This window comes from Phasianus colchicus, chromosome 1 (assembly GCF_987193195.1).
Source record: "Phasianus colchicus chromosome 1, bPhaCol1.hap1.1, whole genome shotgun sequence".
Classification (NCBI taxonomy): domain Eukaryota; kingdom Metazoa; phylum Chordata; class Aves; order Galliformes; family Phasianidae; genus Phasianus; species Phasianus colchicus.
The window spans coordinates 178,706,257-178,994,614 of record NC_143436.1 but is presented as its reverse complement, the minus strand read 5'-3'; the positions used below and the strand labels follow the sequence as shown (position 1 = coordinate 178,994,614).

Here is a 288,358-nt window from a genome sequence, read left to right as displayed (position 1 = left end):
AACATTTGCAGTACAGGCTAAAGAGCAGCTACTCATTTGAGGGGTGATGCACATATGGTTGTGGGCTAGACAGTAAGATCTGACCTTGCTGTTGAGGTCAGATACATGTGAGCCATGTTTTAGTCTATGTTAAAGACAGGCAACAAAATATTTACATCCGTCTAGGTCTTATCTCTGGACATGCTTCCAATGCCAAACTAACTCTGCTCCTGGAATGGTACCTCACTCATGGTTGCAAAGACATAGGTACAATAAGGTCCACAAATGACAGTTTACTGATGCTTAAACAGAAATTTATTTTTTTACTTCTATTTTTATTTTTGGTCCAGATGTAGTAGAATCAAAGAATTATATAATCATATACCCATACAATCGTAGAATGGCTGAGGTTGTAAGGAACCAAAAATTATCTAGTTCTAACCCCCTGCTGTAGTCTGAGTCACCATCCACCAGATCAGGCTGTCCAGTGACCCATCTAGCCCAGCCTTGGACACTTCCAGTGATGAGGCATTCACAGCTTCTATGCACAATCTGTTACAGTGCCTCATCACCTTCTGAGTAAAAAATTTCCTTCTACTATATAATCTAAATCTCCTGTATTTTAGTTTAAATTAATTCCCCCTTGTCCTATCACTATCAGACCATGTAAAAAGTCTTTCTCCCTTTAAGTGCTAGAAGGCGATTATGAGGTTCTCCTCTACTCCAAGCTGAATGAACACAGCTCTCTCAGCCTTTCTGTATAGAAGAGGTGCTTCAGCACTCTGATCATCTTTGTGGCCTTCCTCTGGAACCATTCCAACTGCTCCACATCTTTCTTGTGCTGGGGGACCCAGTCCTGGATGTAGTAGCCCAGGTAGGCCTTATGAGTGCATCATAGAGGGGGACAATCACCTCCTTCTCCCTACTGGCTACCCTTCTTTGGATGCAGCCCAGAATATCATTGTGCTTCCAGGCTGCAATCCCACACTGCTGGCTCAGATCATGTTTTTATCTGCCAGAACCTCAATCTTTCTCAGCAGGGCTGCTCTCGATGAGTTTTTCTCTCAGTTTGTAGATGTATCTGGGATTGCCCCAGCTCAAGCACAACACCTTGCACTTGACCTTGTTGAATCTCATTAGGTTCTCATGACCCCATTTTTCAAGCCTAAGTCACTCTTGATGGAACCCTTTCCTTTGATAGTATTGACTGCACCACACAGCTTGGTATCATTAGCAAATCTTCTGAGGGTGCGCTAGATGCCACTGTTTCATTGATAAGGATATTAAAGAGCACCAGTCCCAAGACAGAACCCTGGGAGACACCATTCATCATCAGCCTTCATTTGGACATAGAGCCATTGACCACAACTCTCTGGCTGTGATGATCCAACCAATTCATTATCTACCAAATAGTCAAGCCATCAAATCCATATGTCTCCAGAATGTAGTGGGGGACCATGTCAAAGGCCTTGCAGAAGTCCAGGTAGACAGCATTGCCTAGACAGCGTTGCCCTTCCTTTGTCCACTGATGTTTCACTCCATTGTCAAAGGTCACCAGATAGGTCAGGCACAATCTGTACTTGGTGAAGCTATAATGACACAAGAACAACGTTTCACAGTCCTTCAGCATGGTACATCTATAACATGACAAGACTGTATGAGATGTGGCAAGTTGCTGATTTGAGAGTGGTTCTGAGGTTACAAGGCCTTCTATGGCAGTGTTTATTGACTGATAGTCAACACAGTTTATTGACAGTTAGGTTTCACCCATGTTGTGAGAGGCATCATCCTTAGCACATTAAACAATCCCTCAATAAACCATCTCCAGAAAAATAATCTGGGCTTTCTTTTTGGGAGAACTGGCAGATGTATCCAAAACAATCATGGAGACTGCTAACAGCTCTGCATCCACATGCCAGTTCTCTCCTGCTCTCATTCATTGATGTTGGTGCAACCATAGCCTACTTAGTGTTTTTATTATTGTTCCTAGTCCCCTGTGATACTCAATAGAGGAAAAGTACAGTGGTTACTATGAAATTCAATTGAAATTTTAACTGATTTTTTTCAAATAATTTCAACAGAGGTTTTCAGTTTACAGCAAAAGCCCAAGGTCTTTTTCAGATTTGGTATTTAACAACTGAATTTGGTAGAAATCTTACTATCTTGAATCATTCTTAAACTTCTTCAACAACATCTTGTATTTTAAAATTGAATATATTTAAAGCATGGGTCACTTGCTAATGCTCGTACAGGTCTGCATTCTCAAGAATTTCTCACTATGGAAATAAAAAGGAAGTTATAATACTGAGAAGAGAGGGACAATTTGTTTAGTTACTGTAGAGACTGACTCTGCACTAATGAAAAAAAGGAAGCAATTTCTGAGGCAAGAATATAACTTGAAGTTCAATTCACTCTTTGTCAAATGTGGCTGAAAATTCAAGGTCCGGTTTCATGCTGTGCATTATTGAACACATGTGGATTTGCAGTGCTGTCCCATGCAGCCTTCCAGGCACACAATTCATTCTTCCCTCTGGACAAACACCCCAGCAGTAGTCATAATTGATTGGAGCCTGTCACATTTCAGATTGAACTCTGAAGTTCAATCTGTGACCTTCTCAAGCACTTCAGTTTGTTTTTCTGTTTCTTAAATGACTTCACATTTCATGGCAAAATTTAAAAGAAAATGAAGAAGGCAGGGCTCTGCTATTATCATAATACTGGATCAGAAGCCTTTTGGGGCACTGTATTGCATGACTAAAGCTACTGAGGTTTGGTGATGTCATAAAGCACAGAATGCATGGAGCTCTGTTGTGGCATTACAAATCCACAGCTTATTTAGGATCTTAGGATGGTAACTTCACCATTTTTCTGAGATGAAAATGCAACCACAGTTGAAAGTCATTTCTGCAGGTAGAGATGCTCAGAAAATAAAAATAAAAAGCATGAAAACAGAGAGATATTTATCTCCATTTACAGTTATTTCCAGAAAAGACACTGGTTTGCTGTGGACTTTCTGGCCTGTGGGAAGCCGTTTTTACATTTTCAGGCACCTCTTTGTGTTCAACATTTTCAAGCACCTTTTAGTTCGGTGATGCACAGTCACAGAGAATACTAAATACTCATCACTGAACTGAAAATGTAAGGTGATGCTATCAAAATGTGAGCTATTTTCCTCAGTCTCCTTGGCTACGAAATAATAAACTTGTGTTCTTTCTCACTCACTTGCTTCTGAACTCCAGAGGAAGCTATGTTATCTTTACACAAAATGCTTTTGCATTGGACAGCTTCCAGAGCAAACAACAAATGTGATCAGTCTTTGGAAACATGATGGGTACAGGCACCATGCAAGAATTAGGATTATTTAAGACAGAGAGAAGAATTTATAACAGTCTTCTAAGCATGTAAATACCTGCTGAAAAGGTAAATGAAATAAACTCTTTGTCAGCTGATGTTAGAACAAGAGGGAATGGGCTTTACTTTTGACAAGATATATTTAGGTTAGATATTAGGAAAAGCTTCAAACTAGGAAAGGGAAGCAATGGACAAGATTGGCTAGGGAGGAGGAAGAACACATTTTACTAGAGGGTTGTTGAATGGGTTCATCAAGTGTCTCCCAGAGATGGTTGACACGTAACTGATCTCATTGGGCAGCAAGATAGATTAGATGTCTCTTTCATATCCTTTCTGGCAGCACTTCATGTGATTCTATAGAGAAGAAAAGTTTAAATTCTTTCAGTAAGCTTAGTCACCATATGAAGATGTCTGAGATGTGTACTTAACTTGTCTAACACCAGCAAACTGAAACAGCCATGCAGTTGTATGAACCTTTGTTTCTGTTCTTCTTTCCTTTACATTCCTGATTCAGATTTTCTATATACTGTACTCAACCTGTAAAGGATCCAAAGTGCCTGTTCTGCACTCCATAGTACATTTTGATTGGAACTGCATTAAGTTTTTTTCTTAACACTGGTTTTCACTACATAAATGAAATATTCTTACAGTCTTTGATACTTTTGATACTCTGGATCATTAATCTACTTTTTACTCATTCATTTCCTAGCCCAAGTGCAATTTAAAAAGAGAAGATAGATATTTTTTATGTTACTTCATCATTAGTGTTTCCTAGCAACACAGTGTCCTCCCAAGCAAACCCTGGTCATTTCCACAAAATCCCCATCATCTCTCTCTGGAGTTATAATCAGGCTTTCAGAAAAAAAAAAAAAAAAAGAGTCCAAGTTATTTCCTCATTCTACCCACTAGCTCAAGTGTTCTAGAAACATATTATTTGAAATCACACACAAAATAAATATGCAGATTGTCGATCCTTTAATAAAAGAGAAAATTAAAGAAGCACTCCTGACAACAAACTGAGAATTTCAGTTCATTAGGCTACACCTCAACCATCCATAACACTGCATAGGAATGCTTATAAATCATTAACAAACCATAGGGACTTAAAAAAGGGATTTTTTAGAGCAAGCTTGAGGATGAAATCTCTTGGTAAATCATACATCAGGACGTGTGGAGCTCATGTAACACTGTGGATTATCAGGCTGATGTAGGGGTGTACATGTCACCAGCTAAGATCCAGGGGCTGTTTCTCCAGCCACAGGATTCAGAAGCATTCTCTACTACTCAGTGAAGTTTCTTTGCAGTACAAAACTCCTCTTCAAGCTGTACTTTGTGGGATGCACTCTGTTAAGGGATGTATGAAGGTACAACGTGTGTCTGAAGATGCAGACATATGTAAAGAGGACTATTGAATTAAAATACACTGAAAAGTGTGCAGTCTAACTCTGACTGTAACCTCCCTTTATCTCTCCTCAACAGACACTTTTGTTGATGCCCGTCTCTGGGGCCAAGAAAACTGACAGAGAAGCAAAGGAGATGAGTGAAGCACTGGAATAGGAAAAGAAGTAGTGTCTATGAAGAGGTAGTTCACTGCTGAGTGTAACACTGGGCTGGCAGTTCCTGGTGTTCTCCAAAGGTTGTCTCAGGAGAAGGAGGGGAAGAGGAAGTATTAGACATGGAGGTTGGCGGCCCTGCATGCCGCAGGGGGTTGATGATCCTTGAGGTCCCTTCCAACCCAAGCCTTTGATTCTATGATAAGGAATGGGAGCAGGATATCAGAACCACCGTAAGTCCCTGAGGCTTCCTGCTCTGTCCCTGTGAAGAGTCTCCCATGGCAAAGGCAGGCAGCGTGGTCATCAGCAGTAATGGGAAACCACTGAGGAAACCTTGCTTACACAGAGTGGACTCACTGGCCTTCAAAACAGTCTGAAAATTATCTTTTCTGAGATCCTAAAGAAGGATTAAAGGAGGTAAGGAAGTGCTTCATAGGGAAAGGGAGGAAGAAACCTAAGTTTACATCTAATGGGGCACTTGGAAAGTATGTAAGTTTTTCTAGTTTAAGGCTGAATTTGGATGATAGTTTCAGCCAAAAAAATACAAGAGAAACACATATGTGTGGAGAAGCATTGCCTTCTATTGAGCAATGGATACAGCTGGAACAAAAGAAGAGGCAAGGCTCTTCTACCTGGAATTTTGTCTTGTTTTCCAACCCTATTGACTGGCCTACCATATAATCCTCATGGCCACAGTTCCAGAGAATTTCACAACATCTGAATATTTTGTGGATGATTGATGGATGAATATGGATGCCATAGTTACAAACCTGTCTTTCCCATTATGCTTCTGATGAAGAACAGAGGGGTTTGAAGCCATCACACCTATTGCATGGCACTAAAAGATTCAAAACATTTGGATTGAGGAATGTTTTGGACAAAGGAAAGTTTACTAAGGCTGGACAACTATGTTTTAAAGTTTTGGAAGCCTTTGCCTTTATAAATAAAACTGTCATAAACCAATAGATAGGCTCTGGACATTGAAGTAACTCATGTTCTTCATCTGCCCCTGAGGTTTTCTTTTCCTTTTCCATTGAATTTTAGCTTTAAACATTTTTAAGGCATTAAGTACACTTCAGTATATTCCACTGGGTAGTAAAATTCAACCTACCCTGAAGTCTGGAAGGCAAATATATTTGTAACCAGTTCATTTTCTGAAGTACTTCTTTCTGCATGTGTTGTTTTCTTTTTTGTTTGTTTGTTTTCTAGTTTGTTACTAAAATGAATGCGTGGTTCTTAATTACAGGTTTCTTTCCTGATTTAATTGCTGTTGTTTGGACAATATTTTTCTGGATGTACACCTCCTACAAAGATGTTTATTTGTAATGGAATGGATACATTTTACTACAGTAAAATCTGTCTCTTATTTCAGCTTCATGGTAGTAAATCTTCATTTGAGTAAATCTTAGATAAGATGAGGTGGTTTTTTTTGTTTTTTCATCATCATGTTTGCTAATGCTGTTAAAACACAGAGTGTCTGAAGTGGAATTAGGAAGTTTCCTATCGCACTGTTTCTTAAAGAAAACTATTGCTCTGCTTGCCATCCTTGCAGCAAGCTCTGATAAATGTCCCTCCATTTGTACTGTACAGTGGTAAAGCAATTCTTCTCCCTGTAACTGGCTCTGAGCAGGCTGTGCTACAGCAAATGAGATCCTTGGGTTACCCTGGTGGGTCTATCAACCACCAGAGCTGGGAGACTGTTGAATAGGACTGATAGTTCTGTGTGCTCTCCTGCAGCACAGTCAAGTTTATGCTTTACCACTCAGACTGTGGCACATACAGAGCAGCCATCACCACTTTACAGATACTGTTTAAACTCTGGTGAAGTTTATTCCTACGCTGAGAAACCTCCTCAGTGCCTCTTTTCACATTTTGAGAAATCCCTGATTTAGACAGAATTGATTTGAGCTCCCTCATCAGGAAACAATGTGGAAATGAAAAATAACAGATGTGAGGCAGAGACACTGGAATGAAGAACCTTCCACTACTTTATCTGTATGAGAAGAGAATTTAAGGCATTAACAAAAATAATACTGTTGTTCTTTTTTGTTGTTCATCAGGCAATTTTTTTTCTACTCTTTGTTTACTTGCTATGCATTATCTCCTCTTAAGGATTCACTGTGCAGATTTGCATGAGGAGACAAAGAAAAAGAACTGTTTAATCATCTGGCCCACCCTGTTCAGAGTGCAAACCTGGCACAATACCAGCTGGAGACATCGCCTGCGTCTCAGTGAAAGGCAAAGCAGCAACATCTCCTGGTAGCTCTTGCTCCAGGAATTGAGGTCACAGCTATACAGTGTGGGGGGACAGCCTACTCCTCATCACCTCTGCTCCACTTTATGAGGACAGGCTGAGGGAGCTGGGGCTCTTCAACCTGGAGAAGAGAAGGCTCCAGGGGTATCTTCAGAGGCCTTCCAGTACCTTGAAGGGGCCTACGGGAAAGCTGGGAAGGGACTTTTTATAAGGGCATATGGTGACAGGCCAAGAGGAAATGGCTTTAAACTGAAAGAAGGTAGATTTAGCCTAGATATTAGAAAGAAATCCTTAACTGTGAGGGTAGTGAGACACTGGAACAGGTTGACCAATGAGGCTGTGGATACTCCCTCCCTGAAAACATTCAAGGCCAGGCTGGATGGGGCTGTGAGCAACCTGGTCTAGAGGGAGGTGTCCCTGCCTGTAGCAGGGGAGTTGGAACAAAACGATCTTAAAGCTTCATTCCAACTCAAACCGTTCTATGATTCTGTGATTCACGTATAAGTGGGAATCAGGCTCAGTTGTGCATGGAGTCACTGCTGCAGCTTGACATGATTTCAGTCATAGTTATGACAGCATCATGAAGGGGTTGAGATGGAAAGGAACCTCGAGGTGTCCTTTGGCTTAAATCCTGCTCCAGCAGGGACGTCCAGAGCAGGGTGCCTGGGACCACATCCAGGTGCCTTTAGAAGATTTCTTTGGAAGATCTTTGTAAGATCAGGTGACTTCTAATAAACTATTATTCTCTTCTATAAGGAAGAACATTCATTTTCAATTCTTCACTTCTTCCCCAAAGAATTAAGGTGGAATGAAAAACTCTCCTTTAATATGTCCAAGTGAAGGGCCAGGCTCCATGCCAGTTACAAATTCCCCGTTCCAGGGGATTAACAACTGACAGTTGAGCTGTTAATGTTGAAAGTAGCCTGATCCTCACTTATCATCTGTATAATGAAGAAAATGCTGCTTCTGAAGGGTTTCTGAAGAAGCTGTTACAAACTGTTAAATGAAGGTGAAGTTTCCTTGTGCATGCGTGTAGTTAACAGCACTTATTTTTATTTCCATAAACTCTGACACATGGTTTAAGTCATGTCCAACCCAATTTTTTCCCAACACAAACACAAGTGCCATACCAGCAGCTCTTGTTCATTAAGTCTGTCATCCCTGCCAGCCCTTCAAGCAAACCTCCATTTTAATGATCTTCAGTTCCACATCTGTTTCACATCAAAAATTTCTGTTAGATTTCCCTAATGCCTTTTCTTTTTGTTTTTTAACTGGCCTCTGCCTGATCCTACAGAGAAGAGAAAAGAGAATTTGCCTGACTTTCTCTGTAACAGTTCAGGCATGAAGAAAGGAAGAAGAAATAGAATTTATGCAAGGCAATCAGTTATTAAAAATCCAAGTACAAGGTATGATTGATTGCATCTCCTGCTTCTGTTATTTTTGAAGCATTTATGACATGAATAGCTCAATGGGTGACAAGAAAAGTGTCAGGTTGTTAAAAAGTTGCAGACTCATGCCTTTAGATTTAAAAATTATTGAGCTGCAGCTCAAAGGTGAAAAACTTACCCTCAGGTGAGGCGGGTCTACATTTGTCAAGCTTTCAAATGTCTTTCACTGTGCAGCCAGCTCACTTACTATTGACTACTCTTGGTCAGTTTGTTCTAGGTTTCTGTCTTCAACTTTGTTCCTCTGTTCCTATGGTTTTAGTCCTAAGTAGCAAGCAGGACAAGAGCCCCAGTGCGCTCAGTAATATACAAGGCATGACTCATCATCTCAACATAAATTGTATGTACCAGACTGCATGAAATAATCAGATGCTGTGTATGGGAAAAGGGCCACAACATCTGTGACACATCTTTAGTCTTGTCATTTGTGCACTTTGTCCAGGTTTGGCCTCTTACACGTTTTAAATAGTCCCTCACCATGTAGTCATGAATGAAAATGTTACTGGATGGAAACTGATGTGCTACCACTGCAAGGCAAGAAAATCTGAAGACATTACTTTGTTTTAACTTTCTCTCTATATATAGTCATATGTATGCAATAAAGTCCTCAATACAAATGCAAAGGATGTTTGTGTGTGTAGAGCTTTTTTTTAACCAAAGATTAAAATATTCTTCAAAAGGTTATTTTGGGCCAGGTAAAGCTACAGAGTTTTATTTGTTTCTCCCCAGAAAAGTCAATATGCTTTTTGCTCTGCTGTGATCAAGACTATTTATTTGACAGTTTAGAATAAACCTAGAATCAATATCTTTATCGTGTCATGTGGAAATGTATATATGTGTCAGATAAAGCCTCGCAGTTATAGCAGCACGAGAGACATAAATATAGTGCTTTGAACTTTTCAGAATTGGTTTTAGGAATAATGTATTTTATATGGCAGAGTCTCTACCAGTGAGAGGGAGTCTCAATTAATGGAAAATGACAGAGGAGTCAAAATGGTACCTCTTTTAAATTACAAAAGAAGTGATTATCATGTCTCTTCCAGATGCAGTTTTAATGAGATATGAATAGTAGTTGAGTAGGGGGTGTTGTTTTTTAAACATGCAGCAATTATCAGTCTCACTAGCAGTAATCATCTAATATTCCTTAAAGTAAGCTGCAATTGTATGTATCTGATCTTGCATTCACTCAGATTAAGACAAGTCTAACTCATGATTACTGTATACACTTAGCAATCATTTTGAATGACTACTTTCTAATTCTAGCAGAACTCCTAAGAGAACGGTAACATTTTGACAATATCACATATTCTCGAGGATATGAATTACCCAAGGGTAACAAAATGTAAAGGCCAACTTTCTGTTTCACTGTGAGTTAAACTTTGAGCTGTAACCAATTAGCATTTAGCTTTTTTTCTGGCTGATTCCGAGTCTTGTAAACCACTACTACCTAAGGGGGAACTATTTTGCCAAAAAAAAAAAAAAAAAAAAATCACTTTCAAAAGGTGCACAAGGATTTTCCAATTCTAAGGGAGTTTTTTATTTTTTATTTTTTTATTTTTTTGACATCCAATTGTCATATTCAGAATTTGTCAGGGAAGGAAAGAGTAGTGCTAAGTGCTTTGCATGTGTCTCTGCTCCGCAGTTTGATGCTCTCTGCAGCAGAAAGGAGTTAATTCCTGGATCATGGAGTACTTTCTGGTGACTTGCTGGCATCCACTCAAGACAGTCTGGTTCTGTAGACTGATTATAAATCAATCAACAAACCCTATATGGTGGATTTAATCTCAGCTACCTCTATATGTTCTGATGGGTGGAGCAGAAGGGCAAAATCCCTAAAAGCCATGTAGCCTCCAGAAGCTCTAGGGAGCAGAGGAGCCTGAGACAAAGATGTGCCCAGGTACCTTCTGGCATAGCAGAGGAGAAATGAGCGAGTTTGAAACACAGTTGTTTAGTTTATGCTGTATTGCAGCTTTTTAGGACCATCTTGGTCAAACAGGAAAATACTGAAACGTGAATTATTTCTTTGAAAGCACGTTTCCAGCTTTGTACTGAAAAGCCTAGAGAATGAGGAGCAGAAGAATTCGCATACTCAAGATTCAAGTAAAGAGCATAGGAAATGTCTAAGAAGGAAAAAGCAGTGGAAGAAGAGAACAACAGCATCAAAAATAACTCTATGCATTGAACCTAATCCTGTGCACCTACTACTGCATCACTGAAGAGACTGAGTGTAACCTGAAGGTGGAAGAGATGTCAGGAGTGAAGTCTGGGAATGAATTTTAACTTGGGAAGGGTTTGCTTCTATGTTTGTCAATACTCAAAGTAGTAATTCAGTGTTTACTTTAACTGACAATAAAGTAAGTTTAATTCCCCATGTTAAGTCTGTTTTTCCCACAACATTAATTGGTGAGCAATTTCACTTGTCTTTATCTTGGCCAACAAGTTCCCTTGCCTTGGTTCTTTCCATTTTTTTCTCTGTCTCTCTGGAAGGGAGTGAATAGATATTTGGGAGCTTGGCTGCTAACTAGGGCCAACCCATCAGAGAAACCTACCCAGATAGCTTGGACTTGCAGTGTTAACTTCTTGATGGTTGAAGGCTGGGAAACTTGCATCCAAGACATGATTTATGAAAGCTTCACTTGTAAGCCAGCATTAGCTATTGCTGCATTCATCTGCCCAAAGATATGGAAGCCAGTATGCAAGCTTAGTGTATTAGGTAACTATGCCAACCATAAGCAGTTTAGAAGCATAGAAGATGTGACTAAAATTAACTGGAAGTAATTTTCATCACCATTTTCTGTTAGTAATGCAAGGGAAAGAGCTAATCAGACTGTGAGTATCTTCACAATAAAAGTAGATAACCTGAAAATGGAAATTGTAACCTTACAAACCTTGATGGTACAATTAAAGGAAAGACTGGCTCAGCCAGACTATTGATCATTAGTAGCTGAAAGAGGAAGAACACTTTTTGACTGCAGATGGATTTTCACTCTAAGAAAAAAAACGAAATTCAGGATAAGGTCAAACTTTTGAGATGATCATCAGAATGGCAGGGACACACTGACATATTATAACTGCAAAAATACTTCTAACAGACTTTTTCGTAATTTAAAGAGCTGTTGTATAATACTTGCAGTTTTTCATCTTTCTCAAATAGAATTTCTTTTTCCAAGAGGAGAGGGGGGAGAGTTAATGATTGGGTTCTCGTCTGGCTTTATTTCATGTATGACTGTTCATTAGATAACTTGGATTCCCCTTTCTTGTGGTAAAAATAGTGCTGACAAACATTAATGATTCTGCAGTACTCTGAGTATGTCTGTACTGCATAGAATGTGAATTAACAAGTAAAACAAAAAACAAAAACCCCAAACAAACAAAAGCCAAAATCCAATGAAAGAAACACAATCCAAATAAACAGCAACAAAACATACAATGTTAGTATAATTTTAATAGCATTTATAGAGATATACAATAAATACACAAATACCAAATAATGATTTTTAAAACTTCAGAGATGAAGCAGAATTTCCCTAAACTAAAAAATATTTTCTGATCTAAGGACGGTCTTTTGAGGTCATTACTCTGTTCGGACAACACTTCTTTTTTACCTTTAGGGCAGTCTCATTTTGCAAAACTAGGACCATCTAATCTGAGATCCCAGACCAGACTGAATCTTTGGAAGCCAGGATAGCTTCAAGAGGTCCTAAATTGTTATTATATCTACTGATCTCTGGTTAGTCAGTAATTGTTCATGGAGAATTTGAGGCAAAAATGATGAGGAAACAACAGATGGATTTAAGTCAAGCACCAAAAAGTGAACTGCTATAAATTCTCAAAATATTCTTTACAGTCGTGCTGTTCCCAAGAAAGTTTAAGATGGGGAACCTGTGACATCTTGTCTGAATCTTCACCAAGGTTTGAAACTAGAATGTTCTGCATCACAGCTCATGTCTCCAGTACTAAGCTAAAAGTAAACTCACAGGAAAAGCTTTCCTGAATGAAAAAGTTGCTGAACATGGACAAGCCATTATCACTCCATGAAAACATTATAATCCAATTAGACAGAGTTTATAGTTAAAAGCATGCGTGAGCTCCTTCAAAGACTTACATCTTCATGACAGACCATAATCATTAACTGTTGGGATACACAGTTGAAAGCCATCTTGGTACCTTCTGGATTTTGCAAATATTCAAAATGGGAAAATGCTTCCTTATTAAATACGTAAAAACACACATATTTTATAAACATAATGGAAGATGAAATAGGAAGATGAAATTGAGAGCCTCTTTGGGGAGGAGGTGTTTTTGTTTGGTTTAGTTTTGATTAATCTCAATCAAGCATACATGCTTCTTATTTTCCTTCGAATCCCTTCTCATTCCATCCAGTTTCTTCCAGATCCCATTTAAGATTCATAGGATCTCCATGGTACCAAAAAAGATTCAGAGAATACAATTTTCCTAGAGACTATTTTTATTCAAGTGGTTGTAAAATTACTACCTCTCCATGGATTTTCACAAAGACTGTTTTCAATGCAACTAATCTGCAGTATCTGACCTGAACAACCCAAGTGATATCAGGGAAAACTTCGCTCTTTTCTTATCAAGCTTGAAAAGGTTTTAGAGCTGACAGAAAATATGCCACTGCGTTCCCTCTATCCCTCTTATAGATTTCAGGAAACAAATCAGTTCAGTTTGTATTTGTATTGTATAAATACAAATCTGATCCAAACAAACTAGAATATGAATCAGCAGAATGTCCTCTGAGTACAGTTACTAGGAAATGTGCAGAATGACTTCTGGAAAGTGTCTGTTCTTTATTTCTGCTTTCTGAAAACCATCCTTGAAACTTTATCAAAACATTTTCATCTGTCACATTCCTAAATACAGTATGTATGATAGAGAAAGCAAAGTATAGCGACAAAAATAAATAAGAATGCAAGTGTTACTTCCTAGAAAATAATGTATGTAGGTCATGTTTGCTTATAAAAAGAATTAACTGTCCTTCCTTCTTGTTCCCAGGTCAAATTGTTTTCTTGTTCAGACTATGAGAATTGGCTAAGGGAAAAACTGAAGGGCTGAAGGGATAAAATCATCAAACAATATACATATAGAGAAAAGCATATACCCTTCATTAAATTGAACAGAATTGATTTAAAGTTAATTTGCTTAAGAATAGATTGTTTAATGTGTCGAGGGAAAAGGTTTTTATTTATTGGACATCGGGAAATTGTTTCGAACTAAAAGAGAGAAGATTGAGATTGAATATAAGGAAGAAGTCTTTTATGGTGAGAGTAGTGAGGCACTGGAACAGTGGCTGCCCAGAGAGCCAGTGGATCCATGGAGATGTTCAAGATCAGCCTGGACCAGGATCTGAGCACCTGATCTAATTGTGGGTGTTGCTGTTCATTGCAAGGGAGTTGGTCTGGATGACCTTTAAGGGTCCCTTCAAAACCGAAGGATTCTATGATTCTATGATATTCACCATTATTTTCCAAATCAACTCAACATTCTAAGCTTGCTGTAGCATTTAGCATTGCACCCTTTCTCTGTAGCCCAACATATTTTATCACCAGAAAAAAAAAGGTTGTTTTTTTTTTATTTATTGTAACTAACATCAGATAAAAGCCCAGAAGTGAGAGGACAGTAGGTAATTTTTAACGCAGATAATTCAAGAGTTGAATCCTTAAAGTTTAATTTGATAACTGTCATTCCATTGCTGTTAATTAGTATTCAAGTTTTAAATACACCCTAATGCAGAGAGAACAAGCCTTCAGTTTTAAATGACGATTTCCATAACCTGAATAAATCGATTGCTTTTCCTTTCCCCTTCCTGTTTGTTCTCAGGTAGAATGAGGTTGAAATCTCAGACATTACACTGTATCTGTATGTCAGCCTGGTAGCCCATAACACATAATATACCTTTGCAAGTGTATAATGGCTTGTTTAAATCTTACCCCCTGCAAAAATAGGGTGTTTACACTACTTCGAAGAACAAGGAATCACCTGAATAATGACAGCATCTGAAACCTTCTCCTATATATTCTTTGCATGACCTTCCATTTCATTTCCTATCCACAAGAAATCCTATCTGATCCTAAGAAAATAAGAGGAATGGAGTTACTTTATGTAGGCATGGCTCAATAATTGATAACAGCCATAGGTTTTTGGTGTAGAATTTGCGGAGAGGGTCATTGGCAAGATATAAAAGAAAAACTGAAAACACCAAGAAAGATTCCATGCCTGGAACTTGTTACTGTTACTGCAGTAGCAAGACACCAGGATCAAAGTTGTCCTGCCTGTTAGATCCTGCCTGCCTGGATGCTCAAATGGACATGGCCCACCATGAAGGAGCCTGCAGCTCGAGTAGGCAAGGTTGTCCATGCTCCCTGGACAGCCTGTTGCAATGCTCAAACTACACTTTCAGAGAAGAAATAATAATATTCAGTCTGAACCTTGCCTGATGCAACTTCAGGTCATTCCTTGTCATCCTATTGCTATTACCAGGGAGAAGTGGCTGAATTCTATCTTGCCACAATCTCCTTTCAGGTAGTTGTAGAGCGCAATAAGTCTCCACTTTTACTGCAAGTGCATCATGCTAGACCACTGCTGCATATTGAGGGGCAAAAGATAACTCCTCACTAGGCATGGTTTGTCCTGATGGCATGATGTACAACTCTCTGCTGATCCTCTCACATTTTCCATTTTCACTGGAACACCCAAACATTTTCAGTCTGCTTATTCAGAGTAAAATAGAGTAAAGAAGCACCCATGTACAACTGTACATGTACCATGTACAGTATAGAGCACCATATGCTCCAGCACTTGGCCTAACTTGCAGATGCTTCTTGCCCTGTGGGCTGGTACTGAAAAAACCAGAGGTGTCTCCTGAGCACTACAGTCCTTCTCAGTCTGTAGGAGTCTCAGGAACATACAGGAGATCACCATGTCTGAAGTTCCTCTCCTATCAGGGCTCCTGGGATGTAGTCTGATGAGAAATGAATCTAGACCTTGTGCTTTCAAAACACACCTGCTTATTTGTACTTAAGTATGAAAGTATGCCTAGAGGTTAACAACAGGGCAGGACTATGCTTTGTGTCTTCCAGCAATGCAAAGAACCAACATGCTAGATGGGTGTGTAAAGAGGATCTATTGTTGCTAAGCCACAGGATCCACACTAAGGGCCAGGGCCTTAGGAAATGGGAATGGAGCTGAAAGCTATGATACAGAGACATAGGAGTGAGTAGGTGGAACAGGATAGGAGTTGATCCAGTCTGCTCCAAGGATTGCACCAAGAGATTAGCACTGCTGGGGCCTAGGCAGCATCAGTAAGCCTGCAGCCAGGAGACAGAAATGCCTCCCTGTGACAAACAAGCACCTTCAGGACAGTTGGCACAGCTGTTGCTCCAGTGGAGACTGCTTACTTTTTGTTCAATCACTAGTAAATAAGTATCATTAAAAGTGCTTTACAGAGCTAAGGTAACACCCTTACAGTCACTGTTCCTCATAGATAATACTTCTTAAGCCTCTTATTTCTTTCTACCTCTTTTTGTCTCTTCAGTTTGTTACCACGCAGTAAAGTGCCAAAATCAGGCAGGCTACCACCATCTGCATCCTCATCATCAGCACCAGTTAGAGCAGAATAATTACCTTCAATGTCTCATATATGACACTGATACAAATACTGCTCAGAATGTTCTTTTTTTGGCAAATATACCTCGTCATTGACTCCCATTGGCTCTGACACTGACAAGTCATGATTAATTAGCTTATCCAATCAGAATGACTTCAATCAGCATCATCAAAAACAGGAGTAGCTCCTCCTAGAAAACGCCGACTCTAAATGGAAATAATTACTCAGTATTTTCCAAGTACTTTACTACTCTCTATTTTATTATTGACATCTGTCAACTTAGTATAAGTAAGTGGATTTTGAAAATAATTTTCAGTGTGTAAACCACCAACATTTGGGAGCCATGAACTATTTTTAAAAGATTTTCAAATACTAGCCAAAAAAAGAAAGTCTGTTATCTACAAAGTTAACTTCACTATTTAAATGTGCAACTTCTCTGTCGATACGTATTAACTGACCAGTTAAAAAGTTAAAAATGGCTCAAATTCTTGGTTTGAATAACTTGCTGAATATATTTACTAGGTGTATTCTGAATATCTGCTGTAACTCAAATCTTTATCTTGTCATTTAAAGACAGTATATGTATCTGAATAACAAGTGATGCACAAGCAATTGCTTACCACTCCCTGACCAACACCCAGCTCACCTCTGAGTGTCAGAAGTGAGCAAGATTAACTCCAATCCCCTTCAAAACTCCTTCCTGTGATATCATATGGTATGGAATATCCCCTTGGCCAGTTTAAGTCAGCTGTCCTAATTCTGTTCCCTACCATCTCCTTGGGCCCTTCTCTGACCTTCAACAGCCTTGGCTCTGTACAACACTGCTTAGCAGCAGCTATAAACATCAGTGTGTTATCAACTTTGCTTTTCTCCTACAGCCAAAATGTGACATCATAACAGACACTCTGAAGAAAACAATTCAATTCCAGTTGAAACTAAGACAATATACTTGGGCGAGTTTTCAAATGCAGTTATTCAGCTCTGCTGAGCTGTTGTGCATTGTCTCAATGTATGTGTAATACATATAGTTAAAGAAGTGTAACTGCCTATTCACAAACTTGCATGATTACTTACAAAAAATAAATGAAGAAAAGGAAAAGACTGTCTACACAAATAAGTGAATAAATAAATAACAATCACAGAATGGTAGAGTGCAGAAAACTGTCAGGAGAAATAGCATTTAATTAAAACCTTTATTATACATACAGTATTAGAGAAGCTTCTAATACACACTATCCACCAGTGCAACTTTAGCTGTAGAGTTAGCATAAACATTTCACCTAAAGAACTTAAGCTAAATTAAAAGTGAACAGTATGAAAATGAGGATAAGAAGCATATTAAACTCAAAGGAAATCTTTTGCTTTCATCTCTAGAAAGCAAGTCAGATGAATTACTTGAGAGAAATGAGAGTATACACGGAGAAATCTTGCAGACAACATTTGGGTTTTCTTCTACATAAATTATACTTTCAAATTCTATGTTTTCTGCTGAGCAGATTAATTTACAGATTAATACTGAAAGGGCAGAAAGAAATAGATGTTTAATGAAGAAATGCTACTTCATCTGTAAAGATTTTCAAGATGTTGAGAAATCAGGTCTATGTGATTGGCTAATGCTATGTTCTGGAATGGATGGGTTTCCTTTGTCCTTTAACACTAGAAATCAGTAAGTTCACATTCCTTAATTATAAGTATTGCTATAGTTTTATTATTGGAAAAAATATCTAGCTGTATAACCCCTGCTGGGTGATATATATCACCACCTGGAAAACGGAAAGGGAAATGCAGTTGTACATTATCTGCTACCAGAGCAAATTGATATATATATTATGCTATCAAAGTTAATTGAAATTAATGGAAACATTGCTAATTGTTTCATTCGTCTGTGAAGAAATCACACGCAAGATTATCTACCAAAAAAAGAAAATGTAATTGGTTACTCTCTTGCAACCATACATGAGGTCCCTTGCTCGAAAATTTCTTTCTCACTGTGAAAAATTATATATTCATTTGTGATATTCTTTAACTGGGGTTCACCTCTGATTATGATGACAGAGCACTGGAGGCTGCCCGAAGAGGTTGTGGAGTCTCCTTCTATGCAGATATTCAAGACCATCTGGACACCTGTGTGACTTACTGTAAAGTACCCGCTTTAGCAGGGGAACTGAACTTGATCATCTCTTGAGGTCTCTTCCAGCTCCTGCAGTTCTACGATTCTGTGATTCTGTGAAGAGCTCCCTGATGTGAAGCATACTACATGTATTTTCCTGCTCTGCAAGTGTTGCAAACACACTGGCAATACACACTGATAAACAAAGCCAGTTTCTGCATATGAAACTGGCAGGACTGAAAATAAATAAATCAAGTGTTCAATTAGTAGCATCTTGTTATCTCACACTTCTAAAAGAAAAAATGCGCTTTTTAGTAACTTGCATTAAACTGCCCATTTGCAAATTATTAGTATTATTGTCATTACATAAATTGCCTTCACTCAAAAAATTCCCTCTACTTAATAGCAAACCTACAGGAAGATGCCAGTGTTGATTGATCGGAGGTGTTTAAAGTAGAGTCCAGCAGGATCTGTTATTGCAATAGGCAGTGCAATAGGCAGTACAAATCGCAGCAGGCAGTGCACTCAAGCAGTAAATACAGCCCCAAAAGCCTGCTGGGGAGATGAACCCCTACTCAGAAAAGCTCAGATTGTCCACTCTCAGTAACTCCCTATTTTATCTTTAATTGTCCCACTAGCAAAGTCGTAAGCCTGTTGAAAAAATATCAACATTTTTTTGGAATACATATGCTGTACCTTTCATTTTACTCTTATTATGTAATGGAAAAAGTTGGTTCAGATCTATGGAGTTTTGATATCACTGAAGAACTCTATAAACCTATTTAAAGTTTGCTCTTTTAAGCCTTTGGCTGAACTTATGCTCCTTAGTATTACATGATATTTCATTGGATTACTTGCTTAAAGACACTGTTACTAGATCTCTCCAGCCCTAAGACTCAGGTATATCGCACCACAGAACAAATCTGTAATATTAATAGGACAGATTAAATGCACTGGAGATTTCTTGAGTTCCATACAGCCTATATTCAGTGCTGCAGTATTAACATCTACTATCCCAGTGACACCTTGATAAAAATTTCCAGAGCATCACAGATTTAAATATCAGCTGTCTGAACAGATGAAAATATGAAAGAATGTGATGTCCAACTTACTGTAATGTGGCACATATTTAAAAGCTTAAAATAATGCAGTGCCCATAGAGAAAATGCTTCATTTTAAAGCTATTTTTAGGTGTTAGTTGATGTTTTTATTGAAAAATTTTAGTATGTTATCTGAAAGCAAAATCTGGGCAAACACTAAGATAGGAGGAAATTCCTTCTGAACAGTGCTACTACTGACTGGCCTTAGACTTTCCTGGGAATGTAAAGACAAACCTCCTTGGTGTATATTACAAAAAGTCCCTGTTATCCACCCAAGCCCCCGTGCCTTTGCAGGGGGTTGGTGCTGTGTGCCCTGATTTAGAGGACAAAGGCTGGTGCTGCCAATACATATGATCACATGAAGGGTACCTCTTCTCATGGCTTTCTCTTGGAAACAGAGTAAGAACAAAGTGAGTCATATGGACTAGACCAAGGGGCCTGTTTTTAAGCAAGGGCCAATGAAGAAAGGATTGATCTATCAGCCCTCTCAGTGAGGACTGCACTTGCTGCACTAGTTTATTCACTTTTTTTTTTATTATTGCCTACTCACTTTTCCTATACCATAAAAAATGTTATGGTCTTCCTCTAAGATGAAGTGGACTCATTGTTCTATAAAAATTATTTCATTTCTGATTGAATTGGGCCAAATCCAGCACTTTCTGTTATCATTTATGGACCATAGAAGCTATGAAATCTAGAAAAATGCAGCACCTGTAATCCAGGACAAGAATCTATCTCCTATGGGAAACAGATCATTTCATAAATCTTCACTTGCCCGCTGTCTAGCACTGTAGCAGTGTCTGTGCTTAAATTAAGATTCAGAGCTTCTATTTTTCTCCAAAGCTAGTTTCTCTCTCATTCTCCAACTCCCTTTTTGCATCTAGCAGACATACAGTGGCTAGTCAGGAGATGTGTTTCCTCATCATCTTGCATTTCATTAAAACAATTGGTGAGTTAATTTACCCCTTGAAAGATGAGAGCAAAGGTTCTTTTTATTTTTAGATTTTACTTTCCCTGCTTGGGATTGTTTTGGCCTACATTGATTATTTATGATAGCAATAATGCTATTGCCCAGGTCTCACAGAACTACTTGGTTTCTGTAGGCAAGAGGCCCAGAGTTTTTAATTTCTAGTGGAAGGTTAGTATCATGTTCCAGAAAGAATACATACAAGAGCACTTCATAAGTGCACTCTTATACACCTGTAAGAATGAGTGACAATTTTAAGAAGCATCGTGTGGTCTATTGAACTCTTTGAAAATAGAAAAGTTTTCTTTTTTCCAGAATTGGAGACTACAAATGTTTGAATTTTCATATTGAATTGTCATTAGCATTCAGTGTCCTATAAAAGAACGTAATAGCCTTTTAAACACTGTGGAAATTTGAGTCCATTAGTCTAACAGATAGGGATTAAAAGTAGAAATAAAGAGACCATTAACTATGAAACTTAAACACATCTGTTCATATTCAGTCAATAAAACGACAAATATTTTATCACTGAGAATCACAGATCTTAATACAGTAGGATTCAATATAAAATCAGCTCAATATAATGTCCTGCCAAACTTGCATATTGCACAGAAGAGGAATTTTATTGCAACTTCTGACTTAGAGGTCAAGGAAAAGTCTTTAACATTAACATAGTGGATGCAACAAAAGAACCTCACGGGTCTGCAGTGGTCCCATCATTGCTTGTAAGATGAAACCATGTGTTCAAGAGAGTCCATTAGCCTGATGCCTTTTCCTCTTGTGTTTAGAAATTAGGGAGAGACTGAAGTCCTGTGCGTATTTTCCAAAGTCAGCTGCTGTTCCTCCACTGTATAACTTACTGATGTGCATTTGATACAAGGGAATCTATTTCACTGTCCCAGACTCTGTAATAACTAACTCCTAAACTGATCCTTGCAGACTGGTAGAATCAGGAACCCAGATTTTGTGAAGCAGCAAGCCTTTCATAGGCATGAAGCATGATAAAAAGTGCTCTTAGTTTTGCTGTTCTTTGAGGGACAATGTACTAGTGCTTATCCTTTCAATTTGGTACCACGTGTAAATTGATCAGGTTAAAGGAAATAATTAATCAAGGTTGTTGTAAAAAAAAAAATAGTGAATGAATAATGAATGAATTTAGAATACTGTGTCCAGTTCTGAGCTCCCCATCTCATAAAAGAGTCCAGTAGAGGGCAACAAATATGATGAGAAGCCTGGAGCATCTCTCGTATGAGGAAAGGCTTAGTAACCTGGTCTGTTCAGCATGGGAAAAAGAAGACAGAGAGAATCTGATAAATGTTTATAAATACCTAAAGGGAGGTGAGAGGCAAATGGATGAGGCCAACCTCTTCTTGGTCGTGTGTAGAAATAGGACAAGGAGTCATGGCCTAAAACTTGAACATACACTCTACAAACATGTAGAAGAACTTCTTTATGGTAACGGTGATGGAGGACTGGAAGAGATTGCCCAGAGAAGTTATGGAGTCTCCTTCTATGGAGATATTCAAGGTCCGTCAGGACACTACCTGTGTGACCTACCTGAGAAAGTAGGCAACTTTCTTTAGCAGGGAGGTTGGACTCACTGATATCTTGAGGTTCCTTCCAACCCCTGCAATTCTGTGATTCCGTGTGATAATGTTTGCACTTAATCACAAAACTGCAAAAAAAAGTTACAACATGGAAAAAAAGAAATAAAATCAAATGCTCTAAAATCTGTCCCTAGTCTTTCTTTCATCCAAGCTTTTGTTCCAGGTTATGTCAGAGCTACTTCTGCTGAGAATCCAAGCAACATCTGAGGATCACTTCAAAGAATTATCTCTTTTATGGTTTACTGTTTCTTTCTCATTAGCCAGTCAGTCCAGTGTGCTACCTACTCACTTTTCCCTTCAATCTACTCCCTAGCGCTACATATGGGAGTTCGTTTCTGCTTTTCCTCCATCCGAAGTGAGTTATCTTATTCTCTCTTAAATTCATGTTTCCTGGCTATTATCCAGGAGTAATCTGTATTTAGAAAGAGAAAGCCTTTATTAAATAATCACTGAACAAATAACACCTGCAAAAACAGTTATAAAACAGTTATAAAATCCCAAAAATGGACATTTTTGTTTGTTTTTCTCTTAACCTCTGGAGCTGAATTCCATGTATCTCCCATTCTGTAGAATTTTTAATGAATTTTATCTTCTACTTCAGGAAAAAAAGATAACCACGCTGGAAGAGATGCATTAGTTGACGAATATAAGATTGTGAAGGCTCTTAAGATCTCATGAAAGCCACCTAGTTTGAGAAGTCCTTAATGTTGTTACGGAGCAAGACCACATTAACAAGATACCAATTTTGACATGCAGCCATAATAAAAGATTCTGGAGTCTATAACTCTCTTGTACTTAATTTTCTCACATTTGTATGCCAGCAATTGTAAGAGACATTATTAGAGAAGGAGAAAAACATGTTAATGATAATGAATCTGAAAAATAGATTTATTTGTTCTAATTTAATTTCTGAAGTTCTTCTCCTGTTGCATCAAGAGAGTTGAAGATGTTGACACGTGAAATAGAATTAAAAACTCTTTTTTGTGTTTTGATTAAAACGATCACTCCTGGATTCCTAACACCTGGCTAGCCTGGGTTCATGAAGTGTAGCTCGTAATTCAGTTGAGCAGCAAGTTTCAAAGCTGGAGACCTTCTGTCCTTGTACTGAGTAGCCCTGACCATTCATTCCATGGAAGCTCATCTGTCTACAATGGAGAGAAATCTGTGCTTCCAAAATGCAGATATTATTAATATTTATCTTTATGAAGTGAGTACCTAAAAAAGCTCTCTACTGAATGTGGAGCTCGCAGTTTCTTCCTGAGATCCATAGATGCAATCTATGAATTCGATGCCTGAAGCTGTGTTACCAGGTTACTAGTGAGAATAATCTTGACATCTCTTCCTCAGACCTCAGCTCTTTAGAGAAAGGGAATTGGCTGCGGTTGTTTGCCTGTTGAAAGCCATTATATATGATCCATGTATGATCCATGCAAAACAGCCTAGTCGCTCTGCCAGCTGATGGAGTGAGATGTGAGGATCAGGAAGTGCTATGAGAAGAGTAGACAGACCTCTATTTTAAAACACTTATTTTGAGTGCAGCCACCAAAGAAGTTTGTCAGATAAACAAAGAGACGTTCAACCTTTACAAAGTTCAACACAAGTTCAGGAAGAGCAGTCTCCTATTTGTCTTTCTCATCACTCTTCTGTCTACTTTTGGATATCCTTGCTCCCAGATGCACTTTTCTACATGGATTCTCTTGTTCCTGGAAACAAAGAGCATCAGAAATATAATTAGATTATGTTTACATGGATTTTCCAGTCCAGTAATGCATATCTGAGTAACGCAAATAACTCAGATAAGTGTCTGTACTATAATCTAAATTAAAGCAGTCCTAAAATTGTTTTGGAGCACTATCTGTCATTAGACAGATATGTAACAGAATAAGATAACAGAAGAAGTCATAGTAAATGCAAACCTCTACGGTTTATGTATTATACTCCTGCTCTTTTTACCTTCAGGGAACTCTGTAGTAGTGTGCTTTGAGCTGAAAGGACCACATCTAAATTCATTTCACTATCCATAAAGAATGTTGATAACTCAAAGTAAAAAAAAAGAAGAAGAAAAAAAAAAAGGCAATCATCTGAAATCACAGCAGATAAACCCCTTTGGGGAACAGGTTTGCTATTTCATTTTCTTTCCTTTAAAATGCAAATCCCACAGGTCCCCTCCCCGAAATGAGAAGATCACTTTTTATTATTTGTAATTTTAAAAGACCCATCTCTTCATAAAACTTAACACTGATTCGAAGGATGGGGCTGAAACAGACCTTGTAGTGCACAGTTCTCCCTGACACCTCTGAGGAAGTCCTTTCTGCAGCTAATCAAAAGCTAACCTGAAAGCAACTCTTTGGCTGCTCCTTCTCTTTGAAGAGAGTTTGAAGGTAGTTCCAAAATTTCAGTGCACTGATGATTAGAAATCTCCCCCTTGTTTCCAACCTAACCATATTTATGACCGGTTAGTTCTAGCAAGACTAGAAAGCCTTGCTCTTTAAATTAAGCAGCCCTTTTTCTTTTCTACATGTACTTCCCAATGCAATTTCACCTAGTTTTGAAACAGATATAAAATTAAATATGTGTCATTGCTTACAAAATTAATTTTGGACATTACACTCCTATATGTTTTGACTAAGTTTTCCCTCTTCCTTCCAAACACAGATTTCTCCCCAGCACTCTCATATAGGAGAACTGATTTTACAGTGCTAGTAGGAATGAGCTAATTCATGACATCACTTGGTAATGAATGTTTGGAGTTTGAAAGAGAGCCTCAGCGCTAGGGACTGACTTTGTGAAAACTTTTGTTATTTAAATATCTGAAAGACTATCAAATGGTCTAACAAGAAGATATACAAGCCTCAGCTAAGACTCAGATGTACTTTGCATGTGAGCTTTGCCCTTTTATATCAGTTCCCCTATAAATGATTCTTATTCTAATGGGAGCATGCAAGTTTTGGTCGAATATCTCAAATCTGCACTAAAGTCCTCCAATTTCTAATGAATGTGTTCAGCTACTTGAAATTCAGTGGTGATAAAAGAGTGCACCTTTTCCACTCAAGTACCCTTTTCGCTGTAACAAGATGTGAGAAAAACCTCTTGACCTATACAAAGAAAATTGGACCAATAAATGTTGAATAGAAGCGTACTGAAAGTTCATGAGGAGACAGGCATCCTTCAGTTCTCAGCAATGATTACTCTGAAACTTCTATGAAGTTTATAATGTATACATTGGATAAAAATGAGATAAATGATTGGCATATGCATTTATTTATTTTTTTTTCTTTTCTTATTTCAGTGCTCTCCCTAAGCCTGTGCAAATTTAGGAGCATGGCACTGTTTTTGTACAAGTCATAAAAGAACATAGACATTATGTAAATAGTTTCAGTGGAGAAATGAAGTGGAAAAACTCATTTTACAATAGAAAGAATAAATGGAATTACTTACCATTTGATGGGGCTGAAAACCACTGAGCTTTAGAGAAGTCTGATCATTTCTGTAAGCACTTACATGTAATAAGGAATAATGAATTTTAGCTTGTGTCTTCCTAGACACAGCATCCCACCTCAAAGAAAGAGAAAGAGGGGAAAAGGTGGATCAAACTTCTAATCTCTATAGCACATATAAACCAGAGAAAACAGTACACTGCAGCGGAACCTTTCTGCATTTGTACCAGAGTAATTGGGAACAGAGCCCTGATTCCAGTAGTAATATAAGTTTTTTTGTGCTACTCACTGAACTCTTTATAAAGTTCTTGTGTCTTAGGAAAAATCTGCTCTTTTTACATTGAAGCTACAGGGATATTGGATGGCTGTAACTAGGCCAAGGGGCTGTCTTGAGGGGCTGGCCAAGGCACTAACAGTAGCTGTAATGACATTGCCTTGGGGCGACTTCTAACTCAGCTCAAAGCAGTGTCAGTCAGCTTCAGATGAGCATTTCTACTCTGTGATTTTGCAGCCTTGGAATCCATCACCCACACTGGTGACAATGAAATTGTTATGAAAGGCAACCAATTTTCCATTTCCAAAGGCAATCATTATGTTCTAGCCTTGATCCAGTTATATCTGACTTTGAGCACATCAGTTTAACCACAATGTAAATAATACCAAGCCATTATTTAGGAAAACATAATCTCATGGGAAGTTATCCACAAACTAAGGTGCAATTTAATGTATTTATGCATAAGTAAATGTTGGAACAATTTTAAATTTAGAAAAATGAATTATCAGAAAAAAGAAAAGACAAAAGAAGAGATACTGAAGGCAGCAGAACTGAGATTGCAGAACAGTTTGATCTTCAAGGACAGATTCTGTCTCAGTTTCATGGCTCTGGCTATTTTAATATTAGTTATGAAATAATATCACAAAAACTTAATTATGTTGTGTTTATTTAGCGTCCTATGGAATTAAGCTAGTGATAATGAACGCAAGAATACTAATGTGATCAATTGTCCATTTGTTACAAGTTTGTTATGGTAGTACTGATACTTCACTGGATTTGTGTGTAATTTTAGAAAGGAAATATGTGTATTAAAAATGTAATATGAATGACTTCTTTATGCAGATAGTTCCATCAGATTTATCCTCCAGGATTCCAGTTGGTATGTTTCAATAATTTAGCGTCTATTCATTTTAATCATTGTACTGGGATTTTGTTAACCTTTTTTAATTAGTATTAAAGGGGCTCAGTAGGAATATTCATTGCCCACAGGTAAAAATATTCTCATCATTCAGTAGAATAGTTATTTTTATAATGTTCCTACTTTTAAGGTGCAATTATGTTACAAATCCTTTGGAATGCACAAAGATATTTAAAAGCAAGCACCTATAATTATTCCATAAACCAATCTGTTAGCTCACTCAAAAATTAGACATTACCAAAGTGAAAGAAAAATGGAGGAAGGAAGGGAGCAAGAAGAAGGGAAGAAAGAAGGAAGGAAATAAGGTTGAAATATAGCCATTTCTGCCACTTGACTTGCAGTGAAGGATTGCAAATATTATTAAAAGCCATGTCTGAAATCTCTATTATCTTCAATTGCAGAAACAAAATCAATCCTTGAATTAAGAACAATGGAAAATAAATAGTAAAAGAAGAAAAGCCGCTTGGAGAGTGGCAGAATATGTTACAGGACAGATCAGTCTATGTGATATATCTTTTCACTGATAACTTTTCAAAATGCACTTAAATACTTAAATCTTTTTTACCTTCATTCTCTATTGTTCCTCACACACAAAAAAAAAAAAAAAAAAAAAAAATCATTTGGTGTTATGTGGCTGGTTTCTAGCTATAGAACTAGCAATATGGGCAATTGCTGTTAGGAAGAATAAGTACCTACTTTGAATTTTATATTTAAAAAAAGAAACGAACGTGAAAAATAGTTAGCGTATAATTAAAATTAATGTCAGACAGACCTGCTCCGCTGACCTTGTATGGCCTTTTTAATTACTCTGGAAAATTTTAATATGCTCCACTCACTGGAGGGGAAGGGAATTTGGGTATTAGTTTTCCTGACCTACATTTGCACTCATTTTGCTTAGCAGAAGGAAGTCAAGGAGGTGGGACACATAATAAGGAGAGGTTATCAGGGTATGAACTACTGAGCAAAACCCAAGATGGTCAGCTTCTCAAAAGTGATTGAGAAGTTTTATGATTTATCTAAGAAATCAGGAATCAATCAGAGTAATCATACCAAAACTTGTAACACAGCCTTGAGATTTTAGACAGTTTAGTTGTTGAAAACAGAATTTAGCAGCATGAAAGAGATGAAGGGGCAAGTTCATGTTTATGCTGGCTTCCCCTTTGATTAGTTGGCCCACTGACTTCAACAGAGTTATTTTGAGATGCAGGTTCCTTCTGTCCTGTTAAGAAATTCAGGGGAAGCAGAATGTTCTTTTCTTTAACCCTGTTCTTAAAGAGAACAGCCAGTGATTAAGCTCATGTTGTGAATCTTTTCCTCACACTAGGGATAGTGTCCGTGGACAGTCTGACTCATACCAGCTGTGCACAAACCTTCCCACCTCTGAAACGGCTTATCATTACCCAGCAGTCCTATGGAAAATCCTAGAATTTCTGAAAACTAGTTCAGTATGTAAAATAAATACAATTAATTTTTAATTTAGTGAAAGATCACTACTGTGTAGTGGAGGTCAGAAATCTTCTTTTGTTAAGCAAAAATTCTCTCCTTTATCTATTGCCCCTCAAGATCCTTTGCCTCTTAGGAGAAATAAAAATAGAACTGATGAAACACAACATAACTTGAATTATGCATCAGAGTTGCGACCTAGTGAAGAAAGCAAAGGATGTTCTTGATTTTAAGTCTCCTGAGAGTTTTCGTGGTGTCATATCAACCAGTCGCTTTTAGCAACCCATTGCCAATGCATATCTACATGGAAATGATGCACAAATTAGATTTGAATGTGAAGATTTGACATGAAGATTTCCTCATACTCCATTGAAAAGGTAAAGGAGCTTAAGAATGGTTTGGCTGCAAGATATATCCATGCTAAAACCCCTTAGTAATGCCAGTAATAGGAGAAAAGATTCCAGAGCAAATCAGAGCTAGAGCTTTTGCTGGGAAGTGGCACCTTGCATCCAGTTCCCTGAGGTGCTGAGCACTTCCTGAAAGCAGTAGGAATTGGACATACCTACTGTTTTACAGGATCAGATTTTACCTCAAGTAAAAACTACCTGGTTTACACAAATCCTATAGGTGATTCAGCTATGCCCAGAGATAATCAGGTACTGTGAGATTAAAATACTGAGAGCTATCTTCTGTTCCCTGGGGATGGTGTCTAATATATGTTAAATCCAATCAGTGCCTCTTAGCTTTCTTCCCTGTCACAGAGTTTCAGTTTACTAATTAGAAATGTTCAGCTGCAATTCCTTTGCATCACTTTCTCGCCGGGTAGGATTCAGCACCCTCTGAGAATTTAAAAAGGTTACACCACCATTTGTCAAGGTCACAGCAAGAAAGGTTTTTCATTAATTTTAGATTGGCAAAGAATAAGAAATATTGTAATTGCCGCATTTAAGCCATTCACTGCACCATCTCTCTTTCTACTTCACAGACAACCAATTAGGGGCTTTATTTAAAATGTATGAATTGCATGACTGTCATTAAAGCTACAATTCTAAAGAGTTCATTTGCTTTCTTTAATGGAAGTATTACAGAAACTCAGGTATTTTTCAGGACAATGACCCAATCACTCAACTTTTGGTAAATAAAAATGGCTCTGTAGGCCTGACAACAGGTGGAGCTTCCATTAACATGAGTGCTGAGAGGGCCTGGTTCTGTGAGGTGCTGACAGGCCACCGTGCCAGTCCCAGCCATCTGCCTCCTCAGTTTGACAGTAAGGCCAGGAAAAAACAAAATGCAATGAAATGTTCAACATTTGTGAAAACTATACAGAACTGCCTCCAAGGCCTGTTGCTGGTTACTGAAGCACAACTATGACTTGTTTTCAGCAAAGCGAGAGCCATTAGTGGACCCATGGGCTCAGCCAAATGTGCTTTCAACATTCTCCAACATCCTACTAACTTTCTGAATGATTATCTTTCTTGTGCCAACAGCTACACCTTGCATCTTCTTTCCTTTTTTGCCACTTATTGGAACTGAGATATGGATTGGCTCTATTCCCTTCTTTCTGTGTGTGTGTGTGTGAAAGGACAGAGAACTAAGCATCTCCTCTATTTTAAAAGCAACACGTTTATGGCAAAGTGTTAGACTTTGTGGTCGGAGATTATATTTTTTATCATGTTTTTTAATAGGTGGGCATCATCATTAAGTGCATCTTTCAAGCAGGAGGATTCCTGCAGCCTGTAAGGGCATGGGAATTGTGTGGCTTCACATCAGGAATACAAATTCCTGTCTTGATTTGCTAAGAGGGATTTGCTTTTTCATGTGATAATGCACTAATCCAAAAGCTTTCACTGGGATGTAAAAAACTATCATTTTAATTCCTTATCGAAAATATTTTGGCCCATGTTTTTGTTTTCTTTTTGATAAAAACAAGAAAAAATCTTTGTCCCACCTGTACCATTATCTGTATATGTACTGAAACACTTGCTTTTCTTTTGTTTTCATCATATAGAAAAAGTTTGGATTTTTTTTTTTCTGATTAGTGTCCCTTCTCCCAAGCATGTGCATAACAGGGAAGGCTTATTGTGTCTGTCTTCGTCTTCAGTCATTAAGATCAAAAGACATTCAAAACATTGATCAAAAAAGATCAGTCATTTCTTTCTCCTTCTAAAAGTTCCAGATGACTATTTTCCAGCTTAAGCAATATACACAATGTTCAAAAATTTTTCCAGCAAAAGAAGTCACCACAAATATATCAATTTTAATTTCATTTTAATGCACTGTTTCTCCTCTTTGGTTATTCAATATAAAGGAGGATATATCTCCTGGGCATTTTGGCCTTTTCAGGTAAGCATCTGAAACTTCTTACATCTCCTTTCCTCAGAGGTGCAATGTTCAAACTATGGAGTCATATATATGAGTTTCCAGCTCCATGTTCATGAATCCACTTCCAAAATTCACACTGAGTACAATCTGATATACACCAACATGCAGCACTGACTGCACCACTTCTGGCCTCACAATGGAAGCAAACATGGATGCACAGAAAGGAAAGTAATACGTGCAAGCTTCACCTTGGGATGACAGGACAAACAGGTAACAGAGATTGCAAAGGCTCACTGGTAAATCCGTCCAGTCAGCTTCAGCACAATTGATGTGTTACAGAAGCAGCCAGCAACAGACTTACATGAATAGAGGCAGAATTGTACCCAATCAATGTGGTAAGCTTCTACAATGAAATGTCAAGTTTGGCAGATGAAGGGAGCTGTGAATATTATCTATCTTGACTTCAGAAAGGCTTTTTGCATTGTCTCCCACAAGGTCCTCATAGAGAAGCTGATAATTTAGTGGAGGGACAAGTAGACAGTGTGGTGATTTGAAAATTGACTAAACTGCCAAGCCCAGAGAGTGGTGATCACTGGCAAAGGGTCTCAGCAGAGGCTTGTATCTAATGATGCACCCAAAGGGTCAATTCTGGGTCCTATCCTGTTCAACATCGTGAAGACTGCAAGAAAAGATGACCTCCAGAAGTTCTTTCCAACCTCATTCATCAAGTCGAACAGCATGGGGATACCTACCAGTTGGTCTCAGAGTCCAGCAAGAAAGGAAATTCTACTTTTACTACTTGCTTTAAAACATAGCACACATATTCAGATTGAGATTGTGTTACCAGTACCAATTTTTACTGCAAGTAAAAAGCAAGAAACTTTTAATTCACTAATACGTATTGTATCATGAATATAATTCACTCTTCAGATATTTTGTGATAATGGTGTTGAGCGTTTTACAATTAATTTGTAGCTGGAGACATACAAGTTCATGAGGTTTTTATATACATACATACTTTTACAGTCGCTGTTGGTTGAAGAAGTTTGAAATCTCTAAGTATAATGAAACTAAATGGTCAGAATCATGCAATAAAGAAATCCGTGTACTTTTTTTCACCTCGTATCTTTAGGCTGTGATGGAAAAATATACTCAGGGTTTTAAACATTTGAGTTTAACAAAACTGAAATGGTATGTCTTTTTCTGACAAGCTTTATCACTCCTTAGGAAAATCTCTACTCATGGTCCCCTGTCTGAACCTTAATACAATTAAACTGATAATCATAATTGTCAGATACCCTGAAACAAATGGAACCTAAAGTACTTCATTGAATGTGCAGCATGAAAATGAAGACAATTTTAATCATTTCTGTGTCTCAGAGCCTTGCCAACTAGAACAGCTACTTTACTATAGGATGGTAAGGGTACAGGAGAGTTCTCCTAAGTTTGACCTTGGTTGAATACAATCCAAATGCTCTCAACCCAAAACATCCTGACAATGCTGGAAGAGGTGTTAGAAGGATGAATTTGAAAGGAAGCAGCATTGAAGGAAAAAGCTGAGAGATCCCCCAGGAGAGAGTCTTTGGAGAAGGTAACTGGACCCTGGGGTGGTCTTGGATGGACTGGTGGATCCCTGGATCCCAAAGATGGTGGAAAATAGAGCAGGCACTTACAGGAAAGGGATGCTATATTATTCCTTATGCCCAAGATTAAAGCTAAGTATGTGTGCTGCTGACTGCAGCCCTGTCTGACTTTTTTTCAGGAGAATGCCTTTTCTGGAGTAATCAGGAGTGAAGAAATCAGTTCAGAGATGAGGTCCCTCTCAGCAGGGGAACTCTAATTTTTGTCCAGTTCCTTTGGCCATGAAATCTTAACACATGCTATTCAAACTACAATCTACTTAGAGCATTTTTTAGAAACATTCTAAGATTAACTCCACTGAAAAATAAGTCTTGTTTTGATTTTCCTCAGCATAATTAATTACTTGATTAGGCTACACCTGTGAAAGCAATGATGAATACACTTATAACTTTTAGCTAAGACATAACTGGCATACAGAAGGTCAGGGGTCTGATTGACAGTGATTGCAAGTAAAACACCATAAATAAAACCCCTTTCTGGATGGCCATGTAGATTAAACAGACTGAAGTAAATTTTCCCTTTCTCCAATATAAATCAACTTGCTTAACAAATAGTATTTTATGCATGAAAAGTAAGTTAGAAAAATTGGGTAACCTTAATACTTGTTTTTGAAGTAGAGCTATGAGAAATGAACAACTGTGCCCTCTGCCACAGGCAAGGTGAATACCCTGCAATCAGATCCGATGACCAGCTTGGTGCTGCCACATTCAGACACAGAGAGGCTCATTTCTCTGTGCTGTGTTCTTATGAGCCTTTTTTGATACATTCCGCTCTATTAGCTGCTGTGTCTAGCCATTGCATCTGAGTAGACTGTTCCCATGAGTTCAGTGCTTAGCAAGTATGCATAAATCACTGAAGACTTGTCTAAGTCTCGCTTAAAATGACTCTTAAACAGCTTCACCTTCTTTAAGGGAGACAGATGAACCTTGGTTTCAGTTGCAGGCCATGGTTTTTGGACCAAATTGCAAATAGGCAAACACTCATGCAAGATGCATTTAGGCAAAGGTAACTGGTCTGAATTTCTATGTACTGTTGTAATGAAGAAATTTTCTGCACTTCTTTTATGCTTCCTTTAACAGAAACAACTTTCAGATAAAGTAATATATCAAACATGTTTTATGTCTAGCAGAAGTCCCTTTCATTTGTCCCTGATTCTCTTATTTTTTCTGGGCTTTCCAGCCATCCATGAACATCATTTTCACTTTAAGCTCTAGCATGCACACTTAAAGTAAAAATCTGAAACAAAGCAAAACAGCATTCCTATAAGGAATCAGGACCTATAATTTCTGAGTTCCCTGTTTCTTTCAGACTGCTAAATGTGATGTACTTTCAGGGTTCTCTCAGTCGTTTAGCCATAGAGACACTGTGAGAATAGGTCCTCAGCTGGCCAAAAGGACCTATTACATGTAACTCCAAAAGAGCTGAGCAGAAAGGAGTAACTCTTGCTCAAATCTAAGTACTGGTAGAAGTTTTATTTCCTACCTACTACCATTCCAGAAACAATTTGACAAAGAAAGTTCATTGAATTTGTGGGAATAAAAAAAAACAGTAATCCTCACGTCTGGCTAAGATTCATTGCTGTGAATCATGAGTAACTCTACTTGAGTAAATGCTATCAGTCAAAAAAGTAAAGCCAATAAAGGCAAATCCTAATGATATTGACTCATGGCAGTATCAGCCCTCAGTTATTTCAGTACATTATCAGTAATCTAACTTTGAAGCTCAGATAGGTTCAGAGAAATGCATAATATATTATTCTTGTCACTGAGAAGGCAGATACTGCTTTTCCTAAAGGAAACATGTATTTGACTTTAGCAGTTGTTGTTTATAAAAATTTGGACAATGAATTTGTGAGCCTTCCAAACCTAACTGCTTGGTTAAAGGTTTTTGTGAAATACGTATGGCTCTGGGGGTAGCTAACAAATTTCTTACACTACCAACAATTATTAAGATTACTAACTCCTATGTAAAAATTCCTATCTGAGTTTCCAAACTACCTCTATCTATAAAGCACTAAAAGTATTAAGAAGTAAAACACATATTTCATTCAGGAGGACTTTGGTTTTGAGAGCTGCCTTTGCTGATTTGCTCTTCAACATAAGTTACATTTAATTCAAATTATATGCTTAAACAGTATACCTATTACACATAATATGTACATACAACCAAAGACTAATTATGCAGGATACATTTAATTCTTACTCTCAGAACGTGGAAGATATTCCATCCAAATTTCTTGTACATGTTTCTTATTTCAGACTGTTCATTGCTTCGGTAGAGTTACAACAACACGGATGCACCATTCCTTAAATCCAAATACATTACTTTTATCTATCATTAGCTTCTCAGTAGTGCTGTGAAATTTGTAATAACCCATTTTTCCTGATGATCTTGTTATGACATTTCATTCATTCTGCTAAAGTACTGAGACACTCAGTGAAATATTCTTAAATATTTTTTAGTATGCTTCTTTTACATGACATTTCAAGTTCTTACAACCTAAACATTTGGCAAACATTTCCCATAGGCTCATTTTCAAAGATTTTTCATGTGGGAAGCTTAAAATATGTTTTATGTTTGCTGGGATTCTGTGGAACCTTAAAGCCAAGATTTATAAACGTGCTTGGTACTGAAAGATGTTTATGATGTCACTGCGCTGGAATGCATTCTCATAAAAAATATGTTCTTTTTTCATTTTTTTCTATGACGAAGGAAAAAAAAAAAGACGAAAATTTTACTTGTAATACCTCTTTTTCTTCTTTATAAGAGAGAAAGCAGAGAAAGATTGTAATGCTTTGCCCTGAGTGGGTAAAGCCCATACCCTTAACAATATACATCATATTGTTCTCAACAATTCTGTTATCATTTTTTCTAACCTGTATGTGATTTAAGATCATTGTTGTCTATGCCCAGAGGAATATGCTATTTTATGGTTGATTCCATGACAACTGGCAGATGCCTTATAAAGCCTTTCTTTAAGGCTTTGAGTTGAAAACTTAGAGATAAGTTATTGTAGTCAGTGCACAAGAAACCTGAAAATTAATGTCAAATATTTTTATACCTTCCTGCAGAATCCACAAAATCCACTTGTAACAGCTGCAATGGAAAGTCAAAGAAAACATGCTGCCCCAGATGCTGCTGTATAAATATAACCAGTGCAATTTTTTAGCCAAACTACTTCTTTTAGATGTTGCTGACTACAGCAAAATCATAGGTCTGTGTGCTGCCCTTTTCCCTTTGTTGACAAGTCAGGAAAGCTTTTTTGAAAAAATACCAGAAAACTAATTTGCAAGTGCCTCCCTTGGTTTTCCACTTAGCTACTTCATTTGTTCTAAACCACTTATTTAATAAACAGTAAACTGCCACTTCAGTATTATTAGAGATTTGAATTTATATGTTTCTAATTTTCCAGTTAGCAAGAACTTAGAGAGCCTCTTCTGTGACTGCGAGGTTCATCATACAAATTACTTTCCCTGTTGCCTTTATTCTTGTAGGAACAACTACAACAAACAGAGGTAACATCTTAACTCAGCATGCGCTTCAGCATCTGCAGCACAGGATCTCAACAGCTGAAAAGTAACCCTCAACGAGACTGGTGCGTAAAGTCTTACTTCTATGACCGTACATCCTAGATTTAGCTGGGGTAGTGTTAATAGCACACCAGTATTATGGTTGTTGCAGAGTGATAGGCCATAAAGCTGTGGGGAGGTGGCTAGAGGGCAGTCTCTGCTTGGGGATTGGCTGGACAACAGTTGGTTTGTGCTGAGACCTTGAGTTGCCAGAGGGGTGTTGGTTGGCTGGCAGTTGTGTTAGCTGGGGCTGGGCATTTGTTGGTGGGTTGTGAGTAATTGCATTGCAGATATATACATATATATTTTGCTATCATGGCATTTTTGTTTCCATTTTCTCCTGCTGTCTTATAAAACAGTTTTTATCTCGATCCATACGTTCTATTTTGTTTTCTGTTTCTCTTCTCCATCGCATTGATGGGGAGTGAACAAAAGGCTGCATGGTGATGAGCTGCCAGCAGGTTAAACCACAATACTTTAATGAGCATTTATGATCTTTTACAACCTGAAGGACTTAAAGCTTGATCTTGTGCCCATTGAAGTCAATGGAAAGACTCAGATTGTCTTAAGCTTACTTTGAATAAGGCCAGAAGCTCATGATCCAGCTCCACAAATCAAACCATAATGCTTCAGCTCCCTTCTTTTTTCCCTGCTAAGGTTCAAGACTGGACAGTGAGAGAAGAAAGGCAGAGATTGTCAAAATGGTCAAAATTAGATAGAATTTAAGACATAGTTTTTGTTAATCTCTCACTTCAATTTTGCAGCTCAGAAGATTATCACTGAAATGTTGATGTGTTTTCAAAAAGGATTCACCTGTCTGAAGTTGGAGAACAAATTCAGGTGAGTAGTTCAAAAGTTTTTTTGCAAAAATCAGAAGAGCGGAAGAGCTTGATCTATACTGTATGTCAGTACGGGCTCATAAATGGGAGTGGTTTCTCAGCTACTGCTCATATTTGTGAAGAGTTCTTAACTCATGGTAACAATAATCTGGCTTTTCATCAGCTGTATTAACACCTACTCTGCGTCAGTTTACTTTACTGTGGCTCTGCAAGAATGCCTCTGGAAATACAGAGAATTCACATTGGAGATGTATCTATTATTGAGATTTCAAATCTTTCTGTTAGTGACATACATACATCCTACTGAGAAAGCTTCAGCCACCTGGCAAACCTGCGTGAAGTCATTATTAGAGTCTCTGAGTAGAAAACCACACAGGTTTATCATGGTTAGAAAACCCTCTGCTTTGAACAAGAGGTTCATAATGTATCCTCTTACATGAATGGGGAAAGCTATCAGCAGCCACTGCTTAGTTTGTCTCATGAGACATCTGGAAATGTTTTGCCTTCTTGTAACAGCAAGAAGCCTTAGATTTAACTCAGACTGGGAGGGAAGGATCTTGCTTTGGCACCACTTCTTAGCCACTGTACTTTGTTTTCCAAGTAAAATCCTATCTCTGTTTCCCAAACAACTTATCTCCACAACAAACACTGGTGAGTTGTACTCAAACTTGCAAAAGTTGCCTGGATCACCAAACAATCTGCTTCTTACAAATGCCAAGAAAAAAAGCAGTTGAGGCAGTCTGTTTAGGGCCTCCACTGATGAAAAGGCTGCTGTGGAAGTTTAACCTTGATTAGACATCAGAGGATCCACATGGAGCAAGCCATTATTAATATTGTCAAGAAGTGAAAAGCTTCGTTCATAGATCTCGTCTGCTTAGACATCAAAGTCAAAAAACCTCAAAAGAAATCTGTGGGGAACTAGGCATCCTCAGTTCTCATATTGATCATACTACTTGTTCTGAAAGTTTCTCATCCAAGCTCTGTCAAGACCTGACCTTGCAGATGGTACATGATGTACAAGCAAGGCAAAGAGCTCTGCTTGCTTTTTATTCCTGAAGTTAACACCAGGTGAATAATTAACATCAAGTTATATATAGGGTAAATCATCATGTTTTCTGCAAACAACTTCCTCTCACCAAAAAAAACAATAATTTCAGGAGGTCATATTCATCTTTCTAAAGTAGTCTCAACATATCTGAATAATCATTTTCCTATATTCTGTTTGTGAAACAGACACTATTAGCCATTTGTGAATAAGAATTAAATATTTTCAGTTGGGCACAAGGTCTGATTTTACTCTTGACTCAACTGAAAATGAATATATGAGCATGGATCCAGCCAAATTAAATTTAGAAATTCAAATGAATCTTCTAAGTAACTTTTAGGCAAGGATTTCCCCAACATAATCACAGGTTAAACACAGAAAATGTCTAGATGATAGTACCCTTTCTTTTCAAGCTATACTCTGTTATACTCTGTTTAAGATGGTGTCTACTAGAGAACCCATTCATTTTGTTTGTTGAACTTCTGTAATCATCACTAGAAATTCTTGCAAAGAAAGTGAGAACAAAATATGCAATGAACTCATCCAGTGATGTTTTTAAACTATATCTGAAAATTTTAAAATGCCATTATACTTTTATAAGATTTAAGGTAGGGTTTTTTGTCAACTTGTTTTAGAGAAAACAAATCTGTAGATGGACAAGGGATAAAAGACAGTTCAAAGAAGTACCATATGAAATGTGTATCTCTTGAACAAATTACACCCAAAATTTTGATTCTAAATGCAAATCTCAGAGCTATTGATAGCATGGAACAAAAATAAATAAATAAAACATACTGAAGACATGTTTATTTTTGTTACATTTTATGAATGATGTGGAGATTTCTTTACACTGTTTTAAACTACTGATTTCAATAAAAATTTAAATAAAATTATCTGTGGTCTTTATTTCTTCTGAATTATTTTCTGTGTTAAACTGAAGGAAAAGTATTTAATTTCTTTCTCTTCTTGTATTGTGGTCTACCACATTTTGATAGCCAAAACTTGATTTGGCAACACTGGTAGTGAACCAGTATGTGTTTCATTTATAATTCAATTTTCAAAGTAGGCTTCTAAGTAGGTTAAGAAGCATTACTTCCCTATGCATACTTCCCAACTGTTCTTATTTGCATTTTTCGCATTTCTTGTTTTCTGGTACTTCTTTCTCTGTATCATTTTTCTGAATGATTGCTTAATTATTCCCCCTCCTTTGCTGATTCATACACTTCTTTCATCCACTGCCCTTTGAAGAGATGCAGTTTTGATCATTATATTTCTTGCTCTGTGACAGATTTTTTTCTCTTTTGACTGAAATTCTTCCTATTGCTTAGAATTTACTTTCATTTTCTGTTACTTTCTAAGAACCTTCTATTTTCCACAACATCCTCCTCCTCTCTTTACTAGTCCTTCTTATGGTGTCAGCCAGAGGAAAACTCGTGACATGCCTTATGAGAAGAAGACATGAAAGGACAAGAGGTTAGAGGAAGATGTGTACATGTAAGCACATAATAGAATCACAGAATCATTTGAGTTGGAAGGGACACTTAAAGGTCATCTAGTCCAACTGCTTGCAGTGAACAGGGACATCTACAGCTTGATTAGATTTCTCAGAGCTCTGTTCATCCTGACCTTGTGTCTCCAGGAATGGGACATCCATCACCTCTCAGGGCAAATACTTGACTAGGCACCACATGGAGCCCCTCCCCTCAGCAAGAGCATGTGCTAAGCTATTCTTTTGCATGAGCCAGCTATAGCCCTGTAGGCTGTGCTGTCAATGGGACATGAAGAGCCTCTACGAAGGACATTTGTTCTCTCCTGCAAGTCCCTGTTGGGCAGCACGTCTGGTCCTTCTCCCTGTGTCGTATTGGTGCAACAATGAAAGCAACGCCTGCTCCATTATGGAGCTTCTTCATTGTTTCTCCTCTAATTTGGTGAATTAGTTACAGGCTGTTCCTTGCAGGCTGACTGCTGCTCCAGCCAGGACCATTCAGTGTTTAGCTGCTGGATAGTGACTCATCTTGTTTGTAAGACATCCAATGTTTTCACACAGAGGATTATACAAGGATCCCATAAAAAGGAGGTCATCATCCATTTGTACTTTTATGAGGTACCTACACTGGAATTTACAAGATGGTAATTATATTATTTCAATGTTGACGGCACATGTTTACAAGAATGTAACGATTTGATTAAATATAAAATGCCAGATTAATAGCTTGTTCTAACTAAATGCCTGATTAAATAGGAGGAGAGTATTAATTGGATTTATTAAAGTTTGACAAATATATGAGCATTATTTATTAATACTTTAAAACACAATGTTGATGTTTCTACCTCATTAGCTTAACAGTCCCTCTCTTAAAAGCACATTAAAGTACTTACCCTATCAGCAGTCCTGGTCTCTAATTTATATTACCTCTGTTGTGGTTTATTTTGCCATGTTTACAGCTCCCTGGGCATTCTCTCAAAAACCTAACAAAACATTACATTCAGTTCCCAGCTGTCCAACTTCAGTGGAAATAAAATGCACAATCATTCATTTTATGATTTTTTGAAGTTATAGCCCAAGATACAAAAGCACACCTTGAAGACATCAGAACATTTCCTGCGAGAGTATCTATGAAATTCCAGCATTTAATTGAAGTATAATAAAAGGTCTTCTCTGTGATAGACATTTTGCTACAACAAGCACAGTTTACTGGTAGAGGTGCTGTAGCTGGAGGCATTTTTTTGTGAAAGGCATCTTTAAAAGATTTTTCTGTTGTTTCATAATATTACTGGGCAGAGAGGAGAATACTTGTTGCTTTCTTTATCACATAACATCTTGTCAGGTCTTAGGCAGCTACTACAGCATATATATTCAGTAGGTCATGCTAATCTTATTGGGAAAATGAGTTATGGATATATGTACCTACCACAATGCATCATCACTATGTTAGATAATTCTTGAGGTTTCAAAAAAAAAACCAACTCTATTGCCTTTCCTATTACTGTGGCTAAAATATTGTACTAAATCTTCTGCTGTTGTTTTATCAAAGATGCAGTAAAAAGGAGAAATAGTTTTAAATGTTTTTTAAAATAATTTTTAAATGTGAATTATAACACATTTGATTATTTTAACAGTATCTTTGTCTTCACTTTAACTAAAATAATTTTTAATGAGGAAATAATTCTCTTTTGGCTATTCAGCCTGCCCTATGTTGATGTTTCTGCTGTTCTTTCACAACCAATATTAATTGAATAACATCACATTGCAGAATTTCTTCTTTTGGTAGAAGAGAGGACAGTAGAAGAGAGTGGTGGTGGTTTTGTACCAATGTATTTTTACACGATTTTTTAACTTGTTTTGCTTGATCATTTTCTGAAGAACTGTGGTACTAGTTTTCATGTCTTCTCATGTGCATCATGCTCCTTGCATTCACTTTACAATCAGAACATTTACTCCCAAGATTCAGTTACTAGTGATACAGTGATGATAAATATTTATATATGGCATAATGTCCACCTGTGCATATATACTGTACTGTAGTTGTTCTTTGGCCTCTGCTAAAGCTCAGATCTTGAGTATTCTTGAAAACATTGTCACTCTAAGACACTGGTGTCTTCCTTGCACTTGAAAGACTTCAAGCTTTGTAAATTTCCAGAAGGGAAAATTCCACTTTCAACTTGTTTTTCATATTCCTCTTTCTTCTAATATGATGCTGAAGCACTTTATTCCTCTGTTGTCCTCCTCACTTGAGGCTTTAATTTCTTAGTATCAAAATTCCCTTCTGTTTTTTCTTGTCTGTCTCAGCAGTCAAACTGTTTGAAATTTGCTGTCATATCTGCTACTTGCTATTTCTTCTATCAGTCTGGTATTGTCTACAAGGTAGAGATTGCAGACCTTCCCCTAATGCTGTGCTTTCCAGTTACTCAAGTGCTTCCAAAAAACTGTATTTCAGATAACACAGAGTTGTTACCTCAACACCTGGTAATTGGTCTGGCATCTCTTTTATTTCCATCCCTTCATGAAACCAATCATCCAGTTAATTGCATTTTCTGTCTTCTCATGAATTTTCACTTTTCTTTCCCTGGAGGATGTACCTGTTTTATGGAGCAGCCTGAAACTTTAGTCATTTAATCACTAATTTAATTTCTTCATGAGCAAAGAAACCAAACTTTGCTTGATGACTGACTAACTTAATGATATAGTTGGTTTTTTGTTGTTATAATTTTCTTGTCTTAGGCCACAGTAACTTTCTTCATATGCCATTCCCAGGCAATGGCTTACGTTTGGTGAATGTCACCAGTTGTGATCTCCTCAGCAGATTCTCATAATCCTGGGGGCTTGTTGACTATCCCTTGTAATTCACCATCCTTATAATTTTTTAAGAAATTCCTCCTATACTAAAAATAAAACATAATTATGATAATTTATTTACTCAGTACCTGCTCATTTTTTTCATCTAAAAAAAAAAAAAAGAAATCAGCCCCTTAGTAAGTTCCAAGAATACCCAGCTGCTCAAAATTACTTCTTATCAGAGGAGGGCTAGCACATTAAGCAGTACAGCCATATGTTCAGTGAGCATTAGTCCTTATTAGCTTGGTGAGCACCAGAGGGGTCTGCTGCCCTAGGCACACTGCCCAGCCCAACTGGCCTGTCACTGAATGCCCAACCAACCCTGCCAGTTTGAAGTTACCTGCACAAACAGTTTTGTGGTTTTGCCCTGGAATTTGGCTGCCCCAGGCCACCACCTGTTCTTACTTTTATGAGAGTGCTTGCTCTGAGATCAAAGATAATTCAGAAATACTGGAAAAGTCCCTATTCGGGGGCAAAAAAGCATCTTCTCGGGGCTCATTAACTATTTTGCAAATGTGAAATATAAAAATGAGATTAACAGACAATTGCACCATAGTTTATCCAAAGATATGTTCCCAGATAAAATTATATGCCACTTGCATCTTAAAATACCAGTGCAGATGTGCACCAGCACTAATTATGTGACAGAATGTGGAAAGGATTAGTTCTACAAAACACATCATGCTGGGGAACCAAAGAGCAGAAAGAACATTAATTTTCATCTAAACACAAAAATCTATGTGGACTAATTAGCCTTGTTTCAAAAGCACAAAACATCAACAGCCACAACAATGGTGAGAATTAGCTTTTATAATGTTAATCTGTAGAGGGACTTTTTGCACAGTCCACAATATATTTAATTAGTTCTTGTTTTCCTTCAGTTACATTAACTAGTTTCATCATCCTGATGTTGACATTTAAATTGCATTTCTTATTCATTTAAAATTTTTTCAGTGATACAATTGACAGTAGTTAACGCTGCTTGCCAGACTTCTGCATCCAACCTAATTAGGTATGTTGTCCTACAGACTATTTTTAGATATGTTTCAAGCTCTCTGATTATGCTCAATTATGCTCAAGAAAACAATTGTTGCTTCAATTCTTAGAACACTGCTCATAGATAAAAAGTCTAAAGTAAGACTTTCAAGTTGTAGGTACAGAAAGACAACTACACAACAAGTTCCTCTAAGCAATAGAGGCTGAAATGGAGCAAAAGGATCATTAAAAAAAAAAAAAAACGCTTTTACTGGTTACAAAACAGATGCAAACGGATGAGTAACAAGCCTGGAGACAACTACCCAATTATTTAATTTTTAATTTTTGTCTTCTAAATTGACTAGTTAAATAAGCATTGGCATTTTCTTATGTGAAGCTGGTTCAAATTATTTCCAAAAGAATGCCAGATGAAACCACTGCTGAGTTTATAAAGCTAATGGAGTTGTCATTTCTCACTGTTCCTCCTTTTCCTTTGGAAAGAAAAAATATCATTTTAAAATGAGAACTGTGCTGAAAACCAAGGTCATGCTCTGAGATGGATTAAAACAAACCCATCCAGTCCCTCCTGTATTGAAACTCAAAAGACATCTCATATACATTTTGATTTCAGTGATGCTGGCAGAGCAGAGGTTCCTACCACTTTGACATTCCTGCTCCTCTGTGGCATGCCCAGCAGGCTGCTCCAGAGCAGAGCAGACCAGGGTGTCAATGACTTTGTCCTTCTGGATCACTTTCTGACTGAGACTGGCATTTCTCCTTACTGCTGCTAAGAAATTTTTCCACATTCCACCCCACATTGCCTCCTAAATATTACATTCAAACCTCTTTCTTGTTCATCCATTCATGAAAATGCTGCCCATAAGCCAGTTCTTATCTCTGGTCTCATCTCCTCTTATATCTCCCAGACTTCTTTTTCTATCCTACTAGTAAGCACTTGTATTTGCACCTCAGCAAATCCTAAGGAAAAATGAGGATAAAATTTGGAAATCCAATTGACCTTTTTATTTTAAAAGTTGAATTATCTTTCAGCCACTCCAGTACCACATCAGAAAACTTCAAATACCAGTACTTTCTCCTATTGAATTTTGCTTTTGATAGATAACTATTTCCTCATCTCGGAGTCTCACGGAAGTATTCCTAGAGAGTTTTAGGCTAAATAAATTTGGATTAAAAAGCAAACAAACAAAAACCATCTTAACATAAATTAAGATAGGTCAGGCCTCCATTTTGTATTAGCTTTAGCAGTCTATACTCATTTCATACTTGTTTTCAATTACTGTAGTAAAACTGAGTAACTCAGCACAGTTAGTAGCTATCACAGATGTTTCCAAACAAAGGTGTTATGAGCTTGGTTCAAAGCCAAAGCTCGCTGCAAAGATGTTCTGGAGGAAAACCATCTGTCTTTCAAAGGCCAACACCTGTTTGAGGCAGCTTTTTAAACTCAGCAGAATTGCTCCAATAAACATGATTCTCACAGGCATGTAATGGTACAAGGAAACAGTACAGGACAAACGTTTCCTTGTGGTGTCACAGTGGACACCCAAGATCACCACATATACGTATATGTGTCATAGTGTGCATCTGTTAGAATACATAATAAGTAATACATGTTCACGTTGCCACTGCACTGAGCAGTACTGAGATCTATTCTGATTTCATTCTGCATTGTACAGATGACATTCTAGAAATATTAAGCTAATTATTTCCTTTGTCAGCTTGGCAAGAGTTGAATATTTAGTATTTTCAACAGGACTACCCTAACCATCTGCATCTCTTTCAGCTCTCATTCTGGAGAAATATATAGCCCTGAGTTCAAACTACACTAAATCTAATTCACATTAGACTACAAAAGATCAAGCTAAAGCACTAGAAGACCAACCCCTTCTGTTGTCCTAGAACCTACAGCTCTTAAATTAATATTAAAAGGATCTGCTACCAGTAAATTAGGCCATCTGCTTCTCTCTATGTCAGTTTTTTTCACTGAGAGTTTGAATGCAAGGCACATCTTTTCAGTGGTACAAGAAAAAGTCTCGTGGCCAATTTTGATAAATGCCTTTACTGTGTCAATCTGTGCTACAGCTTTTTATTGTTGAATTAATTTCATGATCTCATCAAACATGAGGTTGAGGTTCTGGAAATGTCTTTCTTGCAGTACTGCTATTTCAAACCAAAATTACTTCCTGAATGAAAATTCCTTTGGGCTGAAGTTCCTTGTATGCTTTTTTTGGCCAAAACAATGAGTTTGGAAATATTTGGTTGGATGAGATAGTAAAGTTTTTTTAAAAAGGCTCTTTCATGTTTTCAGAACGTTTTTTACGGAAGCTCTGTTTATAGTTGAGTGTTTGAAAACCAGCAGCTGCATATGCATGTACATAACTCACTTTCGCCATGGATTAATCGTCTTGTTACATTCACACCTTTTATTATTATTATTAGTAGTAGTAGTAGTAGTTTTTTTGTTGTTGTTTGTTTTTTGTTTTTTTTTAAGAGGAATAAAAGTATGAATGCCAAAATCCTATAGCTTCAGTCTTCATATGTAGCAACAGTCAGAAAATAAGACTAGTCAAAGGCATCTCATGAGAGCTGTTTCTTTACTCTTTAGAATTGCCTTATGCTACTAACAGTGCCTAACACTGTTCTGTTTTGCACCAGGAGGTGCTAGCCCGTTCTGATCCCAGTAAGAAAGGCACTCTGCAAAGTATCATTCACAGTGCTATTTTTTAGAGCTTGAACAATATGACAAGAATAGCATAGATAATCCTACATCCCATTTGACACCGGGATCCCCAGGAGGGGTATCATTGAGCAGGATTCTGACCCACACGTGGCACACTGTGCCAAGAAGGTCCAGAGCAGAGATTATTCTTTTTCAGTCATTTGAGCTATTACAGGATTTTAAAGGAATTTAAAGAAATAAGCTCTATTTATCACTACTACAGTCAGGCAGTGTTCACATCAGAACTTCTTGCTACACGTCTAGATGAGTGCAAGACCACACAGATGCATGATCAGCAGCACTGAGTGGGGTTGCCTGCAGGCTGCCCTGTTGCAGTGAGCTGCCTGAGGTTATCTGTGCACTGCTAACCTCAATGTGCAGTGCACATTTGCTTAGGGCCACAGTGGTGGAATGGTACAAAATCTTGCATTTTTACAAATACAGTTTTCTCATGAGCTTCTGTATTTCAAAGGACACAAAAATGGCAGAAAAAAAATCACTCTCTTTTAAGGTAATACATAACACAGCTGGGATGAGTCTTGCTAAGGAGATATATATCTCTGGCAAACAGGACCTAGGCAACCAGCCTATATGAAACACTCAATGTCTAGACAGCTAAAGATAGCCACTGTGAGTGCCACATTATGAGTCAAATTGAAAATTAGGACAAGCTGTGGAGAAACTGTTAGGATTTTTTTTTTTTTTTCTGTTTAATTGTGGTTTCACTGTACTGTGATAACTGCTTTTGCTTTTCCCAAACTGTTATGGATATATTTGGGGGTTGAGTGACTGTCAAGCAGTACCAATTACACAGTAGCTGTGACTTTGTATGTCATTGCAGCTTTCTCAAACATGAGTAAAACAAATCTCTGTATGTTAAAACATAGAAAAGTAAGGCTAAAAAGAAAGAACCAGAGTGCTCTCTGGGATGAGTTCAGAGAAAAGAGAGTGGACAAAGTTCTCAGCATACCCTGGCTGGGCAACTGCAAAACCCAGAGGTGATTCATCCCCAACACATGTACCATCACAGATGGGAAGTAGACTTCCTCTGGTCTGCCAAACAAACAGTTCACCTATCCAGGTGGATTGTCTGGACAGTTATAGGTCAGCAGTGTGTAGCCATTTAGAGCTGATTTCAATCTTCTTTTCATTTCCTTTTCCTTTTTACTTTCTGCTGCAAGAGGGGCAGGGACAAAGCTTACAGCAAAGCAGGCATAGTCTGCATTTACATACAAAACAAAACAAAAATAAAAACAACAAAACAACAAACAACAAAACTCTTTCTAATTAAGGACTCATCCTCTCAAGAAATCCAAAGCACCACTACATTTTCAGGCTTTTTGGTGAGTTAAATGTCAGTATCTCTTAAAGCAGCAGCTTCTAGCTAGAACCACTGACGGAAGAAAAGCCTAGAAAGACTACAGATATTTACTTAAACTATTTGACATTTTTTCAAGGGGTTTGAAAGATGGCTACTTTCCACAGATATTTTGTACTTGAATGAGTAAAAAGAAACAGCTGTTAAATTTATGGTTTTGAAAGCAAGTATCTGTTTAAGAATGTGAAAGAATAATTGGCTTTGCTAATAGGGACAATTTTCAGTTACTTGTAGCAATAAATAAAATGCACACTCAATTACAAATAAACTCACTTTAGGTTCTTGGACTTTTTGCTGTGCCCTGGAAAAGAGAATTAGATTGGAAGGACTTTACTTGTATATCATCTGTTATAAAAACAAAGAATGAAAAGACAATAGATAATTAAATACTTAATCTTTTTCCTTAATTATTTTCAGAGTTCAATCAGTGGTTGCTACTTGAGGAGTAAGACTGTGTCATTTATTCCTATTACAGTTTCAAAATTGTTAACAAAGTGGTAAAGATTCTTCTATTAGCACGACTATATGATGTCCCAGTAGAAGACAGCTCACGTGTTTATGACACTAAATCTTCCCCAGGACTGAGATTCACTGCAAAAATTGCAGGACGCTGCTTTTGAATAAATCAGGGCAGTATACAGAAAGATCTTCTAAAAGATGCTGTAAAATAGTCTTTGACAGTCAGCTGATAAATAGAGCTGAAGAAAAGTTAAAACTAGGACAAAAGATAAAATTCAGAAGTGGTTCAAGAGAATGCAGAAGCAAAGCAGTAGATCGAGGAGTCATTAATACTAAAAGGAAGCAGTGTATGATGACAGAAACTATTAGAAAATCCCTTAGGCATACAAAATGTTTTCTGTAAAAGGAAATTCAAGTTGTAACTTATTGGCAGTAAAGCTTAAAATGACTCAGGAACTGTTATTTTTCATACAAAGCCAATCAATAAGGGTTATTTACAATCTTTAGCATCAAATCTGCTACTTTAGAAGCTTTTTATAAAGTGAAACTCTTTATATCAATCCACTAAGAAATAGGAAGAAAACTTTGGAAGTAGCAAGCTTGTTAAAGCAGTGGGAAACTTATTAAGGAGTAACACAGAAGGAGCTCTTACATGTAAGACTAAATATTCCTCTAGCCCATTTTCTTCTTCCTGGCAATGACTAACAGTGGCTGCTCAGGAAACAGCAAAAAAGAGGTCAAGCAAATAGTGATACCTCCCATATATATTCTTCCCACATCCAAAAATTATGGATCAGAGATTTCCTGGGGCAAAAGGTAGGCATTTTTTTATCCTTGTTCTTATTTAATAATCCAGTACGACTTCTGTGCATCTGTGCTGCATTTTATAGTTAGCGTAAACCTTCACAATTGAGATCCACTCTGTCTTTTACAGAAGCATTTCACAGCTTTACTCTATGAACAACTACTGTTATCTGCTATAAAATATTCACCTTCTGATTTCATTTCACTTTTCTTCCAAAAGACAGCAAATATTTTTTTCCTTTCTTCTTCCCCTCCTCTTTGCTTTTTATGATCTAACAGAACTGTATTGTACTCTCCCTGGCACCCCATTTTTCCAAGCTACAGAGTCACAGTCTATCTAGGAGTCTGTAGAAGTTTCTCCATAACTGAGCGTCCTTGTTTCTTCCCCTGTGCCTTCATTACTAAGAATTAATATCTTACTGCTTGCTATTTTCACTGTATATGAATGCTGGGCTCAACAAGAAAACATAAAATAATAATAATAATAATAATAAAAAACAACAACTCTAGAAATGTATTTATTTTCCAAATGCATTTCAAGGTATTCTGAGCAAAATTTGGTCCTTTCATGGCTTTTTGTGGTGTTGTACTCAGGAAAACAAACAGCAGTTTTGAGAGCACCTAGTGTTTTAGACTCTTGAATATTATGGTAACTACCAGATAAAGCCTGACAGGCATCTTGAAAAGGTTATCCAATTAATCTCTCCATCACACAGTAGGATTTTTGGTGCAGGAGTATGAATAGCCTTAAATACAGACATCTCACTGGACCATGTTACTGTTGAAAAACAATAGAAAGGTTTCATGCAAACCAACTGGCTAGTCTGGAATTTCCCCAGCATGACTTAAATCACATTCTCCAATTAAAGAAACCATGATTAAACTAGATTCATTACGAATAAGTAAATATAAAATCACATTCAATGATGATTAGTAACATTTAAGCTGGAAGACTGAAAATAGATATTTTTACTAATGTTTTAAATCCTTATAAAGAAGAAATAGAATGTGTCTGCTTAAATACTCATTCAATGTAGGTACCATTATTTTTCCCTTTAAATAGGTAGTCTTCATAAAAGCTCAGAATCAGTTTTCTGCCATTTTTGTAAATATAAATATGAAAAAATTATATATGTAGATATTATTACATCTATATTATGAAGAATGCCACAGTTTGGATTTGAAGATCATATGTCTACCTAAATTTATGTTAATCTTAAAATACTAGTTGTTTAATTCATCTGACTTCAAACTGTCACCTCTATCCAAAGAATTCCACAACCCTACCGACTCTCCTTAAACTTATGAAAACATCTGGAAAAGTTTTATGATTTTAAATGTTCATTCACCCCATCAAAAATTTTAGAAGATTTCAGAAGAAGATTTCCTTTAGAGGAAAAAAAGATGACAGTGAAAAAAAAAGCATTTTATAGGGTATTTTTCCCATTTATAGTTCCTCAATAATCACTCCAGATAAAGCAGAGGATGCTGCTAGGTTTCCTGAAATACAAACAGACCAACAGTTAGTGGTTAGACAACAGAATTTAAATACCATTTGGCATTATTGAGCACCTTAAAGCAAGAGTTGAAGGAGCTTTAATTCATCACGTACATTGAGAAGAAAATAGTGGTTATATAAAACTTGTAATATGAAATACTTTTTTTTTTTTTAATGATTCTTTAAATATATCAACATTTATTTTAAAAAAATGCTGCCTTTTCAGTGTTAGAAGGTGGAGACTCAACAATGCTAAAGAACAGGCATTTTGCTTTTATTCGATATCGATGGCTAATCCCTGTCCTCATTCAAGTTTCTGAGATCTGTCTTTCTGGTCAAATTCCACTTGGCATAGCCAAACTGGTCCCTAAGGGAAAGAGAAATATCTTGTCTTGCAGTGCTGACAGAAGGGGTCCAGGACCTGCAGATATATCTCTTCCAGCTCACCCATTAAGAATAGGAATCTACTCACAATTTAATATTTCTGTTAGTGTGTGCAACTCGTGGTTACAAGGAAACTTACTTGTTGGAATCTCAAGAAAGTAAACTGCATATATATAAGGCTTAATTTCACCTTAACTTGCCCTTTACTTTGCTTTAGCTTTAGCTAGTACAGCCACTTGAGGTCTCTAGGCATAACCCAAGAGCACTTGCCAGGGCTGTGGGGAGCTCTGGCCTTTAATTTCATACGCACTCTCGTTAGTGTGATGCTGCCACTGGAGTTGAGGATGAGGGCTCCCCAGTCCGTGCCACGTCTGTACCTAGATGCTGGATGTGTCCCACCTCTTACCAAGGTCATCTTTTCACCTTCCCTACTTGCTCCTTTAGACTGTCTCCTCCTTTCCAGCTCAGAGAGAACAGTCACAAAAATAACACAAGTATTTTTCAGTTCCCTGTTGAAATTTTTGGGGACAAAATAATAAGGCTTATTCATACTGCAAAGTCACTATTATTCTGGGAGCTGGGATCAATGAAATGCTGGTGCAGATAAGCACAGCATCAGTGAAAGCAGATGTACCCGTCTGCGTCAGCAAAGAGTTTTGCTTGCAGTGTTGACAGGGAAAAATGGATTCAGTAAATAACTGATAAGGAATGAAAAGAAAAAGCTTTCTATTACCAAAACAACAAAGAATTTAATATAGAGGAATTACATTATACTGTGCCCTCTATATGGCCTGATCTCCTATTGTGTTGAGAGTTTTTAACTGCCATTCATATTAATAGAAATTAGGATTGTGCTACTCTGACTAGTATGCAAATCAGTAATGTGGGTACACCGAGTATAAATTAAATTGTAAGGGGTTTATCTTTGTTTTGAAAAATGCAATATGTAGGTAAGTTATTGACAATTCTTACCTGATAGATAGATAGATGTATGCAAATACTTTTGAGTGTGTATGTCTGGCCTTGAACAATGCTAAGATGAAAAAGATCCACTGACCATTTAATTTTCCCAAAAGAGAGCTAGAGGAACAATTCTGACTTAAAAACCTTTCATCATCAAATTTCCAAAGTATTTCAATAGGATTATAGGCAGGACAGTGGGTAGTGCTACTCCTGTAACAGAGTGGTGCCAGTGTTCTCCACATGCACTGTGAGGCTGCAATGTCCAGCCTGCTCAGACAAGGTTATTGTAACATTTCCAGACAAAAGGAAAGCCTGATGAATAATACATTGGAATCAAGCTAGATTTCTGTAAGATCTTGTATGATTCATGTGATGCAGAACATAAAGCATTCACATAATTAAAATCTTTTACTTTTGTGAGTTTTACTGTGCCTGACATTTCCAGGTCCACGGATGAAGCAGCAGAACTTCTTGCTAATTTTCAGTTCATTGAGGGCAATGTGGTATAGCCATCTTGGTAGAAACTCACAATGAGTATATGAGAACAAATCCTGAAATTACTGAGATAACACTTGGATTTCACTGAGTTCATACTGAATGTTACGGTGAATTCAGTCCTACTGCAGGACAATATTTCTTATCCTTAAGGTTTGCTTTTTAGCGTGGCTGAAGGTGAAGTTAGCTGGTCTGGTGAGCACCTGGACATGCATCTATTAGAGAAAGTCCTGCAGAAGACTTGCCTCAAGGCCAGGCTGCTTTCCTGCTCTCAGCCACCAGTGGAGTTGCTGTCGCAGCAGTGCTGCACGAAGGCAAAATGATCCACATTGCATAATCATAAAATCATAGAATGGCTTAGGCTGGAGGTGACTTCAAAGATCATCCAGTTCCAAGCCCCTGCCTTGGACAGGGCTGTCACCCACCAAATCAAGCTGCTTAGAGGCCCATCCAATCTAGCTTTGAACATCTCCAGAGGTGGGGCACCCACAGCCTCTCTGAGCAGCCTGTGCCAGTGCCTCACCACCCTCTAAGAATTTACACCTAATATCAAATCTAAATCTCCCCTTATAGTTTAAAACCATTCCTTCTTGTACTGTCACCATCAGATCACATAAAAATTCAGTTACCTACTTAGATACTTAAGAAACTTAGAAACCTAAGCTCCTTTCAAGTACTGGAAGGCCACAGTGAGATCTCCACAATGGGTCTTTAACCATCCTCAGTTTTTCAGCTTTTAGTGTACAACAGCTGACAACGTTGGCTGATCATTTATCTCAGTGCAAATGTGAAATTTACATGATCACAACTGTGAATATAGAAATACACACATCATCTGGAGCCTGATATTTCTAGACCATGAGCCATTAGGTAGTCAGATTGTTAGATTTCCTGGGAAATTATATGGTAATAATACTAGCCTGTTCTGCTGAGAAAGGAAAAAGCTGGAAGCAGTTTTTCACTGATTATACTTAACTTTGTTAATGGTTCACAAGAAATAAATTCAGCATTTGATTTTTACTGTATGTTGTCTCTATATTACAAAGCAAATATTTGAGAATGATGTTTAAATAGCCTGTGTATCTATACACAGAAGGAGGTAATCTTGAGTTAATACTCCTTTGTGATTCTGATAGGCAAAGTGCAATTCCTCCCTCTCTGTAGGATCACAGCATAATCAGCACAATCCAGCTGGAAGGGGCAGGTTTTGTAAATGCCCCAGGGCCCATGCTGAACTATCTCTGTGGACCAACTTCATGGGGAGGTTTCTCTATATGTGCATTCTAAATCTCTCTCTTTTTTTTTTTTTTTTTTTCCAGAAGAAAAATAGGTTGTTAGGCAAAGAGGAATCATCGGATTGTCCATGGATGCACCCCAGCCTGTCCAATTGTCCCTTTAGGGAGACTCCATCACCCAAAAAATGTTTAAAAATACCATTAGATGTACTCTGTACAGTGAAATGACTCCTCCATGATTCTTTTGGTGTATGGCATGAGTTGGTACCTACTCTACAAGCTTGGACATGGCAGTAAAATCTCTCATGAGGCCATGTGTCTGCCAATGAACAGTAAATGCAGTGCTCATAACCCCACCAATTAGAGATATCAGTGGAAACCTGTTACATATTGTAATTTGGAACAGGCAGGACTGACAGAAGACTGAAAGAAAAACAAAAGACAAATAGCAGAGTTCCAGAATCATTTAGAAGGTAACGTCTACCTGTTCTTATCGGGGATGAAACATTTTCTCTGTTCTTTCAAGTCACTCCAATTAACTACTCGTATTTAGTTGTTATGAGAAAAACAATTAAATGGTGAGAATAAGTGGAGCAGCACCTTCACATCTCTGCTCCATATTCCCTGTCCTCTGGATTTTAGCCCCTGGCACCAGAGCTGAGGCTGACATGTGATTTAGCTGTGAACTTCAGTGACCCACCTACCTTCCTGCCACCTCTCATTAGCTGGTCATGTCAGTGCTGAATGTACACAACTGTGCAGAATTGCTCAGCAGTGACACTAGAAAAAAAATCACAGAAGCACCATTCTTACAGATAAAATTATGCATACCTACTGGTCTAGCAGTACTGTGCTGGAATAAGAGCAAAAAGGAAAATGTGGAAAATAAAGGCAAAATGAATGATTCAAAACATTCACTGTTACTTGAAAATCTAATGTTGTACACTAAGCTTTTTCATAAACTTTTTCTGTTCTTCTAGAATAAAGAAGAGTATACTTGAGAGGCAAATTATTGTCCACAATCCCTCCTAAGTCATGAACAATTCCCAGACAGTAGATGGGAGAGTTTTATTGGGCAAGAGGAAAATACAAGACAAAAGCAGGACATCTCCTCCACTGCATAATTTGCCAGCCTAGCTGTAGCACTCATGTCTTCTGAGGTGGCCATAATAAGCAGAGATGATCTCAGAGGAACCAATTCCAGTTAGGATGACTTTTCCAATGAAGAATTGGAGAAATGATAATCAAGAGAAAAAAACATGCAGGTGACTCTACTGTAAATTATTTTTAAAACCCTAGGAAATGGCTTGGCTTTATCTAAAATAAAAGTGGAGGCTGTAAATACACTGACTGGAAAAGTACTCTGAATAAATATACTGTTTCTCCCACGCTTGCTTGCTGAGAGTGACAAATCTCTTGACATAACCCCTACCCAGTTTAATACAGCTTGAAAAAACTAATAATGTCTTTTAAGCAAAGGAGATGTTATGAAATCCTTGCTGAAGTTAGAGGAGAGATGCCCCTGTTATGCTAAGGAATGAGCTGAACAAATTCAATTCCAGTTTATGATTAAGAAAAAGATGTGGCTGGGTTGCTGCATTCAGAGAGTTGCAGACTACTGTGCATTCACGCGGGTGCATTTATGAGCCACAGGATGTAATGCTATCATTCAGTCACAAAGAGAATGGCACAAGTCAATGGCATTCCCAGATCTCAGGGGAATCATACTCTAGCTTCCATTTTGCCAAAATTGATAACAAGTGCAGCAAAATTTAAATGAATGCATAATAAATACATAGTAATAATAGTGATGGCTTTCCTCCACCGATACCCTCAAGTATAGTAGAACTCAGTGAAGCATTCAGAATTGAACTATGATAAATACTTGTTATCATAAATTTCCTTGAAAAGATGAACACCAAGAAGGAGTTAAATCCACAGTACAATTTAAAGCAAAATACGTGGTCCAGGTAGTGGTATTTAATTTAGTTATTTACACAATTGTATTCATGCATCCAGTTTGTCAGTATTTTAGGTAGGGGTACTTTGATATCTAGGCTGCATGGTGTCATTATATGCAGCACTATGTTCCCACAGGATTCACTTGGTCCTACAGGATTTCCTTAAACTCGTCCTTTCCTTAAACACTAGCCTTCCTGGACTGTGCATCCTGTGCTCTCCCTCTCACAAGAAGTAGCAGAGAATCTTACCCAGTGTTTCTTTAATCCTTCATGCTGGTGAAAAGTGATTATAAGATCAGGATTTTCTACACTTTCAAAAAATACCAGTAACTCTATGAGTTACATAGTCAGTGAAGGTCAGAACAGGCAACATTTTCATCCTAAAGCCCATCCACAACATTAGAGACATTCAACTGCTTAATTTCTGTGCTACAGGTGTGTTCCTGTCCTCTGACTTGTCCTTATTTCTAAACTAGAAAGAGATTTGACAGCTGGACTACTTAGTGGGAAAGGAATTGGTTGGGTAGCAATAGCCAGAGGGTGGTGGTGGTCAACCACTCTATGTTCAGGCGGAGGCCACTAACAAGTTGTGTCTCCCAGGGCTCTGTCTTGGAACCAGTGTTCTTTTGCATCAGACAATGGGATCGAGTGTACTCGGAAAGTTTGCTGATGACACCAAGCTGAGTGGTACAGTTCACAAGATGGAAGGAAGAGATGCCATCCAGACAGACCTGGACAGTCTTGAGAAGTGGGCCCCTGTGAACCAGTGAAGTTCAACAAAGCCAAGTGCAAGGTGTTTGCACTTGAGTCCGTGTAATTCCAGTTGACTGATCAACCTAGTGGCTTTCAACAGTGGTGTAACTATGTCAGTGGACACCATTAAATATGGGAAATAGAGCAAAGCAGAACTCTTGAAAGAGCTGTGAACTTCTGAAACACCTTACTTTCTCTTTAGAAAAATATATTACAGAAGGCCATTGATTTTTAAAACTCATTTTATACTTCTGTATCCTTGAAAAACTTTCAAAATGTTTACTTGATTAAAAACTGACCACTCAACCTTGTCAAATGCTTTTCCTCCATGTAAAGACAAAGGATTGCATTAAACTAGCAAATTACATAATCCCCTAATCCTAAAGACATGTTTACAGAATTTTCATATTACTAATTTCCAGGGGAGTTGGCATTTAATTACTTTCCATGATCTCCACAAAATATTTCCCATTTATCTTACCTTTGTACCAAACACTTCTTTTTCACTCAAATAGCTAGAAGAACCTAAATTAAAAGAGAAGTGTGTTTGTCCAGTATGATGAAAGATTCCATTAATCTGTCATCTCTGAAATTAAAGTATTTTTAAAATTTATTTTTAATGTTGGGATTCGGTAATTGTTCTCTGATCATCCTGTTGTTTATTTTGCATTTATTCTGTTTTATTTTGAAGTTGTTCAAGATAATAAATACATCTCTTAGAGCCTTGGCAGCTTTCCATATGATCTTATTAGTTTTCATTGTTATAGTTCATAATAGCAGAAGGTTCAACCTCTCTTTCCTCCTCCTTGGACACTTGCCCAATTTCATATTAAAACCTAACTCATTAAAGCTGAGAAAGAATTACCAGAAAAAAAGATGTTAAAGATTTGATCAAAACTCTGCATGGCATAAATAAACTGTCTGCACTGATACTGTTTCTCTGCTTATGCATATATTTCATAATTAATGCTATGAAATACATTTCCACTGAAACTAAGCAAATGCACAACGTAGTTGAAAAACAGTTCAAATGGTGGCAAAGGAAAACTAATTCACAGCTATATGATGAAAATAGAATCTATACCATTTTGAGACATTTTGACATTAAATTCGGAAAAGCTGGATTTTAGAAGAAAGAAAAGTATTTTTTCTGGTGAAAAAGGATAGGTTTTTTGTTGTTGTTGTTGGGATGTTTTGTGTTTTGTTTTGCTTTGTTTTTTTTTTCAAATTAAAGTATAACCAGTGCTACTACTGGTACAAATAGTATTTTTTAATAATATTCAGGTATGAAAATAACACTTTAAAATACTTAAAAATGTTAAGTCTTTTGTATAACCTTTCAATCTTTTAGATTGAAATCAACCTGACTTTAGATTGTTTTTCAGGTTAGCAGTTTTCTGCAGAAATCAAATTTTAGTTCAGAGAGTTTTACTGAAACTCAATTCATTAATTCAAAATATTTTTTTCCATTTTTTTCTATTTGGTTGGTTGGTGGATTGGTTGGTTGGTAGGTCAGTCTGTCCTAGAGCTCCAAATTCTACTATTTGCACAGCAAGATTGGCCATGTTTTGCCTGAAGTAGTAAAGAAAGCTTCCAATAAACCAAACAGCAGTTTCTCCTGTTCAGAATATCTTTGAATTGATCCATAACGTCTCAGACGTTTAAATACTTGCTCAGCACCAGTTAGTCAAGCCTAGTCACTAGGAAATCTATCTAATTCTTTCCAAAGCGCCTTTGGAAATAAGGAGAAAAATTCAAAATTTTCTTTCTAGCCTTAGTACCTAATATCTAACCCCCAATACATTCAACAATCCTTAGTACATTCATGATTTAGGGGTAAAATGTTGTTTATAGTTCATGTTCTAATTGTGTGGTATATGTATACGTATAAACAACAGTTAATCCAAGATTCATGATAGACTTTCTAAGTATCTCTAATTTACCTTTCAAGTACTTTTGCCAAATGACATTGAACAATTTTTATTTTTATTTTTTCAGTTGGACAAAATCTTTAATTTATTATTCCTTCCTGCTATAGAATTATTTGGGAAAAATATCAGTGCAACTGCTTTATCACTGAATGCTGCAGGGAAAAATTACCATACGCATCTGTGTTCGCATTCCCTTTCTTTTAAATTTTCTTTGCCTTCTTTAGGAACAACCTCCTCAGCATTTTGATTTTCAAGTGGCCTTTTCTTCAGTTCTTTGCACTTTCTACTTTTTCACCTTGAAGCAAAGCAGAATTGTTGGGTGTCATGGTACCTATAGCATGGACATGACTCTGCGGCTCCAGACAGTGGGGATCTGGACAATCTTTATGAGCTAATAATTCTTACAGGTGGTGTTCTGTGTAGAGGGCAGTGCTCAAGGGCTGCTTCTCTTGTGCATCTCTGCAGGGAGAAGCTGCTGCTGGGGCAGCTCCTGTTTCTGCTGCAAGGATGAAACTGTGAGAGATGATGCCATCACCTTCCCATATTTCCTTAGGAGCATGATTTATTGATCAGTAATGATTTTCTGCTTCACAGGAATACAGGCCTGACAGCAGTAACAGCTGTTATTGTTGCAGATCACCAGAGATTTAAAGAGTTTCTTATTTCCAAGGAGTACTGCTGCAGTGTGGAGGTCAGGGTCCTGACAAAGAGCCACAGTACAACGTTATAATGACTTCCATTGCTGTAAAACTTTGAATCTAAACAAATAGATGTGTCCGATGCAATGGACATCTCTTTTATGTCCTGGGCAAACCTGCAGTTTCCATGGTTTCCTAAGAGAGCCTAGCAGAGAAACAGCTCACATTCTCCTTCAATAGGTATTTTTTTGGAATATCCTTTTGTAAAGTTGGTACAGAATCAATCTGTTGTAACACACATCCAATGCTACATTCTGCTGTTAGGTAGCAATTTATACAGAGGCAATAAACCAATTTTTAATAACACGGCAATTTTGGATTAATACTCATTTATTCTTCATTCAAAAACTACATTTCTAGTCATATCTTTACACTTGTTTTGCTTTAGTATGTAATTCTTTCCAGATTTCTTTTTAAAAAGCAAAATCACAGCACTACATTTTATTTCCCTCTCAAAAATATTTTAAACAAATTAAAACTACAGCATTATAATTATTTCTGTTCTCCAGAATCATTTGATATATTTTGTTTATATTTTTCATGACCAGAAAATGTAATTGCTTGCATTATTTATCCTCTCAAGTCCAAGGCAGGAGTTTTCTTCCCAAATCATTAGAACAACTGAGAACTCAAACAAATGTCCATTAATCATAGTGAAACTCCTTCCTCAAAGTATTAACGCACAAGTTCCAATCTTGGTCTTCTCTGAAGACACTTCGTCTTTTAAGCACTTAAGTCACTTTAAGTATTTGACTGTAAGGACTCCCTGATCTTGATCTGAATATTTCAGCTTTGGTCTATTTTTTTGTTTCTGTCTGAAGAAAACTGAGATACATATTGTCTTTATTAAAGTGGGAAGATCTGTCAATAAACCATACTGAATGTAGATGGCACAACCTAGCCATGAGTATTCAGTGAAAACTAATTACATTTGAATCTTTCTTAATTCAGTGCCAGCTTGTCGAAGATATTTTACATATTGGATTTGCTAAGATTTAATCTTATTCAAGAAATTGCCCCAGAACATTGTCCATTACCAAGCCTATACGTGCTTCTCCTTTCTCTTTCTCCCACATCAGGCCAGAAAGAACAATGAGTGCTTAGTGGGGAAAAAAATCATCTGAATACTCTCTAGCAGTGGCTGCTGTTCTCTAAAGTGTGGAGAGCTGCTATGATGAGTCTTCCACATGTCCTGAGAAGATCTGGATGGCATTTGCTATTCTCACTAAGCAAACCAGAAATGACTGTAAAATTTGTAACTTTTAAAGTTTTCCTTCTCTTGTATATAGAAATGAGAGGATGGAGTAGAAATAATAATTTAATTCATCCAATTGGATGCATTCTCTTAGTACAAAGAAGACTAAACAGATTCAGACAGGTCACTTCCTGGTGTGTCTTTCCAACCTAAAACAGATTCAATTATCAGCCAAAATTTTGTAAGCTTAACAGATCACAACTGTGTCCTGTCTTTTATTCCCAAGACTTCCAGATTTGTTTTCTAAGCACTCTTTCTTCTAGCAAATTTCAAGGAATTGTGCAGAATTAGCAGAATTAGGGAATGAAATCTAGTTTTAGGAATCATTAGGATTAGACCTCAGTGACATTGAGGTTGATACTTAGTACTTGGATTGTTACCACTGGACTTCAACGTGTGTTTAACTGTGTTGTTGAATCTTACTGTACCAGTAATAACAATAATAGCAGCAGTGATGACTCAGAGAGATAATTTCACAAAGGCTGGATATTGACATTATGTGTGGACATAACCCATTATCAACAGCATTCTAAAATCATATTACCAGATGTTTCGTGTAGTCCAATTGCATCTTCTCTTTCCAGATGGTTTGGAAATCTCCAACTGTGATTTGTCTTATAACATATTAAGTCTGAGATATGGCTTCTCAACATTCTTGATTTTTTTCCTTATTGTATTTATTTCTTTTCTTGGTCCTCAGACCTTCCTTTTATAAACTTCAAAGTACTTCTCAGTGTTCAGAGAATTGTTGAGGACTCATTAGGTTAGAAAACCTCACATCCTGGCCTCCACTCTGCCTTAGTACTTACAACTCAGTGAAGGAGTCATGCCCCACATCAGATAGGATCCGGCCTCAGTAAGTTAGGCAGGATCTAGAGAGCCCTCCTACACCTCTGGGCAGCACCATTAAATCTCACACAGTCTTTGACTCCGACTCTGGAGCAATCCTTCTTCATAGTTGCTTTTGTTGTTTCGTCGTCGTTTTTTTTTTTTTCTCTGAACTCCTTTTCAGTTTGTTTATTTTGTTCAAATGAAAGAGATCTCCTGCAATAAAGGCAGTATTTCAGGAACTGCTCTCACAGAACAGTGTAAAGAGACCATCACCAACTTACTGGGAGCTTAATGCAACTACACAGGCGGTCTTCATCTATTTTTTTTTTTCTGTATTATGTTGCCAATTCACATATCATTTGATGCCCACTATTTCTGCTGCTTCCTCTGATTTGATTGCTACTGATGATTTCCAAGCAGATCTGTCAGCTAGTCGTTCTCTAAGGGGAGTTCTGAATCCTCCTTTAGTAAAGATATTGATACCTCTGTATTCTCAAGTAATCCTTGCTTTCTTCCCTCTGAGTTTAGTATCATCTTTACACTTAATATGATTTCTACTCCATGAATAATATTTCCTGGTATGTCTGCAGTTGGTGCAAACTACATTCACACTGTGTGGACACTGTAGCTGATACAGTGAATGACAATGTACAATTTCTACTACATATGTAACTGTTCAATGCTTTTTCTGAATCAGACAGTCAGCAGGTACAGAGAAAAATGTACTAAGTATTCTTAAGTCTTTTGTTATGTCCCAAACAGATCTTCTTTGTTTCTGAGATTAGTTTTGGGTATCTTACCATCACTGTGGTTATCACTTCTAGCTAAGCCAAAAGTGTCTTCACTCGTATGCCCCTATGGCTGCTTTTAAAACATCACTCAGATGGAAAAATCAGGCACGGCAGTACAAAGTTTGATTTCTAAGCTATTCAACTGTTCATTGAATATTTTGCTGGGAAGATGTCACTGTTTACCTCAGAGTAACATAGATTTCAAAATTATGGTGAAGAAGGCAGCTAAAAGAAAACTTACTTTTAGTTGTATTATTTCAATTGCCATAATTATAGCTTTTAAATGAGATTTCATTACCTCATTTTGAATAGCCAGCTATGTGAATTTTCTCCAGTTGTTTTCCAGCCACTTTGAAAAATCACCATCTTTTTTCTTCCTTCCAGCAAAGCAGCTGAATAAACTACCAGGTAACCACTCCAGTGAAAAGATATTTCCAGCGTATTTGGCAACGTAACACATGCTACTTCCTATTGTATCAGGATTTTCATATCTTTTTCTTTCTTCTGAGAAAAGAGAAAACACAGTATGCATCCAGCAACAAGATCTGCACAATATTATTTTTTTTCCAATGACTAAACAAGGCTAGTATATCTCATTCTTTTTTGTGCTTTTCAATCAGCAAATCAAGACTAACTTCAAGGGGCAGAGAAATATTTTTTACTGAGAGGTTCTCACACCCCAAATGGTGTCTTCTATTGGCACACAAGGCCCCCCAACATTATAGAAGTGTACAAAGGCATTTTGTCGTCATTTTTGGACACAACTCCTTGCAAAACATTTTGCAGCACAAGACACTTGCCTACCTAACTTCTCAATGAGCTGCATCAAAGAAAAGGGGACCTTGGGGACACAGGATCCTCCAGAGTGGGTCTGGACACTTGCAGCAGTGCTCTGTCTATCAGCTATCTGTGAACAATGATCCGGTTCAGCTCAGGGCTACACCAGAGAAATGGCCACACAGAAACAAAACATCCACATTTTTCAAGCACAAATATTTGGGGACAGAAATACTGGAATTTAGAAATGGTACAACTCCTGATCTGTGATCAAGAGAACAAAAGATAAATTGTACCTTCCAATTATATAGGTCAGTATCTTTTTCTAACACTCACTACTGGAATTTTTTGTGAGAGTGTAACTAAAGGCCAAGATATGGCCCTCCTGAGAACAACAGAGCTCTCCACTCCATTCGTCATTCCAGTACAAGAAATCAGGCAGAAGAGGCAGGAAACCAGCACGGTTGAGCAAAGAATGCTGGTTAAATTGAGGGAAAAGAATGAAATGTACAGGCAGTGGAAGAAGGGATAGGTGATCTGGGAAGACAAGCAGAGAGTGGATCAGGAAAGCCAAGGCATAGGTGGAACTGAACTTGGCAAGGGATGTGAAAAATAACATGAAGAGGTTCTACAGCTACACCGGTCAGAAGAGACAGACAAAGAAGATGCACCTCTGCTGATAAATGAGAAGGGTGAAATGGCTTCAATAGACATGAAGAAGGCTGAGGTACTCCATGTTTTTTTGCTTCAATCTTCACAGCCAGTCAGGCTTCCCATACCTCCCAAGTCCTTGAACTCTTAGACTGGGATTGGAGAAGCAAAATTCTTTTGAATGTAAGAGTGGAGCAAGTCAGAGAGTACCTCGTGAGATTGTGTACAAGTCTATGATCTGGACAACATGCATCTAGGGTCCTGAAGGAACTGGCTGCTGTGGTTGTTGAGCTGCTCTCATCGTAATTGGAAAGTTATGGCTGTCAGGCAAAGTCCTTAGGAACTGGAAAAATGGAAACATCACTCCCATTTTTAAGAAAGGGAGAAAGGAAGATTCAGTGAACTTCAGGCTGATAAGCCTCATGTCTGTGCCTGGGAAGGCACATGGAGCAGATCCTCCTGGAAGCTGGATTAAGGCACATGTGAGCAGAGGTGGTGATCTGAGACAGCCAGCATGGCTTCACCAAGGGCAGATCATGTCTGACAAATGCCTTTTTATGACAGAATAATGGCACTGGTGGACAAAGGAAAGGTAACCAATGTCATCTACCTGGAATTGTGCAAGACTTTGGCGTGGCTCCACATCACCTCTTTATCTCTAAATAGGAGAGAGATGGATTTGAAGGCTAGACTATTCAGTGGGTAAATTGTTGGCTGGATGACCACAGCCAAAGGGTGATCAACAGCTCTATGTCCAGATGGAGGCCAGGCAGGGGTCTGTCTTGGGACAGGTGCTCTTCAAAATCTTTATCAACAACATAGGCAGTGAGACTGAGTATACCCTCTGAAAGTTTGTTGATGATACCAAACTGAGGTCTGCTGCTGGTGCAGTAGAAGAGAGGGACGCCATTCAGAGGCACCCGTACAAGCTTGAGAAGTGGACCCAGGAGAATTGAATGAGGTTCAACAAGGTCAAGGGCAAGGTGTTGCACTTGGGTTGAGATAATCCCAAATATGTCAACAGACTAAGAGAATTTATTGTAAGCAGCCCTGTAGAGAAGGGCTTTGAGGTCCTGATGGATGAAAAACTGGACATGGGCCAGTAGTATGCTCTGGAAGCCTGGAAGGCCAACAGTATCCTGGGCTGCATCGAAAGAGGAGTGGCCAGCAGGGAGAGTGAGATCATTTTCCTCCTTTATTCAGCCTTCATGAGTCCCCATCTGGAATACTGTGTCCAGACCTGGGGCCCCCAGCACAAAAAAGATGTGGAGCTGTTGGAGTGGATCTAGTAGAGGACCATGAAAATCAAGATCAAAGGACTGAAGCACCTCTCCTATAAAGACAGGCTGAGGGGGCTGGGCTTGTTTAGCTTGAAGAGGAAAAGACCTTGGATAGACCTCACTTAAAAGGAGGTAACAAACAGAATAGAGACCAAAATTTTACATAATCTGATAGTGATAGGACAAGGGGGAATAGCTTTAAACTAAAATAGGTGACATTTATGTCAGATATTAAGTGGAAATTCTTTACTCAGAGGGTGGTGAGGCACTGGCATGGACTCAGCCTGGAGAAGCTGTGGATGCCCCACACTAGGGCGTGGTATGGGGGCATGGGCTGCTATGGGCAGCCTCATCTGGTGGGTTGTAGTCCTGCCCACAGTAATGGGTTGAAACTGGATAATCTTTAAGGTCTTTTCCAATCTAAGCCATTCAGTGATTCAGTCTGTAATTCTATGTGTCCCCCATCCCTAGTAAATTGGCTTATAGACACATCTATTTATAGCTTTATATATTTAGATCTGTGTAGGAAAGTCAGGATAAATCTTTATTTGCCAACAGACACAGCACTACAAAGAGACACAATTTAGGATCCGTTCCTCACCAAAGAAAAAGAAATCTTTTGAAGTTAACTATGCGCACAGCTTTCCATTAGCAACATCTTACAATTAAATAGCCAAGAGCAGAAGTATATCCTGAGATTTCTCAAAGCCCCCTATAAAGACCAGGATGGAACAACCTCTGGAAATTTCTTTTGAATTAAAAAGCTGTGGGGGTGGAGAGGAAGTTAAATCAAGAATTTTTCTTGTAACATTTACCCAATTTCCTGCTGAATTATGAGAAAATATTTTATTTCTACTGAGATGAAAAGAAGGCCTGGAGAAGAAAAGACTCAGTGGGGAGTCTTATCAGTGTGTATTAATACCTGATGGGAAGGAATTAAGAGAAGAGAGCCAGAATCTACTCAGTGGTGCCCAGGGACTATATGAGAAGAAACAAATTAAAACATATCAAGCTCCATTTGAACACAAGGAAAACATTTATTTTATCGTGAGAAACATTTTTATGGTGTGAGGTGAACCAGTCACCTGAGGACATTGTAGAGTTGTTGTGTTTTAACACCAATGGGCAGCCAAGCACCACACAGCTGCTTCTAACTCCTCCTCCTCAACAAGATGGGGACAAAATACAGTGCAGAAAATGATCATGTGTTGAGATAAGCACAGTGAGATTGCTCACATATTACCATCACAGGCAAGACAGACTCAGTATAGAGAGATCTGTATAATTTTTTGCCTATTATTAACAGACTAGAACAGTGAGGACTAGAAGCAAGTTACAAACACCTTCCTCCCATTCACTCTCTGCTACCTTTTCCCCTCAAGTGGCATAGGGGAACTGGGAATGTAGAACAGGCATGGCGGCTACAATGAGGCCATAACACATCATCCCTGCTGCTCCTCCATGGTCTCTGCCCCTGCTCCAGATAGGCTCCCTCCCGTGGATGCTGTCCTTCCCTAACTGATCCCACATAGGCTTCCCACAGGCTGCAGCTCTCCAAGCACCGGTCCAACATGGGTTCATATCATGGTGCCCACCCTGCAGGCACTGCTTCAGCACAGCCCCATGGGTGGCAGCTCTCCCAGCCCTCCTGCCCCACCACAGGCTCCTCTACATGAGCTGCAGCTCCAGCCTGAGGCTGCTCCTTCAGGTTTCATCCACTGCTGCTTCTCTCCCATTGCTCACTCCTTTCTCCAAGCTGACATTTGGACTAGATAATCTTAGAGGACCCTTTCAGTCTCAACCATCCTTCCATTCTGTGATCAAAAGCACCTTCTTGCATGCAACTTCCCCTTGTACTGTGCTGGTTTTGAAGTACACTTCAATACCTTAGAAGGAAAGAGTGACTTAAGTCATTTAGAGAGTTGCTTTATCGGCCTTTTAAATCTTAATTTTTGGTAGCTTATGATAACAATTTTAAATCTAAAAGACTTTTTATTCTAGTGAACATTTTAATTAGCCCAGTACTAATTTCAATATTTGTATCAGATTGTCAAATATAACTATGCTTTAATGCTTCTTTAATTCAAAGCTTTTAATGATAAGTTTGCTTGAACTGCAAGATCACATTTCATTATGCTCATGATGAAACTGTGAATTATGAATGTCCAGGCTGATTCCACTGCTTTACATGAAGGTAGATTCCATAAATCTTACTCATTTCATGCTTAAGAAATCCTTATTCAATTAGAATTTTTTGTAACTTCTTGTCATGAACATATTGCGTACGTACCTTTCCTCCAAAATGACAAATCTATCCAGTGTTATAAACAATATTTCTTTATCCCTAAGCCTTAAAAGTAAAGTTATTTATAAGACATAAGCAAGTTCCTTAGTTGTCCTATTTCATTGTCTAGTTCTTCTGACCGATGTATTGCCCCATGCTGGGCTGCTGTCTCTGTTGCAATGACTTCTCTCTGTATTTTCTACTGTCAGGTGTAAAATTTATCTGTACTATTGCTTATTATATTGCTAATGCAATTACCAAATGCAATTTTAGTGCTCCAATATTGAGACTTCACATCTCCACATTCCATTATCTTTGCCACTCTTTGCATGACAAAATAACAGATATTTATAAAGAAACCTATTTATTTACTTGATATTTAAGTATAATTTTTTGCCAGAGTAGCTGGAAGTAATGGGATAAGCATATACCTGTTCTGGCCTTAGCCTGGCTGAAGTGTCATTCATCATGTCCACATAAAATAACTGTTTTGTAAAGACCAGTGATCTGAAGCTGCTTACAGCCTTGACGCAGTCCCTCAAGGTTTGGTTCTTGTATTGTTGCTATCTGAGTTCATATATTAGTGATGCTGAATTGATCTGTTTTAACTCACCAAACGTCACCTATCTGTACTAGAAACCGTTATTTATGGGTTTGGGAATACCTTTAGATGACTGTCATCTTTTCCTCTAGTTATTGCTTTCAGGACTTGCAAGATTAGTTTAAAATGAATCTAGTAGCTATAATGCCACAGAAGTGCAGGTGCTTGGTTTATCTTCCAAAGAGCAATGCTTGGGTGGATTCAGCAGCAGACACTTGCTCTGAGGTGCTCTGCCTGTCAGCTGTTCTGTATTCTGAGCACTTTGAGGCTGGGTCTACATGAAATCAGTCTTTGACACCTGAACTTGCACTCCTCACCTTTTAGATTCCCTTCTGTGTCTGTCTCTTTCTCCTCAGCCCATTATCCATCATGTAGTCCTGCAACCCAGTGAGCATATTTTATTAAACAAAAGAAGAGATGGCACATGGGAGGACAAGACCCCAGCAGTAATGTTGTACCTCCGTGGAGTACTCCATCCTCATTGGCATGGAGGCCTTATGGTATTTCTAAACACTTCTGTGTATGTGAAACAGAGATATTCTGACACTTCAAGTTATTTTCCACATTTGAATGCTACTTGCTGATGCTTCATGCAAAAAAAATTATTTCTTTTAATAAATCAGGTAGGCCAAATTCTCAATGCACTCATATGAGGGCAGAAGTTAAGGGTTCAATGAAAACCCTACAGTTGTAGTCAGTAAAAGGAATACTGATGAACTCTGCACGATTTGGATTAGGCCTTGAAGGGGAGTCTACAAGTAAACCTGCAGTTTACCTGTAGTTTCACTGACTTCTAACAAAAGCATCAACAACAATATCCCAATGTCAGGTGAAGGTTATACTTTATTATTTTAAAATATTTTGTATATATTCATTTTTGTATCTTCCAAAGAGAATCCAGGTGTGGTGGAACAGGGATGAGCAGCTCAACTGTCTGCACTTTGCCTGTAATGAGAATGTTAGCCAATGCCTACATCCATTGGGATCATTTACTAAGCTCTACTCAAATACACCCTGTTAAAATAATGGCTGCTGAGTATACTGTGGACAGTGAAGGGTCAGGAGCTATCTAGCTTGATCTCAGTCCTCCTCATGATGATGATTCAGATGATCTTGGAGAAGGAAAATAATGTGGAAGTGGTTCCTTCATGATAATAATCAAGCAGACATGAGATGCACCACCTCAGAAATCTGCAAGAGGCTTTGCCTCCATGGGGTTAACTGGTTACATCCACTGTAATCTCTGAAGGTTCCTCTGCATAAGGCTAATCCCAAATTTAAGTGAAAGGCTGAGAGAGTTGAGATTGTTCAGAATGGAAAAGGGAAATCTCAGTGTGTCTCTCATTAGTGTATATCAATACCTGAAGGGAAGCCACAAAGAGGACAGAGCCAGATTCTTTTCAGTGGTTCATAGGGACAGGACAAGAGGCAGAGGGTACAAACTGAAACACAGGAAGTTCAACCTGAAGAACGGAAGCACTGCTGTGCTCTGCAGGTGAGGAAGTACTGACACAGGCTGGCCAGAAGCTGTGGGGTCTCCTCCTTAGGGATCTCCCAAAGCTGCCAGGACATGGCCATGGGCATCCTGCTCCGAGGGTCCCTGCTGGAGCTGGGGGAGACGATGGAACCAGAGATCCCTGCCAGCCTCAGCCTGCGGTTCTGTGGTTCTGCAAGCATGTGGCCTGGTATGATTCACCTGTAGGTAAGTCCAGGTAGAGACAAAAACTCATTAAATTTTGATAGTAGTGTCGATTTCTGGAAGCAAATGAGCTCTGTTGATTTCAGCAGACTACCAGAAAGCTAAAGTGCTGTTCAGTGCTTTGAAACCACTGAGTTTCAAATAGCTTTATCTTTCATTGCACAATCATATCATTTTTCATTATATTTCTGTGTATTCCATTCATGAGAATTATTACATTATCAAGCGGAGCAGAAAAAATGAGACATAGGAGTTACAGCTTCCCGCAAAAGAAGTGCCAGATATAATAATTTTCTCTTTATCAGCCTCTCTTTCTTAGGCAGCCTGCCAGCTATTGTCTTTGGATGAACAAAGCTCTGAAAGGATTTCAGAATCTGAAAATGTCTTTTCAAACAAGCAGGTTCGTTTGAAATCTTTTTTGAACATTATCTACTGTGTTAACAATAATGCACTTTCAGCTGAGATTTTGAGCATCCCATTAGGCTGTACCTAATAATCAGGTGTTCGGTAAATGATTTGACTCCAGATTTATAAGGCTACTGGTCTTTTAACCGTGATGCAAGATAGGTGCCAGAGCTCTCTAGTTAAAAAAGTAACTTCGAGTGGACATTCTGCCTGTAGTTAGCAGTTCTGAACTGCTTGTTCTGGGGGATATTACACCCACAACCTAAACACGACAGGTTACTTTTTTTTTTTTTTCCTCTCCTGAAATATTTTTAGGGGATTAGTTGCTCATTAATAGCTGTTAACATGGATTTATTCCTATTTATTGGGCTATGTTAATGAATAAATTATCTGCATTTTCTTGATAGGATTAGTTTTTAGTTTGTCTATTTATATGAGAAGAAAATAAATGCTCCAGTAAACACTATAAAACACTCTTTTGTAGATTAGATCCCCCATTGCAGCAAAGCATACGGTGCACTAGACAGGCTATTTTTCAAATTGTTCAGATTGCAGATAGCTGCAAGACTATTCCCAGACAGCATCTAAAATTCTTGGGCTGCTCTCTTTTGCTTTTCTTTCAGGCATCTGAATCTACTTTTTGTCCACCAAAATGGTTCCGAATGCTGTAACATGGCAAATGAGTTGAAATGACCTCAGACTGTGATCAGCCTAGCTAGCTGATACACATTTACTCCTGGCAGGATCATCCCTCTACAGTTAATTAGTTGTAGCTGAAACTGATAGAGCTGCACACAACTATAGCTGTTTAGGATCACTCCACTGTCACCTCTGAAGGTTCCTCTGCAAAAGGCTAATCCCAAATTTAAGCAGGTGGTTTCTTTTTTTTTTTTTTTTTTTTTTTTTTGCTAGTTTGTTTTCCGCATAGCTTAGATTACTCTATTCTTCTTAATTTTGTTTGATTTACAGCAGAATTTCTGAAGAGATAATGCCACTTACGGAGTGTGCCTTGAATTCTGAAAACTGTTCTGTTTGTAATCCCTCCTGTTTTATGATTTTGGCCCATGACATCAGAGGCAGATGTTGGTGGTATGGCAGTAGGGGTTGAACCTTCTCATCAATATTCTATTATACTTTGCTGCTGTGTGACAGATGGCAGCAGAGGAGCAGTGTGATAGAAGAGCTTCTGGCATGGAAGGGTGTATGAAGCTATTACATTCCATTTCCTCATAGAATGCCTCCATGAGGAAAAATTCGCTCCCATTGGTGTTCATCAATGAACATTTAAGGAGACAAAACATGGATGTAAGCACAGTGAGGTGGTGGGTGTTGTGTTTCAGTAATGGTGGCAGTCATGTTAAAGACAAGCCTCATTCCAGAAGGCCATGCAGAGTTTTAGGAGCTTGACATGAAGGCTCTTGTTCATCACTGGTGAAAATGCATAGCTAATGGTGGTAACTATGTTGATAAATGCTGTTTTGTAGCTGAGAATTTTCTCTATCAAATAGTGTTATTGTGCTCTTTACAGCTGCTGCAATTACCAGATAAAAAAATAAGAGGCATTGCTTTTGGAGCAACCTACTTATATTGATTTAAAATAATCTTCTTGTATCATACAGGTAAAAATAATATGGATATGTAAATACTTATAGTGACTGTTTTCTTTAATCTGTGGTTCAACCAAGCTTCTATCACAAGGAGAAAGTTTTCCACTTTCACAAAGCAGTTCTTAAGGTAAACGCCATTAAATGGACAAGTGCGCCAATTAAAGTGACTACAAAGATACGTTTTATCTTCAAACAATGAGTTTTTTGGTTTTGTTTTGTTTTTTTTTTTGAGAGAGAGAGAGTAACAGGCTGCTTTCATGGAAAGGACCAGACCTTCCATCATCTGCCTTGCAGGCAGCAGGATCCTCACACAGCTCATAGCAGAGGCTCCTCAGCAGTGGCACAGCTGGGAGACAAAGCCACTCATGTCTCTGGTGAGGCTGGGGGGACTCACCCTGCCCTGAGCCAGACTGCTGCCCTTGCTGTGTGAAGTGTGAGCACGCTGCCATGAAAAGGCTCATGGCAAGGCGCACTGGGCTTCCTGCCACTGGTTCTGATCACAGCTTTTGGGATGCACTTCTTTGACATCTTTTCTGTGCAATGTGGGAGGGCATATGCAGGTGTTACTGTGCACTGTACAGACTGAGTCAGTAGAAGAGTTCTCTAAGTCTGTCTCTGCTTTTCATGACTGCAAAATCGTCTGGCAATTTTTTTATTTTTAATATTTTTTATACCTGAATCATTTAGCAATTATAACTTGTGTCAGGATCTTTTTGTTTTCAGGTTGTCCCCTTCCTTGTGGTAGAGATCATTTCATTTTCTCTACATTATACGTCATTTCAGTACCTTAGGCTGTTATGTACCTTCAAAGTATGCTTGCACTGCCACTGAGTGACATAATCAAGCATTTCATATTTTAATTATTTTCTCTTAACAAGTTTATGGGCTTCATTGCCCTTTTCTTATTCATTTAGTTGATGATTCTGAACACATGGAAGAATCAAGCAGCATGAAGTATTTCTAGTAATTCAGACTAAAAAGCATGACACTTCACTTACTCTGGCCTGAATGGTAAAACTATAGTTTTTTTCACATTCACACTTTATATGGAACAAAGCAGTGTAGCTGGGCAACAGGACATGAGGTGTCACTAAGAATACCAGAAATAATTCCATCACTCCTCTACAGACTATAATCTACATGGGGCACTTAAAACATTCATCTTTACCAAAAACGTGTCAGGTTCTGTTTCTAATATTAAACATTTCTTAATTATACATACATATATAAAGCCTTGAGAATGCTCTCTTTCCAAGTTGGGCATAATAAACAGGCCAACAAAATAAAGTGACCACAATCACTGCAGTAGAAAACCCTATTCCATAATCCAACCATCAGAATTACTTGCTGCCTTTGTTGGGTATTAACCTAAGTGCTAGATCCATTAACATGGGGACCATTAAACACTGTTCCATTTTTCTTCAGCAGTTGGTAGTTATATGGCCATTTCCATTAATGTCTTACAAGTAAAGGCGGCCTTTAGTCTGTATAAAGCAGGACTCAGCAGGATGCTGGGTTGAAGTTTTAGGGAAAGCAATGACTCATTGTGTGACCTTGGCAGGTATTTGACTGCCACCTACTCAGTATCAATCAGTCCTGCTGGAAAATTGAATGAATAACAGAATCTTACTGAAAATCATAACCTGTAAGCACTAAATTTCTAGCATTTTTAGAAAGTAGAAAACAGATTCTAAAGTTAGTTTTGTTGTGCTTTACATTCAGTATTAATTAATAAATAAACACACACACAAACAAACATAACTCCTCTTGTGTTCATATCTTATCAGAAGACTGGAATCTAGCTGTGAGATTGAGGGTATGTCTGTGTAAGCAAATTTCTATTGCAGGAGTGAACTGGTAGACCAAAAGAGTTGGTATTGAGATCCCAAATTCCCCACACCATGTGGCTCCAGGATGTTACTGGCCTTGTAGTTCAGTCCTCTGGGTCAAACATTACGACAAAGCACGCAGCTTGAAGGTGTTTGAAGGGCCAATTGCCACCAAACGGAGTATTTGTGGTTGCAGCACCTGACGTGCACCCTGGAGAGGGGTCTCAGGTTGAATTTCCTCCAAAAGAAATCCAGTTGCACCCCCCTGAACTGCATTACAAACATTACAAACCTAGGAAATTAGTACCTTTGGGGATGAGGACAATCAGGGATTCCCCTCAAGCCCGCATCTTTGTTACCATCCAAAACCCTAATGGAGATGGAGACCAGAGCTCTGGATGTGGGGGGGTGGGAAAGAAGGGGACTGAAAATACCTGCACTGGGTTTAAAAAGACCAGAGAGACCTGAAAGTATTGAATTACCACTCAGCATGAAAACATGGAATTTCACTTTGCAAGTCTTGCAATTCTGTGATCTTAAAATTCAGAGAGGCTCCATAGTCAGGACACACTAATAATGGGTAGAAGTCAAATGAGGAAATGAATCTGATCACCAAGAAGACTTTCACTGACTTCAATACTTTTTCTTAAGTATTTACCAGATCCTTTCATAAAGCCAGCTATTGACATGGAATGCCAGGCTTCAAGGGAAAGAGGCTGGTAGAAAAACAGAATCACAGAATTGCCAGGGTTGGAAGGGACCTCAATGAATCTCCAACCCCTCTGCCACATGCAGGGCTACCAACCTTCCCACCTAATGCTAGACCAGGCTCAACAACTCACAGCTAACTCCTGCAGCCACATTTCTTTCACGTGATCCCTGGAAGTAGACACATGGGCCCTACAACGTCCCCTGTGGCCCTTCTTCCTTTTCCCACTTCCCATTAAAGACATAAAAAGAGCCTTGAGCTGCCACTCTGCTGTGACAGACACTGTGACCTCCAATTACCAATGTGTCTATTCCTCGGGACACCTCAAAATGTAAGAGCTGATATAAGACATAAAGGAGGTTTGTTAAAAGGAAGTAATTACCCTCTGCTTCTTGAGATTGTATTGTTTACTAATATTTACCATTATTTAAAGTCCCCACATAGACTGTCAGGGTTGTCATTAAGAAGAAACAATAATATATAATACTAAAGTAAATCAAGTTCTTAAACAAAAAGGAGATTGCAATAGCATTTTAGGGAAAGTTTCTCACTGTAATGAGAGGGCAAGACTGAAGACGCTGAGGGAAAATTATATATGTTTGCATTGCATTACATAAGAGGACAAAAATCTTTACGCACATTGCTTAAAAAATGAGTAAAGTTGGAAGATTTCTGCGTCTTTGACTAGTTTTGAAATAAAAACATTGGAAGCATATTGGAAGACACTTTCTTGATATTGGAAAATAAAATTATTTCAATTGCATGTACTTGTCTAGAATTTTAGATCAGGTATTAAGAATAGGTACAATAGTTATACAGATACAAAGCATTCCAGGTCCTGAGTAGTCTGTAGGAAACAGAGGCAGAGTCCTGAATTTTGTGGTGTTGATGAGGCTACTTGTAGATACCAGAATTTCAACTTTCAGCTAGGAGAAATCACCAGAACTCACTGATGTGGTCTTTCCATTTGAGATCTGCTCAGCACTGTTCAGTAACGACTAATACAATGGTATGCTATCAACATCATTCTCATCCTAAATCCAAAACATAGACTCATACCATAGGAAGAAAATTAATAACTGACTGAGGTGTCGGTGTATGAACACATGAAACATGACTCATGACTCATGACTTGGGGCTGAGGAGGCATCTTCCAAAGGCAGTACAAAGCAGCTCTCTTATATGTTACATTCATATAACACCAAATAAGAAAAGGCCTGCAACATGCAAATTTTTTTCTCTATGTATGTTGAATCCACTACTTTTTAACAAAATAACCATTCCAGTCTTAAGTTCAGATCCCAGCCAACATGGAAGCTCTTGAGCTACTTTCATTCTGTTCAGAATCACTCTTCCATCCGCTGAATTAAGGAAGAAGGACACAAACTGTAGTGATTTCTTCCTGCTATGAGGGCAAAACTTTTATTGGGAGAACAGCCCTTTCTGCCCCCCTTTCCCAATAGTACTTGCAGGTTGTACCTAAAGTATAGAGACAGGCAGTCCTTCTTTCACGTGCAAGTTCTTGTTATTTAATTGTTTTGTCTTTATATAACCTTCAAAGTGTGTCAGATTTTTACTACCTAATTTCTATGAAGTTATTGTCTTTTAGGAAAAAAATCTATCTACTGTTTATTCAGCTGTCAGAATCATCACAGTGTATATACTCAAGGAGAAATACGAAGAGACCTCATTTTAAAAAGCATTTTAAATCTCCAATTTACTGCCAGTGGTTATATATGAATCAGAAGTTAAAAAATACCATCTGTATTAAAAGTGACAGGACATTTGCAGCTGGTTCCTCTGTAATAAACCAGAATGTAAAATCATGAAAAAATACCTCATTCTAAAAAAATGCCTCAAACTGATTTGAAGGAACTGTCTTATAATTCTTACTGCAAACCCCACAAAGATTTAGTGGGTGGCTTTGATCTTTTCAGTACTTGATTCTAAAATATGATGATTTTTGCTAATTTGTAATAAAACAAATGGTGACATTTTTCAGATAAACCAGCAAGTGAAAATGTTACAAGCTTATTTGTTGTGGTTTTGTCTGAACTCAAAACAAAAGAGTGGAATGGCAAATAAGGAGCATGTGCAGTAAAATGATACTCATTGTATGCACGTATTGAAAGCTATTTCTGAAACATGTTACTCTTTTTATACCTGTAATACAGAAGGTATAAATGAGTTGTTAGTTATTCAAAGTGAGCTAACTACAAAATGTTCAGATCACATGGCTGACACTTTTCCAACCCTGGATAAGAAAATTAAAAAAAAAATCTAAATGACTTACATGAAAGTCCCTGGTAATTAACCTTCTTCATTTCTCACATGCTTTTGAAAATACTTAACAATTCAGGCTAGAATCTTTATGAGCATAGAAGTGGAGTTTGATTTTCAAAAGAGATTAACTTTCTCCTCCCACTTAAATGCTACTATAAACAGTCATATTCAGGAGTTCAAGAGGACAGCAAGTCAAGATTTACCAGAGATTTAAAAGGTTATTTGAAATGATAATAAATATTTCTTAACAATTTTAATTAAAGTAAAGCAAGGAGAAAAGAAAATTTGTTGAGATGGTCAAGATTGTAGGTAATTTCAGAAGATCCTCAAAATTAAATGAGTACTTACTTCAGTTGCAAGTACAGATAATGATGTTGAATTTGGGGGCAAAATCAGGATAGGTAATGGAAATGGAAATTATCTCAGCTGAAGTTGAAGAAAAGCCCCAAGATATTAGTGAATTTTATCCAAAATAGCTAAAAAATAGATGTTATCTTCCAAAGCTTTGGAATACCTGCCATATCAACCCGCCTTATCAACCTGCACATTCTGCAGGAACATTTTTCTTACACTTTGTTTGACAAACGTTTATCATGTTCAGCTGGAAGGAAAACCCAAGACATTGGTAGTTTGTTTCCCCTGATCTGTTGTTGTGGTACATAAGGAATTATGACTTCTTATCTCTCCCTGCAGAACTTAACTTTGTTATAAGGAATCATCCTATGGATGATTTGCACAGCAGGTCTGGTGGCACATGGAATGGCTCTTTGTGCAAATCCTTCTGAAATCAACATTTCATAAACTACTGCCCAAATTTATGGGTACTGGACTGAACTATCCAGGTAGCATTATGTTCCCATCATCTGCAGAGTAATGTCAGAGATGTCAGGAGAATACTAACAAGAATGCCTACATTTAAGAACACAATTAAATGCTATCTGATCACTGCAGGACAAAGGTTGAGGGCTGCAGGAGGTAAGTGTTGAAAGGGAATACACAGAGAAATTTCTTGAAGTTTTTGTTGTGGATAAGTTCTTAACCTTTTTAATTTTTCCATGAGTTGAACTGGCACATCTTGTGCTAACAAAGTTGCTGGGGACGTAAAATGAAGAAGTACAGTTGGTACTGAGGAGGATCTTCTCTTACAATTAGGTCTTGAAGAGCCTAAGGATAAGGAGGGAAGAGTTTAGATTGACATGTACTCAGATCAGAGTTGCTCACTACAACTTTGATACCTTAATTTAGCTACTGAAGAGGCCTGTTGTCCTGAAGACAATGAAATGAGACAGAAAGAGACATCTTCAGAGAGGAGCTCTGCTCTAAACCTAGCTGGAAGTACTTAAATCATTTCATGGCATTCACAAGAAGGACACAGCCCTAACGCAGCCATGTTCTCCCATGATGAATCCAAGTTTTGGTAATGGCTAAAATGAACTTGTGCTGCAGTTTGGAAGTTAATGAGTGGATATGATGATGAAGGGAGGCAACAATAGGCTGTCAGCAACAAACACTTTTGTCAGCAACAAACACACTTTTATCAAAAACAATTAGGCTAATTACTACTATTAGGTGGTATTCGCAGTATCAATTTCAGTACTAGTGAGGAAGGTGCTCATGGCACATCATCCTAGGCATGGCACATAATCCTTTGTTGCCAGTGCTCAAGGAATGTGACTGTTGACTTGGAAAACATGCAGAAAAGCTCAGCTGGGATGATAACCTAGGAGTCATTGCAGAAGGCAAAACACAGCCTGAAAAAAATGGCAGCTTATTATAAATATAACTAGGATAAACACTAAGATTAAATTGAACTGTTTGGGATAAGGATCAATGTTTGCAGAAGAAAAAGTGGGAGTGTAACTACAAATGAGCATCATTTAACACTGAAGCTAATGAAACAAACCTATTCTCTGACATGTCTGGAACAGCTTTCCAGTAAGAGTGACAGCAACAAAAGAAATTCATTTTAGAATGGAATTGAGTAAGTTTATGAGGGAGATTTTTGTGCTCTGTTTGCCTACAAGGGCAGAGAACTCACTGCAATGACCAAGATCTCATGTTCAGCGCTGAGCAATTCTGACTGCCTGTCAGTGAATGTGGGAATGAGAGCTGCTGGTTGCTGGCAAATCTGGAAAACACGTTCCAGCTGGGTTGCTGTGCTGATCTTTAAATTAAAGTGGTCTTTAATTTAAAAATAAAAGCCTGTATCTATTTGGATAACAAATAAAGATCAGACAAAATTGACAGTAAGAAGCATAAAACCTCCAATGTATAAGGCTTTTTTCTGTCTGGATTTGCATTTCTGAGGGATGTCTCTCGTTCATACTGGGAACAGAAGCACTTTTTCATACCACTGCAGTAATCTTATTGTCAGATGGCCAGGCTCTGATTTGATTTTGCAGAAGTGCATAGCAGGAAACTTCAGATCCTTCTGTCTTTGGGAAATTAACCATATAACCTCAGGACTAAGAACGATTTCCATCATTATGTACAACTCTTCTCTATTCCTCATATCTTCTTCCCCTAAACAAGTCACTTTCTTGTGTTCTCTGTGACATAAGGATATCATGCAAAGAAAAGAGGATCCTTTGAACTGATAGAAAAAAAAAAAAAAAAACAACAAACCATTTTCCATGTTCAGAGGCAAGTTGTGGATTCTCTGATTGTATTTTTTGTTGGTATTTTCTTTTGTTTAAAACAAAGGATAAAGCAGGGAAGATGGATGTTGAGGGAGTCGGAGAGCTGGGAATAAGTTGTGGAGAGTAAGTCTGTATTAGTAGTAGAAAACAAACAGGTGAATGAGAGATGCAGTCCAGTTAAAAAGAAAAAAAGTGGAAAAAATAATGTCTAGGTAGGAGTCTACAGAAGACACAGCCATTTAAAAAGATGTGAACTATAAACACAGTTTTTTTGTCTTTTTAATAATTTTTGCAGTCTCTGCCTGAAAGTCTCCAGGTGGACTGCATCTTTGTAGTACTGTGGTCAGATTTTTTCAATCAGAGCGATGCCAGGTTTGCAAAACTGGAAAAACAGCAGTAAACTTCATGCTTGCTAGATGAATAGCAAAGACAACAATGTTTAACTGACTTCATGACTGGTGAAATCTTTCTTTATTCTGAAAGCAAACATCTTAATTCTACAGAGCTTCTAATGTATTATTGTTCACTATCAGTTTAATGACATATTTTAATTCAAATATTGATTTTATCTTGTAGCCAATTTATATTACTTTGGAGAACTTTTGTTGCATGTGTGAACACTTAAAAAAATTTCACTTGAATTTCATTTGAAAAACAAGGAAAAAAGTAATCTGTTACTCATAAATTTGAGAAATTTGTAGCTAATGTTTCAGCACTGCAGAATTTGCATGCTGATGCTCATTTGCATTAAAGGTCAAAATAGAAAAACCCATCTGGCCTTGGAAGAAAACGTTATGGTACACATGGCCAAATTTCTTCTGTATGAAATCCTAGCTAGATCCCGTAACTGAAGCACTGCATTAATCTCCCCCCTTTTTTTTTTGCAGAGATAATAATATGCTAATAAAAACATGTGATAAGAGACTTGTATTATTTAGCAATTAGCAGCTGGCACTGTAATAGAATTGAAACATCAACAAGGATGAAGTGTGAAAAATTATCATCTTCTCACTGGAACGACTCTACTGGAGTGTTATGTTTCCAAGAAGCAAAAGCTTTGCAGAGTCAATTTGATGAAGACCTTATGAAACATTTAAATATATTTATTTTATCTTTCTTCATCAGTAACTTCAGGCAATCCAGGAACATCAATCAATTAATCTGAATTCTGTGTTACTCAGGAAGATAGTAGACGAAACCATAAACATTGCAGATTTGGAAGCACTGTTTAGTTGCAAATTGCTGCTGAAGATCTACCCTTTGCCTAAGACTGTCTTTGCTTTGCTGGCCATAGATATTCAGCAGTTTTCTCTCTTTTCAAGGTACACCATACACACCATACACTAAATTAACTTTCACAAACAAAACAAGCCATGAGCTGTAGGATAACATTAACTTTTTTTTTTTTTTTTTTTTTCCATTAAAATTTATATGCAGTTTCTAGTTTCATTTACAATACCTTTAAGTTTTCATCTAGTTAACAATTAGACCGCTTGTGATACAAAATAATTTTCAGGTATTCTTACTCTGTACATAAAGAAGGGTTTTAGTGATGGTTGCTGTTAACAGTTAGCCTACCTAAGAAGCTATATCTAGACACACATTCTGTAATGAATATGCAAAGATTACTTCATCCCTACATCATCAGTTCTTCTTTACACATCATTCCTGCAGCACGTTGTTAAACTGAATCCTGAATTGCAGAACTAGTGCCCAGCCTTTCATTTTGTTTCATAATATGGTCTGCATATTTGACTCTAATTGCTGAAATGAAGTTGAAAGGGAAGATGTACTTCTTAATATATTAAATTTCAAAATATTTTCATTTTTTGCGACGTCAGTAGCACAAAGTGTATTAGAAACCTGAAAATTGCTGAGGTTGGGTCAATTGCTGTGTTTCATTTCCTGTTTTGAAGGGATGGTACACCAGTTTTGATTTTCATTTATTTTTCACTTTAAATTTCAGACAAAAAAAAAAAGAAAAAGATGCTATGAATAATACCTTAAACATGAAAAAAGACTAAACAAGGAACACTGAATATTGAATATTTATACATTCAAAGGAGTTTTCTGAATATGGAGAAGCCAGAGTATCACAGTTTCTGCAAGAGGTAAGATTAACACTCCACTGAAAGCTATCAAAACTCCCAGCTTCCTGCAGTGGTGGTAAAAGCTACAGCAAATGAAAAAGGAACAGATTTTACAGTTTTAGTGCAAGCTTATTAGTCATTATTGGATTTGAAATCAGAAGCTAATTAATTTTTCTTAGCAAAATTGAATTCTCTGCTTTAACATGTATGCATGCTGCAGATACAAAGAACTTTCTTTATGTAAGGAATTTTTAGAACTTAGGTTTTTTCTTTGTTTACTTAAAGCAGTATGTTTGGACCCATTTCTGTTACAAGAGTTAGGACAGAAAATGACAGATTTTGGTAAGCAAAGGAAAAGAAATCTGTGATTAAAGATACAGGAAGAAAAAGGAGATAGGGCTAGCAGTTTGCATTACTGTGTCTTTTACAATTAATTAGTCTTATTTTGTTTACAAATACTTGGATATTTCTGACACTATTTTACTTGTCCAGATGGCAGTATTCTGGTGTGGGTTTTTTTTGCTTTGTTTTGGTTTTTTTTCTGAGTAACTCATCAGCTTTTAATTTCCTCTTATTACATGAAACTTTAAACTCTGAGATGTAACTGTAAATTCCTATTCTATCTGGCTACGTGTTAAGATACTATAAACAGACAGTATTCTTTAAAGACTGTATTTTGAAATTTAGTACACATTTGAACATCTGAAGTCTTACACAAAGTAGAAATTTAAAGAAAAGGAGAAAAACTGTCATCATTACTTATTCTGAGTTTCGTTTTTTTTTTTCATACCTTACCACAGCATCAAGTATTGGGTGTTGACTTTTGTCTCATATATCGATGTTATCAAAGCTGAACAATGGAATTTGGAAAGGCCTACTGAGATGTTCCAGGGATTCTCTGAAACTTGAATTTTGGGAATTAAGTCTGACAGTTATTCTGAAAGAACAAAATTCTCTTGAGAAATCAGTGGTTTGGAGTAGAACTAATAGTACAGCTGCAGAACTGCGTGATCTGGATTGGGCAGTGAGATCAATGATCAAACATTTCATTTGTCATCCACTTCCGAAATGGGGTGACATTACATCAGCAACATCAACAAAGATGTCAGTGTTCAGAGATTTGTAATATGTACTTTGCTTACTAAGGCCGACAACTGAAAGTATTTGAAATTTTTTCATAAAAATACTGTGAGTTATTTTTATACATCCCTTAATGTTGAACAAGGTGCTATGCTTTCAAGTACGTGATGCTATCAGTACTAGAAAGTTTCGTTTGAATGACATGCTTAACCACATTCTGCTTAGATTTCTGATTGTACTGAATTATCTTCACAACTGACTATATGGAACTCAGCACTGATTCAGATTACATATTTCATATGATATCAAGCTCTCTAAGCCACCGCTTTCTGGAGAATGAATGATCACCTTCTCCTTGAGAACAAGGACACACGGTGTTTTATTTAGCCTGCCTCTATCCATGTTCTGCTTTTCTTAAACAATATCAAAAGGTGTGTATCCTTTTATTTCCCATGTAAACAGCAAAATGTCTAACACATGGCTTCAACTCAACAAAACCAGGGACAAAGAAAGGTGACAGATCAGTTCCAGGAATATTCCAACAGAATATGATGTTCTCCGCTTGATTTCTCTTGATCCCTTAGCAGACAGAAATGACTCATAGCTTTGTGTGGACTTGGGGCAATGTAGTTTGTATCAATAGAGATTAGATCGCAAATAGGAGGTATGTGTAAGTGAAAAAATGTGCTCCTGCTGAAGAAATATAACCAGAGACTTTGGAAATCATAGAGTCATAGAATCATAGAATTGTTTGAGTTGGAAGGGACCCTTACAGGTCATCTAGCCCAGCACCCCTGCAATGAAGAGGGACACCTACAGCTCCATCAGGTTGCTCACAGGTCCAACCAGTCTGACCTTGAATGTCTTCAGCAACGGGGCATCCACCTCTCTGGGCAAACTGTTCCAGTGTCTCACCACTCTTACAGTAAAAAATTTCTCTCATATCCATTCTAAATCTCCTGTCTTTTAGTTTGAAATCATTTCCCTTTCTCCTATGACAGAAGACCCTGCTCAAGAGTTTCTCTTTCTTATGCCCTCCTTTGGATACTGAAAGGCTGCTCTCAGGTCTCTCAAAGCCTTCTCTTCTCCAGGTAGGATGGCCCCAGCTCTCTCAGCCTGTACTCATAGGAGAGGTGCTGCATTCTGTGGATCATTTTTGTGGCATTTCTCTGGATTTGCTCCAACAGGTCCATGTCTCTCTTATATTGAGGACTCTACATCTGGACACAGTACTCCAGGTAAGGCTTCACCAGCACAGAGCAAGCACAGAGAGGCAAGATCACCTCCCTTACCCTGCTGGCCACGCTGCTTTGGATGCAGCCCAGGATACAGTTTACTTTCTGGCCTGTGAGGGTGCACTGCTGCCACATGCCCAGCTTGCTATCTACCAGATCCTTTTCAGTAGTGCTGTGCTCTGTGCTTACATCCCCAAGCTCATATTACTTGTGAGGGCTGCCATAACCCAGATACAAGACCTTGCTCTTGAATATGTTGTACCTCAAGAGGTTCTCCTGGTCCCACTGCTTGAGCCTGACTAGATCTCTTTGGATGGCAGCCCATCCATCAGACATGTCAACTGCACCCCACAACTTGGTATCACCCACAAACTTGTCGAGAGTGCATTCAGTCCCACTGTTGATGTCATTGATGAAGATGTTAAAGACCACTGATCCCAGTACTGACCCGTGAGGGACACCACTTGACACTGATCTGCACCTGGACGTTGAGCTACTGACCACCACTTTCTGGGTACAATCTCATATCCAGTTCCTCATCCACTGAACAATTCACTTGTCAAAACTGTATATTTCCAATTAGGAGAGAAGGATGTTGTGGGGACCATGTCAAAGGCCTTACTAAAGTCTAGATGGCTCTATGGCTCTTCCCCTGTTCTCTGTCACAGTTACATCACCATAAAAAGTGACAAGGTGAAGCCATGTTGTTTATCCCATATCACCTCCCTGTCTACCATGTGCCGTAGCATAGCTTCCAGGAGGATCTGCTGCATGATCTTTCCTGGTATACAGGTGGGACTGTCTGGTCTACGCTCATCCTTTCAACCCTTTTTAAAAATGGGTGTGACATTGCCTTTTTTTCTAGTCACCAGGGACTTCATCTGACCACCATGACTTTTCAAATATCAAGAGTGCCTTGGCAACTAAGTCAGCCAATTTCCACAGGACTCAGGACTCAGGTGCATTTCATCAGGACCCATAGACTTCTGGATGTTCAGGTTCCTTAGGTGGTTACAAACCTGATCTTTGCTTACAGCTGGAGCAGCATCACTCCCCAGGTTCCCACCTCCTGAATCATCCACTTAAGGGCTGTGTGTAGAGCAGTAACTAGTGAAGACTGAGGCAAAAAATGTGTTGAGCACCTTAGCCTTCTCTTTGTTAATTGTTACAAGCCTTCCTATGTTGCTTACTATGGCGAGTATGCTCTCCTGATCTTTCCTGGGTGATGTACCAACAGAAGTCTTTCTTATTCTTCTTAGCACCCCTTGCCACGGGGTTCCAGATGGGCGTTGGCCTTCCTGACCCCATCCCTAAACAGTCTAGCAGCACCTCTATACTCCTCACAGATTACCTGTCCCTGTTTCCACTGCCTGTGCATTTTCTTCTTGCTCTTCAGTACTGCATGCCCCAGTAAGTTGTACAGTATTTCAGATGTAAGAATTAGTGTCTCATGCTAAACCTCTAATACCTTCATGGCCTATCTAAGCTTCCTCTGGGTCAGTAGAAAAGCACTATGTGAGGCAATCCCTTAATTCTACCCACAGCAGCTGCCTAAAATAGGTGGAATGAATTCCCAGTACTAGTTCTTCATTCCACAAAAAGAGGCTAAACAACTATTTCAGGGAAGAATCAGATGTTTAAAGAACTACCCCTCACAACTCCATGCTCTTAACCATGGTTACATCTTGAAAATTCAGCCTCCTGCTATGATTAATGTAAATCTCACAGATAAGATGATAAAGAATCAGTAAAAACTGCAGCGGGAATAATTTAGCTATTTGAAAGCTTTGAAACAGTTTCTCTTCATCTTTGATGTCTAAGGAAGCAAAACTGTGTGAAGTCCTACTTTTTCATTTAATTTTCCTTTTCTTAAATGACTCATCTTTTCATAAGCTTTAACTGTCATTCTGTGAGAAAAAAAGTACCAGGCAGCAAAGCATAAGGTCAAAGATGGGCTTTAATGACATTAGAAATGTGATGGAAGTAGCAACCAGTTTTTAGTAATTAGTTTTCAATTAAATTAGTACTTTATTATAGAATAATTTATATTCCAGAAAAAAAAAAAATCACTAGATAATTTACATATAGCCACAATGTATTTCATGGACGTCTCAGTAAAATTTCAAAGCTTATTTGTAACTTACAGGTCTGAATCTTGTAGAAAGTATACTGCTAAATCATATGTACTTACTTCTAATTCATCATGTTTATCCTCATTGAAAGTGAGGAAAACAGAAATGATTTTAGGTGACCCCAGATTTCACACTGATTTCAATGATGTATTCATTGATAGGATATTTTGATAATTTCCTAGTGTTTAATACACAAAATTTTCTAAATAGAAAGGTCTTTTCTATCAAAGTCCATCTAGGATCCATGCACCGTGTTACTGCTATTAGTTTCCTCAAAATCCAATTGCTTTGGTAAAAGTAAGTCTTTTGCACAGAAATCACCCTGATCTGAGTGCCCTTGCTAGAACAGGTGACCTCCAGATGTTTCTTCTGGTTTCAGCTATAAGATCTCATTCTGATTCTGTGACACTGTAGAACTCCAAAGGTCTAGCCAATGTTACATTAAGCAATTGTGTAAAAGTCAAAATAATATGGACATGGCTCATCCCTGCAGTGTAATCATGCGTTTAAAGCCTGCAGACTTCTTGAGTAGTTAATATTTGAGTTAACTATTAACTATTAATAAATATTAACTATTGTGTAGTTAATATAATAATTTGTCAAGAGCTAACTATTACCAGCAAACATATAAAATTACTTAACAGGACAATGTAGAAAGCAGAGTACTGTGCTTAATAGTAGACAAAATAGTCTTTCAAATGACCAGTCATGTTTTAAATAGCATCATTCTCTCCTCCTACTGTTCTATTTTCTTTTGAATACATTCTGAAGAAAGTTAGTAGTGAAAACACCAATCAGAAGGCAAAAGGATTCAAATGATCAGTGTTAATGTGAACAACCTAATCCTGCTCTGGAACTAAATATTGTTTTGAAATGGTTACTTATTCCAGAAAATTCTTCAGCCTGCTGAAAGGGCAAGTCAAGTTCTTGAGCTTGGATTGTCTTCAAATACTGAGCAACAGTTTACAGCCAGAGTACTGATGTTACACCCAGAGAACTGACATCAGAGGTTCGCACTACAATGTGAATACAGAGAAGAAGATAATACTTTATTTCTAAAAGGGAGCATATACTGCAAAAGCAAATCGTTTTTGAAAAAATAAGCATATGTTTTTGGTCACCAATATTTTTTTTCTGGCTTCTATTCATTTAAAATCTTATAAATAGAAAAATCTGTTTTTCATGTGAAACGCTGTCTGTTTAATGGTGGTGACATTATTTTTAAACAAGACTCTCCATCTTCATCTCTTTACATGTTATAGTCATATTTAATCTCTCTTTACAAGCTGTTACAACTGATCATAAACTAAGCAGTTTGTAATTTCCTGTTATATATCCCTAAGACATTTAATAATTTGCTTGTGTTGGGTTTCTTCCAAATTTTAGAAATCATTTTCTCAAAAATGAACATTCAAGATGTCCTTATTTTAACCCCTCACTCTGTTTGCCCCTTCCCAGAACTGTATCTGCTGTTATTCTTCAAAACTGCAATAAACTAACCTGGAGTCTATAGAAAGCCTTGTGATTTTTCCATGTATAGAAAGAAAGTAATTCTTAGCAATAGGGTTAAATCTAAATTATCCAATAAATAAGCTTCTGCACCACGATATGTAGATAGCTAATTTAATCTGTTTAGACAAATGCTAATAAAGTACATTTACTTGAAAATTAAAAATAAAATGTTTCAAAGATTTTGTGTGTGTGCATACATATGTATTTTAAGAGGCCATAAGTATTTGAAGTCTTTTGCTGAGTTTCCTGAGTTTCGAATGAAAATAACTTTCTAAGTATGTGTTTTGGAATGTGAGGCATTCTCTTTATGTCCTACTGAAAAGCATTCAGCTTTGAAATATCAATTCAACAAAACATAGCAACATAGCACGGTTGTGAGCCATCAGTATAGGAAGGCAAGACTTTGGAAGGAACTGCTAAGTTAATTTCCTGTACAACTGAGTTTAGAACCTGAATTCTTGCAATAATAATTATTATTTATTTACTATATTCTTGTAATAATAATAATAACAACAACAACAACAATAATAATAATAATTTTATTATTATTATTATTATTATTATTATTATTATTGTTATTGTTATTATTATTATTTTAATCTAAAAGTTGTCAGCCATATTCAAACTTGATTGAAATTTGGATATCATTTTCTGTCTCTACAGAGTACTACCAGTCCTCTAACATCATACAATTCAGCAGCATAAATAGATCAGAGCCAGCATTCCACTCTCAAAATCACAGGCCAGATATGTGGAGGTAGCTTGAATCTACATGGAATGGTATCATACATGGAATGTATCATGTGTGCATTGATCTCATTTCTTAAAAAGACCTTATCACGTTCCTGTATTTTGTTGTTGTTTATTTTTTGTTGTTGTCTTTCTTTAGCTGGGTAATTAATGAGGAAAAGATGTTGCTTTGATTCTTGCAGACTAAAGCAAAAGCTAGGGAAAGAAGCTTTCCTATTTGTTCTCATTAACTAACTACGTTATATTAGAAGGCATGACCCAAAATAAATGATATTTCTAAACACCAATGTTAATTATCTCACAACACCAGATACAATGTAGCACTAAGTCAAATTAATTGGAAGGCTTTATTCTGAATGTTAGACTTGAAGAAAGTATCTTTCACCTTCTCTGAACAAAGACAAAACACAATGCTATATTTTACATATGGTTAAAGAAAAATAAAAAAAAACAGTTAAATTTTCCTTTCTCTTTCTCGGCCTGTACCACTGATCTCATCCAGAATCGTTTTTCCCTGCCCTCCTAGGAGGTATCTGCAACTTCTCTCTCACTACAGCTTACATTGCATCAGCAGAAAATGTTCACGTAGACAACAGTTGGACCACTCACGCAGCCCTCAAAGAAAGGAGGAAGAATGCAGAAGCCAGGTTCAGCATCCAGGTTGACCACAGTACCTGAAGTGTTTTACTGTGAGCTGAATGGCTCAGCTGCCAAAGACAATGATGGAGGACGTGGATGGAGCAGAGCAGGTACAAGATCTCTCTATTAGGTGCACAGAGAGCACATAAGCATCAGTGTAAGACATGACTGAGGATCAGAGCAAATGGGATAGCGTGAACATAGAAACTCATTTCAAAACTAAGTCCTATTTTATACCAGTGTAATTTTCACCAGTAGAGACTTGCAGCCCTTGCAGATTGGCTCCAATCCCTTTACAAGACTGGGACAATTGGTGCCAAGTGGTTAAAAGAACAGTATCATTTGCTTCAGCTAAGCACAGGCTTTCAGAACACTGAGTTCCTGACAGTATCATCACGATGGTGCAAGGTGGATGGCTGACAAGCTGCAGAATGCATGTCAGCACAGATGTGAGCAAAACTGACTATGGTTGTACCCAAGAGGTATTAAGTACATTAATAAACATCACGAGGGCTGCTTTTTATATTTGCTGCAAATTTCACACTGACAGCAGTCAAACTTTGTCACTGGGTTGTAAACTATTTTACTACAATATTAATAAAACCACTAGCATGTGGCAAATTCGGAGATTTGTTTTCATTGTATAAGAGAATGAAATGAAATCTGCTTCCATTGAATTGAACAAAGCAGATAAGGAAATTCTGAGACCTTGAACAACTCTGTTAGGTGAGTTTTATAAGGCAGGTAGTTAACAGTGTAAAACTTTGGCCTACAGTGAGGATTTAGGGATGGTTATTGTTTCACTGTCCTGAATTGTAAACCTTTAGCATCTTAGTCTAGAACAAGATAATGGAACTGAAAATATTATTGAAAGGCAAAAAACTATTTTTATCAATTACTTGTTCCCCTTTGAGGATGTAATCCTCATTAAGAAAGAAGCTTGTAAGTGGAAAATAAATCCTTCAAAACAATTTTCATAGCTGCTCTCACTGGAATAATTTATACTAAACATCTCATTATATTAATGCAAATTAGTTTTTATTATATTATGGATATTCTTAAATTAAACCTTGTACTTTCAATTAATTCAGGAACTACCATAATGCTTCAGGAATGTATGAGTCACCTATTCCTATGCACAAGAAATGAAAAGTGGGATTCACAGGTCATTTGGGCCAAGCAAAAGGACATAAACAAATTTAGTGTACATACTGAAGGTACATATTGTAGGTATCTATGTGTAGCACAGGAAAATGGATATCTTTATGAAGTTTTCAAGATTTTCTCAAGCACATGCTTTAACATTGATGTTTAATTATCATTATTTTTAGTCTCTATTTTTCCATTAAAATATGCAGTCTTGTATCATATTAAATATGTATACAGTTCTGTTTCAAACAACTAGCAAACGTAGAGGTCTTGCCATTTACTATATATACTTAACTCTATTTACCACAAAGTCAAATGCATTTAAAATGTTGAATATTTTTCTTTGTACCCAGTGATTTTCATTTGTTTTCTATTAAAAACTGACATTCATGAAGAACCAAAATAACCTTTTATGTCTCCTTTAAAGCCTCAGACATTTCCTTCTAGTATTGCACATGGGGATAATATTAATTATTACAAGCTTAAAAGTCTCTGCCAACAATAATGTTTAACACAGCATCTATTCTGCTGGTTTATTACTTCTCTCTTTTTTCTTTTTTTTTCCCTCTATTGATGTTATATGATTTTATCATAAGTTTTCCAAGAATCAGCAATACTAAGCATCTTTTATTTTCTGTATTAAAAAGTAGATAATTGCTGTTATATACTTAATATTTCATCAATACTGTGTTAGAATTAACTGAAGGTGTAACTGAGCTTTAGGACCTATTTAATATGGTTCTTTACAGAAAAGAAAAAGAAAAAAAAAAAAAGATGATTTTTCAGAAACTCCTGAAAGAGTAAGAAAGGCAAAATAAAACCAAGGATCATGCTCCTGGACTTTTGCCTGACCAATCCAGTCATATTCTATGGAGGAGTGCATGCATGATTAGAAAAATTGATACTGGTGTAATTTAGCTGGACTTCTGCAAGACCTTTGATATGGTCCCCCACAACGTCCTTCTCCCCAAATAGGAGAAATATGAATTCAATGCATGGACTGTTTGATGGACAAGGAACTGGTTGCGAGATTGTACCCAGAGAGTGGTGGTCAATGGCTCAGTGTCTGGATGGAGATCAGTGACAAGGGTGTCCCTCAGCAGTCAGTACTGGGACCAGCACTCTTTAAAATATTCATAAATGATATCCACATGACTCCATTCCTGGAATCATTCAAGGTCAGGCTGGATGGGGCTCTGAGTAACCTGATCTAGCTGTTGAGGTCCCAGTTCATTGCAGGGATATTGGACTAGATGTGACTGGGAGTAGTAAACATGGATTTACAAAGGGAATATCATGCCTGAACAATGTGACAGCTTTGACTGATGAAATGAATATCTTAGTAGACAAGGAATTGTATACTATTTTTCTTGACTTGAGCAAGCATTTCAGTACTGTGTCCTTTAACATTCTCATGAAAAACTAATGAAGCACAGGCTAGATAAGTAGACAGTAAGGTGAACTGAAAACTTGATAAACTGACAGTCTCAGTGTCTTGTGATCAGTGACAGGAAATCTAGCTGGCGGCCAGACACTAGTGGAGTAATCCAGAAGTAAGTACCAAGTCAATACTGGTTAGTAACTTCATTAATGAGCAGAACAATAGGGCAGCTTGCACCCTTTGACACAAAATTAAGAGGAAAGGTTGATGCATAGATAGCTGTGCTACCATTCAGACCACAACAGGCTGGGGAAATGGGCCAGTGATGCATCCTCGCAGCAAAGAAGATCAGGAGCATCCTGTTAAGTATTAAAGAAAAAACTGTCAGAAAGTCCAGGTTGATGATCCTTCCCTCCTGTTTGGCAGTATGGAGGCCACATCTGGAGGGCAGTGTCAGTGCTGGGCTACCTGGTACAAAAAATTTGTGGAAATAATAGAGTGAGTTCAATGAAGAGCTGCAAATATGAGTAAGGGACTGAAGCATGTGACATGCAAGGAGCAAATGTTTAGCCTCAAGAAGAGGACGTTCGTGAGGAATCTTGATACAGTGACACGAGGGGGGAAGAGAACAAGAGAGCTATCCAGTCAGTGGTCCGCTGTGACAGGAAATGCAAGCAATTCCATTAAAACATTTGAATGTTACTTTTTATCACAAAGGTGATCAAGTACAGGAACACATTGCCAAGAAAGGTTGTGGAGTCTCTGTCCTTGGAGATATTCAAAACCTGACTGGAAATGGCCCTGAGTGACCTGCTGCAGCTGGCTCTGCTAAGCATCTGTTGGACTAGATGATCTCCAGAGGTATGTTTCAACCTCAGCTGTTCTATGATTCAGTGGTTAGAAACACCAGACCTCCTTTCAAAAGCTTTCACAAGGTTGAAACAAAGCCAAACTATATGTTCAGATTTTCATGGGCTAAAACAAAGAGGCTTTTTCCCCCATTTTTGAACAGAAGTCAAGTTCATCAAAAAAATCTTATTGAAAAAAAGTTTACTCAAACATTTTATTCTTCTCAGATGTATTACATCATTAAAAGGTAACAAAGCTGTCTTTTCACTTCTAAAATGTAATGTTCTTTTTCAAAGCTATTCAAGAGCAACAGCTGGCAAAGGGGTTTAGGGTTCACTGAGTTTTAGACACTATATATCACAGCTGTAAACCCTGAAAGACTATTTATCCAACAGCCCCTTCTAATTTCTAACTGAGGCAAGAGCATCCAAGCTGTCATGACACTTAAACTAATAGTTCCAGGCATCCACAGAAGTCTTACAGCTTTCCACTCCAACAGTAGACTCTAAAGTTTTATTGTGGAAAAGAAAGGGAGAAAATAAAATCTGTTGTAAAAGCACGTACAGAATGAAAGTAGTACCTGGGTTAATCACCAGACATGTGGGACACTTCCTCAGTAACACTTCAGAATGCATTTTATAATCATAAATGATATAATACGAGAATATTTATGGGTTAAAGAAAAATCAGTTATAAACTAGGACCTCATTTTTCTGCATTTTTCTCCAAAGGTCTTTGTGCTAAAGTGGTTACAGGAAAGATTAAAGATCAAGATTTCAAAACTAATTTATGCACTTTGTGATGGTTGATTGATGAAAAATGTTAAAATGTGCTGAAATAATATATTGATTTAGCACTCTAAAGGACCTAGGTTACCTGGAATTTTAAGACACAGTCTTTTGAAAAGTGATTTAAGGCCAGATTTGCAAAGACATTAAGATGTAGATGGATGCAGCCATGAGAAATTTATATGCCAAATAACATTAAATTCTCATTAATCACTCCTGTATATTTTAAGCATTTACACAATTACCAAAATATATTCCTTAGAAATTTTAGAACACTGAGATTTGCACAGAATCTTCAGAGATATGCAAAGGATTCAAGAATCTTAGCTATAATGACACTCACTGTCATTGGATTCTAAATAACTAAGTCACTTTGTGAAAATGAGACAGGCTTCAAAGTTATCTATTTGCTTTTGAAAAAATCACTCTTTTTGAAAAAGAGTTAGTATTTCCCCAATTGATGATTGTAATCTGAATGACATTAGATTTCAAAATCTCAAGGATGTGATCTCACATTAAAAATCTACTCACATGTATAAAATAATGTTTATATGTATGGTTCAGCATAAATACTAATTTACATAACTTAAAAGCAGTGTTAAAAAAATAACAGCAGTAACAAAAACATTAAAGCTGCAAAATCCCGCATATAGAGATTACAATATGCTAGAATTAAGTTGCAATTTTAAATTTGTTTTGAGATGCTTATGCACCTTATATTATGCTTATAAGCTATTTTTACCTGAGGTTCTATTTCTTTCAGAGACTGTGACTGTGCCCACATAATTAATCAAAGTTCCATACTTAATGAGACTGTAATGTGACTGCATGCAAATTTATATGCAAATGGACAGTTGTGCATCTAAGTGGCTACTTGTATATGTCATTATCTGATTTACACACACAATCATTGTAATTATACAGTTTTGAAATGTGAGGGCACAGTTCAAAAATGTGAGTTTTTGAGTGAAAAATGTACTTAATTCATGTATTAGCCATTCTTGTTAATCAATCATTTACTTAGAATGCATTTACATTAATCAGTTGCTCTTTGCACGATTTAGTATTGCCTACTTTACTACAAGATTCATTCTATTCCTTTTTTCTTTTAGTTAATCATTATGTTTGTCATTTGGGACACAGAAACTATATGCACCTCTGCCAAATAGCAAGCTTCCTGTTTTATGGATGCAATCAGTGACCTGCGCACTCTGTTCTCAGACAACCTACATAAATCCAAATCAATTTTATAAACTAGGACAGATCTGTGCATCAAAATTGTTAATATTCCCTTTTCCAAGTCATATGAGGTTCTACTACTCTCACATTTCAAGAAATTTGTCAAGAACACCAAAGAAATTTTTCTCCTATCTGGCTCATTCACACTGTAAACCAATATTCAACCCAGAAGTGTTATAGTCTAGAGGATGAAACGTACAAGAAAAGCATGAAGACATACAACTTCTCTGCAAGTAGATATGTTGTATTCAACTTGCGTGACCTGCAAGTTTCTTCTACATTTTTAATTATTTGCCAAGGACTTGACATAGGCTAATCTATTCTTTTGATTACTTCAAGTACAAATGGGAAGACCAGATAACCCCCATATTCTCCAGGGAATAGGCTACTATTCTTTTGTGATTAGTATGTCAGCCTGTTCTGCTTCACTATGCATCATTACCTCTATAAATTCCAAATGATAAAGGACAAGATATCAGCTGAATGTACCTTGTGTGTGATTTTGATTAAGTCTAGGGAAACAAACAAAGTCTGCTATGAGGAGACCTTTGTCATCAGGTAATTATTAAATGTGCATCACAGAAAATTTGAAATGGGATCAAGATGTCAGCTACAATCAGCATCATTACAACATCTTGAAAGGCACTGTGATGCAGAGAACTGCTCTATGTTCCATCACAAACCCTGTGACAGAAGAGTTACTCATAAAAAGGGACCTCTAAGGCCACGAAGTTCAGTAATTAGTCAGATAATACTTTTTATAATGAATTAAAATTCATCTTAAAATTTATCTGGTCTCATCATAACAGACAGGTGGCAGCATGCTTCTGTGATGACCTTTGATGAGGCATCAATGATATATCCAGATTGAAACTAAGAGAAAGAAAACACCTGGGAAAACAGGATGAGGATGCAACTGTACTGCACTGCGCATCTTCACTCCCCAGCTCTCATAAATTAACTTGGAGCCAACTCCAAAGAGAGACTACAGATGTGAGAGGTACTATGTGACCATTTAACTGTGAGTCTGCTTTTACTGCATGTATTTAATGAGATTTTTATAAATAATGAGACAGAGCATCTGCCAGGATAATCCTCATGATATACCTTCTTCAGCATAACTGAACCAAGCTGAAGCAATCCTCTCTGTCAGTTCTCAACCATTTCTCAGTACGGCTAAACTACGTGAAAAACCATATGTGTAACAACTTTTTCTGCTCTAGAGATATCCTGTTCCATCCTGGGAATATAAAACTGGTAAAGCTGCAGTTTGTCCCTAGAGCTACTAAAGCTGCAATGCATTAGTAATGCTGTTTGTACCACTAACATAATGACAGAAGTGCTAACCCACTCAGGCCTTGTCTTGGTGGGAATGGGCATGAGACAAGAACACAAAATAGTGTTGCTAGGATTACTTTTTTGTAACACTGACAAAGTAGTGCTATGTGCTTTTTAGGAAAGATCAACTGGTGAGGTGGGGTGGTGGAGTTGCTCTTTATGTGAGAGAGCAGTTAGAATATATTGAACTCCTCCTGGGGGAGAGTGATGTAGCAGTGGAGAGCTTGTGGGTGATAATCAAAGGGCAGGCTGGTATGGGTGACACCGTTCTGGGCGTGTACTACAGGTCCCTTGATCAGGAGGAGGAGGTTGATGAGGCCTTCCATAAGCAACTGGAAGTAGTGTCACAATCCCAGGCGCTGGTGCATGTGGGGGACTTCAATTATCCAGATATTTGCTGGATAAGCAACATGGCCAGGCACATGCAGTCCAGACGGTTCCTGCAATGTGTTGAAGACAACTTTCTGATGCAGGTGGTGGAGGAACTGACAAACGGAGGGTGTTGCTGGACCTTATTCTTGCTAATAAGGAAGGGATTGTCAAGATAGTAAATGTCGGGGGTAGCTTGGGTTGTAGTGACCATGAGATGGTGGAGTTCAAGATCTTGAGTGGAAGAAGCAAAGCAAAAAGTAAGATTGCTACCCTGGACTTTAGGAGAGCCAACTTTGATCTCTTCCAGGACCTACTTGGAGCTATCCCGTGGGCTAGGGAGTTAGAAGTTATGGGGGCCTGCAAGAGCTGGTCGGCATTTAAACAGCTCTTCTAAGCTCAGGATCAGTGCATCCCTGTGAGCAAGAAATCAGGAAAGGGTGGCAGGAGACCTGTGTGGATGAGCAAGGAGCTCATGCATAAACTCAAAGGGAAGAAAAAGGTCCATGAAATGTGGAAGAAGGGTCTGACCACTTGGGAAGAATATAGAAATTTTTCAGGGCCTGCAGGGATGCGACAAGGAAGGCTAACGCCCGCCTGGAATTGAATCTGGCAAAGGTGATAAAGGATAATAAAAATGGCTTTTTAAAGTATGTTAACAGTAAAAGACTAGGGAGAATGTGGCTCTCCTACCAAGTGAGGGGGGTATTCTGGTAACAGGGGATGCTGAGAAGGCGGAGATACTGAATGCCTTCCTTGCTTGGGTCTTCAGTGAAAAAGCTCTCCCTTGGGAATCCCGGACCCTGGAGGTTAGTGAGAGGGTCTGGGGAATGGGAGACTTCCCTTTAGCCAGGAAAGAGGTATTCCGAGAGCGCCTAGGCAATACCAATGTTCATAAATCCATGGGACCTGATGGGATGCATCCATGGGTGCTGAGGAAGCTGGCAGAGGTGATTGGTGAACTGCTCTCTATCATCTTTGAGAGGTCTTGGAGAATGAGGGAGGTGCCTGAAGGCTGGAGGATAATCAATGTCACTCCAGTCTTCAAAAAGGGCAAGAAGGAAGATCCAGGTAATTACAGGCAGTCAGCCTCACCACTGTCCCTGGAAAGGTGATGGAACAGATTGTGCTGGATGCCATCTCCAGACAACTGGAAGAAAAGGAGGTTATCAGGAGTAGTCAGCATGGGTTCACCAGGGGGAGGTCGTGCTTGACCAACCTGGTAGCCTTCTACGATGTTGTCATTGGCTGGGTGGATGGGGGGAGAACAGTGAATGTAGTCTACCTTGATTTCAGCAAGGCATTTGATACTGTCTCCCACAACATCCTTATAACAAAGCTGAGGAAATATGGGATAGATGAGTGGACAGTGAGGTGGGTTGAGTACTGGCTGACTGACAGAGCACAGAGGGTCATCGTTGGTGGTGCAGAGTCTGGTTGGAGGCCTGTAACCAGCGGTGTTCCCCAGGGGTCGGTGCTGGGTCCGGTCCTGTTCAACATCTTCATCAGTGACCTTGATGAGGGGATAGTGGCCACCCTCAGCAAGTTTGCTGATGATATGAAGTTGGGAGGATTGGCTGACACACCTGAAGACTGTGCTACCATTCAGCAAGACCTGGACAGGCTGGAGAGCTGGGCAGTAAGAAACCAGATGAGGTTTAACAAAAGCAAGTGTAGAGTCTTGCATCTGGGGAGAAATAATTGCATGCACCGGTACAGGTTGAGGGATGACCTGCTGGAGAGGAGCTCTGCAGAGAGGGACCTGGGTGTCCTGGTGGACAGCAGATTGGCCATGAGCCAGCAGTGTGCCCTTGTGGCCAAAAAGGCCAATGGCATTCTGGGGTGCATTAAAAAGAGCGTGGCCAGCACGTCGAGGGAGGTGATCCTCCCCCTCTACTCTGCCCAGGTGAGGCCTCATCTGGAATACTGTGTCCAGTTCTGGGCTCCCCAGTACAAAGACAGGGATCTCTTGGAAAGAGTCCAGCGGAGAGCCACAAAGATGGTGAAGGGCCTGATGTGAAGAAAGGCCAAGTGAACTGGGTCTGTTTAGCCTTGAGAAGAGAAGACTGAGAGGGGACCTGATCCAGGTCTATAAACATCTAAGGTGTGGGGTGCAGAGTGGCGAGGGCAGAGACTTTTCAGCAGCATGTGGAGACAGGACAAGGGGAAATGGCCACAAACTGCAGCATTTGTGCAGGAAGTTCTGCACAAATGTGCGCAAGAATTTCTGTATGGTGAGGGTGACGGAGCACTGGAACAGGCTGCCCAGGGAGGTTGTGGAGTCTCCTTTTCTGGAGATATTCAAGACCCGCCTGGACGCCTACCTGTGCGACCTGGTGTAGGGAACCTGCTTTGGCAGGGGAGTTGGACTTGATGATCTCTGGAGGTCCCTTCCAACCCCTACGATTCCGTGATTCTGTGATAGTGCTGCTACCCTGTAAGGAGATGGGAGAACACAAGTTGTCATTGGTGTCAATTCTATCTACTCATTCTAGAATCACTTATACTTGGCTAAAGGTTTTATCAAACAAATAAATGAAAGAATAATGAATGAGTAAATAAATTCTACTAATCAGCATACTTTTTTTGCCATCATCTTTCTCCTTTAATACTCCAAATAAAAGGCTTTTTTTTTTTTCTTTTGGTGGCATTTATCTTCTTAAGAATTATCAAACTCCACTATATTCCATGTCTGATTCTCCCATGCTCTGTTCTTTTTTTTATTTAAGGAGTGATCTATGAATATGCAAGCACCAGCCATTTTATTGCTACATGGATATTTTCCGAAACCGGTGGAAGTTGGATTCATAAATCTGCAGTGTGAGGTATGGTAGCTCCCATTCCTTGCTAAAATGAAGAAATAAACCTGTGAGAGTTATCCAGAGGCAATCAAGCTACAGTCAGTCATCTAATGATCACTTTTCCTGTGAGCCTATTAAGTGCATCCCTGCATGAAAGAGTATGAAATAATGTCACTTACTGTATTTGAGGCAGACGACAGTTGAAGCAAAGGGAAAAAGTGAAGGTAATCTCCCAGAAAAGTATTTTCAGCTTCACAGTGTGCACTTTTAGAATAAACCAAGTGTGGTAGACAAACCTTGGAAAATTAAAATGCAAGAATCTCCACTGTTCCGGAAACAACACAACTATGATGAGAATTTTACTTAGAGATTCTATGGTGTGTTATATCAGCTGAATTTTTTATTTTAAATGAAATATCACAAGAGTGTTTGATGAATGTGCATGAAAGTAAAGTTTTTCTTTCCTATTTAACTCTCTGTATCTAAAGTTTATGGTCCAGATCCTCATCAACATCACAACCAGTAAGAGGAAAGGATCCATGCCAGTTTACACCATGTTATGATTTATCTCCTACTCCTCCTGCCAAAATGACATTGGATATTTAGAACCATTTATTTCACTTGGTTCTTCAAATAAAAAATACTATACAACAATTTTTTTGTAACTGTGATTACTTTAATATCTCAACACCCGTTTAAAAAAATTGGGGGGAAACACAGATGAACTATGTTGGATTACTGCCCTTCATATTAATAGCATAAAGTAGTTTATTGCTGTAGTTCCTAAAGATTTAGTTCACTGTCCTTTACGTATTAACATGAACTACATTCTAGAACTCCACATTCAGTTTGTTGAAATTCATTTTTTCTATTGTCATGTTTTGGTGAAATTGTCATCAAGTAATGTTCTGCTTGTATTTGTAGTCCTTGGTATCACTCTCAGAGAGAGGTGTGCACTGACTTCACATCCATCCCTTCTTGGAGACTCGTGAAAGCTCAATTCTCAATTTATAAATTTTTGCTAGTTGGAAACTACAGACTCAGGTTACTTGCTTAATACTTAGAGAAGAAAGGAGTAGTCAAAAAAAAAAAAAAAAAAAAAAAAAGTCTGCTTGTATGACAAGCAAGAGAGCAACTAAGGTAGGTGGCACAAACTACCAGTGGGAAGGGATCCAAGCTCAGTGTTTCAAAAGAATTACTAGTCTAATTTTCAGCTGAAGGGAACTGAATAGAAAAGAGACGTTCAAGTTAGCTTCTATCAGATTTGAATCAGGTATTTTGACCTGACAACTCCAATAAAACATTTTACCCAGAAGTAAATTATAGGGTAGCATCAACTGCCATCAGTATCTTTACTAAAAATATCAGAATTTTTATGGCTTCCTGGCATCAGAATTTCCTTTAGTCACAGCAATAGAAACTAAATGCTATAGGTCTCAAGTTTCCTTGTACATTTAGGTTTTGTGCTTTTTAAATGGAAATACAGGTTCAGAAGTTGCTGCTTTCTGTTGTTTACAATGGCTACTGGATCTTTTGAAATCACTGGATACCAGGCTAGGTGTGGAGTACTTGAAGCAGGCAAGCTTACTGCCACTTTTGCCAACAATTCTGAAAATACTCTGGATTATGGCTATTATACATTAGATATAAATAAGTATTGTTTCAAGTGGGTGGTTATTTTTCATTGCCTGTTGCTATGCTTTTATTTATCATGTAAAAACTGTAACTGTAAAAATGATGGCTTTACGGCTTTGTAATTGCCTTGCTAATTCAAAGCACTGCCTAATTGTCATTTTATAGCTGAAATAATTATATAAAATCTTCAAGAATGCATGAAATTTCATTGCTGTAAAGATCTTACTCATATAAAAGAAAAAAAAAAGACAATTGTTATTCAAAACTGAATGTAAATTTCAGCTATCTGGCACCTACATTGTTTTTACTCCCTGAACATATGGATGAAACTTATTTTAATACACCGTTTCTCATACAAATTTTATAAATTGGAAAGCAGCTATGATTAATAAAAACAATTTTGAGTGAAATTACAATGCCTGCTGAATGCATTCTTGGGCATGTAGGCAATGGCAAATCAATTTCTAGTATGCTTCATGACAGCTGAAAGTAGCTGTGCAATACTTAAGCTGAAGCAGTTTAATTAAACCTTGGCATTTTAACAGAATAAAAGAAAATTAACTAGCCTATTTCATTTCCCTATAGCATAAACAGAGTGCATGACAGGCATCTGTGAGATATATAATTAATCCCACTAGTCAAGAAAGACAGACAAAGATAGTTATGAAGACTTCAGCTCCTATATACAATAAAGCTTACATTTCAACGATGCTCATTATGTTCTCCTCAAATCACTTAATGAGATGATGTATTGTTGTACACACTGCAGAAGAGAAATGTATGGTTATATTCAAGTAGATGTATTACATGTGTGTATTTGTAAAAAGATGGCCAAAGAAAGATAGGAAAGCAAGGAGTGATTAAACCTAACATAAAAGGGAAGAAAAAGTGTACAGTGTGCACTTCACATACTACAAAAACTGGGTGCAAGGAAGGACTTGCACTTTTCATTAGATTTTGATAAAATATTTAACAAAATAGTTTCTCATTGGTTTGAAATAAGCATTGGTGAAGTATGGAAAAAGCATCTTTGCTAGTTACACTGAATGACATCATTGTACATTACTGAACTGCTATTTATGTTTAAATTAATTTTAATAAAGTTTGCAATTCATAATCAAGCACATTTCCAATTAGGTGATAATTGAATCGTGACAGCAGGCTGACATATTACTGCACAGAGAAGGAGAAGTAGCAGAAAGGGGAAAAGGTTTCCATAGTTTCCCCTCAAGTGAAAAAGGAAATAGTCATGTAACGAGTTTTCAGGTAGCCAGGAAATGGTTACCATAATGTGAGATGCTGTGGGGTGTTCTAACTAGTCTCCTGTTGCCATCCTTGTACAGAGATCTTCCACAAGTCCTGTCTCCCATCTGTTAGATCCTCATGGATTTCTCCTACATGCAAGAGTGCAGTGCATTCACTTACATCTGTGAGTAAATGAATCAAGTCTCAGAACCCCACAAATTGTAATGTGAACATAAAAATGTGCTTTTAGATATACATGGGCAGTTGGTGGCTCTGCTTCACCCAGTATTTTATAGAAATAAGTGGACACCTGAGAATAAATCCAACAAGATGATTCTGCAAGCAGAGCTGAATTATCTGCAGATACAGAAAAGACAGAGGTATATACTTGGAGGTATGCAGTCATACGGTGAGAGGCAACAGACACAGACTAGAACATATGAAATTTTGATTAAATATCAGAATTATTTGTTTTACCATGGGAGCTGTTGAAGCCCAGATCAGGGTACCCAGAGAGGCTGTGAAATCCACAGACCTGGAGCTATTCGGTGCTCAGAACAAAATGTAGGAACCTGCATTAGGTATCTAACTCATACAAAATGTACGAGAGATAGGTTTTCTGTAATGAAATCCCCAAAAAAACTTAGGTTAAGCGGAGAAACACTGCCTGCAGCAGGGTAGCTAACCTTTCTTTCCTTCACTGTTCATCAGTTCTGAAGAGTGAAACTAATGTGCTCAGAAACTCAACAGTGGAATTATGGACACCAGAAATAATGAGTTAAACAGGAATTACACTTATGATTGCCCTTCGTAATGCCGAAGGTTGAAATGATAAAGAAGAATCAGGAATAGTTTGCTTTATAGGGGATTTTGAAATATTTCCCACAGTTTATGTCTGCATAAGCAACACTAATCTTTTTTACTATATTCATCCTAAATGAATTTATATTTTGGAAGGAATCCTTATGTTCTGCACTGGCTACACAGAAGCAAAACATATTTGGTTATCCTTTTTAATGACATTGGTTTCTGTTTAAGAAAAAAATATCATATAATCAGCATCACCAGATCATGGAGTATCCCAAGTGGAAGAGGTCCACGAGGACCACTGAGTCCACTTGCTGTCATGGTTTTATGATTTTTGGTTATCAGTATTCCACATCATAACATCATGTGGGGCACTTGGAGTTTAACTATTAATGCTCAAATTCTGGGTACCTGCCCAGAAGAGAAGAACTACATTCCCCAGGGGACTTTGTGGTCACGGAGAGGAGATATAACTCCTGGCAAGGTCACCTGAAGCGCTCTTCTTTGTCGGCTCTTCTCTGTTGGCTCTTCTCCCATCTCCCTGCTGCTCAACTGGACTGCGCATCTCACCTCAGCATTATGGTGAGGCCTATCCACCTTTCAGACATTCTCTCTCTCATTATATTTGATTTATTAGCTTCAATTCTGATTATATTGTATTATAGTGTGTTATCTTGCATATTCCCTGTTCCTTTTTTCCAGAGGTGCAGATTGTTGCGAAATCCCTCCACCCCGCTAGTCATGGAACTGGGCCAAACCAGCCTGTAAACCATTGACACCTGCTGACTCCACACAGGAGCACCCAAAATCAAACCCTGTATCTGAGAGCGCTGTTCAAACACCCCCTGAACTCTGACAGCTCAGGGCTGCAACCGCTGCTCTGGACAGCATGTTCCATGTTCACTGCCTTCTGGTAAAGAATCTTTTCCTAACCTGGAAAGAATGTATGCCTAATACTAAGGATTGAGATACTACTTTTTTTAAAGAAAAAAAAAAAGGGGTGAAAAGTTATGTTAAAAAAGAATCTTGTGATACAATAATGGCTTTCTTCATGACTATTTCATTTCAATTCTTGTATTCATTCTTGTGGAGCTAGGCTTTAATTTTACAAACTCTGTTATTTTATTCTGGCTGTCATTTGCTGTAATTCATTCTTTTTCAGTGGGAACATGAATCTATCTTAATTGTATTTCAGAACTATAGAAACACAAGACTGAGGTCTCTCACAAGCTGTTATTTTTGCTTGCATGTTATAAGTGATGTGTCACTAGAATATACAAGGGCTGCTCCAAAAATGTCTTCTCTTTTATTATGCTATTATTTATTATGATGGTTCATGAAATCAGAGGCGGATGTTGGTAGTATGGTGGTAGAGCTGAAACTTCCCAAGAATTTTTCGTTGTTGCTGCTGACAGATGGCAGCAGAGGGACAGTCTGACAGAATTGCATCTGACATGGAAATGTAGAGGAAGCAAAGGTGTGAAACCAAATTCCTCCATGCAAAAAAAAAAAAAAAAAAAAAAAAAATCACCCACTGATATTCACTGACAGTGAGGTGGTGGGTGGTGCGTTCCAGCAGTGGCAAAAGTGACAATGGTCTACTTCCACTTCTGCCTATTTTTTTTAAGTGTGGCATGCAGACTTTTGCTCCCTGTTGGCAAAAGTGCATAGCTAATGGTGATGACTGTTTTGAAAAATAGCATTTTGTAGCTGAGAATTTGCTTTATCAAACACTGTTATTTTGGTCTTTGTATCTATTGTCATTTCCATGGAAATAAATAGGAGGCATCACTTTCAAAGCAACCTACATACACTCAGATCCTTTCTATCTTTCTGTAAGGAAAGATTAGAAATAATTCTACAGACATGACATTAAAAATTAGAGTGTATTGCAATACTCACCTCTCATGGAGAAACACTCCTCCAAATAGCACTGTAGCTTCTACTTTTCAGGATGAAATCAGATTTAATTAGGTTTAAACTATTCTAAAAGATTTAAAACAGTATGATGATTTCATAGCAGTCCTATTTTTTCTTCATCTTCTCAGGCCAGAAACAAGCACGTCACTGTTCCACTTGCGGCACAGGAGTCCAAGACTTGATGACCCTATATTGTGTCTCATAAATTATTCTAAATGGCTTTATCTTTAGATACTATCAAAGAGCTCCCTCATGTATTACTTTACACAAACTAATTGTCTGTGTAAATGTCTAACAATGTATATAAACAAGCATATTCAGCACAGCAGCAGAAGTAAACTGTATATATTTCTAACAGACAACAAATATGGTATAACTCATGACGTGTTCATGCTAGTACTATTATGCATTAATTTGTATTAATTGTTGTGACAAACACTGTTTTGTTTATTTCATTTATACTGACTTTCCTTGTCGTCCTTATACATGCTGCCTGCATTCTCAAAAGTAAAGAATTGGTGAACAAAGATGCTCATAACAATAAAAATTAAATTTCAAATTTCATCTCAGATATAGCACAAGCCATCAAGAGTAATTAAAAAAAAAAAATAGTGCACAATAAAAGAATGATGTAAAATAACGTTTTAATGTAGTAACATAGCTGAAGCAATAGGTTTTATTACTACCATTATTTTACCCACTACTAAGTACATTAAAAAAAAAAATGATACGCTGGGCACACTTTCAAATGGATGACACAGGAATTAGTGAGTTAACAAAACAGGATGACTCCTCTCCAGGACTACATGACATCCTTCCTAAAGTTTGAATAATAGCATAAAGGAAATTTCAAAAGTATTAAGGGGCTGTTAAAGACCTTGAGAAAATCACATTTCCCTTTACAGTGTCCTGGAAAGTTAAATTCTTGTTATACTAATGGTAAAAAGTTGAAAATAAAACTGTTATGCAACATGCATGTCCAGTGCAATTTGTCAGGATACACAGCACACACACACAAAAATTAAAAAACAATTGAAAAAACTTATTAACACTGTTGTAAATTTAGTTTTTAGAAGAACATAAAGGACTTGCTTACAAGACAGCTTGAATAACTGTAGCAAAGAACTATTTTCTTAGAGCAACCACAGAAACATATATATTGTTTAATTTTTATGTATATTTTAAGTGGACATTATTTAATAAGCATAATACACTACATAACATACAGCACTATGAAACAATTACTTTTTCAAGCAATTGTCATTCTACTACAGTTGCTTTCCATTGATACTTTTGTGCTTCATTTATCCTCCTATATTCCATAACTGACTAATTTTTCTTAAGCAGATAGAATTTAAATGTATAAATTAGCTTACAGTCAATGTGTACCCTACAATATCAAGAATTGTCGTAATAAAAGGTTAATTTTTAATGAATAATCCCTAATTTAGAACTACACTATGGCATTTAAAATCTAATTAGTCTACCCTTTTCACCATGGATAGAGAAAAAAAGATTAAATTAGCAGCTGAGAAGAAAACAATACAGTATTAACTGGTAGAGAACTGGTAGAAATGAGTACTTTGTATGCTCCAATATTATGGTCAGATCAAAAAGGTATTAAAGAACAAAAAAAATACGTAGTCTGAATGAGTTATAGTAAAATTCAAATGAGGCAAGAAGACTTTGAAAATGTATTTCCAAAAATAAAATAAAAAATAAAAAGCAAAAGAAACGAGGACACGAGAGTAAGAAAGGGAGTAATGAATACAAGCAAAATCTGAAGGGATTTTAAACAGAGGGAATATAATTTGGAATAGTCTTCATGCACACTGCCTTCCAGGAACAAACATGAAGGAAACTCTCCCATTTGGGCTTCCTCAAGTGGAATCCAGTAGGCTAACACTGAAAGGAACCTTGGACAGAGCTAGTATGTATGTCCCTCAATCTAGTAGGTACCAGAATAAACTGAAAATTTCAGTTACTTACAAACGCTTCCTGGAACTATTGCTTAAGCTCCTGTCATGTCAGCAAGGGTAGACAGGGATCTCCAAAAACATTCCCCATAGGACTCAAGAAATACGCTTAATTCTTTGTAGACTGTGCAAGATGCTTGAATAACCTGGAGAGACAATGACAGATCCCACACACTGAGCAAGACATGCAACAGGCAACAGAAAAAGTGGAGTCTGTCTGAATTTCTACATGCCTTGGGAGCTTGTGTGTCTGCTTCAGGGCTGAGTCTTAGGTATCTGTATCCACTGGGGAATTAAAATACTGAGATTACTTCTGAGCTAATATGAGGGTTTTTTGCAGCTTTCACAGTTGCTGTTTGAATGTCAAATATGAAACAAATAAGAAAATGCTGCTCCTTCCTGCTTTTCTAAGATGAAAAACTGATTTCTTTAGACAAAAAGGGTGATCAAGGTGGATAAATCTATTATTTTAATGTTACAGCTTAAGATTTCTTGTGAAGGACACTAACAACTTATATATTTGACATTAAGTACAATAAAGAGTGAAAATTGACAGACATTTCAAGTCAGATATTTCTGAGCTGCAAAACCAAACAGATGCCTGGATAATGAATAGATGTTTTCATTATAAACTCAGATGCTCATCCTTTAAATTGTTAGCAGAGGTCACAATACACAAATGTTTGTATGACAAGTAGCAAGTATGAGCAAAAACTACTGATTTTTGTCATGGAACTTCAAAGGACAGGAATTCTGTATCTCCTAGCTTCTCATATAAATTTTTACATAGTAGAACAGATACTGCTACCACTGTCACTATTATCAATATTATCATCATATTTCCATAGTTACTATCAATCCTACACAGAGACTGGAACCACTTTGTAGAAGGTGCTGTAAAAAGAGCAAAAGTTTTCCTTAACAGTTTATGATCTGAGTACAACAGCAGAAATGAGAGACAGAACTAAACACCCTGCAGATTAATATGGTCATATAGGTACAATTTTGTGATCTTCAGTAGTTCAGATGGTGATTACTTCAAAATGTTCAAGTAAACAACCAAGCTGTTGAGACGTTTCAACACAGCATCTTCTACCAGATTCAGAAAATAACTAGTATCTTAAGGCTAAATTGAGCCTGCTTATCTCTGTACCTTCCTAGCATCAAGGGAGAAAGGTAGTTTTCAAACGAATGTATTCACTACTACAGGGCATAAGGCAATAAATAGATTTCTAAAAGTCCTCCATCGGCTTCAGTCCTCTGGAACTCAGGCTGGGTCGTAGGCAAGGGCACTAGTTCTGAACACACAGAAACACCTTACTCTCCTATCCTCTGATGTCAAGAGGAGAGCTATTACTCATACTTAATCACAGTGCTCAGATAAATCTGTGTCTTTCTTGAAAGACACAATATGCTGTCAGGGGCTTGGTAAGAGGCACCTCCTCTAGACTTTGTATAGATCCTCGTGTATGAAGGAGGTGATGACAAGTCCCAGAGCAGTTGTTGAATTCACTAGTCTTGAGGTAGACCAACTTGAATTTTTTGCACCTTAAACTTACGCAGCTTGAAGATTTCCCAGAAAAACCACAGCTCTTTCATAGTCTACCTCTATTGCTGAGCTAGGTACTCAGAACAGGTTAGCACAAGATAGTACAGTGAAAAGTCATGCAATAGCCAAAGACTACATCTTTGGAGGAATAAGCTACTATGAGCTCAGGTTCAGGTGAACCCATGCTGTCTGTATAAGCTATTCCCATATCCCCAACCTTCAGTTTCTTTCTTGGGAAGTTTCTGTTACAGCTAAGTATGAAGCCAAATAAATAAATAAATGACATAAGCAGTTTAACAAGTGAGAAGTGAAGAGGACAGGTGAGGAAGGAGGTGGTGAACTCAGCTGTTTTCATGATGGCACAGATGCCACAAAACCTAACAGATATACTTGTTAGCCTGCTCATTAGCCAAATGACTAAATTTATGCCTCACTCATTGCTTATTCTATGGTACAAACAGTCTGCCCTCAAAAACACACAAATGCATAGTCATTCACTAAAAAATAGATGAGATTTCTTCCAATATTTTATAGTTGCCATCAATAATATGGCATTTCATTTCATTTTCTGTAGAAAAGATTCTTATGCACAGGTTATTACTGCTTTTAAGTCTAGATGATCAACATATCAAATTCACTGTCCCAGTGATTCAAGCATATTGTGAATATTTTGCTTGCACCGTTAACTAAAAATCTTATTGTGGTTGGACAAACCCATGTATTTTATGGTAAGCAAGTAGGCACATATTTCATTTGCTCTAGCTTGTTTCAAAAACTATTCTAGCAAAATATATATGAATAAAACTAAGGAAAACTACAGTTTATAAAGGTATACTTGCCTGAAAATATACAGTAAAGATATATGGAGAAGACTTGTAGTGTTCTAGCAAGTTGAATGTTCTTAAAGTACTTTCACTTTCTAGCGTGTCATCCCTGTTCTGTATAATCTATTCTGTAATAACAATTTAATATGATCAATTTTAACATTTTGATGAATTAAAGCAGGATTTGTATTTTTAAGAGAATGACTTATTTTTCCACTAGTTTTCATCTAACTCAGAAGTTTACTCATGATTTGCAGAACATTATTTCAAGTTCAGATAAATATGGTTCTCGGAAGAAAAAAAAACATTAAAAAAACACATGTTACATGACATACAAACTGGTGTAGTCACTAATTGCTTCTCATTTTGATTGCTTCATAATGATCAAAAATCAGGGACAGATAAACTCAGAATCAACCTGAAAATGCTGATCTCTCCATCTTTTGAATGCTCAGAATATTCAGCAGTTATAACTGACTTGAGAAGCAGCTCCACAGGTAACTCCAAGGATCAGTACGTTCAGCTCCTGCAAACAACACATTGAACAATTACCATTAAGCACAATTAGTTTTACCAGTAATCTAACAGCACCTGGAAGTCCAGAGTGGCACATGATTTTTATCCAAGAAAGGGCTGCTGAAGAATCATGCTTCAGAACTCCAGAAACAGTGTTTAAAAAATAACTATAACTAAGTATCTATACTCATGTTCAGCATTTCCTCCTCTCGTTTCTGCAGTGAATATTTCCAGGACACACTTCAGCATAAAATATTAATCTTTACTCCAATCTCACATATCCCATCTCATATTTCAGACATTTTCCACTTAAGGAATAGTAGCCAGGGTTGGTTTTTGTCTCCCTAATTTGTAAACCATAGTTTTTTCTCATTAACAATTTCCCTCCATATTTCTTAAATCCTGTTTTCTTCAAACAAACTTCCCGATCTCCAACTCCCCCAGCCTCCTATGGATGGACCTGCCCGTGCTCCTTCGCTGTCCCTTACAACCCCTGTCGTGCCCAGACATATAAGGAGAGGCAGAGGCCCCTGGTGCGCTCAGCCCAGAGCAGAGGAGCTGAGGGGAGGCCTGATGGCGGCTGCAGCTCCTCACAGGGAGCGGAGGGCAGCGCTGAGCTCTGCTCTGTGTGACAGCGACAGGGCCTGAGGGAACGGCATGGAGCTGCGGCAGGGGAGGGCAGCTGGGGGTGAGGGAAAGGGTCTGCACCACAGGGCGGTGGGCATGGAACAGCCTGCACAGGGCTGTGGGCACGGCCCTGAGGCTGGGGGTCAGGGAGCGTTTGGACAGCGCTCTCTGACACAGGGATTGAATGTAGGGTGGTGCTGTGTGGAGCCAGGGGTTGAACTCCATGAACTCCATGGGTTCCTTGAGGGTCCCTTCCAACTCGGGACAGCCTATGATCCTATAGTTGAGTCTTCCAGGAAAGCAGCTCCCAAATTCTCACTCTGCCCCGCACTTGCCCTCCCACCGAATTGCACGACCTCACGCTCCCAGCCCCACACCTCAGTTCCCGGCGGGACAGGAGCGCCCTCCAGGGGCGCCGGCTGCTCCGTGCCCTCCCCGCCGGCATTGCCGGGCTGCGCCGAGCCGCTGCCGCCGCGCAGGACCGCACTACAGGCAGACCGAGCGCTGTCGGAGCTCGGAACTGTCGGCGGGAAGAGCGGCAGCTGTGGCGACGCCTCTCCCCGCTGCCGCCCGTCCCCCCGGCGGCGTGGGGAGGCGGGCGGGGACAGCCGGCTCCCGCCCCCCGCTCGGCCTCGTCTCCTCCCGCCTCCGCGCCTCCTTCCCTCCCCGCGGCACCGCCGAGGCTGCGAGCGCGGCGCCCGCCGGGACGAGGAGGCTGGATGAGGACTTGCGTCCCGGGGCGTTCGGCAGCCTCTCGGGCATGCGGCGGGTTGCGGGGATTCTGCCCTGCCCTGAAGCCGAGCGGGGACATCAGGTAACTGCTCGCTTCGCCCCATCCCGGCCCGGCCGGAAAGTTGCCTGCAGCCCCCTGGGTGAGCGGCGGGGCGACCCGCGGGCGCCGTCCGGAGGGATGCGGGGCGGTGCGGCGGCGGCTCGGGCGGCTCGTGCTGCCGTGCGCTGCGGGCGGGGGGAAGGGAAGGGAAGGGGTGCGGGGGGACCGAGCTGGCAGCATTGGCACCGCGTGCCGGGCTCTGCTGGCTTCCCCTGCCAGCCTCGCTGTGCTCAGGACAGCCGACAACAAAGTAGCGCGTAGCGGTGCGCAGGAGAGTTCGGTGCGTTTGTTGGGCTGTGTGGCATAGCCCCAAATACGCTGTTTTTTCTGAATCCCTTTCTGCCGAGGGGTTTCTAACGGGACCTTTGGGTTCAGCGTAAACTTCCAACAAATGTGTGGATTTTAATTAACACAGTGTGAGGATAAATCCCACTCCAGGTGTTCCACAGTGGTGCCTTGCTCGCCTTTGCTCATAGTTTGTATCAGAGGCACTGAGATTTTTTTCTTTATTTCTTCTAAAATCATTTAAATAATAGGAGGTGAGCAGAGCGCCCCGCAGAATCTGGGTGCCTTTGCTCTGAGCTGAAAAACTGACACTGGATCACTTTAAAGCAAGAAATAGAAAGCATCAATATTTACAGAAACCTGCTTTCTTACCAGCCCAAAGTAGTGTGCACTGCAAAATGCTCTGAGGGTGAAAAGATTTCCCATTTCAGAAGTGAGATGTCCCCCTCATCATGAGTGTTCTGCATGTACTCCATGGGTTAAATTGGAGAGAATCAGAGAATCTGCCTCAAGGATTGTATCAGCTGTAGCAGGGAATGTTTTACTTCCAAATCTCCACGTTACACTGTGCCAGTGTAATGCCACAGTATTTGCTGCAAAAGCCAAAGGAAGTAATCAAATGTAACCGAGCTTAATTTCACTAGATTATAATATAATGAGTTTTGGACCAAATTTAGGAGATCAAAAGTAGAACAGCTTGAGCATCGCTCATCTGTTACTGCAGGTGATCCCAATGGTTATGCATAAGGCAATACATTTATGATGATTTTCGGATTGACGGTAGTTTTTAATAAGCAGTTATTTTCCCTAAAAAACTCCATGGCCCAGTGCAGCTTTGGGGCTACTGCATGTATGCTCAGTTCCTTCATTAGTGGACTTTTATATTGTATTAAACTAAGAGAAGTTTGAATAAGTGAAAGAAGTACGAGCGTAGGTAGAACTTGAAATGCTTTCCATCTCTCTGCATTTTGTGATGCCTTTTGGTGTTTTTTCTTTTCACTGTTAGCTTCAAACATAACTTCTCCCAGAGTTCTCATGCAAGTGGGAGAATTTCTTAAATGTGTGAAACAATTTTCTATTGTCAGATATTCTGTAGCTCTTACTTCCTTAAAAAGATAGATACAACTTGGGAGTTATCATTTTTCTTGACAGCATGACAGTTAAAGCTTGGTTTGCATAGCAGCAGGCACGTGTGGTGCATTAAAGGATGTCATTCTGAACTGTCACCAAGTAACTTTTCAATGCACTTTTGTGAAAGTGAATGTATTGCTTGTAAAATGATGGCTCGAGTGTAACTGAGCGTTAGGATGAGGAATTATGTAGAGATATAAGATCTAATTTAAGATTTTGACTGCAGTATTAATATTGCATTCCTGTGGATTTAGTGCTCAATTCTGTAAACAGGTGTTTGATTAATTTTCTTCACATTGGTGTCTCAGTTAAACTCTTAAAACGTAGTGTTGATGCAGTAGTGCTTAAGCTGCCCAGAGGTGGAGTGTGCAATTTTGCCTTTTTATATCATAGTGAAGAAAATGCTTCATTTGCTGATAAGCTTTCTGATAACATGTCCAAATGGCATGTAATTGTTGCTATTTAGAAACTGAGGTCATGTTAGAAGTTGTGAGCTTAAACATTTCTGTGTGCCAGATAAGTGTTGTTTGACAGTATGTGAAGCCTTAAGCATTGAAAATCGGCGGGTGAAGTGAGGAAGGAATATAACATACTGTTAAGGTATGGGATTGTGGGAAGTTTGGGAAAGAGCAGTAAGTCAGGAATTTGGGGTTTTTTTGGATGGTGAATTTTTTCCATAATTAAGTTTCCGGCTTTTGAAAATAATACGTACCTTGAGGATGCGAAGTAAAATGTATACCTGGACATGGAGGAATTTGCATTTACCTGAAGACTGTATTTGCATTTTTAATTTTTTTGTTGTGGGTCTCTTTTCAAACTTCTTACTGCTATACTCTAAAGTCTTCTCCTGAAGGCTTCTCTTAAACCAACTTAGGAAGTGTGTTACTTCACTGGTAGGCCTGTCCGGTGTGGTTGGATTCGGTAAATAGTGATGAAATTAGTTCAGTGAGAACAATGTTTCTGTAGGAGGAAGAGGCTGTTAAGAACTGAAATACCAGTGAGAGAAAGTTCTGTGTTACCTGTGAGTTCAGCAGCTGGGCTTTGAGGAGTGCATACCACAGATCTGTAGAAAGTGAACACCACAGTGAGCTCTTGGGAAAGGATTCCTTCTGACAGCCACAACCAGACAACGTTCCCACAGGTAGCACAGTGAGCTCTTCAGCACTGGAATAGGCTGCCCAGGGAGGTGGTTGGGTCACCATCCCTGGATGTGTTTAAAAACTGTTCGGATGTGGTGCTCAGAGACATGATTTAGTGGAAGGTTGTTAGAGTTAGGGTAATATGGTTAGGTCATGGTTGGACTCGATGATGTTTAAATTCTTTTCCAACTTGAGTGATTCTATGACTATGATTCTAATTGGCATGTCTGTTTTCTGTGTTTTGCCCTCGCTTCAGCTGTTGATCCAGCCAGTTTCCTCTTAGCTGAAGAACTCCTGATGTGCTCAGTTTTACTTTTAGATTACCTTTTCTAGAACTTTGACAATATTTCCTTCTGAACTCTTTGAGTTTAAGTAGAGCACCTCTGTGAAAATGGAGCTGTGGCCGTACCAACAAGTTGGGTGAAAGTATTAGTTTGTACTCAAGGCCGTACTTAGAAACCCAGTGTGTTGCTTTTATGCAAGAGTGTGCTGTTGCTGGTCACTTTTCACTCTCTTGGTAATTCTCACCACCAAAATTCAATTCTGAACAATGGCTGAATACTGTTTCCCTTCCTGTATTTTCTCACTTGATCATTCTTAGCTAAACTTATATTAGTTAGCTGCATCTCAGTTTCTCCTAGATCATGTCTTCAATTTGGTATGATTATTCTGAATTCAAATTTCTTTTCCCATTTATAACTTGTAGCTCTCCTAGGCTGGTGTCATATTCAGATTTACAAATATACCTGTCAACTAAGCTATTAAGAAAGCAATAAATATCTAGCAGGTTGGACCAGGGATCTTTTTAAGAATGTCTTTTTAAAAATCAATGAATTTGTAATAAAGATCCTCCGATTATGCTGTTATAGCCTATTTTTAAAACAACAGTGTTTCATTTTATAGATGCTGTATGGGTGCATAAATACAGTTGTTACCATCTGTTACCAACTACTGTAAAACACAAAGCAGTAGTTTATACTTCAGCTGTCTAGGGTTTTCTTACAAATGCTGTAGTTTTCAAGAAAATAAAGCGTTCTTGATGTTTCTAGTTTAGAAGTTCTTTTTAATGCAATAGTTTTTCACTGAACAACCAAATACCTCCTTGTGGCTGTTAGGTCATTGTGTGGAGATTGTACATTGCAATCACATAATGTCTATTTGTAATTAAAATGCTGTTCACAAATCTGATGAAAATTACCAATGTAATATAAGTACTAGTTTGACTTCTTGTTTTCTGACAGTTATTTATGGTAGGTGGATTTAATCAGCAAACAATGGGAAATAGCATGCCATATTACAGATGTGCTTAACTGAGATGTTTTACATAAATTCTAAAGGTCATGCAAGGGCAATGTTTGTACACATTTATGAAACGGTAGAGGGAAACTACAAACACTAGTAAAAACCAATTGTCTGTTAAGGGTGTATGTCCTTGAAAGTCTTAGCAATCAAAAGTTTCCTAATAAATTTCCATTGTATTAAATTTGGTCTTAAATTTACCTGTTTTCTGTTAATATGTGGTGGCTTAGATTTAACAGAACAATACTGAACATCTAATTATCTTTTTTTCCACTCCAGTGAAGAGGCAAACTATGATGTTCCAAATTAATATATTTGTCAATAGTGCTGTTGATTTAAGTCAAGCAAGTATCAGCTTCTGAAATTGGGGAATTAGTTTTTTGAACTGCAGCATATGTAAATTATACACAACTACCCAAATAAATTATTTATTTGTGGTTGTGCAGTGAGCAGCCAGTACTTCCTTTGGTGAACATTTGTTATTAACAGTTCTAAAAACTTCATAATATTAGTCCTGTAGAAAATAAACACAAGCTGTCTTCTGCAGGTTTGTGAGAGTTGGTCTACAGAATAGTATCAGAAAAATTATTGGTAATAACATATTCCTCTGTGTAGTAGAGAAATGATACTTTTTTAGAATAGGACAATTTCGAGTGCATATACTCCCCCCCCCCCCCCCAAAAAAAAAAAAAAAAAAAACCAACATTACTTATGAGTGCTAAAGTCAGAAATTTATTTGATTTCAGAAACAAATAAATTCTTCGAATAAATAATAAATATCTGGCAATTTTTCCAAAATAAAGTTTATCTGTGAATGAGTGTAAATTACTTTGCTTAATTATTTGTGAATGATGATGTGAAAATTCGTAGAACAGTGCTATTTCTCTTGCTTGATTGTTTTAAATAAAGATTTTCTCTGGGATATGAAATTTTGCATGAAGGTTTTTGCTACAAGATTTGAAGAACCCCTTATTTTTCACAGAGAAACACAGGCATGCAAACAAATTGTACCCAGTATTTTCCTAGCATCATTTTCACAAACCTGCAGGTATTTGAATTAAACAACAAAAGAGAACTGAAATGGAAAAACCTGTCTGATTAAATATGTATTGCTAGAATCTCCCACTCCACTGTTAAAAGCAAACTCCCCAAAATCATTTGAGAAGGAAGGTTTTAGGTAGTTTTGAAAAAATGCATGGGAGCATCTGCTGTGGAAGTATAGAGAGAGCCTTCCACCCTGTCAGTGTTATGTGAGCTGACACTGGGTTTGAAGCCACTTCTTTAGAAAGAAAGGTTCAGTTTTTAGAAAACATTTTACTGTGTCTTGGTACCAGCCAAACCCACTTTTTTATCTAAAGAGAAAGATCATATTAATGATTCTCATGGGGCATTCATCCTTAGAATAATAGAATCAAAAAGTTTGGAAATGGCCTTAAGATCATCATGTCCAGCTGTCCACCTATCACCAATATTTTCCACGAAACCATATCCTTCATACAATGTCTAAATGTTTCTTGAACACCTCCAAGGACAATGACTCCACCACCTCCTGGGCAGCCCATTCCAGTGCCTGACAACTCTCTTGGAGAAGAAGTATTTTCTGACATCCAACCTGAATCTCCCTTGGCACAACTTGAGGCCATTCCCTCTTGTCCTTTCACTGGTTATGTGGGACATCACCTCACCACAACCTCTCTTCAGGCAGCTGTACAGACCAATAATATTTCCTCTGAGCCTTCTCCAGATTGAAAAATCCCAGTTCCCTTAGCCACTCCCCATCAGACTTGTACTCCAGACCCCTCACAGCTTCATTACCCTTCTCTGAACACACTCCAAGGCCTCAGTGTCTGTCTTTGTTGTGAAGGGCCCAGAACTGAGCACAGTACTCGAGCTGCAGCCATCCTTGGATGACCTGTGTTCTTCATGACCTAGAAAGAAATCGAGCCAACTTACCTGCATGATTGGAGGTCCTCACAGGATCTTTTTAGTCATGTGATGAGTTCCTTACGCATTATGGAGGAGGCCTAGATCTGGTAGAGCTGGAATAATGGATATTCACCTTGATCTCTCTTCAGTCTCTTTACATACTGAGGGATGTTGAAAGAGATCATTCAAGCACTTCTGCAGTCACCATCTTTCCTTTTTCCATCTTTAGAGGGGATGATTATTTCTTTTATATGCAAGGCTGAAGAATACAGTTCAGCTGGGTATTTTAGTGCTCTGATTTTGTACTCTTGGGGTAGAGTACTAAAGGACTGAAGGCCATGAGTAAGAGGATGTGCTCTCTCGTTTCAACTACATCATACTTAGTTGAGAAAATGAAACTCGTTTTCTGCTTTCTGTTATGCTCAGTGTTAGCAGGAAGGGTGATGAACATCCTTGTTCCAGTTATTCTATAGTAGTAAAAAATGAATGTATAAAATAAAAAAGCAGGAGGCACTCTGAAGACATCTTCAATACCAGGAAAAGTTGAGTCTTAACAGCTTCTACCTGATGCTTTACTGACTGGAAATCCAGATCTGTTGGCGTTCTGGACTCTGCACCGTTTTTCTCCATTGGCTTTGTTCATTTTAGAGAATTGGGCATTGCTTGTAGGCCCTATGTCATGCTGCCCTCTAATGTTTCCACTTTTTCTGTTTAAAGTTCTGTTCTCCAAAAGATGGTTTTGATTCTTGCTGCTTCTGGCCTCCTCCTCCATCACATACCTGCAATGAATATGTGCTTTTAAAGATCTGCTTTAAAAGAGCACGCTTCCCAAGTTGATTTTGCCAAATCCAACTGAGGTCTCTTGCAAGGAATGAGAGGATGCTTCTGTAGATTCCTGGTTGATTTGTCACAAGCCTCAGCGTGTTAACCTCTTCCTTGACGTTTGATCTGGCAAACAGTTCTGGAATATAGTCCTATGAGATAAATGTTTAGGTTTTGTCTCCTGATATAAACAATCATATACAAAACTATCTTTGAATTTCCTCAATGTTTTAAAAATGTTTCTTACCAAAAATTCTCCAAGCACCTGAGCTGTAGAAGACCAGATTATTTTAGGGTAAAATAGTTACTTAAAACATTTGGAAAAGATACTAGGAAGAAATAGCTATTTTTTTTTCCCAGATGAGACAGGTTACCTGTGAGGTATGCTGGAATAAGAGGTGCTGGTGCTGTAGAATTAGCTCATAAATTATTTGAAGAAGAAAGTGAGTAGGGAGGTGAGGACTTTTGTTGAATAATAGTGAATTAATCAAGATAGTTGCAACTAAAGCTTCAGTGTTACTTCCTAGGCATGTTAACATCTATTCTCAATATACACTTCAGAATTTAAAGGGATCTTTGCTTTGATACTTGCCTTCATTCATTTCTCTTTCAATACTGTTGGTTTCTCAAATAGGAGTATTGGAATTATTGAATTTAACTTAATGTGAAATATTAATTCAGAGCTCAGTGATTATCAGAAAAGTAAATGAAATATTGGGAATTAGGATAATAAGAACCAATAGCAACATAAAAATTATGTCCTGAAAAAAGTATTTCTGCTAGTTGTAAATAACATGTGTAGTTACTTTTCTTCTATCTCAAATACAAGTTTATAAGCAATTCATGGAAAGGCAGAAAACATGTCAAGGAGATGCTATACTCTCTTCAACAGATGATCAAACAGATTACTGTTTTTCAGTTTGTAAAAGGTGTTAAAAACTAGTATGATAGAAGTCAATAACATTGAGTGGTATGGAAAAAAAAGTGAAGATGGGCTTATTATTCACCATTATTTTTCATTCTGTGATGAAAACAAACAGTATAGTTACCAGCAATGAAGTAAAATGAATTGTTAAATAATTAAGCTGTCAAACTTATTATTACAGGATATTATAGAGGGCATGTGTATAAAAGAACTCAAAGCTGATTTTTCATCATAATGGGCCATAAGTTCACTGGTAATGACCGGGTGGGATAGTCCAAACATGGTTGCTGGCATAGGATTTCTCTCAGTCTCAAAGAAGTCGATGGACTTGCCAATGACAATTTCAGTCCTTGGCGTGTTTCTTGCATTTCTTTTCATAAGAATCCTTTTATTCAGAAACAAGATAGTAACTTGATATACCAAGTATTGTCACTGTTCTATCAGCTGTATGCTATATATGCTGTGTTCCCCTTGCATCCTTCTCAAAGGAATGGAATGCATTCAGCTAGCCTACTACTGCAGTCTAATTAAATTATCCTGTCAAATGTGGTGTTTTAATTCAAGGCTTGCTTCTTGTTCACCCTGTACAGAGAAGGGTGCAGCACAGAGTTTAGATTATCTGATTCACTTATTACTCCATTGAACTAAAATATAATTAATAGTCATGACATTAAATTGTGGTACCTGTTGGTTTAATACTGCTAAAAAGTCTGTGTTTTGAGGAATAAGTATACTCCTTCATCACTGCTTTTTCAAGGAGAGAACTACCAGGACATTTCAGTCAAATGTAATTCATTCAGGTTTTACAGCTGTCAAAAATAATTTAGATAAAATATAAAAGAGGAATTTTCGTGTTCCAAAACATTAGGTTAAGCATTTTACACATTTCAGTTCTTGATGCAACTGAACGTTGCTTTGATGCAAGTTCATGCTAATATGGTAGTACTGCACCAGTTTTTCTTAATTCTAAATGCAAAGGCATGCATTAAGAAGGGGAAAATACAATTAAAGATACTATATTTTAAAAGTATAGTTAGTTTCATATTAATATTGAACATGCTGTGCTCAGGCTTATAGCAAATTCAAGGCAACTGAAAGCTTGAGTTCTAACTTCTCAAAAGAAAGGGAAAGTTAACTTTACTCAGACAAGCATTAAACACCTTTTTTTCCCCTGACTTAATAGCAGGGTTTCAAGGAAAAATGCATACATTTATGGGAAGGGTCATTTTTTCATCTTCTTTAATAATAGCTTGTTGTTATGCTATGCTGTCTTCTCTACAGCAAATTTGACTGATGGCTGAGAGCAAAATAGCAGTCTTATCAGGAGTGCATCATTCCTTTGTAGGGTATGTCATTACACTTCTGAAGTGTCTGCAGTAACCCATCAGCATGAGTTACTGGGTTCTTAATACTGTATAATTATGATACATGCATGATTCCACTCTTTGTCCAGCTTGCACATGCCTTTCTAGCTCTTACTTTTTTTGAGAACTGAAATAAGTTCTACTTTTTGGAATGCTCATCTTTCAGCAGTAGAGGAAGCGTCCACGTGTGGTAAGAGAATTTTCATGTTCCTTGCTCTCGCATTTCCATAAGTGAAGGCAAGTCTCAGACAACTGAAATATCAATAGTAAAGGAAAATATCCTTCCCTCCTCATAAGTATGCTCTTTGCTTCTGTTATCTTCTCATTAAAACTAATGATTGACGAACTCTTCTCAGTTTAGAGATTATCTATTCTCGCAGTAATCTAAGATATAGTAATCTAAAACTTTTAATGAGAATAGTTACTGTCCTTACACAACATCTTTTACACAACACTTACTCAATTCTTCTGAATTTAAAGATACAGGTAAGTTATGTCAGTTTTTGTTTGTCTCTGTATTCCAGATGTGTTTTTATTTTAGATCTGAATGACAGGTTATCTCGCAGCCAATTCACCCAGTAAAGCAAATCCATCATCTATTGTTATTTTTTGCTCAGCTTAGTCCAGGAATATGCTAATAACAAATCCATTCAGTTCCTGATTACAACAAAAAATGCAAGTGTGCCTAAACATGCCAGTAAACTCTTCTCTGAGGTTCCTCATATACTTGGCATCTGCACATATATCTGAGTATGCCAGACATTTATCTGTGATGAATGCAAAACTGATTGAAGATCTCATGTTGCCAAATAATCATTTTTGGACATGCATGCTGATTCATGTGTTTTCTGTAGTCCTATCATCAAGCTGGTGACCAGACAGATGATGTTTCTCATTTTTCCAGCTCATGTTTCCAGCAAAGACATTTGCTGGACCCACTCTTGGCTGACAGGCTGACTTCAAGGTCCCTGACTCTTCAAAAATCAGCTCTTTGTGTAAATATCCAAGAATTGACACCATCTGTAAAATCTGCTCCTCATCTATCCATCATTAGGCTTTATTGATTGAACTGTCATTTTTCAGGTAATCTCTGACTCAGGGTCAGTCTCTTTATCATGTGTATTTGCAGCTTCCAGCTCATTGTGACCATAGACTCAATCTTTTCATGCAGCGTGCAGATATTTCTAATTATCAACAGAAGTAACTAGATTGAAATAATTTATTATTTTGAAATAGAAAATCTTTTATTTAAATTGCAGTTCTGTATGGTTTTGTAATATTTTGTGGAGTTTGAGGAATATGACTTTGGATAGAGTCACCTAAAGGTACCTTACACATATGTCTGTGTTTCATCCACTTTTCCTAGCTATTACATTTTCACTGATGTGGCAAAACAATCTGAAAGATAGCACAAGCCTATGTTTCTTCATTAGATAGCAGAAGACTTCTCCTTTGAACCTCAATTTGTCTTGACAAATTGAGCTACTACATAGGTTTTTTGTCTCTTACTTATGAGTTGCAACAATTGAACTAATATTTTTTACAGGGCTAAGGAAGGCACAAGATTTATTGTAACAAAAAAGATCTTATGAAATTTCAGCTCAGATATAAAGGCCTCTCTCAGTCAATATCACTGTTGACACAAGCAGGATCCCTCCTGTGAGTTGATAAGTTACCCTGAAGGAACTTCTGATCCAATTTCAACTTACTAAGACCTGCTAATATTTTACAAATATGATATATCCTTCAAAGATTGTCGCACTCACTGTCTTTAGGCTTGATCAGCTGTGATGTTCTTTATGAGAAATATTCTTATCAGCCTCCTTACTTACCAGAGAAACAGAATAGATATCAATATGCATATTAGTTAAATACTGTGCTTGTGTTTACAGCTGATTAAAATAAAAAAAGGAATTGATTAATTCCAAGGCTACTTTTAAAATAGATGATGAAGGAACAATTCAGTTGACTGAAGATGGGCATCTGGGTCTTTAGGTGTCCTGTCTGGCCAGAAGTGGTTGCTATAGAAAAACAGTAGCCTCCCAGATCCGATAGCTCACTGTAGATGCCTCAGGTACTTTGAGGCACCTAAAATACATTTGTTTTGGCAACTGAGAAAGCCTTTCATTGTCAGAGTGCAGTTTTTCCAACAGATAGACACCTCCATGTATATTTTTTGTCTTTTTTTTTTTTCCTTTTTTTCCCGTTCAGTCTTGAATCTCGCCCATTTCCCAAGGCCAAAATGTTCTTGCTTCATAAAGTCCTCCGTGTTCAGAAAATATACAAAATACCTATTCTGACCAAGTCATGTAGTGTCACAAGCTGCACAAGATACGTGCAAGTGCCGCAAGTCAAAAAATGTCACAAGTCATGCAGTTGACAAGGCATGAGAAATAAAGACAGCTGCTATCTTCAATAGCCACAGAAGAATAAGGAAATAGGGTGATTCTAATGAAAATAAAAGATTCTATCTTTTTCTTGTAAGACAGTCTTACACTATCATTATTCTCTAGAACCATTTGACAGTAACAAGTGAAAAAGTGAAACTGACAACAACTGACTGTTGATAATAGGAAGAACACTGTGCCAGTATATAAAAATGTCTAAAAGATAACTCAAACCAGTTTCGTTTATCTACTCACAGTGGATATTAAAATAATTTTCTGATAACAGTTCTGGGAAATGGTGTACACTCACTGTGTGTGAAATAAGTCTCCTTTAACAAGGCAAGAATGACTTTAATAGGGAAGAGAGTATATCCCCACAGAGTGTTTGGGATAATACTGTTGCCTATATATTGCTGTAGATAATCATGTTAGGAATTAGGCATGTTTGTCTGCATAGACATGTGTGCAAATGTATGTAGTGTTTGAGTTTCAGCAGCTTTTGTGGAAATTCTGTAACTGTGATGCTAATATGAGTAAAATTGTTAAGCAGCATGGGAAAACGTGTGCACTATGCTTACTTATAGTTCTGGCTTGGCTTTAACATGTTACCAGAACATTTTTAAATATAATACTTTAAAAGGACACTTGAAACGGTTTATAAAATCACAAAATTAATCAAATAACTAACATCAAATTCTGACAAATGCGTATACTCAGAAATACAATATACTTCAAACTTTCATGTTACATATTTCCTGTCTGTGCTGGTAACTGCTTGAAATTCAGGAGCTGCCTTGTACTGGGAAATATTTTGCTTATTATGAAGAATCTAAGAGAATTTAATGAAGAATTTAATAAGTGATTAAGTGATAAGTGATTTTTATAAACTGCAGTCTGAGTTGACAGTGAAGCAGTTGAAAATAGAAAAGTTGAATATATTTTTCCTGCATTTTGTTTAGGATTTCATTATAAATAACTTTTAAAAAACCTGTGACTATGAAATGTGTAATTGATAGATGATTAATCCATATGAAAATGACATTTATGAGACTTGTAAAAGTTAAAGTGCTCAGATGCTGGTGCAGTAGAAAATATTAAGGTGGAAGTAGCTGAAGTGCTTTCCAGAGAAAAGAATTTCACATCTTACAGGTAGTCACAAGTGAGCTTGCTTCTACAAATTCAGCATCATAATTATTTCTGTAACTGAGTTTTACACTGTTCAGTGAAGAACAACAAGTTAAGTGATTTTGGTGATACTGCTGGTTAACACTAAGATGGTAGTTCTGGTAGTCTGTGTTTAATCATTATCCAAAAGTCAGATAACTTTTATAGTTTTCAAATTTTAAGTAGTCATTCTATTAAATTTTGATAAGTAAAATTGACATTTCAATAATTGCCCCCACTGATAAAATCATGTAAAGGAACAAACTTCTGCTCCAAACACCTTTCGTTCTTAAGGAAGGTAGAAACTTCCCTTAATGTCCTGTGCTTGGTAGTAGCGAGTGCTTTCCTATATCTGTTCCCCTGAGTATCAGGTCTCTGACTCCTTTCTTTTACGTTACCCCTGACGTTCTTCATTCGAGGATAAAACATTTGAATAGCTCTTGCTTGTGTAATGCTAAATGGCTGTCATTGCCTTTGTGACTTCTCTGTTATTTTTATGTATTCTTTTATTTGGTAATTTTAAAATGTGGTGGATAGAAGCTGTAAATGTTACTGTATTGCCTTTTCATGTGAGTATCTCTAGTCATCATTCATAGCTATGCAACACAGTCTTGTATCACCTGAATAAATGGAGACATTGATATTAGCAGGTTGTTCTCTCTGTGATTTACAATACCAGGCCATCTAAACATCTAAACACAGTTTTCAGTGGATTTGCTGACAGTCTGTTATTCTAAAAACACTTAGAGATTTAAGAATTTTGAGTTGAATTTCAGATGGGGTAGGAGAATGTGCCTGTCCACATGGATGTATCATCTTCCTTTATATATATATATATATATTTTGTTCTTTCTCCATATACTGCCCTATCTTCACTATCTGCAGCTGTCCCTGGGCAGCTTACTTTACACTACAGACTGTTTACATCAACTCCACACTTTCTTATTCTTTTCCCTTTGTTTGCATCTTACATCCAATTTCTTGGTTTCTCTCTTGCATATTGTTTCCCCATCCGGTAAAACTCTTCCCTCGTATAAAGTGCTCCTATCACTTCTCTGTAATATGTATGACTTTTTATTTCTGGTATGCCTGAGCATAAGCCAACTGGCTTTTGAAACCACAATGAAAATCTGCAGTGGAACTTTTGCTTAGCCTACACGAAAAACACTTTTTAAGCAGTTTCAGGACATCATCCCAGGTTAAGTTTTAAGTATGATAGAGGTAAATTTTCATTACAGAAGTTTCCTTGAGCTTTGACTTACTGGAGAGTCTATGGTATAGTTAGAATACACCTCAGCTCTCATTAGAAAGCCTGATTTTTTTCAGTGATACTGATAGTTATAAATCTTGCGTAGATCTTCTCTGTTGCCGTTGATAAACAGTTGTCTGTCTCTGTAAGAGACTGACTTAGTCTATTACAGAAGTGTCTCTTTCAGGCAAGAGAACCTTCTACTCATTAGCGCTTTTTCCCATATTAAAAAAAAAAAAAATTCAAAAACTGTGGCTCTGACAACTTTCTGTTTTTGAACACTTGAGTTCTATCTACGTAACCTTTTATTCACTTGCAGAAGGTATTACTTGGTATTACTTAGATATATGAGACTATATTGCAATTCTATAAGAATCCAATTATCTTTTCTAACCTTTTCTTTTCCTTTTTTTTTTTAATAATGACCAGCCAAATCCTGTCATGTGCTTTGTCACAACTCCTCCCAGTCATTTTTTTCACCTATTGCAAGGTGGAGCAGAACAATATTTTGATACTTCATCAGCGTTCTAATATTTCATTTGTATATTTACATCTCAGCTAGATTTGTTGATACATGTTGATATGTAACATAACATTTTCTAGCTATACCAATCAGTTTTTAATATTTATGTCAGCCTTGAACTGATTGTAACATTAAGGTCACAGTGTTTTCTGTAGGTTAACCATAGGAGCACCTTATCAAAACCACATGGTGTCAAAGCAGCTTGACCTTTATGTAATTATAATCAAAAGCAATCCTAGCAGGCAGTTCAAATATTTCAACTAAACAAAAATACTGTATCTTTGTTTTCCTTTATAAGTAACAAACAAGGTCATGATAACCTTTCTGGCCAAAGGCAGAGCATTTACCAAACTTGTCAGGCTTTAGCTTTTCATTACTGCAAAGCTGAAAATAAAGTATTATAGCCATTTTTATTTTTTTTTCATCCTTCTGCAGAAATATTATGTATTACAATGCAATACTACTTATTCAGTGTTAGGTTATGTGTGTGTGAGTAGTTTGGTGTGACTTGGTGCCATCTAAACCAATTGATTAGCCCTACTGTTCCCAAAAAAATCTTTGTAGGACAGTAATGGAAGAAGGCTGTGGATTGTGCTGTGATGGCCTCTCCATTGGCACGAGATCTCATATGCCACCATGTGACAAAGCCGGTTCCTTGATTCTTTGAAAATCATCCCACTGGAAGTAGTCCTCAGGACTACTTGTAGACTTGCCATTGGAGTGCATCTTTCTTGACTTTTGTCCCAAGAATCTATTTTGGATCTGATGACCTCCAGAGGTCCTTTAAAACCTCAGCTATGCTGTTATTCTGTGATCCTGAGAAAATACCAGAAGTGGATTGTCCTGTTGTTGCTTATACAATTAGTTCAGAGTGTGGTCTGACAGTGGATGTTCTCTGGAAAAGAGGGTAGCTGACCGAGGGGAAGTATCAAGTGTGTTATAGTCATGCCCTGCTAATTGAGCTAGCACCCTTCTCAAGAAACTGTAAAGGTGGCTATCTCACATATGTTGTGTAGATGAAAGAAAAAATGCTGTTGCTTGTAAGTGAAAGTCAGTCTTATAAAAAAATCTTATTTATTTGTTTATATTTGGTGTTTGGACATTAATATTGACATATTGCACCTATTTAAAATATTATGTGAAATATGTGGCACAGGATACATATGTAGGTAATAGTGGACATGATAATTATTAGCAGATGTCAAAGACAGATTAAATGTTAGTGAAGTTGCCCTTCTGAGAGAAGGATAAGTGATCTTTGCACATACATCACATGTCCAAGCTGCCATTATGAAGAATTACAGGTTGCAGCGAAAATAATATAACTTCTCCATATTAATCTGCTCCAGCAGGCTGTTTTGGAATATGTTTTTCTGTGTTAAGTATGACTTGCTCTGCAGTCCTGTGGGTCTTTATAATAGCTTATGACTTGTAATATAGTACACATGTGGTTACTCATATGGTAAAAGAAAACCATAATATGTGTTGGGTATAAATGTTAAAAGATCAAAATTCTTTCTCCACAACAGAAACAGAGGTGTTATTTTACACTGAGAAGTACTGAATTTTATTTTATATGATTACATGAAGAAAGATATAGGTGATAAGCTATCTACCTTTTTGATCACAGGCTAGAGTAATGAACAGGGAAGTGGGAGACCTCATTCAGAAGCTTACTAGCTACTGGAGCCTACTACTTACTCTCCCAAGAGAATGTCCAAACAGCCAGAGTGTATGTCTTTTTGCTTTTGTCTTATGCTTTTTAGCAATATGAATTAACACAGCCATTGTGATTTGGCATCAGTGACCATGTTGTACTGCAAGGTCTGCAGGAAACAGCTGTATTGTGAGGGAGGATTCTGTTTGCCCCATTTGCTTTCACCAAGTGTCAACCTAATTTTCCCTCACTGGGCAGCAGACTAATCGACAAAAATGAACTAGATGGCCCTAATAAGGTGAAATCAGGACTGTGTTTAGGATTTTTCTGTGTAGAAGTCTAAGATATCTGACACCCACTTTTCCACATTCTGAGCACCTGTTCCTGTTGAACAGAAGAAGTATACTTGTCTTTGGAGTACACAACCTCCTGCTCACCCCTGAGGAATGATTTCATACTAAGCAAGTTCAATGTGAGTTTTGTCATGATTAATTATACAAAATATATCCACAAATCATATTTTAAACAACCAAACTTATAGGGAAAATGTTTAAGAGGACTAGCAGCCTGCCCTGAGGTTTTAGGTGAAGTCTATTTAAATGACTGTTGCAGTGCATATAACTGTGGCAACTGTTGTATTGCTCTCTACAGAGATTTTTGGACTGACAAGAAAGACTCTTGGCTTCCCTGGCTGTTAGCATTAGCTGAATGCATACTGCATGTGTAGGACTCCTACTAATGTCCTGGATATCTTCCAGCTGAGACAGGATAGCATTATTTGTTGTTCCCGAAACATTATCCTTATTGGTCTCAGAACATTAATTTATGTAGTGATGGTTGCTGTGCATGCCCAGCTCCACAGGTGACAGGTAATTGTTCAGGCCAATACAGGGACAGCAGCTCAATCTGTATGTCTTGCAAGTAGAAATAAATTTTGCCTTTGCTTATATGAACATGAAAAGTGTGTGAGATACCAGTATCTCCAGTACTGTGTTTATGATAAACTTTGGAAATACCCCCGCTCCACCTTGTCTGTCTCTTTAAAGTGACTCGCAACAAACGCTGTGATCAATACTGATCTTACTCATACTGTTAATGTATGTCTGGAAAGTACCTAAAAGAAAGAATTAAAGTTCCTTTATTTGTATGTATTGCTGACATGCCCATTCACGAGCTTTCCTTTACTCCTTTATTCTTCAGAGTTCATCCTTCCAGGAGACATGGGGTTAGTAGGAATTGAAAATCCCATACTAATCACAGCCATTCTTATTATTGCATTCTATGGCAGAAGATAAGGTGACACCTAACTTCTGCTGATGCAAAAGGCATTTAGTTGAAATGCTTTCTGCACCAACATCTGTGTGCAAACACCAGTACAAAAAAGTGTGCTCATGGTGTGAACTTGATTAAGGCACCTCATTTAAAAGAAATGTACGGTGGTGAGTAATCTTCCTTTCATTGTAAGTGGAAGACCATTTCAAACAGCAGGTGAAAAAGTGTTATAAGAAAAAATACACACTGAAAGATAAGAAAGATTTGTTAAATAGCATAGCCAATATAAATTAAGAACCTACACTTCTAAATACCTCATATTTCCGTGATGAAAGCATACGGTCTCTTTTCAGGAGTATTTAGACACTGCTTTACAGCAAACACAACTTCATATTCTCCCACTTTCCTTTTCTGTAGAACTACCTAGAAGCCTGATGAAGCAATGTTTTTCCTACTTCTGTCTTTCATTTGTTTTCCCCTCAAACTAGGTTGTTACATAATTAGATGTCTGGATAGCTGTAGTCTTTTATCTGAAGAGTCTAAAGCCATGGAGATCATCCACAAGGCTGCTTGTTAAAAGATTGACCTGTGCCATGCATAATTTGCCACAGTAGATTTCAGAACTCATTGCATGAAAAAATGAAATTAACAGCTCAAATAAACTGTTATGTTCCTTTGCTCAAACAATAGAAGATATTTCTTTGAATCTGTATTCTATGGAATTTGGATTAATGTAATAGCCTCTTCTGCCTTTCTGTAAGCAGTAAACTGACTCTTAACACATAATCAAATATGAAGATTATCTCTGTGAATTTTAGTGTGTACCTGATTCATGTAACCCTGAAGGTTTAAGTTAATTTACTCTTGACTGACTTTGGGATGTTTGACTGGTTTCTAGCTCTTTGAAAACAATCTTCTTATCAAAAGTTGACAGTTTCCAAGTTTCATTTCAATACTGCTACTTTGATACTTGCTCTTTAATTCTCAGAAAATTGGATGCTACAATAAAAGCTTTGTTGCATTCTGTCAGTCTTTAGCATTGTCGTGTATAATTTCAGTTCTTTGATGCATCTTAGAAGTTTTAGATGCAGCTTTTTGACATAGGTTTTTGTTGCCATTGTTCGCTGAGAAGTTAAAAACCCTTAAGGAAATGAGATAAATTAAATTGTTAGATTTCTGAAGTATGTATCATGACAGCAAAGTTGTGATGAAAAGAACCTGATAAAGTAAATGATTGTATACTCTTGACTTAGAATTTGGCTAGAAGTTTTTGCTTTCAAACTTACAATGAGCTTTTTGAATAACTCCATTTTAAGTTTACACTTAAAAATAAAGGATAATACACCCTCTAATTAAATGTATCTGTGAATTATCCAAAGAGATATCACCTTTACTGCTAGGGAGACTTTTTTCTTGTTGATTTTGAAAACTAAAGTCATTCAGAAATACCACTAAGGGAGAACACCAGGGTAAAGAAGAGACTGAAAATATGACAGCCCTTTCAGCTGAGAAGTGAGAGAAAATGTTGGGCAAAGATAAAAAGTAAAAATAAGAAATTTGGAGATAAGCTTTGTTTCTTTGCCTATCTGAAATGTGCTGTGTGTCTGACTGCTGATAGACAAATTCCCATATGTAATGCAGAACTGCAGTTTCACAGGCAGGGATTTGATGAAAAGAAAATTATTTTTTGCCTCTTGAATGAAACCCTGTGGTAAACTTAAAATTCATCTGCTTTAGTGAGAGATGCAAGGTAGATAATATTTTGTTTTTATACTATAATTATTTGCCTAGTTTGTAAATTAACTGAAGCAGTCAAAACGTAAATATGGAGTGAGCAAGTTTTACCTCAAATTAAGTTCAATAACTACTCATCAAATTAGATTTTAAGAGGGAAAGTAAAAAGTAATTTATAGACACTCGAAGATAATATACTATTTACAAGTTAGGAAACTTCAGTGAACTCACTTTCAAAGTATGTTTTTAGAGGAACTTAAATATCTTTGTAAGGACACTGCTTGTTTTCTGGTTGTATATTAAAAGGGCTGTCACATAGCTATGTAGGGTATGGTATGGTATAATATGGTTTCATTGGTGGATCAGTTACACATATGGGACCGATATTCTAGCTGTATGCTGAGTAGATCTCAAGGCAACGAGAGAAGTCTGATGGAAGGATTCATTGATGTGGTATATCAGGACTTCGTTTTTTGTCCTAAACTTGGCTGGGACTTCTGTTATTACCTCTTCTCCTCCATAGGTTGCCTGCAGCAACCTCATGGGCATACACACAGATTTCCCTGTTCAGGCTCTTTCTCTGTTTCTTTAGAGCTCCCAGTGTGATAATGTGATTATCTTACTCATATAATCCTTTTCTGCTTTCATCTTGATTTCATTAGTGCCGTAAAGAACATGTTAAACATTTGCCAAATGGTCTACAGTGGCCAAATTCTCTGCTTTGCTATGGTTTGAGGAACATAGGAAAATTTTCAGATTTAACTGCTTTGAGATGTTTCAGAGCATGCTAAGTTGTAAAACTTTCTTTTGAAGGTTTTTTAGTGTAAATTTTCCAGTGTTTTGTTCCTTATAAAATAAATATCCCTTCTCTTTTAACTATTAATTATTAATTATTCAGTATACTAAGGCAAACATTTAGATTTTTAGGTAGTTTATTCAGAAGGCTATTGCTTCTCATTATGAACACAGACTAACACAAACATAGCAGATAGATTTCTGGTAATTTCACTAAGAAAATTACACTCTACGTTTTTATTATTAGAGTTATTTGTGTTAAGAGTTACGTGTAAGTCATGTTTCTCTAAAGACTGCAAGCATCCGGCCTTAGATTTGATCTCTGTTTTCTCTTAAGATTAAATGTTAGTTTCAGTGAGGTGAGTAAACATCTAATTTGGATGACTGAAAGAAGAAAAGAAAAAAAAAAGAATAAAAACCAAAAAAGGTGAGACAGCTAACATCTCCCTGTAAAATAAAAGAAAGGCTATAGATTATCTCCAAAGACAGGCCATCCCTTCCTGTGATAACTGAGATGGACCTTACCCCAAGTTTCTCAAAATAATGGGAACCATCTCCCTAAATCACTTACACTATTCGCATTCAGGAAGACTGACTTGGGGAAGTGAATGTATTTGCACAGGGGTGATCTTCATAGATCCTTAGGTAAACAGATAAAATCAACAACTGTGATCAACTGTGATCAAATGGGATCAGTTTAAGAGTCACAGAATCACAGAATGGCTTGGAGTGGAAGGGAGCTTAAAGATCATCCAGTTCCAACTGCCCTGACATGGTCTGGGTTGCCAACCTCTAAATCAGTCACCACATCAGATTGCCCAGAGTCCCAGCCAAACTGATCTTGGATACCTCCAGGGATAGGGCATCTACAGCTTCTCTGGGCAGCGTGTGCCAGTGCCATACTGCCCTCTAAGTAAGGAATTTTCCCCTAACATCTAAGCTAAATCTCCCCTCTTTTATTTTATAACCATTCCTCCTTGTCCTATCACTATCTTTCTGTGTAAAAAGTTAGTCTCCCTCCTTTTTGTAAGCTCACTTTAAGTGGTGGAAGGCCACAAGGAGGCTTCCCTGAAGCCATCTGCAGACTGAACAAGCACAGTTCCCTCAGCCTCTGTTTGTAGGCTCCAACCCTCTGATCACCCTCATGGCCTCATCTGAACCCACTCTAACAGTTCCACATCTTGTGCTGGAGGCCCCAGACCTGGACACAGTACTCCAGATGGAATCTAACGACAGTGGAGTAAAGGGGGACAATGCCTTCCCTCTCTATGCTGGCCACTTTCTTTTGATGCAGCCCAGGATTCTATTGGCCTTATAGGCTGCAAAAGCACACTGCTAGCTTATATCATGCTTTTCATCCACCACAACCCCCAAAACCTTCTCCATGGATCTACTCTCAATGAGTTCTTCTTTCAGTCTGTACTTGTATTTGGCATTGCCCTGACCCAAGAGCAACACCTTGCACTTGGCCTTGTTGAACTCAATTAGCTTCATGTGGGTCCACTTTTCAAGCCTTTCCAGATCCCTTCGGATAGCATCCCTTCCTTCTGTTTTATCAACTGCACCACTCATTTTGGTGTCACCAGTAAACTTGCTGAGTGTGCACACACAATCTCACTATGTTCATGATCAATACTGATGCTGAAGATTACCAGTACCAAGTTGTACCCCTGGGGGGCGCCACTCATCACTGGCCTCCACCTGGATGTAGGGCTGTTGTCTACAGCTACCATCCGACCAATTCTTTACCCACTGAACAGCCCATACTTCAAATCCACATCTTTCCATTTTAGAGATAATAATGTGGTGTGGGACCATAATGAAGTATGAGATTTGTTAATATGTCACATTGGTATACATGCTGCTTTGCAGTTTTGCTGCTTTGCAATTTCTTGCAGAGAAGAACTGTGCAGTGATAGCAAGTTATCAGTAGTGTTTCTTCCTTACCAAATGCATTAAATATGTATCTCAGTGTGATGAATGATTATTTTCTCCAAGGAAATGAAACAGAACCTTCACTGTGTTGGTCCATGAAAATTACCATTTCACTAAGAACAAAAAATACTTATAGTGTTTTTTATCCTTAGTTATCTTTTGGTAACACAACATAAGTATTAAATGTTTTTTTGTTTTGTTTTGTTTTGTTTTAAACTTCAGTTCAAAGGAAATTCACATGCTGTTAGCTGCCATATGTTTGCCTTGCAACTTTTTATCTCATCTTGCTAATTTGATCCTTTGCCCTCCACTGGATCTATTCTCTGGATCAAGACAGAACAATCAGTTGTTTTTATGTGAAATTTTCAGTATAATTATTTGAAAAAATAATTTTAAAGTCACCATCATATTTTTTATAGAGAAATATAAGTAAGTGTTAATTTTTCTGTTTAGTAAGTGGGATTATAGATCTGTGTTTGCTTTACAAATTTATTTATTCATACGCAATTTAAAATTTTGTATAGCCCCAAATATTTTTGTTATGTTGATTTTTTTATTTATACACCCATACTCTAATTAAACATAATTAAGTTGACATTTTCTCCATATCTAAGCCTTAAAATAATTAACAAAAGCAAACGCCTACTCACATTTAAAAGGAAGATTCAGAGCACAATTATGTATTAAAAATGTATAGACCATATGGAAATCATTGTTCTAAATAATAAAGAAATCTACCTAAGGTACTTAAATATACAGCAAGTAGAAATAATAGCACAAAACAAACAAAAAGCACTGTTAAAACACATGAAATGATACTAATACATCATGTATCTTCTGAAAAAATTGGCTGGCTTCATATAGACTAAACAAGACCAGATAACTAAATATATTACAGTTACATGATTTTTTTTTTCCTTACATTTATTTGCTAGTCATCTCACTGTAGCCTAGGAAGTATAAAAAAGGTGTGTTCTAAATCATGTATATGTCTCTGCAAGTCTGTAGCTTGGGAAACTGATTCGTCATTGTCAGTAACTTGGAGTAATAAAGCTCTCTAATCAGTTTTAAAATTATCAAGTTATTTGTGTGTGATGTATAATACTTATGGCATCCGTCACCTGGACTAGTGAGAGTTTACTAGAGCGTAAAGTATCTACATGTAGTATGGATAAACATACTTGGTAGTTGTTGCTTTTTGTTTTTATTTTTTAACAGAGTAGTTTGAATTGTAGGAGATGTCAAAAATTACTTTTCAAAAAAAAAAAAAAAAAAAAAAGACAGAAAGGGGATATAACCTAGCTAGATAGAAATTGATTGTATGTTTCTTTAAAACCCATGTTACAATATCTACCTACAATGCTTAGTGCAGAGCATTTCATGTAGATGATTGTGTCCTGATCTATGTCTGTATGATTAAAGTGTAGAGATTGAAGTGAGAAAGGAAACTGAACCGAAGTAGGGTTGCTGTGCCACAGCACTGTTATATCAGGAAAATTCAAGCTTTTGAGGTGATAGGTAATTGAAGTGCTGATGAATGCTATCTGTTCCCACCCATAAACTGTCTAAGCTTCTCACAAAGGAAGTACGCTGGATTGTGCACTGGTGCTTCAGGGAGCATAGCAATCACTGACAAGGAAGTGCTGAGACAAACCTTTGTGTCACGAAGCAAAGACAGACTGACAGCTTGGCTGGAGTCAGTTGGTACAGATTTCTTCCTTTTAATTTTCATTTTCCCTTCTTCTCACTTCCTCAAAACTCAAAGAGGAATAAGATTCAAAAAGACAACTGTGACCATTCTCCTTGATGTTAACTCAGACATCATGGACTGGGGATTAAATATATGGGTCCAGAGTGCTAAATTAGCACTCCGTAAAGTCACGTGGTAGATGTAAGCAATATTCCAAGATACCAGAGTGTTGATTGCAGAAAAAAAGAGAAAGATCATTGTTGTGAGGGGTTAGCTTTGAGGAAGTCTCTGAAAGCAGGATAGAGATGCGGAGAAAAGCAAAAGAGCCACCAGCAGATAGAGTCTTAAGAATTGCACCACCTTCTGAGCAAAGTATTTTTCCCGAACATCTAATCTAAATCTCCCCACTTTTAGTATAAAACCATTCCCCCTTGTGCTATCACTATCTGTATCTTTTTACACTCCATGTAAAAAATCTGTCTTCCTTCTTTTTATAAGCTCACCTTATGTACTGGAAGGCCACAATGAGTTCTCCCCAGAGCTTTCTCCAGGCTGAGAAGCTCACTGAACCTGTCTTCATAGGAGAGGTGCTTCAGCCTTTTCATCATCATCATGACTCTCTTCGGGACCCATTCCAACAGCTCCATATCTTTCCGTGGGCTGTACACAGTACTCTTGATGAGGTCTCACAAGGACAGAGTAGAGGGGGAACAATCACCGTACAGGTCACAGACTCACACTACTGGCTCAATTTTTCATCCCACCAGAACCCACTTTCCTTCTATTCAGGGCCTCTCCCAGTGAGCCATTTTACACAACACTATGGCTGTGACCATCCAGCCAATTCTTTATCCACTGAATAGTCCACCCTTCATATCTTTCCAAATTTGAAGGATAGGGTATAGCACCATGTTATAGCCCTTGCACAAGTCCAGGTAGATGACATCAGTTGCTGTTCGTTTGTTCCACAGCACTGCCAATCTGTCATAGAAGGGCACCAGACTGTTCAGATATGATGGTGAAGTCATGGTGGCTGTATCAGATCATCTCTTTATCTCACATGTGCCTTAACATCTCTTTCAGGAGAATCTGCTCCAATATCTTCCCAGGCACAGAGGCTGACCAAACTGTAGTTTCCTCAATCTTCTTTTCTCCCTTTCTTAAAAATCATAGAGTCATAGAATCATAGAATCACCAAGGTTGGAAAAGACCTAAAAGATCATCCAGTCCAACTGTTCACCTATTACCAATAGCTCCTAAACCATGTCCCTCAACACCACATCCAGTCTTTCCTTGAACACCCCCAGGGTCGGTGACTCCACCACCTCCCTGGGCAGTCCATTCCAGTGCCTGACCACCCTTTTTGAAAAGTAATACTTCCTAATGTCCAGCTTGAATCTCCCCTGCCGTAGCTTGAAACCATTCCCTCTGGTCCTATCACTAATGACACGGGAGAAGAGGCCGACCCCCAGCTCGCTACAACCTCCCTTCAGGTAGTTACAGAGAGCAATGAGGTCTCCCCTGAGCCTCCTCTTCTCCAGACTGAACAATCCCAGCTCCTTCAGCCGCTCCTCATAAGGCCTGTGCTCCAGACCCCTCACCAGCTTTGTCACCCTTCTTTGAACATGTTCCAGGGCCTCAATGTCTTCCTTGCAGTGAGGGGCCCAAAACTGGACACAGTACTCGAGGTGCTGCCTCACCAGAGCTGAGTACAGGGGAACAATCACTGCCCTGTTCCTGCTGGCAACACAGTTTCTGATGCAAGCCAGGATGCCATTGGCTTCTTGGCCACCCAGGCACACTGCTGGCTCATGTTCAGCCACGCATCAATCAATACCCCCAGGTCCATTTCCTCTACGCAGACTTCCAGCCACTCCGCCCCAAGCCTGTAGCGTCGCCTGGGGTTGTTGTAGCCAAAATGCAGGACCCGGCATTTGGTCTTGTTGAACCTCATCCCATTGGCTTCAGCCCAGCTCTCCAGCATGTCCAGATCCCTCTGTATGGCCTCGCTACCCCCAGGTAGATCCACACTTCCAGCCAATTTGGTGTCATCTGCGAATTTACTGAGGGTGCACTCAATGCCCTCATCCAGGTCATCAATAAAGATATTGAAGAGGACAGGCCCCAGCACCGACCCCTGTCTACTTTAGGGTGAATCATAGAATCATAGAATCATGGAAGTGATGTTTCCCATTTTGCAGTCATTGGTGGCTTAACCTGACAGCCATGGCATATGATGGAGTGGCTTGCCAACCACATCAGCCAGTTGTATCAGGTCCCTAGGATACATATTACACATTACAGTGGAAGGAGAAGGATACATCAAAAATACTTCTTTAGTAACTGCTACAAATATTACAGAGGGCTGTAAGTCTTGGATAAATTGGATACTGCAGGTCATTTTACTGTAGACCATTCTGTTTGGGACAATTCCCTTTTATACTGAGTCTGATGCTTATCTGCTTTGAAGAATTAAAAAAAAAAAAAAAAGAAAGAAACAGTAACTCAGAGGCTGTGAGACATCTTTATTTTAGGAAAGGGTTGGTGAGTCTCTGGAATTTGTTTCCTGGTAAAGGGGCTGGTATGTGGCTTGGACTTTTAACCATAACTTCTGTTTCTTTGACCAGTAATTCTGAAACTATTACAAATCACAAGTTCACCAAGAAGAGACTTGATCATATGCTACTGCTGTTTATTACTAAAATTAAGCGAGTTATCTCTTGTTCAGTACAATAATGACAGCTGAGTGGAGCCTACTGCATTTTGTTGCCCATTCTGTACTTTGTATTTATTTATTTATTTATTTTTCAAAATAATCTGTCAGAATGGGATGTGTAATTATAGTAAATATTGCTCCAAATAGCACTTAAAAAAAAATGTTATACATGCTTTTACTTCTTGCTCAATCTCATTTAGCTATTTATTTTCCAAGTATATTCTGACTTTACTTAATAGAGTGTCAAATTCTCAAAGGCTGCCAAAATTACTGATTTATATCTATCAATTTCAAATCAGCAGTTTTACTGTGGCTATTCCACATGCTGTGGTTACCCACAGCTTGGCCTCATGAATAATGCTTCAAAATACTTGATAATTACAGTATCCCCATACCTAACTTATGCATTTCAATCATACAAGAAATAGCTTATGGTCTATTCCCCAGTTGATTATAACTTCTTCTGTATTAAAAAGGCTACACTTATAATTTGCTTGCTTATGCCAGATGGCAAGTTTCTAATTAAATACATTTCTCATGTGTCTTATTTTTCTGCTTGCAGTTTGGGAAAGCTAGAATCTCAGTAGGTCCAACAGATTGTTAAGGTACATTGTTGACATCAATAATTGTTATTTTACTGTCTGGTAGTGAATGGTAGCTCAAAAAAGATCTGCTGGTTCAAGGGCTGTGTCTTGATCTTTGGCACTGAGGCTCTACTTTTATACAAGTTCAAGTCTTCAAAACAGATTCTTTAAAAATGTTTTGCTGTACTGTTCTATTCTCACTCCTTTAGGGCTGTTTGCATTTCTTCCACAGAAGGTGAGAGCACAGATTGCTCTTATTATGGTAGTTGATGAGAAACGTTATTTCTCTGTTCTCCTTTCCTATTGGTCTTTTTGTCTTCCTAGAACCTCAGAAGGGGTAAAAAATTCTCAGCTGAATGATGAGCTTCCATTGTCTGCCTGATAATGACAGTATTGATCCAGAGGGTCTGGAGTAAGGGCATCATTCTGGGATTCTGAACTGTAGTTCAGCACAAGAAGTCATCACTTACTTACACTACATGTTTTTTGCAATATGATGATATGGCTGCAGATGCACATGTTCCAAGGCCTGTTAAACCTGTTCTACCATGGAATTAATTATAGAACCACAGAATGGTTTTGAGTTGGAAGGGAACTTAAAGGCCATCCAGTTGCAATCACACTGCCTTGTGCAGAGTTGCCAGCCACCGAATCGGTCACTAGATGAGGTTGCCCAGGTCCCCATTCAACCTTGCCTCAAACACTTCCAGGGATGGGGCACCCACAGCTTCTTTGGGCAGTCTGTTCCAGTGCCTCACCACTGTCTGAGTAAAGAATTTCCCTCTATTATTTAATCTAAATCTCCCCTCTTTTAGTTAAAAACCATTATCCCTTGTCCTAATACCGCATTCCTGGATAAAGAGCTGCAGCTTTCCTGCAAGCCATCTTTAAGTACTAGAAGGCCAAAATGAGTTCTGCCCAGAGCCTTGTCTAGGCTGAACAAGCCCAACTCCCTCAGCCTTTCTTATTAGGAGAGATGCTCCAGCTCTCTGATTACTTTGTGGTCTCCTCTGGAACCACTCCAACAGTGCCACGTCCTTCTTGTGCTGTGGCCCCAGATCTGAACACAGTGCACCAGATGAGTCCTCAAAAGGGGAGAGGACAATCACCTCCATTCACTATGCAGCTCCATTCACTATGCAGCTCAGGATACAATTGGCTTTCCCAGCTGTAAGCACATATTGCTAGGCAATGTTGAGTTTCTTATCAACTGATACCCGAGTCCTTCCCAGGGCTGCTCCCAGTCCACTCATCATACAGTCATGCTTAGGATTTCACTGACACAGGTATGGGACGTTGCACATGACCTTGTTGAACTGCATAAGGTTCACACAGACCCACCTTCCCAACCTGTCTAGATCCTTCTTAATGGCAGTTGGATCCTTCTTAATGGAGCTGTGAGTGGGTGCTCAGCACATCACACACTGAAATAAAAATCCTAATGCAGAGAAGAATGAACTCATTAAAAAGGGCTTTACTCCACTGTCCTGTACAGAATAGTGAAGAATTCCACTGAAATCCAAGTACGCATTTCTGGTTTTCTTCTTCAGAAAAAGCTAGCAGTTACCTTCCGAAAGCCAACAGTAGTTGCATTTCATACTTCATACAATAGAAGCATTATCTGAACTTTGTAATAGGGCAAAATCTTTCCAAATCTGCTTGGACATTTAAGATTGTTTTTTTCTTGGGTTTTTTTTTTTTTCTTTTTTTCTCTGCAGTATTTAGTTAAGTCTTTAGGGTACTACTATAGCAGCATCCCTCCATCTATCTTCTAGTTGACACCTAAGCTTCAGAGGGCAAATTAGTCTTGCCCTCCCCAGCTTGCACCTTTAAAAGAGTCTACAATGGTAAGCTTAATTATTTGCTTTTTAAAAAAAACTTCATTGTCTTATCTTAGATCTATTCCAGTTCACCTGTCAGGCTCATCCTGCAGTGAGTACTACGTGTATGGGCAGCTCTTGTTGCCTCACAATTTAACCTCTTTAAGGGCTCATGCAGAGTTAAATTCACAGAAGTAAAGGAGCTATTTAATAAAAATGTGTGAAGATGCAATCCAATTAGAAGATACGACTTCACAAAACCAACAAACAAAAAAATCCACCAAAACCACCAAACAACAAAACTAACCCTCTGTCAGTTTGAATCTGCTTGATAGAGGCGTGTGGTAGCAACGAGTTAGAAGATAACAGCTGAAGCAGAAATTGAAATACTGATAGGATGATTGGGAACAGCCCCACAGCCAGCTGTTCATGTTCATGTATGAAAACATTTCACAGAAACCAGACACAAGGACCTGCTGTGTTCTGACATGCTGGGCAGTTGGATATTTAGAAATAAGTCCTTTCCGTTTTTTTGTTTGTCATATAATCACAGTTGTTCAGCAGTAGAGGGCTTCTATTCTCAGTTTACTTCATTAATAATTATGAAGAGGGATATCTGTTGCAGTGCAATTTTGGGAATAGAAGAGAGCTGGGATATCTTGTTTTCTTGTGAGAAGGGAGTGTTAATGACATTGGCAAGATTTAGGCCACAAGGAGAAAGCTACTGCAAATGGAGTAAGGGCAGTAGTAGCCAGATACTCTTCTGACTACACAGATGATCTGTTTTCTGACTAAAGTATATAAAACCTTATGGACAGACACCTCCCTGCAACAAGTAGTCAGAAAAAATCTAGCCTAGATAATTCAATGAAGCTAATTTGTTTTATAACGAGTAACTGTAAAATTATTGTTTGGTTCTTGTTACTGAAATAAACTCTATTTTCCAGAGAGACTAGACTGTCCTTTTGCCCTAAGTTGCTATTATTATGTTCTTTAAACATGTCAGAGACCTGGAAATTATTTGAATAAGTTTGAGAAGTTGATACACGTAGGACCAAAGGGCTTTTATGGATGTATGAATTTCCATTTAGTTTGTCTTTTCATTGGATGGATTGATTAAGCTGATAGTCACTGTCTTCTCCACCATTTCGTTGTCTTGTGCTTTGAGGAGATATTGAAAACTTGTACGTATATGCATAACTACTTGTAAACTATCTGTATGAAAAAAAATGGTGTATTTTGATGGCAGAATACTCAAACCACAATTTCTGTATCTTTTTCCATTTTTTTTGAATGGCACACATTTTCAAGTACTTCTTGAAATTAATAAATAATTCTGTTTTTGTTATAAACCTGAATATACAGGTGTTTATAATTTCTTAGAGCATAGAACACAGCCTCTGAATCCTCTATCCATTTTTTCCTCTGGTTAGGCAAGTACTGGCAGGAGGAGGTCCTGACAATGTGGAGTACATTTGGTTTAACTAGCTAAACATTTCCAGAATGTTCCAGAATCTAACCCAGCCTCTCCAGAACTATGTTTTCAGCCACTGATTATCAAAATCCAGATGAAAAGGGTGTTGGCAGCTGCTGGTGAGAGACAGGACATTAGGATTCTTGGTCTGGGACAATAACCACTTGAGTGAGAGGAAGACCTAGTTTTCATACAGATGAAACGAGACTCCATGTCTGAAGTAATTGTTATTACGCTAATGCATTCTAATAGTAAATGGAACTTTAATATTCCAACAGAAGTCTTTTCATTATTTTTCATATATATTTTGGACAAAAATTTTTATTCCATTCACTGTAAACAATACTGACGTACATGTGCAGTCCAAACAGGGCTTGGGTGTCCAGTGTTTCATTTTTGTGTGTACTATAATGTCAATCTCAGTGTGTTTTGGCCACCTCTTTTACAATATTGTCAATTAAAGTACTCAGGAGGGCAATTCAGGAATTTATTTTGTTCATTCCCACATATTCCTGAAAATTTTTCCTTTCTCTTTCCATTTTTTACATTTAAATAGGAAGACAGCCGCCTTCAGATGATACAGAGCTCACTGACAGTTGCTCTTGCTCCAGTCCTACTTCATGAGAACTTCAGAAGATACTAACTGAGGTATTTATTTGTTCTTTTTATTTTATGTGTTTTTACTTTGCAGGTATACGAAGAGCGATAATAGACATGGAAAATAACACAAAAGTTCTGTCTATAAAGAAAACTACCGTGTGATATTATCTAATCTCTTTCTGTGGCTGAGCACTATGTTAGACTTCTTTTATATAAACTGAGAAATCAAATAACATCTATGCCAAAAGCAAACGTATTAAAGTGCAGTCAAAATATCACTTTTGTTTTGGTCTTCCATCCAGTTTCCTGGGGTCCTCAGCTTATCCCTAGGAATGCACAAAGAATTTTGCAGAAAGTTGCTGCACATGAGCACTCAGTCACCTAAGTAATGAATAATGTCTTTTTTGAACCTGTCATAAGTATCTGACATTTATAGGTTTCTTACTCTAATACTTAAGTGGAATTTCAATTAAAGAAAAGAAATATACAAATGCTTTTATCCTGTTTATCTTTAATAAATCCATAAGGTTAAGTATAAAAGCTTTTTTAAAGATATTTATAAATCTTTCTTTATGAAGAATCTTTGCCCTTTATGTCAGATACCAGTGAATTAATTCTTTCGTACAGAAAAGAACAACTCGATTTGTATAATGTAAACAGTCTCATAAAGAATTAATGGACTCAGAGTTCATAAAAGCAAAAAAAGTATCTTATAAGCCTGTGGCCAGCCCTAGATTTATGATCTGCAGCTGTTGAACGTCTGATAGGAACTTCATCTTCTAAAGCATGATAACACTGGGAGTGCATAGCTAGAGAAAAGGAAACATTGTGCTTTGAGAAATAAAGTTGTCCCGACAAATGGATGACAATTGCATGTTTACTGGATTTCTATTGTGTAAATCTTACATATGCATGCTTTAATACTTTTTAAATTGCATACAGTTACAGCACAGATTCTACAGTATCATAGGTTAAACAGAAAGTTTGTAGGTCACTGTATAGTCAGTCTAATGTAAGCAGTGCCGGGCTAGAATTCTTGTTTTCTACATCTGAAAACTAGAAGCTTTAATGACATTGAAGAAAGATGGCTCATAATTTCTAAAATAGTGTTGTAAAATATGTAGTGTATGAAACATTTTGTTTGAGGCTCTCATTAGTTATGTGAATCTTTCATAATACCAAGAACATTTGGAGAAGGTTAATAATTCTTAATGTACTTATTATGTAAATGTCGTATGTCCTGTTATAATTGTATAATGTAACTTTAACATAAGTATTTCTTGCATAAGTATTTTTGAAAGAGGCCTTATGTATTACCACTAGGGATACTACTTAGAATAATGTTAGGATTAAAATTGTTTATTAAAAAAAAAAAGACTAAGTTTTGTTGGATATTACGCAAGGATGCAGAAAAAGAAGTTTTTTTCTGTTAATAATTTTGCTCTTAACAGCTATCTATGTTAATAGTATTTATGCCTGAATTCTGTGAAATACTTCATATTCTCAGATTTTAATAAAGCAGCTGGTGTTTGTGATCTCAGATGCAACAGGTTGTGCCATTTTAGTATGCACTATGCATTGGTTATATCTTACAGTGGGGCAGTTCATATCTGGAGTCAGCACACAACCATTTTAGCAATAGAATTGGCCACTTATGTCACAGATTAAAATTAGCCACGTCTGTACGCCAGAGCAACAGAGTGGAATGCAAAACACAGCCAAACATGTGAGCAAATTTTCTTCCAGTGATATTTGGCCAGGCCTAAAATATCTTCCACTCCCAGATTTGAAAGTAGTGGAAAAGTTAGTCAGATCCTTCTGGGGAAAAGTCTGATTGTAGTTTATTCAGAAGTTCACATTGTTTCAGACCTCTAAGGTAAGAAACTAATTTCTAATTATTTTAATAAGTATTAAAATGTTTGCAAATTAAGATCAAGCTGTTTTTTATTTGATCTTTACGTAACATATGGTTTTATATTGAATTTCCCTCCCATCTGATTTTCTGTGCAGCATTCCAGGCCTTTTCTGTCCTCATTTAAGAATCATGTTGCTACTCATACCTTTGTTTTTGGACCTGAATTTAAGTGTTAATTTTTATACAAAGTTATAATTTTGATTCTGGTAATTTGAATATATTTGTTTTAGCAGCTAAATGCAATATGAAGTTGCATGGTATAAACTTGCATTTGTGTAATATTAAGAAGCTAACTTTTAGTGCTTTTTAAGTTTTTGTACAACATCTTATGAGCATACAAAATTACATAAATCTCTGGTTTTCAATAGTAAATCTCTGATGTTTGTAGCTCTAAGTTTCTCTCAGTTATCTATTATATACTGAAAGTTCAATTCAGTGAAGAGTGGATTCTTTACTTCTGCTGAACACTTATTTTTGATCTGACAGCCTGATACTAACTTTCTGTCTGAAGAACTATTACCAAAATAAGCTTCAACTGACTGGAATTTGAATCTAGCAAACTTGAACAAATAAGGAGTGTGTAACTGCATGCATACAGAACTCTCCTTACAATGTGGATTCAAATATGTTTTCTCTTGGATGATTTCACTGCCTGAAGGAAAATGACCAATTTGATATCAGTATGTTACTGACTCATTATCAAATGATTTAGTGGAAGATATTTGATGTCTCTGCCAGGTGCTAGCACTGAAAATTTAATCATGCGTCAGAATGAGCGCATAAGTTCTTACAACAGCAACGTGATTTGACTGCATCTACAGCAGTCACCTAGGCTATGTTTATAGAGATACAAGTGGTTTTACCATTCTAACTTAAATATGTTCTTGAGGAGGTGATGAATCACGTCCTGGCAGAGTCTGCCTCTCTGTACTGTCTGTGTAGGGATTCTAGCTGTTATCTGTGCTTGGTAAGGTGAAATCTGGCCTGCAGAGCTACATCCGAATGAGGGAACTATAGTAGCTGTGTGCCATAGAGTCCTGAAAGTTTGCAGTCGGTTAATATTTTGGTAACTTTGGTTGCAAGGCATATTCAGAATTGATTCTACCTTGCCTAGGCTGAAAGTCTGTTTATCTTCTAAACAAATGTGATATTCACATATGAAGTGCAGACCTTCTTTCCATTATACAATGAAAAAAACAAATGACCCTAAAATTTCTCTGTGTAAGAGTCACTGCATGGAGTTAAATTAAAAATAAAAGGATCCATATTAAGCCCAGTATTAGAAGGAACCATTTAAAATCTCTTTTCTAAGCTTCTATGGCTTTGCCAAATGACATACAAATTTGTCCTGCTTGAAAACTCACTGGTGAAAGCAAGTTGCATATTAGTTTTTAGTTGTAATTATAAGGCCCCAATAATAATTTAAAAATAAAATATTTGTCCATTCTGTAGTAGATTTGTAATTACACAGGTATGTAATTTGTAATTAGACAGACTTGTTAGTATGGAGGAGTTTCAAGGAGAAATGTACTGAAGTATGGGTAAATAGTTTTGAAAGAACAATTGAAAAGAAAAAACTAGATATATTGTATCATACAAACCCAAGCCTCCATCCAACAGCATAGGAAAATTATCTGAGCGTACAAAATGCCCTCTTCTTTGAATAGTTTTGAGAGATTTATTTCTTCCTGTGAAAAGTAATGCCTTTTGCTTGAGATACAAATCTCAGGTCCTGACATCTTACAGCTTGTAATTGTTTTCATGACTTGGAATTAAATTCATCTGGCTTTCAAGTAAATTTATTTCTCATAGTTGGTTCTCTTAGATGTTTAATGAGGTGATTGAGGTTTTTCCTCAACAGAGGCATTTAGAAAGTGTTTCTCTCCTTCAGGTCTTCTAGTATCTGATGAGAGGTGATAATCTTCTTGACAATTGCAGTTTCTCAGTGGAGACATTACGGTGCTTTCGTCTGTCTTCTGTCGCATTTTCATAAAGTTCATAGGAATATATGATTTCTAAGACCTCTGTGTGTCCGTAGAATGGTTGGAATTGACCAAGAAGCTCAAGAACTATTGTAAGAAGGATGGAAAGTGATGGGAGACAGACAATTTAGACAGTGACAGAATGTGATTACACATTTTCCTTTATAAGCCAAGATAAAACTATCATGACAGTTTCAATAACAAGTTAATTCAATATCTTGGTCACATTTTCAGCTTGGGTAAGAATATTCTCACTATGTAGTTCATCTGTAACTTTGGCTACCTGGGGCAGTCTTCTCATTAAACCTCTCTGTATACCTGCCAAAAGCTGTTAAACAGCTTCTGCATTTCATGCCACAGTTGCTTACATTTCTGTGGTGAGTGAAGTACTTCTGTATAAGAAAGTGAAGGGGAGTATAAACTTCAACATTTATTAAGTGGAGTGTGATATGTATTAAGTGTTGGCATTAGCTATAAAACAAATAATTATCACTAAGACATAAACATTTGTTTATGTGAATATATGCCTATGTATAACTTGATGGTTAGCTATAAGAATCACATACTTAATTTTTTAGCATTTACTTTCATATTTTTCATTAATGTTGTGTCTAGTTAAACATTTACAGAACTGATAGTACTATGAATTATAGCTGCTGACTTGTTTTGTTAACTGATCTTAGCCATGTTTGTGGAAGATAAGGTCATTTTCCCTTAACCATATTGAGAACATCTAAAGTGCTTGCTATATTTGTAACATTAAAATGACTGTCTTTCTGTATCAGAAATGCTCAGATACTAACTAAAATATAACTTTGACTCAGAAGAGAATTCAAAATTGGAATTACCTAGAAATAAACTATGATCTTTGATTTCTTGACTAAGTGAAGCATATAAATGGCTAGATCTGTAAAAGAAGAAAATCAAAGGCTGCAGAAAGCTAAATTCTTTTCTCCTCCTTTGCTTTATCAGAAGATTCCATCTTTCAATATCTTGTTGATCTTTTTGTGACTTTATTCAACATTTCTTTGGCAATTTATCTCCCCATTTTACCATCTATCTCCCTTTTTTCCATCTATGTCTCAAGTTTGCTTACTTCACTTTTTCTTTTTATCACTAGGATTCTTCTCAGTATTTAATATACTGTACTTAAAATATATTGTGGAGACTTTATCTCTTTTATATGTCTGATTTCATATTTTGATATTTCACAGTTGAAATGAAATGGGAACATTTACAAGACAATTTTCCCATCTTGAAATTGATTTGAACACTGGTAGATGATTTGAACTCTCTGAGGAATTTTATTCAGCTTTCTCTTTTTGATTCAATTAATACGTACTTTCAGAGTAGCCCTTGTACAAGGTGAAGTTCATGATGCTAAATCATGTTCAGAGAAGTGCAACAGAGCTGTGAACAGTCAGGAGCACAAGTCTTATGTTTAGCTGTGACAGAAGTGGGATTGTTGAGTCTGGAGGAGGTTCAGAGGTGATCTTGTTGCACTCTACAACTGCCTGAAAGGCAGTAGTGGTGAGGTGGAGATCTGCCTCAGCTCCAGGTAACCATGACGGGACAAGAAGGAATGGCTTCAAGTTGTAACAGGGGAGATTTGGGTTAGATATTTGGAAAAATTTCATAAGAAAATTGCACTTAGAAAGTTGCACGGCCTTTTCCTGAACCTGAACTTAGAAAAGTCTAATTTGCAGCTTTTTCTCTTCCTGGAGAAATATTTACATGAGAAGTCACCATAACAAGAGGTAAGTTCTTCTCTTGAAGAGTCTAGTTTCATGTGTAATGCAGGTAGTAAACAATCTGAGCATGCACATAAGCAACAAAGAATCTTTCCTAACAGCATATCAGGACTCATACTTCAGAATGACCTGTAGTTTTCTTTAAATCTACAAGGAATAGTTTAGGTAATAGCCCTTACATGTCTAATTCTTTTTTCATAAAATGTCGAATGGATGCAAAAGCTCTGGAACTCATCAGTTGCTCATTGTTTATGGTCCAAACTGTAAATAAAACTGTAACAGATGTATAGGTAGCAGAAACCAGTTAGTTAGAGCTTCCTGATAAAATATTCCTAGTTTTCTTATCTTCTGGGTTGGCTCTCTGGTGAAATCTCAGGCTACATAAATTGATGGGCGTATTAGGCAATATTACAGAATCACAGAATCACAGAATGGCCAGGGTTGGAAGGGACCTCAAGGATCATGCATCTCCAACCCCCCTGCCACATGCAGGACCACCAACCTTATCATTTAATGCTAGACCAGGCTGCCCAGGGCCCCATCTAATCTGGCCTTGAACACCTCCAGGGACGGGGCATCCACAGCCTCTCTGGGCAGCCTGTTCCAGCACCTCACCACTCTCTCTGTAAAGAACTTCCCCCTGACGTCCAACCTAAATCTCCCCTCCCTCAACTTAAAGCCATTTCCCCTCATCCTGCAGTTATCTACCCTTTCAAAGAGTTAATTCCTCTCCCCTCTGTAGGCTCCCTTTAGGTATTGAAATGCTGCAGTGAGGTCACCCCACAGCCTTCTTTTCTCCAGGCTGAACAAGCCCAGCTCCCTCAGCCTGTCCTCACAGGGGAGGTGCTCCAGTCCCCTGATCATCTTCGTGGCCCTCCTCTGGACCCTCTCCAACAGCTCCCTGTCATATATTCTCAGTAACTGATCAGCAAATAATCTGTCTAATCTGAGTTTAAAATAACAAATAATACATATGTTTTGTGGATGCTTTTTCCCTTGTTAGTCCAAAAAATGACTTTAGAAACCAGGGACATGCTTCCTGGAGATTGTAATGTGCTTGTTCATTGACCCTAACAGAAATGGTTTTCCTCAAAGTAGGATCTTTAAAATGCAAAGTATGCAAAATACAAATCATATTGTTCACATTGCAATATTTGATTCAGTGATGTAAATCAAATTTAATGTAAACTTAGGCTTTAGTATTAACTTCTTATTTCCATTTCTGTTAATATATACTTTATATTAAAAAATCAACTTCGAGGTGTAAAAGGTGCATAGATTTTAAATGAGAGATCTTACTGTCAGTATGTTTTGGAATGTGTATGTACTTTACATGCAATTCTAGCTTTTGTTTGTTTATTTATTACTTCATTTATTTGTACAGCTAATGGAAAGATGAGGTATGTGCTTTGTAACTTTTGCATCTTTCCTGTTAGTTTAATAAGTAGCATATTGATTAAAAGTATTTATACACCTTGCTATGTTCTTCATCTCCTGTGTTTTTGCATTACTGCTTTGTCACAGCTGCTGAAGAAACATAGAGGCAGTTGCTGCCTAAACATTTGAAGTTTACATCACCTAAAAAGGCTTCTGCTGTACATGTGTTTTGATGATTTCCTTATGTATAATACATTTTTAAATGAATTTGTTTTCTTCTGTGTAAATAAAAATGTGTAGTAACGCTGTTATGTCGAGAACTGCAGTGCAAAGGCAGCACATCAGTTTGTGTTGTCTGATGCAAGAAATTTGTCAGAAAAGGAGAGACATTTAAAATATGTCATGAGGAAGTATAAACAGGGATGCATATTGCTTACCTCACTGCAGAAAAGGGAAGTGAATTTCAAATTTGCAGTTCAGTTATGTGTCTTATCAAAAACAGCACAATCAAGACTTTCTAGATTGAACACCAAATTATTCTTTCAGATTTTTGAAATCCTATTTGTGATGAATCAATTAAATTAAGAAGGAGAGACACAAGGGCTTATTTTCATCTCTAGCCTCTGTGTCTGGTTCGATTGCTGTTGTTCTGGTTGTTGGTTTTTTTCAATATATTTTCAGCTTACTATTCAAAAAAGGTTCACAGAAGAGCATTATATCTCCATATAATGTATGTAATCATTTAACAATGCTAATGCACTACTTTTCAAGGTTCTCAGCAAACAATGGACTGCACTTGAGAATGGGGTTATCTGTGTTTACATGTTTTGTCATTGTACTTAAATCTACTGTATGAACTGGGAGTATGCCTGTAAAGAGACAGTGGCATTCTTCCTGGAAGTAGTTAGTATTTTAAGAAAAGTAGAAGCAAGCACAGGAAAAAGAGAAAAGGTTACACCAATTCATATGCTTTTATGTATTTAAATAGAGCTGCTTCTTTATACTGTCACAGACAGTGCCTCTTCCAGCACAGAGGACGTGAAATACTTTTCCTGAGAACAACATTAAAGATAATGTTAAAGGACTTTTCCTGAAAGCTCTGCTCCTTGGAAAGCATGAATTACGATGAGAACAGAATTTCTGCAGGACTCATTTTGGCCTTGATAGTGATTACTCTTGATTTCAGCAAGGCATTTGATACTGTCTCCCACGACATCCTGATAACAAAGCTGAGGAAATGTGGGATAGATGAGTGGACAGTGAGGTGGGTTGAGAACTGGCTGACTGGCAGAGCACAGAGGGTCGTCGTTGGTGGTGCAGAGTCTGGTTGGAGGCCTGTAACCAGTGGTGTTCCCCAGGGGTCGGTGCTGGGACCGGTCCTGTTCAACATCTTCATCAGTGACCTTGATGAGGGGATAGTGGCCACCCTCAGCAAGTTTGCTGATGATACGAAGTTGGGAGGATTGGCTGACACACCCGAAGGCTGTGCTGCCATTCAGCAAGACCTGGACAGGCTGGAGAGCTGGGCAGTAAGAAACCAGATGAGGTTTAACAAAAGCAAGTGTAGAGTCTTGCATCTGGGGAGAAATAATGGCATGCACCGGTACAGGTTGGGGGATGACCTGCTGGAGAGGAGCTCTGCAGAGAGGGACCTGGGTGTCCTGGTGGACAGCAGGTTGGCCATGAGCCAGCAGTGTGCCCTTGTGGCCAAAAAGGCCAATGGCATTCCGGGGTGCATTAAAAAGAGCGTGGCCAGCAGGTCGAGGGAGGTGATCCTCCCCCTCTACTCTGCCCTGGTAAGGCCTCATCTGGAGTACTGTGTCCAGTTCTGGGCTCCCCAGTACAAAAAAGACAGGGATCTCTTGGAAAGAGTCCAGCGGAGAGCCACAAAGATGGCGAAGGGCCTGGAGCATCTCCCCTATGAAGAAAGGCCAAGTGAACTGGGTCTGTTTAGCCTTGAGAAGAGAAGACGGAGAGGGGACCTGATCCAGGTCTATAAATATCTAAGGTGTGGGGGGCAGAGTGGTGAGGCCAGACTGTTTCAGCAGTGTGTGGAGACAGGACAAGGGGAGACGGCCAGAAACTGCAGCATAGGAAGTTCCACACAAATGTGCGCAAGAACTTCTTTACGGTGAGGTGACGGAGCACTGGAACAGGCTGCCCAGGAGGTTGTGGAGTCTCCTTCTCTGGAGATATTCAAGACCCGCCTGGATGCCTACTTGTGTGACCTGGTGTAGGGAGCCTGCTTTGGCAGGGGGTTGGACTCGATGATCTCTGGAGGTCCCTTCCAACCCCTACGATTCTGTGATTCTGTGATTCTGTGATACTCTTGTGTTACAGAAAGACACACCTGGAAATTAAAAACATGCAAATGATTTTTTTTTTTAAGAATTTTTTTGAAAGTTTCTAGAAGTTTTCTTGTTTGGTATAGATCCACATGAGAGGTTGACAGCAGACATTCTTTGATAATTTGTCTCCAGCAGAGGGACTGCTTTCATTTTCTTCATGTCTGTAAAGAACTTCCAGCCTTTCGGGATATTGAGAATCCTTAGCCAAGATCTCTCAATTCCTCCTGCACTGAGTTCAATTTGTGATTCTGGTGCATCTGTCCCACTTTACTCCAGTGTATAACTAACCAGAAAAAGGATAACAAGTAACTGGGAAAAATATGTAAAAGTACTTGTGCCTACCAGCTCTTTGAGATTCCTGGTGGTGTTTCCATTAAATGAAAACTGAAAGCCCCAAACCAATTTTTTCATATAATAGCCTTTGTACTTAAGAAATAATATTGTTTTGTACATGAAAAACTTATCTTCATTGCAGCCAAGAATAACAAACCACAGATCTTGTCTGTATAACTTTACATGGGAAGCATCCATTTTGTCAGATATGCAAATAAGCTCCTTAATGTCAGCAATACCCAAAGACATGCAAGCCACTCTAAAGTAGACAGAATTCTAATTAGTCGCCCAGGTTAGGTGTAAGTTTAAACTTCTAGAGGTACTATGGGCTCATTCCATTGTCACTCAAAGTCACATAGTCTTGCTTAAAGAACAAACTATTTTCTTAAGAATAGAATATTTTCTGTAGTTTACTTGCTGTAGGTTTCAAGACTTACTGATGATACTATAAATACAACTGCAAGAGATTTTTCTCTGGAGGACAGGAGAGATTTTAATAGATAAGTGAGAATACAGAAATAGTTCCGTAGAGCTGTCTGGGATCTCACATTTCCTTATTTTTGTGTCTGGCGCTTTCTTCCAGGTCTGAATGTATTGCTTTTGCAGGTGCAACAAATTGTGGTGTGAAAATATGATATGGAGAGTATGAATTTGAATGTCGTGAAACATCTGAAATGTCAAATTGTTTGCCAGGCTGCACAGCCTGATGAAACTACCACGTCACACACAACAGTTCACTTCCTTTGAACTGTCACAAGGTGATAAAACTTTTCCAATTTCAGATGATTGATTATTCCCTTTTACAGACTCAGGAACTTTTTTCTGAGGAATAGATTTATAACTGTGTAACAGATGGCATTCTTGTTCACCACTTGGAGCTTTCATAATCTTGGTAATCTCCTCAAAAGAAAGTTAGTGAGATGCCCATTGAATTTATTCTGTATAGGAGAACAATTGCTGCTTACTGTTTTGGAACTTCTTACTATTCAATTCACTGCATTTAATTAAGACCACTTAAATGTTATCACAAGCTCTTGTTAACACAAACCAATGAGGGAGAAATAATTTCTGAAGTGGACAATAAGGATGATATTCACTTCTTCACAGCTGAATTTCATCTTTATTTGTTTAGAGTAAGCCACATATGTGCTAGCAAAGACTAATCCTCAGCTCTGAAGGCAAATGGCATGACACAGCTTGCATCTGTGCAACTAATTTTCATCCCCAGAAAAACACAGTGCTCTTTTGGGAGCCCTCATCTCTACTGTCCCCATAAAGTGGTTAAAAAGTGGCCCTGGCCATGCCTGGCAGGGAACCAGGGGACAAAGGCTGAGCCATTCTGAGGCTTTGCTGTCAGCTGAACCTGCCAATATCCACAGTGCATGCCTTAACCCTGGCAGGTTTACTGTTCTATATGTAAGGTAGGGGAATTCTTAGCACAAAAAAATGTCAGCAAATGAATGACAGTAGGCACCAAAGCAAATATGCATTTCATACCCTGTGAAAATCTCTCTGAACTTTCTTTGAACCCATAAGATCACAGTTCAGCATACATGAGAGAAATGTTTCAGCAAGTCTTGTGAATTCTGCTCACAGAGATGAAGCACGATTTTCCCTGCAGTAGGTATGGGTCTGGAAGTGGAGATGAGAGCTGAGGTCCTTTCACCCATAAGAATCTATGCTCTCCGTGAGATATTTTCCTATACCTCTACTGGTGTCTGTAGGGAAGATGGAGGAAGACTTGATTTAAAAGCAGTGAGAGCAAAAGCCAAACAAGGAGAGAAAAGATGTATGTAGAGACAGGCTCCTCAAAGAAGCAAAGGCTGGTTCTGGTCATCCAGGAGTGTTGAGTCTGGGAGAAACACTATAGATGGGGATAGATGTGTCAAAAGGGCTGGAATTATCAACAAATTTAAATTTTAAAGGAACGGAGGGAGAGGAGACATTAGACAAGAACTAAAGATAAGTATGGTATAGTTGTTCAGCTATTTTGAGCATAGTAATCGGGACCAGGGGAGAAAAAGAGCCATGGAAGACTGAGATTGTTTAAGAGAAGAAAGATGGTAAGACAGTAAGTAGAAGAAATTCAACAAAACCTGGGAGTAGTGCAGCAGATTGCAAAGGAGAATGTCTCAAATAATTAAAAAATTGAGATAATTGCATGGGGAAAACAAAGAAAGTAATCATAGCTTTACTGGAGAAGAGCTGATCTGGTTTCTGGAACATATAAGACACTCCCACTTAATACGCAAAAGGAAATCTGGGGTGCTTTAGCATTATTACTCTCAAACTGTAAATAAAGCAAATAGGAAGTATTCTGGCACAATATCTGATTCATCCCTCATCCAGGTCCACATGAAAGACTAAAAGCCAGTACTGCAAGTAGTTTTACCAAGATTCAAAGAGTAGAACTGTGCAGATAAGTCAGTTTCATGTGAATAGTATGTTGAATTATTATTTGTTGTCATTGTTCTTTTTTGTTGTTTGTTTGTTGATCTAGGAAGTTACATAAAACATAAATTGAAAGACTGGGGCATTCTAAAGGTACCAAAGTCAAGTAAAATCCAAATTGAGAGCTAGATCTGTACTAGTAATTCACAAATGACTCTGGAACAGTGAAAGGATTGTCTGTCATCCATACTATTAAACTCTCTTACTCTCTCAAACAGGGTAGCTGCATCCTTACTATCATTTATTAATAAATAAATTTATTAATAAATAAATTAATAATAAAACAATTGCAATGTTAAATATCTGCTAAGAATGTTTATGTAAGCCCTTTCCATTCTGTACAGATGTAATGATGGTTTGCTTCTAGTAGAGAACAGTTGACTGGCAAGGAAAGAATTACTACTCTCAGCTTCTTAGGTTTGTAAGTGTGTCACTGAATCATTGAATTGTAGAATGGCTTAGGTTAGAAGGGACCTTAAAGATCATCTGCCTTCTGCCATAGACATTGTTGTCAACAACTTGATCAGATGACTCAGTTTTAAATACCATTTTTCCTAGGATAGAGAGGTCTTGTGAGTTAATTTTGTTCTTGGCAAATAATATTTCATTGTGAGTAGTTCAGAAACTGCTGGCTGTTGGACTACAAAGGTCACGTGTGCTTCAGTGCAAGTTCCTGGGCTTTAGTGATTTTGTTGCAGGAAAAATGCCTGAATTGACTCTTCTACACTTAAAGGCTTGTTATAAACAATTGTATTCATTTTGTAAATAGTTTCAGTATCAAAATACAAGATCTCAGAGAACAGATACCAGAAAGCTTGAACTCTAGTAAAGGAAATATACATAGCTTGCTCCACAAGTAATGCCTCCTATTTATTTCCATGGAAACTGCAACAGATACAAAGAGCTCAAGAACACAATTTGGTAGAGCAAGTTCTCAGCTACAAAACATTGTTTTTAAACATAGACACCACCATTGGCTATGCGTTCTCACCAGCTATGAAAACATCTTTCTTCTCAGAAAGATCTGCACCAGAAGAGATGACCTGCTGTCACCACTGCTGAAATGCACCACCCACCACCTCGCTGTGCTCATATCCACTGTTTGGTCTCCATAAATGTTCAGCAAGTTGAATGTCAATGGGTGGCTTTTTGTCTGCATGGAAGAACACTATGACACACTTCTGCTCCATGCATACTTCCATGTCAAACACCATTGTGTCAGACTGTCCCTTTGCTGCCATCTGTCACACAGCAACAACATGTATCAGAACACTGATGGGAAGATTCAACCTCTTCTGCCATACCACCACCATCTGCCTCTGACGTCATAAGCCAACATCATACAATTGCAGTAATGGCAGCAACAGCTTGCTACCTCCACTGGTGCAGATTTTTACTAGCACAGCATGCAGGCTTGAGTTTTAATGATCTAAATTGGATGCCTGGGATGTGTCAGATGTGATAAGAACATAAATTAGATACTATAGATTGCAAATATCACATTTTTTTCTGATAATTAAAACAGTTGCTTGATTTTACATATCTGAAGCTACAGAAAATTCTAGAATTCATTATCTTATTCAGAATGTTGTCCACCAAGTTACTTGCAAAGTAATCTAAGAATTCAATGCCAGTCTTTTCCAATGAGTTACCGTAACAAGGACTGAACAGAAAGGACTTATCTGCATTGTGTAGTTCTGAATAAGAGAATAATTTAACTGTCGCTGACTAAAATAACTAAAATCCTAGTGAACAAAGATGACCTCAGTGAGATGATAGTAAAAGTTCGGTAATTTTGCAGCCATCTCCTGTCTTTTTCTCTTCTTGGTGTGTCAGCTAATACCCAGATCACACTGTAAAGCTGTATTACTTACAAAGAATAAAACCCCAGAGAGCCCAAAGAAAATCTTTGTGATACCTGGAAAGATCAAATGATCAGAATAAGAGAGCGTGTGCTGTTCAGTTCTCAGTGTAATTTATAATCCTGTAAGGACTATCATTTTGTTATTTATAGATGGAAAATGTATGAAATCCTCAAGTCATCCTTGGGCTTTTAATTTTGTTTTGTCCTTTTTAGTGAGAAAGCCATTTACACAGTAGACTAAATGTGCACTGTTCTTATTTTCCATAAAGACAGGATTTTTATTAACATCTAAGACGAGGGAGAAGAAAGATTCTGCCAACCTGAGTGGCTGCCTGTATGTGCTGTTTTTCTTAAGGACATGTTAGCTCTCTGTATTCCTTGGCTTTTTCCTTTCATCTGTCTGTCTTGAGATAGGTGCTGCAGAGCTTAAATTTATCATTTAAAGACTTGTCTGTTTCTCTTAGCATCAGGGTTGAATTTAACTGTGGTGTTACTTGCTCTTTCAATTCATTTAGTTGTTGTTGTTTTTTTTTTCATTGTGTTTCTTTTGTAAGTTATCACAGAATTTCTCGTTTATTGATTAAGAAGGAGATTTTATTATTGAAGGATTTTTAAGAGCCTATAATGCATTATTTATCATTCAGGAGTACAACTGATAATTACTGAAGATAGGATTATTACTGCTACCAAGAAAGTTTTCTTAATAGTAATGTTTTCTGCATCCATATTTAATTCTTATTTCTTCTGTTTATTATTTTCCTTTACTGATGAGAAAAAGGAATGAAAAGGGAATTGATAATCATCCTCCTTTGATTCACTCTTGTATTTGTCAGGCATTGCTGAGGTGCAGAACACTACAAGTGCCATCATCTAAGATAATAAATGTAAGTGAAATGCTGTGTTTTATTTTCAGGCTGATATTCCTGAGGTGCATCTCCACTATAAAGGGAATATCCCCACAGTGATTCAGGCTTCCCAGCAAAAGCAGTGGGAGTTGCCTTTTCCTCTTATACTATAAACTGTGCAGCACACTCCTCTCTCTGTACTTCCTTGTCCTCCAGCAGAATTCTTAAGTAGTAATTAGTCTTTCCTTCTCTTCTTGACTTGTTCATCATTTTCAACAACAAATATAGGAAAGGGATGTGGGAAGGAGTGGCAGTGCACCAAGTCAGGAGATAAAGGTTGAATGTTATGGTATTGGAATTGACAGTGTTTATGTGCTCGCCACTAATAGCCTTTGGATGACTTCTGAACCCAGCGTATGCATCTGTATGTGACTGGAAGATCTGAAAGCAATTTCAAGTTTGTGAGTTCACTGGAATTCATTTCCAGTTGAATTACTGTTGTATCCTGAGCTGAGTAGCTTTTTAGGATCTGGGCTTGAGTATGATCCTCAATTTGTATCCCATTCTCTCAAAGAACAGCTGTAACTCTCATCAGTTTCTCACATACTGGGCACGTACATTAAGACAAGAGTTCTTAATTTCAGTTTTCTAAAATTTGCTCCATTTATCTATCTTGATGGTTTTTCAGGTAGATGACCAATGACAATACTTCCCTAAAGTAGAATGATAGAATGGCCTGAGTTGAAAAGGACCACAATGATCATCTAATTTCAATCCCCCTGCTATGTCACCAACTAAACCAGGCTGCCCAGAGCCACATCCAGCCTGGCCTTGAATGCCTCCAGGGATGGGGCATCCACAGCCTCCTTGGGCAACCTGTTCCAGTGTGTCACCACCCTCTGTGTGAAGAACTTCGTCCTAATATCTAACCTAAACCTGAAGTCTCAGTTTAAGACGATTCCCCCTTATCCTATTATTATCAACCCATGTAAACAGTCATTTACATATACTACTAAAACAAATCACGGAGTGGCCAACAAGCTGTAAAAGAGTGTATTTTTATGGAATCTGCACTGGTAGAGAATTCCCAACAGTGGGACAGTGCCAGCATGTAAGCATCTTAGGCAAGCAAGTGTAGATCTCTTATTTCCCCCTCCTTCATTTAAGAGGAAGGGAAGGTTACACTAAGAAGCCCCACACGGCTTAACACCTATTACTGAGATCAAAGTCTCCTCTGCAATGTTTCTGCATGCTTATCAGTTACTGAGAACTGGAGTGACTTAATCCTTAATGTTCCAGATCAATTTGCAAGGCAGTATAAGAAATTTTAAGTAGTTTCCTACGAGGACTGGAGAAAGAAAGAGGGTGGTGTGATGGAAGTTCTGCATATGCTATCTTGACTGACCTCTTCATTTTTCTAACCTCTTAACATCGTAGACAGTTCGGTAATAGAGTCAGCATTCACAGAAACAAGTTGCCTCCCTACAAAAACTTTGGTAAGTGTGTCATCAAAGATGTTAAACTAAGCTGCATCCTGGAATAGACAACAAACTTCACTATTAAAGTCCTAAAGTTTGTCTGTACACTGGGAAAGTTGAAGGAATTTTATCATGTTGAAAAAAAAAATTGTTATATTAAGCTGGAAATCACCATCTTCTCATCCACATATGTTAGTATCCTTTAAGTAGAATGAAACTTCCTGCTCACCTAGGAAATGCAGTATATGCTAGAGGCAGAACATCTCATTAAACATAAAACCTTGGTTAAGTAAATAGTAGTAAAATATTCCTCTGCAACAGAACCACATTTTAAACTAGCACCATAATAGCTAGTTAATTGATCATTTTGTTTTTTCTTTCTTAACAAATCCAACTACTGCAGTTTGAAGCTATGTTGGAGTCTCATATCCACAATTTTTACAAGGATGGAATAAGGTAACGCATTTCTTGACTGTGAATGTATCTGTAATACCAGTAATTCCAGTGCTGTATGCAAAACTGGGGAAGCTTCATCAAAAGTAGTTCCACCTGCTGTTTAGCAAGTAACTTGGAGGCGAGTTGAGGACCTATGTGATACTTTGTACCTTCTGTTAATATTTAAGAAACCTTACTTTATGTATTTGTCTGATAGGTAAAGAAAGGCAGCAGTGTTTTGTGGAAAACTGCTGATTCAGTCAGCTAGGCCCAGGAGAACATGCAATTCTATGACCTTGAAATTGAGGGAAAGACTGAATTACTGAGTCTAGAAAGCTAGCTAATTGGTTCTGGGAGCAAAGTTTAGACTAAGAAATGGATAATTGAAGACCAGGACTTCCATAAAAATATTTTTACTCCTCTGTGCAAGGCCATGCAGAAAGAACATGATTAAGGCAGAATAGAAGGTATGAGTAGCAGAAATGGCATATTCATTTTAACGGAAATGGAACCAGTGTATGATACTTTAAAAAGGTTAAAGCTTTTTAAACAAGATTGAGGGAAAGATGAAAAATGCAGAGGAGCACATTTTGATGTGATATGAAGAAGGAAGTAATAAAAACCACATATCTCCATAAAACATAAGCTGGCAGTATGAAAATACATGGAAGAATGGGAAACAAAGGAAAACTATACATCTTTCTATAGCTTTAAAATAAGATAGGATAAATAAAATGCTTTGCTTTAAGGAAGCTAAGAAACTAAATGAAGTTTAATAGTCATATTAAAAATGTAACAAAGAAAAATGTCAATAGGTAACGCTAAGATAAAAACATATGGGAAACACAGAATGAGACATCCAAGTGGTAACGTATTGACAGAAGTTTACTATAACACAGACTGATGAAGCAATTATATCAATTAGATTGATTCCTCAATTACTGAATTGTGTGAATGGAATAGAATAATAATTGTATCATTAATAATATGAATATAATATTTGTGTTGTATTATTTTTGACATAGCAATGTGGTTATAAATATTAATAATATTTAATGATAATTCTTTAATAGAAACTAAATAATAAAGACGACATTGGCACTGACCTTACCTGAGTTTGCTGTAGTAGATCAGAAACAATATCAGAAAAAACATATTTTTTTTTCTTTTACATTCATGGTATAAATGTCATAATTACATCCAATAAGACTACAGTTTACAATCCCATCAATGACTGCTTTCAGGAGCAGTATCTCAAGAAGCAGAATCATTTCCTGACTTAATTCTGATCAGTGCACAGAGTTTCTTTCATATTGTTATCAAGGGGTGTATTGAAACAATGGCAGTATTGATGTTAGAGCAGATGTCTTTGTTTGGATGAACCAAGAGGGTAAACCGGAATATATAAGTGCAAGAGAAGTTATTAGAGATAATAACACACTAGTTCTATCACATGGTAAAAACAAAGATAAAAACTCCATTAGGTCAAATGTAGAAACACAGTAAAGGAGTCCAAACAGTATTTTAGAACTTGAAAAGAAAAAAATAAACATTTTTCTTAAATTACATCTGTCAAGTCTTGCCTGGTCTTCTGAATCTGAATGAAGTATCATGACAGTGATTTTTTCTGATTTACTTAATGTTTGGAAACTATGTTAAGGGAGGAAAAATAAATCAAATGGAAAAATGGAAAACATTTGAAAAATATTTTTACTGTAAGTGAGATTGAAAAGTACACAGATATTCAAAAAATAATAATTTTTAATATAGTACATCATTCTATGCTGTCAGTGACTACTTTTCATCTGTTACATCAGTATAAACATATTAATTATAATCATCTCAAGATTGTTACATACGTTTTCACTGCAAGATATGCAAACGGTCAGCTAGGCCATGTGAATTTCTCTGCCCACTTCCACAGATTATGCAGCAGGGATTCAGCACTTTTAAGTTGGTGACATTAGTTTACAACTGAAACTAGAATACCATATAATAATACAGATATAGAATCATAGCAAATCAAAGCAAGGTGAGATTAAATATTTGATGTTAGAATGAGAGAAGTTTGAAAGGAGTTAGAAACTTTTCATCTGGACATAAGAGTTTGAACTTCCCTGTCTGTCCGAATTTCAATAGGAAGAATTTCCATATGGGTTCCAAAGCTTTCTAACCACTCCTACTTTTTCTATCAACAACAGGTTTTTCCTCTGGCAGAAAAATGCTACATCAGTGATAAGCTATTTCTTTTCTTCATCAGTGAACTCTTCTGTCCCCAGAAAGGCAGTCGTGTGCCTTTTATTGCATGCCTGAATGCCAACAAATTGTGAAGTCAGTCTTAATGTACTTCTGATGTTCATACTATATAATAATGCACATCTAGCCCAATATGTTATATAAAAGCTTTAATGAAGATAATGTTCCATGAAGATACTGTATGCAGACTGTAAAATAGCTCTCAATTGCCTGAGTTGACATGTGATTTTATTTCACTTTACAGTTTATTTATAATGACAAAAGAATTTAGGGAAGGCTAAAATGATTCAAATGGTCTTTCTACTATTATAGTTTTGCACTCTACCCCTTCTTTCAGCCTCACACATATAATCTTCTTGCATATAAATAAATGTCCTTCATGTAAAAAGAGAAGTTCCAGTGACTGATGTGGTCTGTTTTTGTTCTTTTTTTTCCAAAAAAAAAAAAGTGTATTGTATGAGGATCAGTGCTGCAGATTTGTTCACGAGACATCACCAGTTCTTCTTAACTTTGACTTGAAAAGGAATTTTGAGTGCTAAGCTTTTCCTCTCTTTGCTGAAAGTCACAGTATAGTTACAAACAGGCCAAAGATATAAAATGCTAATAATTGTATAATTATCAATAGAATTATAGTTGTTTATTGTATTAGTGAACTAAAGCAGTTTTATATTTAAAATTTTGCTTTCCGATTGCTTATTATTATTGCTTGCTATATGACGGAATGACAAAATACAAGACTGTGCCATTTAAAATTGAATCTATTCCTTTTTCTGTTGCGTTTTTCACTTGTTGTGTTGTTTTACTTTATTAATACAGAATAATCATAATTATCTAATCATAGAATGGTTTGGGTCAGATGGAATCTTAGAGGTCATCTGGTCCCAACCCCCTGCTATAGGCAGGGACACCTCCCTCCACAGCAGGTTGCTCACAGCCCCATCCATCCTGGCCTCGAATGCCTCAGAGAGGGGGCATCCACAGCCTCATTGGTCAGCCTGTTCTAGTGTCTCACAGTGAAGAATTTCTTCTTAATATCTAGTCCAATTTTACCCTCTTCCAGTTTAAAGCCATTTCTCCTTGTCCTGTCACTATATACCTTTATAAAAAATCATTCCCCAGCTTTCCTGTAGGCCCTCTTCAGATACTGGAAGGCCACTGTGAAATCCTGGAGCATTTTCTTCATGCTGAAGAGCCCTTACCCTCTCAGCCTGCCCCTGTAGGGGAGGTGCTCCAGCCCTCTGATCATCTTTGTGGCCCTCCTCTGCACCCACTCCACCAGCTCCATGTTCTTGTGCTGAGGGCACAGTACTCCATGTGGAGTCTCAGGAAAGCAGAGTAAAGGAGCAGAATCCACTCCCTCTAAGCACTTAATGTTCATGAAAAAAAAACAGGTTTTTGTGAACAAAACTAGTGAAAACGTATTTTTACTTCTCTTTTTTCCAATTCAAATTTAAAAAAACAAAACCAAAAACACTTATTTCAAGTAAAATAGTATTTTGTCTTCAGTAATCACTATACATAACTAATTCCTGAAAATAACATGATTAAATCATGATTGCTCTCCCAAGCAGGCTTCTGATAAGCTTGCAAATTCTAAACACTATCTTCATGAAATATTCTGGAGCTAGCAGAATAGCTTTTGAACTTGAGGCCCAAACTGACCTAAAGGCAACAGTAACATTAGTGATGGACAGTTTTCAAAATTTAGATATTAATATTAAAAAACTCCTGGATTCCTGGGCCTCTGTCATGGGAATCACAGAGACCAGTCTCCAAATCTAGCTTCATAAAAAAATGGAATAGGTCCAAGGTAATGTTCTTTCATGGCTACACATTTCCAGAAGGCAGTCTTAGTATCAAAGTGTAAAGAATTCACAGCTATTTCATCAGCAACTGAAACATCTGCTCCAACGGGTATGGATTTTGTGTGCTACATGCAACGTTTTCAAGTATCAGACTTCCCCAGACAGCTAAGAGACCTCCCCATGTAGGGCTTTTCCTTTCAGTACAGCTTCTTAAAACAGCTGCAGGCCATAAAGGAATTTCTCTTTGATTTCTCCAAACAAACCCAAGGTTATTCTACATAATTTTGTCTCTTGAAAGTCAGTAATACCATCCATTACAAAACTCAAAGTTATTGATTCCTCCAGAAAAGGATGTCCAACAGTATAAATTCTTATAGCATTTCACCTTTAATTGCTTGTTACCGGGCCGCTAATTCTCTTAGAAATCATGAAACATTATATTAATTAGAAAAGTTGTATGTATTTCAAAGCAGACTGTTGCCTAGGCCAACACTATCCTTTAGTTAGGACCAAAACAATTTCCAGCAGTACTAATGCTCGGGAACAATTGAACCATTTTCTGTCAAGAAAAAATAATTTGTGCAGGGACCAAAACTGCACTGGGAGATGGCCCCCGTGGAATTTCTGAAGGGCTGAAAGCAATCACAAAACTCATAGTTTTTTGGTGAAATGCATAATGGATTTTAACCTTGCCTCATTAAACAGCAGTACATAATAGATTATGTATAAAGCCCTCCACTCACACAATGTACATTTTACGACAGAGTAAAAACAGAACTGAGGAAAACAGGAATCAAGAAAGTCCCATCTTCTTGTTAAATGCTTCTGGAAATCACTCCTGCAATTAATTTGACCAAATGCTTATGTCTAAATTGTGTAGGTGTGAGGAGGTGCAAATCATCCCAGGCACTCTTTATTCCTCTTTTTATGCAGAAACGTTAGTCACATTTCAGGTGCAGTTCATTGCGTGTCTAACATATACATCTAAAATAATTCAGATAAATAATTCCTAGCAGGAGTGGATTTATCTCATTGACCATAAGGAGAATCCGAGTTGTCTGGCTCAGATAGTGAAGTCTAAATTGTTGGTATTTCATGGTGAAATGAATCCCAACCTCAGAGACCACTGTGGTGAGACTGACGTAAGAACATGAAGATCTGAGAATTAATTTATTCTTTATCAGATTATGTTTCTACTGAGAAATTTATCCTGAGGATGTAGGAAACAGCCACACAAGGAAAAGCTTAGGTGCTCCACCTAAAGACTTTTTGAAAGCTCAGCTAACTTCATGCGATTGTGCAGTTTCTGAAGAGAGATTGCTTTTCCTACAGCCCTACTGAAATAACCCTTTAAGTATTCTTGGAAGGTAATTTTTTTTTTCCTCCTCAAAACAACAAGCAGTCTGTCTTGTGAAGGGAATTTCTGTTACTACAGAATTTCTGTAGCTTTATTCCGTCTTGTTTCTTGTTATACTGACATTTACCATTGTGGACTAACAGAAACAAGAAACTCAGAGAATCCCCAGTGTTAGGATATTGGACAGTTGTATGATACTATTATCTGAGCAAAAACTGTACAAGTTATTTCTCCAAGTACATCTGTTTTTGTCAGAAGTTAGCAGTTAGTGCATCCTATGCTGTAAGTTACAATTTTCAAGAGAGATTTAGTTGAACACAAGGGAAAAAAGCTTTTCTGAGTATTTTGTGAATTGTCCCAGTTTGTCTATGTTGGCAGAGAATCGTAAATTAGACTTGAAATAGGAAGCTACTTCTGTGTAGTGGTTAGCTGGACAACAGCAAAAAAGTAGTAACTCATATATAAACACCATCTTATAATCAGCACAGGATGCTTGAATAATGCACAGAATAGGAAAATATAGTCTGGTAGTTTTAAGCAAATGTAGTTTACAGAATGGATGTGAATGCCATCTTGTAAATCTGCATTGTTGTGCAGTAATGTTAGTATAAGTTATTTCAGAATCTGTTATTCTCCACTAATAAGTCATTATACCATCTTCAGTATTTTCCACTCAAGAAAATATTCACCTGCACAGTATCATGAGCAACTGGGACTGATAACAGCAAAAAATTAAGGAGACCATTGCATTAGCACAGTTACATTATGAACTGCTGATGATCAAGTCTCATTTTTATTATGAATAAACAACAAATTATAACTTTTGAAATATTTTTGAATGTAAATACAGAAATAACATGAATGCTGCATATGTACAAACAGTGTGTAGGCTTCTGTTTACTTGTAAACTTATTTTCTCTGGTTTGTAGCTTTATAAGAAGCTATAGAAACAAACAAAAAAAAGATGTATTTTCAAAAACATGGGGGTCAGTATTAAGAGCCACATGCTTGTCATGGACACAGGATGGTTCTACAGGAGATCTGAGGGAACCCTTTCCATGACTTAGAGAAATTCAGCAGCAGAACAAGGAGGTAATTTAATCATATTTTGAAAACTCTGTGCGGAGCACAGTGATCTAATTCCCAGGGGTAAGTTCAGAATAGAGAGGAGACCTCGTGTGGAACCTATCTGAAGGCACTCTCATCTGGGAACATTACACTGTAGAAGAGTTGGCTGCTTTTTGGATGCATAATGCCTGTAGATATGCCTAGCTCATAGGAAGTACTTTAAATACCTATTTTCTTTTTGATATGCATAGTTGTTTGTTGTGGTTGGTTTTTTTTTGTTTTTTTTTTCTTCATTTTATAGCAGTGGAAATGAGACAGATGTTACCCATTGCTGTTTTTGATAAGCAGCTTCAGCTGCTGAGATTTTGTTCTTGTGTCTGAAGTGCAAGTTTTAAGGAATGGTTTGAATTCTTGGTGATCTTTGTGTTGGAGAGGTGGAAATTATTGAATATCCCCATGTTTTAAAGAAGTACAATCTGGTAAGATTTATTTAAATTCAGAAAATACTTCTTTAAGACTTGTAATATAAAGTGAAAGTTGTATATATACTGTAAGCAATGTTTTTACTGATGATATATCTGTATATCACAAATTAAGAAATAATTGTTTCCTTTCTATTATAAAGAACCATTGTTTGTTTACATAGAGATTATGAATTCTGTCATTCCACTGTTATTCAGCTAAGTTTTGCAACAGAAAGAATGCTTTATTTTTCACTGAATAAAGGAAAGAATATGTGGAATTGTTCTTGAAGCTGTACTTGATAAGGCATCTCTATCAAGTCTAGAAGTATTTTTACACCGTAGTAATTTTGTTCTATGTGCTGTAGATATGATCCTATTAAGATATTTGTACAGGAAGAATCAGACTATTACAAAAAATTTGAGGGAATTGTTAATACCGTACTTGAGCCTCCTGAAAATAATAATTGACACAGTTCATGTATTGAAGCATTACACTGACTATACCAAAAAGTTATGACTTTAGTTTGAATGAGATATGATGAAAATGTTTTCCACTAAAATTGTAAGAGTTCATAGTAACCTGCTAGTTCAATTAAATCTTTATATTTTCTTTGTTTTTTACACACATATATTTTATTTAACTCTAATAACTAAGCAGTCTCTTTTTTTTTTTCTTTACATAGCAGATGGTACGTGAACAATACACTACAACAACACCAGGCACTAGCCTAGAGAGGCCAAAGAATGAATATATCTACAAAATTGGAATTTATGGTTGGAGAAAGCGTTGCCTCTACCTGTTTGTTCTACTCCTGCTAATCATCCTAGTTGTGAATTTTTCTTTGACAATTTGGATTCTTAAAGTGATGTGGTTTTCTCCAGTAAGTGTCCTTATTAATTTTCCATTATTTTCATATTCTCCTCTTTTTTCTGCCTCATCACTCCCCTTATTTCACATGCACATCAGCTTCTCTGTGTGCAATACATGGTTCTTTTTTCTTCCTTCCCAGGTGTAATTTGTACTTTGGCTGATATATACATATGAATGCATACTTATGTTCTATCTTTGAGTATACATATACATATGTAATGTCTGTATTAGTAATAACCACTTAAATTATTGAGGTTGTTGGTACCTTATATTGAAGCAGGTTCTAACACTATGAAAAAGAATGTATTTTACTGTTGTCTCACAGTCTCTGTTTACTTTATATTTTATAAATACATGTGCTGTAAATTTTCTCTCATATGCTGGAATTCACTAGTGTTAAAAGATTGCTTACAGTTGCTGTTTTTTTCTTAGTTTCCTTCTCCTATTTATCAGCATTTAGCAATTTATTTGACCAATTAAGTAAAGCTCAGAGGTAATTAATACCACTTCATGCCTGAGGATAAGCAGATGTGTTATTCAGGAATAACTGCAATATTTTTCCACTGTCATATACGTTTTAATATTTATAATGTATTTTTTTGTGTAGTCGACTGAAGGGTAACTTACAAAAGTCTGCAAGATGCAGCTTTAGTCAGAACGCAATAAAATGCATCGGTGAATACTGAAGCTGAGCTGATTTGTCCCTAACATGCAGTTGTGATGCACAGATGATACAAATGCATTTGTTACAAGAAAAACAATAATAGTAAATCCTTCCAGCTCTGCCCCTGCCGTTGAAGAAAGAGTGTTGTGAAGAAAACTCCCATTATCTATCATTATTACGCCTCTGTCTCTAAATGAAGGGCATTTTATCTTCTTAGAAGCATTTCTATAATCTACATTCTCTTGCTATAAAGAAAGTAGGTTAATTTTAAGTGCTACTTATGGATCCATTACTGCTGCTTGAGTTCCCCTCTAGTGTCTTCCCCCACATAAATTCTTTTCAGCTCTGTTACTGCCATACAGATTACAGTGTGGAACATCTTAGGTCACATATAATTTTTCTGTTAGGCAGTTCATATGGAAGATGAGCACTTAGTGCCTGCACATCGTGAATCACGAAGTACATGAATAATTGTTAAAATAGTTTTCTGTGTGGCTGAGATTTATATTTTGAATCAGATTTTAAATTTATTTTCTGTTGCTTTGGATTCTCTGTCTGAAACTGGGTATTCTCTAGCTTTGTCAGGACTAACAGAATAGCATCAGAAGACCCACTTTCAGGAACTACTATTTCCTAGTGGGTACCTATGAAGAAGGCACCAAATGTGTCAAACTTTTGAATGTTCTTATGCCATGGCAACAAGAGCAGTTAATAACAGCTCAAGTAGGGCAGGTTTACATTCATCTGATGGATGGACTATGCATGCCATGGCTATAGAGTTCTTCCTAATTCTCCATCTAAGAATCTGTAATCCTCACATATATCCAGTGAAATAGTGACTTAACTGCACTGCTGTCCTTTTGCGTGGGATAATTCTAGGGAAATATCCAACTTAGCTCTAGAACAAGACTAATGTAAGTGCAAAGTGCATGTAGATGTCACAACCCTTGAGAAAAGTATGTATGTTTTCATTAAGGACTGGGAAATTGTTTTAACAGGATTTATTTGTTAACGTGAGAAATAATTTAGAAGGTACCAGAAATAATATCCAATGAAGTGCTGTTAGCATCTAAGAAAGAGAATTTGGATAACAATGTGCTCAAAGCCTAGAAGTGTGATGGAAGTGTCATAGTTCTTTCCACTATGTCTAAGGAAATACTGTTTATAAAAATCAAGGGTGACAGCCACAGAAGTTACCAATACTATGATCAAATGCTTTTCCTGATGGAAATAAATGTTAGGGCTCCAAGTTTTAGTTAACTGTCTGAAAAAGAGAGGTAACAGTATAGCCATTGACCCCAACTTTCTGGGCTTGATCCTGTAGCCAATTCTTTGTCTACTGAACAGTCCACCTATCAAATCCATATCTTTCCAATATGGAGAGAAGGATGTTGTTGGGTACCATGTCAGAGGCCTTACTGATGTCCCGATAGATGACTCTTCCCTTGTCCATCGATGCAGTTACACCATCACAAAAGGCCATTAGGTTGGTCAAGCAGGATTTGCCCTTGGTGAAGCCACACTCCTGTAAGTACTACCAAACAAGCTAAGCCAATAAGGGAGAACATGATTAGACACAGATGTGTTGCAGGATTAATAGATCTTAATTTCCTTGTAGAAATTTAGAACAATGATGAAAGACTGAGATTTTTCTGAGCTCCATTGTTTGAGAGGCCTTCAGAGTTAAGTAAGCATGACTGAACTGAATTTCATTCCATTTCACAAGATCTATGCTGAAAAGGAACTACCTGAAGATAGAATGCAATCCTTTTCTCGTAGTGCTCCATTTACATAGTATATGAGCATCTTCACATTTGCAAGTATCAGATATGACTCATCCACGTTTTCATTTGCTCTCCTGGAGTTTGGGTGGACAGGACGTCAAGTTATTCAGGGGAATAAGGGAAGAAAAGTTTTGATTCAGCGGTTTTAGAGAATTTAAGATTAAATAATTATGTCTTGAGTGTGGTGAATAAAGTGAAATAGAAAATCATTCTGCATGAAACTTAGCTTGAAAAAAATGAATAAGGTAGATGTATGGGGATGTGGTAATCAGTGGGAGTGTTTTTGAAAAGGTGGAATTTAAGATCCTGAAGGGAGTGAGGAAGGACAATAGCAGAATACAGATTCTGGACTTCAGTAGTGCAGATTTGGTTTATATGGTCCTGACATATGGAATGCCAAGGGTAGAGGATTTAAAGAATGAAATTACTCATGAAAACTTACTGGTGGCTAAGGATAGTATCCTCCAAATGCAGAAACGATCTATCCTGAGACTAAAGAAGATAAGCAGCCTGGCTTATCTACAGAGTGTAGCTGTGATGGTGTTCCAATGCAAAAAGCAATATGGAGGAGCTGGCAAAAGGGACAAAAGGGACAGGCTTCCAAGAGGAAATTTAGAAGTGTTGTCTGGGCAAGGAAACATGTCAGGCTTCCTGTGTGAGCAAAGACAAAGCTTGGCTTTAGTTGAGACTTAAAAGGGATATTAAGAGCTTGTTTTCTTACTTTAGTAGTAGAAGGCTGAATAGGTAAAATATGTGTCCACTACCAAATGAGACAAGTAAGTTACTGACCACAAACACAGACAAGGCTGAGGTATTCATTGCTTTCTTTACCTCAGTCTTCACCAAGTTCTTCCAGGACTCTACAGAGCTTGGCCTACACAACTCAATGGGACCAGAAGGTCTGCATCCATGGATTCAGAGAGAACTGTCTGATGCCCTTGCAGAATCACTCTCTGTCATGTTTGAAGTGTTAGGGAGACTGGGGAGATGTTTGCTGATTGAATAAAAGCAAGTGTTGCATTTGTCTGCCAAAAAACAAAAGCCAACAGGACAGTCTGAGGAATTGCTCAGTCCCATTTCAGTTCCTTGGAAAACAATGGAGCACATACACTTGGAAGACATTTCAAGGTCTACGGAGGAGAAGTGGGTAACTGAGGACAGTCAGCATGGATTTACTAAGGGTAAATGCTGACTAATCAGTGTCATTACAATCTATGATAAAATGTCTGGGTTTATAGATGAGGAGAGGGCACTGGATGTCATTTACCTGACTTCAGCAAGGCTTTTGACATTCTCCCACAGTGTTATTGTATCCTAGTTGCCAACGTGATGGCTGGGCAACCAGATGGGTAAAAAAATTGGCTGCACAGTAAGGCCTATGCAGTAGTTATAACTCCACTGTATTCTACATGGAAACCTACATGGAGGCCTATAATAAATGTTGCAGGGGTCTATACTGAGATTGTTCCTATTTAACATCTTTATCATGACTTAGAAGAAGTAAAAGAATGTATGCTCATCAAGTTGGCAGATGACACCAAGGTAGATTCCAATCAAAGCTTTCAGAACTGGGTGTGATGTTCAGAGAAGCCTAGACAAGCTGCAGGAATGGTCCAACATTATGACGTTCAGGAAGGACAAATCGAAAGTCCTGATCCTGGAAAGAATGAATCCCAGCCTGAGAAACTAGGGAGGAGGCAGCTCCCTGAGGAAGGCCCTGGGGGTTGGTGGGCCACAAGCTGAGCATGAGCCAGTGAGCATCACACCAACAAAGCCAATGAGTCCCAGGCTGTGTGAACAGGGACAGAGTGGGAGACCAAGGGAAGTGATTATCCACCTTTACTTAGCACTGATTACAGCATACATATAATACTGCCCCTTCTGTTTTGAGCCCCTCTTGTAGAAGAGTGCTATTGACAAATTGTGATTTTTTTAGAATTTTTGTCTTGTGTTTGGTTATCTCATGTTGCCAGGAAATTCATTAACCTTTCTTATGCTTCTGAAGAATAATAAATAAATGCCTCACCAGAAAATGTATTTTAGTTTCCTCTTTCATATTGTTTATTTTAATTGATAAAAATGACTATGTAGTTTTAAAATCATTCGCCAACTTTCAGCTTGTAACGTGCTAATTTTAAGGCCATCACTAGATGTGTCACATGTAAACACTACCAAATTATAAAATACTTAACTAGAAAAATACTGAGTATATGAAATGGAAGAATATTTTGTACTCTCCTAGTTCTTTTCCAAGTTCTTACTGTGGTATAGCTTATAGGATTGGGCATTTTTCAGTCTTTCTAATTCAAGTTTTTAATTTATAGGGAATCATTGCATTTTTATTGGACTAGAGATAACACACAGTTTAACTATCAGATCATTATGTTACTCACTTTGGAGACAGATTTGTGTTGTAGCTTCTGCTCTAATTAGTATTTAATGAATTTATATGAAGAAGAACAATCTAGAAAAAGAAAACACAAGATTAAATGTACTATAAACTTTTGGTTGGATGATATAGATCTCTAGAAGAAGATCTGAGGACAGATTTTCCCAGGGAAAAGAGGAATTAAAATCTGGAAGAGTAACATCTCAGTTAAATTCTGCAACCACATGTTCTTATGTAAACAGTCATCACTGCCACTCATTATCCCTAGAGACTTTACTCCTAAGATGATCATTTTCAGTGGTGGCCAGATTTAATTGCAAGGATATTATGATGTCTAGATCTGTTGCACAAATGAGCAAGACTTTTGAGGGTCTACTATTTGAAATTAGATTCTCAAATTATATGAATATATAAATATTAATAATTAATTGATTAATAATAACTGGCCAACACGCCAGTTCTTGAGTCCAGAAGACTGCGCTACTGGGAAACAATTTGGAAAATTGGACAGTTTTGAGCTAATCTGAATAATGTTTTATACGATACTTGCAGATTTATAGAGATTAGCTGTTTAGCAGGAGGCATTAACAAGAACTATTTGGCATCTTAGTTTGATATGAATTAACAGCTATAATCTTTTGCTTGCGCTGCTGCAGACTTGTGATTTCTGTAGTGGGTGTTTTTGTGTTTTTTTTTTTTATCTTTTCACATCTTACTGTTCCATTATCTTTACATTCCTTAGGTAAAACAATGCTCATGAGACTGATTTCATATTTTCTCCTGAATATAATCATCTTCAGCTGCCCTACCCTATTGTCACATATAGAATTGTTAGTAAGTTCCTCAGAACTTCACCTTTAATAGTGATCACTGTTGAATTTATAGATTATTATCATAGTACTCTCAAACTCAAGTATGAAAAGTACACCTGAACAGAGGATCACCATCTCTGATGTAACAGGACATCTTTTTTCAGAAACTGCACATTAATTCAATTATGAAATCAGGCAGACAGGTCTTCAGAGCTTTATCTTCGCTGTGAGTTAAACATGACCTGAATCTGCACTCAATAGAATGTTCTTCTGCCATCCATGTTAAAAATGACCTGAGTCTGAGTCACTAATGAGGGGAAAGTGAAGACTGAATACTAAGCCTTACAGCAATCTGTGATCACCTTATGACAGGAGGAAACTGTATATGGATGCCAAGCACTCAAGATGCAGTCCATCAAGATGTATTCTGATTGTGACTCTTGCCCTGTTTACTGCAGGGGATTTGAACCAGGTGATCTTTAAAGGTTCCTTGCAACTCAAAAGACTATGATTCTATGATTCTAAATTTTAACCTGCTCTTGTATCTGCACTTCAGGTAGACATACTGACATAGACTGTGGGAATTGGGAAGATCTCTGTATTTGTTGACTAGAGAGTGGTCTTCCACTTTGCTAATCTTTTTCAATTCTCATGTGCAATTAATATTCACTCTAGCCATAGTATTAAATTTGATTTTTAAAATTATTTTGTGAAGTTTTCCATAAGGCAATGTCAATTTATTTACATTCATTTGTACGAGGAAATATTGAAGAGGTGACTTTATATAATCCTACCAAGCAAGTTAACTAGCTTTATATATACGTTAGTTGGTAGATGATGATACAGGTCTAGATCACAGAATCATAGAATCGTAGAATCATAGAATGGCTTGGCTTAGAAGGGACCCAAAGAATCATCAAGTTCTAACCACCCTGCCACAGGCAGGGCCACCAACCTTTTATATATATTTGTACAACATTTTTAACATTGAAAGATGCAGTAACTCCTCTGCTGTGTCTACTGTGATTTCACACTCTCACTGTCTATGTCTGTTACAAGTAGTTTGAAAGATAGTAACTTACTATGTAATTAAATAATTATTTAAACAACTATTTAACCACTGTATAAGTTCAGGCACTAAAGAAGGAAAGGATTGCTTAAGGAAATATAAAAAATATTATACAAAGAATGTGATGAAGAAAGGTGATTTTCAACTGAAAATCAAATAACACTCTCTGACAGTGCGACTTACTAGACTGTACAATAGCACATCCTATTAAATTGTGGGTGACCAATGATTTGGAACATTTAAAACCAGACTAGACAGCAATAAAATGATAAAGAACAGTCTTTCACAGCAAGAGTTTTCAGCAGTGAATGCAGAGACATCTGCTAATGAACCTGTACAGCTTTCCTATGTACTTCATCATTAAAAATGTATGCTTCACTGAATTAGTCGCCATTTTGAAGATGCTACATTTTTAATAGTCACATAAAATAAAAAAAAAATATTTAATTATTCACAAATCCTAATCCTATTTTTTACTGAAGACTTCTCGTATCAGAATACCAATATCCTGTAGTTTCCACTCTGAACAATCCTGAAGAGTTCTATTTTGCCATTTTTCAATTAAGTTAGATATAATTTGCCTTCAAATGGACCACAGTTATTCTCACTGTCTCTATCAGATAGTGAATATCTAATTGTTTTATGGAAAAAGTAATAGCTGAAAAAAATAAGGGACCTATTCCAGAAAATCAGTTATCCAAGAAATTTGAACTTCTCCGTAGTGTGATCTGTGGTTTACAGTTATTGCATTAATTCATAATACTGATTAAGATTTTTTAAAAAGCTGATTTTAGTGTACATGCAAATTTACGAGCTCTGAATAGGTGAAATCACGAGAGCTTGATTTCAACTGCTGATGCTGCTTTGCTAATTTTAAGTTACAAAGGGAAATTTAAATGAGATTTTGACAAACCCTCTGCCAAAGGAATAGCAGAAGTCCTGGTCTCTTGGCCTGGCATATCTTCTTTCCTGAGCCACGATGCAATTAGTAACTTTTAACATGCAACTACTTTCTTCTTACACGTATTTTTGCTCCAAAGAGCAACTGGAGATATTCTACTGTGGGAAATAGTAATGATGAATGATAGGCCTGATGGCACTTAGAATTCATGGAGCTCACAAGTGACGTAAGTCCGTGGAACTTTATATGTTTGGTTGTTTTTTTTTCCCTAGTTCTGTCAGCTGACTTCATTACAGAGCTTAACCCTTCTTGAAGTCTGCTTATGTATCTTTAGTCATATACTCAACAACACTGTTACAGAGATTCACATAATCAGTGTAGATTTACAGTAACAGAATTTTCTCAGAATAATGTGAGATGATGCGGAATGGTTGAGGTGGAATACACTGATGAAAACAAAATACTGGATCAGGGACTTCCAGAGAACCTCCATTGGGACAAAGCCATAGAAGCACATAGCAGCACGCATCTACTCTCCACTCAACCCAAAGTGTCAAGCTCGTCCTACTGAAATAGTTGTGAGGTGGAGAAATTGGACAAATTGTTAAATTTCTATTTCTGTGCTCTGCATACAAATGATTTCATGCATGACATCCTGCCATCAGATCAGAAACATGCAGATTCTCAGTTGCTGCTTTTCAATGTGGGAAGTGTCAGTTCACTAAAATGACCTGAGCCTACTGAGCTCTAGTGGAAATTGGTAAGACAGAAAAGTAATTACTGTTCTCAAATAGTGGCTCTCTCTGCTTGTTTACATTATTGATGGCTCCCAATGTTTATTTATGTTGTTTATATATCATGTTCCTCTTCGTGTGTTGTCTGTCTTACTGGTCTTCACAGCTAATACATTTCTGCAGTACTTGGCAGAGGGGGGCCTCCCCTTTTTGCCTTTTTGCACCAAAAGATTAGAAAAGAGCAATGGATATTATCTAACAATCAGTTTTCCCAATAAGTATCCCCGTTTAGTAAGGTTAGAATTAGAAATCCATTTACCTAACTATAGAGATCTGCCTGTGGGACAATTTCAGGAGTATTAATAATGAATCATACTTCTGGGATTCCATTGATTCTCTCTCTTATCCTTAATAGAAACTCTGTAATTTACAGGTGTTGTTTTTGTTGTTGTTGTTGTTGTTGTTTTTTAAAGAGGATGAGTATGTAGGAAACAAAGTCAGACCAGAATGTATCATTCTTCAGAATCATACAATAGCCTTTGTCTATATTGTACTATATTTTTCCCTGATACAAATTAAAAAGAAAACCAGTGGTTTCCATGATACCTTTACATGTCTTTGAAGATGTTTTGAGTATAATAAAGGTTTTACTAGTAGCCTTACTGCTGTTTTTACAAATCCCCAAATCCACCACAACTCGAGTTTGTTCCATTCCTGTTTTCCAATTGCTTGTTTGCTCACATTAAGAAATCTACCTGTCATGTTCACAGAAATAAATGAAAAACCTTTATGTTCTTGGCTTTTCAAAGTTTAGTACGAGATCTTCACACCTTGTTCTTCATTAATTAAGTAACATTTACATTACCTGTTTCATCCATTTTTTCAAACTCTGATTAGTTGTCCTCCACTTTTAATACAGATAACATCTCCGTATATAAGCTGTGTACATCTTGCAATGTTCTCACATAGTTGAAAGAAATTACTTTTTCAATAGCTTTTGAAATTTCTTCCAGTTGAAAAGCTGGTCTGTCCCTCATTGCCTGCTCAAACAAAATGATTCTAAACATTCATATTTCTCCACACTTAAAATAGCCTCATATGTGCCTGTTTACTACACTTTTCTAAATACTTATTTCTTTATATATGTGGTTGTGGGGAAAATGTATTCAATAATGTATAAATATAATTCAATTAATATAGAGTTAGGATGTAAACAAAATTCTCATTAACTGTGTTGGGAAATAGGTCATGAAACTTTCCCTTGACTTTTTGTTTTGAAACATTGGCTTCACAAGTACAAAACATTTGTTCTTTTCAAAGTTTTCTTAATTCATTTCTATCCAAAATTTTTTTTAAAAGTGTCATATCTTTGAAAATGTGTGATCAGATGATAACTATAGAGTAGGGCAAAGATTTGTACCACTTGTGGGAAAAATTCTAAATATAACGAAAAGAGAATTGCAGAAAGCTCTCATCATTTTCAACTTCATTCTTTGTCATTACTATTATTTGTTAGACATATGGTAAAATTAATGTATACAATGTACATACTAAGCTATCATGTTATTGATTCATAGCATTTAGCTGTATTAATGCCACTATGGTAAAGGAGGTATTATTGTCAGTTCCACACCAGGATTTACTGTGAGGCAGTGTACGGAAAATTGAAAAAGAAGTAGAGTCCCGTTGTGCTCTGTAGGAACGGCAGCAATTTTCTTATCAATAATGTCATTGAGAACCATTATAGAAGGTGATTTTATTTTTATATCAAAAAATCTATATGGGTTGGGTTGTTATTAGAGATTAGTTATTTTTAATTGCAGTCATTGCCATTTAATATGAGTATATAATTTTAAAATCTTCATTATAGCTGGAAGACAAAGCATGAGATAAAATATTTAGTTCATTCATTTCACACAGACTTCTTCAACAGGGCTTCTTGAGAGATGTGTCTTTGTCCTTTTCTCATCTCACATTTTTGTCATCCTGACTATTTAGACAGCAAATTCTGTCAGGCTGGAGATGTCTGACACTGTGTACTTACAGAAGGTGCTGAGACCCAAAGACGATTTGTCCCCTAGTACAAATGATAGGATTACATTATTGAATAAATCCACAGTCTCTGTAATCACATACGCCATGCAAATATCCCTTATTCACCGGAGATACTCAAGAAATGTATTGTTCAGAAAAAAAATCCTTTTGACAAGCTTTGCAGATAGAAGAAATCTAATTCCTTTTCTTTGGCTAAGCTGCATGATTGTAAATGTTATAATTACAGATTAATTAGATGATTTATAACAAACTCCATTCCTGAATAAATATGCATAACAGCAGCATGTATTTCTAAAGTTGACTAAACCAGTCACAGAGAATATAATGCCAAATGTAATGGGATTTTTATTAGCAATTATCCAGCTGTGAACTGTCTATCTGAAGTAGAGAAAGAACTTGGTCCTTGCTAAGAAAGAAAATGGAGCTGGACCTGAAACTATTTTGAGAAGCTGTTTTTTTCCTCTTGAGCAATATTTGTTATAGTTAATATATTTATTTCAGAAGGACTGCTATTCTATATGTCATAACAGAAAATTACCTGAAAGTACCTTGAAAGTCTGCATCATAAATATTAACTCTATTTTATAAAAGGAGTCTCATCAAAGAAAAAAATGTTTCTGGCATCTTTCATAGCCATTTCCTTACAAAATTCTTGAGCTCTGAATGGCCACCTACTTTTCTAGATTATGATATATTAGGATATTACCAGCTCTTATTCTGACACATCTGAAAGTTGTGTTTCAAGCTTTATCCAACTCTTTGTAGTTCAGGTGGGATTAACTTCTGTACCAGGAATGCTTGCTATTGCTAACTGCTCTGATTTGACCAGTATTCTTGACAGAAAAGGTTCCATTATTGTCTGAGAACAAAAGTTGGATAACCTTTTCTATCTGAGCTCAGGAAACAGAGTCCTTGCAAAAGAAAATGAGATGAGGCATCAGTAATGTTATTATACCAAGCACGTACTTAGCACGAAAATAGATATTGTAAGTCAAACAGAGAGTTTCATCAGATTCATTACCAATCCTGTTTTTGCTGATTGCTCTTTAACAATCTCTACCCACAGCCCTATTATCTCAATGAAACAGTGCACTCTTGTTTGCAGAGCAAGTTCTCTAAATAGTAATAGCTGCAAGAAATACAGCAGTGAAAGCTGGATCTATAAAGCCATTAATTGAGCTACCTTTGGGGCACAACAAATGGTGTTTCAGTTTGAACTTGCCAAGGTCTTTCCCTGGGTTGACCTAAACATACAATATAAGTATTCAGTAAGTAAGAAAAAGTATTTACCTGCGTGGAAATACTGCATCCAATCTACTCTGAAGTGAATATTGTTATTGGCAACTAAAGTATGTGTAGACTTTTTGTTCAGAAAATGTGGAATACTCAGGAAGCTGAATTGAATCCTGAGACAGGAAATACTTAAATTTGAGATGAGTGTACGTTAAAACAAATGTTTGATTTAAACATTTTACTATTTCAGCTATCCTAATATGTGGATGTGATTTTCATTCCAGTATTTGATTTCTTCCCAAAAATGGAAAATATGCTTTTTTTTTTTTTTTTTTTTTTTGTACATCTCTTAACTGGTGTATAGACCACAAGTTTATTTTCCTTTACTTAGAGGAGTCTGAGAGTAACAGACTGAGAAGGTGCAGAAGCTGTGATGATATGATCCAATTAGAGTAGTGGTTGTTCCAATATAGTGAGTACACGTGTATCAGTTTGTATGTTGGTAGGAAAATGCAGGTTAAAGTTACTGATTGAATTGAGATGTCTAAAAACACGATAAACAGAATGAATGAAAGTTCCTTATGCCTCATCTCATTTCTAAAGGCCATGTGCCTACAACAGCAGATTTCTCTATTATTACATTGGCTTGGAAAATAAATCCTGAATGAACATTTGACTATCTTCTGAATCTTTAAGCAATAGTCTGCATGACTCTCAGCTGAGCAAGTCGTTATGAATGCAAGAGCCCTGGAGTTACAGCTGCTTGTTTGTACTTTTGATACTCCCAAAGTTACGTGCACCTCTTTACATGTGACTTTCTTGGTCATAGAATCATAAAATGGTTTGGGTTGGAAGGGACCTTAAATACCACTTAGATCCAACCCCCAGCAATATGCAGGGACATCTCCTGCTAGATCAGGTTATCCAAAGGCTGACCTTGAATGCCTCTAGGGATGGAACATCCACAGCTTCTCCAGGCAGTCTGTTCCAGTGTCTCACCATCCTCATAGTGAAGAATTCCTTTCTGATGTCTAATCTAAATTTACCCTCTTTTAGTTTAAAACCATTACCTTTCTACTGGCGCTATACTCTCTGATAGTGTCTCCCCATCCTTCCTCTAGCCCCCTTCAGTATCGAAAGCTGGGTATAAATGTCCCCCCAAAGCCTTCTCTACTCTAGGCTAAATGAATCCAAGTTTCTCTGCCTTTCTTCATAGGAGAGGTGCTGCAGCCCTCTTGATCATCTTTGTGACCCTCCTCTGGACCCACTCTAACAGGTCAATTTCTTTATTATCCTGCAGGCCCCAGGTGTGGATGCAGTCCTGCAGGTGGGTCTTCACAAAACCAAAGCAGATATGGGGGAATTACCTCCAAGTCCTTCTCCACAGGACTGCTCTTTATCCACTCATCTTCCAGCCTGTATTCATGTACTAGGATTGCCCTGACCCATACAACCTCATCAAGCTGCATGAGGTTCACATAGGTATCGAACCTCTCGAACCTGTCAAGTTCCCTCTGATTGGCATCCTCCCCTTCCAGCATGTTGAGTATTGGTTACACAGCTTGGTATTATTTGCAGATTTGCTTTGGGGGCACTCAATTCCACAGTCCATGTCACTAAGGAAGATGCAAATAAGGTTGGTCCCAATACCAACTCATTGGGAACACCACACATAATTGATCTCTCCCTGGACATCAAGCCATTGACCACAAACTTTTGAGTACAACCATCCTGCCAATTCCTTACTCATCAAGTTGTACATCCATCAAATCCATGTCTCATCATTTTAGAGATAAGGATGTCACGTGGGACAGCATCAAATACTTTGCACAAGTCCAAGTAGAGGACATCAATTGCTCTTCCCTTACCCAACAGGGCCATCAGCTAGAGCAACAGGTTCTACCATGACAGCAACTTAAAGAGAGAAGGTGATTGCATCATGCTTTGAGAAGATAGTCCTTTTGTGCCAGCCTACCAATCCAGCCAAATTTATCTTATTCAGTCATTTCTGCACTTTCCTAAAGGCAGACATTTATTGCCAGAAGAAGGACATACCACCAGGCCCATCTGATCTTTTTGGTCTTGAGGGACCCAGTTCTTTACTGTTCTGTGGAAGAAATGGAAGGACTTTTCCACATTTTGTGAACATACTGGACATCTTTATTGGCCTTGTGGAGCACACAGCTGCTTCCCTATTATTTCAGATGAAAAATATTTCACATTGGTCATGTTCCCGAGTCTAAGAGAATGAAAGTCCATCCAAGATAGTCTTCCCATACAAATGCTCCATAGTGTTATGAGCCTTACCTAAGATTTTAGTAGTGGTCGCTACTTATTTTAGACAGCTTGGAGTACCTCTATGGAGGTAATTGACTGAATAGCAGTCAGATATACTAGACCAAGATTCTGAATCAAAGAGATTTTTGGTGAGCTTTTATGGGGCTTGAATACTGCCAGAGCTTGCATTTATTACAGAATCACTTGTCTCTCTTTTTACAAGTCTTTACATACTCAGGAGCATTTTCAAGCAATAAAAAAGTTTTCTACTGCGCTGGAAGGCATCCTGTTACTTCAGTTAGTATCTGCCAGTTTTGAAATAAATAACTGATCCCACCTCTGCAAACATTAATGCTGAACTGCATCTTTACTGTATAAGGTTTTAGTAGCTGCTAGCAGTTCCCATATCAGTAAGCTTGCAGCAGCTGCAAAATCTGCTCAGTGTCTACAGAGAGATACCATTTTATTCTCCTATATAGCTTAGTACCTGCTTTTCTGAGAGCTTTGGGTAAATAGACAACATAGGAGTCTCAGGATGATATGCACAATGGTGTATTAGAGATCAGGGCTGGCACACTCAAGCACTGAGAGTCACCACCATCAGGATAGCAGGAGTCCAGGCTTGCCATACATCTGCTGTGTTTAATGAAACATTCTCTTTTTTCTCTCTCATATGATATAACTGCATCAAAGTCTGTATCTAACTTACATTTGGACTCTTTCCTTAAGTCAACAGAAATATTTTCATTCAAGGACTTGAATAAGAACATGATCAAATCTGTGATATCAAAAATAGCAAGATAGTTTATCACCGAGGAAGTCTCAATACTCAGTAAATAATAACTGACTTATCTTAAGTTGTCACGTGAGAAGCAGGATGGTTGTTGAAATAACATAATGTGTTGTTATTATATTCTTTCTTTTTATGAAACTAATCACTGGATCTCAGTGCATTAGGGTGGCTGTTTATCCTAAATTCCTCTCGTCATTCCATGTAACTCCAATTTGATTGTTGTCAATGGGGAATAGTAGAATTTCCCCATGGTCAATTGATGAGAATGGGTGATGAGGCTCTTAACTCAAATATTTTAGAACATGAGTATTGTGACAATGATTCAGCAAAATATCCGATGAAAAAGAGACGTACTTGAGGACTTACATGAAGTACCTAAACAAAGTAATCCTGAGTGATGTGACTGAATGAAAAAAAAAAAAAAAAAAAAAAAAGCTTGAATGTAAGTTAAAATATTATATTTTACCACGTGGTATATAATTTTTTTATGTCAAACACGTTATTTTGTCAATATAGCATTTTTTAGAATAATCATTACAGCAAAATTTAAACCCATTAGAAAATGTTTGCTGAATAAATTGCATGATCTTTTTTTTTTTCCCACATCAGTCAAGGCTTTTTGTCTGCTAAACAGTTCTTCCTGACAAAGCAAAAGTCAATATAGGAGTTTGTTAATTTTCCTGATCTGCTTCAGAACAAAAATTAATTACTACATCTTCCTCTACCTTTTTAAATTTCAAATTGTCAATATTTTTGTTTGGTTGGTTTTTAAACTTACAGTATGACATAGAACAAGTTGAGAAAGGGAGAAGAAAAGGGAGAATGGATTGCAGCTGAAATCGAGGAGGTCTAGGTTTGATGTTAGGAAGAAATTTGTTACTCAGTATGGTGAGGCACAGGCACCGGCTGAGAAGTTGTGGCTGCCCCATCCCTGGGCAGCCAGGCTTGATGGGTTCCTGGACAGTCTGACTTAGTGGTTGGCAGTCCTTCCCACTGCAGGGGGTTGGAACTAGATGATCTTTGAGGTCTCTTCCAACTCAAGCCATTCTATCATACTATGATTCTTTGTTAATATATTGCATATTTAGTTCTTTATATTCCGGGAAAAATAAGCAATGTTGTTTAAACCTTATGAAGTTTATTATAATCTCCTTTCACCTAATGTGAAAAGGCGTGAGATGAGAGCAGATAATCAGATCCTACCTTTAGTTCATTAAATTAAAGGCTTTTGTTAATGGTATTTCTTTAAAAAATTCTGATATGTTCTTAGCGTATTTTTCAAAATTGTTTTTCTTAATACCTCTGTGTTTTTATAGCGTTGAAATTATCTCTGTTCTACGTTACAAGCTGGAAAAACATATCCCTATATCACTCAGTGGTGCCTAGGAATTATGATTACAAAAGCCATAGGTGGCTCATCATAGGTATTATTTCAGTTTTGTCTCGTGAGATCTGTTAGTTTATACTAGCTACTTTTTAAAAACTTTGCAATGGTCTAGAATTTAGACATTGAATCTAGTGCCATTGAGAAAAGTCAGTACACTGTGTATTTCAAAGCAGTAAAATACTTGAAACTAAATAACAGATTCCATAAATAGCTTTTTTAAAAGCCTCTTTCCTTAAATAAATCCATGCTGAAGAGGAATCTCAATTGTATTCTTCTGTGGAATGAACTGCTAACATAAATATTTCCTACCTTACAAAGTTTGAGCCATGCTTGTTTCTGTTCATCTCTCTTCAAGCCTATAAAGGAACAATTACAAAATATTTTTCACCAAATGATGGTTAGATATGTTACTTAACATTTTGCGTGTAAAATAATTAATTTCATCAGTGAGAACATGCAATACTAGAAAATAACCACAATCTTCTAAAGCCATGACTTCCTTTTTTTGTGATGAAAAACAATATTTTTTAATTAATCATCTGATAGGTCACTGATATATCATAAGCGGCCTATCATATATTGCCTTTTCTCTCCTTACATGGAGAGAGAAATATTTGGAATGGATAAAATAAAATAAAATATTTGGAATAGAAAAATGTTTTGGAATGGAAATTGTTTGGGCATTTTTTGTTTTAATTTGGCTCTCCCACCAATTTCTTGTATATTGTAGTTGGAATAATTTTATGTGTGGCTGAGTTGTAAAGTCTGCAGTACTTTTTGTCAACACTTTTCCCAGTTTTTGTATTGGTGGGGCAGGGGGCAAATCCTTTATAAATTAGTTAAATACCTTGGGACGTCTGGAAATCTTCATTTTTCACATTATCAATTCTGTGGTAATGCTGGAGAAAAGAGAAAAGTTTTAAATTGGTTGAAAAGGGCAGGAAGTGGAACTAAAATGGAGAGGGAGAGATTAGGAGAGAAAGAGGAAGGTAAGAGAACTCACAAGCAACAGAAAGAAATGTAGTAGTGTGAGAGGTGGAGCCTTAGTCTACAATCAGAGGAGAAAAAACAGATCCAAGAAAGAAAAATGAATTTAAAAAAGAAAAGTCATTATTGAAAATAGATGCAAATATAAATCTCCCTTTGTCTTTTCAATAGGCTTAAAAGTATTGCGTCCTGTGTGAAGTATACCAGTGATAGAGATGAGTTACAACTGACCATAAGATTTGGTTTTGAGCCTCTTTGTGTAAAACTACATTGTTCACAATATGTTTAGAAGGAAAATACAAAAGATATTTCAGCGCAGGTAGTACAAGAGCACTTCCTTTTGAGAGAATGACTGTAATATTGTATTTTTCCTTAAAAATATCTACTTCACTGTTTCTTGGAAGCTAGTATTCATAAAAGAAAAATGCTCCAGGAATAAATGGGAAATTCTCACCAACCACATGAGTTGTGAGTATCTTTATCTGTAGGTTTGAGGTGGGGAGCTCTGAAAAATGTTGAGTTTATGAAAAGGAAACAAATAAGTTAATAGAGCAACAATATTAAAATGCACATAATTGTTACTTCTACTCCTCAGACTGGAATGGGACATCTACGTGTTACAAAAGAAGGCCTTCGTCTGGAAGGGGAATCTGAATTCTTATTCCCACTTTATGCCAAAGAAATCCATTCTCGAGTGGTAAGCAAATAATTGTTCTATATGCTGGAATAAAATTAATGCAGCAATGAACAGCTGGATTTATTCTAAGTCTAGGTACCTGTCAGAGAAACAATAATGTATAAAAATATATATACATTTTATAAAATACATACTGTATACACACATTTTTCCAAGCTTGTAAGAGTCTTTTAGATATATATGAACATTGTATTGAATGTACAATACAAGAATATGATAAATATTTTACAAGTATGATAATTGGGTTACTGTTCTGACAATGCTGCAGATTTAACTTTTTAGGTACGTGCTTAAAAATTGGTCAAAAATGAATTAGGAAAGTCAATGTACGCAAGCGATGCTAAAATTTTAGGAGTGTGTAGAAAGTTTATTATTTTTACTGAGACTATTTTTCACACATGCTACCCCGTGAAACTGCATGTTTTGTTTATTCATTCATTAAAAGCTCATAAAACTCTTTAAATATCTATAAAATCAGAAGATCCCGTAGGAAAAACTGTTTTTTCTCTACTAAACTCAATTTTTCCTAATTCTTGTACAGTAATATTAGAAATATGACACTTCAAATAAGTGTGTTTATAAAATCTACATGACTAAATTGAAAGATTTCGGATTGAATTTTGTTTACATAGACTGAAAAATTTATTATTATTGGGGGAAAACATGAATAGCATACTTGGTCGAAGAATGCATTTCTTAAGCAGATTGACTTTAAAACACTGAGTGTAGTACGGCAGATTTCAATCAGAGTACTGAATTTTGATTAAGAAGAAAGAACCCGAATTAATTTTGAGTTATTTACATGAATACTGAAACTTACACAGGTACACTGGTATTTTGAGTGAGCAATATCGGTTTCTTGCCAACAAAAAGAAATACTTTTCAGAAATATCTTCTGTCATCCAAACTCCCCAAACAGTTATGAGCAATATAATCAACCAGTGGGTCATTTCACAGAATAAAGTCTTTCTCAATGAGATTAAAAGCCAAAATTGACTATTATTCCATCAAATACATAACCATCCTCATCAAGTCATTGAAAGGAATGGTATGAGTCTCATTCAGGTATGAGACTTCTGAAACTAAGGAAAAAGCATTGGAATCACTACAGCAAGAGAAAAATTAAATAAGTATGTCAGATAACATGGTTAATGCTGAGTTTAGAATTATTTTGTTGAAATGCCCCATGACTGAAATTCAAGTGGTACCGATGTACTTTATGTCTATTTAGCCTTCTTTTTTCTCTCTTTCTGCAATAAATATTTCCAGTAGGAAGAGCAGTTCATTTAGACATAGAGATCCCATTACTAAATCTATATTTTCACTTTGTTTCTTATATTGTGTTCTCTTCTGCCTCATAAGCAGTGGGAACACTGTTTATGTGCTTACATGAATTTCCCCGGAGGTTGTTTATCCAATAAGAAATATAACTTTTTAAAACCAACATAGCTAGTACTTTATTTCCTCTGCCCAGAAAAATAGTTGTGCAATGTTCAGATGCACTTTGTGCTCTTTTAATATTCCTTCCATCTTTTAGCAGATTTAGTACAATATAGAAAGCAAGAGGTGTGGCAGCATCTAATATATGCTTAGCTGTCTAATGACCCATTGTGATCATTAGTAGCATGTATTAATTAGAGCCTGGAGGCTACTGGATGTGTCTGCCCCCTATGAACTGATCGTTCATCAGGGTTTTGTTTGTTTGCTTGCTTGTTAGCTTGCTTCCTTGTTTTTAAAACATTTAAACTCGATTGAGCATAAGCCTCCAGAGAGGCTTAATTGCCTGTAGCTTGCTCTCCTGAGTGTCACTCTATATATTTATTATCATAAAGTTGCTTATTTGTTATGGCTTCTTTTACTAAGTTCATCTGTTAGAGAATTGGGCTATCATAGCAGCTTTCTCTCTTGCCTTAAGTGTTTTCTCTTTGCAGTTTTCTAACAGCTTTTCTCACCTAATGAGGCCTCCAAAGTGCTAAGAAAATATGTTGCAGAAAATCAACTTGCTATGCATCATCTCTGGAGCCTATTACAACTTTATGCCTTCATTACGCCAACACAGAGTTGTGGGCAATACCATTCCATTTTAGCTTATACATATTCATAGCAGGATGAAAGATATGCATTTAGAAATATGTTACTAAATTTTAATTAGTCAACAACATGTGGAAGTAGCAGGTCTACAGTATACTTTATTCATACTTAAAATCAATATCACAAATGAGTAATTCATTTTTTAAATGAACAGCAGTTGGATAAGTTTAACAGAGATGACCAGCTCTGTGGGTGATTTAGCACAAGTACTTAAACGTAATATATTTACCTGATCTTTGTTGACTGATATAACTCATGAATTAACAATAATGATTTATAACTGCTATCTGATACCATTTATAAAGCACATTTCATTTATCTTGCTCATTTAGTAATTTCTTTTGAGATAGCCTATCTTCCTACGTCCATTTTAATAAAAATCTCTACATTGCACTCCAAATCACGCATTGCTTTTACCGCTGTTACTGGGTGAGTTTTTATAGCAAAATACTTCGCATAAAATGTGTACAAAATTATCAGGATAACTCATGCTCTAAGCATTAGATTACAACAGGAACATGACTTGGGAATGGTCTTAGAGGTCTTTTCCAACCTAGATGCTCTATGATTTACGATATTCCAGCAGTTAGAAACTCACCTGGGATTGAGTTTCTTTATCTGGGAATGAGGACCCCCTTTGTCACAAACAGGTATCTTGCTAATACCCTCTTCGTATCATATATTCCCCAATGCTTTGGCCACTATATTATAGGAAGTCTCAATCGTGTATGGCAAAGTAGTAAATATAATACTCAAACAATTTTTTTTCAAAAAAATAATATGTTAGCATTCGTGTTCATCAGCCCAGTATTGTAGTTTTAGGCCACTGGAAATATTCTCTATAATTGCTTTCTTATTTTAAATCTGATATCATTAAAATAATCAAAAATATTTGTCCAAATTATTTGATAACATTTGTGGATGGTTTTGTAACTGCAAAGTTCTTTCAGTGATGGATTTAATATAAACATGAGACTATGTATTTTGAGAATTGTTTACTTTTTTCTAAGCACTCTGCTGAATCTGCAGTTTTTTCTCCATGCTTCAGGACTCATCACTGCTTCTCCAGTCTACTCACAATGTGACTGTGAATGCTCGCAATTCTAATGGAGAAGTCACAGGCAGATTAAACGTGGGTAAGTCTTACTATCACTACTTTTAGAAATATTTTAATAAATACTTCTAAGGATCTTGGGCGATATAAAAAGTTAAACATGATTTTTTTTTGTTTAATTATTGCTTCAGCCATAGTTGAATAATCTGATTACCACTTAATAAATAACAACAGTGACTTTGTGACCAAAACTGTACATATCATATGGTCAAAATTTCAGTGATGTGGAACATATGCAGGCTATTTGTCCGCTCCATTCTGCTTGTGGACTCACATCGTGGGAGTGGCTATTCACCTGTGCTGAGATCCAGCTCCCAACCTGCCTGATGAAAAGTTCTCAGGATGCCCTTTGGGAAGGGCTGACTGCAGAGCAGATCATTTAACACCACACTAATTTGTCCAACCTCATCCTTGCCCAGTTTGCAAAACTTGCTATTCAAATCTTGTCATACAGTAACCCAAAAGCCTGAGGAATTTTTTGATAGGCAGTGTCCAACCTGCATGACCTAGAACTGCTGGTAGGAATGTTGTGCTGTAAATATGTGTGTGAATATTATGAACTGAGTGTAGACACTTGAAGATGAGTGACCCCATCATTAATAGGTTCTTTTCCATAAAAGTGAAAAAAGCTGCTCTGATTTCTGCCAGACTCAGTGCTGTTACCATGTTTTAATATACTCACAATGCACTTAGGGAACAATGCCCCTGTGGAGATAATGCTCCTTCATATTTCAATCCAAAAACCCGACTTACCACTGGTAGGAAGAAGATCCATCACTTCTCACGGAGATATTTCTGCATGAAGAATTAAGAAGCATTGCGGGGAAAAAATACAGGCACTGATATGTACTATAATTGAGGTCCTTAAGTGAGCAGTCTGAAATAGTCACCTGTAGTGTATAATTCTAATTAGCAAAGAGAACTGCAGTGCTGAATGTAGCATACATGATGTATTTTACTGAAAAGAAAGGTGTTTTTCTTATTGGCCACTGAGCACGGATCGTACCTTTGGAAAATGAAGCCTTGCTAAGAAAACTAATTTCAGACCTTTCTGTTTTCGTTTCCTCTTTCTCCCTTCTCAGTCACCACATAAGCTTCTTCTGAGACCATTAAAAACATAACGATGGAAAAAACATGGATATGTGCTTTCTTAAATACCTAAAGAATTAAAAGTAGTTGCTCAGTAGATATCCAGAGATATATGAATCGAAGAAGGCTTACAAACTGAACAGACTGGGAAGGGTCAATATGTTCATACTGGGATTGTGGTATTTAGAGGGGTGTTTTCTGCTGAACAGAAGCAGCCTTGGCCAGAGTGACTCATTTAGAGCAAGTGCCATTTTTATTTAGTATTTTCTTTCTTCACTGATAGTTTAATTCTGTTTTTCTGCTTTTTATTACTTGATCCTTCTGCCCACATTCCCTGTAATGTACAAGTCATGTTGTTTTCACTTACAATCTTCTGTCTCTTAACCTGTTCCCAAGGGAAGGCCCAATAGTTGGTGCTGTCCAGACGTGCTGCATCTGGCTTAGATAACAAGTAGGAAAGAGTAGAGTTTAAGCTATAAGACATACATTTCAAATCTCTTAAAGGAAGTCTGACTATTAAAGCATCTCAGGTTCAACAGTGAAGCAGGGAACTTCTGACATCACTTTGGCCTGCCCTTTTCAGAACTGCTCTTGTCAAAGTAATCTCTTTTTTACTAGCAATTCAATTTATCAAATTCATTAATAACTGGTCTTAAATGATTATAACTGGGGTAGTTGGTACCATTGTAAATACTGACATCAAATATTACTACTATTAAATAATACTAATTTTAGACTGATAGAAAAGTGTTGGATGGCCGATAAAAAGTTAATACTGTGAAGAAATCTTAATACCTAAAGATGTGGTCAAGCAGCAGTGACTTGGGCAAGTCTATCAGAGTAAATGACCATCTACAAACAGCTTGATATTTTGAGCTGTTCTTCATAGCCAGTCAAAATGTCTGTCTATAAGTTGATGTTCCCTGATAAGAATTCTGAAAAATAGTTGTGTAGCTAATTCAATTCATATGCACAAGCCTTTGCTAGAGTCAATGCCTTTAACAATTGCCAGAACACTGAAATTGCCTCTTAGTACTGCTTTCATCTTGTCAGTATGAACAGTTACCACAGAGAAGCAGTTTTATACATAAGTTTGAGAACATTCCAAAGATGACAATATAATCTAATATCACTCGTAAAATCATAACAAAAATACCTTTTAACTTACAGAAGGTTGTGATTCAGATGATCTGCTCAATATTCTAATGACTTGTTAAATGTGATTTTAATAGTGTCTTCAATAGAAGTCACAAGAGTGACGTGAAACTAATCTTGAAGAGTTTCTATGGAATTCTTCACATGGAAATAACAGACATGTATTATCCTAGAATGAACAAGGTTTCTGTCATAAATCACTTCAAATGTGAGCAGCTTTTATCCTTAGAGCACTTGTTTGAAAACTTTTACATTCTCCTAAATTTACCTGCATGGCATACCTCTAGCAGAAATTATTATTGTGGCTCTTTATAAATGCTGCAGACTTTGCTGTGTTTTGGACTTTGTTCCATAATTACGCTGCTTTCAGAAGCCTCACTGAATGCAAATACTTTTGACAGCCTGTCAGAAAAAATAATAATAATAATGAAAAAATAGAAATAATAAATAAATAAAAAATAAAAAACAACCAAACACTGAGTTCCTTCATACAGAAAAACTGGTACCTGCTGACATTCATCAAAGCTTGCTGAATGTTAATGGAGTCCAAGCAGTGGATGTGAGCCCAGTTACACGGTGGTCGACTGTGGCAACAGAGGGTCACCTCCACTGGTGCAGATTTTTTGGAATGCATCATGGAGGCTTTTGTTCATCACTGATGAAAATGCACAGCTAATGGTGGTCATGGTGTTGAAAACTAGTGTTCTGTAGCTGAGAATCTGCTCTATCAAATAGAGCACCCTGATTTACAACAAGAAACAGCGATGTCAGTATCTTCAGGCCAGTATCTTCTAGTTTTAAATTATTAAAACTAGAGGGAATTGATTTAAATAACTATATGATGAAGCTGTTATGCGCTTTAAAACGTGAAATCAGCACCACTGTGAAAGCATGTGAATATGGTAAAATTCAAAATGGTTTATGCAGTCTGAAAACAGAATTACAGTCAAAATTCTGCCTCGAGAGTCTTTTCAGATACATCACATCAATGTAAGCCATCCCACCCTCTTCTTTCTGGCAGGAACAACATTCTGAGGAAGCAGATGTTTGTCAGTACCTAAGATATGTTTTCATTGGCGTTAATTGCCATCTGTAAACTACTGCTCTCCAATGTCAAATCATTACTGTTTTTCTTATCAGCGTTTTGATATTTCATTCTCAAGCAATGGTATTTTTTTTCATTAGAGACATAATAGGAAGAAAACAGTGTTAATGAAGCATGATGTGTGGAAGAGGAGTTTGATGGTGTTTTTATAGGGAAAACCCTGAAGCCAGTTTTATAAACTTGACTTAATTAATAGCATTGTAAAATCATTTAGCTTTTCCTTCTTTACTTTTCCCAGAAGGCTTTCATTAAAAACTTCATTTTTGTCCAAATAAGTTCTTTCTTATCTTTAAGATAAAAGCCAGAACATATTTCTTGAAGATCTTTGTACTGCAGCAAGATTATTATTTGCACAACTTTAATTGCTGTCCAGCTGGGTTATAAGAAGGAAAGATACAACATAGGAGTAATTAATAGAAAGATAAATTGCAAACTTCACTGAAGTATTTTTGAGGTGATTAAGTCTTCCTATGATCAAGAATCTACATTATTTGTTCCAAGAGGATGAAAGTAGGGACTTTTACCTCCAGAGTATAATGCTTTTAGCTGCCAATGAATCTGATCATATCAAGGGATACATTCTAGCTTTATTTAAACGGAAAGCTTAGTTGACTCAGATCAGGCAAAAATTAGAGAATAGCAGGTGGCTGCTAATTTTTTTCCTAATTTCCTGTTTTAATTTGTGACAGATGTGTCTCGGTTCTGTATTAAATGCATACACTCTTAGACTTTTGTGAGATCATTGTGTATTTAAATGGTTATAATTTTGGAAAATGTTAGAAGAAATCATGGAAAATACTAAGTGGTAATCAGTGTCCTTTTAAATTAAAGCTAGCTAAGTATTTCTCCACAAAAGCTTATTCATATAAATAGTGATTTAGTCATTACAACCACTTAATATTTAAGCTTGAATGATATTCCCTTTTGGAAAAAAGTTACCATTCATGGGTGTTTACATCCTATGTCCACTAAGCTGCTTATCATAGCAGATTGACATGTTGGCCCCAAATGTGATAACCTCTATAATGAAATATGTGATGATCTTCAGGGTCAGGAAAGCTAACTTAAACCAAACTTTAAAATTATCTAAAAGTTAAGCAATCAGGTAGTTGCTTAAATATGTAAGCATCACAGTTTAGGAGAAACTTAACCTGTCCAAGGGGATTTGAGTCCTGTGTTGTCCCTTCTTTTGTGTCTTAGAATTAAAATAACATGCGTATAAGTCGAGATAGTTTAGCTCTGTAAAGAAGTTAACATTTGGGAAATCATGTTTTTCTGAAGAAAAAGAACCAGATTGTGCATACCTAGAGAGCAAATACTCAACTGAGTAGCTTCCCATCCCTCCCTCCGTTATTTTTGTGGGAATAAGGAATTCAAAATAGGTGAAGAAAATCAAACTATTAAATGCTTTATATCTTTCTCCACTTCTTCTGTCTTCAGTAAACTTACAACCCCAAACAACATATTTTGCTTCATATTGTATAGTAAGCATTAACATAAGTCACTGGGGGAGAATTTCAGGATAGTAGTTAATGCTAAATATGAGGAATTAGTACTTTCTTCCCTTAAAGTAATAAGAAGATTGAATTATTGGCACTGTTTAACGCTAGATGACTTCATAAAGGTTAACTTAAAATAGCTGAAATTTATTATGACTAAAATCTTTTATGGAATTTGGATAATTAAGTATATCTGAAACGCTGGTATAAAGTGTAACAGTGCTTTCTTTTTAAAGGTGACTCGACCCTGGATGGCAGTTAGCAGCCAAAAAAAAAAGGTTGCTAGAGCCCTTCTGCAGAAAATTAGCCCCCACCGTAGTGCTCTGTTGAACATGTATCTGCAGTGTACCCTTGTGGCAATGAGGTCTAATTGCATACTGGGCTGCATTATCCCCCTCCTGAGATTACAGCTGGAATACTGTGTTTAACTTCACCTCCTCCAGCATGGCACAGCTATCAGCAAACTGGGTAGATTCCCACAGGGCATCACTAATATGGTCAGGGACTGGGAGCACATGAAAAATAAGAAGCTGAAGAAGGTGCTGTTTACTGTAATCTGCAGAGAAGATGGCCTTCTAATTGCTACCTGCTGCTACTCAGGGAAAGGCTAGAAGCACGATGGAGCCAGACTCTTCACACAGGAGAATGAACTGAATAATGGCAGGAGGCAATAGCTGCAGTAAGACAAAGTATAACTGGACATAAGTATGGGAAAACATCACTATTAAAATGGCTAAGCACTGGAGCAGGTTGCCCAGGGAGGACAGCCTTTACTTAGAGTGTTAACATTCCTCCTGAGCACCCTGAGCTAACTCCACAGGTGCCTTCTGACTTGCATCCATCTATGGTTCTTTCTTCATGTGGCACTCTGCAAAGGCTGAAGATGCTTACAGAGCCCAGGTCAGACCTAGCCCTAGTCTTAGGTACTCAGGGGCATCTATAATATGCAGAAGACTGGTCAGGGAATACCAAAGTACACATAATGGCACTGAACAGCTATGCTCTGGCAACTGAGTCATTCTCCTTCTGTTTAACTGGTCCTCTCACCTTGAGTCTTCTGCCCAGATCCAGCAGGCATACACAGACAGTAATCTTAAAGAACAATATTGGGTTGATCTTATGAAAATTAACCCACAGCTTCTTTTTTTAAAAAAAAGTATAATTGGAGGGAGAAAAGGTAATACAATTCATTATGCAGAAGATAAAGTATTCTTTAATAGTATTAAAGGATAGAGAACTTTATAGAATTAAACTATAATCTTTATCAGGAAAGTTAAAGGATTTGCTGAGGAATGACAACAGAAATGATGACATCATATATTTTTAATCAAGTCACTGTAATCTGTTCCTGTCATTGTTTCTAAATGCAGTAATCAATTTTACAATCATGTATTTCATGTTTTCATTTTTCTTTATATTTAAACAGAGCAATGAAAATGTTCAGATGTATAAAGGCATTCAGTTACCTCATACTGAGAAGGAGAAATATTGTCATCTAAACCTACTAGATTGGGTTGCAAGCATATATATGATTAGTGTTTTCATTGATCATTCAGAACCAGATTTTCAAAGATCTTTTCAAAGGCTTTTGTGAAACTGTAGGGAATAACAAAGTGTAAGAAGTGTTAGCAGTAAGGTGTGCTTATATCCTTTGTAGGAGATGCTTTTAAGGTGATAAGAGATATATGATACGGAGATAAAATGTATATATCCAACATGCTGCATGTACTCTGTAATAATGCATTTGTTCTAATAAGAGATCACCAGGCACTTCTATACCATTCCATATGAAAATTTGATTAATTTTATGGCTCTAAATGTAATGGCTTTGCATTTATTGGTACTTTATTACTTACAGAACTAGAACTGAATCTGTAGGGGTATTACATTTTTAATGCACTTTTAATGAGATCTTATTTTAAATAAGGTGTTTTAATATAATAATCAACTAAAAAATTCAATTGCATAGCAATACCCCAAAGCACTTGGGATTTTGGCTTATATTCAAAACTTCAATGATTCTGGGTGGTAGGAGAAGAATGAAGCACACAGAGTAGGTGACAGCCATAAATTATCGAAGTTATACATGGTATGAGACTAAGAAAAGATCTGAAATTAGAAAAACTCAGTGTTTGAAAGCCTCTTCTTTCATAAAATCTGAAGATGGACTAGAAGTGCTTAATGCTAGGCAGAACTAACCAGATTTGAAGAACTTGCCTACATACTACCAATTTTGTTGATGTTAAGTCTTTGTGTCTAAGTATTAGCAGGCAGGCCTTGTTTTTGATAAAAGATCCGTCTACATTTATATTGCACAGGAACTTAAAGGTTTGGTAGCAACAGAAGGGAAGTACTTCAAATGCTTTTATACCAAAATGGAATCACAAAGCATAAGACTTTCCCTCTTTGGAAAACCAGCCAGGGGAGTCAGGAGTGAGGTGAAGAAACAGAAAGGAAGACAGCTTAGCAATGTGCCCATTTGCAGAGATTTATGGCAATGCACTACCGGAAAGACTGGAAGGTCACATGCCTTAGAATAAAAACATTTATTAAAGGGCCATTAAACCATTTTTCATCATTTGCACTGGCATCCTCAGTGTCGAGAGGTATGTGATGATGTGATGATCACTTGAGATCTGCATCAGAGCTGCTTTTGTTAAAGGAGGAAATGTAAAGTCACAATGGGCAATTATTAGTCATCCTAAAAGCAAAGATAACCCATTCACCTGAAAATTTGTGTGGCACCTCTGGCAGAAATGGCAAAGTAGCTCAACTGCTTTCTACAGCCCATGCTCAGTCATGTAAGAGTGTTAGCTGTAGTATTTTAATAAGAAGCATAATTAAATAGCATTATTTTACTTACATGTAGGGTACATGCATACTAGGGTGCTAAACAAAATATATTTAGAAAATCAGAGATTAATGTTTCAGATGTTGAATTAAGTTGCTGGTTTTGAGCTGAAAATTAATCCTTTGGGGATCACAGTGCAATTAGTTGTACTGCAATATATCCAGTGCTAATTTTGATTTAATAAATATATTTCCATTTCTTCAAAAGTCTATTTTTGGGTTTTGGAAATTTGTTCCATATGTACTAAACTGTCTCTTCCCTAAGATTGAAACATATGTTTTAGTTTGGCTTACTCTAGCATACCATTCAAAGATTTAAAGTAAGTAATATGTTATCCATATCATTCTTTCATAATGAGGATTATCTAAAGGATAGTTCTTGTTCCACATTACTGGTGCATTTGTGTTGAGAAAGCCATGGAACATGGCTTTTGTTAAAGATTTACTCAAGTTTGCAAGGGCCAGAAGAAAAATGTGGATGCAAATCCACCATAAGCAAGGCCATTGGTTGGTGTTTTTCAAACAGCCTTCACTCTAGAGTCTTTAGGAATGCATGTAGTGGAGGATGAATGCTTTCATTGCTTGTCACACTTTTTCTTATTTACGTATAGCTTTAAAATATAATGTGTGTAGTTCACTATGCACCCACCTTAGATGCTTGGTAACTGCCCCTCTGCTTGCTTAAATTCAGTGTTTAGATTACTGTAGCTTGCTCAGAGGAAAAAAATTAAAAGCAACAGGCATCAAACAGAACAGACCAGGACACACTGTTAGCTGCAGAGGCAGATGGTATGTCATAACTTTCTTTGTACAGCTAAACCCTCTTTCCTCCAGAGCTGGAGAGCTTCATCTATCCTATCTGGGAAGAGCAGCACTCAGCCATACGTTGTCTGGAGGTCTCTGTGTGGTACAGGTCTAGGCTGTGCCAAGGAACATAGAGTAACAGAAATTGGTGATGCGTGTGTCTCCTCTGCCTTGGCTCTCTCTAACTTATTGGTATAGGTATTATCTTTTTAGAATTTGGAGCTCATCTAGGATGAGCACGTATCTATAAATACCATTTTTCCTTGTGTTTCTCTTCTGTCTTAGTATATTTTTCTGCCTATATCTCATTATTTTAGAGTAGGACTCCTTTCATTTGTACTGTAAAAGGTATATTGCTTTGACTGGAATAATCAGATATTAATAGAATAGAATAGAGAAGGGACTAAAAATATGATTATAAATATATATATATATATATATATTTATATATATAATATGGTCTAAAGTTAAAAACAATTAGCTGGGAGTAGAAAGACTGAATCTCAGCCCTGTTCCAATTACCGTTAGACTTGAGATCAGTGTATACATGGACTAGATTAATTAAACTAATAAATACGTCAGCTCTAGTTGTATCAGTATGATGTTCTTTATGGACACCATGCCAAAAATTGGCATTAAATAGATAAGATGGCTGAGAAAGTCGGTCTGCACAACATGTGTTTGTGTTGGCTGTTCCTGTTTGCTTTGGTTAGATGAGAGAAAATGGAATCTGGGCCAAGTTTATTTGGGCAAACGATTTGAGCAAAAGTTATATAGCATATGTATATGCATCTCTGCATATACATGCAGAGTGAATTAGTCTACATTCCATAATAATCTAGTTTTTAAAAAATGTCTATTTTCTAGCAATATGCAAGTGTACAAATTACGTTATTCAATTCATTCTATTTGAGGTAGTTCTTTCCATTTCCTGCAAGGAGAGGCATGAAAAATCTTTTGACAAGATTGCTTTGTGAAATAGATTCAGCAAATTAGGAAATCAATAAGATAAATGTACTCATAGACAAGATCAAGTTAGGCCTGGTGCAAATCATGCCACACTTCTTCAGTTCTTTCAAATTTACTTTTTTCTTTCCCGAGTGATTTATAATCAGTGAAAACTTCTGTATCTACCAAGGTGATGAGAAGGAAAGAGCAGAGATTCTGCTATTTATGCCCAGCAGTTTATTTTCAAAGCAAATTCCCTTTGTACCAAGGAAATCAGTAGATGGCATTCCCCCTAAACATACAGGGTCTTCATCATTATCAAGAATTTTTCTGTGATCGTGTGCAAATAAACAAAAATGAAACATATATTAATGATATACATTCCTGAGTTGCATTTTAGAGATAATGCTCCATGTCGTTTGCAAGCCTTCACAGTAATTGAGATACACTTATGTCAGCTTCTAATTAGTGTTTTAAAGATTTCACATACTATAAAAGTTCACAGCTTAGAACTGAGCCTGTCGAAGGTCTTGGGCACCTAATTTACTATAAAGTACTTATGACCAAAATGTAAATCTTCAGGATCCTCACTCCCTTATAAATTCTTTTAAACAGTAAATATTCTTAGATAACAACAACAAAAAAAAGGGTTTTAGGCATTCCAGACCTACCAAAAGACTTAGAATCCTGAAAAGAAAAATATCTAACTTTCAGAGAGTCTATAAAATTAGCATTTGCATTTCTAACTCATCTACTGCATGATTTTTAGAACGAGCTCCAGTGATAACCAGGATCAGAAGACATGGTGGCAAGCACAACTTTTCTCCATTAGTTCTACAGTTGGCTATGGACCATGGAAGCTGGTCTCTTGGGTTTCATTCCTATGCAGGATATAAAGGCTCCAAATAATACCTTCCTTTCTATACCTCCAAATATACCTTCTTTAATAGAAGAGACAGAAAATCACTCCTAAATTAAGTGTATCCTCAGCATACCTGAATCACCCGACCTCTATCATGTCAGATAGGAGAGGCTTGGATTTGTCCCAAAGTCATGCTGTACAGTCTAATTGTGGTGTTGGATGAAAGGCAGAAAAGAAAAGACTGCCATTGCAATAGCAGTTAAAGACAATAACAGCCAGTTTTTTATTTGTATGGATAAATAAAAGATCACGCTCAGTCTCATTGCTGCTTCTGGACACGAACAGAAATAATAAAACAACCACAATTCTCTAGTAAAGCATTAATATGAAACCACCTTTGTTTCGTTTACCTACAACTGCCTGTGAGTAACACCTTTTCTCTGACTGAAAATATTTGCTGAGCTCTTTTTGCAATTCCACAAATGAAGGCATGTGCTTTGGAAGCAGCTTTAGAGAAGAGCGTTATCTACAATTATCTACAATTTAGATTCTGAACATAGAATTGATGATGACTCTATTAAACAGATACTCCAACTTATGTGATGTGAATTTGTAATTGATCTAATTGTTTAAAATGAGAAATATTAAGGCCTAAGTCTATATTTACTCACCAAGAAAAAACCATAGAACAGAATGTTTTACTGGATTTAGGATCTTGTGATACGTAAAGACTCTTGAACACAAAATCCAACTGACAATACTCCCAGCTTTTTGAAAATCCTCTAAGAACATGACGGGATAATATTTGTTAGATACACAGAGCTAAACTGGCAGCTGAGGGTCCTGCCCTTTTATTGGATTTTAAAGCATTTGAGCTTCCCTAATCAAAAGGGATTACTTTGTTAATTATCTTCTATGTTAAAAAAAAAAAAAAAGCTGCTACTACATTCTCACTGATGAAAGAATCTTAGCAGCTTCAAAACCAAGAATGCAAATGTTTGTCTTGACCAATTTGAGAGGGATTTCCTAAATTTTGTCCTGAGACCCAACTTGATATCATGACTCCAGGCACAGTTTCAAGAAAGGTTGGAAAATGTAAATATTCCATATGTAAATATGGAAGTTTCAGTACTTCCAGGGCCACTATCTGAATGCTTCATGATCATTAATATTGTTAAATAAGTCACTAAGTTAACATGGTTAGCAGTTTATATAGCAAGTTGAAGAACACTGAGGTGATTATTTCATTATTCTACTGTGTTTTGCAGGTCCTAAAATGGTAGAATTCCACGGCCAGCAATTTCAGATCAACTCAAAGGATGGCAAGCCACTTTTTACAGTGGATGAAAATGAGGTTGTCATTGGCACAGATAAACTTCGAGTTACAGGTTTGTAACAGCTTAAGAAATGCCCAACTAATAACCACGAGAGTAATGCAACAATTTTAAAATGAGCCATTGTTAAAAAATACTGAGTTTAACTTACTAGAAACTACACATCTGAAAGTATTCTAACTTTTCCAATAAATAATCAAAAGCTTTAAGAAAAAACTAATAATATGTGTATGTAAGAGTGCATATATACCTATATATGTATTTTAATTTAAAGCCATGTTCAAGCACAGTTTGTGATTGGAACTGTGCTTGCATATTTTTTCTAAATTATTTAATATTTTCAGAGCATACTTTCAAAAGATGATGAAAAAATTTTGCACATTCCTATTTGAAAAATCAGTTGTATTATTTCTTATACATTTTAGACTCTGGCATTTTTATATGGCTTTTTCTTTCAAGGTGAAAGCCACTGTATTTCAGCTCTGTGTGTAGTATATATGTCTCACTATAGTGTTTATAGTGTATATATAATGTCATCTGTCAAAAGACAAGTTTGCTTTAGGCTATTTCTGCAAATCACTGAAGTACTCATTTACAAAGTACGATGTCAAAATTGTCACACAAAAAGCTGTTTCCTCTTATATGACCTGATAAAGTCAACCTTCATTTTCCAGGATTAAGGATGCATTAAAACAAATACATCAGTGTGTGATTTCCCTTTATCTGGAAGACTCTGTCAAAGAAAATACTGAAATAATCCTGTAATTTGCTTTCAGTTACATTTTCAATATTTTTAACTTTATTGCAACTATCATTTTTGCTAATTATTGATCCTCTGAAATCTTGAGGTCTTAATTTTAATGGATCGATTCATATTATTTCACTGTGCAGAAACACAGATGTGATAGTAAGCACATGATTCATGTTTCAAAGCAAAGGTTAAGTTATAATAAATGTGTTAATAAATTTTGTTTATGCCTGAAGGTTTTATCTTGTTGTTTTTTTTTTTTTTTTTTTACTTTTTAACCTAATTGAAAATACAACTTTGTTTAACCAGGAAACCATATCAAATGATTATTGTTTGCCCAAGGGATGCTAAACTTTAATAGAAAAACATGTTTAACAAAGATATGAAAAACTGCATAATTGTTAACTGATTTAGAAAAGATCTCTCTCTACTCAAAGTAAGTAAAATCATTCGTACATGAATAGAAATTGTTATGCTTAAACATGTATTCTGACTTGTCAATATGAATCTTACAAGGATAACTGTTTACTTTAGTAGATATTGCAGAAACGCACATTGCTCGAGTCTTTTCTACACTGTAGTACAAGTCAAAAATAAATCCATTAACATCAGTGAGGTTATTTCAGTGTAAAATTCATATTAGTGAGAAGAGATTCATGCCTACTATGCTTCAAACTTATTTATTAAAATTGTGATTTAAATGATACTATTACCATGAAGGATAAATTAGTAATACTTGGTGCACTGAGATAATTTTTTGAAACATTTTTTGATAGAGAGTAAGATCAATTGGAAAGTTTATGCAGAAACAGACTACATCACTTAAAATACACAAAGAACATTTTGCAGTTTTTTATATGCAATATGGGGAACTGTTTGATTTTACTTCTCAGGCATTCAAGGCCAGGCTGGATGGGGCTTTGAGCAACCTGGTCCAGTGGGAGCTGTCCCTGCCTATAGCAGGGGGTTAGAACTAGATGCTCTTAAAGGACCCTTCCAACCTAAACCATTCTGTGATTCCATGATTCTATGATTTATGTGAATTGTGAAAAGGTCAGTAATAATTTATAAGAAAACGTGGTGGTTCTAAACTAAAATGCAGTGTAGCAGAGAAGCAATGTCAGTGATTTATAGTATTTCAGGAAAAAACAAAAGTCTAAGAAAAAGCAAATCCAACCCAACACCTCAGGAACTGTCATTTTCCAGCAGTTTGGTATGCTTGACCTCATGCTATTTCAGTCCAGTCATTTTCTGTTACATGTAGTAGAATGAAATTGTAGAAGTGTTTTTCCCATTTCTTCCAAGAGGACCAAATCTATGGAAAAAGTGATGATCAGCAAAGAGTTTTTGATACCCCAGAGATGCAGATGTCCATGTTCAGACAATTGAACTGGACCCTCACTCAACAGCCAGTGTAACCTGCAGTATGATTTGGCTCACATCTGAAGGGGTCACCACCTAGGCAGATATCTCTTCTGCTGATGAAGTACAGTTGTCTTCATAGAATCACAGAAGGTCTGAGGTTGGAAGGAACCTTAAATCCAAGCCCCTCTCATCCAACCTTGAATGTTCTTGAATGTCTCCAGAGATGAGGCATCCACAACCTCTCTGGGCAGCCTGTGCTGGCGTACCTCTGCTGAGTAATCTAATCTAAATCTCCCCTCCTTTAGTTTAAATACACTCTCCCTTGTCTTATCACCATCTGCCCATGTAAAAAGTCTGCCTTTCTTCTGTTTATTAGCTCCCTCTAATGGAAGGCCACGATGAGGTCTTCTTTAGGAGGAGCTCAGTGGCTCATTTAGGTCGCTTTGATACAGTGGCCGAGTTAACATACTTAAACAAGCATCAGCAGCATTTGAAACACCACAAGGTATGTGAGCCGGCTCATGGTGCTGGGATGTATATGTACCTCCTTTGATAGTGGTAACTGGAATCTAGGCAAGATGTGCAAGGGTATTTCTATAGAGGAGAGAAAATAGGGCCAAGTAAATAAGATTATTTACATTATATCAGCCATTTCAAAATGGTCTCAACTATTGCAATAAAGAATTTTTTTAAAGGCAAGTAGTAATTTATTTTTCATGGATGTACGAAGAGGTAGTATTTTGATTATGAAAATAATGGAACATAAGAAATTAATAGAATGCAGTTGTTTAACCTGAACTCTTTTTGAGAAAAGCTGGCAATGGAGATCAGTATCTTTACAGGGACACATATCTTATCACAGCCTACCACTTCTTCTTCCACTCCTTTGTGATCTCTTAGAGTATTTGCTGTGGAATGTCAGTGGTTTCCTAGTGCTGTGTGGGAGGGTTTTCAGTGTAAATAGCTGTACCAAAACATGATATGAAGATTCTTGTTAAATTTAAATGCTTCTGCTCAGAAGCTAAGTTAAGGATGTGAGAACAAAAAATTCTATCAGACCTTAAATAGGCAGATTGATTGATGTTTGATGGCATGTGTATATTGGGGGTGTTAATGAAACATGTTGGCTTCAGCCCTCTCATTAAGAAAATTTTGCTCTTATATTCTATAAAATACCAAATACAGTAATATTGATATCATATCTTAAAGCTTTACCTTTCCATTGTAAAAAATGAAGTAGTTATAAAGTACACAAAAAACCAATTCAGGTCACTTTCTAAAAAGTATTACTGTGAGGTGATTTTCTTCAGTATGTGTGCCATACTGAATGCTGTTACTTAATGAAGACGTTTTCCTCACAGGAAGGCAAGGTCTTAATTTTTCTTAGAGGTGCATGCTCTAGAATATATAAATAAATCTTCAAATTCCCTCTTACACATACAGTGTCTTTATCATCTGAATTCATCATTTTAAAAATCTAAATCCACGAATAAATGTTACATCACATCTGGCCCCACTGGTAGCACATTCCTTCACTCATGGTTCTCTGTTTGCAATTATGTTTAAGGCCTATCAGCCAATTTTAATCCATGTAATGCATTCCAGGCTGATTTGTGTTGCTGTAATCTCTTAATCAAAATATGATGTAGCATCAAAGTAAATGCCTATGGAAATTTATTACGCCCATACTTTTACCTTTATCAACCAAGCTTGTCATCTCATTTGCAATTTAAAGATATAGATGTACTTAATAATGTCATAACCAGTGCTTTTCTGAATACAGAAAAGGTGCAAGAAGTGCAGAAGATGATGTTTAATCAATCTGCTAGGGGGACCTTAGTATTTCATGCTCACTTTTTGTACTCTGGTGCCTCAGCTTCTTGACTTTCAGATGAATATATGAGAAAGACTAAACCTGAATTTCTCATGTTTTTCCACAAAGCCAGTGATAGAAACATCCATACATTTAACCTTTAAATCCACTTTAATCAGTTTCAAACTATGGGTAGTTGGTGATGAGCTATAACTATTGTATGGAATTCTAAAGATGACAGATAAATTAAATGAAAAGCAGGCAGAACATAGAATCAATCCACGCTGGTCTAATGTGGAAATGAAACTCACAAGTTATAGACACATTTATTTTCGTTTTGATGTCATTATTTTTTTAGACAGGGTGCTTGAACAAGTTAACCAGAGAGGCTATGGAGTCTCCTACTCTGGAGATATTCAAAATCCACCTGGATGCTTTCCTGTGCAGCCTACTGTAGGAATCTGCTTTAGCAGGGACTTGAACTGGATGATCTCCAAAGTTCTCTTCCAACACCTACAATTCTGTCATTCTGTGAATTTGTCAACATAACAGATAATAGAGTGTGTTCATATAAATAAGCTGCTGAACTCCACTTACCTTTTAATACCTGATAATTACTTTGATATCTGGATATGTTATTTCATATTTCTCTGACTATTTATTATTAGAACTCTTGCAAAATATTAAAGGAAGTGATTGTATTCTTCCTACATCTTTATAGTAATGCAGTCTATATGATTTATTGCAAGTGATCTAGATTGAAATTTGGGATTTTTTTGCACATGTATATAACAGGAAAATCTATAAAAATGCAATTGCAAGACTAGATATTTAATGGCACTGAAGCAGTGTCACATCATTAGGTTCCATGGAAATGTTCCAATATGTACTGGCTTTCTGGCACTTTCAGAGAATTGTATCTACTGTAATGAGATGCTACAAAATACAGATAAGGTGCTGTTGTGGTTTAGATTCTATTGTCAAATGTGCCACTCAAATATTTCACTGGAATAAAGGTTCTCCAAGAAAGACAGCCTGGCAAGGGGGGAGCTGCCTTTTTACTTGTGAGAACAGCGGGAATTCATGGTGCTTTACTTTGGGATGGATGAGGAAGAAGCTGGAAACTTATGGGTCAGGATTAAAGGGCGGATCAACTTGGGCATCGTTGTGGTGAATGTGTACTGCAGACAGCCTGTTTAAGAAGAAGCTGAGGAGGTTTTCTCCTGACAACTGAAGAAGCCAGTTGATAAGTCTTTCTCTCCGGAGTACCAGTGGTATCAAATGCTCAGCCTTTCCTATAGACCTTAAAACAGGATGGAAATTGACCTTTTATCCTGAAACTGCACAAACAACTTCGCTTTATGACAAGGCTATTTGGATATCAAGAAACTGAAACAGAGTCAAATTCTACTACAACAGATTAGCAAGGCATGAAATTTCAAACTATGTAGTTTCATACAGTTAGTAATATAAGAAGCTACACAGCTCATCTAAGAATTCACATGTATCTCCATTATATACCACAAGCTACTATATAGTAGAGCCAAGCTGATACAGAAAATCAACTGGAACAAAGTCAAACTGGAAGTTAACTGGAACACAGGAAGTTCTACACTAACACAAGGAAGAACTTCTTTACTGTCAGAGTGACAAAGCACTGGAACAGGTTGCCCTACATTTGTTTCAGTCAGGACTGCATTTTTGCTGCAGAACTGATAGTTTTGACAGTTCTCACATCCCACTGGTTTACACCATGGAGAAGACAAGGGAGCACATAAAGTGAATTCTTTTTGGATGAAACCAAACTAAGAAATGGCCTCCAAGAATGCTTTTACTACATCAAAATTTCAAATATACTTTAAGTCCACAGAATGAGACTAATGTTGGTCCAACGTGAAATCCCCCATATCTGTGTAGTATGAACAGCAAATCTGTAAAACCAACTATATTACTCTATAAATACACCCTTTCCAGGCCACATTATCTTAATATACCTAAATTCTGAGAAATGCAATTGGAAGACATTATGGTCAGGCTGTCTCTTCTAATAAACTATGCAGATAATTTAAATTTATTGACAAAACAAGCTTTTTGTGAGTACAGGTAGCATTGTGACAGTATATGTAATTTCATTGAAATTACAACTCATTCCATGCATGATGGAAATATGGGTGAGGAAAACGGTGAAATGCTTGCTTACTTAAGAATTGTCAGATAGGATGCAGTGGGAATGGAGGACAGAAAGGGATCATGATTTGTTCCCAAAAATACCACATTTAAGGCAGTCTCTACTTATTGAAGAAAAATTTGAATTCATTGCCACTTCTAGCTGGGACATAAACAAAAAGTCAGAATTTTTGACAGGTCAGGATATCCCTTCAAAATATCGTAGGTCTTCCAAATGAATATTTTTTGTCAAACTTCTTTAATTCCTTAGGATTTTTCCATCATCTCTAATGTGTAAGGTTGTCACCTTGCTAACTCATCAGCACAATTACAAGGAGAGGAGAACAATCAACTACACACAAAATAACTTAAAACCACCAAGAAGAAGCACAGCCAAGGACTCTCAGTTTTCAGGAGGGTACTGAGATCCACACGATAAGTCTACACAGTGGCCACCTTTAAAGAAAGGATCTTAGGAACCATTCGAGACTGCACCCACTTCACCTGGGTTCTAGATGTCCTGGCTTTGAGATGCATTTGCTTGCAGCAGCACAACACAAATAATCCTTTGGCTGACCTGCTTCATCCCACGTATGCCGTACCACCTGCATGTAGGTCAATCACTATTTTTCCTGTGTTGAGCTGAAACTACTTTTATTTCAAGAGGTAAACAATCTGATACCATAGTCATTACCTTTTAAATACCATTGTGCATATACCAAAACTGACAACAGGAGGAAATCGTTGATGGAACTACATGCCAGCTTTTTTGTGCTACAGTCTAAAATTAATGTGATTATTTAAGTCTGTAATATTTGCAAAGGTTTTGTGGAGTTTTACTTATCTCTATTAATTCTAGTGGAAGTTGCATTGTAAAAATCCTATTTAAATTTTCTTTGTCAGAAGTAGTAGAACATTTGTCTTCAGATTTATTAAACATCATTTTACTTATTTACACCTGTACTTTAACATTAACTGTATTCCGTAGTCCCAGCCAATACAGTAAAGCAAAACAGTTTCTATATAATAATTGTTTCATTAATTATTAATAGATATTTTTGTATTTTCTTCTGTTCTCAAAGTAGCTATAATTCCCTGTCACTATTTGTAATAGCTGAACTTTTACAGTACAGATGGGTTTTTCCTTTCCAGGGCCTGAAGGAGCACTTTTTGAACACTCTGTAGAAACACCACTCGTGAAGGCAGAAGCTTTTAAACAGCTAAGGTAAGAACTTATGCATCAAAACAGAAGTCTAATAAGCACGTTTGGTGTATGTGCTCACATTTTTCATATGAAGGAATTTTTAAAAAAATGTATAGAACCACTACTAAATTCCATTTTATATGACATATTGATGCTTTTCAAGAAAATATTACATTGGTCTGCAATTTTGAAGTATAATATGAGATGATTTATTACCAGTGGTGAATATTTAAAGCTACATAATATACTGAATGTATCTTCTTCTATATACCTTGATTTTACAATTTCAGAATATATAAGTGACTTTCTCTGCATGTTTAAATAAACGTTGCTTATCAGAAATCAGTCATAAACTTATGATGAATAAAAATTTCTAGAAACTTCTATCAGTTTCAGAAAACATATTCGTAAGAAACATTTAGAAAGGTGCAAAACTCTGTATAATTAAAAAACGATTTGGGGTGAGAAAATCTCTCTATAAAGTATCTTCTATGATTTAGCACTCCTTAATCCTGGGATGGCATTTCTTTGTGCATTACTCTGTGTAATTTGGAGGATCCCTAATTAGTTTATAATATGTTGATTATGAGCTCAACTCAGTCTACATTCAGTTCATGAAAATCTTTTTTTCATTTTATAAGTTGGTTCAAAGAAGAATTAAATGAAGAAAAGTTCTTTATAGTTTTATTTCTGTCCTTTCGTACCTTGGCAGTCTACTACTTTCAGTCATGATTTCTGTTCTTAGTGTTCTTTCTCCAATAAGAATAACTATTAGAGAGTTGCAGAAGATGATTTAAGCTATCAAGAATACTTTCTGTATGTTGGTAACTGAATTTTCAAATTGAGAATTGCAAATGAGAGGGAAACTTTATTAAGATACTTCTTCTAATTTTCTTCTTGATATACAACATTAATTTATCATGTGCTTGCATTTGAAGACAAAATGGGCTTGGGATGTTAATTTTTTTGCATGTTTATCTCCACTTTCTTCTACTACAGTAGAATTTGGATGTGACAAACTTTGGCCAATATTTAGAGTTCTACATTTTAATGAAATTGGTTTTGGAGGGAGTGGTCTGATTATGTTGTAAATTTTTAATTTCCTGTGATTGCCTGTTTTGATGAAGTATTTATGAGCACTTCTGACATGGAAATTTTTAACTACACAGTCAAGAAGCTCTCTATAAATTTAATTGGATACATATTGGTTATTTTATGTGGTTGTTACTTTGCTTCAAATACATTATCAATTAACAATTTTCTATAGGCTTAAAGCTAATAGTTCTATTCGATAGATTGTGCTATGTTACTTTTTAAGTATGAATTCTTCTTTGAATGTCATTTAAAAACATTGTTTTAAGCTACATTTAACAATGGTTCACGTGTTTTTGATGTATCATTGAAACAAAACACTGAGATTAATTCAAAATATTCATAATGTTTTACTTCTTGGATGAGTTTATTTGGCAGCTTATCTGTTTAATGATATTAACGTGTCAACAAAAAGCACATTTTGGTCTAGAGTGTTGCTATGTGTTGGCAGGGCTTAACTCTAATAGTTAAAATCCCATTCAGTTTCTGTGCTCAGTTGACTTAAAATAGTTGGAAATACTGATTCTTTCAGAATTTACAGTATATATTTACAGTATATAACAAGTATTGTTATAATGTCAAGGAATATAGAATCACCAAGGAAAAGATCTCCAAGATCATCCAGTCCAACCATCCACCTACCACCAATATTTCCCCACTAAACCATGACCCTCAGTACAACAACTAAATATTTCTTGAAGACCTCCAGGGATGGTGACTCAACCACCCATCTGGGCAGCCCATTCCAGTGCCTGACCACCCTATTTTCCAAATTTTCCACCAATTTTTTCTTAACAAAGAGAGAGTGATAAAGTCTCCCCTGATCTTCCTCTTCTCCAAACTGAACAACCCCAGTTCCCTCAGCCACTCCCTGTAAGGCTTGTTTTCCAAACTCTTCACCAGCTTTGTTGCCCTTCTCTACACATGCTCCAAGGCCTTAAGTGTCTTTCTTGTAGTGAGGGGCTCAAAACTGAACATAGCACTTGAGGCTTATGTTCAGCCAAGCATCAACCAACACCCCCTGGTCTGTTTCTTCCACACAGTCATCCAGACACTCTGCCCCAAGCCTGTAGCATTGCCTGGAGTTGTTGTGGCCTAAGTGCAGGACACAGCATTTGGTCCCATTCATCCCATTGGGCTCATCCCAGTGATCCAGCCTGTTGAGATCCCTCTGAAGGGCCTTCTTACCCCCAGGCAGTTGGACACTTCCTCCCAACATGGTGTGATCCTCCCAACAAGAGGATACACTCAATCCCCTTGTCCAAGTCATCAATTAAAATATTAAATAGACAAGCCCTAATACCAACCTCTGGGGAACACCACTTGTGACCAGTTGTATCTACATGGTGGCATCAACACTGATATCTGCCTTAAAGCTGCTAACCATCTGTGCTAGAAACCAAGTTAGCTCAACCCAAAGAAGAGTGAGAGATATCAGAGCATAAAACTGTGTAATGTATGCAATAGTCACTGATGTCCTGGCATACCATGAAGCTAACTCAAAGCAGTTCTAAATGCCTCTATCTTTTAATTATGTCGCTGTCTGTACCACCCATAACTGGGGTCAAATCTGAGAGCAGAGACAGCAATGATTCTGTGAAGGGATCCTTAGAAGGATCAAGAAGCAAATGCATTTGTCTGCAATGCAGATGCTAAGTTAAGATATTGACAGATAAGAGCAATTTACAAAGGTGATGCTGGAAAAATGTTATTTTCAAGGACAACCTTAAATGTCAGCGTTAACAAGATCCATGCATTCCATTGCAAAGAAGCTGAGACAAGTTATCCAGTAAATAGGAATTTTGTAATATTTTATAAATATTCTGTTGAATTCCACACTGAAATACAGGTTAAATACCAATTGATAGGCACTTCGATGTGATTTTTTTTCAATGTAGTTTTAATACTTTTCTATTTTTATTTTGAAAAAAATGCTTCTTTTCCAGTTTAAGTTAGTGACTCTGTAGTTACAGGCAATAGAGCCTATTTGCTCATCCAAAGTCCTATCTTCGTACTTTCACCATCTATTAATCTTCTGCTATTTTCATAGAATCACTGAATCTTTGAGTAAGAAGGAACTCTTAAAGGTAATATGGTTCAAATCCCCTGCAATGAACGTGGACAGCTACAGCTCGATCAGAGCCCCGTCCAGCCTGACCTTGAGTGTCCCCAGGGAGCACCACATCTCCAGGCAACTTTTTCCATTGCTTCACCACCCTTATTGTAAAAATCTTCTTTCTTATGTCCAGTCTAAAACTTCCCTCCTTTACTTGGAAACCTTTTCTCTTTGTCCTATCACAGCAGACCCTGATAAAGAGTCTGTCCCCTTCTTTCTTACAGCGCCCCTTCATACACTGAAAGGCTGTTCTTAGGTCTCCCTGGATTATTTTCTCCGAGCTGAACAGCCCTAGCTCTCTCAGTCTATCCACACAGGAAGCACACGTTCCATCCCTTGGATCATTTTTTGTGGCCCTCTTCTGGATGCACTCCAACAGGTCCTTATCTCTCTTGTACTGAAGACTCCACACCCGGATGCAGTCCTCCAGGTGAAGCCACACCAGCACAGAGCAGAGGGGCAGGATCACTCTGTTGCCCTGCTTTGGATGCAGCCCACAGTATGGCTGGCTTTCTGGGCTGTGAGGGCTGCTTCATGTCCAGATTCCCATCCACCAGTACCCCCAGGCTCTTTTTGGCAGGGCTGTGCTCCATGATTACATCCCCCAGCTTGTATTGGTAATGAGGGTTGCTGGGTCCCAGATGCTAGACCTGCACTTCCACTTATTGAACCTCATGAGGTTCTCCTGGGCCCACTGCTCAAGCTGGTCTGAGTCTGTCTGTATGGCATCCATTGGGCATTAGCCACACCCTGCACCTTGGTCTCATCCACAAACTTGCTGAGGACGCATTTGATCCCACTGTCATGTCATTGATGAACGTGATATCAAGTGCCACAACACGCAGCCTTGGGAACAGAGAATATTGCTTCAAGAAATCCCATCCACTTCGGATGTAGTTATGCGTTTCAAGGTGCTGACAGGAAAGCCATGATTGATTGTAACATTTCAGCTGGCATCATATGAACAGGGACCACATTCTCTGTTGTTCTGATTTAGAACAGTATCACCAACAACACAAATGGCCGTCTTGAATTACACATTCTGCTGGCTTTACAGTCCAAATGTCAAATTTCAAGATAGACTGCTTTTCTGGAAACACAGTGATATGTGTTAGAACATATCTTTTTATAGCTAAGTAGTGGTGACAGAGCAGTGCGATTATGCTGTGGTCAGTAACTGTCTTTTCATTCTGTAGTTGGAAGGAAGCACACCAAACCTTTTTCAGTCTTATAGATTGAATTCATGACTCACTTGTAAAGAAAAAAGGATATGCTTGCCCTTACTTCCAAATGGTATAAAGTAACAAACTCTGCTTTTCACAATTGAAGCATGCCTAGGTACAACATTGCCTACTTTTTAGTTGCTGTCGTAAAGTTCTTATGTCTAGATAAGATACCATTTATTAACCAATCATATACTGTGCCTAAAAAATATAATGCTCAAAGATGAGCTTTGTTCACATATTTGCCACATATGGATGTCTGACAGCAAGCAACTGTGCATTCTGAGCACAAGTCCTATGGGAAATCACTGTTATTACAGTCAATCTGTGGTATTTTCCAGTTCTACAACTGAGGTTTTACATCCAAGTCGAAAAGGACCCACATCATTCCACACTTCTTGAATCTGAAAAGCACTATGGCAGGAATGATGTCACTGTTCCAGAGAGTGAGAGTCAGCTTTTGTCAGAGCATGGTTATAAATGTATATATAATGTTATCAGAATATGGCTATGTTTAACAGCTTATGAGCTAAAATCTTCTGAGAACATTTCAATATTTCCTAGGAGATGGCCTCATTTAAAACAAATATATTATATTGATATTCATAACAAAATAAAGAAATAAATAATATAAGAAGTGTTGCTTCATATTTTGATGAAGTACCTCTGTTCAAAGCTTAAAAAGCACCAAAATGTATACTTATTAGCTTTTGATATTCGTGTTGTAGAATGCTGACAGTTTGAGAGCTCAATTATACAGATACTTCTCAGTATTTAGTTAAGGCAAGTTGCTGTAACTGGTTGGTTGCCGCTAAATCTTCCCATCTATATTCAAATTAAATATGATCAACACATCCCTTTTAATTTTAACTTATGTCTTGTGGCAGCCAATAGTTCTACTATTCTTATGGCTTCTGCTTCTCTTTGACTCTTTATGAAGATTTACTTTTTTCGCCATTCATAACATGTTTCCTTTTACCCTTTTGCTATGGGTAAAGCAGATAGAAAGACAGAAAAGTGGAAACTGATTCTGTGGGGTTTTGTTAGGAAGATCTAGGAAGGAAATCTAAAAGGAGATGTATGAAAGCCAATCAGGGTAAAAATGTTCATAAAATAATTGCTTAATCATATTTGTAATACTAATGCTCACATGCTAATTGACTAAAAGTAGCATTTGACTAATTGAAGAACAGAGATTTTATTTGCATTCATTATGCAAATCAAAAGCCCAATCAATCAGAAGAGAATGAATTACATAATGGGAAAGTGAGTCTACAATTATGAGTCAGTATTTGTAAAGCATCTCTGCTCCTTACTAGCGAGATGTTTCTATTCCAATATAATTTTATGAGCCCAGGAATTATTTTACTAGTTATCCTTTTACATTCATATATTATGCTGTGTTCACATTAACTGAAAACACTGTCAAATACTTCTTTTGGTAGCATAAAAGATTATTTTTTCATTCATTTGATGAACTCAAATCTATGAAAAGGCTAGTTTAAAAGGATTGTACAGGACATCATATTTATTGCCTTTTCAAAAACATTTCTGACTCAGATATTTTAAAATATTTCATTAGCATAGACATTAGTAGTACTTCATATCTGATCTTTTAAACATTGACTTCTCTTGAAAATGTGAATCTTACAGTGAAAAGAATTTTCCAGGTGAAATATCTTTTCTGCATCATGGTTTGCAAGCTATTTTTTGCACCCATGCTTTTGAAACATCTTGGGATTGAGTTTACAAATTACAATGCTTTTTTTTTTTTTTTTTTTTTTTTTTAATTCCAGTAGTTCTTTGTATCATTTCTCATAAACTTTGTCAGTATTTCAAAGACCTTTCTTTATAAGCCAGTTTAGGTCATGTTTGATTTTTTCTTCTTTTTCAGGCATTGCATTTGTAACATCTTCTGCTTAGATTTGTACTTAATGTCTACTTGAATATGTTAGTCATACATCCCTAGTGTGTTACTAAAAAGTTAATAATAGGGAAGAGAGAGCCCACGTACTGATTTTTCTTCAAGTAAAAGAGTGATCTGTTGAGCTGTGTTCCCTTCAGAAGAAATATCAACATACTGTTCAAACTTGGAACTCAAGGAAATGTACTTCAAAGCATTCACCCTTTCTCACATACCCTGCAGTTTTCATCTGTCAACGTGACCTTTCCCCAGTATTTAATTACTCCATCTTTATTGTGTTATTTATGAGCACATATTTCCAGTAGGCATGTATGTAAGTTGCTCCAAAAGTAATGCCTTTTACTTATTTCCATGGAAACTACAAAAGCTACAAAGAGCACAGTAACGCCACTTGATAGAGCAAATTCTCAGCTGAAAAACACTATTTTTCAACATAGCCACCATTATTAGCTATGCATTTTCACCACCAATGAACAAGATCCTGCATGCCATGCTCCTAAAACTCTGCATAGTTCTCTAAAACATGATTTGTCTTTCACACCGTCATCACTGCTGAAATGCACTATCCACCATCTCACTGTGCTCACATCCACTTTTTGTTCTCCATAAACATTCAGCAAGCATTGATGAATATCAGTGAGTGACATTTTGTATATATGGAGGAATTCATTGACACACCTTTGCCCTGTAGTCATTCCATGGCAGATGCCACTCTATTAGACCGCCCCTCTGCTGCCATCAGTCACACAGCCACAAAATGTAACCAAATATTGGTGGGAACGTTCAACCTCCACTGCTGTATCACCAGCATCTGCCTCTGGTGTTGTGGATCGACATAATAAATAGGAAGCACAGCTTTTGGAGCTACCCTCGTACATATGCAAGGACTACAAACAATACATATGCAGTAAAACACATACAGTAATCAACCCAGAGAACACAGCCATTAACCATTCACCTCAATGTAGTTGTTATCTTAAATTCCTTCTGATGAGTTTTACAGCAGGCAGAATGGTCTCATTTGGTGTTCTTGGGAGTGGTCCATTCAGTGTGCTCTCTTTCCTAATAAGGTTATTCATGCTTCTCTCATTGTTCTTCTGATTCTGTCTTTTGATTAGATCTGATCTTAATTTGATTAGCTTCTAGTAGCATAACATACCAGAGCTGGCAGCAGAATAGGGTCCTTGCTGCTTTTCTGCTGAAAGCTCCCCATGCCTGTTCTTCTGCACTAAGTCAGCTGCTGATTGCAGGCTGAGGGTTTGGTCTTGATTGCTGAGAGGTCTTGCTTCACTTTGAACACGTTTCTGTTTAAATTCAGCACTTCATGAGAGCCATCCGTGTGCTAGTGGGAACGGTTTGAGCCTCCATTGGAAATACATACAGATAAAACTGGGTCATTCATCATTTCACTCACAACTGATTGATTTAAGCGATTTTTGAAATCTTACAAAATAAATTGATGAAGGACAAATGGACCATCCGACCATAGGAGATGGACTTACCTCTGATCAGATCATAGGTCAGTAATGCTGAGTCTCCGAAGGGACTCTCTCCTGCTCTCACAGAAGGCACTTCCCTCCTGGGGTGGGAGAATCATCGGGATAACTCTTCAGCGATACCTCTGTAACAGGAGTAGAGGAGATCCACACACCAGTGTTACTGACCTTTTTGCTAGAAAAGATTTCCCTAAGAACAGATGCCAGGTTTCTCCCAGCTGTTGTAACTGACTTTCACTTGAGCCAGTGAGGTGGTTGATGTCCTTCCTGAGGCCTCAGCTTGTCAGAGATTTCACTTAACATGTTTCAATCAACAGGAGTGGTTTCTGCTGCTTGTAGGAAACAAAGCCATTTGCATGTTGTGACTGCTTACGTCAGTAGTGTGAAGACCAAAGGTATAACCATTTCTGCCCCTGCACTGTTGAACTGCATACCTGATGATGTCGGATTATTCTGTAAGATTGCTAAAAGGGAACTTGCCATCAGTGATTACAGAATACTCCACCAGAGCACAAGCTGCCTCAGAAACTTCAATATAATTGTCACAGTTACAGACGCCTTGCAGATGCCCACCTGGAGCTTTATTTGTAAGTCTGTGATTGTGCTGTCTCTGGTCTTAGATGTAACATTGATCTGGGTGGAGTGCCTTATGTTATTTTTCACTTATGTAACTGCCAACACAAGGGAGCTGGGGAAAGCATGAAGCAGGAGTCTCCCACCACGAGCACATGCCTGTAGCAAATACAAAAGAAGAAAGGGGAGCATTTCCTAACAACAGTGGATCTCCACAATATGATGTACACATGCACAGTCACTACTCAGGTTCTTTCCCTTATCCCAAAGGCTTTGTGGTGAGGAAAATGAAGAGTGTGGCACATTCTGTCACTGTGCAAATGAATTAGAAGAGGGAAAGGGCATGACCAGCTTGTCAGCAAAGACCTCTTCACTTGAGAAGAGCACGTGGACATTATGAACGGCACATAGTGAAGAATTCAAGTGAGTGGAAATCTTTCTGTGCTTCTACATAGCAAAGAATACATTGGCTGAAGTATATAAAGTTAAAGGTATGGCACATTTCAGCCTGGAAGACAATTTTATGAAAATAGTAACCAGATTTTTACAACAGTGATACAAATAGTCTTCTTATATCAAAGTAAAATTTTAGAATAAGTTGAAGTCATTATAGTTATTTGAGAAAGATAACCATGCTGGAAACCTCTGTGGTGTGCCAGATTCAATCATGCTCTCTGAGGTCTTGGTCGTCTTTAATTACCTAGAGAGTCAGCACATCATAAAATTGAGGTCATCCTGAAAACCTTCTTTGAATTACCTCTGCTTACCACTCTTTATTGTAACTGTCCGTCTTGAGAGGAGCTTCTATTCTAATCATATCTCAGTTCTGATCTATAGTTCTCATTCCTTCTATATCTCCGGATTGAGTGACGGTGGACAAATAGGAATAAAGCATCTCAGAATGTAAGATGGATGGAGCACTAATAAAGAAATAACCACACTGTAATAATCATACCTGCTATGCTCTTGTTGTTTTAAACACTACTTTTATAGGCTTTAAAAGTATTATTAAAACTTGGCAGTGTTTTATTTCCTTTTAAAGGAAATATGTAAGTGCACTTTTTCCAGAACCTGGAATATTTATTTCATATTGCTTACATAAAATAAGTTCTGTTAACCAACACCTTAGCAACTGGAAACATCTGTTATCCAAATCTGGCTTTGTAATTGTAATAGCGCACAAAAGTCCTCCCTAAGCTGTAAGCAGTGTTGGTGCCTGCTGTGCTTATGCTTCACAATTCCCTTGAATCCAGAATCTCATAATTGAACTTCACTGGAATCATCTGTCACCGTTCCTTTCAGATTTAGAATATAAATTTGGAATGTAAACTACTTCAAGAAATAAAAACATGAGGAAAATTTCATTTAGATTAAAGGAATGGAAAATATGCTGAGAAACTGACCAGATACCAGCTGACATCTTAAAGAACAGCAAATAATCACAACATTTAAGAATGCCATCCAAAACGAATGGAGCATCTCAGGGATCTGCCCTTTATCCTTGATCATGTTCAGCATAAAGCAACATAAGCCAAAAACCAATATAGGTATTTATTTGAAAAGCGACCACACTTCCTCTATGTATGGAATAGATTTTTAAAAAACAACAACAGCAACAATAGCAACAAAAACCTGCATCTGGTCAACACTTTGGATGATCCTAAATGCGTTCCTCATTTCTGTGATCCATTCACTGAAGTGGGAAGGGTTCTTATCACAGAATCACAGGATACCCCAGGTTGGAAGGGACCCACAAGGACCACAGAGTCCAACTCCAGCTGCAGCTGCCATGAGGTCTCCACTCAGCCTGCTCTGCTCTGGGCTGAGCAAACCAGGGTCCTCAGCTGCTCTTTACTCCTCTTGCCCTCCAGATCCTTTCCCATCTCTTTAGCCCTCCTTTGGATGTTCTCTGATAGTTTTATATCAGTAGGTTTACATATGAACCACCCACATAAATTCTTTTCTCAAGGAAGGTAACATTCCTGGATTATGGCTCCAGTGGTTTACAACTGCTTGGATAGATAGCTCAGGTTGAATTGATCTCAACTCATTTATACATCTTGAGTACATCTTTAGACACCGGATCTCATCACCTCCTTGTGGAAAGCAACAAGCATTATTAGGGAATTAAAAATTTTATCCCAAGAGAGACACCTAAAATAGATCTGATGAATTAAGCTCTAGAGTGCCTATTTCTCTCCATTTATTTTGAAGGGTACACGGGATGGCCTATCCTTGCTGCTAGAGGCAACTGCATTCATCAAGAGGTATCACGCACTCACCAACTGTGCTGTGTCTGGTTAATGTCTGAAGAAGTGAAAATTCATCATGAGAAACGATGTAACAAGACCACACACCATCCTGGGCTATGTTCAAGTCCCACTATGAAGCTTTTTCCACTTGCAACCCCTATATTCCTGGAACTCATTGAAATTATTAATCATTTTTACATAGCCTTGTAACTAGGACTAGTAAACGCTGCCAATTACTGACTCTTGTTTGCTATCAGCAACAAGGTAATGAGTTTTTCTGATGTAATAATTAGCTTGGATGCCCTGACCATGCCAGAACTTTGTTTTTGGGGGAAAGTTATGACAACATCATATTTATCTAAAAGAAGTACCTTTTCTTTCTAACTTGGTAAAAAAACATAGGGGGTTGTGGGATTTTTTTGTTATTGTTTTTTTGGTTTTTTTACAGGCTATTTTTAAGCTTAATAACCATACTTTCACACCATGCTGATTTTAGATATAAATACCTGACAGTGTTATTTTCAACAGGGAATGAACTTGAACAAATTTTAAGTGATAATCCTGCAGCAATTTTACATGTGCCACGCAAAAGTCCTGTGTTACTATTAACAGCTCATCTTGAGTAATATTATCCAAAATCTGCTCATGTTTCACACATTTGGACTCTTAATGTGTGTGTGTGTGTGTGTAATAATAGCGTTACCGTCCTAAGGAAGAAGGCTACTGGACAGAGCAGAACATACTGTATCCTGGTGTAATTACTTCAGGGTAGCCCTAACTGAAGTATGTGAGATGTTTCAGTGCATTACAATGTGCATTTGTGTTTATGTTCTGCAGATTAGATATGCTACAAACTGCCAGCAAAGCCTGGTACATTCTGAGATTTTCCCAAGTAGGTGCAGACAAAATGGTAGGACCTCCCAAAATGATGTTTGCATTAATGTACTTATCGAGTTAGCAGAAGAGACTTGAGAAAAAAGCAACTCTTAAAAACAAATTAGAACATTTTTTTCCATTATTTTGAAGTAAAAAAAAAAAAAAAAAAAAAGTTTCATATTTACTAGAAAAATTTTATTTATGTACAGCTTGTTCATTCCAGCCTTTTTTTTCCCTAACAGTTTCTATGTATGTAATGCACAACTCTAAACAGACAGCTTCATAGTATCTTGCTCTGAATTGAGTTGTACCCTATTCCTTTTCTGCTCATATCAGTCATCTTTTCTGTATTTTCCCAAGGTACTGGTGATTCTCTTTTTTATGACTTGCACAGTAATGTTCTTATGGAGAAGAATTAGCTTTGGTGTTCTAGAGTTGGAAATGTTTTCCTACTATTAAGCTGCATTTTGTGCATTCTTAATTTTTCCTTTGAATTAGTGTGGAATGAAACAACCAGGTGTACTTTGAAGAAGCTGGAAGAAAAAAAAAAAAAAACACAAAAATTTTTTTTTTTTTCATTTTAAATAATTGTAATTATATTTTCATACTGATTTTTCACATTACATTTTACTGTGGTGTAAATGACAGACTAACTTGGGATATAGTATGAAGGACCTGTAGATACTGACATTAGTCTTATTGAAACAAATGTGTGTGCTAATGCAGACAACTCCCAGCAGCAATAACTCTTGGAAAATGGGTTCTTTGAACTACGTTACAAAAATTGGGATGATATAATATAACCACTGACTAAGTAATGGACTTGACTGGGGAAAATGGATGCTGTTTTTCAGTCAAATTTTGTTCATTACAGTTCATTTAGTTTAAATCAGTGACACTAAGACTTTGAGCATCAAAGTGAATGGAAGAATATGGAGTACAGCATCATTCAGGGAGGAAGCAATCGTTCCACCTTTAAATGAAGAAATTCAATATATGTGATGTGAGGAGTATTTGGGGGGGAAAAAAGTCCAGATTTGAAAGATTTACAGTAGTTATGTCAAATCAGAATTTTGTGCCAAGGCCTGACAGAATAACAGTGATTCCATTATTGTGTGGAAAATGATCAGGGAAGATTTAATGAGTCATTACTATTTTGTATTTTTTTACATTCAGTAAGAGGTAACAATTTTTTTTTAATGTCTTACATATGCAATTTTTGGAAGATGCTGTGAAAGTCATCTTTCCTGTTTGCACAGAGATGAAATTTTAGGAGGGATTCCAACAAAAATAATTCTCCAAAACAAAACAAGACAGAAGTGAGGCATACTCTGAGACTGAGAGCTCAGTCCTGCTGTCTTGTCCTTCTTTGCCTTTGGAACCTGCTGGCAAACAACCAGAAGCCACAGGGCAGGACACCAAGATCCATAGCTGTGGGCAGTCACACTCTTCCTACATTCTGATCACTTTCTTCACTTTCCTGATCTCGAAACATCACATTGCTAGGAGATAAGTGAAAATGGGCTGGAACTGGCATCAGGCTGCTTGCTATCCACCTTTCCAGCTACAGTTTAGAAAATATTTTCCCCAAGCTCGTGTCAGTAGAAATCATGCTTCCTCATAGAGAGAAAGGTTTAAAATTCCATTTAAAACATTAACAGTTTCTTTTTCCTGTGTAATCAGTGTATGCTCTGACTACAGCCTGGCTGCAGTGCTGGTGAATTAGACTGCCTTCAGACTAATCAAAGAGCAAAGCTGAACGCAGACACGTGCAGAGAACCACTGCCAACTAAGCCCACAGAATCCTCTGTAGGTTACTTTTCTGACCCTAGAGATGTTAGTTTCTTAATAATTTAAAGATCTCCATCTTTTTTTCCCATTGTTTCACACTTCATACTGAAATCTACATGAGGATTTCAACTCCAATAAAGGAAGATACTTCTGAGGGAAATCTTCCAGCTGCCTACAATCCTTACATCTTGGTCCTCATCATGGAACTGGTTGGAGCACATGAACAGGATGGTTTTTAGAAATTAGCCTGAAAGCCATTCTTCTGGGATTTCAGACTACAGAGCCAGGCTACAGCGAGTCTGGAGCACACCCCAGAACACATACAATGTGGGTCAGGTCCTTGGCATCAAATACTGTATGGTCCCAGTCAATTCCTGCTGCATTGCACCAGGTGCTAATGTATCTTTAGCTACTCCTAAATCCTGAGTCTGTCACCCCAAATGAGACACAGACGTGACAGTTGTCTCATTTGGAACAGCACAGTACACAGATTAATTCCTCTAGATGAAAAAGGTCCTCACTCCATTCTGTTAAATGTCATATATATGCCCGTAATAAAAAGGTAATAGTAAAAAGTATGAAGTGATTGGTAAAAATACATTCCCTCATCATTTTGCCACATGAATTCAAACACTACCAATGGACCACAAACTCCAGGACTTCCGTCTGCCCTGCAAGTCTCTATGCATCTTCTCACATTTTCAAACAAGGTGAATTTCTGTTTTGCCAAGAAAGTTGAGGGATGCGCATCTGCCTCTTGCTCAACCTCCTCAACTCTCTTCTTCCTTTTCTTTCCTTGGAGAAAGATCTTGACATTTTATTATCAGCCATTATCTGTACGTAGTTGTGTATTTGCTTCCTGACTGACAGAAACTGTACACAGTGCAGAGCAACTGCCAACAGTTTTAAGGTCACTAATATTTTGCCTTATTGACGGCCATTTAAAATGCTACCAGTGCTCTATTCACATAGTTACGTATTGAAGCATCTCTTTCCAAGACGGTGTAAGTTCCTACACTATTGCACTCTCCAGATCCTGAAGCTCACAGCAGAAGTCTGAACCTGTGCACCACTGACCTCAAGGCTGCGACCGACTAATCATTTTAAGTGACTTCAAGTTCAGGTCTAAGGGCTGATGAGGTCTTGTGCCCTTCGTTGCAAAGGGATATTCAAAGTCAGCTCAGTCACTCACTCAGAGTGACATCTCCCTTTTCCTTGAACATCTTCAGGGATGGTGACTCCACCACCTCCCTGGGCAGCCTGTGCTACTGCCTCATCACTCTGAGAAGACATCATTCTTAATATCCAACCTGAATCTGCTCTGGTGCAACTTAAGGCCATTCCCTCTCATCCCATCACTGTTACTGGGGAGAAGAGGCTGACCCCCACCTCACCACAACCTCATTTCAGGCAGTTGTAGAGAGGGATAATGTCCCCCTGAGCCTCCTCTTTTACAGACTGAACAATCCCAGTTCTCTCAGCTTCTCCCCATAGGACTTGTGCCCCAGACCCCTCACAGCTTCACTGCTTTTCTCTGCACATGCTCCAGGGCCTCAATGTCTTTCTTGTAGTGCGGGGCCCACAGCTGAACGAAGTACTCAAAGTGTGGCCTCACCAGTGCTGAGCACAGAGGGACAGTCACCTCCTGCTCCTGCTGGCTGCACAGTTGCTGATAAAAGCCAGGATGTAATTTTAACAAGAGGTGCTTGTTTCCCTTTTATTAAGTCAGGATTTAAGAAGTTGAGTCTTTGATCTGTATGACAAAATGCATCATGATTGTGACTGACTGTTGCCTTTGCTAAAATCTAACACATAAGACATCCAAAGGGCTTTAAAATTGCTGCTCGAATTGCACTGTAGCTTCCATTGCCCAGAAGCTCCAATGACTTTCTTAATTAGACAGTTAGAAATAGGACCCATATAAACAGCAGGCATTTGGGATTGTGATTAACATGCCACATGTAATCCTGCTATGTAATTTAAATGATGGGTAAGCCATAAATCTGTAACTGCTTCTGTAGTCTGGAGGCTTCTTGCCAGCATTATGTTTCATAGCAGGCAAATCTATTTCTCTGACGTTTGATTGCTTTTCCTGATCTGATAAGCTCTTCAAAAATCTATCCCAATCCACTTCCTTCTAATATGCAACAGCTTAAATAGAAAAATGCATGTCTACATATAGATTATTTATGTAGGTGAAATTCTTTACAAAAAACATAAGAAATTTCAAAGTTTATAGCTTTTTCTAAAACAAGCTAAGTAAATTGTTGCATTATGCAGGAACTAAGAAAACATTTGTTATACACAACTACCTTGACACTAATTTATGAAAATATATTAAATTTTAAATAGTGAAAATACAGAGTCAATTGTACAGTGCAGAAAAATGTGCACCAAGTTCCCTTTTCACAAACGTATAAATATGAGGATCTAGAACAAGAAGTCAGAGAAAATTTGCTAAATCACAAAGACAAATCTTAATAGACATAACCAGTCGTGTAACAGAAGTCTGATGCAGAACAGACCTGTGCTCATGCTCTTGTACACAAATCACAACGGAGGTATTGTGACATCCCAGCCCCTCTTATTCTGTCTTTGTGCAAGGAATGAACAAAACAGACGGGATAATAGAGGTGTAAAGGAAACTGGGACCACCACAGTATTCCCATAACACTCAACAGAGTCACTAGCTTATTGTTGAGCTTGGGCTTTTTCTTTCCTCGTGATGATTTTCAATAACTATTCCTATCCCTGCTACCTGTTGTGGAAATGACACCAGAATTCTGAACAAACAAGGCCTGAACTATTTGGCAAGCAGCTGTCGCTGATCCTGCACAACCCCCCTGCCAAGGTGAGGGCTGAGCTCACACGGTGCCTTCCTGCCATCTGCTGGCACCGAGGGGCACAACTTCTACAGTGTGTAATTCTTATTTCAAGCTAAGCAGCTGATTTTTAAGTTTCAGGTGTCATCTTGTTGAGTAATACATACAGAAGGAGTGAAATCAGTCTCACTGGCAGCAGTGTCAAAACTCTCATTGTTTAAAGGCTGCACTAATTGTACTGTTTTCTATATTCACAAATGAAGACAAATTCAGTGTAAAAACGAGTTTTAATAAATTAATAATACTGAAACAATCTGAAGCTAGATCTGAAATAGTACCTTACATCTGTGTTATGAATTCGGCTATGTTTTTCATTTGGAACACTTCAGTGTTCTTAAATCATCTACTTTTTCAAGTCTGCCTGAAGAAGAAAGCAGCTGCATCTTTATTGTGACTCTGAGTGAGATCCGTGAGGTGCTTGCTCAAAGCTTACTTATTTCTCAAGCTAAAGGGATGTATGAGAATGCACTACTTTGGATTTCCTTCTGCTTTCAGGCTGGAGTCACCAACTCGGTCTCTGAGCATGGATGCTCCAAGAGGCATTAACATCAAAGCACAAGCGGGGAATATTGAAGCTCTTTCCCAGATGGACATCAAACTGCACAGCAGTGATGGTGTGGTGAGTAGAAGCCCTTCTGTTTCTATAGCTGTGGTTAGCAATAATGGATAACTTCAGATCTTTTCTCAAGTTCTGCTAATTAAGTTCCCGAGGCATTGGGAGAGAGATATTAAAATTAATGTTGCCAAAGAGAAGATATTTATTTATGGTTGAGATTAAATAATAGTATCAATTGGCATAATGCTGTATTAAATTAGAGAAATTCCTTTTAATAAGATCCTGCTTGCACTCAGCTGCTCCATAGTGCCTGGATTCAGCAATCCAAGAGGTTCTTGTCCAGAGCAGAGCCCCAGTCGCCGTACCACTAAACAGGGTACAAGGCTCTGCAGAAGGTATTCAGGTGTATTCCTCAAAGTTGTTTACAATAAGGGTGGTGAGGCACTGGCACAGGTTGCCCAGAGAGGTGGTTGATGCCGCATCCCTGGAGACACTCAAAGTCAGGCTGGACAGGGCTCTGAGCACCTGATACAGCTGTAGGTGTCCCTGTTCATAGCAGGGTATTGGACTTGATGGCCTTTAAGGGTCCCTTCCAACTCAAACAATTCTATGATTCCATGGAACTGGCTCAGCAAATCAGTTTGTTTTTATGGCACGCTTTAGTGCATCCTTATCTTTAACAAACTCATTTGTCCTGCTTGCTCCCATGCAGCTTTTGCTTGATGCAGAAACGGTGAGACTGCCTAAGCTGCCCGAGGGTACAAGAGGAGGACCCGGTGTGTCCCATGGACTGTATGAAATCTGCGTTTGCCCAGATGGAAAACTTTACTTATCGGTGGCTGGCTTGGGTTCCACATGCCAGGAGTACAGCCGGGTCTGCCAATGAAGCACTACTACAGGCAGCACACGCCCTCGCAATTCCCAGTTTTATATTAATGCTAAAGAGCATCAACTGAAAGTGGAATTTTCAGCATTTTGAAAACAAAGTACTGCTATTTAGGAAACAAACCTGTGTCTACAACTCTGGATTTCAGGGTGGTGGGAGAAGAAGAGCACAATTGGCATTTCAACTTCAGAAGAGTAACTTGGCTCTGATGATACATTCTGGCAGTCACACTTTCAAAACAGCCTGACAGCGTAAGGAACAATAAAAGGGGTGTTTTCTTGCTGAACTACTATTCAGTCAGATGATTATGTAATTGCTGATATTTTTGAGCTCTGTGGATTTTTTCTCTCACTACGTGTAAACACTTACTGCATTAGTGGGTTACATTAAATTGAGTGAACTACTTGAACTATTTGATAAGACAAAGCATTATTTGGGGAGTGGCAGTGCCAGCAAAAGGTCTATGCAATTTTGTTCTTGCAATAACACAAACTATGAAAGATGTGCTATTTGTATAAGTCTTGTGTAAAGGGTGTTAATTTGTTGATAGCTTTCTATTTTAATTTGGCAACATACATGCTGATTTGCTTATCACTGAGATTCACTAACCAGTGCAAAAGTTCCAGGAGTTATTTACACCTTCCTGTGTCTTCATAGTTTTTCACTGAAGTATGTCAATATATTTTATAATAGCAATAGTTGTACTGCCTGTACCATCACACTTATTTTAAAATGCCTTTTTAATTTTAGGACATGCTAATTCAACAAGGCAAATTGCTCTGCCAGCTCGACAGAAATAATCCTTAATGTGGCTCCAGGTTGTCTGCTGCAGGGAATTTTTTGGGTGGTGGGGGAAAAAATCCTTTTGCAGCCCATGGGATTCAGTTATGAGGACTATTCCATTTCCATCTGCAGCTGTTGACTGATATCTCTGATGCTGTCAGAGTGGGACTCCACCACAAATAGCGAGAGTAAAACTACTCTTTATTTTTTTTTTACATTAGGACTTTAGATATCAAGTAAATGCTCACCAGAGCCGAGAAACCATTTATTGACCTTGGAGAGAAACGAGACTGCAGACTCATTCCCCTGTACAGTGTTGCACTGAACACTAATAAATTGTTTGCACACCTCCAGATAGCAGAATTTGTATTTAATAATCTCCTGGTATTTCAATGCCATTGATGCTGTTTTGTATACACTTAATATTCTCCCAAGTAGGAGCTGCTATCACATGGTGCCTTGGAGTCTATTTACAGAAATATTTTAAACCATAATAATTATTATACCACATAATATCCATCCTTCACAGAAAAGTAGCTTCATCTTTAAGGCTGGAGAATCAGAACAAAAGAATGACCAAAACTGTGCCATTTTTTTTACACTTGGTGCTTCGGCTCTTCTGGAGAGTTGGAGAAATCAATGCTGATCTAGGATCCTAGACACCTAGAAAAGACGGAGTTGAAAAAAAAGCCCCCAGTTAACAGTATCCACTCATATTGTAGTAAAACTTTGGGTAGTCCGTGCCTCAAGGGCTGCCTTTATAATTTGTCCAGTGATGGCAATGTACAATGCTAAAATTACCTTTCATTAGCAGGGTGGAATCCTCAGCAATTCATGCAAACTAGGAGAGCTTCAATGGGAAAAGATAGGAGACATGAGAGCTGAAATTTTGGGTCCCTTCAGGCCAAGAGGGCAATTGAGTCAAGGTCTCCCGTATTCTGTGGAGAGTGCTCTGACTACTAACGTCATGCCTAAGAGCAAAGCAGGAAGCCACGCAGCTTCCATGCCTGAAATTCCTTTTGCCCAGGCTCAGGGATCTGTCTCCAGGATTGAGCCCAGGGCTCTTGTCTCTAAAGAGGGGAATATTTCTCTACTACTGAATAATGCAACTAAGTCCTCAACTGAAACAGGCTTTAACAGAAACGTGTCTTTGGCATTTCTTTAAAGTCAGTTTAAGTGGTTACAGCTCCACATACAAGATCTTTCAGACCAAATTAAGAGTAGTCTTTGTTTATCCATTGAATGGAAAATCTGTATAAGGATAGCAATCCACTGCTAGGAAAAAAATTGGAGGACTGTTATATCTGTAAATAGTCCAACAGTGAAACAGAGACTAAAGTCATCAGAGAGTTCAGTCAATCACCATCTAGTTTCAGACATCCGAGTTTTCTTCATACCTATGATTCTTAAAGGAAGGACCATATATCCATTTCTATGTGGTACCAAACTACTGATCTACCAGTCTTAATCTCTAAATTTTACACCCAGGAAAACTGGCGTGCCATTCCCTGGCTAAATAACACTCATGAGCATTATGAAACCTCAGTTAAACATTGAAGTAACTACAGCCTTTCTGTGGGAGCATACTTTTTGACTCGCCTAAGTCCAGAGGTGAATTCTGAGTAGTGCAGAAATCTGCTGTGTCCTGAGCTAGGCCATTATCCAAATCATGTTTGTCTCTCTCCACTATTTTAGACTTCATTCTTTTTGTTGCACTACAAAATGGACATTGAAAACATAACTGCATTTTTTAAATTGTAAGCAGAAAAACTAACGTTTTTTTTAAAGCGTGAATAACAATTTTTTTGTCACTGAAGAACATTTGGGGTTTTTTTAATTCCAATTAGTGAAGAAATTAAGCTTATGCTAACATTATCGCAGTGTAATCAGTTGACACTCTCATCTGAATTGTTAAGTCACTGTCGTTCGTACATCACTAAATCATCATATGTCACATCTCCATGTGGACAACTTACCATCAATTTTAAATACTTCAAGATTACTCTTTGTACCTGAATCAAACTGTAGTAAATAACAGAAAATTACAGCACAGGAAATCAAGATTAGGCACTTCTCTGATTTATTTTCAGAAGTGTTAAACAAATGGAGAAAAAAAATGCCATTCAGCATTGTGAACTTTATTGTTGCATATCTACTCCTCTCCCTCCTCCCCGGAAAAAAATAATTAATTATGATGGTTCTTGTAGCTGGTTGAGATTACTGCATGTTGGAAAATTAAAAAGGTCAAATGATAGTAAATACTTACCGATAATTGTCCAGACCCAGCCCTCTTTGTTTCCATTTCAGTTCTTTATTATTTACATTTGTTTATCTTTTTATAAAGCTTTATGCAAAAGGAAATGGCAACATTAAATGAAAACTGAGTTCTTAAATAAAGTTTATACATTTTGAAAAATCTGCTTCTCCTTTTGTGTTTAGATGAAACTCACCTTAAATGGATGCTATTATTTTTTTAAACACAATTATCTTCTCAAGACTCCAAGAATATCCATTGTAAACCTTCCCTCTTTTAGTTGGAAACCATTTCCTCTTGTCCTACCACAAAAGACCCTGCTGAAGGGTCTGTGCTTCCTTCTTAGAGCACCCTTTAGATATTAAAGTCATTAAAGTAATGGCTTGTTTTATCATGTTGGCCCACAACATCAGAGGCGAATATTGGTGGTGTGGCAGTACAGGTTGAACCTTCCCACCAATATTCCATTACATTTGCTGCTGTGTGACAGATGGCAGCAGAGGGGCATTCTGTCAGAATGGCACCTGACATGGAAGTTCTGATGAAGCAAACGTGTGTCATTGAGTTCCTCCATGCAGAAACGTCACCCACTGACATTCACTGATGCTTGGTGAACATTTACAGAGACCAAACAGCAGATGTGAACACAGTGAGGTGGTGGGGGTGCATTTCAGCAGTGGCAACAGCAGGTCACTGCCACTGGTACAGGTTTTCACAAGTGCAGCATGCAGGCTCTTGTTCATCACTAGCGAAAAAGCATAGCTCATGGTGGTGACTATCTTGAAAAATAGTGTTTTGTAGTTGAGAATTTGCTCTATGAAGCAGTGTTTTTGTGTGCTTTGTACCTGTTGTGGTTTCCATCAAAATAAACAGGAAGCATTACTCTTAGAGTAATGTACATATCCGCTAACATTTAATTCTATCCTTACTAAGAATCACCACAAAATACTGCTCAGGGCATCCATGCCAACCTTAGGAATGTTATTGTACATTTCTCAATGTTCCCCAGTAGAGCCAAAAGGAAGTGTAATTTTTCAAAAGTGTAAGTGTAAAGTTGTTGTTGCTTTGCCTTTTAAAATGCTTTGATGAAACCCACTTCTATCACAACAGGGTTTCCATAAGGCCCTTTTATTTAGGCTACCTGTCACAATGAATTAAGCAAATGAAAATGGAAACTTCCAATTCAGTCATCCTGTCTTCTACATATTTCTTTATCCATATGAAAATTTTGTTGAAACTTACAGACGGCATCAAACCATCAATAAAATAATTTTTCTGTCATTCAGCTTTTCTTGCTCATCTTCTTTCAACATTAAAACTTAATTCAGACCAGTCAGACTCCTAAGATCTGAGATGATTTTCTTTGTAACAGCATCAGCACCTTGTAACACACCCAATGTAACTAACACAAAAGCTTAGCAGCTCTGTACAGCCATTCTAAAGGCTCATAATATTGGTAGAGCTTACAAAACACAGTCCTGTACCTTAAAGGTTTCCTTTCTCAAAGCTTGACCTAAAAATGGAAAAGTGTTCACGCAGCTCATCTGGTTTTTTTTCCAAACCATCCTGCTATCTTATTTTTTATGTCCATATAAACTGAAAAACATATTGAGAACTGTTTCCTCCTGTTATTATTAAATTTATCCTGAAAATTATTCACCTGACTCAATATACCAAGTAACAAAAAGCCACAAAGGAATGTTTTTAAAAATGTAGGGTATTAACTAGATTGATTCATTGATTCATTTCACAGCACACAAAAGAGTCTGTGGTTCACTTACATGCTATTTATTGGGGGAAAAAAAAGGCAAAATGTACAATTTCTTGAGAAATTATTAATGTCATTGCAAGAAAAAACACATCTTTTCTTTGTAATATTAGTATTTGTACAGTTATTTAGAATTAGTTTAAAAGAGACAGTGTATTATATAATACAAAGCTTGAAATAATAGGCGAATTTACTTTATAAAACCAAGACACATTAGACTGAAGTATGTTTGCATTTTTATTAAAATTATGGCACTTAATATTGAATAGCAAAAATAATGACAGGGCTTCCCAACCAGAAGCAGCGTTGTTTTCCAAACATCCAATTTCTTCCCACTACCATTAATTGCAAGATTTTTTATAATTTTTCAGAGAACAAGCCCTTTACAATTTGCAAAAAAAAAAAAAAAATGAAGCTTGTGTTGTTTTTTTCTTTTGACTTAAAACACTGTCAACAAACAGCTGTATCAGCCCTGCAAGCTCACTTGTCTATTTTTCTTTGCATTCTCTAAGTTAAATTACAGTTTCACTGTGCTGCCAGGTGAACAGTACTAACAGCATGTCACTGGACAGTGATGAAGATGTTAAATATTGCTGATCCAGCAAAGAAAAAGCCTTCTTTTTAGCATTATCCTTCATTTAAACATTATCTTCTTTTTCTTTCTTTTTTTTTCTTTTTCTTTTTTTTTCTTTTTTTTTTTTACAAATAGCTAATGTTGATCATACTGCATGATATTACCAGAAGTAGTATAAACCATAAAAGAAACAGTGTGAACTAAACACCAGGCTTCTTTAGAGCTGCAGTGAACTACAAAATAAAAGCATTACACTGCAGTACCTTTAAGCATGTAACAAAAACAAACAAAAAAAAAAAACAGTGTTCACTGTACACTAAAAATGTGGTACTGAATTATACTATTTCCAATGTTTGTGGAAAAATATATGTATATATGTACACACACAAAGGCATATACAGGAAAGAATGAAACTCAAGCATTTAGACATCAGAAAACTGAGTTTGGTGTGTGGTGTGTAAAAAAAAAAAAATCATAAAACACAGTATAATAATGGCTACAATACCGTATCGCCACATGCATTTTTTTCATTAAACAAAAGATGACAAATTCTAGAAAAAAAAGAAATGTAAATTAAATAATTATTTTACAATAAAGTAAATGCAATCAATGCATGACATGGAGTTTCATGTTAAGTCAAGTATCATCATTCAGGATTATAACAGCGTACCAATTCACAGGTACTAGACAATCCTTTATCTGTTTACAAGGTGATATTGCAGCAAATCTATAATCAGATCCAGCTGATAAAAGTATTACTATAGCTGACATGAATGTCCACAGAACACAAAAGAAAACAGAAATGATTTGGAGCATTACCTCCAAAGTTTTTTAGCTTTCATCCCACCTCACATTTCCTAGTACATCCAGTCTTAGATTAGTACACTGAATAACGATATTACCTTCTTGGAAACATAGCATTAAATGAAATAAAATCTAATAAGGAGTTACAATTACAGAACCATCTAACAGAAAGCTAAGCTTTGGTTATATAAAGTGCAGTTCAGTAATATGCCAATTAATCACAATAATGTACATACAGTTAATTTTTGCACTGTTTCCTTGGAAATTTTAAAAAATATGATTTACAGTTTGCTTGTACAGCAGGCTCAGTTTAAAAAAAATCTTGTTTAAATAAATTTAAATTCTAAACATTTCACTGCCATCCACTTCTGTGCATGATATTTCTAAACTGCTTTGCAATATTTGACCCCTTGGATGTTTAGTAATCTGCTCGTTCACATTTGTGTCTCAACACATAGAATACTTAAGCTCTGAGAATAGTCTTCAAATCTCTTACACTTTTTGTTGTATAAAGTTTTCAAGTTTTATTATGATACAAGCAGTACATTCCATCACTCTCATAGCAACTTCTGAAGTAAACCTATCATTTGGAATCTGTGGAAAAGGAAGCAAGTCAGGATATCTAGTTTTTAAGCTATCTACCCCATAAGCCTCCAAAGTTTGAACATCGTTTGCAAGCCCTTCAAGTTGTTGACTATATTCTTCTATTTTCTGTGCAAGGGCTGCTGGTTTTACATCTTTGTCTGATTTTCCTTTCACAGCATAGTCAGCAGCAATCAAGGCTAGCTTAGTAGAAAGGTAACACTTAAAGCATACCCATTCATTGGCATTTTTATGAAGATCATTTCTTGCAGCTGAAAAGTTAGCTCGGGCCTGTCTAAGCCATCGACGTGCCTCGACAGGATTGCCAACAGACCTGAATGTGGGTGGGACAAAAAAGCGTTGTGAGAAAGATGGTCCTGTGGAAGATGGACACTTCTCTTTATACTGCTGCCTTTCAGATTTGTGGCTTGTTGCTTCTTGGTTCCATGAAGTATAAAACCTTTGGAAAGAAAATTTATCTGACTGAAATCGAGAAGCTGAGGATGAAAATGTTCTTCTCGAGGCTCTGTCTGTGTTTTGATCCATAAAGGCCTGCTTTTCTAGCCTGTTAATCTCATTTTGTAAATGTTTGAAAACTTCATTAGCTATATCAAGATTATCTGCATTTTTATCTGGATGCCATTTAAGATAAAGCCTTCTAATAATCTTCTTTCTTTCAGATTCTGGAAGTTTCCAAGCCTGTTCAATCACAGATGTCACTTCTCTTAATATTTCTGGCAAGGAGCTTGGCTTTAGCTTCTTTGGAGAGTGATGTTTTGAGGACGTTGTTTTGTGGCTGTCTCTACCAGTGAAGAGAGGTGGAATTGTTCTCAGTCCATGAGCTGGAAATTCTGTAGGACTAGTTGGGGTAGAGGGTGTGCTATCCCTACCTTGAGAACTTTCCTCGGGTCTTGAAAATCTGTACAAGTCAAGAGAGCTCACTATTTTATACTCACTATATCCAATATCAATCTGGTAAATCTTTCCTAGAAAACTGGGACTTTCACCATCTTCTCGTTCTACTTCCTGTACAATTATTGCATACGTGTAAGTTGGTTGATATGATCCATAGATATCACCACCTTCAGCATCAACAAGGTAACCAACATATTCACCAGGGTAAAAGACATTCATTGGATCCATAAGAAGTGTGTAATGAATTTCAGCTGGTATAGGAGTGCCAGGTGTTGGTAGTTCAAGTTTTGATGGCTCAGATGAGTCATACTTCACCCCTAAACTGTCAAGCTTCTCACTGATTCGGTAAATGTCATTACAACCCAGCATGGCAATTAAATATGAGGTATCAGAAATCAGGTTGTCAGTTGCAGATTTTAAGGACATTGCTAATGCTAGCAGGAAATTGATGTCTTTGCTGTCAGAGTGCTGTATATAAAGCAATATTACCGCATTCCCGTATCTCTTTAGGAAAGCAAACGTTTCACTTTTACTGTGTGGAATAGGAGCAAAGCCTTTAACTCGTAATGTTGTTTGCAACTTCTCAAAACAGGAAACTTTCAAACCTTCTCGTAAAGCTTTGCAAAGTCTTATTGCTTTCTCTTCATTTGCTAAAAAAGCATTGTCATTTTCATGCTTCATAATCCTAATAAGCCCTGTGATGAATTGTTCTGAAGACAACAGTAATTGTAATCTTCCCTGCAAAGAACATAAAGCTCCAAACTGACAAGTTCTGGGAGACTCTTCATCTAACTGCTCTTCAAGAATACTGCTAAGCAAGCGAGGCCTCAATTTCTGAGGGAATAGCATTATCAATTTGGTATGAAAACCATGGTCTTTGCCTAAGTAACACTGGCTAAGATCAACAAGCATTTGTACACCAATGTTACCCTGGATTCTACTTTTGTAATGGGGTGCATCATCAAAAACTAAGATACTTGACTTGACTAACCTACCATCTTGACTGGGAAGGTAAAGGGCAAAATCCCGCATGTTCTCAAGGTCATTCCTAACCTTGACAGAATCATTCTGAAGACTTTTGAACAGGCCAGAAACTACTCTTTTAACTGTGCGCATTTCATTAGGATCCAGTTGCTTTCCTTCTGAGTTCTTGAATATACGTCCCAGAACTTCAACATACTGTTTTGTTGAAATAACATCTTCAGTACCCAAATGTTTAAATAACTGATGGAAAGTACCAAGTTCTAGAGGAAGTTTGTAAAGATAAGGTTTAAAATCAGATTCATACTCAAGGTTTATTACCACCTCTTCAGGCTTCAGGAGCTTCCAGCCTTCTTCCACCATTACAAAAGAAACTCCTCGAAGCTGAAAGCGAAATTCCCTTTTCTCTGTACTAAGAAACTCATAAATGCTTCTCAGGATCTTGGCCCGAGTTTTCACCATTTCTTCATCCACAGTTGTTATATTGCATATGTTTCTGCAGTTATTGATAACTTTGTCCAGAGGAGGGTCTAGATTAACATTCAGCATAGTTAAAACTTGCTCAAGTTGTTCCTGCACATCAAGAGTACTTCCTTCTTGCTCTTTGATGCTTAAGGGTGTCGCCTTCTCAGGAAGAATGGGACACGAAGTCCACAGCAACTGTAATACATCAGTCTGTTTGAATTTAGGATTCACCTGTGCCCCATTGAATCGTATAAGAGGGAGTGTTCCGTTAACTTCTTGGTACTGTGGATGAAATCTAACAAATTCTGCTGGAGCTCGTTCAGGGCAAAGAAAAGGTATTAATGACAATTCCTTCAGAAAGTTTCCTGACAAAAGATCAGTTCTTTCCTGAAAAATGTGATGAAGGAGGACATCAACAGCATTCTGCAATGTTTCTTTAGACCAATTTTCTGTATTAGCTCGCATGCTGATCTCCTTAGCAAACTGTATTAACTGTTGCTGTGAAATAATGTATTTTAGTCCAATATGCCGTAGAAAAGTTACCCACGATGGAAGAAATGCAGCTTGGCTTTTCGGTTTTGTAATTTGTTCTAGTTTCTTAAAAAAATCTTGAGGTATAAATAATTTTTCAGGAAGCATGACTTCAAAGACTTTTACAGTCCTGTCATAAAAATATTTTGCAGGTTTTAATCTATTGCTTGCATCATGAATGATCAATATGCTTTCAAGCTTTTCAAAGAGCTGTTCTTTCATTTCTGATGTTTCTTCAATGCTAGTTAGCCTATTCTTTAAGTAGATCAAATGTTCTAACTTTGCATCGTAAGACAAACTTTCAATTTTTGGCAGAAGATGTTTCAAGTACACTTCAAGATCATCCACAGAGACACAGCCAAGCACAGTATACAAATCTTTTAAATGTATTTTCTCTTCAAGAAAAGCTGATGATGTTGACTGTGTCCATCTGTCTACTTCCACTGATGGGATGCTTTTTGTGAGTACATAACACGTCCCATATTTTGAAATGCTTATGTATCGACCACTAATGGATTTATAACATGGGAGAGACTTTAAAATTTTAATGTCATCTTGAGATGTCAAATGACATAAATTGCAGTTGAAGTACATTAAGAGAGCCTCAAAGTCACTTTCTGCTAACTTTTCAGTTCTAAAAGATGATGTTTGTACCATATACTGTATGGCTTTCAAAATGCTTGAAGGATTATCTATATTTGCTGTGGAAGCTGACAGCAAAGGCACTAAAGCACTATCTTTGGAGCATATTTTGTTCAACGCCAGCTGAATACAACCTGTTTTCATCAAAGCATGAAAGACTTTATCACTCTGGGCATTTGGAAAAACAGCAATATGCATAATGCTGAGAGGCAGCAGAACATCACACTCAGGCACAACAAGATGATTAGCTGAGACAGTGAACTTTACACCTGGAAGCAAAGTCCAGTCCTTCAAAGTTTCAACAACACCATCAAATTTTGCTTGGATATCCTCTTGTTCTTCCTTAACAGCTATAGACTCACTAATAAAATGCCAGGCATTTTTAAGCCAAGACTCACTTGCAAAGTTTTCTTTCCATTTCATACAACTTTTAGTTTTATATTCTCTGGGCAGCACAGAAGATAACAACTCAGCAAAACTTGCGATATCAAAGACTTTTGCTACATCACTGCTAAGTAAAATATTGTTGTACCTCAAATATAAAGTGTTCATAAAGAGGTCCTTGCGAGATGGAATCAGTTCATGGTATGTTGTTAAGAACTTTGGTCGTTTTGAATCAAAAATTTGCAAAACATTGTCAAGGGTAATAAGAAGTGGCAAGCCCTCAATTTGGATTTCATTTTCTTCTGCATCCTTAAAACAATAGTCAACCAGAAGTTTGAGGCTATGGAAGAGTTTCAAATTTGTCTGCTGAAGACGACAGGGTAACTTTCCAATGTGGCAATTCGAGTCTGGACATGAAAATGTCATCAAAAATAATCGGACATCAGCAGGTGTGACGTAGGTGACAGGAATATCTGCATCTACCAAACAGTGGTAAAGATTTGCAGTTTCATCACAGTTGTACACCAAATTAAAACCTATTTCTAAGAGTAAATGTTTTAGTCTATAAACATTTTCAGCTACTGACTTCCGTGTTGTGATGTTGTATTCTGTGTTTTTGAGATGCTGCAATTCATCTTGGAGCAGATTGTCAAAGAATGGTCGACCTTTATTCACAGTAGACATGTTAACCCACGTGATGATAACAGCAGAATGCAGATCAGAACCATCAACATTTGGAGCTCGCATAACGGGTAAAAGACGCTTCAAATCCTCATAAATACAACTGTAAACTGCTTTCACTAAACAATACCAATCTGGCTGAACATCAAGTCTATTAACTGGAAAAAAAGATAAGAACTTTTTTAAAGTGTCTTTCACAGCATGAACTGGGGTGTTTTGCAGCACTGACACCGTAGGATCAGTGCCTGGAAAATAACGTTTCTTCAGTTGAATCAGCAGTTCGACATAAGCTGGTGCTATCAGCGCTGTCATTAGACTGTTATTCCAGTCACTTCTTACTCCAACTCCATTATCATCACGCCACAGATTTCTTCTTGCAGAATCCAGAGCAAAGTGTCCATTCACATGAAAAGGTAGCCCAGTTTCTAAAGATAAAGGTAGGAAACAGAATGCTCTGTGGGGCTTTTTGTAATTATGAGTAATGCAAGCTGCTACCCCACCACGTGGAAAAAGAGTAATGTCCTCATTCTTGTGGGCTGAAACAACGCTTTTGGATACCTTTTCCATAGCAGAAAAGCCTGACCTGTTACAAATTAACCACGTTGTAAGATTTCCTTCAGAGTCTTCAGTATCCATTGTGTAAGTAATCTGCTGCACCGGTATTTCACTTAACTGCTTTTTTTTAGTCACGCTGTCAATTACAGATGCATGAAATTGCTTTCTTTTCAGCCTGTCTCCATCAGTGATTTTTCCTTGTACAGAATACAACACATTCAGTGCTCCTGTTGTTTTCTCTATCTCACAAATAGAAATTTTTTCCATATGGTTCAAAAACATTAAGAGTTCTGCTCCATCTGTACGCAGTTTATCTAGAAGATTTTGGACCATTCTATCTGAGCATGGAACTGTGGAAATCTCTGATACTTTTGCCATTTCTCCATTTCGAAGAGGAAACCGAAACATTGTGCAATTATCCAGTTTAAAGTGATCTCCTAAGTAGAGGTCCAGGACATCTGAGAACTGCGTTCTGAAATCTGCATCTAAATCTCTGAACATGCGGCCAGGACTTGTTGATGTTGCACCTGGTGCATATCTAGCATGAGGATCAAAAATACAAAGAATATCATTGCCAGATATGAATGAAGGGCAATCAGTAATGTGATAAACAGAATTGAAGCCTATACCGTACTGTCCGGTTTTACAGGGGTTTCCTACTTTAGTACCTTTTCCAAGGTTCTGAATTCCTCTAATATCATCTTCTGTAAAAGGCTGGTTGTTGTAAACACACAGGGCTGGCCCTTGAAGCGGTGCCCATTTCTCATCAAATATTCTATCAGCTGGATGCTGCCTAGGATCAAACACAAAACAGATCTCTGTAGCTTTTGCATCATCTGCATTCTGAAGGAGCTCTTTCAGCATTTCTTTTTCTGAAGGGTAGGCATTAAGAATACTTTTAATTCTACTTGTCAATTTTTCTTTCTGGCCAAATTCTGTTCCTAGGGTAGTAAAACAGATGTTGGATGCATATCTTTCTAAAGCTTTATGGCGTTTGGGTATTGCTCCTAGCTTTACTGCAACTTCCCTAGGAATATCAGCATGACAATACTTAACTGTTGTGTCTTTAACTTTAATCCATGGACAGTCATTGTAACACAAAGATTTTGCAGGCAGAAGTGCAAGACGAGTATCGGGCAACAAAATCTCTCCATACTTCTTCACACAAAATTCCTGCTTTTTCTCTCTAATGAGGCTCCATATTCCTTCACTAATTATTCTCCTGCAAAGCTGAAAATTCTCTTCTGTTAGTTGTTTGGTCCCTCTTTCCTGATTTATTAATTCCAGAACAAGAGCAAAATCTTCAACTGTGAATGACTGTCTGACACCCATGCTTTCAAATAGCTCGCGAAAACTATTTTTGTATTTGTTAGGCAACTGATAGAGATATGGTGCTGCTTCAAAATTCAAGTGAAAAGACACTTTTGTTGGATCAACATATACATTCTCAACAAGAATAAAACTACAGTTCGTCAGTTGTTCAATTATCATAGCTTTTGTTGATTCATTTTGTAGCATTGCTTCATGTAGGTGCTTGTAGCAAGCATTGGTGATATTTTCCTGATATAATGTAACGCCATCAAAAGACTTCGCAACTTCTTCTAACTGATTTATGACCAAATTAACAGCTGGTTTCTTTAGCAAACCCAAAAATTCTTTTACAGCTAATGACAAAGCACCACAACCTTTAAAGGAATGGGAATTTTCATTAAGAATTGGTTGTATCAGGCAAACTATATCTTGATGATCAGCAGTGAAAAGATCAGTTGCTGAAAACATTGCATCGGGCAGAAAATCACTGCCTTTCCAGTGCAGTGAGAAGCCTGCTGGTTTGCTAAGGAAAGGAAGAAAAGGGATGGTTTGACATTTTTCAGCAAATTCTTTAGCTCTAGAGTCCCTACACTTCAGTTTCTCATCAATAAGACTCAATATAATACTGCTTCTGAGACAAGCTGCTGCATGATCTACCTTGTTAATTTCAGCTACTGACTCTGCACGTTCTATCAGGTCTTCCCATAAAATATCATCTTTAGCCATTCCTAACTGAACAAGTTTAACCAAAATAACTGGGTTAAGGTAATCCTGAGTGGTGCCATAAGGAAATCTTCCATCTTCAGCATCATATAACTTTGCAACTCTTCCTTCAGGATGGATCAGTCTTGATGGTGTAACTAACGGATGCCCATCCAAAGAACAAGGAATACATGGAGTAACACGAAGAATTCCTGAAAACTCCTCAAGTTTTTCATTAAGAACATAACGCATCAAAGGATCACGCAGCTCTGCAGCAATCTCTTGAACATTAGGGAAAAACACTTCAGAAAAAAACTGTTTTTCAGAGAAAGTGTTCTCTAATAATACGTATTTGCATCCTGCTTCTTCAAATCCTGTCTTAACCCAGGAAGGGAGATCCACAGCACACAGATTTTTGGAACCAGTTTTTTTAAGGTACTTCAAAAAGATCTTAAAGGCTGATGGTCCAACATCTGGCCGTTTCAGAATTGAATCATCTAGAAACCTTACGTTCTTCATGGAAACCCAAGAGATACCATCAGAAAACACTTTTATCCCTTCTTTGCTTTTCATATGAGCTATGTCTTCATAGAACCCTTGACAGATAATAGAAAAATCATCGTGAACTGAATCAGGATCTGGCCATACTGCATAGTAACTGTAGTCAACGAGCTCACCACTGATTGCCATATCACGGAGAACACAAAGCGCTTCTATGTAGGCTTTTACAATAACGTGCCTCATGAATACTGTGTTCCATCTCCCTTTTGTGTCTGTTTTCCAGATCTCTTTCCGGTTTGAAGTAACTGCAAAGCAGCCATTTATGTGAAGAGGTAAGCCTGTTTTTATTCTTAGAGGTAAATAGCAGAATACTTCACCTATGTTGTTGCAATTAGGTTTCACAATCCACTTTTGATCCTGGGTTTCATTCAGCAACACCGCTACTCCACCACAGGGAACAAGACCTAGTCTTCGTCCACTTTCATGTAATGAAAATTTTAAAGCATCACCAGTGTCCATGCAAGAACATATAAGCCATGTTGTTGAATCTACTGTCTTCTGCGGCAGTTCATCAGCTGACCTTTTTATCTGTCCTGATTTAGCCATTTCAAAGAAAGCAGCTGGATCATCTTCTGCACCCCTGAAAAGGGGAGACTGTAAATCAGCAATCCGCCTAAATACATGGTGAAATTCTTCTACTACTATCTGTAAGATACAGGAGGACTTTGGTGTTTCAGTGGGAAGCTTTTTATTACTGCTGCTGCAGACCTTCATTAGTTTAGCTGCTTCTTTTAAAACACTTACATTTGGTTCAGTCAAGGCTTTGGAAGAACAAACTCTTTTTTTAATAGTGACAACATCTTGTGCCACTCCAGGATCTTCTTCCTCAATTTTCAAGTACTTCAAAACCATTGAATTTACACTCTGAGCAAATATTATCAGCCTGTGACCACAAATGCTAAATTCATCCACAAGAGAATAAATGTCTGCTGTATTGTAACATGTGTTGCTGACTTCACTCACTTTAGCTTCCTGCTGAGTTCTGAAGGAGAGTCTGAAAAGTGTTCCTTTGTAGCTGTAAGGTGATTCTACAGTCAGTGGTAGCTGGCAACCAAAAACTCCTATAAATGGCTTAAACTGATTGGGAAATTTTCGCAGCCTCTTCTGTTGTTTACTCCAGTTAATTTTGATTCCAGGATTAGATTTATCTCTAATATGCTTACTGATATGATTAACATTTGGATCAAACATAATCATGAATTCCCGGCTCAAAATAATTGGAACATCAGTGATATGATAAACAGAATTGAAACCCAGTCCAAACTTTCCAACTTTGTCAACTTCACTCCTTTTTAAAGACTCTCCTAATCGAGTTATATTTAGAAAATCAGAGTCAGAAAATTCAGAGTTATTGAATGACCACAAAGCTGGACCATGACATGCTGCCATTCCTGGATCCAGAAGATTTTCTCTTATATCCATATTTCTCCTCATGTCAATCAGGAAATTACATTCTGTGGCATTAGCGTCATCAGCATTTTGAAGAAGTTCTTTAAAGATGTCTGAAATTGAAGGGTACTCTTCCAGAATGTTTTTAATTCTTACAGTCAGAGGCTCCCTTTGCCCAGACTGCTCAAATCCCATATTTTCTGGATTAATCAATCTTGTGCTAAGACATGGAACATTTAGCCACTCAGCAGTTTTCATTGGTATGTCTTCATGTACCAAAATTATTGGTTCAACAGAATCTTCAAGCAAATCATTTAAGTCATCAACTTTGATATCACAGTAACAACATTCATGAATTGGCCTCATCACAAGTTTATAAGGAAGTTTGCCACTGTACAGTGGCATGGGTGTATGAAGACTTGCAGGAATCTGATTACTGTACAGCCATCTTATAATGCTCAACATAATGTGAAGATTCTGTTTACTTTCTTGTTCTGAGAGACACTGCTCACTTTTTAGATATATTTTCTGAATGACCATAGAAACATGGTCTGGTGTTAACTGTTCAATTGAACCACAACATTTAAACAACTGGTGAAACTTCGCCATAGTTTTTGGCACGTAATGCAGATAAGGCTGGAGGTCAAGGTCAGGTACTGTTTTTATTACTGCTTGCGTGAGGGAACAAAATGTTTTACCTGTCCAAACCCAGGGAAATTTCAAGGCTTTAAAAGCTTCTTTGCCTTCTTCTAAATGGTCATGCATAAACCCATAAATTTCAAGCAAGATATGCTGAAACTGATAATAGTCCTCATCACTGAAAGTTTTAGAACTGTGCCAATCAACCACCACTTTGAAATGTTTTAAGACTGCTTTTATGCTGGGTTTTGTGGAGATGCCAAGTGCTTTTTCTATATCAATCTGCACATTTTCCACAAGAGGAACTGAGGATCCAACTAAAATTGCATGAGATATATCACACATTTCTGGTGGTAAACACAGATTGCAATGATCTCCTTTCCAAACTAAGGATCCTGGATAATTTGGAGGTCTTTCCTTACACGCAGGTATCCATTTTATTTTTTTCAGGGCAGTTTTTGTTTCAGATGACTGAAGCAGCGTATGGTTTTTGTTCAAAATCATCAAGAGAGTTCTAGCTTTCTTTATCAATAAATCACAATCAATGTTAGAGTCAGCATGCAAACTTTCAATTTTGTTTGCTACTCTCATAACATCACTTTCCACAAGATTGGCTTCACTTTTTAAGCCTATTTGTCTCAGAGAATGAAGAATATCCGAAGATGTGAAAATAGCAGGAGGAAAGGAAATTTCCTCCTCAGAATAGAATAAGTTTTGCAGAAGTTCCACCTCAGGATCAAAGAGCTCATTTGCTGTCATTATCTTTTCCTCTGTAATTCTAATAAACTTCAATGCTGCCAGCCAATCTATCACATCTATATTCTCGTTTTTCAGAAAAGTCAGATTTTCGAGAACCCACTGCATTATCTGTGCTGTTTCATCGTATGAATAGAAATAACTTCTTATGTCCTGTATAATAAACTTCAAGCAATCTGTGCTCTTTAGCTGTTCTATTTTTAGCAGGTTAGCTAAGCGAATAGTAGCTTCATCACTGCTGTCAATTATTGGAACAGAAAATCTTAGACCAGGTGGAATTTTGGCAGTGTGATGTAATACCTTACTACCATTTAGCCCAGCATAAACAGGAACACCATCATCAGATGATTTCTCCATTTTTTTAAATATCAGCAATTCCTGAATAATTCTTCTTTCTTTTTCACTTACATCATTCAAACTAGCTAGGAATGCCCTAAGAGCATCCTTATGTGTTGACGGTAATGACAAAACTTGATTGCATAGTTTCTGCAGGGACACTTTTTCCATTATTTGTAAAACAGCACTTGGTAATGGTGGATGCACATATTTTTTTATAAGTGGATGTTGGATTGAAATGTCCAGCTTCTTAAGCACAACTCCACCAACTTTCTCAATAATATCAGCTATGTAATCTGGGAGCTGAGTCTCAGATTCATCTTCCAGAATAATAGGCGACGGATTCCTAAATCTAACCAGTTCTAACGATGTTTGGTTTTCTTCCAGCAGAGTCTTAGGGATAAGCGGCATGTCATCAAAAGCACTCAAGTCATCAGAAAAATGCATATACAGGTTCTTCCAGACCATCTTAAGCCAAGAAACTGATGGGTGATTTTTGTCTTCCAAACCTGGATACCACTGTACCACCATGTCTCTGCCAGGCCACACACTATTCATAACTTCTTTAATTAGCCGAGTAAATCTTTCTGGGTTCAGAAGCTGCAGCTGAGTACATGGCCTTCCTGAAATTACAGCAAAAGGGCAACACCATGAGAATCAGAGCAGAGTTACATAACAAAGTGCTTTTGGAAGTTAGAAAAAAACTTCTCTTTTGGGGAAAACTGCTAAATAGAACTGCAGAGACCAGTTACTCTCATTTTTAGGAGTTAATTAAAAGCAAATACATTCCATGTTAGTATAAAAATGAAAACAAATTGAAAATTATTAATAAGTTATTGCACTTGTTAGTTTGACAAAAAAGCCTTCAGGCATACAAAGTAACTATGGATTTAGTGTCAAAGTAGAAACTTACATATATTTTCCTGTGTAGTTGATTCTTTACACTACTTAATTGCCTAATCCACTATTTTTCTTCCTATACTTGCAAAGACTACAAAAGTTTTTAAGGATTATTTATTAAATATAGTAAACCAGATGCTCTTATGCTAAAAACTGACAAGTAAAACTCAGTTGTGCAAGGAGTGCTGAAACTAAGTTTACATGTATATCCTTCTATTCTTATTGTCAATACTTTCAAATAAATGAAATGAATGTTAACACATCTTAATTATCATTAAGACAATTTATACTTAAAAAACTAAAGAATGTCTGTGGCTAAGAACAGAATATAGAATACAAAAATACCAATCCCTTCCAATGACATCAAAATACATGACAGAAATGGAATCAAGACATCTGAGTTTTATATCTTTCTCTCTTCTAAATAGCACAGCTGTTTACAAGGAGATGGGTAGTAAGATCCTTCAAAAAAAAAAAAAGTTTCCTTTCACCTCAGCACTCCAAAAAGATATGTATTCTACTTCACGTGCTAGGAGAACAAATTGTTTTTACAACACTTTTCATAATTATCTTTCATAGCTATCTTTTGGCAGATTGTTTTGCAGGTTTTGTTTAGAAAAAAAGCTGGAAGTAATGAGAACAGCTAATAACCAAATGCACACAAAGATCAAGCTTCAATACAAACCAGTACACCTTTAGTTAATAACCATACCTGAAAATCCCCAGAGAAGCTGTTGGGCTAAAATATAATCAAATTCATTTAGAAAACATCTAGTCAATTACATATTAACATATAGAACAGAAAATATTTAAACAACTATTAACTACAAAAATACAGTACATATTTTGGGAGATAAAAAAAATTAGATCTGGTTATTTTTGTGCAACACAAAATAAAAAACAACCCATAACCTATATTCCCAAAGAAATTGTGCAAAAACATGTATATTCTGCAACTGTATTGAGAATCTCTCTGATATAGTTTCTAGTTATACAAGTAAAATTCCTGAGAGGTAAGATCTTAAAACCTGTACCATAGGTATGCCTTACTCTACTCTGCCCTGGTGAGGCCTCACCTGGAGTACTGTGTCCAGTTCTGGGCACCCCAGTACAAAAAAGACAGAGATCTCCTGGAAGGAGTCCAGTAGAGGGCCACTAAGATTACAAAGGGCCTGGAGCACCTCTCTTATGAGGACAGCCTGAGCGACCTGGGTCTGTTCAGTCTTGAAAGAAAAAGACTGAGAGGGGATCTGATCAAGGTCTATAAATATCAAAGGTACAGGAGGCAAACAGACAAGGCCAGACTCATTTCAGTGGTGCGTGGCAATAAGACAAGGGGAAATGGCCACAATCTGAAGCACAGGAAGTTCCACACAAACACGCATATAAACTTCTTCACAGCAAGGGTGACAAAGCACTGGAACAGGCTGCTCAGAGAAAGAGGTTGTGGAGTCTCATTCTCTGGAGATGTTTCAAGACCTGCCTGGATGTCTACCTGTGCAACCTGGTCTAGGGAGTCTGCTTTGGCAGGGGGATTGGACTCAATGATCTCTAGAGGTCCCTTCCAACTCCTAACATTCTGTGATTCTTACAACTATGAAAAATCCTAGAATGCACATAATTTAGGAGGAGGTGGAATAAAAAGTAGGCCACAAAAACTCACAAAAGGTCACCTGAAAGTCCTCAGGCATTTCTAGATTTAAAAAATTACATTTCTACATAAATATGACAAGTAAGTCCTTCTAATCAATAAAAAGCGTTTCACCAACCAAGAACAAGTCCCTGGAAGAATGCAGGTCAAGGAAACATTTAAATGATAGTAAGAAGTCAGGCCTCCAATGCAACCCAAATCTTTCTAGAAATCAGATTCACAGACCAGCCCAGAAAGTGAAGAGATGTCCTAGGATAACTCTCAAAGTGATTGGGTTATGAATACACAGGTTGGATTTTTTTTTCCTTTCGTTTTAATCTCCAGTTTCTGTTTACAGGCTTACAGTATACCAAAACCTAGTTTCAGGTGATTTTATGTTTTTTGTTGTTTTTTATTTAAGCACAATTTTGTACTATCTTGTGATACTCACTTGGAAGAAAACACTACACCTCAGAAGCCAATTTAAGCTATCATCATGAGGAACTGACATTTTTCAAAGCTAACGTTCCTGTTTTCCATATGATTTGTCATCCATCTATCTCACAGTGGCTATCTTGATCGGTTTAAATAAGAATTCTGATAAAGTGAATAATTCAAAGAGAGAGACAATCTTTTTCTTAAAAGGCACATTTTCTAGAGATTGAAGAATAAAATAACTTACCATATATATATTATTTAAAAATAAGTTGAAGCGTGACTTGTTTGGAGAAAGAAAAAAAAAGGCTTTGGGGACAGAATTCAAATTTACCTATCAAATGCATAATGAGAAGCAAGTGCAGAAAAGTAAATTAAACTAACAATGTCTAGAAAAAAGGCAAAAAATTAACAGTGAAAGCAATTAAACAGAGAAGCATCATAACAAACTATTTGCATAAAGATCAGAAGTATTTCAGCAGGTCTGTTTTGACACAACCAAAAGTTACAAATTAAGACTCAGGAAATATTTAACAAAATGATATGGTCTACAGCATACATCCAGCCAGATGGTTAAGATGGTTTCACCTGTTTGGTTTTTTACAGATGCATATTTAGAAAGCACGGATGTGATCACTTGTGGTTGTGAGATAAAAGATGATCCATAATATTAAAAAAAAAATAAAAATGGCATGGCTATTGCATATAAGGTTAACATAAGACATGTAATATAGAACTCAGACCATGTTAAGAGAAAGAATATTATATGTAAAAAACGTGCATTGAGATATCTCCTATTAATTCTTTTATTGTGGATTTGTATCTATCTTTAGATCTCCCCTTTTTATTCATTCATAATTTTCATTTATGCCACTTCATTCAGTCTACAGCTTTTCATTTGTTTGTTTGGGTTTTGTTTTTTTTTTTGAGATGATTAACTTACCAGTGTGAACTCGATTTCAAAGACGACAAAGAAAACTCGAGTTTAGAACTAGCCTGTTCAACAATTAGCAATCTATTTCATTGTATGAGTTTACAAAAGACATTACCTCTGCTTTTGGCAGCTTCTTTCAAAGCAGCTAGAACCTCAGGCTTCAGGTCATCAGAAAGTAACCTCCCTTCAAGGCCAGGAAAGAGTGATCTAACACAACATTTAAAAAAAATAAATAAATGTTTTCAGCAAAGTATCTAATTCATGTACGCTTCAATACAGAAATTACCAGAATGGTAATCATCATGGTAATAGTTGAATGCAAAATAGTCACTTGTATATTGGCTGTCAGTGGATATTTTCCTATAAAAAAAGAGATAAGAACTTAGGAAAGAGAGCAGTGAGAAACTAAATTTTCCAACTAGTCTTTTTTTTTCAAAGCAAGTATAAGCAAAGCTTCTCTTGACAGAAAAAAAAAAAAAACATAATATTATTTTCGTCTATTTGTATTCTAAAGAAAGAAAAAATAAATAAAATGTCATGTTTTATTTCTCTTAAAGATTATCAGAAAGAAGAAAAAATGCATCATGTAATTCCATGACTTCACAAAAATCCATGTATTCAGACACTGGTCTGTGTGCAGACATTGGTTAAGACTATTGTAACCGGAAGTAGTCCAGATGTGGCCTCACCAGGGCAGAGCAGAGGGGAAAGATCACCTTCCTCAACCAGCTGGCCATGCTCTTTTTAATGCACCACTGGCCACGTTGGCCACCAGGGCATGTCGTTGGTTCATGGTCAGCCTGTTGTTCATCAGGACACTCAGAACCTTCTCTACAGAGCTCCTTTCTAGCATACCAGCCTTTAATCTGTACTGATGCATGCAGTTATTCCACCCCAGTGTACAACTCTACACTTGCCTCTGCTGAAACTCTTAAGTTTCCCAACTCTACAGCCTGTCCAGGTTGCCCCTGAAAAGCAGCACAGCCTTCTGGTCTGTCAGCTACTCCTCCCATCTTTGTGGCATCAGCAAACTTCCTGAGGGTGCCTTCTATTCTTATCCAGATCACTGATGAGTATATTGAACAAGACCAGACCCAGCACCAATCCCTGGGGAACACCACTAGCCACAAGCCTCCAACTAACCCTCTAGCTCTACCAGTCATCCCGTTTTCAGTCCACCTCTCTGTCCATTCATCTACCCCACACCTCCTCAGCTTACCCACAAGGATCTGAAAATCAATGAAAGGAAAAGGAGGGGTGGTTCCATACACACAAATGGGAGTCAAGGAGGAACAGCTAAAGGTTAAAAAAAAAAAAAGCCTAAGTTATCTCATACTTCAATACAGCCTTTAAATTTAATGTACTTCCTAATTTGACACATATCCTGTGGCATTCTGTTAAAGCCAAGATCACATTATTCTTTACAAAGTTATAAAAACAAGTAGCTTTCAAACTTTTCAGATGAGACACATGCATACAAACATTTATATTAATCCAGACATCGAGTTATGTTTATGCAATATTTCATTACAGTATAGGCTGCTGCATATCATCTTATTTGCTAATAAGTATGTAACAGTCTGAAGTTCTTTAGCATTTAAACTAGAAAGCAATTTTTAAAATATTAAGTATACCTGGGAAAATCTTCTGAGGTTATGTAAACAATATCCTGTTCTGACACAGATGAGGAAAAAGAAATAAAATTTCCATTCTGTAGTGGCAAAAGCTCCAATCCAATGAGTTCACTGTACACTCCATCAGAAAGCACAAACTGAAGGAGATGAAGCTTTTCTTCAGCAGGTCCACTGTGCCCACATTTCCTTAGTACTTGCCGTACAACTGCAGGAGTCACTTTTTTCACAGCTTTAACAGTACAAGTAGTAAAATGCACTGCACTAGCAATATTTGCTGGTACCTTGGCAATCTGCTTCCCTGAATTCTGGAGGTAGTTGAGAACAGATTGTGTATACTCCAAACTCTCATCCATTTCAGAAAAGTACACCTGTTCCACTTTCATCCACTGATTACTCACTGAGTAAATAACTGTATGCTGAAGCAGCTCTTTAAAGAGAGGTACTACAATTGGTTTCCAGGGAACCCTGATTTTGTTCTCATCAGGCCATAAACCATAAATTCTTTCAGCTGACAATGGAAAATCCGAATTCTCCTCAGTCTCCATTCGTTTGATAGCTTCCAAAATAAGGGTGCTATATGCCTTTGGCACAATATTCACCACAAGAAGATCATTCCACAAAGCTGCTGGATCTCTCCATTGATCCAGCTCTCGCCATTTGATACTCCTTCTATTGTCTGTGAGACCAAAGAAACCACTAACATGGACTGGCAGACCAGTTTTGCTTTCTTCACCTGGAGGCAAAGGCAAGAAACAAAATGCTCTTCCTGAGAAGTCTGCTACAGCTCCTTTATCGTCCTCATTACATGATAAAGGCATGGCTATTCCAATAGTAGGAACAAATTTCAAGTCATCTGCTAAGCAATCCAGTTCAGTACACATTCCTCGGCCACCTACACAATTACATACTAACCAAGACGTTTTCTGTGCATCCTTAACACTCTCATCTTCTAGAGCAATATTTACATGGTATGTCACACACGTTATGCTATTGCTTGGAACTCCCTTACAATACTGATTTATTGCTGTTCCTAAGATTTTGATAGAGTTGGGTCTTTCGTGTTTCAAGGCTTTGTTCTCACTAGCGGTCACTCTAAAGATCAGCTTCTCTGTTCCATCAGCCTCCCTAACATGCAATGAAACATCCTGAACACTCTTTAGGAAGAGCAATACTGTATCAGCATCTGCCCTGAAGGATTCGAACAGTTCCAAAACTTTCTGTTTGTCATAAACATTGCTGCTCAGTTGGGACGGCTGTAATCGAAGTGGGAAGCGAAAAAATGTACCAGGAAAGTTTCCATTCTTAAAAGTTTCCTTAGTGCTGCCAAAGACACCAATAAATGGTGCAAATTGGTCTGTAAGTTCATTGATTTCCTTGCTGTCTTCTTTTAGATTCCAACACTGGCCTGATTCATGAGGTCCAAATAGGGTTTGATGGGGATCCAGCATTCCAATTTGGTCACCACTGAAAATACTAGGAACATCTGCATAAATGAAAACCAAAATATATTAATAACCCTAACATAGCATTTTCAAACAGTTTTATAGAAGTAATTTAATAAGGGCAAGAAACACAAGCATTCTAAAACAATGATGAACCTAGCAAAATTCTGATAAAATACATAATTCAGTATTTATTGACAGGAAGAAAACAACCACAACCTTATTCTGCAATATATAGTCAAACTATTTGAATTTTAGCAAATAGAGAGCAAGATAAAATGGAGTTTTTTCTCAGCTGTATACTTTGACCTTTAAAATACTTTAAGAAAATGTACTTTGCTAAAAATAGATCCTTATATTCATACTTGGTAGATCTTAAAGGCTGGCACATTTAAAATGATAACATCCCAGTTACCAAATCACTGAATGTATTAACTTTAACTAAGACTTTTTGCATGCTGTACTAAGTAAAATATGACGAGAAAAAATCCTGTGCCTTATTAATTCCTTTCATAAGAGGCACAAGTTAAATATGTTATTTGAGCAAAATTTTGTCTTTATCCTGTATTACTGTAACTACTACGAAGGCTGTAGGCACTATTTACTTTATCTACTTTTTCATTGTACATTAATAAAACGTTCCAGAAGAATAATGGATTTCCATACTTAATTATTTTTATTTTTGTCTGGGTTGGTGTGGCACAGACTTTTTTGGAAAATCTTTGTCAACTGTAAACATGTATAAATCTATCCATTACTTTTTAAAATGAAATAAACATCACAGCTTATTACGTAAAGAACTTGCATAAAAGTTTTGGTCTAGAGACCAACTTAGACTAGATGCTTCTGCTTGTATATCCACCCTATATTACAGCCTCCTATAATTTGAACTGCAGCACATGATGTAGAGGAATGTTCATTTCAATATAAGGGACTAAGTACACAATAACGTAAGTTGAAGAAGCAAATCTTCAAATCCTCAAATAAAAAAGATGCCTTTGTAGGGTTTTAGAAAAAAATCAGTATTCTTTAGGGAAACTTAGGTAAGGACCTTAATTAAGACATACCATATAGACAGTATTATATCCTTGATGAATACATAACTAAAATATTCTAAAAGGTAGTATTTTTAAATGAAAATATCTACTGAATGTACCTGTTATATGATAAACTGAATTAAAGCCAATCCCAAATCTTCCAACTTTCAGGGGATCATCTTTCTTCCTGCTTCTAGCAATTTCCTGTATACCATGCCAGTCCTCAGGCGTGAAAACTGCATCATTGTACGCATAAAATGCTGGCCCTAAAATAAATAGGCAAGCATTAAAAAGATGACAGAAGAAAATTATTCACTGCTGAAAATTTCTAGAGGACAAAACTGACAAAACATTTCTTTGAAGTATGTGCCTGCAAATTTAGTGGGGAAGCAATGACTCAAGCTGACCTTAGATTATCCTTGGTGATGAAAGGGAGGTACAAGCAGAGGTGTAGCAAAAAACAGAAGCAAGGAGTTAAGAGTTACCAGTCTGTATGGCACTATTTCCCAGAGAAATAAACCTAGAGACAGACATATATCTCTAGGAAAAGTGACTTAGAATAAAGAAGAACATGAAGACTTTCTTAAACAGAATAATTGGAAGCACTTTGAAAACTGCAACTGACAGCTTGCAAAAGGACAGCATGGTCTTCAATACTAAAAATTTGCTTTGGTAAAGAATTATCAACATTATAACTAAGATAAAGCATCTAGCAAGGTTGAAGCAGCAATTGAGTCATCCCAATATAGTCAACTCCACACAGAAAAAAAAAAGAAAATCATAGAACCACGTATGTACCAAAGAATGGAAAAAATTAGTACAAAGTGTATTTACCCTGATATTGTGCCATGTCCTTGGACCACAATGTTTCTGTTCCATATTGAGTTTCATCATATAAAAACCTAACCTCTGTGGCACCAGCATCTTCTGCATTCTGAATCAGTTCCTAGCAATAAGAATAAAAAAAAAGAAAAAAAGATAAGGTGCAATGCAATAATTTTATGCATATTGTAGCCATGGTTTTCTAACTGCAGCAGTAGAAAATAACTACAATATTCTCAAGTATAACTGTCGTACCTTTCAAAACTATTTTATCCAGCTTAGCTGAATAGAAACAGATACTATAAAAGGAACATTCAGACAAATACTATAACCATTTTGATTTGAATTTAGAGCTCAAATATCACACACAACCAGTATATATACAGTTCAGAAGTAAACTACTAAACTGTTACTATAAGAACTATAGAACTATTTTCCCAAATCAGAATTATACAACAAATCTCAAAATAATGCAAGATAGCAGAAGATTGGAAAAAAAAAAAAAGTCAAAGTTTATTGTTAAGACCATACAGCTGTGAGACATATCAAGTAAATAGCTGTGAAGGGGTAATATACAGCATTCTTCTTTGCATTAGCTAAATTCAATTTAAGTCAACATTTCATAGCAATGAAGTGCAAGACATTTCTGAACTGTATCTCTATAAATAATGAAATCAAGAGAAGTCCCCAGTCAAAGCCCATTGAGTAGAAAGAGGCTTATATTAAGACTGAATATTTGTTAAATAGCATTAGTAGCAGTGAGAGCCATGGAAAAATCTCATAACTGAAATGTCAATAAGGTAGTTTACTATGTTAATTATAAACTATTTGATAAAATATGTCCATTTAGTACCATTTACCATAGTCTCATCAGAATAATTATGAACAACTACAGAATGAGAGCTTCACAAAATACTCTATTTATACTGGATCACCAGTGCATGTCAGGGCTCTCAAAATGTACCAGATACATGCCTATATGTGTGGGAGAATACGTAATTAAGTTTTGCATAAGAAGATCTCTCAGTTGAATTGAAAAGCTGTCTAGGTAGGTACATCACACCAAAACATAACATACAACATAAATTTTCTTCAGTAATACACAACAATAAAAGGGTTGCCAGCAAGGTGAGTGTTCAGGTTGGAGTCTAATATATTGTTGGCAGCAATGAATAGTAATAAATAAGTAGCAAACTCATTGATATCTAGCATAGAGTTTTAAAGCAATAAGCCCTCAGTTTTCCACTTTATGACAATATATTCAATCCATAAGGTGCATTACAAATTAACCAAAATAATTTTTATTGTCAGTTCTACATCATTTAAAATCAGGACAAGATAGCAAGGAAAACACCCAGTTTAGCTTATGCTTTAAACAGAATCGCTACATACAGTACTTAATTAAAATAATAATAATAAATTCTTATAAAAGAATTAACACAATCATGCAAAAAGCAGCAGAAAAATAGCCAAAGTCTGAGATAAGCAGATGAGATAAGCAGGGAACTACCAGGTAGCCAAGGTCTTGCATTCATTCTGTGGCACACTGGATCTGCTACATCTGACTTTAACAGCAATATACTGGAAGAGTATTAACATTGAAGTCTAATTTAACAGACCAGCAAAATTCCTAGTAATAAGCCCTTCTTAACAGTCAGTTAATTCTGAAGTGTAAAAACATGAAAAGATGAATGTTTATAATATTAAATTTATCTGCCTGATTTCCAAGGACATCATCCTACTTTTTTCTCATGCTGGAATGAGAAACTGAGCTTCGCTTTTTAAGAAATTATGAACCCTTGATGATGCAAATACATCTTATAGATTCAACAAGCATTCAGGAATACACAGTAAAAATGGTAGGTGTCCATTCATAGGATGGGTACTCTCAAAAAATATATCTGTGATGCAAGCTGCCAAAACAACTGAAAACATCTATAATTTAAGTATTCATACTAAAAGTAACTAACTTCTTGTTCCATGGTTGGAAAGAAAACCTTACAAGACAAAATCTTGGAAGATTCCTTTGTCACCCGTTTTATCAGTGTGTTTTCTATAAACAGACAGATATGCACCTGCACCAAATCCCATTCTAGTCAGAACCTAGAATTCCCATATAATAGAGAAATAAATTCCCTACCATCCATGAGGCATTCTGGACAAGTAGTATAATATTCAAACATGAAAGAGTCACATGAAATGCCCTTCAAAAGTAAAACTGGCACTTCAACACGTTAGCACAGAAAGCTACAATAAATGAGACATCTTTTCTCTTGCTAAAATTATTGAAATTAGAGTGAACTGGACAGCCTGGTCTAGTGGTTTGCGACCCTGCACATAGTAGGGGATTCGAAACTAGATGATCATTGTGGTCCCTTCCAACCCAGGCCATTTTATGATTCTATGAATTATCTGTGTTTTCATTAGTCTAGAGTAAGGTGAGATAAAGCCCATCCTACCAGTTCCCCATCTTATTAACTGAAAAATTTTAGCTTTTAGGTCAGTGCTGTGATGTTCAACCTTTGGCTTGCACACATAATACTCAGTATTCAAACACGGAGCACTGCAACATAAAGTGCCCTAGTGCCAGCACACTTCAAAGTCTCCTAGACAAATTATAAAGCATGTAATGAACACTAACTTCAGTTTAGAAGAAAATCTGGTATCCATTTGCTATGATAACCTATTTCTAGAATAAAAATATTTTTATGCCCATAGAAAACCAACGAGGTTATTATTTACGTTGCTTCAAAAACAGTCTCCCAAAAGTTACTCAAAGATGTCTCTTATAAATGTACTTAACCTAATTATGAGACTCTGTGATACCATAGTAAATGATTGAGAAAAAACGTACTTATTTAATATGAAATTCTATAGCAAAATTTCATACTAGCTTCTCAGGCTCATCCCAATCTTATACTAAGCTAAGTCCCACAGAACTGCATATACTATTATGTATTTTTTTCATAGTTTACAGTAGAAATGAACAAAATAGCAAGAAAAATAAACTTTTTATATAGCTCACTCACATATAAATTAACATCTGCATTTTATCTTTTTTATTAATTATAATGGCATTGGCTCAGAGACTATGTTAACCCCCCCCCCCCAAAAAAAAAAAAAAAAAAAAATCACATCCCACTTGGCTTTATAGAAATAGAAATATTTATCTACTGTACTAGAATGATTATCTGATGAAGTCAGATTTCAATACTTCAATTCTTCCATAAAGATTTGCTGGAAAGCACTAAACTAATAGTAGTGTGTCATGCACATTAATTTCCTTCTAAAAATAACATTTATTGTATACCTTAAGAATCTGTCCTCCTTCCGGGTATCTTCTTAAAATATCCTTAAGAAAATCAACAAGTGGTGGAGTTGTTTGTCCAAAACGACCTAAAACAGAAACAAACAAACAAAAAAATCTGTGTATTATTCTACTATGCATTTACTTTCAGGTTTAAGAAAAAATACCAATTACTTCAAATTTTGTTTTACATTAACTTAAGACCTGATATTTTAACTTTAAAAAAAAAAAAAAAAAAAAAAAGTTGATGTTAATGTTAGTATGAAGTTTCCTATCTGGGTGAAACAAACTGGATAGCTAAGGCTTTGGGTCATTTATATCCCAGTTCCCAACTACTGAAAGTTCAAATATAGCAACTTCTAAAGGACAACTATTTTTTAAACTGTAGGACAGCATACTAGGACTCTAAATATTTTACAGCCAGAGATGATCCTTTCTGACATGCATGCACTCACACAGCATACTGTCTAGTGTAAACTTCCTGTTCTAGCACACTGTGGTGCTGGTCTGGTGTTAGCGTGGGCACTACCTGTGCTCAGCACAGGAGGGAAAGTCACAGAAAGCTGCTAACAAGTTTTGAAGTTCTGGTGAATAAACACTCTATGAACTCCATGGTTAGCCCCTGCTCTAAGAGAAATAATCTACTACAGAATGAAAGGATCCAATTTTTCCAGTTCTATCTCCAATCTAAAGAGCAGTTTCCTAAAACCAAACTTGAGATGAACAGTAGATGTAATGCCCACAGGGAAAACTGGCTCTACTAAGGTGTTCGCCTATCACTTCCCTTCAAAATTACTAATGTAATGGTTAATTCTCTCTCCCTTCTGCGTATATTTGTTTATCAAGTACACATATGCAAACATACATTACATATACTATGGGAAAAGAACACGACAAAAAACAAGTGAACAAAAAAACCACCACAGCATCCTCATCAATGTGGAAAAAAAGTGATGGCTATGAGATCTACTTTCTGCAAATCACCTGCTGTAAGAAAAAAAATCTCAGAACTTATGCACACAGAAGTCTGGTATATAAGCCTTCAGATCCTTTAAACTGATTTACGTAAGTGTTGAGGGCTAGGAAAAGTTAAGTGCTTTCTCTAAAGATGGAATCCTTGGAGTAGTATCTCTTTAGAAAATCTCACAGCCAAATACTCAAGCACAAAAAATTGCAACAGTTTTTCCTTTCCATGAAGGATTTCATAGGACTACTTACAATGTATTCCCCATATACTTGCATGACCAAAATAAAAAGAGAAAAAACTCTTTATTTGAAGTCTATCACAGCCATATACCAAATAAGAGAAAGAAAAATGTTTCATTCATAGAACCACAGAGTCCATTTTCACAGGTGTTTTTGAACCATTACGAGTTCTACTGCAAGAAAACATGAACTTGTAGCTAATACACAAGTACCTTACTTTCCTCTGTCACTAGAAAACCATCAGTCAGTAAATCCGGGGTTTACTAAGCTAAGAAATGCAGCCTTTTGGTGACACCAAATAAAATAACTGCATGAAAAGAACTTCCTTCTTCATACATCAGCATGTTTAATTCCCTTGTAATAACAAATGGATACTTATAACATACAAGAAAAAATACTGCTTCCCATTTAAAGATAAAATAATGTCTACTAATTCCAGACTACATTAGAAAATGTTTGGACCTTCTAGTTCATAAACAGAGACGTATATTTTTTCATACCTCCTCCTTTCAATGCTTCTGACTGAAGCTTTAGAAAAATCTGATTTTGAGACTTTTGAAGATCTACAATCTTGGTATCATCAGACAACTGAAAAAGAAAAACAGATCTTGGTCAAAACACTCTGCAGCGTACATATTCTAGTTTAGTTATATTCCATGCATACTTATAGCATGAAGCCTGGCTTTAGCTAGAAGTACACAAATACTCCACAACAACTATTATTCAGTTCAAGCAGTACTTCAGACTCCGTGGTCTAGGATGGCTTCTTTTGCCTAATGCCTGTCTGGTGGTACTCAGATGATGCACTGGTCTGACAGTAACAAGACCAACAAATGGCTGCAAATAAATGAAGTAGAAAAATGTCTGCAGAAGCCTATTAAGTGCAAACTACAGCCTCTTTTTACATTTGAGAAGCTATCTGGGAACTTCTGGAACCATGCAGTTACTGTGCTAATGTGCATGCCCATAAAGAAAATAAACATACACAAATAATTTTAAACTAAGCTGTATCACTCAGAGTAACTAGGAAGACAAGAAGTATAGAGAAAAGTATGTCATTGAAAGATCCCACAAAAACTTGACAATTTCATCTCACTTTTACCTCTAGAAGCAAACCAAGAGAGTAACTGGGAACACTCCAGAGAAATAGGGCAAACTAAGCAACAAACTCCTTAGCAGCCATTGGAAAAATATCATGGTTTTGTTATAGTTTTAGTCTACTATGGGAGTCCCAGTCATACAACACAGCGCACAGATATAAGGGGATAACAAACATATAATTGCTGTAAAGTTGTACTGAGTTAATTTGAAAACTAAGCAATTGAAATTAGTCTCAACTTATAGTAAACAAACAATTTTATTATGTGAAGTCGTAGTATTACATCAGCCTCAGTTTACAGGAAAGTTCAGGTCTACTTTCTCTTTTCAGTGGTTAAAAACAAATGACTAGGAAGAAGTAAGTGCTCACACAGGGATGCTTACAATCAAAATACATTTAATAAGCAAAAAATTCCAGTCCAGAGCACGTAGATATAATTTTAAAACACTAATTAGAAACACATTTCTTTTCAATTGCATCAGTTTTAAGAAGTCTTCACAGCAACAGTACGCTTACTGTAAGACCCTATGTAAATGCTGTACTGAGCTGAGCACATCTCAAGATGTAAGCTATCCTATACCCAGTCTAAGTGATTTTACGATTCAGTAAAATAAAAACGAATCCAGAAAATGCTGTAATCCATCACCAAATATTAAACGGAGAACATAACCAACTTTTCTCTGGTAGTATTTTTGCACACAAAACACCAGCTGAAACTAGAATAATGAACTTGTTCAAATTAATAGATAAACACTACATTATTGGAACAGGGTGCCTAGGGAGGTTGTGGACTCACTGTCCCTGGATGTTTTCAAGAGAAGGGTAAATGTCACACTGAGTGACATGGTTTAGAGCAGTTACAGGCATGGGCTGATGGGTGGACTTCATGATCTTAGTGGTCTTCCCAATCTTAATGATTCTGTGACTCTATAAGGCACTGTGTGAGAAAGAAATAGTGGACATTTTTGAACATCTGGCAGCAGCTGTGATGGAAAAAATGACACAACAATAAAATAAAGAATTAAAGATAAAATAAGCAAGCATTCAAAAGTTTCAGAAGGATTTTTGAGATTACCACGGTAGGGAATGCCTGTTCACATTGATATTTCTAAATGTTAACCTGAAACATGTATCTGAAAACAGTTACTACTGCCTGCTTACTGACTGCTCCTTGCCAAAACACACAGGACAGCGCCAGACAGAGAAGCACCGGTATCTTGGCTTCCAGATGGGTTTAGAGAGTGATACACAGAGCCCCTTTCTCCCAAAACAGGAAGGCCTGAAGAGCACAAAATCAAGGACAGAAAAACCAAGCTAGAAAATAAAATATGTACTACATGGGTTTCAAAACTCAAAACACGTAAGAGAGGGCATTCCTTGAGCAGTACAACTATCATCACCCGGTTCTCCAAGCTTTGAGCATTCCCGTGGCACACTGAAGCCCAGTTCCCAGCCTGCCCTCCCCAGCCCACCTCCAGGCAGCAGGGATGGAGCTCACCAAGCAGCGCCGAGCCGCTGACCTCCCGTCGATGCTTTCCACAGCACAAGGTCATTCGTTCACCCTCTCACCCACGTGCCTACATCTCAAATTCCGCCCCTCCCTCACCTCTCTCCCGCAGTGCCACAGCCTCTGTCGGGCAGCAGGGAAGCCGGCTTCCGCGTCGATCCGCGCCTTCACGTCGCCCACATCCGCGGAGGGCGGCAGCTCGAACGTCCTGCAGCCCAGGCAGCCATGGAGGACGGTGACCCGGGCCAGCCTGCGCCAACACAGAGAGAAACGCCGCCTGAGGAGCGCTGCCCCAGCGCCCACCCGCAGCCCCTCGCGACCCAGAGGCCCGAGGCGGCCGCCGGAGCTCCCGGCCTGCGGGGCGGGGCGGCGGGCTCCAGGGGAGAGGCTGTGGCAGCGCCCGCGGCCCCGACCCGTCCCGACCCGACCCGTCCCGCCGCCACTCACATGCCGCAGCGCACAAAGGACCGTTAGCTGCCGCCGCCGCTCCCCACACGGGGAAGGGGAGGGACCGCGCGGCGGAGGGCGGGAGGGGCTCGCCCTGAGCTCTGCGGCGTGAAGGAAGAGGAAGAAGGAGGAGGAGAAAGCGGGGCTGGTGGGGAAGACGCCCTAAAAGCAGCGGTGGCTGCCGGGGAGGTGCGAGCGGCGCGGCCCCTGTAAGGGTGCCCAGCTCTGCGCTGGGAGGGGTCGGGGCGTGGGAGCCGGTTCTGGTCCTGCTGCTTCCAGCCTTAAACAGCAGCGTCTCCCCACCTCTCCCTTACTTCATCCTCGCTCGCGCGGTGCCCAGCATCCAGGCCCAGCGGTCTTAGGGTTAATAAATCCTACGTTTCTAAAGAATGTGAAACAGGAGGAAACCTCATTTTTTTCTGTCAGTCGCTTGCTTGATCATGAATACTTACTGGTATTGACCATCCACTTTAGGCATGTGCTAAGTCCTCATGCCTTACAAAACCTGTGGGAAGTACACTTTCCTGAAAATAGGTAGGAAGAGCTTACTCCAATCTCTCAAGGTGCAGAAGCAAAGGCTGCAGTGGTTGCAGTTGTTTTCACTCAGCCCGTACCAAAGCTCAGCGATTGCAATATGCTCATTGCAAAAGTTCTGTAAAATCCTGAGCTGGATGTTGATGGATGGAGGAAACAACTTAATAACCATCCGCACAGAAACAGCTTAAGCACTCACTGCATGAGTCTTTAAGGGCAAAGCCTGTTTCCAATCTCTGACACATTTGGGGAAGAAGAGGAGCTGCCAATGATGAGAACTAAGCAACAATTAGGAACTACAGTTAGGAGGTTCATTGGAAAAGACTTTAAAGATCATCAAGTCCAACCACAACCTAACCATACTACCCCAACTCTAACAACCCTCTGCTAAATCATGTCCTTGAGCACCACATCCAAACAGTTTTTAAACACATCTGGGGATGGTGACTCAACCACCTCCCTGGAGAGCCTATTCCAGTGCTTAACAACCCTTTCTGTAAAGAAGTTTTTCCAGATGTCCAACCTAAACTTACCCTGGCACAACTTGAGGCCATTTCCCCTCGTCCTGTCACCTGTCACCAGTGAGAAGAGACCAGCCCCACTCTCGCTGTAAGCACCTTTCAGATATTGGAAGAGAGCAATAAGGTCTCCCCTCAGCCTCCTTTTCCCCAGACTGAACAGCCCCAGTTCCTTCAGTCTCTCCTCATAGGTCATATTCTCCAAGACCTTCACAGACTTTGTTTCCCTTCTTTGGACCTGCTCCAGCACCTCCATGTCCTTTCTGTACTGAGGTGCCCAAAACTGAACACAGCACTTAAGGTGAGGCCTCACCAGTGCCGAGTACAGGGGCAGGATGACTTCCTAGTCCTGTTCACCACACCATTCCTGATGCAAGCCAGGATGCCATTGGCCTTCTTGCCCACCTGGGCACACTGCTGCCTCATATTCAGCTGACTGTCCATCAGTACACCAAGGTCCTTTCCATCAGGCAGCTTTCCAGCCACTCCTTCCCCAGCATGTAGAGTTGCCTGGGGTAGTTCTATCTACTCAGGTCCATATAGGCAGATGTGATTCACCAGCGTTCAAATGCAGACCAACGTGACTGCAAGGCTATCTGAGGAATGTGCCATCTGTGAGAAAGCACAATGACCAGAACAGCTTCATAGCTGGAAAAAAAAGGCCCATTTTAGTGAAGGTCTAAAAGGATGCTGAAAGGAATTGAAGGCCACTAAATCTCATCTCAGATCTGAATATTGCAAAGAACATCCACTTGGAATCCATGTAAAATACTCAAAGCACAAAAATGTAATAATGAAGAGAAAGCATGAATTAGCAAGGATATAATCAACTGTTAATTACCCTACATGATGCAATGAACAAGTATGTAGATGGAACAAAATTAGTGAATGAAACACACCTCAATTTAGTGTGGCTTTTGAAACTGTAGCCAGCAGCTACATTCATGTCTAGAATTTGAAGAAGTATCAGCTGGGAATGGAAAGGTGAGTTGAAATACTGACTACTAAGATTAAGAATTTGTACAAAGCAGAATGTCCAGGCAGTCAGAGTGGGTAGACCACCTGATATTGTTCAACATCTCCAACAATAGCCTAGATGGAAACAACATTGGCACTAAGCAAATTTGTAGAAGGCACTTATGTAGGAGCATTCAGAGCCTTCTCTTGTTACCTAAGGTCTATCAAAGACAAGCTTTAATATGACTGATACAGAAATGAATTAACTGTTGTGCTGCATGGCGACTGGTATATTAAAAATAAATAAACAAACAAACAAACAAATAAATAAATAAATAAATAAATAAATAAATAGGAAATTAATTGTCATCCTTACACGCATTAGCCAAAACTGACTAGTTTTGAGAGGTATGCTTTGCAAGAGATGTATGATGATTTGTAATAACATGGCAAGATGAATGAAGAAATACCTGAGTGAGCCCTGCAATGCCTATCTCAGTGAGCACCAACATAAGCACAAGCTTTGACAAATCAAGCTTGGGAAAGTTGTTCTGAAAGCTCAGAAGAGATCCTATTTGGGGACTTAATTTTTGAGCAGAGAGAAGAGAAGGGTCCTATCTTTGCAACATGCCTGAAGCAAAGAAGCCTCACATATGAATGCTCATTGGTGGCAGTTCTGTAGATCAGTGTTAGTTGTTCACCATCTTCAGTATGGTACCCTCTGTCACCATGGTATTGCCATGCTGAGCTCCTGGTGGCTGGTGAGGTGACAGTGCTGCTGTAATGGGTCAGCTAGTATATAACTGCATTTGTATAAATGTCAATATCGTTGCAATTGATGTGTTAAATACTTTTACAGCCATAGTTCATAAACCAGGGATAACTTCTGACATGCATACAGAGATAAATATTCGGTTTAAGGTGGATGTTGAATTTTTTAGATATGAGCTGTGTTACAACACTTACCTTTAGAGTTCTGGCACCTTCTTTAGAGCTCTGCTCCCTTATTATTATTTTTAATTGGGTAGGTGTTGCTGTTGATGAACAAGCATCCTATTGATTCCAGTGGTGCCAAAATTTCAAGTTACCAATTTTATGACAAACTTACAGCAAGAGAAGGCACTGATTTTAGTAACAAAACAAAACAAAACAAAAAAACACCAACACCTGATACCACATCCAAAGAATGGGAAAAAACAAGCTCTTCTTAAACTGAAGAGAAGAGAAACTACAATTTGAGTAGAAATCTATTGGAAAAACTTATTTTTTTTCTGATGGCTAGATAAAAATCTCATAGAAAAATGACTTAGAAATTACACTACTTGATGAAAAAGAAGTACTATTTCTGGTTTGTAGACTTCGAGAACCAAAAAAAAAACCCTTTTTTAATTCTTATTTTTTATCTTGCTTATCCCTTTGGATAATAGGACTTGGAAGGTATGTAACATCTTTATAACAACATTTCCAAGCAGAACAGCGTTTGGATTTAAAACCACATACAGAAATTTTCCTATGTCCATAAACAAGGGTTCTGTTTGGTTCAGAAGATCATATATAGGTCATATAACCTATATATGAACAGACATGCAATAGAAAAATATGTTTGATAAAATATGAAGTATTTTATCAAACAAATTGAAATACAGTTTCATAGTAACATGTCCCTTACCACAGAAAAATCTGTGTTGCAATGTGATCTTATATTCACAATAATTTAAAATAAGCGTGCAGCAGTAGAAAGGGATGGATTTAAGCCCAGTATTTCCTTATAACTGCGCACAAAAAGATAGAATGGAGTCTTCAAATGGAAAAATACTGAGAGACAAATAGTGTAGACTTTCTAATAAGAGAAAATCCACTGCAGTACAGTATCATCCAGTGCAGCAAATTTTCTGCAGTGCTGGCAAGCAAGTACATGTGACTCAACAGCTACATTTATTTGAAACAGCACATAGGAAACATAATGCCAAAGATTTCTTTGACATAGAAAGCACTTAACTTCATTCTTAACCCAGTTCTTTAAGTGTTTCTAACAGATGTTTTCAACATTACATCATAAATATTTCCTATTAGCCAGAGAATATAGATTGCATTGGTCCGCAGTCACTGCCAGAAGCCTGCTTTATATCCTTGCTTACCTTTTCAAGAAGTTTCAGTATAAGCCTATCACTGGCTGACGTCATTTGCTGATGACACATAAACTACTCATTGGGAAACCACCTCTTTCTGGAGAGTGGGAAGTTTCTACTTATTTGAATAGCTTCATTAACAGAAAACAACTTTTCATATTTTTCTTATCTGAAATCACTAAACAGGCATCAATTAAATCTCATAAAATTGACAAAAGACAATTAGGCCTGCAAAGTAAACTTGATTAAAAACTACCCAAAAATCTGTTACAAAATTTAAGTATTTTGCTGAAATTGTCTTTCTGTAGTTTGGTACAGTAAGTTTGAATCAGTTCTCCTACTCTTCAGTCCTGATATGAAACTATCATAGCCAGCTTCTAAGCCAAATAGCTGCATGATCATGGCCTAGTAAATACGCAAGAACTAGAGGAAAGTGTTCTTATTTCTTTTGCAAGCTGATGTATTTCTAAACATGCATTCCAGGGGCCAAGTATTATATGAATTGAACACTTCTGAAATTCTAATAATAACAAACAAAAGAGTTAAGTGCAGAGAGGACAAGGACAGCATTTATTTCCATATAGTAGTTTTACTCTCCCAATTATTTCTTTTAATGTTCAAGCCAGTTCTTTGATGGCACTCAAGGGAAAGTGCTTAGGAGTCCATGAAACTTGTATACTCTTTGCTAATAAAGAGCAGAGCAAGAAGGCACTAATAAATGGAAGAATTTCAAAATCTTCTCAAATGTGTAAGTAAAACTTCCTCTTAGATCTGCCTCTGGGAGGTGCCTTTATATTATGTTCTTTAGGAGAAGACCTAACTTTACTCTTAACTACAGCAGAGTAACCATTACTCCAATTTCTCTTCAGATAACTGATTCAATAGGGACTTTAGAGTCCTTGCAGTGTTGCAAGGACTGCTGTTGGCACACATTTTTTAGTAATAGTTGTTTTCTTGTAGCCTTTGGTGACAACAAAAGGACCAGATGTAGAACACTTTAACTTTGCAACACCAAAGACCAGAGATTAAATTTGCACATTGATTTCAGTGACCAAATTATGTTCCGAAGTACCATACTGAATCTAGACCTCCATATGGGACACACAGTAATGAGTTTATCAAGGGCATTTCTTCCATGCTACATTGACAGTTTTCCTGTTTTCATTTCAGAATACTTAATGAAGCTTCTATCTTTCTACTTAAAGTGAGAAAAATCCACTCAATAACAGTAAAATGAGCCTCAGATTACACAGAGATTACACACTCTAAGAAGTATTTCTCATCTGTGTTCTAGAGATTGCTTCTGAATACTGCATCTATTTTTGCTCCAGAGTTTCAGTAGGCATCACTGAACCCTATGTATCTGGATAAAATATCAAACAGAAGAAGATTCATGCATTTTTCATAAATTATGACAACACACAACTTCAAGGGCCTCTGAGAGTGTCTGTGTATGTCTCTGTATCAAATAAGTGGATGGTATCCAGTAATCATAGAATGGCTTAGGTTGGAGGGAAACTTAAAGATCATTGAGATCTATCCTCCCTGCCTCACCAGATCAGGCTGCCCACAATCCCATCCAGCCTGGTCTTGAGTACCTCCAGAAATAGGGCATCCACAACTTCTTTGGGCAACATGTGCCAGCACCTCACCTGAGTAAAAAATTATTCTAACAGATTCTGCTAGTTCTCTATCAGTTCTACCTCCTTCTTACCAGTTTTTAAAACACTAAGACAAACAACAGATTGTCCTTCAGACCACAGGAAATAGATGGGTGACACAAAGGAAAAAACATGAGATGCAAGGAAGGCCATGTGAGAAGGAACAACAGAGTATCCCCTTCTGGGAAAACACAAAGAAGTGAAAGGGACTCTTGGTTTGCCTGACAAGTCCACTTCCAAAGCTGTGATATCTTCAAGCAAACACTGCTCTGAGCTCTTGTGCTCATGCACAAGAATCCCTCATCAAGAGTCAGAGGCTATTCTTCCACGTCCTGTCCTAAATGAAGGAACATGGGAAAAGGTGTCAAGTATTTCCAGCTTCCTACACTCCACTGCATTTCACTCTACTTTTTGATGGTCTTGGTGGAAGAAAATCCATCATTAAATAGTATCTGAGATGTTAATATTGAATATAGAATTTTAAACTGTTGGCAGCAGGAATAGTGCTCACTGCAAGAAATCTGCCTATGGCAGAACAGATTGAGCCATTTGTATCTAACTGTCAGTGTTTGTCAAATCAAAGCCTCACCCTTGCTATAACTGTAAAGTCTGATTTATTCAGTCCCACCTCCTCTGAATACCCAGTACGAAACTTGTTAATTGGCCCTGCACCTCCATCTACGACAACCCACACAGAGGCTGTGTCTGACAGAGGTGCATGTCAGTGGGGATCCTGCAGATTACAGTTGAGGAGGTGGAGGCTGTCATCTCTTCATGCATTGATTCTGAGTAATAATAATATTTCCAGTGATAGTTTAAGACCCAGGTAAACATTTATCTCCTAGATATTGTTCAGATACTGTCTACACAAACAACATATTGTTTTTCAGCTGTTAGCAAGATTATCCACTGTTCCCAGTAACATATTGCTATACATCGAATTCACTGTTGTGCAAGTGCATAAAGAAGAAAAGTTTCACTAGTTTTTTTAAAATGCAGTAGTGAAAGTGAAGTGTACATGTAAACTGAGGGTCAGACTATGAATCTCACAGGAACTATTTTTTTTTCAAGCACTTTTCATTGATAAATTCATATGCAAATGCATCAGAACCTGATACCTACTTATGATTTTGTAACTAAAGCAATTAATCTCTATTTTTAAATTAGCATTTAAAAAAAAAAAAATCTAGATAAGTTTCAAACCTAGTGCTTATCTTACTGAAGACCATAGGGGTCTGAGCCTAACAAAAAAGTTCTTAGAGGAATTAAATTATTTACCTGTCCGTATCCTTGATCTCCATTGTCTGTTCTCCTTTGATATCTTCTCAATAGAAACATGAAGCAGATTCTGGATTTATAAATTAGAAAATGATTTTTCAGTCTTCTTTTCTTGGTGGCTCATCACCTCCTCTTCAGTGGACATTGGAAAGTCCTAACTCAGCTTAGTTTTCACTCCATCCCTTAATTCCAAAAGACTGCTTTATGTCTCACCATCTGCTACTTCTCCAGTTTTCTTCTAAAACTCAGTGTTAATTGTTCACAGACCTTGCCTTTCTCATAATCAGGAACAGACTTAAGCAAGGTCTTGCTTAGTTTTTCTTAACTGAATCCAAGACGATGCTTTTGTGCGATTGATTTCTAATTATTTTTCTGAAGAAGGGGTGGAAATGTCACAGTTGCTGTTTCTGCTTTTTCTTCCTTTCTTCTGGAAACAGACAACGTCAAAAGATTATTTGTGAAGGCCAAAGTCTTGACTTGTCTTCTCCCTCACACCTGCTAGAAGCCACTTCTTAACATCAGCTCAGGAACTCTGGAAGAACAGACACAAGAGAAAAGAGGTGGACCATTAGTACAACAGAGAACTGAACTGAAAAGTATGGAAAGTCATTTCCTCTGAGGGCATAGTATTAAGTGAGTCATGTTACTAATTATAAACTGCCTTCTGCATTACAGTGCTGGTAAGCACGTGGAGAACTGAAAAAGACCAATGAGGTTTTCTGCTTTTCTTCCAGTACAATATAAGTGCAATCAACACAATAACTAACATATGTAGCTTAAGTACACAGAATAACTACAAAATTTTTCAATTTCTTCCTTGCATTGGTGTCTGCTAAAAAAGACTCTAGAATATATTATAGCTTTGATATAAGATTATTCCATTGAAAAAAAGAGCAGGCTGGGCAGAACATTAATGGGGAAGGACTTTACCCTTCTACTCAAGTGGCTTGCAACTAAAGAAAGAGATTAACTACCTCGCAATAAATTTCCATAGGGAGAATTCAGAGTCTGCCTATCTAATCCTCCCTTCCCAGCTGTATAATTCAACATTCACCCTATGCTGCCCATACCGTCAGGAGCTATTTCCTTCAAGCTGACACACAAAATTTTTGTAGCAACAGGAGAGTTTATAAATGAGGCAAAGCATGTGCTGTCAGACAGCAGAAAACATTTCATTCAATACATGTACAAAGTTATTGCCAAAGGAAAGTATGTGTGAGAGAGTTGGGAGAAAGACATTGGTATTCCATTAATGTTCAGCATCTGTGCAAATGTAAACCTTCTCTGAGCCTCTGACAGTATTTGCAAGTCTTTATATAATGTGCAGTTGTGTATAACCCTCTTCAAACAATAATGCAGAGAGCCATTCTTTTCTGACCCAGAAAGGGAAACAACAGGATAAACTGCAAAAGGTTAATTAGTTTACTGTGTAAGTATGATGTTGAAATACATATATATAGGAGAAAGGAGGGTAGAATTTGTCAGTTGAGGGTTTTTTTTCCAATATTTAGAAATTTCTGTCTTCAGTAAATAAATAAGTATCAAAGCTCGGGGAGCTGGCAGGGTGATTGCCGAGCCGCTCTCTGCCAACGCTCCTGGTTATCTGGAAAGGTCCCCGAGGACTGGAGGCTTGCTGATGTGACTCCCATCTACAAAAAGGGCTGTAAGGAGGATCAAGGGAAAGTTATAGAGCAAATCATCTTGGGTGAGATCACACAGCACATATGTGGCATCCGGAGGACCAGGCCCAGCCAGTACGGGTTCATGAAAGGCAGGTCGTGCTTGACCAATCTCATCTCCTTCTATGACTGGGTGACTAGACTGGTAGACAAGGGAAAGGCTGTTAATGTAGTCTACCTAGACTTCAGCAAAGCTTTTGACACAGTCTCTCACAATATTCTCCTGGGGAAACTGGCTGCACATGGCTTGGACACAGGGTTCCTATACCCTTCTTTGGGTAAGGAACTGGCTAGAGGGCCGTGCCCAACAGGTAGTACTTAATGTAGTTAAGTCCAGCTGGCAACCCATTACAAGTGGTGTCCCCCAGGGGTTGGTACTGGGGCCCATCTTGTTTAATATCTTTCTTGATGACCTAGATGAGAGGATTGAGTGTACCCTCAGAAAGTTTGCAGATGACACCAAGTTGGGAGGTGGTGTCGATCTGCCTGAGGGAGGCCCTTCAGAGATCTGGATAAGCTGGATCGCTGGGCTGAGGTGAATGGGATGAGGTTCAACAAGGTCAATTGCTGGGTCCTGCACTTTAGCCACAATAACCTCATGCAGCGCTACAGGCTTGGGGCTGAATGACTGTGAAGAGGAGAGGGACCTGGTGTTCAGTTTTGGGCCCCTCACTACAAGAAAGACATTGAGGCCCAGGAACATGTCCACAGAAGGGCAACAAAACTGGTGAGGGGTCTGGAGCACAAGTCTTATGAGGAGCGGCTGAGGGAGCTGGGATTGTTTAGTCTGGAGAAGGGGAGACTCAGGGAAGACCTTATTGCACTCTACAACTTCCTGAAGGGAGGTTGTGATGAGGAGGGGTTTGGCCTCTTCTCCCAGACAACAAACAGGACCCAAGGAAATGGCCACAAGTTGTACCAGAGGAGGTTTGGATTAGACACAAGGAAAAACTTTTTCTCTCAGAGAGTGGTCAGGCACTGGAATGGCTGCCCAGGAAGGTGGTGGAGTCGCCATCCCTGGCAGTGTTCAGGAGGCGTCTGGATGAGGAGCTAGGAGATATGGTTTAGTGCTTGTGGTAGCAAGGGTAATGGGAGGACAGCTGCACTAAATGATCTTGTAGATCCTTTCCAACCTTGTGATTCTATGATTCTATGAAATCCAGCCTCATTTCCACAGGTATGAAGGGCTTCCTCTGGAATGAATGAAACCAGTGCAACACTGCTGATTAATGAGTTGTCAAAGGGAGGAGAGCACCAAGGAAAAGAATTCTGGTTGCAATGGAGACCAAGGGGGTTCTGGCACTCTGGTGCAGCAATTGCTGGAAGACCAGGCCAGCTTATACTGTCTCCCCTAAAAAAAGCGTTAGTAAAATCATACATAAAAAGCACTAGAAGTTGTTTGAACAACTTCAACTCTCTAGGGGAAGGAAAAAGAAAAAATGGGTTTATAATAGAAAGCTAATTATGATTTAAGAGACAGCCTCTCCATAATTAGTGAGCGACACATTTTCTCAGACAGTATTCTATTTTGAGATTTGGCCTTTCAAAGATTGTCCATTATTATGTTGCTGTGGAGAAGCTTTTTAACTCATTGTGATTTTGTGCATGATTTTGCACATACCACTATGCGTGACCTGCATGCTGATGAGCCTTTAGCTAAATCTCTTATCACAATACGTCAGTAATGGCCATGAGTATTTATTGTAGGACACTGAGAATCCATTTGTTTCAAAGAGTACATATGTGACTTGCTGTCGACGTGTTACTTGTACTGACACACCCTCAGAAAAATAAAAAATCCTTGTAGGATATTTGATGGTGATACCTTGGATAGGTCTAAAAGTACTCAAAGGAAGCTTAGGCTTAATTAATTAGCACCAGATTAAGCTAAATCATCATGTGAAGTGACGTCTCTACCTTGGCAAATCATTCTGATAGTCCTTGAAGGAACTCAGCCTCGCCTGCATGGATGTGACTACTTGGCATTATCAGTTTGCTACCAGATCATGTTACAACCCTAGAAAGATTCTGACAAAGTCATCTCCATGTTGTCTCACATGGTAAGAAAGAGAGACAAATTGGCTGTCTGACACCAGGCACCAAAAACCCTGGCATACTGACTTCCTGACCTTACTCTTCTTCACTACCTGAGGCTGCCACGCAGGCTACCTTGTAACTTCACACCATACTCATTCCTGGTGTCTGACACCATTCATTTAATTCATTAGTATAAGCATAACCATGCCCCTCTCCTTGAAAAAAAAATACAGTTACAAACGTCGCCTACATCAGTTTTCTATGATGGAATTTATTAGCTTTTCAAAGGAAACAACTTCTACTGAAGAATTCTGTCTTTATTTGAATTTTGGTGAAGGGAAGACGTTTAGTAGTCAATCTGTAAAAACAACCTTCAGTTTTGCGGATGCCTGTGATTTGTTGTAGATTAGAAGACATAGGGAAGAGTCCTAGCACATTGCTATTCAAATGCTTAATTCTGCCTGCAGCATAACAGACACAAACAGTCCACATGTAAAGGAAATGCAAGAAAACACTTTTTTTTTTTTTAAATTGGAATATTTCATTCTCCTTCAAAAATGCTTTGCTAGTGAAGTGTAAATTGAATGAAAAATGTACAATTCAGTCATATCTCATGAATGTGAAATCCAGCTTGATTCTACCAAGAATGGTTTTAACAGCAAATACAGGGAGATAGGCACTGTTACACATGCTAAAAACTCACACTCCTCTGTATTAAACTCATGAGCATAAAGAGCATCACTTTAAAAGGAAAAAAGCAAAGATATCTGGCAAAAGTGAGGGCACATAAATCAGTGCTTGCAGAGGCAAAACCAAGTTTTCCTGAGGTCTAATCTCCAATCTCAAGTATTATAAGGTCATCTCAGTGCTAATTTGTAATCTCTCACATGCCATTGTAAATACAGAATGGCTCCACTGTTTCACTAAATTTCCGCCTTCTGGATTTATTAGGCAGGAACATATGACAGATTTAATTCTCACAGTTTGAATCCTACTCTATGCAATAGGGCTGTATTGAGCCCAGATCCCTAGCTGCATCAGTGGTGCATAAAATAGGCTGGCAGTTCTTTGTGCAGCTATACAACTTCCACACTACGTATCATAAATGTGAACTTTAATGTGAACTTCAGAACCCTCACTGTTGCATACTATGGACAGAATAAGGTAAACATGCAGAACAGCCCACAGAATTGTATGCAGAAGTAAGCTTTTATTAAAGCTGACATATGTAACTGTTCAGAAAATTTGAACTCCAGTGTTTCACTCATAGAGCATTCAAGACAACCTGAAATAGATTTTTATAGAGCTTGCATTCCTGAGAAAGCAGATAAGACTTGAAGAAAAAAAAAAAAGACCATCCAAAAATCTGAGAAAACAGGCATGTCTTAAATACAAATTGTTCCTGTCTATGCATAGTATAATAGCTGGGTTTGAAATTCATTTCTATCAATGGTTAAACTAAATTCAAGGCTACCACACAACTGCAAGTATGACAAATATACTAAGTTGCTTCTCAGAAATAGCTGTCCTGTAGAAATCTGAGACAGACCTGATACAGTGTAATATGATAGTATACCATCAAACTAGAAATGCTAGAAGTAGAATAGATGTGCCCTTAATATGTTTATTGTCTAGACAGCTTTGGTGCAGCCAGTTAACTGAAATGTGCAGTCCAGACCATTAGTAGATATAAATCAGTGCCAACACACAACTATACGTTTCTGCATTTATATTGCTGTGGTCATTCATTCTTTCATTATCACATACAATTTTAAGTGTAAACTAAAAGTATTCCAAAATGCCAATACTTTAGTACTATTGATGGCATTAACACCATAGATGCTATTGGTATTATATTATTGATACTAATTAATTATTATTGCCTGTAGTTGGAGGCCTCTAATTAGTGGTGTTCCCTAGGGGTGTCGGTGCTGGGTCTGGTCTTGTTCAACAACTTCATCAATAACCTGAATAAAGGAATAGAGTCCACCCTCTGTAAGTTTGCAGATGATGCAAAGCTGGGAGGAGTGGCTGACACACCAGAAGGCTGTGCTGCCATTCAACAGGACCTGGGCAGACCGGGGAGTCTGGGCGGAACCTAATGAGGTTTAACAACTGCAAGTGTAGAGTCTTGCACCTGGGGAGGGATAACTGCATGCATCAGTACAGGTTAGGGGATTGTCTGCTGGAGAGGAACTCTTCAAGGAAGGAACTGGACATTCTGGTGGACAACAGGTTGGCCGTGAGCTAGCATTGTGTCCTTGTGGCCAAGGCAGTCAATGGGATCTTGGGTTACATTAAAAAGAACATGGCCAGCAGCTCTAGGGAAGTGATCTTCTCCCACTGTTCTGCCCTGATGAGGCCACATTTAATGTGTCCATTTCTGGGCTCCTCAACTGAAAAAAGACAGGAACCTCCTAGCAGGAGTACAGCAGAGGGCTACAAAGATGGTAAAGGGTCTGGAGCATCTCCCTTACGAGGAAAGGCTGAGTAACCTGGGTCTGTTCAGCTTGGGGAAAAGAAAACTGAGAGGTGATATGATACATACTTCTAAATATCTAATTGGAGGTAGGAGGCAAATGGATGAGGCCAGGCTTCTGGTCGTGCATAGTGATAGGACAAGGAGTAAACACAGGAAGAGTGCTAACATGCAGAAGAACTTCTTTATGGTAAGGGTGACAGAGCACTGGAACAGGCTGCCCAGAGAGGTTGTGGAGTCTCCTTCTATGAAGATATTCAAGACCTGTCTGGATGCCTACAGGAGCAACCTATTGAAGGGAACCTGCTTTAGCAGTGTGGCTGGTCTTGATAATCTCTTGAGGTCTTTTCCAACCCCTGCAATTCTGTGATTCTGTGATTCTAATGATAGAATAAAAATGCTGCACTATTGTTGATGTTGATTTTTATGGAGACAAACGATTATTAGTAGCTAAAAAAAAAAAAAAAAAAAAAAAGATAATGTGATGATTTTGTTAAATAGTTAACATATGAGAAATGGGAAAAATGTTGTAGTCACTGCTTTTTTGGATCTAAATGTTCTTGTTTGTGCCTATCCCTTGCAAGACTACACAAGCAACAGAAAGCAGCAATTACCTGTTTTAGATCCCTGATGTACTAAATGGGACTATGGGACCTGCAACCCTATAACCACAGTTTAGTAATATAGCAGGAATCCAATGTGCCTCTTCTGGCACAACTTGAGACCATTCCTCCAATCAAGTAGGACTTCTTTCAGTTTTATGCCAAAAATTTATAAAGATAAACCACAGAGAGAAGAGGACCATATTTGTCTAGGATAATTGTTACAGACAGCAGGCTTTTTCCAAAGAGCCTATGTTTGAGGAGCAGCTTAAATAACATTGTGGCAGTGATCTGTGAGTCCATGAATTCAGTCAACGATCCAGACTGTTTCTGAAAGTTGTTAGGCTCCATCTCCCTACATCTTCCAAGGAGAGTATTTGTAATGCATTAAATCAAGCACATATATCAAGCCAGACTGCGATACAGAAAGTTCTGTATTCATGTCTATCTAAACAAGTACACCAAGAACTGTTTGCAAAAAGGAAGTGATCACCAGGATAAGTGATTTAAGTTATGCAGTTTTCTAACAGATTGAAACCAAAACATTTTAGTTCAACACTTACACTTCCTCAGCGATTTCTTGAGAAGTTCAGAAAAGCATGACTTATGAATCTTGGAATCAATTGCAGCTGGTTTAGACTTCATTTTAACAGAAAAAAAAAAAAAAAAAAAGCTGTACCATATTTGTGAAAACTTCTTTCTTACTGAAAGAAAGACAACAGCCTCCAGCAGAAGACAGTGAAGTTGGGCAACGATCTCAAGAGGAAAATTTGGGTGCATCTATAGCACATACTGGAAAACAGTTCAGAGCTACCTGATCAGACAGAGAAGCTGCTAGCTCCAAAACCAGATGGATCAGAGCACAAGAACCCAGCAATGCAGCTGCTGCAGCAAGCAGAGCTGATAGCCGCATGGTTCATAGAATCATAGAATCACAAGGTTGGAAACGACCTGCAAGATCATCTAGTCCAACCACCTTCCCATTCCTATTAGTACCACAAGCAAATGGTTCTCACTATGAAGCTGCACGGTCCTCACTATGAACCTCCACACAGCTCAACACTACACAAGGACATCAGGCTGTGATAACCATTACTCTGAACCATGGAATACAGGAAATTTGTCTCAAGGGCCAGAAAAAAAAATCTGCAATACATATTCTCAAGAACACAAAGTTCATTAAAATTAAATATATATATATATATATATAAATTCTGTGCTAATTTCATCTGTTTCTTCTCAAAAGGCATGAGGGAAATGCGATCCTCAACAAGTAAATGTGCTTAACATATGAATTGTAATATTTCATTTACAGGAGAGGTGACTCAGAAAGTATGATTGCATACATCAATATGTAAAGCTCTAGAAATGGTTTGTAATAATATGACCAATTTGCAGTCAGATTCTGTGCTATTCAAATAAACTTACAGTAACTGTCTGGGACTGTGTGCTGAACTATGTGTAAAGAATCCCTTAGCTGAGTTCTGATGAAGTGATCATACCCAACGTGGATGTTTCAAAGTGACTACTGAGCAACACATAAAAGCTGGAGAAAAAACTACTTAGCCAAAAATAGGCCAGGCATTTAAACGCTCATCAGAACTGCTGCTCTCCAGAAACCCAGAGGTGTGGGGATCTTTCCTCTGAAACTGAAAGCAGTAGGTGCCTCAGTAGAGGACAAGAAGGAGAACTAGCCCTACTGAGAGTTAGTTCTCAACCATTTGATGAGTTTTCCAGTGAAACAGGAAACTGAGACTGTCTGTAAACCGCAGTGCAGAAATTAGAAGAGCTCTGCATTAGCAAAAAAATTAAACATATGAACAATGGCATTATTAAGCAGAGGGAAAAAAAATAGCATAAATATGGGTTATGGCTTGACTGTACAAGTTGATGCCATTTAGAGATACCCAGCTTAATCAATAAGGTCTTCTTGCTGTAAAGCAGGATGCATTTAGTCTCATAGCTATCTCTGGGCTAAAAGCAGCAGTATAGTATCTGGTACCTGAGCTTGTCTGCACCACCCACTGCAGCAATATATCGATCTGTGCAGGCTTGCTTGTACAAGAGTTCGTGAAATACATGGCAATGAGTTATTTCTCATGAGGCCCTGGTGAGAAACCACATTAAGGACAGGATAGAAACAAAGCTTTAGTACAGAAAATACATTTCAGAATAAATACACCAGTTGCAATACAAGATCAGAAGTGGTCAGTCAAGTGTTGCGACAATGCGATTCTCCAAGTGGAGTGAGTATCCTCAGAGATTTCCTTCTCTTTGTCTTTATTTTAATTATGTTTTGTTTGGATTAGTAAAATCATTCTTTTAGCTACATGAACTATATTTCATAAGCACTCTTCTTAAGGAGTAACCCAGAAAACTCAGCACCAAGTGTTGCTCTCATCTTGACTCTTGTTTTGCAACATTACTCCTAGCTGATATACAAGGGAAAGCAGATATCCTCTGTGGTCACATAAAGGCACTTTACTGTGTTGTACACAAAAGATCGTTATAACAAATGCATTAAGTCCGTTGGTGCCTCTGACATGCATTTTGCAGATACTGGTTTAGAATGTTGTGTTTAAGTTATGTTGTTTGTTTTGGATGTTCACAAATAATTAAGTTGTTGTCTACATTCAAATGTCTAAAGCAGGAAAAAAAACAATCGAATTTCAAACATTCAATGTATACAAGGAAAGACATCCCCTCACAGTTTTAAAAATAAATCTGATTTTATCTTCAAGTGCAAGCAGTAGCTATACTCAAATCCTCCTAAAATGAATTCAGCCTGACCTCAGTGCTGCCATTTCCTGAACACCACGTAACCTCAATTATCAATACGAGCTGGCCTTGCTATCTTTTCTGGCTGAGCATCTTTCTCTTTGTTCACCTTGCAACACAGCAGCCCAGGAAGGAAGGTATCAGCCTGCTTTTGATACGGTCCAGAGTCTTTTTCATAATTATTACAATAGTTACAATGAAAATTGGAAAGATTGGCTTGTTACAGTGGTTTGAAAGCCATGAGAAGAGCAGCTATTTCAAGCGGTGAATGCATTTATTTCTTCGTTAAATAAGTACTCCTTACTATATGGAAGTTTTCCATTTTGTTAGAGGTATTTGGTTTCAGGGACAATCAGTAATCATGAAACACTGATCTGTAGCACATATGCATCAATGTGATTTATTTATTGTATGTATATGTTTTGCAGAATCTTCTTCTTAAGGTTTGAGATAGATTGAAATCCTCAGACCTACAATTCCGAAATCTGCATTTGACTGACAAAAGACTGATGAGAAAATTTCAGACCTACAATCTACAGATTATCCAAAACGTTGTTTGTTTGTTTTTGTGGAGAGGAAGATACTAACAGCTCTTAAAGCAGTGCTCAAGAAATCGAACCTTCTTGATATCCTGACCTCTACTACTCCTAAAAAAATTTTTTCTTGTGTTGAGTCACTGGAAAGTTTATGATAAGATAATCGTGATATCGTGATTGCCAAGTCATTCTCTAATTTAGACACTATGAGATAGGCAGATAGCCCTGGTCTGAGAGATCTCCAGGGGAGACAGGTATTTGTAGAGCTGACGACCGCATCTGATGAAGCTGAGCTCTGATTCATCATGTCAGGAAGTATGTAGTAGTTCTGACCATGTACAGTGTACCACCTCACTGAATGACGCATCTTCTACTCTGCAACTGGGCCCAATCTGAGATATGGTCTTTCTACTTAGAAAGCCTCACGCACAACCAGTAACACAGGTAATACAACAGAAGTAAGTAGTATTTCCATTTCATGTTAGAGTTCAGTGTTGGGACCAAGATGGCATGGCTAGTAGAAAAAAAAAAAAGAGGTATAAAAACTTAAATTGCCATAGCTATCGTAGGAGTTGAAGTTAACCCTCTCTACTTGGAAGAAACCAGATTACCTCCATCTAAGAACTCTGGAACACAAAATCGCCATTTTTTTTGGAAATATTTTTAACAAATCAAACTGATGTTACCACTTTATGACTGGAAGAAGTGATTTCAGCAACTGCACATCCTTTGTGCAACATCAATGGTGTGCAAAGCTTTAGAAAGGAAATAATAATTAAAAACACAAAAACAAACACAAAGTGAGTTGAAGTACAAAAATTATACGTCTACCTAACGTATTCCATTGAAAAATTATTCAGCAGAGAAAGGAATCTGCATAAATCTTACCTTCTGAAGTTTAGAAACATCAAATCCTTTGAAAACTACTCATTAAGCAGGAAAAGATTGAAATATTACAAGAATGGTAGATACAGAACCAGCTGCATGGCAGACGGCAGCGAGAAACTAATGACACTTCCTCAAAGACATGACTGCTAAGGACAGCTAAGGGAATCAAAATCCTACCCTTTAAGCAGAGACTAAGAGAACTGTCCTCTTCAGCCAAGCAGAATGAAAGAGAAGACAGCACAGAGAAGGTAAGATTATTTTTTTTAAAATCTAATGGATAGATGAGCATAGGAAGAGAAGAAGAGCTATTTAAAATATTAGAGGACGTGGGTATAAAAATACATAACTTTAAATTTTCCCGGAATAATGAATGAATCAAAAAAGCAGTGAGGTTCCCAGGCAGGCCTCCAAGAGTGGAAATGAGTAAAGTAATGGCTTTGGAGACTGATCAGCTTTTATCCAAAGAAGGATCTCACAGCCTGTAACATCAGAGCACTGCTCCATTCCTGGAGATCTTTTCCAATCCAGCAGTGCACAGCCAAGCCCTGGAAATCACTTGGGACATCTAAGCTGACAGCATCTAAATTTGAATATCTGGAAACTGGCATCTCGGAAAGCGTGAAGAAAAGGAAGAAAAGATTTGAAATTTACATCTGCCCTCTTATCTGGTGGTAACTGAGTTCATTGACCTGCGGGTCACTGAAAACATACCTAATTTCTCCATCAGAATTGGATAAAATAAAATAATCTTCCATTTGCAGTTTGGGAATACCTTAGTGGTGGCAACAAAGTTTTATTTTAAAAGAGAACTCACTCATGCATCTCAGATTTGCTAAGCATGTGAGTACAAAGCAAAAACAAATGCTTTTTTTTTGCATTAAGTCAAAAATATTTTAGTGTAGTCTACACCAGAAAATCACTCCCACAGCAGTGTGTAATATGATGATCTGGCTTTTAGAGAATGATGATATGAACAAATTGCAGGCTCAGTACATTATCTAGCAACCTAATATAGATAAGTTTGTCCAGTCAGCTGGCAGGGAATTTCAATGTTGATGTTGATTTTGTTGTGTTTGCTTGTGCCCAGACATAGCACAGGACTGCCTGAATTTGCGCAGGAAGCAAAATATTTTGTAATAGGCATTTGCTTGTTATAGTTGCATAAAATTATCAAAACTAAGATAAAGGTACTTCACCTGGAACTGTTAGAGGAATCAAGTAATCAGCAGCAGTCTGCAAAGACATAACGCCCATCTATGCGAAATGAGGACCTTTATTTTAGACTAGACTGGTCCTGACCTATGGAAAGTATATATAAACTACACTGATAGCCAGTGCTGCTTGTGGAAACAAGGGAGAAGCCCTCTTCAGTGCCATCCTCCCTCTTTGAAGTGCTCTGGAGTCTGGCTGCCTCAGAGACAAAACCATCAAGGCCAAGCACATAGCTTCAGATTTACCATAACATATACTTAATGCTTGACCAGTACAAGTGGTTAGTACTTGGTATTTAGATATTTAGGTGTTACAACACTAGAGTAAAATGTTCCTTGGCCTTCTTGAACTGTAGAGACTTTTTTGTTGTCTCAGAAAGTTCCCAGAACAGTCATTCACAATTCCCTGATAACAAGAGTCGCAATACCTAGTACCTAGCCTAGAAACATTCCAGAAACAAGTACAATACTTGTTACAATTTACAGGCTTGCCAGAGCACCTGAATGGCTAAAAGACTAAACTACTTTTCATACTTTATTACCTAAATAGAGTTCTCTAGGATATTTTTGACAGAACAATAATGTGGAAAGGCAAGGAGAAAATGAAGCCATCCAAAATTTCCCCCATTAGCACAGCTGGTAGGGACATATGGCCATTCTGCAGTGTGGTTTCAAGCACAAATTGTAGAGTCCATCATCATCATCCTCCTTTGACTCATATTAGTATGTAGCACCCTTGAATTTTTTGTGGGAAAAAATGCTGAGAGACTCAACTGAAAAAACATAACATGGGAATGTTAGAGAATGTTATTATTAGCCAACTATAGAGGGATGTCACCTCACAATGTTGGAGAACAACATGCATTAGAGTGGCAAAGGCTTTGAAGGTAAGGACAGGCAGTTCATATTTAAAAGTGTAGAGTAGGGCAACCTTACTCTTGTGGAAAATCAGTAAAATCGTGCAGAACAGCCTCTGTGTCAGTACCAGCAGGGAAAGACAAAGGCATAGAAAAAGATAGTATAACCTTTAAGATCCAGGACAGACAAAATTTTCTGCAAAAAGATGAAGTCAGAAGCAGCAATATGGCAAGGCAGAAGACTTGGGAAGAGTTCTCCCCCCATTCATAAAAAGCCATTTATATTTTCTGAAATGTTCATAGCCTTTAGACCACCTGGATAATGTTTTTCTTTCCATCTTGGAAATATATTCAGCCCATACTGACTGTGTCTACACCACTACAGCCCTGCACCCCAAAAGCAGGACTTAGTCCATTCTCTAGATGGTGCTTATTTACTCATGTGTTCAAATTAGGACCGTGCCAGATCTGGGCCACAGACCAAGTGCGCAACCCTGGTCCCAGGTCTCCTCTCTGCCCCATGTGGCAATCCTGTAGTCTTGAAAAGTTTGGGGTGAAAAGGTCTGAAGTAATGACAGTGAAGTTGTACAAAAAAATCCTACTTTTGTAGCATAAAGTTACTCTCACAGACTTAATGCTGTATACCTTCACAACTCCTGCCAAGGAGAAAGGCAAATCACTAAGAAAATACAGGGAATGACTTGCAGGTAGTATTACTTCTGCAAAACAATTCCACATTACAGGCAAGAAAATGTTTCTGCAGAGTAAAAAGAGTTTCTTCAGCAATGGACTCAATAGTGAGAGAAGCACCAACAAGATCTTGGAGGTCTTTTCCAATCGCGATGATTCCAAGACACTATGACTCTAAGTGCTGCTCATCCACCTGACACAGTCTTTTTTAGACCAACTGATACATCCCCCTGAGCAATTGCTGCAAGGCTGAATTTTATTTTCAATCACTCATGTTAATCAAAAGTAAACAAACTTACTGCCTTCCATTCTGGTTCTCCATGCTGACTCCTATATAAAGGCAGCAGGAAGAGTCTCTTAAGATCACGACATACTTACAGAAGTGTGGACAGAGTTCAACAGACATCTGTGCCATTTGTCAGCCAAAACTGAAGACAAATGGCATGGCATTTTCTGTCTATGACTAGTATGCTTTTAAGGAGATAATTTATCTATATGAATGTCTCCTCTGTAAGCAGGAGGGTTCTCTAAACTGAGACACACTATGCTGAAAATTTACGTCTGGGAATGCCAAATGTTGCAGAAGCAAGGAGATTAACACACAGGCTTGGCTGGATTCAGGATGTCTAGATGGTGAGGAGAAAATTTTTTCAAAGCTGAGAATAGTTAACTCCTTTGGAGATGCTGCAAATCAGTATGAAAGCATGGAAATATAGCATGTTTAACAGCTGTCATTCATGACAACAACTGTTGTTTAAAAATATTCTTAGGACAGCTCTGCCAAGATTCGGTATGCACAAGATTCGACATCTCTTCCATAACTCCTGTTGCTTCACAATATGCCCAGTTAGATATTTTGTTTTCTAAGCAGTGCAGTTTTTCCTAATTAAAAATGTTAGGAAGGTGAAAGACGGAAATGAACACGGATCTTTTAGCATTATTCACAAACAACTATATTAAGCTACAGCTACAGGATGCATAAAGAAGCATCCATGAGTGTTCGCAGAGTGGTTTGAACTACTTGATTAAGCAGCACCCTATTAGTGAAAATTATGATTAATGAGAAGCTTATAACAACAAAGCTCTCTCTGCAAGTACTGCAGGAGAAAGGAAGAAGGAAATGAGAAGAGTATTTCAGATTGGAGTTGTTAAATTAATAATTAAGGAATGAAGACCCACTAAAAGAGTTTTTGGAAGATTTGTATATTCTAAATTTTAGAATGACCAAAAAGAACATGGACTTTGTTCTGCCATTTCTAGATGGGCTTTTTTTGTTTGTTTGTTTGTTTTATACTTCAAGATCCTACTGTTACACCTCTTAAACAAGGCAGCATTTTACAAACAGTATGAGAGATAACAGATATTAAGACACAAGGTGGCAAGCAGGAGCCCCCAAGATCAATACTTTCAGTCACATCAGAGCAATTCCATTATCTCCCATATAAAGCAGGCGGCTGCCCTTTACATCCAGCTATAACACTAATGCATTAGAGAGAGAGGAGATGTGGTCATTCTCATTTATTATTTATAACACAGAGCATGTACAACGTGGCTGACATCATCCTTGTCACAGCTCATGAGAAACTGAAATAAATCACTTTTTGTGGCTTTTAGGAAAGTTGAAAAAGCCCTTTCAGGTCTAATAATCCGTTTTTCTGCAGTAGATTGCTGTAACATATACAGCCAAATAGTTTTTTGCATATAATTGTGTATGTCCCAAGCAGATAACTTGACTGTTGTTTGAAGGAAGTCCCTATGTGTACATACATATACACTGGATAAACATCAAATGACCAATAGAATTTAAAGAGACGTGTTTAGCATTGACAGATGTAGCCAGAGCAAACTGAAAATCACTTTAAGTTCTTCAGCTCTGAAGTCTACTTTGCTCTGCTGTGGGTACAGGACTGCTGGGTTAACAAAAGCCTATACAGGAGACAGGTTTCCAGTGCCAGACTAACATAATGAAGATAACAAGGTCAAAATTACTTGTCAGTGCCTGGTTGGCATCACTCTACAGTGCAAAGATCACCCTACAGCACACAGCCTGTTCTGTCTCTTGTCAATGAACAGATCTTGCCAGAGACTATGGATCAACATGTTTGTGCTGGTCCCAGACTAGGCAGGAGCTTGGCTGCACCACTGAGCACAAAGGAGACAACTAAGGGCTTGGGCAGGTTCCTCTTCTCTGTCTTTCTTATTTTGCAGCCCAGGTATGGCCAGTGCCTCAAATCCACCTTCAGGGAGTAGGAGAAATGTGAGATGCTGTTTGGGAACTGAGGCAGGACAGGGATACTGCTGTTACAGAAAAACTAATGACAGAGATCAAAGGTGGTAATTCATGCAGCAGTTGGCCTGAGAGGGAGAAAAAAGAATTAAATGGAAGGAGGAATTTGAAAAGGAAAGGAAAGATTCAGATGGGACAGTTTATGGGAGAAGCGCAGCTGGTATAAGAAAGGATTGAAAGCACAAGGCTGCAATCCTTCTCCTGTCCCATGCGGTTTCCAGACATCTCCTGACATTTGCAACTTTTTCATAGTATGATTTTATGCAACAAGACCTCGTGACAGCTGGTGCCTGCTTGTAAAGCATACCAGACCACTCTGAACCTGCTGTCATGTTTTGGAGGATCTCAGCTTACATTGGTTAAAACATGAATGTGATTTTTATGTTAATGCTGCAAAGCTTCAGCATGTACCATGTACAATTAGCAAATAGGCAGCCAGGTATATTAGTCTGTCCTAAAATAATTACATGAGGTACAAGCTACTTCAATAAAAGCTTTAACTAAAACTGTTAATTTAAATACTAACTATATACTCATTATTATATTTCCTTCTTTGTGGAAGCCCAGAGGTAAAGCTCAGGTCTTAGCTATTTTCTGCCAGCTGTCTCATTACAGATAGGTGAGATATGGCCTAAGGAGATATGGCCTAAAACTGGAACACAGAAGTTCCATACTAACATGCAGAACTTCTTTACAGTAAGGGTGATGGAGCACTGGAACAGGCTGCCCAGAGAGATTTTGGAGACTCCTTCTATGGAAATATTCAAGACCCATCTGGACACCTACCTGTGTGACTTACTGTAGAGAAGCTGCTTGAGCAAGGGGTTGGACTCGATGATTTCCTGAGGTCCCTTCCAACCCCTGCAATTCCATGGTTCTGTGTTATGCAACTACATATATTCTCTGTAAGGGAAAAGTAGCTGAACCTTACAGCTAAGGAGAGCCTATGCATATTCATGCTCTCCTGAGAGGTCACCAGAGCAGCTAACAGCTGTTCCACTCTGTCCTGAGTATAATCATCACCCATCTGATTTGATTTCGTCTGGGTGGAGAATATTTCTACAGGTAAGTTTAAGGAAAACAGTTAAGCCTCATTTATTTCTGAACCAACTAAACAGTTGTAGAGGTTTTATGCATGAATACATGTAGGTCTTCATAGATAGACTGAAATCTTCCTTACACGGCGCTGTTGTGCTTCCATCACAACAACATACTGGCTAAAAATTCCAAAGAATGACTGTTGAAATGGCCAAAAAACTAAGAAAATGCTAATAAATTAGACCACTTTGTTTAAAGATTTAGTTCAAGACTGCCAAAAAGCGTGTATACCCATTAATTATGAGCTGATGAGAAAAACTGGAATATTAAGTACAGAAAAAAGGATGCTGCAACAAATTAATGTGCAACTTGTATTTCTTAGTTGAGGCAGAAGTAATTGCCGGACTGCATAAGTAACAAAAATTATTGCTGAACTATTTAATACTTATTTCTACCAAGATTAAATCTTTCAGAAGATCAAATACTTGGAAATCTGACGTGTGCTTTCCCGTGCATTTCCATTTCTGTGCATTATCCTAAGAGTTTAAACAAAGTGGGCAGCTAGACATTTAATGTTTAAATTCTTCAAGAAAATGCCCGTTTGGATTACAAAAACTTACACCACCATATATTTTAGTGCGAAATGTAATGCAGTATTTTTGAAGCCCCAATCACTGTGAGCGCGATGACCTCTGGCTCATTTTAGGTATGTGGTCTGTCAGTTTTCTGGAAAGCACTCCTGTGCTTCCACTGACTTTACAGGGAGCCTCAGGCAAGCACGATCTTGGGCATCTGAGGTCCTTCATTTTATTTTTGTATGCATCTTGGCCTGTTGCCCTGAAGTCCATAAAGATTCATGTCTGAGAATCAGGAAAACAATCAAGTAAAAGGTTCAGAGAAAGAAATGCTTTTCCAGTTGGCCCCAAAAATGCCAAATCCACCCCAGTGTAATTCTGTTGAAAACAATGGAAGTACACAGGAGCTGAACTTTTCCCACTGCCTTCACACAGCAGTAAGCAGCCTATAAAACAATTCTATCTAATTAAATTATGTCATGGTCCTGCACGTTTTCTGTGGGAACAGAAATTCTCTACGTGGGATTGGCTTTTCGTATTCTGTTTGTATTCATATAACCCTCCCATGACAAAGCAAATGATTGCCCTCTTAATATTTGAAAATTCTGTTTCTAACCAGAGACTCTGCACAGTGTTGGTGACAATCCTTGCATAGGAGAGAAAGAGACAAGAGCAAACACTGGCAATGCCACAGCCTCAGTGTTCACATTCCCTTCTGGGCACTCCTTAGGTAATGATGTTTTGATGTGAGCTAATTAAGGGCTAAACTGGGCCTCTTATAATTCAGGTTTGGATAGCAAGCAATAAGAATCTGCTTTGCAAATGAACTGTCACAGAGCTGCCATACCTCTGAGAACACAAAGTGAGGACAACGCCAAGAGCGACGATGAGAAAAGATCCCTGTGGGTTTCTCAGTGTACGGGTGGCATGTCCCCAGCATGGCAGGGTCACAAGAGAGTATTCACTTGCCAGCATCAGCAGCTCTGCCAGCTCCCAGAAGAGATGCACAGAAGATGCTTAGTCCTTGTATCACCTACTCACCCTCCCTGACAGGCCAGCAGGGCTGCTCAGCACAGCCCTCCTGCTGCCACCTCCTTGCTGCCAGAGTGAGATCTCCCTGGGGATCCTGCAGCAGCTGGTGACTACCAACATGCAGCTGCAGAGGCCATCAAAAAGATGGAAATCTTTGCTTCAGAACAAATCAGCATAGCCTTACACGTACTTAGGTACATTAAAGCAGAATCAATATTCTTATAAAGAATGAGGAAATTTCTCGTGACTTAGTTTTTCACTCTGCTGCAGAGATCTTTTTAGCTGTAATTAAAAAAAAATAATAATAATAATGCCTGGTTACCAAACAATTTCCTCAGAAACACAGCGCAATAAACTTTCTCACAGTTTTTGCTTTCTGAATTTGGTTTTAAAGCTGGCACTAAAGCCAAATCTAAAGCTTGATTTAGATCCTTAGAGCAGATGGAGAACAAAAGGCATTGAATCATCTGCCAGAATACAAAACACTGCATTTCCATAAGAACAAATGTTTACATTAAAAAATGCATACATTTACCTCAGCTAGAAAGAGAACAAAAGGCAGGAAAACGTTCGTTCCTGTGAGTAATAAATCATACTTGGCGCACTCTCAGAGCTAAGTTAGGATCCAGCCTCCCAAAGGTAGCATGCAAAGCTCTTAGAATTTCATATGCTTTCTATAGCTGCATACATAAGGAAAATTAAGAACAGGGCACTTGGTGTGAAGTAAGGTTGCATAATGAATAATTGTTGGATTTTTGAAAATTAGGTCAGCCACTGTAGCATGAAATAACGTACCGTGTTCCCCTATGCCTGAAGGCAGCCCTGAGCTCCAAAGGCCGGCGCAGAAGCAGGGTGGTACTGCAGCACTGCATGGCTGCAGTGGGGAGCCCAAGTGAGCCATCCGGAACTGAGAACATGTTCCTATGCAGAGCCCTATGTTTCACCCACCCTGCCAGCGCACTGCAGCTCGTGAGTCACCCAAAAACCCTGTAGAGATGCAGGCAGTTCTGCTGTTTGGCTCGGTACATTATTATGTGAGTGCTAAAAGCACCACAGTATCTGTAAAATACCTCCTAAAGCATCAGGATGCCCGTAAAACATCTCCCACAAACAAATACAGAGACCGCTGGATCTGAGATTGAGCTTGTACTTACAGCATCGGCCAGGACAAAGCTCTGTGTTTAACTATTCCTTCATAAACTGCTTCCACATGCTTGTTTGCTCATTGTGCAATTTCTTCCACTGGTTGCTTGTGTTTGACAGCATCTGGACTGCAAAATGATCCTTCTTCCTCCTCTCTTGCAAAATCAGCAAGCTGCGGAGGGATGCGTGACCACTGCTGCAGCCTCTGTATGGGAGCAGCCCAATGCAGCAGAGCTCTGGCTCCCCCTTCCCAGCCCCGGTTTTTCTTCCTCTCTCTTTTTTTTTTTTTTAAAGAGATATGATCCGACCTCACGTTTCAGCAGCACAATGCGAACTGCAGGTGTGGGGTAGTTGACTAACACAGGACAATGCTGAGACAGAAGGCCAACCACATTTTGAAGAGATAACACTTGAGGCATCCCTCGTAATTGAAGCAAACACTTCCTGTAACAGATCTGACTTGAGGTTTTGTTTTCTTTTGTCCCATTTTAATCTACTTTCTGCCATTTTGCTGCTCAATTTCTCCACTTTCTGCTTTTTTATTTTTCAATTTATGTGGCAGAAATACCACATTCTCTATTGATTTCATGTTTGATCTATCCTGCTGTGTTAGAGAATACTTATACTTAAAATGGTCACAATTTGTCCCTCTGAAAACCTCTTTTCTGTGGAGCAATTTTAGGAAATAGCATAGCTATTCTGCTTCGGACTCCCTCATTCAACAGAAGTGTGCAATGCCACTGCTCTTTAGGACTCCCCGAGTAGGTTTCTTCAGTGTTGATTACATCAAGACTCAGAAGTCTGTGTACTACCAGCAGCGTCCTGAGTTTGCTCTCTCTTTCTCAAGTTGGGGCATTTTGAATCATTTACACATTTTAAAGCTTAGATCCTTATGTATTTTGCATTCTTATCCTTATTTAACTCATAAAACAGACCTCAGAAGCATCTGGGATCTCAGACACAAGCTTGAATGGAAATGAAGTTTGTACTATTTACGGCATTTCTAAGGTTTTTTTATTCTCTCACTTGCCAGTCACCCGTGTTAAGGTATCAGATTGTCCTCCAAGGGAAACCAAGAGAACTCTGAGAGCTATTCTAATCTTGCCAGCCCTGCTGTTTGGAGTTCCACATGTCAGTGCAGAGTGCTATCCGTGCCCGTGGTCCAGCAACTCACTGCCACAAACAGTCTCTCCATTTACTCCAACAAACTGCCAAAAATTTATCTCCATTTCCATTTAAAATATTATAATAATGTAGCACATCACAAAGGTTTCAGGACTCACCAAGAGTATGAAATTGGGGATTTCAAGGGAGCCTGGTGTTCTAACTCCCTCTGCAGTCCCTGGCAGCATCAAGATAAACCAGAACTCATTTGTCTACAGGGTAATATCTGCAAAGGTGCAGAAAACAAAAACAACAGTATTGCAGTTTTGTACAGGCAGAGGGCTCCTCCTTAAAGAACTCCTGGACTTTACTATGACTCTGCTGCTTTTGCTTAAAAAAGACCTGTTTTCCTGCCAAGAAGCTGAGGCTGACTTCTATCACGTTGAAGGTTAAAGTAATGCTGCAAACACTAAGGAGTGTCTGCAGTGTTTTATTAAAGGAAACCTGTTCCTTAATGTTTCATGTAAAAGTATGTCCAATAGGAAGCGAAATTATGTGTGTTATCATTAGGCTTGGAGTTTACATACAAGCAGCTTATCAGGCAAGCATCTTCATGGATATAGCCCTGTTTATGAAGGTCAAGAGGTGCTGAGCATATGTAAACACAAAAATTGGCCTTACACTGTTGCTTTTTGTCTCACGGAGACGAGGAAAAACATATTTTCCTGGTGATCACATCTCAGCTCTACCAAAGTTCGCCCTGACCACTGTATAAAATCCTCTCAGAGTTCAAGTAAACAAAAGGGCATTGTAACCAGGCAGACCGGACTGTTTGGCCATGAAAACATGCCATGCCAGCCTCCAAAGCATTACGCTGCTGGATAAGCTCCTGCAGCACAGTGATCTCACCCAGCTGTCATCTCGATCCTAAGTTTAGCTGCTCAGGGCCTTGCCTCTGTTGTGATGGCATGCTGGGCATATGGCCTGGCTACAAGCAGGGCACGCACCTAGGCCACAGCCATTCAGGTCAGTGATGGCATCAGCCACGTAGGGCAGTGGGGTGTCATCATTGGCATCATTGCATTAGTGTTAGACCCCATAAGGAAAAAGAGTCCTTGTGGAGCTGGGAACTGAGCCAAGGAAAGCATGATGGTGAGAAGAGGCAGCGGGGGAAAAAGACGTTGAGAAGAGAATGTTTAGAAAACACTTTCTCACAGATTGTTTAAATCCTTTCTGAATCACATTCCTCCTTTAAAAGCCACTTTCTACAGAAGGAAAAAAAAAAAATAACACACTGTCTGAGAACTGTTATTCTTATCAGGGATCTTCCTACAGAGGAGTGTGAACCTAGGCAGCCTTTTGTCTGGAAGCTGGGGCTGGAGAAGCAGCTGGGCTTCCTGGTGGGAAGCAGGTGGAGGTTGGATTTCCCCTCCAGGGACATTTTGAAACAAAGGCAACAATGACATTTAATTGATGAATTCACCATCCCAGCTGTGAAAATCATAATCAGATTAGAAGGCTCACTGATGCCACTTCATCTGACATAACCTTGGACATTGATGGAGTGCAGGCAATTGCTCACAGGGACTGCCCACACTGCTAATGGCTCACAAAAGTACCCAGCCAGGACATGCTCTGCTTCTCACATTTCATTTTCCTCCTCCCTGAATGTCTTAGGGAGAGCTGGATTTCCAAACCACATGTCCATGTTCGGCCCCTGTACCTCTGCAAAGCCCTCCATGCTGAGCACAGAGCTTCATCGCCCACACAGAGCCCAGGCACCTGAGTGAGATAAGCTGAAATCCTCCTCAAATCACAGTGTGTTTATGTGATAGACCCAGTTCAGCTGTTACAAGGGGGGAGCTTTAACTTCTTTGACTTTATGGAAAATCTCAGAAGAGGTGTCCTAGCTGTTACGAGAAATATGATGCAAAATTCAATATCCTAATCACATTCCTCAAATTCATAAACTATTTGATTAAGATTTTCTGGCACTGCAAGATCACACTTCTCAGCTGTCACAGGAAAACTGACGATTTCTTCTTAATCAGTCTTCCCAATGCCATGCATTACCAGACTAAAGTAAAGCTGGATAAAAATGTGGCTTGGCTATTAAACCTTCCTGCTAATTCCATCTGCCAGTGATGTGCACTGTGCAGAAGCGAAGAAATTGTTGAAGCAAATGAGTGTTTAACAGATAACTGATGAGAGACATGCAATGATAAACGTGATATTCTGAATTAATTTCTGAAAGTATCATGAAAAAAAGAGGTTTTCTAACATTTTTACCTGTGTGACTTGCTGTAGAAAATCTGCTGGGAGGTTGGACTTGATGATCTCTAGAAGTCCCTTCTGATTCTGTGATTCTGTGATGTGAAGTTAAATACCCGCGGCTCTGTTAGTTGTTGTACTAGGATCACACAACATCATAATGCCTAGATCAACAAACATTTTGTCACAGTGTGGTCCGAGTGACTCACACAAGGTTTAAAGGGGAAGAAGGGAAAAGAAAATTTTAATTAAAAAAGAGAGAGAGAGAGAGAGAATGATGGGAAAGAGACAGTATTCAATGGAGTGAGTGCAAACACTCCCAAGCTCTCGAGTCTGATACTCTCTTAAAGTAGTGCTTTCTGTATTTTGCAATTGATGGTATCTAAGGTAGAATTCTTGGTAGACTTCACAAATTAAAGAAATAATAAATATTAATATTTCTAGGCTGTGATCCAGGATAATTAAAACTCCATCTTGCCCAGATGGAGTTTGTGCAATGACTATAATGTCAGTGGGGGCGAGCTATCAGCATTTGGATGATTAAAACACCAATCTGATCTTCTGGAGCCAGTGTGATCAGCATGTGGGCAGCCAAGGCTATTAGTGTCAATATCACCAACACTGTGGAACCGTACATCTCCTCGATATTTGAATGTAAGCTCAGATTATCTGAACATGTTTCTTTTCTTCTTTTAACTATACTTTTTATAATTGAAACATATACACGCATATTTCACATATTCATGGAATCATATGAAAAAAAAAATGTTGGTGTGTTTGTATCTCCACAGCAACGGAAAAATTAATATCTCATCTGAATAGGAAGAGTCATAAAAAGACTGGATCATCAAGTAAGAACTCCAGGCAGGGAAATTAAAACAATGATTACGATGCATTCACTCTCACTAAAATGCAAAAGCCAGCTCTGTCAGCCCATGGCACACAGCCCAGATGGAGCCATGCAGCCTGACTGACCCCATTACAGAGGGCACTTGATGCATTAACCACTGACATGCACACAGCCCTCTCTGTGTCCTAGGAATAGGTGGGAAGAGCTGAACTGAAGAGCTGGTTTCGACACTAAGTGTTGAAATCCAGGATACAGGCTTTTTCTACTATTCAAACTGGCAACAATGATGGACAAAACTTCATAGTAAGTGTAAAAAGGCCATGGAAGTCAGTTAGCTCAGCACAGGTTCAGTGGGAAAGTGGCCACATGACCTATCAGAAGCAGCTGCATACCGGAGACTGAAGCCAGGTCACAGCAGGGAGTGGGACTGCAGTGCTCAGCAGAGTGCAAAACTTAGCATTGCATCTGCACTGCATCTTAGGAACATGGTAGAGTTCACAAATATGCATACAGATACTATATACTGCAAATATATATTAATGTATATAGCATATATTGACTATTTACTGCTACTTTCTGACTTTCAACTATCTATATCCAGTTATCCATGCAGTCTTACCTCTAACTATACACATCTCCCTATAAGCTTTTGGCAAGGAACTAAAAATTCCTTTGGGAATCTGGACAGATAGGATTTCCAATATCTTTATATGCTGCTGCTCTATGTTTATGTATGAGAGGCACAAATTGCATTGACAATTGTGAACTACTGACAACTTTCATGAAGCCATGCTGGTTGGGCCTGATACCCTGGTTGTCCCACACATGCTATGTCATCTCACACAAGATGATCCATAACCTTTCCTGCACTGAGGTCAGGCTGAGGGGCCTGTAGTTCCTCAGATCCTCCTTATGACCCTTCTTAGAGATGGGAGTCACATCTTTCAGGCATTTAATTCTCAAGGTCTTTAATGAATTTCTCACTGAAAATGCCCAGGTGAGATATTTGGCCTCTTACTCCTCATTTCATTTATTCCTTTTTTAACCTTTTCTACATTCTTCACTTTAAGGTGGCCACTCTGTGTAGTTTCTGTCTGGAAGGATGCCAGCATGACGTCTTTTGTGGTGAACAGAAATGCAACTAATGATTCAGCTTTTCCTGGTATGAGCTTATTTTCTTTGTTTTCCACAGCAGGGATTTGTGGAAGTGTTTGAAAAACGGAGAATGAGTAGAACTTGCAGAATGTTCTTCAGTAATCATCTGAGATCTGCGACACATCCAGTCTTGGTTTATTTTCAAAAGGGTATTTCCTTCATGAGGTTGTTTCCTCTAGTGCTAGCTAATACCTTCTTGAACATGGAATTAAACAGAGTGCAAGATAGGAATGAACTAGCATAGATTTTCAATAGTCTGCACGGAGTCCTGTTTAATACGTTATTTGGCACAATTTAAATGCCAAGAAAAAAGGCTCATGAGAGAAAGATAAAATGACAATTTCCACACTTCTCAA

The 288,358-nt window shown here is 37.7% G+C and overlaps 2 protein-coding genes and 3 long non-coding RNA genes across 12 annotated transcripts; 2 read left to right on the top strand and 3 right to left on the bottom strand.

Moving 5' to 3' along the window:
• The first annotated feature begins 57,823 nt into the window (after window positions 1–57,823).
• LOC149920261 (uncharacterized) lies at window positions 57,824–64,650 on the top strand. The gene is made up of 3 exons (XR_016470993.1): window positions 57,824–57,906; window positions 57,986–58,082; window positions 61,351–64,650. It is a non-coding gene; the product is annotated as an uncharacterized LOC149920261 (long non-coding RNA).
• A 20,231-nt stretch (window positions 64,651–84,881) lies between these two features.
• Window positions 84,882–100,799, bottom strand: LOC149920260 (uncharacterized). The gene is made up of 4 exons (XR_016463362.1): window positions 100,003–100,799; window positions 99,417–99,480; window positions 96,606–96,716; window positions 84,882–85,283 (listed from the first exon to the last, which is right to left on the bottom strand). It is a non-coding gene; the product is annotated as an uncharacterized LOC149920260 (long non-coding RNA).
• Window positions 100,800–104,375: 3,576 nt separating this feature from the next.
• On the bottom strand, window positions 104,376–108,764 carry LOC149920259 (uncharacterized). The gene is made up of 4 exons (XR_016463363.1): window positions 108,559–108,764; window positions 107,457–107,564; window positions 107,054–107,166; window positions 104,376–104,811 (listed from the first exon to the last, which is right to left on the bottom strand). It is a non-coding gene; the product is annotated as an uncharacterized LOC149920259 (long non-coding RNA).
• A 23-nt stretch (window positions 108,765–108,787) lies between these two features.
• On the top strand, window positions 108,788–224,862 carry SGCG (sarcoglycan gamma). 6 transcript variants are annotated; one of them, XM_031615752.2, is made up of 9 exons: window positions 108,788–108,995; window positions 139,461–139,552; window positions 163,920–164,114; window positions 181,785–181,886; window positions 185,026–185,113; window positions 196,672–196,791; window positions 203,982–204,054; window positions 220,754–220,877; window positions 221,527–224,862. In XM_031615752.2, exons 3-9 carry the CDS (start codon window positions 163,920–163,922, stop codon window positions 221,698–221,700), a joined length of 876 nt encoding a protein of 291 aa, XP_031471612.1. In that variant the 5' UTR covers window positions 108,788–108,995; window positions 139,461–139,552; the 3' UTR covers window positions 221,701–224,862. The 6 variants fall into 6 exon arrangements, with proteins under 6 accessions (XP_031471612.1, XP_031471611.1, XP_089989945.1 ...); XM_031615751.2 differs by having other exon boundaries at window positions 163,917–164,114; XM_090133819.1 differs by having other exon boundaries at window positions 108,788–109,053.
• Window positions 224,863–226,894: 2,032 nt separating this feature from the next.
• Window positions 226,895–282,861, bottom strand: SACS (sacsin molecular chaperone). Of its 3 annotated transcripts, none has more exons than XM_031615908.2 (10): window positions 282,634–282,861; window positions 262,791–263,322; window positions 255,366–255,516; window positions 253,161–253,248; window positions 251,458–251,543; window positions 248,160–248,271; window positions 247,445–247,591; window positions 244,847–246,329; window positions 243,328–243,419; window positions 226,895–239,936 (listed from the first exon to the last, which is right to left on the bottom strand). In XM_031615908.2, exons 2-10 carry the CDS (start codon window positions 262,811–262,813, stop codon window positions 228,376–228,378), a joined length of 13,743 nt encoding a protein of 4,580 aa, XP_031471768.2. In that variant the 5' UTR covers window positions 262,814–263,322; window positions 282,634–282,861; the 3' UTR covers window positions 226,895–228,375. The 3 variants fall into 3 exon arrangements, with proteins under 3 accessions (XP_031471768.2, XP_089989943.1, XP_031471769.2); XM_090133817.1 differs by lacking the exon at window positions 282,634–282,861 and adding an exon at window positions 282,275–282,368; XM_031615909.2 differs by lacking the exons at window positions 262,791–263,322; window positions 282,634–282,861 and adding an exon at window positions 255,714–255,812.
• Window positions 282,862–288,358: the final 5,497 nt, after the last annotated feature.

Coding starts and splice junctions, on each gene's coding strand:
- SACS (XM_031615908.2), bottom strand. CDS start 262,813: ATGGAGATCAAGGATACGGACAG. Junction 243,420..244,846: donor ACCTCAGAAGATTTTCCCAG/GTATACTTAATA, acceptor ATGTTGTGTTAG/ATCACTCTTTCCTGGCCTTG. Junction 239,937..243,327: donor AGAAGCTGCCAAAAGCAGAG/GTAATGTCTTTT, acceptor CTGTAATTTCAG/GAAGGCCATGTACTCAGCTG.
- SGCG (XM_031615752.2), top strand. CDS start 163,920: ATGGTACGTGAACAATACACTACAACAACACCAGGCACTAGCCTAGAG. Junction 181,887..185,025: donor AAGAAATCCATTCTCGAGTG/GTAAGCAAATAA, acceptor TCCATGCTTCAG/GACTCATCACTGCTTCTCCA. Junction 185,114..196,671: donor CACAGGCAGATTAAACGTGG/GTAAGTCTTACT, acceptor TGTGTTTTGCAG/GTCCTAAAATGGTAGAATTC.